Source organism: Schistocerca americana, chromosome 7 (assembly GCF_021461395.2).
Source record: "Schistocerca americana isolate TAMUIC-IGC-003095 chromosome 7, iqSchAmer2.1, whole genome shotgun sequence".
NCBI classification, from domain to species: Eukaryota; Metazoa; Arthropoda; class Insecta; order Orthoptera; family Acrididae; genus Schistocerca; species Schistocerca americana.
In genome coordinates this window covers 606,668,832-606,957,189 of record NC_060125.1, presented here as the reverse complement: position 1 = coordinate 606,957,189, position 288,358 = coordinate 606,668,832, and the positions used below count along the sequence as shown (strand labels likewise).

General features: G+C 39.9%; 2 protein-coding genes across 3 annotated transcripts in view; both read left to right on the top strand.

The window, feature by feature from the left end:
- LOC124622373 overlaps positions 1-456 on the top strand; it is a 4,505-nt gene extending 4,049 nt beyond the window's left edge. Inside the window, exon 5 of the mRNA XM_047148054.1 lies at positions 1-456. This exon is cut by the window's left edge and continues 1,089 nt beyond it. The gene's annotated coding sequence lies outside the window, so the exon portion shown is untranslated.
- A 46,584-nt stretch (positions 457-47,040) lies between these two features.
- Positions 47,041-255,105, top strand: LOC124621850 (phosphoribosylformylglycinamidine synthase). Of its 2 annotated transcripts, XM_047147296.1 has the most exons (24): positions 47,041-47,164; positions 68,038-68,309; positions 81,173-81,323; positions 97,279-97,429; positions 97,516-97,652; positions 103,236-103,348; positions 116,152-116,292; positions 116,375-116,487; positions 129,427-129,687; positions 136,295-136,368; positions 143,889-144,045; positions 154,056-154,279; positions 166,775-166,900; positions 178,263-178,499; positions 181,674-181,799; positions 186,471-186,651; positions 190,442-190,687; positions 203,984-204,249; positions 209,754-209,970; positions 216,124-216,300; positions 216,402-216,566; positions 241,799-241,966; positions 250,093-250,221; positions 253,077-255,105. In XM_047147296.1, the coding sequence occupies exons 1-24, from the start codon at positions 47,162-47,164 to the stop codon at positions 253,256-253,258; spliced, it is 4,017 nt and encodes a 1,338-aa protein (XP_047003252.1). In that variant the 5' UTR covers positions 47,041-47,161; the 3' UTR covers positions 253,259-255,105. The 2 variants fall into 2 exon arrangements, with proteins under 2 accessions (XP_047003252.1, XP_047003253.1); XM_047147297.1 differs by lacking the exon at positions 47,041-47,164 and having other exon boundaries at positions 67,979-68,309.
- The last annotated feature ends 33,253 nt before the right edge of the window (positions 255,106-288,358 follow it).

The following is a 288,358-nucleotide window of genomic DNA, read 5'->3' as shown; positions in this document are numbered from 1 at the left end:
CTAACCATGCCATATTACATCCTGTAAAACTATGAAAGAGGCACCACAGCTGTGACCATATTCTGAATGGGATTGCCCTTTACCTTTTGACTGAGCTGCTCATTACATTACATTAAATTAATACTTATTCCATAGTTCATGAATACTACATTTAATAGTGGAATGTTATTGTTACACAGTTTTTTTTACAATTACTACTTCATATGCAAAAATCATAACTAAAAATTCAAATGTTGTTTGGCTATCAGACTTTTAATGCTATTAGGTAAATGAACAAAGATTTTTGTGGCAGTGTAATTCACCCCTTTTCATCCCAAAGTCAGATATAACCCACAATAGTGAAGATCATACTTTATTTTACTGTTATAGCTATGCACTTTGCTGTTATTTTTGAATTGGGATGAATTATTAACAACAAAAAAGTTCATAAGTGAATATTTGTTTAGTGAAGGTTCTGTGAATATCCTGACTTCCTTAAATAAAGGTCTGCAAGCTGATCTTAGATGGATTGCAGGCATTATTCTGATTTGCACTTATGTGCGATGAATACTTTCTCTCTTAATGATGAATTACCGCAAAATGTGACAGCATATGAAAGCAGTGAATGAAAATAGGCATAGTAAGCTAATTTACTGGTATGCTTACCACCAAAATTTGCAATAACCCTAATAGCATAAGTTCGTAGCCTAAAAACGAGTTACCCCCGCAAGTTTGTGCCTGCTCCCTCCCCCCCCCCCCCCCCCCCACCCCCTCAAGATTTTGCTTTTCACCCCTTTGCTATTCAGATGCTGGCCATGCCTTGTAAAGTCCCACCTACCAATGCATCAACAGGAACGAAACCTATGCCTGACTAAGTAGTTGCCTGAAGCAGATGATCTAGCTGTGTATTGACCCTCCTGACGGAGCTGTTCAGTTGGGCCATCATACTGCATATAAGCAGGAACCAAGTCAACATTAGTATCATTCATTGCAGATGGTATTGGTACCTGTCATCTAATTTTTCCACAAGGTCTGGCCCATGCCTCTCCCATAGCTGCTAGTTAGCAGGACTTTCCTCCTATGTTCTACTATTTTTATTTATTTATTTTTGAAACAGTTGGTTTCCTGGTGAAAGTGTTCATATCTCCTCTGTCCAGATTTATTTGTAAGGATTTCTGTTAACTATGTAATTTTATTATGAAATATAAAAAAAAACAGTTTCTTAACTGATTATTCTTGTTGTATTGGGATTGGCTGACAGTAAAGCTTTTGTTTTTCATAATGAGTTACAGAGAAAGAATGATGATGTATAGGATCTCATAAGATAAATCACTAAGTAATCCTGTCACATAAGTAGAATAGTGTTTAACTTAAGGAATGTAAATGTCACCTAGAAGCATTGTCATATCCTTTATTTCCAGTTGAGTACAAAGATAAATTACCCACTATTTCCAAATGTTACACATCTTTTTGTTGAATTGTACATATGTCCTTGTCTTGTTGTATATGTCTGTTCAAGGTTTTTCCTTTAGCTGGTGTCTGTCTATAGTAATGTGGGTTCATGTACAACATGATGGTTGTCATATATTTATACTCTTTTTGATTTTTGGTAATGACTGGTGTAATGTTTCCCTCTGTTTCTTAAGATATGTTTTCTTATGTTTATGAAAGATTTCAAGCATTTTTGTTACTTCTGTATGTAATGGAAATGTGTCCTGAAGAGACTTAATAATCAAATAAAATATTTTTTATATCATTTAATGTGTTTTATTGATCCTTGGATGATAAGATTGTTACCTTAGTGATAGCAGCATAGTTGCAGATCGGTGATGTGAACCAAGTAGACTATAATCTCAATGTTGGTATGGACTATCTTTGGTGCCAGTAAGTAAATTCTTTCAGAACTTAGTTTAATACAGGTGCTAAGTGTTCAACTTCTACTCCTGTGTTTCAAACCTTAACTAACTGTGTCAATGTTTATTTCATTCACCTGCACATGAACACAAAATGGAAGATAAACTGTTAAGAACTGAGCAACTGAAATGTAACGGAACAGCTATTCAGAACTTTCTGAACAACATTTCTTGCACACAGCTGTATCGATTTTGGTCACTTCAGACCACCTTCAAGATTATGTACATCTGATCATGTTATTCAGAGGCATCTGTAACATTCACTGACAGGAAATGGAATCAGTTGTAATTAGTTATACATGGAGATTAATTGGACATTACAGTTGCTTTTGAATACATTCTGAATAACATGGTGTACATCTAATGTGTTATAACCTTAACAATCGTCTGTAGCAAGCAAAATTGGTTGTAATGAATAAATTCATATAGCTGTGGGCAAGAAATGTTATTTCAATGTAATGTAACAGTTAATGTCTGTCACAAACCCAGGCTAATGCTACTGCAATTGTAAATCTCAAATGCATGTAGTAATCAAAATTTGAATTAGTTACATGGTTGAATTCTTGGGGTGGTGGTCCGTAGTAATTTGCTGACACTGCAATTCTGCTACAGAATGTTCAGAACAATGTTGGGAAGATAATTTTTCCCCGCAGAGCATTTGACAAATCTGGTCTTAAGTTCTTGTTATCTCCTTCTTATTGAAAGAAAAATTTATTGTATCTTGAAAATAACTACAATTATAAAGGTCTGCAATGTTTGAGGCATAAAGGACAATGAATGGTAACAACGTAGGTTGAAAGATCATATTGTAAGAGTAGTTCACCAAAGTAAAGAATACGTTAGCTCAAAAAATGTCTTGATCATTACGTACTCTTTGAAAGAATCTACGACCTAGTTCTCTGAACATGTGCCCTCTTGCAGCTACAGCATGCACAATTCATTTCAACAAGTGATTATCCAAAGAAGCTAATTGCTTTGAAAAGTACCAAAATGTGACATGAGCGTTACTTAAAAATATTCCTGCACCTGTTTCATTACAGGTAAAAGCATTTTGTGAACTTCAAGGTTGTATGTAACTCCGCCTGTCACTACCAATTCATCTTCACTCAAAGTTACAATGGTTACGGAGAAAATGCATTTTTTTTTTGTAGAAACTCTAATGTTCACTCCATGAATATCGAAGCTGTGCAGTTTCAACAAACTGATAACTGTATATATCATAACTACAATCAAATTTCAAAAGCAATGCATTGTAGGTGTGAACTATAATGAAATGTCCCACAGGTTATAACAAACACTTGACCTGCAGCCTTCCTTTCATTTTGTAGTATGAGTGATGCCTATAAAACTGTATTAACTATGAATTTCCAGACTGTACTAATTGTAAGATCATAGTGAGCAGCAGGAAATTCTTTGGTGTTAGCTGTTTCCAAAAATTGTACAAGTATGCTGCAATACTGATCTCACTGTTACTATATAGGGCATCCAACTTTGCTTTTAACAGCTTACTTTGTGCAGTAAGAAATGCAGGTGGATGCACTGTATAAAAGTCTTACTTGTACGGACTGAAAACAATGTAACATTCGCCTTCCTTGTTCAGACTCAAAAATTGTTTTTGCGACAAGAGAAAAGTGATACAGTGATTAATTCAAGGAGGAGAGCCTTTCAAAATATTTCTGCTGTCACATCCTAACTTACTTGGTATGACAAGCACGAGTACATACTTTCGCACTGTGCACATAATGAATATCCGATCATCCTGCTTCCACAATGGGTTACTTTGTTCTCAGATGCTGACATGTTGATTAGATTGAAAATTAATATCACATCTCTAGTATGTATTGATACGACTTAAGCAAGCAGTGGAAAATTTTAATACTGTCAAGAAATGTCCTATCACTTACTGCACCGCTCTTTCCAATTACTTCCAGGGATCAGGTTGGCAGATGTAATGTATCCAAACTAGTTTGTTATGTATGCAGCATTCTTAAAAATTTTCATTGAAATCAGCTTTTATCTTTTTTCCACATGGCAAAGTGTATTTGAGGACATTGCTGTTAACACTTTTTTCACTATCAGTTGGAAGGGAATAGAAAGTGTCCACCTCCTGCACATATTTTCATACCTCTATAGGCTAATGTGCTCATCATGAAACAGAGCTCTTGTTTCAGAACAGAGACTGAGCAAATGGTCTATCACTCTAAATGTACAGTTTTGTTACAAAGTGGCAAAACCCATTAGCAGTCATAGTGAGAGAAAATACATGTTTGCAGATGAAATACGTGAAGTGAGTAACATGTAAATATTATTTTCTAAACATCCACAATTATCATCTTAGCAGAAAGCAACCCTTTTCAGTTAATTTGAAAACTGTAGACACCAGCTGTGGCTGTCACTGATGACAAAGTTATCATATCACTAATTTTTAGAGCCTTTAGATATTGGGAATACACAGTCCTGGAAAGGTGAGTACTCTCAATACAAAATTTTCAACAAATTTCAGTTTGTTGACTCACTGCTTGGCAAGTTCGAGACCTCTAATATGTAACACTGGCAAGCAGGTGAGATAACATGGTATCCTGAGACACTATTATGGCGGAGTAGCCTATATCACCTTTGTGTTTTGTGGAATTCACCTCAAAATTGCAGTTTTTTGCCTAAAGTTTACAGTGGGCCGCCCATGTGCAGATGTTGGCAACACCCATGCATGTATGATGAAGAGCGAATGTGTTCTTACTTTTGACAAAATCTGATCACTTATCTTCCCCCACTCATGTTTTAATTTGAGGAAAAAAAAAATCATATGAAACGTTGATTCACAAATCAGCTGTTCCGCAGTCTTAAATTTCCCCAAAAGCCCTTTGTAAAGTTTTACCATTTTTTTCGTATCCCTCTGCACACCATTAATGTCTCTAACTTTCAAATGACAGTCTCTCAGTGAAAAAACACATATTGCTTTTCAATTTTGCACTTCTGGAGGAAGAGTGTCACCAGTTTTATGTGAAGGCCTAATTTAGAAAACATATACGGATCTGAATTTTATGGAGTATGAGGAACCCCTATGCAGAAAAATGTCAAATTCCTGTATGGATTTAAAGTTGTGGAGAAGTAAATGTGCTAAATTACTGTTGACAGTTTCAATGTAAAGCTTTCTGGATGGCAACACACAATTTGTGTTCGCAAACAAATAGCAGATGATTGTTTGCCACTGAAGAAAGCAGTCTAAAACTCATTAACAGCCTGCAAATTAATCATTAGGTCTACCCTGATTAACTCTCAACGAACAGAAATTCCAAATTGCATCACCTACTTGACAAGCACGCAATACATGCTAGCCTATATACTTTTCCACACTTCACTGTTCAGGATAACAGCCTACTCTGCAGTTGGCCAATAACACAAGACAACCACTTTTGATTGACCAATGCTGGCAGTATCACCTACAGCAACTACTGTTCTAGGAACTTCTGTCTTATTATGATTCTACGAAACCAATCACTGATCATTTAAAAAATGCTTATCTGTGATTCGATCATGTAACGCTGCTTTTGAAGCGATAAAACAGGTTGAGACGGGCAGCTGCTTAGGGAAGAAAATGCTTAACGCTACGTATTAAGACTTCCGAAACAGCAACTGATAGTTCCCTGAACGTTGAAATACGTTTTGTCAAGAATGTTGCCCCAGGTAAATTTAAACCACAAAATTGACCTAATCTTTCCCCAGGTGCTAAAAAATATTCTTCAGCATTTCAAAATGAATGAATTATTCTAAGGTCATTATCCATGTAAAGCATTCACAAAAACTGCACATCGGAAACAACTGCTATAAACTTAAAAGGCCATGACATGTTAATATCGTAAAAAATGCAAAACACAAAATGTGACATTTTTCGACATTAAAGATGGGAGGGATATTAACTGACCCATGATTTCAAATCAAATATCTTCACTTCGTAAATTTTCGATATACGTCCATTTAATGCTCTCAGTTACGAAAGGCACAACAAATACACACTTCAAGATGGCTCCCCCCTACCCATCAGAAATCATAAATAAAGTAGATGTTCAAAGATCTACCTACAAGCAGGTACGTCTCATTGGCCCGTACCGCCAACCAATGAGATATCGGTGCCAGTTGCAATAGCTACGTATAATGCCCATGGAGGTAAAAATAAGAGGAGTTGTCATGACGTCACAAACTTGAAGCCGACCCAAGAGAAGGTCCGCCATGTTAGCTACCCCAAAACATTCGCTTCTGGTGGTTTGATTCCGTGTAGTCGTGAAGTGTTTTGATAAAAAAATGCCGGCTGCGTCGCTTACGGGTGTACTAATCGTTCTGATTGTAGTCTAAAGTTTAAACAAAACACATTTCATTCGTAAGTGGACTTATTTAAGCGCTATTTTCTTATATATACTTGAAATTCTGATGCACTGTAAAGTTCTACAATATGGTTTTATTTCTGTGATTTAACTTTAGATTTCCTATCAGTCCAAGGCGAAGAGCTGCCTGGAAGTGAGCATTACACTTGGTTTTCACTGTGTGGTTATTCTGAAGTAACTGGAAAGTCCTGGCAAGAAATATCCTGGAAATGGGGACTAATGTTTTAAAATGCAATAATTTAATATAAAACTAATGTAACTACATGTAGTTAATTAAATCTTCAGTAAAATGTGTGGAACACCTGTTACAGTGATTAAATTATAAATACTTAAATGGTTATATATTTGTTAAAGCAAAGTCCCCTATCGAAGTCCAGGCTTAGATCATTACATTAATCACTGTGTCGTTGTATTACCCTGTAAATTTCTGTTCTTTGCCACACTGAATGTCATTTGGTAGGTACAATTTAAAAAGAAAGCAGATGTGGAAATTGCAATGGGCCTGACAATCTTAAATTCAGTTCTGTTCCTTCGTAATTTTACGTATTTTTCACTTTGTTGACATGACAGCTGGCTTGTTTATATCATCCCTGCATACATCTATGGGACACCAAAGGAAATAAGGTAAGTTTCTTGCAAACGTGAACATTTAAAATTTGCATTTCACTTGAAAATGCAACGAATACAAATCGGTGCCTCTAAACTATCAATCATTGTTTTTGGAGCTCTGGCTTTATCAATTATCGACACAAACACAATGAAAGTGAATAGAAATGGATTACAAAAGCACGCTTTTCATAGCACATACGTCTCTTCTCGGTTATTCTAAGTGTATAAACAAAAAGGAATTACAGTACTGAGGCAAGAAGCGTAATATTTTTACGTATTACTGTATCGAATACGCATTTAAGACCAGAAAAACGTTTGAAGTTGCGTTCCTTATGCTGTGTTGTTCACTAAAACCGAGTAACATTTACTATATAAAACAAATATCACGTGCACACTACATAAATAACGAACAAGAAGCAATTGTAAACACTCGTCTGCAGATGTTTTGGGGGAACCAAGATGGCGGCAGGCCCCGCCCACTGGCTTCAAAACAACGTGCAGCGCAAGTCTGTAGCGCCATCTCCCCTTATTCTACCTCCATGATAATGCCTCGTAGAAAACACAGCCTATGAAAAAGATAAGTCACCAGAGAGAGAGTAGACAGATGATCAGAATATTCCGTGTAAAGTAGGACACACATGATTTGTAAAAGTTTAAAATTTGGTACTTTTTATATATTGCTTGAAAAGGATGCATTTTTTTATTGTATGGTAACAATGGTTTGTTGCCCACTACTGCTTTCTCTCAATAATTAGTAGCCATTTTTCCAATGGCGGCAAGTGTACACGTAACTTTAAACCGCTCTGCAGTTTTTGAGGACTTAATTTCAATCAAGTGTGTTGTTTGTGACGAAACAGTGCTAAATGGAGTTAGAATATGCGTGTTTAAACATAAATGGTGCCATTCACGCTGTTATGCTCAAGAAGATTTACAAATACAGTGTAAATGTGACATAGAGTGTAACGGCCGCGAGATCGCGAGTGAAAAGTGCTACACGGGAATAGAAGATAGCGTGCATGACGAACTTCAAAAAGAACTTGACATTATAAAAAAATATATAAAAACAATGGAAAATTTGGTACTAACCATACGGGAACTGTCTGAATCGTCAAGGCAACAAGATCTCATTAATGCTAGCCATAAAATTCGTAGGTATGCACAACCAAATGTACAAAGTGTAAACAGTACGACTGTAACTAGAAATATGAACGAACTGATCACTCTAAAAGACACAAGTGAATTAAACGCAAGAAAAGAAAGTGTTAATAGTGCATCTATGGATAAAAATATGAACAAGCTATCCACACAAAAATATACAAGTGGATTAAACGGAGAAAAACACAAGGTAAATATTCGTAAGGAAAAAAAAGTAAACAACCACGTTATGCATAAGCAAGGATACAAGCAACAGACATATATTTTTGCAGATAGTCATGGGAGAGGAGTTACGGAAATTATGAGAAGAAATCACCCAGACCTTAATGTAACAGGCATCATCAAACCAGGCGCGCCATTACGCGAAATTCTGAAAAACAGTGACAACATATTAACGACGGGTAACAGCTGCATCATAATAGGAGGCGCAAATGATGTTTACTGTAATGAAACTTGGCGTGCAACGAGAATCCTAAAGGAAACAATCAAAAGGACGCCTCAAGTGCATTTCTACATTGTTAGTATCCCCAGGAGGCACGATCTGATGGAAAACTCGTGTGTAAACATCGAGATTGTTACAGCAAACAGGCTATTTGAGAAAATATGTCGAGGTTTCCAGAATACGACTTTTGTAGAGATAAACAGTGTTCACAGAGAGCACTTCACAAGACATGGTCTCCACATGAACGTAAAAGGGAAAAAGATTATTAGTGCCGAAATACTTAAATTTATTAATGAGTCATCTGTAATGGAAGTGTCTCCAATCCCAATTCCGCCAAAACAAGAGTTGTCTGTAACAGTGGAACCATCATTATCTGCAGTAGAGCTACAACAAACACCAGCAGCAGCAGCAAAGGCTCAGATGTTCTCAGCAGCAGTGTCTGATAAACCAATAGCAGCAGAATCACCACAATCATCAGCAGAGCTGTCGTCATCAGCAGCAGCATCCAGAACAGCAGACCCCATAATACTACCTCAAGGCAATGAAAATGCATGTGAGGAAAACATACGAAGGTTATTAGCTGCAGCAGCTAACAAAGAAGGGCAGTCACCAAGTCGGCGAGCACAGGAGCCACCAGCAACAGCAACCACACAGAAGAGGTGCCTGAGGCCTGGGAGATCAACAGCAGAAGCAGCTTCCAATCAAGACAGATGCCTGAGAACTAGGAGATCTGCTACACTTAGTGACAATTTTTTATGGTACCGAGTAAGCAGAAAGAGAACATGGAAAAATATGTAAGTAAAACTGTCCATTTTAAATACCAGTGTGACAATAGTGAGAGGAATATAAACACCGGACAAAGATACGTTCCAGGTTTAATGACACAAACTGAAAAAAATCACTGCATAGTACCAGAAGCAAAGGGAGCAAGTGAAGTGCTTAGTATATTACAGGAAGGGGAACTATTACATTTAAAGCCAACTGTTAGAATACTTCACCAAAATGTTCAATACATAAACAATAAAACAGAGGAACTAGAGGTAATATTACAGGAGTATAGGCCAAACATTCTAGTAGTTACAGAACATGGGCTAAAAGAAAATCACATAGGAATGTACAACTTGAAGAATTATGTGTAAGTAGCCAGTTTTTGCAGAACTTCCTATAAAGGTGGTGGGGTTGCTATTTTTTCTAACTATAAATCAACTAAAGCTTTAAATATAACAAAATATGCTATAGAATTGAGCTTTGAAGCTACAGCACTGGAAACTAAAATTGCTGGGAATTTATGTTGTGTATTAGGTTTGTATCGATCACCAAATGGTATAATTAAAACCTTCTTTGAACAGCTGGAAGATATAATCCAACACCTCTCAAAAACATATGCTTATTTGATCATTATAGGAGATCTGAACATAGACACGAGTAAAAATACAGACAATACTAAGACCCTACTGGACTTATTGTGCATATACAATCTAAAAATAAAAATAGATAAACCAACCAGAGTAACAAAGCATAGTGAAACTATTATTGATCATGTAATAACAAATATTCCTACATGCTATTGTGACACACAGGTAATAAACTCCACATTAGCAGACCATTTTGCAATCATGATAGACATAAATATAAAGACTAGTGATTCAGTGCAGAAGATATGGGAGATGAGAAGACAGAACTACCCACATAACATAAATCTGCTAAAAAAGATGTTAGAGGCAGAAAACTGGGAAACAATATATGCAGCTAAAGATGCAAACACCAAATGGAACCAGTTTTATTCTTTATTCAATTATTATTATGATGTTACATGTCCTGTTAGTAAAAGGCTTGTCAAACAGCAACAAAAAAAGAAAAGCTGGGTGACTGGAGAAGTAATCCATGCCAGAAATAATCTGAGTGTGTATTATGACCTCTCCAAACAAAAAAATAATGAGGCCTACAACACACTGTATAAAATAAAAAAGAAAGAGTACTGTAGTTTTATCAGAGAAACTAAGGCATCATTCATCAGAATGTCTATAGATAAGGGAAAGAACTACTCAAAAGGTTTATGGTCGTTCATTAATGGAGAGAGAGGAAAAGTAACAAATCGGGCAGAGGACATCTGCCCACTGATGAGTGGGAAAAGCAACGCAAACCCTCTAGAAGTAGCCAATACTTTTAACAGATATTATATTACTGTAGCAGACGAATTAATAAGTCAAAATAAAACAAATGCAGTAAGTAAATTGTTAAACCCCCCACATACAAATCATACTATGGTTTTCATACCTACAACAGATGCAGAAGTGTCAAACCTAATAAAACAACTTAAAATTAAACATTCTTCTGGCTTGGATGGTGTCACATCACATCTCATAAAGGAATGCAGAGAATGTATATTAAAACCATTGACACACATGCTGAATGCTGCGATAGAAGAAGGTATATTTCCAGATTCACTGAAAGTAAGTAAAGTGAAGCCAATATTTAAGAAAGGGAACAGGGATGAATTAGGAAATTACAGGCCAATATCATTGATCTCAACATTTGCTAAAATCTATGAAATGATGATAAAGAATAAAATTGTAAGTTTTATAACAAAGTACAGTATACTGCATTCATCACAACATGGTTTCAGAGAAGGGAAGTCAACAAAAACAGCATCAACAGATATAATTGAGCACATTCTTAATTTACTTGACAGGCAACAAAAGACTTGTGGGATTTTTATGGACCTATCTAAGGCATTTGATTGTGTGAACCACTCAAAATTAATGATGAAATTATATCAGTATGGAATTAGAGGAAAATGCTATGACATACTTAAATCATACATTACAAATAGGAAACAATGCACAGAAATCAGACATACTAGTGGGGGAAACATAACAAACTACATATCAGAATTACAAACAGTTAAACACGGTGTGCCGCAAGGGTCTGTGCTTGGGCCAATACTATTTATACTCTACGTAAATGACTTCCCTAACTATATAAATCAGAAACTTATAATGTATGCTGATGACACAACAATCATTTGCACAGCTGACACAAAGGAGGAGCTTGAGAAGGAAGCACTCCTGACTATTGAAAATGCAAATAAATATTTAACACAAAACAACCTGTTTATGAATCAGTCTAAAACAATGAATGTAGTATTTCAGACCAAGCATAGTGAAAATTATAATATAAATGTTAATATAAATGGAAACACTATTAAAGAAGTAACCAGCACAAATTTTCTAGGAACTATAATAGACAAACATTTGGCATGGGGGGAGCACATAGATGCACTGTGTAAAAAGATAAACAAACAGATCTTCATCATGCATAAAACAGCTAAGACTGTGGATGATAAAGTCCTCAGATCAATGTATTATGGACTTGTCTTCCCACATTTGTCTTATTCGGTTCATATATGGGGAAATGCACAAGCTGGCTACCTAAAAAGAATATTCACAATTCAGAAAAGGGCAGTGAGATGCATTGCAAAAATACCACCAAGACAGACCTGTAGGCAAGCTTTTGTACACTATAATATTATGACAGTATATTCACTGTATATATACCAAAGCATAATGGTGGTAAGGTCAAGTGATAAACACCTCCTAAATAAAGATGTACACAAACACGGTACAAGAGGAAATGAAAATTACTACATGATAAACAGAAATTTAAAACTGTCTATGACTGCCCCAGAAGAAGCAGGCAAAAGGTTTTTTAATAAACTCCCCAAAATCATTAAAAAAGAAACAGATCTAAAATGTTTTAAAAATCATTTGAAACTATATCTCTCAGAGAAATGTATATACAGTTTGAGTGAATACTAAGATGTGTTTAAATATATCATTACTGAAATGTACCTGTAAAAATTATCATTTATGTATGTTTTTTTGATTTGTGTGTACATATAATGTGAAACATGTAAAACCTTTGTGTGATTATGGACTATTTCTGTTTAATCATTTGTTTCATTTATATATATATTGAAATCAAGTTTGATGTTAATAGGCTATTGTATGACACACCCAATACTCTCAGCTGGATTTTCAGCTGGAGTCCATGGGCAAAGAATAAATAAATAAATAAATAAATAAATAAGGCCATATATTTTTCATTTGATTAGTGTGTGAATTATTGGAGATTTTGGACCTTCATTTCAAGTAATTGGCAGGTAACATACCCTAATGTATTACATAAACAGTATAAAATTGAAGTAGATTAATTATAGGTTAGGCTAAATAATACAATACAACAGCATGCACTTTCAAGTAATGTGAGTCACTTTCATGTAATTCAGTTTTAATATTAAGGGGAGTATTAGAGCTAGTTTTATCTCGTTCGATAATTTACTTCTTTGTATGAATGTGTAACTAATAGCACTATTAAAAATTTCCCAGTTTCAACCAATATTGTAAAAATAGAAACAGTTCTTTTTAAGGTTAAAAGAAGAGGATGCCATTAACAGCAGCATAAAGACAGAAAAGGAGGGAAAAGTTTGTGTTGTCTCTGGCGCAGAGCACCCTATCTTTGTGACTTTTGCTTCTTTGGACTGCTTTGTTCTAGTGTGCACTTTTCAGTGTGTAACTTGTTCTACCGCCATGTTTGGTATGTATCAGTGATTAATAAATGCATATTTCATACTTAGTGTGTGTTGTCTCCAACTGATCATTCTTGATAACCACAGTGGTGACTCCGACACTGTCGTCATCTCATAGCGAGTTATTTTGTACTTTTTTTCGTCATTTATGAACTTTGTGTGCCAGCCCACATTGTTTGCATCCACTAGAGGTTCATCTACACATGGTGGTTCAGGCTTACACTATCATTTGTCACCGACACCCCGTGTCATGAACGACATCTCCATCACCCTCAGTTGGCGCACCTACACCTTTGGTCCCGCGCCCTACTGGCAGAGGCCAGCGCGCTCAGCTATGGCCTAATCTTCTGGGGAAAGAGCTCTGAGTCTCTCACAATTTTCAAGTTACAAAAACAAGTAGTAAGAATAATGAAATGTAAAAAAAGAACTGAACACTGTAAAGCACTATTTCAACAGCTAAAAATCCTGCCACTGCCATGCCTGTATATATTGGAACTAGCTTGTCTTACAGTACAGCACTTGGATGCCCTTGACAGAAATGCAGACCGCCACACACGACACCAGAAACAAAACACAGTTACAAATTATAGCCCACAACACAAAATTATATGCGGATGGGGTTAAATGTATGGGCATTAAAATATACAACCACTTCCCAACAGACATAAAAATGAGCAAAAACCCAAAAATAATGAGAATTAAATTACAGGAATTGATACTAAATCACTGTTTCTATTCCGTACATTAATTTCTTGAAACAAAATTTTAATTACTTGCAATAAGCTGTTTATTCAGTTGTAGATGTTTCTACTTAGTAAGATAATTTAATTATTGTATCTTATCTATATTCTGTCTGTACCTCATATATGTATTCTGCTATGTGAACTATGTACCACAATATTTTAATTACTTGTAATAAGCTGTATATTCACTTGTAGATATTTGTACTTAGTAAGATAATTTAATTATTGTATGTTACTCATATTCTGTCTGTATCTCTTATATGTATTCTGCTATGTGCAGTATGCACCACCATCATCTCTCATCACACACCACATATTTTTATATTTTGTCTATATATCCTATATGTATTCTGCTATGTGAGTTATGTGCCACTGCCCTCATCTCTTGTCATATACCATTTTAACATCATTTTTCAAATTGACTTGTCCTATATCATGATGTGCTTTGCTGTACAAATTGTATGATCTACAGGACCAATAATAAATCAAATCAAATCAAATCAAATCAAATCATCTCATCTGCGAGTCAGTAGCTGCCACCTAGCAGCCTACAGGAGGTACTGCCAGCGCATTCCCAACAGCCACTGTCTTTGCCCAGGCAGCAACCCACTTGGCTACCGGCCCCAACCCAGACAGCTTCAGCCCCCTCCTACACCACCCTGCCAATCGGCCTACCCGCTGTCCTGGTTCCATGCTACTTACAGGAATGCTGCCTGCAACTGCTGTGCACCTTGTGCCTTCCCAAACATGACAGGTGGGCACGTTTAGGTGCCATGTCCCACATCATTCCTTTACGGCGCCTATCATCCAATGCTGCACCACTCACTTCAATGATGTGACGCCTCTATATCACAGACATGTCAACAGGCATTCGCTTTCTCATTGACACTGTTGCTGATGTTAGCGTAATCCTGGCCAAGCACGCTGCCGACGCACTGTCACCTTCTACCCTCACCTCGATTGCCACCAATCGTTCTTCTATTGCAGTCCACGGCTCCATCAAGATGTCGCTTCACCTATCACCAGTTCACACCTTCCACATTTCTGATGTGGAGGAACCTGTGACCGGGTTGGATTTTCTATACCATTACGAACTTTCACCAGACCTGCAGGCCACTGTGCTCCACCATGCATCTGATCTACAGTTCCATGCTCACACGAGTTCTGCACATCATCACTCTCTGTGTCCATGGCTACACTTTCCACATGTGTGCCTGGTCGAGCGCATTACTACACGGCTCTCTGATCTGTCGGACGTGCACACACAAATCGACAAACTCTGCACCCAGAACGATGCCTTATGCACCCGCATTGCCTCTGCCTCCACTGAATTGTCACATGCACAGCATACCATACATTGCCTATCTACAGACCAGCAACGAGGTGGTCCAACACACGCCTCTAAAGCGTCTTCTCACCAGTCTGCTCCTGTGTTGACCATTCCACAACCTGCTGTTGTTTTCTCACCATGGCGGACGAATCTACAAGATGCATCTGCATGCTCCACTCAAGCATTGCTTCTTCCATTGCTGACTTCAGCTGATGCCCCACCTACGCCACCCCAGTTCACCAAGGTCAGTAAACCTATATTACCTGGGGGTAGCTACTTGACCCCTATTGCCACCCCTCCTATGCAAGTATCAGCCATCAGTAATGGCATTTGGCATAGGATTCGCACCACTGACAGCCCACCTGTTTGTTTTAAGGCCAGTCACCTTAACACATCCAAACTACAATACGCGAAGGAGATCAGGATCTGTTGGCTTCAGGCATCCTCCACCCCTGCGATAGCAACTGGTTTTCACCTATTCACCTTGTGCCCAAAAAGGACGCCACCTTATGCATGTGCGGGGACTACTAGTCCCTTAATCCTCACACCATTATCAATAACTACCACATTATACATATCTAGGATTTCACGCAATTACTCCATGGTTCTAACTTTTTCTCTGTTTTAGATTGTTCCAAGGCATATCAGCATGGCCATTATCACACCCTTCGAACTATTTCAATAATGTTACATGCCTTAGGGATTGAAAAATGCTGCACAGGTGTGGCAGCGGTTCATTGATTCCATTTTTCTCCTTCTGCCATTTGCTTATGCTTACTTAGATGATATAATGATATACTGATCTTTTCCTCCTCCACTGAAGAACATCAATTTCACCTCAATGCAGTCCGTTCGCCCCTCACTGCCAACAGCTTGGTGATCAACCGTGATAAATCTCAACTGTGTTCCACATCAGTTACCTTCCTAGGCCATACTGTCTCTGCTGACGGCCTCCGACTGACGAGTTCTCGTGTCGGAACCATACTCAATCTTCCTCTCCCTGAGGAATATGCTCAGCTCCGTCATTTTCTGGGTATGGCAAACTTTTACCTTCGCCATATTCCTCAAGCTGCCTCTGTCCAAATGGCCCTCACTGACGCTCTCTCCAGCAAAAACACCACTGGAAAACGGAACTTGGGCCAAACCCATGCTCGACACTTTTGGTAACCTTAAAACAGCCCTCGCCAAAGCCGTCACACTCGCCCAACCAGACCCTGAGGCTCATGTCTTGACCAAGACTGATGCCAGTGGCTCAGCTGTGGGCGCTTTACACCACCGACTCCACCCAACGCCTCCGCTTCTCTTCCAAGGGACTGACTAAGAGCCAGTGCAAGTGGTTGGGTTTTGATCGTGAGCTCCTCGCTATGTATGAGGCGATTCATCATTTCCATAGTCACCTCAAGAGGCGACATTTCATGATATATACAGATCACAAGCCACTCGTGGACGCTATTCGTAATCTGGCTAAGAACCTTCCGCCGTGTCATTTCCACCATATGCACTACATCTGTCGGCACTTTTCCGATGCATGCTATATCCGCGGCATGGAGAACGTTGTGGCAGACTAGCTTTCCTGCATCTGCGTGCTAACCGCACCACTGAATCTGGAGGAGCTCGTCCAACTACAAGCTGACAACGATGATATACAGCAAATAATATAAGACAATGAATCATCACTCTCTGTCCAGCCCATATACTATCTGGGTCGATAATCCCTGTCCTTTGTGACACCTCTACGGGCACACTCTGCCCGCTGATACCTACCGCCCTTCATCATAGGGTCTTTACTGCCTTGCACAGTTTAGGTCACCCTCGGATGTGAGCCATGCATGACTGGTTACAGAGCACTTTGTCTCGCATGGTGCAAAGCATGACTGTAGCACTTGGAGTCGTACGTACATTCCGTGCTAGCACAGCAAGATTGGCAAGCACACTCAACTTCAATTGGGCAAGTTTGACATTCCAAAGGGGCGTTTTTGGCATGTCAATATCAATGTCATTGATCCACACACCTCTTCCGAGGGCTACAGATGCAATTTATTGATCATCGACCACGGGACCCGCTGGGTTGAGGCAGTTCCACTTACTGACATCACGGCTGAGACCATCGCCCGTTCTTTCGTCTTGGCGTGGGTTGCTTGCTTCGGCTGTCCCGTCTCTCGTGATTGTGGCTTCTCTGGCGCAGAGTGCCCTATATATGTGACCTACGTGATAACAAGTTAAAGAGTGAAGGAAAATATGAAGAATTTAAGAAGCATCTGGAAGAAGCTAGGAAAAGCCAACAGAAGCAGAAACAATAGTTCCTACAGTTGAATCAACATTAGCAATGACTGTTATTAAAAGAAAGAAGAACTAAAGCAAGGGAGAGAGAAAACAATGGACAATGGAAGATGGAAGATGAGCAACCTAGTAAAGCTGGTTTGTCACTACATAAGTTGCATAGTGCTCTGGTAAAGCCATAGCTCGAGCGAATCGTTTCTTGCCATCTTCACCACAACATTAAGTCATAGTTGTTCAGTGACTTGCATGGAAGTTCATCTGATGGAAAGTGTGAAAGACCTAGTCATGGATGTAATCCACAAAATAGAGTCCTCATTTCTGAAACTAGAGACCTGGTAACTGGTTTCTACTGCTGTGACAATCTTAGTCACCAGGCAGTAAGAACTCAATAGTGATTAGAGAAAATAATGAGAAAAAGACAGTTCATATTCAACACTTAGTAATGCCCATCAAGTAAAAAAAAGGTTTATAGAAAGAAAAAAGTCAAGATAATAAAACACTAACTTCAAAATGTAACATGAGTCACCATGGAATCTCCTCAGTAACTTAGGTCCCACTACAAAAAATACATTTTAGAGATAGAGATTACAAAACAAAAGCAGTAAACAGTGACTTAGGTCCCACTACAAAAAATACACTTTAGAGATATATAAAGATTACAAAATAATAAGAGTTACAGAGAAATAAATATTGCAAAATATATGTTTACAATAAAAATATTCGGTATTACAAATGCAAATTTGGGAATACAAGAAAACACTGTAGTTCAGGAACTCTTCTATTGTATAAAATGATCCTTTTTTAAACATCTACCAAACACGTATCTTCCAATCCTGTGCAAGATGGCGGCCGAAGTAAATCGCGAGTGTGATATTCCTCTTAGTAAACAAAGAAATTGCGAGAAAATCTGTGAAAAGTGCAAACAATTCTCTGTTTACCGTAATAATATGTGCTTGGTGTGTCATATTGCTGGAAAAACAACCGAAATAAAGACTAAGGACGTATAAAAACGCTATAAAGACATTGCCTGCATAGCAACCACGTCCTACAACAGTGATATGAACGTATTTCTCGGTTCCGGTTATTGCTACTGTGAAAAGCGAGCTCACAAAGGAATAACATGTGTGAAATGTAAAACAATATTTCATTTTCAATGTGCAAATGCGACTTCGAAATGGAAAATATGGTTATGTGCAAAATGTGATCAACATGAACTGAATAGTAAACTTAAAGAGGACTTTAAAAACTAAATTATTATGGTGCTAATAGAAGAAATACATACATTAAAATACAAATGTGATGAACTTTCGTACATGATAACAAAAAATCGTAGTATAACTCACACTGATAAAAGACTAGATAATAGCACCCAAGTTCCATGTGATGAAATTTCGTCTCGTTGTAAAAGATGCAAGAAAAATGTGAAAAGTGGTGTGAAGTGCAATGAATGCTGTCCACTAATTCACCTTAGATATGGAAAAGTTGATCCATCCCTTACAGAAGATATGAAATTGTTGACAAACTGGAAATGTGAGGAATGTAGGACAAGATCTAATGCTATAAGCCAACAGAAAGTTTACCATAGAGAATTTACAACAACAATAGACACGCTAAATAATGAAACACCGTCGTAGTCCCCTGGGCAAACACATTTTCAGAAAAGTAGCACAGGATGGATTATGCCTCGACCGCCTCGTAAGGTAACAAACAACACAAAAGTGAATAGTTATCTTAATCTTTGTACAATCCCTGAACATGAGAATAGATACTCAGCTCTAACTCATGTAAACAATGACAGTGATCATCAAGTGACAGTCCAAAGAAGACATACCCCAAACAAAATTGTGATAAAACAATCTCATCAAAAGAACACAAAGGTACTACGAAAAAATAAACACTATAATAACCTGAAAGTTTTCTCAGACAGTTTTGGAAGAGGGTTAGCTATAAAACTGAAAACAGATGATGCAGCAGGAAGGTTCAAAATTCAGGAACTAGTAAAACCAAATGCAAAATTAAGACAAGTTGTTGACAGTGTTGAAGAAGAGTGCAAGAACCTATCATCAATGGACTACGCAGTAATTATAGGAGGTGCCAATGATGTGTATCACAATGATACAGTTGCAGCAACAAAAGCACTGAAAGAGTCACTGGATAAGCTAACACATACCAATGTAATAGTGGCTAAAATACCTCACCGTCATGATCTAATAGAACAATCACGTGTGAACAACGAAATTAAAAAAGCAAATAACCTCTATGATTCAGTATGTAAACGTTTCAAAAATGTAACGGTCATTGACATGAACGATATTTCAGACTGCTGCCACACCACAATTGTGCCCCTTAGCAAACCTTGTCACTGCAACAGAGCTTGCCATACAAGCCATGGTCAGTATCTAAATGGCTCAGGAAAGTCGCTTCTAAGCAAATAAATACTTGGGATTGTAAGAGAAAAATTAAGCTCTGCTAATAAAACAATTTATAGGCTTCAGTTCAAAGATATGGTACAGGGAAACTCCCAGTAGTGACCAAATCTAACACAAGTTGGATTTGGTCACAACAGCCTGCAAGGGACAGTAAAGATAATACAACAGAAAAAGCAACAAGTATTTCTCTCGGTAACAAAAACGATTTAATGTTATTTCATGTTAATGTACAATCCCTAAGACATAAGGTTAATGAGTTACAGTACTTGGCAGACAAAATTAACTGTAACATACTGTGTATTAATGATCATTGGTTGCATGACTCAGAAATAGATTTGTGTGTACCTTATGGCTACATATTAGCCATAAAATATTGTAGAACAAATATTGCACATGGTGTAGTTGCAATCTACATCAAAGAAAACTTAAATCTGCAACATTCAGTGATAGACCTACACAAACATTGCATTGAAGGTGTATTTGAAGTAGCAGCCATAGTACTGCATACCCAAAAAAATTACCATTGCTTATGTGTACCGTACACCAGCCTCTGCTTTGGAAGTTCTTATAGATAAACTAAATTCACTAATCAAATTATTCACTAAACACAAAAATCACAAAATTTTTATTGCAGGTGACTTCACTATAGATGTAAGGGAAAGTAGAAAAAATGTAAATGACATGGTTAACAGCCTAAAGGCACTAAACTGCTACTGTATATACGATAAACCTACTAGACTAGATGCATGCCTTGACAATATAAGTAGTAATGTAAATCAGGATCAACTAAAGCATGATGTGATTAAGTTAGATTTGTCTGATCATGACGGGATATGGGTCAAAATAGGCAGTATGAACCCGGAGAGAACTAAACAGTTAGTCACTTTCAGAATACTAACAGAGAGTAATATTGCACAATTGAAACATGAACTGAAGGTGGTAGATTGGCCAAATACACTACACAATATAAAAAGTCTTGATGGATATTTCTCTATGTTTTTATATATAATTAAAAATGCATTAGATAGTCATTGTCCACTTATCACAAAAAGATGCGCCCCTAACAACAGAAAAACACCTCAGCACTAACAAGTGGTACACTCCAAAGCTCAAGCAAATGACGACACTGCTACTTATACTAAAAAATAATAGTGATAAAAATGAGGAAGCCAGGAAACACTATGTGACCCTTAAGAAATTGTACAAATATGAAATAAAATCAGCTAAATGTAAAGTAAATGATGAATATATTGCAGGTTCAAAAAATGCCTGTCAAGCAGCTTGGAATATAACAAAAAGTGAAATCAATATGAGTAAACAGGAAGCCACAGTGCCTATAGATTGCAACAAACTTAACGAGTATTTTATAAATTGTGCCAGCTCTCATTCTTCTTCTTCTTCTTTCGGTAAAAACAATTCTGATAATATTTCAGCTGCTGTAACCCTTCTTAAACAACAAGCACCAGCAACCAATAAATTCTCTTGGTCAAAAATCACCTCCAGCCACATTATCAAATCTATAAAGAAACTTAAAAACTCAAAAACAGAGGACTATTACGGACTTAGTAACAGTACTGTTAAACACATAGGCACTGCAATCTTAATGCCACTAACATATCTGACGAATCGCATACTAGAAGAAGGAGTATTCCCTGTATGTCTGAAAATGACAGTTACACAGCCAATCGATAAGAAAGGTCAAATAATTATAGACCTATATCAATAGTTCCCATTATATCAAAAGTAATAGAAAACTGCATACATATCCAAATTTACAATTATTTTGAAAGTAATAAATTACTGAGTAAGAACCAGTTTGGCTTTCGATCAGAACTATCGACAACCAAAGCAGTTGAATGCCTCCTTAGTCATATATATGAAGGATATGAAAATAAGAAGCTCACTTGTGCTACACTGTTAGATTTAACAAAAGCCTTCGACTCAGTCACACATGAAATAATGATTAAAAAACTAGAACATTATGGTATTGTAGATAAACCATTACAATTTTTTCAATCATACTTAAGCAATAGGGTACAATTAGTAAAAACAAACTATCAAAAGTCAACACCCATGAAAGTATAGAGAGGAATTCCACAAGGCTCAGTGCTTGGCCCTTTCCTGTTCATTGTTTACATCAATGACTTCTCAAATTATATTCCATGCAACAATGTACTGTATGCTGATGATATGATACTAATAACAGATGGAGAAAATCTGCAAGATGTCATGGAATACAACAAAGTAGTAACTGAAATGAGCAGTGACTGGTGCAGAGTCTATCTTTTATCAATAAACAAATTGAAAACTGAAGAAATTTACTTCAGCCTGAAACCAATTTAACAGAATAAAAAAATGTCAAGTTACTAGGTTTACATATAGATCAAAAACTTACATGGGACAGACACACAAATTATTTATGTGGCAAACTTGGTCGAACTCTCTTTCTACTACACAAGCTGAGACACATTATCAGTAAAAATCTGCTAATCTCCACATACTTTGCTTTTTCCCATTCACAACTGCAATACGGGGTACTTCTTTGGGGTAACTCAGTGGGTTCAAGTGGCAGAAGAAAGCAGTCAGGTGCATTTTAGGACTAGCACCAAGACAAAGTTACAAAAACCATTTTCAAGAACTAAAGATAATGACACTACCTAGTATATACATTTACAATTGTTTAACATATGCTAAAGAGAATGTAAAGAACTTTAACTTAAGATCTGAAGTGCATGTTCATAATACTCGAAATAATAGTAACATAGACCTATCATACACAAGGCTGACATTGACACAAAAGAGCCATAAACACCTTAGCTTAAAATTTTATAACAAACTCCCAAAAGCTGTGAGCGAACTACCGATGAATAACTTTAAGCAGACAATAGAAGTGTGGCTCAAATGTACGCCATATTACTCACTTGATGAGTTTCTAAACAATGACACAAAAGAGATATGCTACATGAAACAAAAAACTGCCATGTGAATTATAAATATATGTTTCTGACAGTAATGTATCAGGAAAGACTTTTCACATGGATACGTAAGATGTACCATAAATATATCTTGATACTATTGTATATTTAACTGTTATGATGTATTATTATTATTATTACTATTATTATTATTACTACTACTGTGAATGAATAATTGTGGTATTATCAATATTACTTTAGCATGCTATCTGCTTGCCCTGCACAGGTACAAATATGTACAATAAAAAAAAGTATTGAACACACTGACGATGCCAATTGTATGGAAAACATATTGAAAGGCAAATAAAGATTCTATTCTATTCTTAATTCTTACAGCCACTGAAATGGACTCCTTTCTGCACCATACTTAGATTTGGCTGTTCATAGTGGATATCATGTTTCCTTCTAGTATTGTGACTGTGATATGCACTATTCAGCTTAAAGATGGATTTTTCTTTCCTTATGAAGCAAATCAAAGAGAATATATATTGCGCAGTGAATGTAAGTATTTCAAGCTTTTTAAAAAGGTTCCTGTATGTGGCTCTAGGATGGACTCCACACATGATCCTTATGGCTCTTTTTTGTACACACAGTACTTTATTATTCAGTGGCTGATTTCCCCAAAATATAATTCCAAATGCCATAATTGAATGAAAGTAAGCATAATACCCTGACTTCATGGTTTCCATATTTCTGTAAGAAGAAACAATGCGTATGTTGCTGAACTTAGTCTTCTGCATAAATCAAGGAAGTGGTTTGACCAATTCAGTTTGCTATCAATATGCAAGCCTAGGTATTTTGAGAAATCTACCCTGGTTATTGTCTGCTCACCTATTTCTACTACTATTTCCTCATCTTTGGATGCTGTGTGGAACTGAATGTAGTTTGTTTTACAGTAATGTAAAATAAGACCATTAATGTTAAATCAGTTCACCATTTCATTTAAAACATTATTTGCTGTTACTTCAAGTTTATCTACTGAATCATCAATAAGTAGTGTAGTGTCATCAGTAAAAATGGTGAATCTACAATATTCCGTGCAGAGAGGGAGATCATTTATAAATATAATAAAAAGTAGGTGGCCCAGAACTGAGCCCCCAGCACTCCACATGTGACGGTACCCCATTCTGAACATAAAATGTTTCCTGTTTGACATATATGAGTCAAGCCATTTCCCTGCTGCACCACTTATACCGAGATGTGCAGCTGTTTGTAAAAGAATTTGATGATTTACACAGTTAAATGCTTTTGTTAGGTCACAAAATATGCCAATCACTTTCAGTTTTTTGTTTATAGGTTCCAAGAGTTTGCCAGTAAATGCAAATATTGCATCTTCTGTTGACAAACCTTTCTGAAATCCAAACTGACTTTTGCTGAAGATATTGTGTTCACTGAGATGCTTAGCTATCCTGGCATGCATTAGTTTCTCTAAAACCTTTGAAAAGCTTGTCAGTAGTGATACTGGCCTATAGTTAGCAGTATCCGTCTTATCCCCCTTCTTATACAGCGGTTTTACAACTGCATACTTCAGCCTCTCAGGAACTATTCCTTGCTTAAGTGACGCATCAAAAATGTGGCAAAGGACTTTACTTACATGGCTGGAGCAGTATTTTAATACTTTGTTAGAAATGTTGTCAATTCCAGCAGAGTTTTTACTTTTCAGGGATTTAATAACTCTTTCAATTTCTTGAACAGTGACTGGTTTTTTTTTCATGTATTGTACTGAACCAGGTACTCTAGCTTTCAAAAGATTGACGGCTTGCTTCATGGACACTTGTAAACCTATTTTTTCTGTTACTGTTAAAAAATTGTTGTTGAATGTGTCTGCAATTGTTTTTGGATCGCTAACAAGATTACCCTCAGTTTTGATGTGGATATTTTCACCAAAAACTGCATTTTTCCCCGTTTCCTTCCTTACAAATTTCCAGATAGTTTTTACTTTATTGCTCGAGTTGTCAATTTCTACCTTCAAGCACATGTTCTTTGCTGCCTGAATGTTCTTATTCAGAACTTTATTGTAGATTTTATAGTGTGTAATCCTACTGTTATCATTTGAACTCCTGCCTGCAGAATATAGTTCTCTTCTTGTTTTACAAGAGAGTTTGATGCCTTTAGTAATCCAAGTCTTGTTTCCAGATTTGAACAGGTTTTCTCTCACTGATTTTTTAGGAAATGCTCCTTCAAAAAGGCTTATAACTTCATTGATAAAAATATTACATTTTGAATTAACATCCGCTGTAGCATATACAGGAGACCAGTCCACAAGCTGTTATTGCTGATTAAAGGTTTCAGTAGTGTGTCTGTTTATTATCCTAAATGTTTTCCAAATTAAATTTTCTTTTCTTTGTACATTCATTTGGTTTAGAGTGAGGAATTGCCCTTCATGATAAGAGAGAGCATTTATATTATTTTTCATGGTTAAATTATTGAAAATATCCTTATCTGCAAATACATTATCTATTTAAGTGCTAGAGCTGGCAGTTACTCTAGTTGGAGTGTCCATCAGTGGTACTAAATTGTAACAGCACATTAAATGTTCGAAGTCTGTTTTGATTCTATTTTCTGTTAAAAGGTCCACATTGAAGTCACCCATAACAATGAAAGATTTGTTTTCCTACATAGGTGGGACAAAAGTGATTCAGTTTGTCTTAGAAATAGATTTAGATTTCCAGCAGGTGCCCTGTAAACAGCCAGAAGAATAACAGTTGCACTGTCTGCTGTTAACTCGATGCCACACACCTCAAAATGTTGTTAATCACAGTATTTGCTTAAATTTAGGGATTTATACACTACCGTATATTATTTTTTATAAATATTGCAACACCACCTTTTTCCATAACAGATCTACAGTAATGAATAGCTAAACTAAAGTTCTCAATCTGTAGCACGTGGATTCCACTCATAACGTGATGTTCCGAGAAAAACAGTACATCAGGCTCACTTTCACTCTCGTCTTTTAAATTTATTAGTAACTGGTACATTTTATTCTTGAGGCTACACATATTTTGGTGGAAGAAAGACAGTGTTTGATTTTTTCTCACCTCTGCATTTGCGTGAGGTTTGCTAGGAGTGGCTTTTTTCAGTACATTAGTTGACAGTATTGCTTGAGGTGTGGAAAGCTCATATTGAACACGCGAGAGAGATGCTTCAAGCAACTTTGAATCCTCATCTCTCGTGTTACCATAAAAAACGATTAGTTTGTTTTCTGTTGCGTGTAGGACGGGCAATAGTTACCGCTGAATATGTTGTTTTAGCTGTTGGTTCCACCACTGACGATTCTGCTACTTTTGAGGATGCTTCTTTTTCTTTTGCTGAGACTAGTCCCATACCGGTACATGGAATTTTTCTGTTCGCTCTCTCTCTCTGTTCGCAGTGATTTCATTTATCATTTTACATACAAAGTTTTTCCTTCATAATTTAAATGGATTCCGTGTTTAGAATGCTGGAATCTGTCCAATTTGTCTATATGAAGGACGCTGCATTTTCCAAACAAAGAACACATCTGCTTTATTTTAATGTTAGTTTTTCTAATTTCTTTGTTTACACACGAGTGATACATTAGATCATACATGTGTGGTAATGTTGCAACTATCGTATTTTTTTGTTAACTGCGCTCCAGGAATTCCTTTAGTTCAGTAAGACAGTTATTTGCTTCGTTTTTCGCAAAATCATTTGCACTCGCTATACACACGACATACTCATTTTTCCCCGACATTTTGTCCTGTAAATCAACACCAATAGTATTTTTTGCAGTTGCTCCTGGCTTCACAAAACCTGTTGCATCGTATTTCGTGTTTTCTTTGAATAGTCTCATCATTTTTCTGTCGTGACTGTCATTTTTAAAGCATTTTTAAAGCAGGCCATTCAGTAGAGTGGTCCCAGAGTAGTCTAGGGTGATATTCGTTTAACCAATAAATAGTTATTTATTTATTCATCCATAGGTAAATTGCTTTGTGCGGATGTCGTCATTACACACATATGAGGTCTGTTCAAAAAATTCTGAAACATCTGTAATTTTCCACCAAGTGGTTGGCATCACTGCACATGTTGTGTTTAATGTGTAACTGCCAGAAGTTTCATTGTTGTGTGTCTATTAGCTACTGTTCAGTGCTGTATTGAGTAGAACTTGGTGTCACACAATTTGTGAATTTCGAGATGGTAGAGCTAGAGGAGCAATGCATCTGCATGAAATTTTGCATAAAACTTAAGAAAACTTTTACAGAGAATCGAAATGATGCAGGAAGCCTATGGTGATGAGTGCTTAAGCCATACTCGGTGCTAAAATGATTCACATGGTTTTAAAAAATGGTCAGATGGAAGTTAATGATGACTTTCGTTCAGGATCCTTCAATGTCTAAAATGTGAAGTGTGAAGTTTCCAGCTACAGACCAATTTCTATCATTCCTATTCTAGCTAAAGTTATGGGGTCTGTTATGAAACTCCAGTTACAGAATTATTTTGAAGTAAATAAGCTTTTCCAGGACACACAGAACGGTTGTTGCAAGGGAAAGTCAACATTTACGGCAGCACTGGGCTTACCAGAAAAATAAGGCAAGGATTCGAAGACAGAGAAAGTGTGGCACTGACACAGTGTGATCTTAACAAGGCATTTGACTGTATTCCCCCACAAGATACTGCACCATAAATTGAAGTGTTACGGTGTTCCTTATTTTTGCCAATAACATGAGTTATAACAACAATATGTTGCTGATGACACCACCCATTTTGCCAAAGGAAGAACTGCTGCAGAATCACTCCAAGAAACAGACGTACTCTTCCAAAACATTAAAGAATGGTTCATCCAAAATAAAATGAATGAAAAAAAAACACAACATCTGATATGCACCCTTAACAACATCGGATGCCATGACAATATGGAGGCTGTCAAACTATTGGGCTTCATGATAGACAGGAAACTAACAATGAACGAACACACAGTGTACGTTTGCTCCAAGCTCTCCCATGTAATGTACCTTCTGAGGAGGTTAAAATGTGTACTGAATGACCAATATCTCATAACAGTACATTACGCCCTATTCCATAGACACATCAATTATGGCCTACTGTTATGCGGACATTCTGCAGGTTGTAAGGATGTGCTAATTCTACAGAAAAAAGCTCTCAGAATAATCACATAAAGCAACAGACAGGAGCACTACAGACCTATATTCAAGCAGTCAGGAATTATAACAGTCTTCAGCCAATAAGTGTTTTTATGTCTCATCAGCGTGAAAGAAAACCACGGAGTCTTCAGCATGAGGCAAGATATACACAATCACAATACCCGTAACAAGAGGAGCATCGAAATACCCAGGTGTTGACTGATGGGAACGCAATACAGCTTTCCAGTGGCTGTGCTAAGGATGTTCAACTCACTGCTTCAAGAAGTGCAATCCCTGCCCCTAGGAACATTCAGAAGGAGAGTAGTGCAGGACCTGAAAGAACGCCCATTGTACTCCATTGGTGAATTCTTAAATAGTGACCAAAGTGAATGGACAAACAAATATTGTTTCTATTAAGTATAAATGTCTTAATTTTGTGAATATTTTTTTTAAATGTATATATGTAATTAATCTTGATGCAGTCTGTCCAGTCATGGCTGGTAAACGACACAGATCTAGTAATAAATTAATAGATAAAGATAATGCACATGTCAGGAACATCAATGAAATTTTGTGTGCCAATCAAATACCTACTGTCCAAGTGATTTTAGAAGAATGTAACATTTCAGTTGCAGCTTGTCATGAAATCCTGACTCAGCATCCTGGAATGTATCATGTTGCCGCCAAGTTTGCCCTACGGCTCATGAGTCAAGACCAGAAAGACCTTCGCCTCACAGTCTGTGAAGAGGTTTTGGATCACGTAAATGGCAAAAAGATGTTCCTTAACAGAATCATAACTGGTGATATGTGGGTTTGTGGCTATGATGTTGAGACCAAGGTTCAATCTTCACAATGGGTCAGGTAAGCTTCTCCAAGACAAAAAAAGCTCTTCAGGTCAGGTCAAATGTCAAAGCCATGCTGATAATTTTCTTTGACATTGTAGGATTAGTTCATCATGAATTTGTGCCTCAGGGCCAACTGTTAATTGATGGTACTATTGGGCAACACCTGCGAGAAGATGTGGGCAGGAAATGACATGAAATGTTGTGAGACAATTCATGGTTCTCGCATTATGGTATTGCTCTAACACATCCTTCTGTGTTGGTGCATGGCTATTGTGCAAACAAACACAATCACTGAGCTGCCTCATCCTCTGTACTCTCCTCACCCAGCCCCAGTGACTTTTTTTATGGCCAAAGTTGAAAACTCCAATGAAAGGACAAAGATTTGCAATGGTAGATTAGATGAAAGAAAATTCGCAGATGGCACTTTGTGCAGTCCAGTAACAGGTGTACCAAGACTGCTTCTGAAAGTGGAAATGCAACAAGGAGCAATGTATCAATTGTGGAAGAGAGTATTTCAAAGGAGACCATGTGCAATAAGTAAAAAGTACATATAGAAAAATTTTGTGGACAAAGTTCCGGACATTTTTGAACAGACCTCATACATATGCATCACTTATAATAGAAGTACATAATATAATGGAGTATAGATAAGAAATTCACAATACAAGTATTCATATAACAATATTACTGCATTATATAAGACCAAAGAGCCTGCTTGAAACAAGAGACATGCATGATAAGATTGTTCCAATAATAAATCTTGGTTTTGTATTGCATGGAGTAGATTACAAGCATACTTCATATTCTTTGTCTGTTTGTAATTGGTCCATCTGCTTATTCATTTGTAGCAATTGTATGTGCCTGAACTCTTTAATAGAATATAAACTAATTCTTGTCCACATTCTTTATGATATGTTTTAAGTTTATAGAGTTCCTTTAGTTTTTATCTCATTTAGCTGTTTGTTATGTATCTGAACTTCTTGGTAAGATTAGATTTACTTTCATCCCAATTGATCCATAGTGAGGAGGTCCTCCAGGATGTAGAGCATATCAGAAAAACAATAATACATGACAAATATTTACAACTAAAACAAATAAGCTAATGTACCTTGCACAGGTCCCACGTGGAATGATTGTCTTTTTGTTTTTATGAATCATCATTTTACAACAATCATTTACTAAGATCGCATTAATGCACTGAATTTAAAATTTTAAAGAAATATTTTATTTATAAGGCAATAAACATATAATAGAACTAAAACAATACTTATTTACAATGAACACATTACTGCATTGAAATGGTGACCATGATAAATCCTTTAGGCTTCCCTTAAACTAAATTTCATTGGTTGTTAAGCTTTTTATGGCTGCTGGCAAGTTATTGAAACTGTGTGTTGCTGAATAATATATACATTTTTGTACAAGAGTAAATGACTTTAAGGCCTTATGAAGGTTATTCTTATTTCTAGTACTGATTCCATGAACTGAGCTTGGATATACACAAGGAAAAGTATGAGCTCTAAGATGGAACCTTGTGAGACCACACATGTCATTAGTTCCCAGTTGTATTATGCCTGATAGCTTAATACATGCCTCTTTCCTAATAACACCCTTTGTTTCCTCTCAGAGATATAAGATTTCAACCATTTTGCAGCATTCCCTGTTACACCATAATATTCTAATTTACTTAAAAGGATATTGTGATTTACATAGTCAAATGCATTTGACAGATCACAAAATATACCAGTTACCTACAATTTTTATCTAATGAATTAATTACATATTCACTGTAAGTGTAGATAACCTTATCAATATCAGAACCCTCTAAAAATCTGAACTGCGACAGAATGTTATTTGTGATAAGATGGTTATAAAATCGATTGTAAATTACCTTTTCTAAAATTTTTGAGAATGCTGGCAAAAGTGAAACTGGATGGAACTTTGGCACTATTTTTTTATCTCCCTTCTCAAACAGTGACTTAAGGTCAGCATATTTCAACCATTCAGGAAATATTCCACTGATAAACAATTGGTTACACACATAGCGTAATATGTTACTTAACTCAGAATCACATTCTTTAATAAACTTTGTTGATATTTCATCATACCCACCAGATATTTTTGATTTTAAATATTTTATGATGGACATTACTTCTGCTGGGGTAGTGAGGGTCAAATTATATTATGGATGTTACTTGAAATTATAATCTGAGGTATCCCATGGCAGCATCTACAGAACCTTACAACTCCATCTTTAGAGTAACAGTTATAAAATGTTTGTTAAAAAGTTCTACAATACTATACACATGTGTCACCAATGTATCAGTTACCCTGAATATTATTTGCCCGTCTTCATGTCTGGCTCTACCGGTCTCTTCCTTCACTGTACCCCACATTGTCTTTATTTTGTTAGCTCATATGACTATCTTTTCCTTGTAATATATTTGCTTTGGTCTATGTTACAGTCTTTAATATTTTGCAGTATTTCTTGTAATGTAATATAGCATCAACATCAGAACTGTTTTGGATTTACAGGTACAGTTTTCTTTTGTTTTACAAGATACCTCTATTCCTTGAGTAATCCATGGCTTCTTTGTAGAATTTTCAAATAAGGTAAGCACTTTATTAACAAAAGTGTTATATTTTTCATTCATGCCATGAGCACTGTAAACATCACTCCACCGAATGTCTCTGAGGAGTGTCCTAAAATAATAAATTTTTGGCTTATTTATTACCCTCTTGAGTTCAGATTTAAGAGATTCTATATCCTGTTCAGTATTAACATTTAACAGAAGGAACTGCATTTCATGGTCTGAGAGGCCATGGACTCCTGGTTCTGTAATATAGTTTTGTTCATTGGACTTTTCTATAAAGATATTATCAATGGCTGTTTGTGAGCAATTGGCTACCCTTGTTGGAAACTTTATAGTGGGAATTGAGTTGAATGATAGTGTTATTAACTCAAATAAGTTCTTATTGTGAGAGTCTTTAAGGAAATCTACATTGAAGTCACCCGCAACCACTATTTCTTTGTTTCTGCTTGTTAAATGGGCCAGTTCAGCTTCAAGGTGTAAATAATTGTCAGTATTCAGTGAAAGAATTCTAAGTTATGTATGTTGTGTATAACAATTTTACCCAAATGCAATAGGTGTTAAACCAATATACACAATTTTGATGTTTGCAAAAGTCATCCTTTGACGTCTACAAACAAAAAATGTAAATAAATAAGTAAACATGTCATTGATAAAACATTTCAAAACATTGATACTCATTTGCTAGCGAAAATATATAGATAAAAACATAACAACCAACGTTTATAAGAAAATATATAGCCTTTTTATTTTATTTGTTGTACAGTATATTTTTCTTTCTAAGTATCAAATAATACCAAAAACAGCTGTATTTTTTCTCTTTCAAGTTATCTGGCTTTTTCGCTGTAAAAAGGTTATGTATCAAATATTGCTCTATTAATTTATACTTTTATTTTCCAGGTATTGTAAAACCTAAAACGTTTTTCGCTTTCAGGTAATTGGCCTCCATTTGTGGAAGAACATGCAGTGGAAAGAAAATCAAGTTGTCATGGAACATCTGCATTGTGTATGTAAAATAATAAAAATAGAGGTAAAGAAGATGCAAAAACAAGAAAATTGACTACAAAAACAAATGAACGCATAAAAAGTAGGTTAACTTCCCAAGTTAGCAGACAACACCACAGTTCGCCCAGAAATGTCAACGTCGAAACTCTTTTTGAAGAAATTTGTTTTTGACATCCCAAGCAGAGAAAGTGATATACAAATGGATGTATTCACTGTTCTTCGAGAGTGTCAGGGTATTTTGCTTTGGGCGGATGGGGCGGGAGGTAGATGTGCAAGTTTTTGTTGCCTGTGAAACCGCTGCTTATAAACATATAGTTGCTACAATTGTAGTTTCCCACCAAGTAGGTTAGAATGTAGGGAGATGGTATTACCTGTGCTGATAACAGTAATTGGCTGAATCCAGTGCCCATGGAACTGCTCCTCAATGCGATCAAATCTATGCTTTCTCCATTAAAAGCCTATGTGAAACTTGCTTTCTCTACCTAAAGCCACTGAATTGACAGTCACATCTGAGTAAGTACTTAGATACAATATACTTTCGTGGAGGAATACTGGTAAATAAACAGTTGAGAGCGTAATATGTTGACACAAAATTTCATTTGGTGTGCATGAACTGTTTTATTTTAAATCGAGCTGCCGTTGTATCAGTTCGCTGTACAAGAGCCTTTTGATCATTTCACTCACAAACTGAACGATCCAATAGTTTCCAATAGGAACAGCGTGCTCCACATCCATATTAATGAGATCCAAGATAGGAGGAAGAGCGGCATCAGTCATAAATTTTTAATCTATTTATTCCAGATATATTTCAGATACTGTGCAGGTACCTTCAAATAGCTATCATCAGTACAATTATATCCAAGTCATGATGACACATTATAAATAAAATCGCACATGGTACCACACTGACATCAGATAACACTTAAGCACGTTTAATGTTATCTGTAATGTCAGTGTGATACCATGTACGATTTTATTTACGATTAGTCATCATGACTTAAACAAGTTTAACTATTGTCTGTAATGTGAGTGCGGTACAATGTGTGATTTTATTTGTGATGAGTCATCATGACTTGGATATAATTGCACTGAAGATAGCTGCACATTACCTGAAATCGATCTGAAATAAATAGATTAAAAATTTACGACCAATGCTGTCCTTCTTCCTATCATGAAAATGAATGAATTTTAGAATGTCAGCACTGAAATGGTGCTAAGGTGGAAGAACATGATGACGTCATATGAAAATTGTTTGAGCTTGGGTGCATTTAAGGAACATGATTAAAATTAAAAATGTAAACCTAATATCAGGTAGAGTCTCTGTCTCACTCACACATCTCCTCGACCCCTCCTAAGAATGTCTGTGTCAGTCTATTCACTACCAACCTAGTTTGACAATTTTGCACTAACATGGATATATATTTAAGTTATGATTTTTACTTACCGTCACAACACTATTGCATAGACATTCAGTTATGATGTCCCTGAAAAGGAATTTCTATGGCAAATAAGTTTGTAGTTAAGTAATCATTTTATTTGCAACAAAACGGTACCTCAGTGCTATCTGAAATTAAATCTTCATTTCACTTTCTCAAACAAAAAAACTCTAAACTTGTTAACCAATGCACTTTTAAGAAACCTAGCTCACTGCTTTTTAAAGAGAATTAGGATCATGTTTTGCATCTAGATTTATTTTCTGAGCAAATATTTTCAGTATTTTCATGACATGAGCCACAGTAGACCATAATGCTATTTTATCAGTAATAATAAGCGATTGTCAAGTGACAGTTGAGGTCTCATGTGCCCACTCAAGTTAAGAAATGAAGTCTTATTTACACACACATCACTAAGAGCTAGATCAACTTAATTCTGTGGACACATGGACATACGTATTGCATCAGTTGCGAATCTGGGTGCTTCATCAAAACTTTGATGCCGATTGCCTATAGCCTTGAGATAAGCTCTTGTAGAACAACAGTTAAGCAGTAATGTAAATAAAAAAAATTAAAAAAAATCTTACATGTGCTTCTCCCACTACCATTTGTCTGTGGAAACACCCAACTTGTATACTGTCATGCCAGCTTACACATAAGTTACGAAAGTTGAAAGGCACTCTACTTTCTTGCACGATGTCGCTTCCTCTGCCATCACCTATGAGATTTAGCAATGGTCAATAATGTGGCTCTCAGTGATCTCTGTCTAGTACAGAGATCACTGGTGGATCCTCTCTCATTTTGCCCCGGTTCATTCTATTGCGCAGATCTAGAATAGTTTGCTTATGTACATAAAAATTTTAGCGTCATGCCAAAATAATGGGCTTCATCTCCAACTAAGTAAATAAATTCTTTCTAAAGTGGTAAAATGCTCTCAAGCTCTGTGATTAGAATCACTTATTTCTAACAGAATAACACAGCATCGTTTGAAGTAACAGAATGTATTACAAAGTATTGAAACAGAGAGTATGACCATGTTGATGTTTATATTACTTCAAAAAAATGGTTCAAATGGCTCTGTGCACTATGAGACTTAACATCTATGGTCATCAGTCCCCTAGAACTTAGAACTACTTAAACCTAACTAACCTAAGGACAGCACACAGCACCCAGTCATCACGAGGCAGAGAAAATCCCTGACCCCGCCAGGAATCGAACCCGGGAACCCGGGCATGGAAAGCGAGAACGCTACCGCACAACCACGAGCTGCGGACTGTTTATATTACTGCTGAACTGTCAATATCATAAAGGTATTTTTTATTTCCGTATAGTGGCACTAACTTTTGCTTTAGCCATTTGTGTAAATATTAGGGTGAAATGAAAATTTATTGGTGGCTTTGGAGACAAAGAACTACTCTTCACTCTCACTAAAATACTATGTAAATATAATAGTGTCCATCTATTAAACTTAAAGAACATAATAGAAATGAGGAAAATCAATAACTTATATTATGTAATTACTTATGTGGATTTTAAAAAAGCCTATGATTCAATTGACAGAAATACATTGCTTGATATCTCAAAAGAATTGTGACTCGATGCTAAAACAACTGAAATAATTAAAGCAACCTTGACAAATACAAAATCGAAAGTAAAATTTAGGGGAGAGCTCTGAAAATTGTTTGAAATAAAGTCAGGTGTCCAACAGGGAGATGGTTTGTCACCTCTGCTTTTCAGTTGTGTGTTGGAGAAGGTAGTTCAAGAATGGAGGAAGGACACCAATACTAAAGGGATTCAACTAGGAAGAAATCCAAACAAAATCACTGTCCACTGTTTAGCCTTCGCAGATGACATGGCATTGATTACAGATTAGCTAGATAATACCCAAGAACAAATAAGAAAACTCCAAAAACAAGCAGACAGAGTAGGACTACAAATATCCTTTGAAAAAACAAAGTTCATGGCAAACATCAGTGATGCTCCTCAAAATATTACAGTTGACAACAATACAATACACAAAACAGATTCCTTTAAATATCTAGGAGAGTGGAATACGTACAATCTAAAAGAAAAGACAGCTATAGAGACCAGAGTGCACAAAATGGAAAGACTGTTTCATATGACCAAAAACGTTTGTAACAAAAAATCCTTGTCCTGGAACACGAAATGAAGACACTACCAAACAGTGGCCTGACCCGAAGCTCTGTATGTGGCAGAAACACTTAAACTAACAAAAATGAAGATCTTGAGAAACTAGAGAAGGTCGAAAGAAGAATTTTAAGGAAAATACTGGGAGCTAGAAGAAACGATAATGCTGAATACAGGTTAAGACCAAACAGAGAGCTATACTTGAAAAGTGAAAAACTAACTGATATAATGAAGAAGGGGAGACTACAGTTTTTTGGACATATATTCAGAATGGATAAGAACAGACTAACAAAGCGGATATTCACATTACTCAGTAGCTACAAATACAAGTTTGCATGGTTTGTAGAGACTGAAAAGGACATGGAAAACGTTGGAATTACAATAGACACTATAGAAAACAGAACACATTTCAGAAAGGCAGTTCAAAATGCAGAATTTCATGAGAGAAAGAAAACAACTAGATGAAAGTGGACTCAAGAAGAAAGGGAATAACACTCTACAAGGATGAAGGAAATTTGGAAACTAAGGAAATCTAATACAATAAAGAGTAACCAAAGGTGATTCATTGTACCCTCCAAATGGGTTATTCGAAAGAAGAAGAAGTGTTCATATTGGCTCTATCATTGAGTAACGACTGTTTGCACAGTAGTACAAATTTTGGTTACAAAATTAAGTATGGCACCAGTAAAATAAACATATATTTACAGCATCTTTGACCTGTCAGAACCTTGACTAACCCTGAGATCCTGAACTGGTGAGAATAAAAATCTTATTTTCCAATGTACCTTCAGTGTAGTGTAGAATTGCAGATAATATGAAAATTTCTAAACAGTGATATTTGACAAAAGAAGACTCATCACAAAGGAATAAACTGAGTGGGACGGAAATCGATAGATATAATGTTAATGTGCAGAAAAATAACTGATGATACATTCAAAAAAATTGAATGATTTATTCAAGAGTAAAAGCTTCACAAATTGAGCAAGTCAATAATGTGTTGGCGAACCTCTGGCCCTTATGCAAGCAGTTATTCAACTTGGCATTGATTGACAGAGCTCTTGGATGTCCTCCTGATGGTATAGTGTCAAATAATGCCCAATTGCCGAGTTAGCTCATCAAAATCCCGAGCTCGTTGGAGAGTCGTGCCCATAATGATCCAAATGTTCTCAATAGGAGAGCGATCCAGCGATCTTGGTGGCCAAGTATACATTTTCTAGGCTTACATTTTTAGGTAATGTGTCCTATGCCATAGTTAAACTCTATCAGAGTCAAAATATAAGAACAGTGTATCCCAACTCCTACAAAATCCAGTATCAGTACATTCACAATGAGCATCCCCAGAAAAATACATGTGCTGCCTCTGGCATATATATGCTCAAGTGCTGTGAATGTCAAGCAGCTTATATTGGCTAGATGGGGAGAGCTTTTAAAATTAGGGTTCAGGAGCATTTACTGACTAAGAAGGGACAGATGAAGCATAATTCTGCCTTCGCTGAGCACCTTAAATCCAGTGGCCACCTACACCAGGAACTTAAGAGTTTTGCACCACACTCCAAAAGGTAAGAGGCTCTGTTCGCTTGAAGAGATCAAAATTGTTAAACATTCACATGCTAAGAAGGATACGTTACTCAATGACCAGTTGTCAAGCAGTAATCAGGTTTTCTATGATTGTTCATTTCCCATTTTTAAACAATTTGTTAGTTTTTAGCTTTTTATTACCACGATCTTGGTCACTTCTCATGTGTATGCAGTTGTATTTATCTTTTCGGAATTGTTAGCTTTTAGGCATGTATTTAGAGTCTAATCTTTATTTTATTGCTCTATGTATTCTATTTTATTATTCTCTTACACTGCTTTTGAGAATACGGCTTTTCTATATCTCTGTACATAGTTTTCGACCTGGAATGTCCTGCATTGTGTATATTCCCAGATGATCTATTATGTTTTATTTATTTCTTAATTTATCCCTTACTATTTGAGTTTCACACCATTATCACACCGTAAAAACGACAGTAGCGCCACATGTTGACTGTCATCACTATTAGCCCAGTATTTTGCATGAGTTCCTGTCTTCCATATCTGAATATGGACAGGCTTGTGGGGCTGTTGTAATGTATGTCTGTTTGTGGTTAGTGTGGAAGGTCTTGTTCTATGCTTTTACTTTACTTTTCCGTGTCCAGATCAAATTTTATTTTTTCAATAGTTAGCCACCGCTACGGCTTTGTCGTTGGCTTGTAGCAGGCCACTAAACCAGCAGGGCTCCGGCAGTAGTCGGCATATGAGCAGATGTACCTCTCCGCATCCGCAAAGAACGTCATACTCGTTAGTCAGCAGTCCCCACTTGTACAGATTAAAATAGTTTTGCATTTGAGCAAGTGATGGCGGCAAGTGATGTTGTTCGATCATGTGAAGCGTGCAAAAAAATTATTAAAACGACAGATATAGTGCTAGTTTGTGGATTATGGTGTAATAAATCCTTTCACAACGAGTATGTAGGCGTTAGTAACAGTGGAGCTCGTACAGTAGCATGTTCTAAAGACCGAATTAAGTTTCACTGTGTGTCCTGCGAAAAGAGGTTAAGTAGCGAAAATTTACATGAACCTGATGTGCAGAAACACAAGAGTGATATTGAAGTGAACGGTGACGTAAAATTATTAGAATACTTGCAAAATATACTCAAGTTAACAAATAAAATATCGGAAGATAACCTATCAATGAATAAAAATCTGGATACAATTATCAGTGCTGATTCTAAGATTGAAGAATTGCAGTCTCCAAAATATAACGTAAACATATGTGAAAAACCACTTGTAAACGGTGCTGACTCCTTGGAAAGTGGTTATAGCAAAGTAAGTGAATTTGTGCAGGAAAACATTGGTATGCAAATGGTAAACAAACGGATTTGGCGGCAGATAAACATAAACACCATATTGTGGTTAATGTGCTGTGCAACCCGACTCACACATCCAAAACAACTGTTTGTGATAGAGAAAACGGCGCTGATGAATGCTGTAATAATGTAAGTAGTGACAGAAACTGTTCAAATCCCTTACTACAACAAGGAAAACAGATCATTCCAAACGAAAAATCTCCAACCGTAAATTGTAATCAAACTGATATCATGGAATCAAATGAGTGTTTTGATATAACAATGTATCGGTCAACAAAACAGGATCTGGCGTTAATAAAGACGGAAATAGTCTCTACAACTCTGCAGATTCCTCAGAAAATAAACTCTCACCCAATACAGAGTGGTGTGTAGTAAGTTCTAGGAAAAGAAGTTTTCACCATAGGGACAAGAAAACCCCAACAACTTCTGCAGAACAACAAACAAATAATACAGCGCTAAATACAGATATACCATGCAAACTGCCACAGACAGTGACTATCAGATCAACTCCTCCAACCAACGCCATCTCAGTAGTTGGAAATTCAAGTGTTAGTGACAGGAAAAATAAAATAATAGGCACTGGTGATGACCAAGGAATGCTGTATGGGGAAAAGAGAGCATGGTTTCATTTAGGAAAGGTGAAAAGCGGAACGACAGCAGAAAACGTAATTAACTTTTTGAAGAAAATCCTACCAGGTCATAGCAACTTTCACGTAGAAAAATTGGAATCTAAGGGTGTAAATAGTAGTTTTAAGATTGGTGTAGACTTTCATCTAAAAGACAAGCTAATGAACACTGCTGCATGGCCCAAAAGTGTTGTAATTAAGCGTTTTTTGTTCTGGAGACCATCCGTTATGCCAATAAAATAGATTATGAAGTTAAAAACAAGGATCACTGCACAAGAATGTTTCTAACACTGAAAACAATATGGCTGTAATCATTGCAAGTGTAAATGTGCAGTGCATAAGAACCAAAATGGATCTCCTATCATTTTTTATAGAAGAAATTAAACCAGATGTTTTATGTATTTGTGAACACTGGCTAGCTGAAGCAGAAGGTGATTTCTATAAATCTGTTGAATACTTAGATATGGCCAGTGCTTGGTTTCGAAGAACTGCAACCCGTGGTGGGGTCTCTGTGTATGCCAACAGAGATCATAGCATCAAGGAAATTGATTTAAGCAGTTTTTGTGTGGATTTTGATCTTGAATTAGCTGCACTGTTATTAACAAATATTGATTTAGTTGTTGTTTCTGTGTACCATTCACCAGATGGTAACTTTGAGAATTTTATTGGACATATGGAGAACTGTTTGTGTTACCTAACACGCCTAAAGTCAAAAATCGCACTGTGTGGAGATTTTAACATACACATAGGTGATGGAGATGCCAGAGAGAGGGTCTTTATGAGATTAATTACCAGTTATGGGTTGTTTATTGCAAATAAGCTCCCAACAAGGGGTGATGCATGCCTGGACACCATAATCACCAACCTCAACATCTGGGATTATAAACTCAGTGTAGTTGAACCTATGATAGCAGATCACTGTGCACTAGTAATGGAAACCAGTATGAGGAGCAAACCACAGATGGCATTCAAATTGCACATTCAAAAGAAGATTTGTTAAAGAAGAGAGACTAAATGATCTCAAAGCAGCTCTATCTTGTGTAAACTGGCAGCAGAAAATTGCAGAGTTAGTAGGCAGTGATTCTTTCTTATGTCTGTTCCAAACCTTAAAAGCAATATTTGATGATATGTTTCCGGTAAGACCAGTGAAGAATCCTCTGGACAAATCACAAGGGAGGCAGAAAGTTTCAATGTGAAACAATGGCACACCGCCGAGCTCAATAAATTGAAGTGTATTGTAACAATGTGCAAGGCTCGAATGAAATCAGCTTTAGACATTCCAGCTAGAGAATTACATCACCGCAACTACCTAAAAGCCAAAAAAGCTTATAGGAAGGCAGTAGTGGAAGCAAAAAAGAAATATAATGATACATACATTAAAGAGGCCCAAAATCCTTGTAAAGCTGCCTGGAATCTTGTAAATGAGAACAGAAAGAAGACTACCTCCTGCTTAAATTCATGTAGCCCTGATGACTTCAATGAATATTTTGTCAGAATAGTGGAAAAGACAGTGAGTGAAATTCCACACTCTGACCTAGATCCAACTGCAAACATAAGAAATGCAGACAGTTGCAGTATTCAAAACTGGAAGGAAGTACACCCTGAAGACATGATAAAAATTGTGAACTCCTACAAACACTCAGAAAGTGTAGACATCTATGGCATGTCCTGCACACTGCTAAAGAAAATTATTGCAGAATTAGCTCAGCCATTAGCCATAGCAATAAACAAATGTCTATCTTCTGGTGTCTTCCCAGACTTCCTTAAACTGGTATGCACAGTACCAATATATAAGAAGGGGGATCCTTGTGAGGTGTCCAGCTTCAGACCAATCTCAGTGGTACCAGTACTAGCCAAAGTTACTGAGTCTGTGATGCACCGCCGGGTACTGAATTACTTTGAGGAAAACAACTTATTCCAAAACACACAGCACGGATTCTGCAAAGGGAGATCAACAGTGACAGCCACACTGGACTTATTAAAAACAATTCGACAGAGTTTTGAAGAGAGAGAGAGTGTGGCACTGACACTCTGTGACCTCTGCAAAGCCTTTGACTGCATCTCACACACAACACTAACAGCCAAGTTAAGATGCTATGGTGTAGGAGGTGTTGTTCTATCAACACTCCAATCTTATTTGGAAAACCGAAAGCAGGTAGTATCAGTGCATGGAGTAACTTCTCTTGAACAAAAACTGGAACATGGAGTGCCCCAAGGATCAGTCTTAGGACCTCTCCTATTCCTCATATATGTCAATGATATGAGCTGTAATAGTCAAATGTTGCAGTTTGCAGATGACACTACCCTTATTGTCAAAGGACATACAGCCGCAGAAGCTCTTGGTGCATCAAATTTGATGTTTGAAGAAATAAAAGAATGGTTTGTAATAAACAAAATGAAGATCAATGAAGAAAAAACCCAACATTTGATATGCAGTCTAACCAACATTGAAGACCAAGAAAACATGGAGACTGTCAGACTACTGGGCTACAAGATTGACAGCAAACTCTCCATGAATGATCACACTGCATATGTATGCACCAAACTTTCTCATGTGATATACCTCCTGAGGAAGCTGAAGAGGGTAATAACTGACCAGTTTCTCACAATAGTCTACCATGCACTCTTCCACAGCCACATTAGCTATGGACTGTTGTTGTGGGGACACTCCTCAGGCAGCAAAGATGTGTTGCTATTACTAAAAAAAAGCCATCAGGATCATAACCTCTAGCAAAAGACTAGACCACTGTAAGCCTATTTTACCAGGCTAGGCATAATGACTGTCTTTAGCCAGTATGTGTATTTCTGCCTCATGTATATAAAAGAAAATCAAAGGGAATTTTAGCATAAGACAAGAAATACATAATCATGACACTCGCTGTAAGAGGAACATTGAAGTGCCAAGGTGTCGCCTGTCAAGTACACAAGACAGCTTTCCAACAGTCGCCCTAAAAATGTACACTCAACTGCCTCCAGAAGTGAAATCTCTCAGCCTATTTAGTGTTCTCCACACTGTATAAGGAAGTTTGTTTCCAGGTGCCATTTGCTCTTGTGGTATTATCTGCAGTGCGGTTTGTTCATTCTCCCATTTACGGACTCTATTATCTTCCTGTGAACCGTCAAGGATCTTGGTTCTTGCAATAAAGCTATTTCTAGACTTAAGCCTCCGAGCCTGAGTGATGTGCCCATTCAGTGGGTGTCGAGAATCTGTTTCTTTCTTTGTTCTCTCAGCGTCTGCTGCCACCTGCCTTCTGATCTTGGATGGGGCAATTCCAGCAAGTAGGTACAAATTACCCGTTGGTGTGGGTCTGGGACAGCCTGTAACAATTCGCATTGTCTCATTTACACTTACATCAACCTGTTTAGCATGTGCAGATGCTTCCCATACTGGCGCTGCATAGTCTGCGGCAGAAACACACAGAGCAAGTGCTGATGTTCTCAGTACTGATGGTTGAGCTCCCCATTCATAGGTTGTCAGCCTGCGGTTGATGTTATTCCTGGAGCAGACTTTAGCCTTGGTGTTTTGGCAATGCTGCTTGAAGGAAAGTGTTCTGTCAGGTACAACCCCAAGGTATTTAGGTGTTGGACAGTGCTTTAGCTTCTTACCTTGCCATGTACCGTCGAGCTCAACTCCAGCGTCTATTGCGCAGATGGAAAGCACATACTTGGGTTTTGTCAGGGTTTGGCTTGAGGTGATTGGCGTCATAGTATTGAGCCAGTTCTTCAAGCACTCTAGAGAGATTGCCAGATGTTGCATTAAAATTGGACTCCTGGACTACCACAGCTGTATCATCAGCATACACGAACAGTCTTGCATCTTGAGGTATAGGTTGGTCATTAGTATACACATTATAGAGGATGGGAGAAAGTACACTTCCTTATCGTAAGCCATTCTTCCGCAGTCACCATCTACTGTTCTTACCATTTAGGGAGACATAAAATCTTCGATTCTGCAGAAGACTACCAATAACCAACGTCAACCTACAGTCCCCTGTGAGGTGATATAATCTGCGCAATAGCTTTCTGTGGTTTACCGTGTCATATGCAGCAGTAATATCTATGAAAGCTGCTCCAGTTATTAATTTTTTTTCAAACCCATCTTCTATATGTTGCATCAGGTTAATCATTTGCCCACAATAAGATCTTCCTGGTCTGAAACTGGCTTGTTCCTTTATGAGCTTTTTATCTATAGTTTCTGCCACCTGGTTGAGAATCATCCGCTCCAGTATCTTATAGAGATGGCATAGAAGTGACGCTGGTCTGTAACTTTTGGGGTCCTTTATCTCCTTGCCAGGTTTTAGTAAAGCCACCACTCTTGCCTGCCTCCATAGTTTTGGAATATTCAGCTCTTTAATACAGGTGTTCACCATTTGTAGTAGCCAGTTTCGAGCTTTGGGCCCAAACTGTTTTGTCTGCTCCGTTCTAAGGTGATCAGTTCCAGCGGCCTTATTCAGTTTCATACTCTGAATGGCGTCTTCCAGTTCAGTTGCCGTGAATGAAGCATTGAGGAGTCCGTAATCTTTTTGTTCTTGGGGTATAACTCTTTCCCTTTCTCTTTTCCCTTTGGTTTTCCCATTCTTCAGAAGTTGGCTAGCAATCTGATTTGCTGTAACCCCACTGTTCTTCTGCTGGTGGTCAGTTGGGTCCCCACTTAAGTTTTTCAGTAATTTCCACGCACATCTGCTGTTTTGTTTCATGTCAAGATTCTCGACTAGTTTGCACCACCGTGATCTCTTATCCTCAGCAATAGCCCGCATTAGTTCCTCCCCAGCCTCCATCGTATTTTCGCTGAAGGGGTCCCGAGTGAACAGCTTTTGGTACATGTCAAGTAAGACCTTGCTGCTGCCGGTCAGACCGTGGATGTACTGGGTATGGCAACCCCTTGGGATGTTTTTCCCTGAGATCCCTTTCACAAGATCGATAAATCTACCATATTCATCTGGTCGAGGAGGGATTTTCTCAATTTCTTCGTCCAATTGCTCTTTAAATTTCTGACAGTCTGCCTTTTTGAAATTAAACTGTCTTCGGAAAGGCACCTCCTATGGTTTAACCGTGGCATTCACAACACAAATGACGGGTCTGTGTTGTGTACTTGGGATAGGTTCTTCAACAAGCTTCATGCACTGTGCTGCCAACTTCCTACTCACAAAGATGTTGTCAGGATTATATCCCCTTCTTCATCTTCTGCTGTTGAACGATGCTGGCTGTTTTGGGTCATGAATGAGTTGTAGGTCGTTAGTGTCAGACCAGGATTCAAGCTTTATACCATTCTCATCAGTCTCATTATATCCCCATGCTTCACCATGGCAGTTGAAATCGCCCATGACAAAATTAATATGGTCATATGTAAAATTGTTTGGTTCATGGAAAACAAAGTCCACATCTGGTGGTTTGTACACAGACGTCACAGAGAACTTCTGGGCGTGAATGGTAAGTACTTCAATGATATTTACTTCTGTCATTGCGGCTGATGTTACATTGAGCCCGGGTCTGATGAAAATCGCACTCCCATACTTGTCGTGAGGTCTTTCAATGGCCAAATCCATTCCTGCTATTTTAGGTCTGTGGCTGGTGGCTCCCCGGTGTGTTTCCTGCATCAACAATACGTCGCATTTATGGTTATAGCACATGTCTGCTAATAAAACACTCTTATGACTAGAGAATCCCTCAATATTTATCGAGATCGTCACAAGGGGTGGTCTTGATAAAGGCCGTTGCATCTTGATGTTAATTTGGTTTTGGACTTTAACTTGATATGGTGTTAGAAGGATTAGCCGGTGAAATCTTTCACCGTTTCCAGGGTACGCCCGATTGTGTCTGTCTTCAGTCTTTAGGCTCGCAATCTTCTAGGGGGCTTCTTCTATGTACCCCTGTTCTACGCTACTATGCCAGTAACTACCTCCATGAGGTACTATGCATTTTCGGTTTCTCTTTCACTCTCTACTAATACCCGATGTCGTGATTTTATTTCATTAATTTTTAATATTGTTCAATGTATGTTGCCTTTTAGTATGTTTTATGCAGTAACATCCCTTCTTGACTGATATATTTTGGCAGAAAATTTCTTTTGACGTGAGTTACACTACGTTTCTCTATATAATTTTGTTCGGTGAGTTTTTGAAACTTACAGTAGTCCAGAATGTGACCACGTCAGATTTGTTGTAATCTCGTAGTCTCCCTTATATTTGCAGATAACCTGATGATGCCGAAACGCGTCGTTCTTGAGTTAATAAGTAATATTCTGCAACCTACGACTGTATTTTAAATAGAATATTGGAGCAGAACTGATTTCAGTAATGAGTCTCTCTTCAAAGTGAGCCCCAATGATCAGCAAAGACATGTCTGGAGACACCTCAGTCAGCAGTGGGATACCAACAAGACTGTCGCCTGCCACATGAACCGAGAGCCACAAATGGTTGTTTGGAGTGCCATTTCATTTCATAGCAGGATCTATTTGGTATAATCCGAAGCACTCTTGCAGCTCAGTGATACATCGACGATATTCTAAGCCTCTTGTAGTTATCTTTCATGGCAAGCCATCCTGCACTTACATTTCAGCAAGATAATGCCTACTCGCACACGTCGAGAGTTTCTGTTACCTGGCCTTGTGCTTGCCAAACCCTATCTTGGTCAACAAGATCGCTGGATCTCTCCCCAATGGAGAACATTTGGCAGATTATGGACTGGGCCCTCCTACCAGCCCGGGATTTGATGATCTACGGGTGAATTGGACAGAATTCAGCACTCAGGAGGACGTCCAACAGTTCTATCAATCGGTGCCAAGCCAAACGAATGCTTGTATAAGGGCCAGAGGTGGACCAACATGTTATTAATTTGCGAAACTGTTTCTCTTGAGAGTAAATCATCCACTTTTTCTGAAATTGTAATCATTAGTTTGTTTGTACATGTTCATCATATTCACTGACTTTAGTCTCATTCGGATAATTACTTAGCCGTGCATTATTTTTTGGTGTTAAGAGTGTAGGCATTATTGCAGTGACTCCAGTTGCCAGGTGTTTCAGTGTTACTTGTAATGTAATGTGAGCTGGCACGGCATGTTATGTACGTTTATTAGACTTTTGTACAGAGCGAGAAATATAGCTCACAAATATTTCAAAATTGATTTTACTCATTCAAGATGATTTTAGAACCAAACGTCGGCCTTGGCATTTAACTCCTCCAATTAGTCTGCTGGATGTACCCACAATTCCTAAGAGATAGCCAACTTTTGTATGTCTGATTTGTGTTCATCAACGGCACCATAAGACCCCGGTTAAAATTTGCTAAATTCCTGTACTGCTAATTTCACTTGCAGCTAGCTTGGAAGTCTCGTAAGTAGCTTTTCCAACTTCGATGTGTGGAAATTCTAACGTGCACGTAAGCGTAGTGGTGGGGGAATGCACATATAGGAAATTCATGCCTGTTTAAACTCAGTTTAAGTCGCTTGTCTCGCATTTTACGGTTTTTCAAAAAATTCAAACCTCCTTGTTGTCCTCTGGGTCAAAAGTTGAGTATCTTCAATGAATCTGATTATCTTTGCCTGTTTACTGTAGCACGTATTCTGCGAGGCGCGAATTTAAATTATTGCAAAAAATTGCCGGAAGTAATATTTGATGCACCGGAAATTAAATTAGAAGCGGCATATCTGCGAAGAAACCATCAAAATTGAAAGAACAACCAAGGAGGAGTTCGTGGGAAAATGGTACGTGCAATGGGATTTGTTTAGAAATGCTGATTCGTACTTCGCCAGCCATCAGCAATTCGTAATATTACGTAACTCATTATACCCTGTCATTAATTAATATCTTCTGAGATCAATGTATTGCATTCAGACGACTGAACATCGATTTAAAGGTAGCAGTACTGTCAATGTTTTATACGGTATTCAACTTTCAAGTCCGATCATTCACTTCTGAAAGAGTAGCAAGCCACGCAACAGGTTGTTGCGTGTAAACAATAGCGAACAAGATACATTATTCATAAATTATGTTCAGATTTTGTTTTTATCGTAGAAGTATCATCTCGTATATCATGTATTTACATCGCAGAGCAAATATGTCATACTCGCGTAAATGTGTTGGAATGTAATGCGTAAATTACTGGGTTACGTGTGGCGTAACCGTATGATACTCATTTTATTTGCAACAAGCACTTATTAATAAGCCGATACCAATGCACTTTGAGAAAATCCTATGTGCAAGTAACATTTCGTTTGTGGGCTATTATCGTTCCCCTTGTAACGAACATCGTCATAAATCAGTCAATTTAGCTGTTCATTTATTCAACCAGGAATCATGTTTCAGTGATGTAGGATTTATCATTACAATACAACGAAAGTAAATAGTTCAAAAATTACACACAGTATATGTAAATGTGCCTTGTACAATATGATGACAGGACAAGTGTTCGACTGTGTATATTGGATGTTATTGGACATTTTACTTAAATCTAGTGTTTACTAGGAAAAATATTAACGTATATTTTGCATGTAGATCCTGTATTAGAAATTCAGATATTGCATAGACGAAGTGGTATGGGCCTGTTGAAAATATTTTGTAGTAGGTCTTTCAGATGCATTCCTATTTACTAAGCATGTTTTATTTTGTGACATTTTATTGAACAGTTTTGTTCTCGTATAGAATCTACATTTATGAAACATATTTGTATTGGCATAGGAAAGTTGTGTCTCTCCTGGTAATCTTGCTCTGTGCTTGGGTATGTCCCATGTTTCCTCATTACATTTTGTTTTATACAACTTAGTATATACATAATATATATTCATGGTAAAGGTAATACATTTTCTTGTTTTTAAATCATGGTTTGCACTAGTATTTGCTCTTCCTGTAATAACCTTAGCGTTTTTCGCTTTGATTCCAAAAGTAGAAGCCGCAGAAGAGTTTTGCCACAATATGAAATCATATTTCAGGCGTGCCTGAAAGGCACTCTTTAAAGGTAACTGCAAGCACTCTACCTGGTACTGACAAAGTCTGCATGTTTGCCCCATTTTAAATCACCCTAGTTTAGTGCGTCATAATAGTTAACTCTCCCTACGGTGTGAGATAAACCATTTTTACAATCATAGTACATAGAAAAAATATAGCCTCATGCGAACGATATACATGATAGTCTGAAGCTACATTCACTGTGCTGTATTTTTACATAGTCGTTCATGCTTAAGTGGTTAGTACTTAAATATGTTAAGTCTCTCTCTCTCTCTCTCTCTCTCTCTCTCTCTCTGTGTGTGTGTGTGTGTGTGTGTGTGTGTGTGTGTGTGTGTGTGTGTAGGGGGGACAGTTAAGAAAGTTTAGTTTTATATGTTGTACACTAATATTTTGAAGCAATGTCTTCAGTTATTTAAGGCTCTTGTGTCTTTGAGTGAATTGCTAATTTTTTCTTCTACATAACGAAATTAGCAAAGTAGTGTTGAGAAGAGAGGCTTGCTACCAACCTTTGAACAACATTTGTTAGTGTGTACATGGTGCCCCAGTCTGTAGCATTGCTTCTTCCTTTCCTGTCCTGCAGTTCTACTTTCTGACTATGCCTTTTCTCTAAGTTGTCCTCTATGATGGATCCTAGCTTGCTCGTAAGGCATCGATTCTGACTTCTTCAACGTTATCCTCTCATTTTACATTTGGTCCCCACACAAGGGTTTGAGCTCTACCTTTCTCCAAATTCTTTACAGGTTGAGCAGGAAGATCACTCTCTACGCAGCACAGTAGTCAGTGTGTGTTGGAAGTCACCGGGTATCCGTACGGTGTTAGCTCCCTGACCATTCGGGGAATGCATTATTGATGTCCGGGCTGTCATCTCCCCCCCCCCCCCCCCCCCTCTTCCCCACCCACCCATCCACACACACACACACACACACACACACACACTCACACTCGCACAGTGCCTGTCTGTCTGGGTGCACCAGGACATCGGCCACCACACAAGTTGGTCTTTGCTCTGGGTGGGCTATGCCCTACGAGAGAGCCGTATATCGGAGTAGGTAGCATCGTGGTGGGTATTTGACATTATAAAACATCAAAGTTATCAACTGGTGGCTGCAAGGTCCTGGCAGTCTCTTCAGACAGAGTGCAATTTATTGTCAATTGTTACAGTGCTAGCAACATTCCCTACTTGACTCTGCTGTAGGATAAAAACAAAATCAAATGACTTACGGACAGTTATTCCCCTCTATTCCTGATTTGTGTCCGAACAGATGGATGGTCTTTTCCTTCTAACTAATCTGATTTCTTTTGTAGGCAATATTGAAAGCTTATTTGGCGAACTATCTTCCGGTCATTTCCGGTGCGGTTCCGACGCAGCGTATCACTCGGAATACCAATCGATTAATCAAGGTGTCTTCTCTGCCGGCGGACATACAGAGAAACCTGCGCAACACAGAAGCCCTACCACCTCGGCTGTATGGATTACCCAAGATCCATAAGAACAACGTTTCACTGAGTCCGATCGTTAGCGCTCCTGGCTCACCGACATATAAACTGGCAAAACACTTGGCCTCTCTGCTCCAGCCACATGTAGGGAAGACCGACACATACATTAAGGACTCAGGACATTTCATTGAGAAGCTATTGAAAGTGAAACTTGCACCAAACGACATCCTGGTCAGCTTTGATGTTGTTTCGTTATTTACGAAAGTGCCACTCAGTGACGCTCTGGAGCACATCGGTTCCATGTTCCCGCAAGACATCAGAAAGCTCTTCCATGCATGTCTCACCACGAGCTATTTCACATGGAATGGCGATTTCTACGAACAGCTGGAAGGTGTCGCCATGGGTAGTTCTCTCAGTCCAGAGGTGGCCAACTTCTTCATGGAACAATTCGAAGCACATGCACTGGACTCGGCGACTTGCAAACCTAAGGTGTGGTACAGGTACGTAGATGATACTTTTGTGGTGTGGAGCCATGGTGAAGAACAGCTCGGTGACTTCCATGACACTTGAACAGTCTCCATGCCAACATAACATTTACCATGGAAGTAGAAAAGGACAAGAAACTGCCATTTCTAGATGTGCTGGTCACAAGGAACGGAGAAAACCTGGGACACAGCGCGTATCGAAAACCGACACACACGGACCGACACCTGCACAAACTTTCAAACCACCACCTGAGCCAGAAAAGAGGCATGATTAATACGCACGTAACGAGAGCAGGACGAATATGTGAGCCGCAACACCTCAAACGAGAAATGCAACACCTGGAAACTGTTCCGAGGAGCGATGGGTACTCCACAAATTACATTAGAAGTGTAACAGAGCCAAACACTCGGCGAAGTAAGGAACCAGAAAAAGAAATGTCGGGTACAGCCTTTCTGCCATACATTCCCAGAGTGACGGACAGAATCGGCCGTATATTGCGCAAACATGGCGTAAAGACGATTTTCAAACCGACAAGGAAGATCAAAGAGTGTCTTAGATCGGCGAAGGAGAAAAGAGACCCACTTGCAATGTTGGGAATATACCGTATACCATGCACATGCAGAAAAGTTTATGTCGGAATGACTGGATGATCCATTAACACCAGGATCAAAGAGCATAAGCGACATTGCAGGTTGAGGCAGGTGGAGAAAACGGCCGTGGCAGAGCATGCACTGAGTGAGACCGAGCACGTAATAAAAATCGCCGACACGGAAGTTCTGGCTGTAGAGAAGCACTGTCACATGCACTTGTTCAGAGAAGCTGTAGAAATACAAAAACACGTGAACAGTTTCAACAACAAAGAGGAAAGCCTTAAGGTAAACGGATCCTGGCTTCCCGTACTGCAGCGAACGACCGTCACAGGTAGCAAGAGGAGAACCGCACCGGAAATGACCGCGGAGAAGCCCTCAGACATTGGCGCGCCAGGTACATATAGTCTGCGGCCGTGATCTCGGCTCCAGTTCACCACTGGCAATGGAGGGTGAAGCTTTGACAATGCCAGCCACTTGTGCTGGCAAAACGTCAGAAAAATCATTAGATGAACGTCGGCCAAAGAACCCGAGTCAGAAGCCAATAGGCAGTTTGTCAACAAGTGGCCACGAAAGCCTCAACAATTTTGTAAACTATCTTCCCTTAGCAACTGTGAGTGGTTCCATCATAATTAAGGCGGACTATCAATTTCCGGGTGGCACACTCATACAAACAGCTTCATGTTGACCTGTTACCATCAAACGGTATAAGAACCACAACATGATATAGGAGTTAGTTTTTCAGTGGGACCTAACACTGCAGACGGACGAAGAACTATGAGAACACTCGGAGAGGTGAGGGATCCACTTTTTGCTTGGTGTACATTGGGGGTAGACAGACACAGATTAGATGCCAGCAAAGTCGTCCTTACTCGTTATAGGTATTTGCTTCCAGAAAAGATCAAAAACATTTGTTACCGCTGCAGTAAACTCGTATTCTCCGTCCCCAATTTAGTGTTTTAAAAGCCAACACTTCAGGCAGATGTTTTCCCAGTGAGCGTATGACCCACATTGTGGGGACTGTGACCAACCACTTCATGAAAATTCTTCATGTGCACTGCCACGTGTCTGTGTCGTCTACCCTAATTCCTGGAGTGTGCTGCCCTGCCCAAGGAATGGAATTGAAAAATGCAGAAAATGGAGGTCAGATTGTCCACTCTTAGTGAACTCAACCATAGCCTCTGTTGCAGGCATGTTATTGGCAGTGCCCTGTGTATTTGCCCCCTCTACATCGACACTGGTAGCCATACAAATAAACCTGGCTGTGGAGGTGGTGAATGCTCACCCCTCTTGGCTCTTGTGACACCATCTTCAGGAAACACTTCCCGTATCTGAGTGGAGAAGCAGCTTCGTCCTCTGGTGTCTACTGGTGACAGGTCATCTTTGAACAAGGCACCTCCAGTGCCCCCTGAGGTGGCAGATAACCCCCCCTCTTCCCCCGTTCCTCCCCCCCCCCCCCTTTCCCCTGTCATCAAACTCCAAGGCAGCTTTCATTGATGTTGTTCCACTCCCATCCTCAGGACTCCAACAGCAAATTTCCTATTCTTCAGCAATCTGTGTTGCTCTCCAAGAAACACGGTTCGTTGATGACCATTCCCTAACTCTGCACTGCATTCTGTCAGTACTGTACTGGCCCTGTGAGACCACGTGGGGAGATCTGAACATTGGTTTGCACATAAATCATCGTGTCACACTGAAATAAACATCAGTGCAAGGGCAAACAATGCTGGCGATCACCATTTTTAATGTTTCTTTACCTCTAGATGGAATACGTACATATCTACATATTTTAAGATGTACAACTTAATCCAACCCCCCCCCCCCCCCCTTTCCAATTCTATTTCATCTGTTATGTCAGTATTTGAATGCGCAGCATCCCATGTGGGGTAGCGCAGCTTTGTCTCGTACGGCCCTTCTGCTTTTAACCTAGGTAGTTACATGTTCCACAGATTATTTCAATAATTCTTTTTATTGAAATGATTTGAAACGAGTTAGTTTACAGGTATACACTACACATGATCATAGTTAACTTTAATGAACACATTGTTTTTTTTTATTTGCTTTCATACCACTATATTTACAATCTATTTGATGTGCTTTTTTAAATTTTTATTTGAAAGTAGCTTTCCTGATAAGTTATTCAGAAAACCCATTACAAAACGCATAAGCCATGGATAACTAAGGGAATTAAAATCTCTCTGACTTACGGAAATTTATGTAAAAGCCAGAATAAGTCAATGTCTGACATTACTTACATACTGTTATATTTCAAGGGAAGCCATTGAAGTGTCTAGAAAAATGCACTTTGTGGCAGAAATTAATGACTCAGATAATAATCAGGTTGGATTGTGTTGTCCACAGAAACTGCAATGTAATTAGAGCAGAAAGGAAGTTAGCAATCAGTCGCAGATAGTAAGATTAAAACTACACAAGATATTCTCCAGGTTTGTTTCCATTAGTAACAGCATGCTCCACGACTGTGTTAATGAAGTCCAAGATAGGAGGAAGGGCATCATTGGCCACAAAATTTTAATCTGCAGATAGATTTCAGGTACTGTGCGGCTATCTTCAGTGCAACTATATCCAAGTCATGTATACTCATCGTAAATAAAATCAGATTGTACCACATTGACCATACAGGTAGCAATTTGTTGTTTGTAATGTCAGTGTGGTACCATGTGCGATTGTATTTATGATGTCCATCTTGACTTGGATATAATTGCACTGAAGATAGCTACACAATAGCTGAAATCAGTCTGTAATAAACAGATTAAAAAGTTGTGTCCGATGCTGCTCTTCCTCATGTCTTGGGCATATGGAATATTGTCATACAGGAGACAGGACAGCCAGTCAATGAACAAGATACCAAACGATTAAACAAAATGACAGTGTTGTGACTGACAATTCAGAGGTTGCAAGTACGCTGAAGAATCATTTCCTAAACGGAGCAGTGCAACAAAACTAGGGTTAAATGGTTCAGTTGAAGCAGCAAGAGAATACACTAAAAATATCAGTCCAAAAGACTTTGCGCAACAAGAAATAGCACCAGCATCCTCCACTGAAATTAGAATTATAAAAATTCTAAAATATAAAGGCTTATATGGAGTTGGTGAAATTTCCAACAGAATTCCGAAAAGTAGCTCTAACTTAATAAATAATTTTCTTGGTAACATATGTAATGTGTCGTTGGCACAGAGGATTTTTCCAGACAGGTTACAATATGCAGTTGTTAAGCCTCTTTATGAGAAAGCTGACAAGAAAGACTTAAATAATTATCGTACAGTTTCATCACTGGCGTGTACTTAGATGCACATCATGGAATCAGGAGGCAGCTCACATTTAAGGAAAAACAATTTGCTTTGCATTTCACAGTTTCAATTCCAGAAGGTTTACTCAACTGAGAATACCATTTATACATTCACCCACCAAATATTGCAATTTATATATTATAAAATAATGCCAACTGGTATTTTGTGTTATCTTTCCAAGGTGTTGTGTAGATCATGTAACTCTTAGAACATCTCAGGTTGTATGAAATTGAATGTTTTTTATAGAACTGGTTTTGATGATACTCAACAAACAGAATGCAAAAAAAAAGTTGTATTGAATAACTGAGACATTGTTCGAAAGGTAGAAAATTTTAGTGACAGGAGAAATCGCAAAGGGAGTCCCACAGGTTCAATTTTAGATCCACTCCTGTTCCTTGTATATGTGAATGACCTTCCACTTAACATTCAAGAAGCAGAATCGGTAATTTTTGCAGGCAGTACCAGTGTTATAACAAATCCCATTGAAGAGAAAGCAACAGAAGAGTTGGCAAATGATATTTTCCAAATAATTATGAAGTGGTTCTCTTAAAATACACTCTCTCTTAATTTTGAGAAAAATACACTATAGTCAGTTTTGTGCAACAGAGAGAGTATACCAGCAATTGACATAGCACATGAACAGGAGACAGTAAGTGGGATAGACTGCTCCAAAATATTTAGTGTAGATATTGATGAAAACGAACTGGGATGAGTATATTATGAGCTTCTCAAACAATTACATTTGTCTACATGTGCTCTTTGTATAACTGCTAGTCTTGGAAACAAACGATTATTCTCCTGATATTTTTTGCGTATTTTCATTCGGAAATGTCTTATGAAATAATTTTCTGGGGTAACTAATCATTTAGAAAGTACTGAATGCACAAAAGTGAGCAGTAAGAACAATATGCAGTGTTCACCTGTGGTCGTCATGTAAGTATCTCTTCAAGAAGTTGGGAATTTTAACCACACCATCACAGTACATACATTCATTAGTGAAATTCAATTAAATAATTTATCACAATTTGAGAGCGAGTGAAGTGGCGCAGTGGTTAGCACACTAGACTCGTGTTTGGGAGGATGGGGGTTCAAACCTGCATCCAGCCATCCTGATTTAGGTTTTCCGTGATTTCCCTAAATCACTTGATGCAAATGCTGGGATGGTTCCTTTGAAAGGGCACAGCCAATTTCCTTTCCTAATTCGATGGGACCGATGAACTTGCTGTTTGGTCCCCACCACCAAATCAACCAACCAACCAACAATTTGAGGAGAATAGTGATAGCTGAACCTACAACAATAGAGGAGAGAAATAACCTTTATTACCCATTATTAAAGATGTCAATGGCTCAGAAATGAGTTTAATATGGAGCAACAAATTTTTTGATCATTCTGCAATACTACAAAATGTCACAGGTAGAAAAGCAAGTTTTAAATCTAACCTAAAATCATTTCTGCTGGACAACTTATACTTCATCAGCTAATTTCAATTTAAAAATTCATAGCCCATAAAAAATTAAAAAAACCACTAACTTGTTTTAAGCACAGTGGCATGAACAGGGCTAAAAAAAATAATGTGTTCATTAATTAACACTAATTACGTGTACCGGTACATGTAAATTGATTTGTTCCTCATCATTTTGATAAGAGAATCGTTCAAACAATCTATGGAATGTGTAACTAACAGATTCTTTTCAATCCTAATTTGTGCTGCCTCAGTGACAGTACTCCTATCCACATCATTGCTGGGCATGGCACCATTTTGCGTTTTGGCTATCAACTTTGCGATTTGTTCCTCAGTTTTGTGGTTTCGCTACAGTCCACGCTACATAACGATTTTTGTGACAGTGACCACTTTTCGGTGATCCTGTCACTTGCTCCTCACTACCTGATAGACCAGTTACCCTGATGGGTTCTTTGAGGATCCATCTGGCATTTGTATATCCCTGCTGTAGCTTCGGCCCTTTTCTGTCAGACTGGACTGGTGAGGTTCTGGGTGATGTCTCTGATGTGGTCACCTGTGCTCCTGTTCCTGTTCCTGTTCCTGTTGGCCTCTCCCGTAGTTGGCTGCTGCCGTGGTGGACCAAAGACATTGCAAAAGCTATTCAGGGTTGTCGGAAGGCCCTCACATGTCTCAAGCTGCATCCTTTACCCACAAACCTCCTCACTTTTAACTTGTTTCACCGTAAGGCTCACTGTCTAATTAAATGCAGTGAGAGGAAATCGTGGGAGTGCTCTGGCTCCTCACTTGAGAAAGTATCCTCCTTGTTCACAGGTATGAGCCAACCTCTGTAGTCTTGTGCACTGTCAAAGATTAACAACTGTTATGCATTGCTTCCTTCATGGTATTATTTGTATCGATGTGTCAGTTCTTGCTGATCACTTTGCAACAGTGCTGGCCCACTCTTCTCACCTGGCTACCTTTTGAACGCATAAATGACAAGTTGAAGACATCTCCATATCCTTCTACCCCTCCTGCCAAGGTGAATTATATTATGAAACTTTTGCTCGTTGGGAACTGCTCCAGGCTCTTGACTTATCATGCAATATGGCACCATGCCCTGATTCGCGTCTTGATCAGATGATCTAACAGCCGAATGGTACTCAAAAACGTCATCTACTGAGGGTCTTCAGCAGCATTAGGCTCTAAGCTGTTTTCCCTTTGCAGTGGTATGACAGTATCATTGTCCCAATCCTTAAAGCAACGAAAAACCCCACATGCATCAACAGCTACCAGTTGATTAGCCTCACCAATGTACTCTACAAACTGCTTGAAATGGTGATAGCCTGACAATTATACTGGGTTCTCAAATTGCGGTCAGTGTGGTTTCTGGTTGGGATGATCTGCAAATGACCATTCATTGGGTTAGAAAGAGTAATCCAACAAGCACTTTTTAGTTACCAACACTTTATTCCAGTCCTTCCCCCCTCCCCCCGCTACTTAAGGCATAAGAGACCACTTGGAACCAATACATTTGACTTAACCTCCATGACTGAGACTTTCAAGGCAACCTACTGAATTTTGTCAGTTTTGTTTCGATTTAGAGTTGTACATCTCTCAGCTACCTTTGGGTCCAAGAGAATGGCATCGCAAAGGCTCCATGCTGTGTTACACTCTTCCTCATTGCTGTCAATAGACTAGTGACCTCCACCAGGCAACTGGCCATCCCCGTACTGTACGCTGGTGACTTTTGCATTTGACACAGCTCCCATTCTGTAACTTTGGCTGAACACCAACTCCAAGTCTCCACCCAGAGGGGTTCCACGTGAACCCTGTCATGTGGCTTCCAAGTGTCTTCCGCAAAAATGCAAGTCTCGCTTTTCTGTTGTTGTACTACAGTCCATCCTGACACTGGACTCTTCTTTCATAAAATCTAACGTAGCGCAGTATTAGACTGTAATATCTGTCGGCCGAAGACTAGCTGCATACAAAATTTTAATTCTCTCTGCTTCCTCGCCAACACCTCTTGGGGAGCAGATTGCACTACGCCTCTCTACGTTAACTGAGCTCTGTTCTCATCCCGATTAGACTATGGTTGCCAGCTTTATGGCCCAGCGGCACATTCACCTTTGAATTTATTGGACCGAAAACATCAGCATGGAGTGAAACTGCCCAGTGGCAGCCCGTTTCAAACTAGTCCTGTAGGCAGTCTCCCTGGCGAAGTGCATATCTATCCTCTTCTGTTCTGACAATATGAACTGTTGCCCATTTATGAAATCACTATTGAACAATTTCCTAATCAACCAACTTATCAAATTATTTTTGCATCCATCTATTATCAACCCTCTAACACTACATATGTGCAACAGGTGGTTATACCCTGGTACTGAGAAATTTCAGTGTGGGTTGTTGCTGACTGTTGTTTTTGTACCCTAAAGCATATACACACACCTGTGTATGCCTGATTTCATACACAGTACCTAACTCAGTCCCATATTATTTTGTGGTTGTGCTCATTTACCTCTAGTTGTAAGAAGGCATGTAAATAATTTAGAATGACATTAGAAACATACATAATACACTCCTGGAAATTGAAATAAGAACACCGTGAATTCATTGTCCCAGGAAGGGGAAACTTTATTGACACATTCCTGGGGTCAGATACATCACATGATCACACTGACAGAACCACAGGCACATAGACACAGGCAACAGAGCATGCACAATGTCAGCACTAGTACAGTGTATATCCACCTTTCGCAGCAATGCAGGCTGCTATTCTCCCATGGAGACGATCGTAGAGATGCTGGATGTAGTCCTGTGGAACGGCTTGCCATGCCATTTCCACCTGGCGCCTCAGTTGGATCAGCGTTCGTGCTGGACGTGCAGACCGCATGAGACGACGCTTCATCCAGTCCCAAACATGCTCAATGGGGGACAGATCCGGAGATCTTGCTGGCCAGGGTAGTTGACTCACACCTTCTAGAGCACGTTGGGTGGCACGGGATACATGCGGACGTGCATTGTCCTGTTGGAACAGCAAGTTCCCTTGCCGGTCTAGGAATGGTAGAACGATGGGTTCGATGACGGTTTGGATGTACCGTGCACTATTCAGTGTCCCCTCGACGATCACCAGTGGTGTACGGCCAGTGTAGGAGATCGCTCCCCACACCATGATGCCGGGTGTTGGCCCTGTGTGCCTCGGTCGTATGCAGTCCTGATTGTGGCGCTCACCTGCATGGCGCCAAACACGCATACGACCATCATTGGCACCAAGGCAGAAGCGACTCTCATCGCTGAAGACGACACGTCTCCATTCATCCCTCCATTCACGCCTGTCGCGACACCACTGGAGGCGGGCTGCACGATGTTGGGGCGTGAGCGGAAGACGGCCTAACGGTGTGCGGGACCGTAGCCCAGCTTCATGGAGACGGTTGCGAATGGTCCTCGCCGATACCCCAGGAGCAACAGTGTCCCTAATTTGCTGGGAAGTGGCGGTGCGGTCCCCTACGGCACTGCGTAGGATCCTACGGTCTTGGCGTGCATCCGTGCGTCACTGCGGTCCGGTCCCAGGTCGACGGGCACGTGCACCTTCCGCCGACCACTGGCGACAACATCGATGTACTGTGGAGACCTCACGCCCCACGTGTTGAGCAATTCGGCGGTACGTCCACCCGGCCTCCCGCATGCCCACTATACGCCCTCGCTCAAAGTCCGTCAACTGCACATACGGTTCACGTCCACTCTGTCGCGGCATGCTACCAGTGTTAAAGACTGCGATGGAGCTCCGTATGCCACGGCAAACTGGCTGACACTGACGGCGGCGGTGCACAAATGCTGCGCAGCTAGCGCCATTCGATGGCCAACACCGTGGTTCCTGGTGTGCCTGCTGTGCCGTGCGTGTGATCATTGCTTGTACAGCCCTCTCGCAGTGTCTGGAGCAAGTATGGTGGGTCTGACACACCGGTGTCAATGTGTTCTTTTTTCCATTTCCAGGAGTGTATTTACGAATTACTAACAAATAACTAACAAAACAGAGCAGATACGAACAAATTTCAGCACACTGTGCAGAAGAGAAATAGTAAACAAATTTGTATGCACTTACATGCGATATAATTTTATTAAATCAAAACAGTCATGAATATTTTTTTTTTCTTCAATTTCTAGTGTTTGTTGAAATGTAACCAACACACAAAAAGCTGTGATGTAACAATACATCCTAAATTTTTTCTAGTTTATCCATTTTTAAGTTAAAATATATCACAAGCTTGAAATCATTTGTCTGCATGTTTATAATACCTGTTAAGAAACAAAAGTTCATCACCATATTTAGGAATTATTTATAATATTTTATCTGAATAATTTTACCTGCCCTACTAAATGTCCTTTCACATGCAGCGCTAGTAGCAGGAATACCACAAATATGTTTCAAACAATGGAAAATCCAGGATGCAATGTAACAGTACCAGAGAAGGAAAGTTGCTGCTCACCATATAGCGGAGATGCTGAGTCGCAATAGGCACAATAAAAAGATTCACACAATTAAAGCTTTCGGCCATTAAGGCCTTTGTCAGCAGTAGACACACATACACACACGCACACACACACTCGCATAAATGCAACTTGCACACACATCTGCAGTTTCAGAGAGCTGAGACCACGTCCAATAGTTGTGGAAGTATTGGTGATTTTTGTTTCCACCAATCAAGCAGTCAGTTGTCATACAAGTCTGATATGTCAGTTACTTGACACAGACACACATCGACATAGCTTTGCGCATCATCAGCATTGTTACAAGTGTTTTAATCAGTTCTGGTCCTCTTGAATTCTCTGCTCCTTCCCTCGTCCAGTTGCTGCTTTTCGATTGCACTTTGCAGAATTCTCCTGCAGAGATCTCTACAGCACATAATATTTCTTCCTTTCCTGCTGGATAGGAAAGCATTCTCATATTTCAGAAATGAGGAGAGAGAAAGTGGAGATCCTGAGATTCATTCCAAAATTAACTTTCCGACACATATGCCACTAAGCTCTCATTGCTAGTTTTTCCATTATTTCAAACTTGCCCACAACACTGAGAATCCCAGACAACAGATTTGCTAGCCCATTCAAATATGCTGTCTGAAAAGCAGCTGTTCCAGTTTCTGATTAAGTCAGCACAGTCGCTGTTTCTCTTCGGTTAATTAATAGAGGTAGACAGCTTTATGATTGGTCTAATATTTCTGCTTCTTCACTGCAGTGTCAACATTAGCCAAAAATTTTTAAAAGGAAAACGTAACCTGAAAACCCAAGCACATTTTGCATTTAGATGGAAGCAAAATTCGATTGTAGAAGTGAAAACCATCAGGTAGAACTGGATTTCCACAATTTTGAATGGTATTGGAAAATCAATTTACAAAATCTGGTTTTTGGAGTGCCAAGTAAATGTAGTGATTCTATATAACTTAGGAGGCAATACTGTATTGTAGGACATGTCTTCTTTTGCAGTTTGTGTTCCATGTTACATCTTTGGTGAAGAAACAGCCCCACATTAACCCAAAATGTATTAGGGAATTCACAGGAAACCTAAACGTAAGGAGCTGGAAACTCCTAACTGTCACTCCCTTCCCTACTGTTAGGTAACCACTGTCTTACATCCAGAGAAATTCTCACATTGTTGTGACGGTGGCAGTGTCGGACTTCTCATCCTATTGCTGGTGTTTGTGTTGAAACGTGCTGTACAAATATATTGGGACAGATGTTACAGTTACAGACAAAAACAATCGGGAATTTTGTATTACCTCATTTTAGAAATATTCTTCAACACAAATGAAATTTGATGGAGCCATTCCTTTTTGAGAGTCACTAATCCACAATGCCAGATTATCAGTGGAAATAGCCCAATTCACATGGGAAAATATTTGCACTGAAAAAGTATTAAGTATATAGAGAAATTTGCTTGCTCCAGGCTGTAGCACGTTAAAACGTCCGGACAAGATGGCAGCAGATAGAGTAACTTCCACACTTGTGTTGGACACTAAGAATATGGTTCAAATTTCAAATGCACTTTGTGGGGGGGGGGGGGGGCTACAGAAAGATAGAATGGAGGGTGTTAATTAAGCAAGAGAGTTCTAGAGATTCATTGCATGGGGCAGCACAGACCATATCATTTACAGCCTTAGTGACAGCTTGTAGGTGGCCGACAGCTCGAAGCTTTGACCCCAGGCGTGTGTTGCCTCAAGGCTGGCATCTGCCGATACCACATTGTAGAGATGCGATGCAATGAATAGCGAGGCTAGACTCTGCGGATCTGCCTCCCTGGTAATGGGAACTGATGAGCACGGCACCAGACTGCTCTGGCGATGTTTGGGTTAGCGAAGATCTGGTAAGCCACAGATGAGACACAACTGAGCAACAAATGAAAGGGTGCATGGTGTCATCAGCCATTTTATTACGTCGGTACTATGACTTCACAACTAAAAACATACTCCATGTTTCCAGTCCTGCAGGAAGCTGTGCTGACCTACTCCTGTTATATATGTTTACAGCAGAAGTGAGGACTTTTTTAGCTCTAGGGTTGTCCTTTCCACATGGCACTGACATGAGATCGTGCAGATAAAAGTTTCCCTCCGCCACTGCATAGGTCATTAATAAATGGCTGTTGATACCGTTCTTCAAATGCTCCTTCTAATCAAATTGTTAGCCTATGGAGTATTGTCTCTGTTGTGTGACAGGATTCATGATTTCCTGTTAGGAAGGTCACAGTCCATAGTAATTGTCAAAAAGTCATCGGGTAGAACAGAAGTAATAGGCATTCCCCTAGGAAGTGTTATAGGCCCTCTGCTGTTCATGATATACATAAACAATTTAAGAGACAGTCCGAGCAGCCCTCGTAGATTGCTTGCAGGTGATGCTGCCATTTGCCATCTTGTGTAGTCCATCAGATGATCAAAAACAGTTGACTCTATGTATGGTAAGTGTGAAGCCATTGACACTAGTACCAACAGGAATCTATTAAATTTTAGTTCCACAATAAATCATACAAGACTAAAGTCTCTCAGTTCAGCTAAGTACTTAGGGACCACAATTACAAATAACTTAAACTGGAAGATATGTTGGGGGGAAGACGAACCAGTGTTTTTTATTAGCAGAATACTTTGAAGCTGCAGCAAATTAACTGAAAAGACTGCCTACACTACGCTTGTCCGCCCTCTGCTAGTGTATTGCTGTGTGGTAGAATTGAAAGAGAACATAAAAAAGGTCAAAGAAGGGCAGCACGTTTTGTATTATCGAGAAATAGGGGAGTAAGTGTCACTGACATGATACAGGATTTGGGGTGGACATCATTAAAACAAAGGTGTTTCTTGTTGCGGCAGGATCTTCTCACAAAATTTAAGTCACCAACTTTCTCCTCCTAATGCGAAAATATTTTGTTGGCACTCATGTACATAGGGAGAATAATAAAATAAGAGAAATCAGAACTCACACAGAAAGATTTTACTGCTTATATTTCTCATATACTGTTCAAGAGTGGAACAGTAGAGACATAGTGTGAAAGGGATACGATGAATCCTCTGCCAGGCACTAAAGTATGAATCACAGAGTAATTGTAAATGTAACTGGGAAGAATTTTTCTTAATCACAAACACTATTTTGGACTTTTTAATAAAAGTGATATATGATAATCACATAATTATTCTAATTCTTGTAGTTTAATCCTTCCACGACATGTTGGTATTTTCAGTATGTCATGCATAATTGATTTACATGCGTAATCAACATGTAATCGGCTCATGATTGTGGTCATTCGACTGATAATGTCGGCACCTGTCAGCCTGTATTATCAGGATTTAATTACATTGTGTTATAATATATTCTTTCATTGCATGGGCAGAATGTAACAGTTGATGTAGCTTTGCCAGTGTGAGTATGTATTGCTTTGGAAAAGTCTGTATTCTACAAGATCAGTTTAGGTATCTTGACAGGATCCTCTGACGTGGAGGTTCTGAGTTCAGTTCCTGGAGAACACCTCCAGTCTCTCTGTGGAATAAATCTCTGATCAGGGTGCTTACAGGCTCATCTGGGTGAACTGCTGCTTCCCATGTCTGCTCCCTAGCTCACTCGTAGAGAAATTATTGTAATGCGTAATCAGAACGGTGCTGTATGTTGGGTCAGATTTCATCATAGCGTCAGGTGAAAGGTTTTTCGACATGGGATTCGGCCTGTCAACCAGCGCAAGAGAGTGACTTGCATGTGTACATTAGGGAGTCCCGGAGTAAAATCCTGTGTGTGTCTACGAACACAGAAAAAAAGCAGCAGCAGAAGTAGCAGAGGCCACGGGAGGTGCCGTGAGTGGCTCAGTCTCCACCTCTCATAGTTCTGTCTGGAAACTGAACCGGGTGGCACTCCGTGGCCCAGTTCTGGTGCTGCCAAGCCCCTTCTGAGCTGCTGCTCTCTATGGAAGGTGGAAGATTCTTTTGAACAGTGTGTTCTTTCCTACACTTTGCGCTCACTGTTTCATTGAAAATTGCTGCTACAGTGATTTTTAGTGCCTGGTTTACTTTCTGCCTTCTGGCTGGTGTAAGCAGTTACTCATCAGCTGTTTGACGGATTCCAAAACTCGGTGAGAATTTATTTCCTTATGCTGTGTTTGTGCTGCTGACCTCTAACAGTCACGACACAGAGCTAATGCGCCCATTGTAAGTGACATTTATTCCTGTCCTATGTATTTTAGCAGTTGTTCTGTAGTCATTGTAACACAAGATCATGTGTGTCCTGTTGTTGTTAAGATTTAGTTCTCTGTTTCGCATTTGTGTGTTTCTGTTTGACACTATCATAATACATCGTATATGTGTTAAGTATTTCAGAGTTCATTTTGATAATAAAAGCATAGAGTTCTTTTTGTTTTAGTTCAGGCTTCTGTGAGGCCTCTTGTCTCTGTCAGATGTTCCAAAGCTGAGCTTTCTACTTCGTGACTACCACATGGAAGATGATATAATGTAATCAGCAATTGATTATTTTATTGTTACAGTGGAAGATATATTACATGCCACTTCTGTGGTAGGTGTTTTTTATGCTGTTTTTTTGACAACTACTTTGTGGTCACACTAGTAGGAGCTGTCAGTGAGTGGCATCTATAGTTTTTCAGAAAATAATTTCCTTGTATTTATTAACAATAATAGGTTGCTGATAAGTGACAATTCATTTTCTTCCCTTATAAATAATTCTTGAAAAATGCTGTGTCTGGCCTTGGCAGTCAGAGACAGTGGTCATAAGTGGAGGAGCTGTGTGTGTGTGTGTGTGTGTGTGTGTGTGTTTTATCTAATTCAGAAGGAGGCCTTTCACTAAAAGCTTAATTGCTTAGCAGTCTCTTGGTTGTGTCTGTCTGTAACTCAACATCTCTACCGTATGGTGAGTAGGAATCTAGGAATCTGTCCTTTTCATAATATTGTCATTATTCCATCCTGAATTTTCCATTGTTTGATTCTTGAAAATTCTTAGTTCATATCAGCAATTTTTAACTATTTTAGAAAATCCAGGTGTATAGACTTGAACTATTTAGCGCATTTACTGTCATCTTTGAGAAGCCTGCATTTACACTATCGTTTTATATATATATATAAATGGATTCCTTATTTTCATTAACTGTTTGCTTACAGTCCTGTTGAATTGAACTGTCATTATAAGTAGACTGCACTTCTAAGAGTCTAAGAATGTGGAAGGAAGGTTGTAATGGAGTTTGGAGTGAGACAATGTCATGGCCCATGTCCCATTTTAACTTTATATTGAGTCCATAATGAAGAAAATTGAGGAGAATTTATAAAAATTAAAGTTTGTGCTGAAGAAATAAAAATAACAGATTCGGTGATGACATTGCAATTCTGTCAGAGACAACAAAGCTCCTGGAAGATCGCTTAAATGGAGTATATAGTGTCTCGAAAAGAGGTTTTGAAGTAAAACATGGACAGTGCACTGTTATCAAAGATAAACATTTTTGAGAAATGGGAATCGTGTTAACATTGAGTATAAAGCTGAATTTCCAAAGTGAATCTTCCATTCTGCAGCAGTGTGTGCACTTATTTGAAATTTCCTGGCAGATTAAAACTATGTCCCATGATTTGAAATTTCCTGGCAGATTAAAACTATGTCCCGTGAAGTTTCATAAATTTAAACATTAAGGATATTTTCTAATGATATTTGTCCAAAGTGCAGCCTTTTATGGAGGTAAAATGTGGATGATAAACTATTAAGACAAAAAGACAATGTAAGCTTCTGGAGGAGGAGGAGATTAGTGTTTAACATCCCGTCAACAACAAGGTCATTAGAGATGGAGCACAAGCTCGAATTAGGGAAGATTTGGAAGGAAATCGGCTGCGCCCTTTCAAAGGAGCCATCATCCTGGCATTTGCCTGAAACAACTTAGGGAAATCATGGAAAACCTAAATCAGGATGGCCGGAGACGGGTTTGATCCGTTGTCCTCCCGAATGCGAGTCCAGTGTGCTAACCACTGTGCCACCCCACTCAGTATAAGCTTCTGAAATGTGGTGCTACAGAAGAATACTAAACTAGATTGGTAGATTGGATAACTAGGTGAAGAGGTAATGAATCCTGTGGCACAACTTGACTGGAAGAAGGGATCTGTTGATAGGATACATCCTAAGGCACCAACTGATATGTAATTTGGTAATGAAGGGAAGTTGGAGGAAGGGGGGTGGGACAGAAATTGTAGAGGGCGACAATGCCTTAACTACAGTAAGCAGGTTCAAAAGGATGTCGGTTGCAGTAGTTAGGCAATCTTGCACAGGATATACCAAGTGTGGTGTTTTGTATAATAACAGTATTTGGAACAATGACTGCGACGACAGGAGACATGAAGTAGATAATGACATCTAAAGCCTTCTTACTTCATTACTGTTCATTGAGGAGAAACTGGTGTATTATGAATGCAAATGGGCAGGGGACAAAAGTAAGCGATAAATTTATTTCCAATCAGCCTCCTAGGGAGATTATATTGATCTGGCCTCCTTTAGTTCTTAGGCTATGAGAGTGACCCCTGTATGCTTTTAGTGTTCGTATCCTGAGGACATCTGGATTTAAGTTTTCCACAGATCATTTAAGACAAATGCTGGGACAGTTCCTTTATTGTTGTGGTGGTTAGTTGTGTCTTCCCCCACCAGTACAACTGAGCAAGGCTTTTTTTCCACTTTTTTCAATTGGATGTTAAACAGTAATTTTCCTTCGCATTTTGTACCAAGCTGTGTCGACAGAATCCCGTTACCTTCTGATTTAATTTGTTGTCAACTCCCACAAATGTAAATACCCATAATGCATTATTTGAGCATGTAACACTTTGATAGATTTTATTTGGAAATAGTCTGAGAAGCAAACAGTTCTCTATTTTATGTGACTTTTTACCTCACGGAGCTCTCCGTTGCTGAGCATGTTACTGCTAAAATCAAACAAACACATATATCTTCTGTATTGTTATAAAGGTGCCAGTCTCTCTCTCTCTCTCTCTCTCTCTCTCTCTCTCTCTCTCTCTCTCTCTCCCTCTCCCTCTCTCTCTCCCCCCCCCTCTCTTTCAGGCACACTCTTGCACCTCTCCCCCCCCCCCCCCCCCCACACACACACACACACACACACACACACACACAGGGTCTTCCATTTGGTTCAGCTGATGCCAGTATAGATGGCTGTTTGAGCTATATTTCACAACTTTATCATGAGATAAATGGTTATTTTTCAGAGACTTACTCCTGTCAGCTGCTGAATGTCTTATTATGTGCATAATCCAAGAATAAAAATGTTCTTAATTTATTGCATTATATTTGTGGTAGCTGCACTGTTATAAGTGAGAAGGAGCAATAAAGCTGCTGCTGATTCGGAAAATAAAGTGACAGATGTCCATCATGTGTACAGAGTTTCTCTTCAATATTTGTTAAATGTGCTCAGTTAAATGGTTATATACATGAGAATTATTTTTATTTTTCCCCCTCAATTTCTTGTGAATTCAAGTATTATACTTGAAATCAAAACCTAATAATTTTTACGCGCCTTTGTGAAATACTTAACTTTGGAGACTTTACGGTTGAGACAGTTTCAAACTATTTTTCTCACCCCTCCTCCTTGTTAGACATGATAAGATGATCTTGTTCTATGCCTTTCAGTTCTACCATCTGTCATTTTCTCTGGAACCAGCCATATGAATTAAGTGATGTGGCTGCTTGGGTTCAAGGATCATGACCTTAAGATTGGTTCTTGTTTTTGCTTTGTGACTGTTGTTTTTCTGATAACCTCTGACGTCACTACTGCTCATATATTCCGGACCCCCTGGAAATTCAGTGTCATGTGGTAATAGATTAGAGATAATTCACAGTTGCTTTCAAACCTCTGCTACAGAGTAAGATGGACATCCTTTACCTGTACAAGAAGCCGGGCCTGAGTGTGGCGTCAGAATGCGAGAAATTAAAGCAGCTTCGAGCAGAGGCAAAAATAGAAGCTCTACATACAGAAATATGCTTTTATGTCGAGATAAGCAAACCTCTGTCAACTGGAGAACTGGAGAAATTGAAATGGATTTTGGGATCACCCTTCAAACCTGATGATGTTCAGCACAAGCCTTACCTTCAAGCAAAAGGAAAGGAGAACATGCTTATTGAGATAGGTCCAAGGTAAGCTCATGACAAGAAATATTTTTTACTGTAAGTCACACTTGGAAAAAATATAGTTTTACATTTCAAGGATGGCAGTTGAAAATGTAGTATACCAACAAACAAATGTTTCAATATCTCGTGAAAAAGTGCTTTGGTATATAACTATTACATACTGTATTTCAACATTTTACAATTTGTTAAGCTACTTGCCTACATCTCATTTGAGTTTGCCTTTGTAGCCTCAAATGATGATAGAAATAGTAACTAATGCTAGGAAATTTTCAGCTTACGGTTGAATGTAGCACGGTCTTTGTTTAAAATAGTGGGCCTGTAATTTACATTGACATCCACAGTGCCAACGTAAACATAGTTCTACTAGTGGCATATTTTCACAAATAAACATAGGTTCCTCAGCCTTACATTTTCAGCTGAAACTGCATAAGGCATTGTCCACTGTTTCTGTATAGTTTCATCCTGTACATGTGTAGGAAATTATCTACAAATTATTTGCGAATGCGTGAAATACATCTCAATTATGTTGTAGTCAATAATTTAGAAAACAGTAATATGTATACACATTCAAAAATGAAATAACTTTTTTTAATAGTTGGATCTGTATTCTTCAAATAGCTGTTACATTAAATTCTATTTTATAAACGGATTTTTAGATTAAAAAAATTCTCCCGCAGTTTCTGTCATAGCCTGCCAAAGTTATTTCAGAAATAAAATCTGGTAATTAAAATATTTGATTAACTAGTGTGTTTTCCTTGGCATCATACACATTTCATTGACAGAAAATTCATTTTTGAATCGTTCTGTTGCGTAAATTGCTCTAGCATTTCTTACAAAAAATAGTTTTTGATTACCAGTATTTTGTAAACTAAAAATTTTTGAAAGAAGTTAAGGTGCTTTTTATGGAAGAAAATTAGGGCATTAAAATAAGGGACATCAATCCTGCAACAGAAACTTATTAGTAGGGTTCAAATTTTGAATATGCAGGGTCTTATAGATCTTAAATATTGAATAATTCATTAAAGACAAGATTTCTGTAAAGAATACCTTTGTCCCGATACTCAGCTAAATGTAAATTCTAATTTAAATAATAATAATTGGAGTAATAAAATTTGTAAAAGAATTTTGGAATGCTGTTTATTACATATAGATTAGGCAAGAAAAAATATTTGTTTATTTATTGAAATTAATCAGGTGCAGTGGATATACTCCACGTTGTTACATTTCCATCTATAATCTAATTCTTGAATTAAGTTCATCATTTGTTACAAACTGATGCTCATCCATAGTATTTATGGATACATTGGAAGTAGAACATCACATTGGATAGTTTAACATCTCACACAGGAGCTGCCAGGTTATCTGAAACATTAACAAACAGTAACCTCGTACAGTTTTCAAAGATTCTTTAAACAGGTCGGATACATAGGGAACTGTGTGTACAGTTGAAATTATCAGTGTTTAAGGAAACAAAATGTACAAAAAAAGTCGTGCAGTAGGGGCCCATGTGACATAGTCATGATGAATGCACATCTTCATCTAAACACTACAACTACTGTGAAGTGCATAGCAGAGGGTATTCCCCATTGTAGCATTTATTTGTAACACTCATTAGGGCTTCTTTCCATTGCATTTGCACAGGAGATGCCAAAAGAATGACTGCTCGATTGCCTCTGTGTGTGCTGTAACAGGTATTGCTGGTCTTTGTAGTCCATCTGGGGATGGTACATAGTAGGGAGGTGTAGCATAATCCTAGATTCATCACTTGTTGAAACTTTGTGAGTGGACTTTGACGTGACAGTCTGTGTCTGTCTTCAATCACGTGTCAGTTCAAGTTTCTCAGTATTTTCGCAATGCTTCCCCTTGGCTCAAAAAACTGTGACCAGATGCCCCATATGATTGTGCTTTCGTTAATAAGTGTTGTTGTGGTACTGTGTCAAAATGCTTTTCTGATGTCAAGAAATGCTGCAACTACTTGTTTACCTTGATCCACTACTTTCATTGTGTAGAGTGAAAAAGGCAAGTTGTGTTTCACATCACTGATGTTTTTGGAATCCGTGCTGGTCGACATGGAGTAGATTGTTCTGTTCCAGTTACATTACATTTGAGTTCAGATTGTTGTCAGAGGTATTGGACAGTAGTATTGTGGATCAGTTCTACTACAATTCATGGAGATGGGTTTGTTGCGTGCTTTTTTCCAAGTAGTGGATATAGTTTTTTCTTTGAGTGACCTACAGTATATTATGGTTAATAGAGGAGCTAACTCAACTGCAAATTCTGTGTGGAATGATGGGTGCTCCATCTGGCACTGAAGCTTTGTTCACTTTAAGCAGTTTCAGTGGTCTCAGTGCAACTGACACTAATATCTATGTCACTCATCTTTGCAGTGGTTATTTATTCGACATATGGCAGAACACATTGTGTGAGAACTAAAATGGGGCATAACTTCCATACTTCCGTATGGAAAGGAGCATTTGAAAATGGATACACCATTTCTGTTTTTGCTTTGCTGTCTTCATTATCAGTTTCTATGTCATCCATGAGTCTCTGAACACTAATTTTGATCCCACTGACAGTCTTTACATACGAACAAGATTTCTTTGAATTTTGTGAGAGGTCTTTCGGTAAGATTCTGTTATGGTAAACCTTGAAGGCTTCACACTTAGCCATTTTGATAGCCAAATGTGCTTTGTACAGTACCATTCTACAAATAGGTGTATCCTTTTTTTTTACACCTTTTATGTAGTATTCTGTGTTTCTTTAGAAGTTTCTTTACAGAAGTATATACCAAGTAAGATACCTCCCATCCTGAACTGTACTATTAGGTACATGCCTGTCCAGTGCATGGTCGACTATTTTTCTAAATGTGAGCCACATTTTCCTGTCCAGAGCTAAATGTTTAGAGTTCCTGATTGAGACATGACACCTAACCCTTTATCTCTTTTGTCAAATATGTAAATCTTTCTCATTGTTTTAACTGCCCTTTGTGTTTTGGTAGTCACTGTTGCTACAGCCACTTTGTTTTCATTGATACCTGCTTCAATGTGGTCATCCTCAAAGAGGCCGTACATGTCCGTTTGTTGCCATCATACCTAAGAAACATTGATGAACCAAAACATTATGACCATTGCCTGCTGTGATACTGAACTCCACTTGGTGGCATTGTGGGTGTGTGACGCGACAAGGAAAGTATACATGCGGAGCAGAGACAAATGAGAAATCATTCTAGCACGTTGCAGGGCACAAGTGAAGAAATGCACTGACTAAGCAACTTTGACAAAGGGCAGATCGTAAAGGCCAGGTTGCCGGGAACAAGCATCTCGGAAATGACAAACCTGATCAGCTCTTTGAGAACTACTTTTTGTGATCGTCTGTGGAAATTGGTTGAAGGACAGTGAAACCCCAGGTAGGTGAGAAGTTGTTGGGACATCCGTGAAATGACACGATGGACATTCTGAAGGGAGCAAAATATGTCTATCCTATGGGTATGCAGTCTGGCTACCCTCAGATGAGGTTGATGAGGCTGCCAAGAAAAACAACTTTCATCAAACCTGATGTTCCCTCTGTTAGTTCAGAGTTATTTCATTTAGTCCATACAATGCTCCAAAGGCATATGAATGCACAACTGACAACCTGCTTTGAGAGCTTAAATATATGATGTATCTTTAATAGGTAGGCTACCTCAGTGACATTGTTATGTTCTCAAAGACATTTAAAGAGCTTCTAAGTCACCTGGTACTTATTCTAAAGTGTTTCCATGACACAGGTCTTTTTCTGGATTTAAAAAATTGCCTCTGTGCTGCCCAAGAAATAAAAATCTTGCAACATCTAGTTAACAGAAATGGAGCCTTTTCTGATCCAGAAGAAGTAAGAGCTGTAGCAATTTTCAACCTTCCCTGGATGGTATTCCTAGCATATATTATTTATTAAGGATTTCTAAAGTCACGGCCACAACAATTTTCCTGGAGCAAGGAACGGGAAACATCTTTCTCTATCCTGAAAGAAGTGCTGATATCTTCAACTGTCCCAGAACTTCGGGTTTGTGTTGTTTTGGTCTTCACTCCAAAGACGGGTTTGATACAGCTCACCATGCTACTTTATCTTGTGTGATCCTCATCATCTCTGAATAACTGCTGCAACCTACGTCCTTCTGAATCTGCTTACTGTATTCGTCTCTTGGTCTCCCTGTACTATTTTTACCTCCCACACTTCCCTCCAATACTAAGTTGGTTTTCCCCTTGATGTCTCACAATGTGTTCTAACAACTAATTCCTTCTTATAGTCATTTGTGTCACAAATTTCGTTTCTCCCCAGTTCTATTCAGTACCTCTTCATTAGTTACTTGATCTACCCATCTAATCTTCAGCGTCTTTCCATAGTACCACGTTTCAAAAGCTTGTATTCTCCTCTTGTCTAAACTATTTCTGTCCATGTTTGACTTCCATACATGGCTATACTCCATACCATTTTTTCATAAAAGACTTCCTGACCCTTAAATCTATATTCGATGTTAACAAAATACTCTTCTTCAGAAATGCTTTTCCTCTCATTGCCAGTCTACATTGTATAAGCTCTCTATTTCAGTCATCATCCGTTATTTTACCACCCAAATAGCAAAACTCATCTACTACTTTCAGTGTCTCATTTGATTTAATTCTACTACATTCCACTACTCTTGTTTTGCTTTTGTTGTTATTCATCTTATATCCACCTTCAAGACACTGTCCATACCATTCAACTGCTCTTCCAAGTCCTTTGCTGTCTCTGACAGAATAACAATGCCATTGGCAAACTACAAAATTTTTATTTCTTTTCCCTGAACTTTAATTGCTTCTTCAAATTTTTCTGTTTGTTCCTTCACTGATGTACAGATTGAATAACATCGGGGATAGGCTACAACCCTGTCTCACTCCCTTCTCAATCATTGCTTCCTTTTCTTATAATGCCATCTGGTTTCTGTACAAGCTGTAGATAGCCTTTCGCACCTTGTATTTTACCCCCTTCTACCTTCAGAATTTCAAAGAGAGAATTCCAGTCAACACTGTTAAAAGCTTTCTCTAAGTCTACAAATGCTATAAACGTAGGTTTTCTTTTCCTTAACCTATGCTCTAAGATAAGTCGTAAGGTCAGTGTGACTTATGTGTGCCCACATTTCTCCAGAATATAAACTAATCGTCTCCAAGATCAACTTCCACCACTTTTTCCCTTCCTCTGTAAAGAATTCGTGTTAGTATTTTGCAGCCAGTTCTTATTAAACTGATAGTTCAGTCATATTCGCATCTGCCAGCACCAGCTTTCTTTGGAATTGGAATAGATTAGATTTAGATTCAGTTTTCGTTGAATAGACCCAAAAATGAGATGACTCTTGTGGGTTTGGAACAAGTAAAAAAGTATAATATAAAATTATTATTTTATTCTTGAAATCTGAGTGTATTTTGCCTGTCTCATACATCTTGCACACCAGATAGAAGAGTTTTGTCATGGTTGGCTCTCCCAAGGTTATCAGTAGGTCTGATGGAATGTCATCTACTCCTGGGGCCCAGGTTCAACATAGGCTTTCCTGTGATCTGTCAAATTCTTCCCACAGTATCATGTCTCCCATCTCATCTTCATCTACACTCGTGCTCATAAATTAAGAATAATTGCAGAATGTGCTGCCACACAACGTGGCACTACACAAAACTGGTGTTAATAGCATAGGCTCATAGGGAACACACACGACACAGGTCTGTAAGTCCACAGTATTGGTGATAAGTTGAGAAAACTGTCCCTAAACACATGTGCTACAAAACGCCACTGTTTCCTGCGCATGTACCCCCACATCAGTATAGGATATGATCAACATGCACACGTGCACAGGCCGCACAATGGGTTGCCATACTCTGTATCAGGTGATCGAGCAGCTGCTGGGGTATAGCCTCCCATTCTTGCACCAGTGCATATCGGAGCTCCTGAAGTGTCATAAAGGTTTGAAGACTTGCAGCGATACGTCGACCGAGGGCATCCCAGACACGCTCGATGGGGTTTAGTTCTGGAGAACAGGCAGGCCACTCCATTTGCCTGATATCTTCTGTTTCAAGGTACTCCTCCATGAAGGCAACTCGGTGGGGCCGTGCGTTATCATCCATCAGGAGGAAGGTGGGACCCACTGCACCCCTGAAAAGGCGGACATAGGGGTGCAAAATGACGTCCCGATACACCTAACCTGTTACAGTTCCTCTGTCAAAGACATGCAGGGGTGTACGTGCACCAATCGTAATCCCATCCCACACCATCAAACCACAACCTCCATACAGGTCCCTTTCAAGGACATTAAGGAAGTTGGTATCTGGTTCCTGGTTCACGCCAGATGAAAACCCGGTGAGAATCACTGTTCAGACTATACCTGGACTTGTCTGTGAACATAACCTGGGACCACTGTTCCGATGACCATGTACTGTGTCCTTGACACCAGGCTTTACGGGCTCTCCTGTGATCAGGGTTCAGTGGAATGCACCTTGCAGGTCTCCGGTCGAATAAACCATGTCTGTTCAGTCGCCTGTAGACTGTGTGTCTGGAAACAACTGTTCCAGTGGCTGCGGTAAGGTCCCGAGCAAGGCTACGTGCAGTACTCCGTGGCTGTCTGCGGGCACTGATGGTGAGATATTGGTCTTCTTGTGGTGTTGTACACTGTGGATGTCCTGTGCTATTGTGCCTGGGCACGTTTCCTGTCTGCTGGAATCATTGCCATAATCTTGATATCACACTTTGTGGCAAACGGTGGGCCTGTGCTACGACCTGCTGTGTTTGACCAGCTTCCAGTCGCCCTAGTATTCTACCCCTCGTAACATCAGCAATATGTGTTCTTTGAGCCATTTCCAACACAACATTGGCACATCCGAAAACGTCTGTACACTTACTCGCTGCACCGTACTCGGACATGCACCAACACACTTCTTCGTATGTGGACTGCTGCCATTGCCACCGTGCGATGACCACAGGTCAAATGCACCGCATGGTCATACCAAGAGGTGATTTAAACCTGCAAACCACCCACAAGAGTGTTGTTTCACCATGTATCAGCGTTATCCTTAATTTATGAGCCTGAGTGTAGGTGCTCTTCCATTTCTGTAATATTGCCTGCAGGTTCATCTCCATTATAAAGACCCTCTGTATACTCCTTCAGTCTTTCAGCTTTACCTTCTTTGCTTAGGACTGGTTTTCCATCTGAGCTCTCGAAATTCATACTGCTACTTCTCTTTTCTCCAAACGCCTCTTTAATTTTCCTATAGGCAGTATCTATCTTTCCCCTAATGTTATGTGTTTCTAAATCCTTACATTTGTCCTCTAGCCATTCCTTCTTAGCCATTTTGCACTTTCTGTCAATCTCATTTTTTTGTATTCCCTTTTGCCTGCTTCATTTGTTGAATTTTTGTATTTTCTCCTTTCATCAATTAACTTCAGTATCTCCTTATCACTCAAGGATTTTTTTTAATGTGTTTAATCCTCTGCTACCTTCACTGTTTCATTTCTTTAAAGCTACCTATTTGTCTTCTTCTGGATTTGTTTCCGCTGTTCTAGTCAATTGTTGCCTGATGCTCCTTCTGAAATTCTCAACAATCTTTCAACTTATACGGGTCCTATCTTCTTAATTTCCTACCTTTTCCCAATTTCTTCAGTTTTTCATCTGCAGTTCATAACCAATAAATTGTGGTCCGAGTCAAGAGCTTCTCCTAAAAATGTATTACAGTTTAAAGTCTGGTTTCTAAATCTCTGTCTAACCATTATATGATCAATCTGAAACATTCCGGTATCTCCAGGTCTCTTCCACGTACACAACCTTCATTTATGATTCTTAAGCCAAGTGTTAGCAGTGATTAAATTATGCTCTGTGCAAAATTCTACCAGGCGGCTTCCTCTTTGATACCTTTCTCCCAGTCCATTTTCACCCATTTATACTTCTCTCCCTTCTCCTACTATTGAATTCCAGTTCCCCACCATAATTAAACTTTCATCTCCCTTCACTATATGAATAATTTCTTTTATCTCATCATAAATTTCTGAAATCTCTTCATCATCTGCGGACCTAATTGGCATCTAATCTTGTACTATTGTGGTGGGTGTGGGCTTTATGTCTATCTTGGCTACAATAAAGCATTCACTATGCTGTTCAAAGTAGCTTATCCACATTCCCATTTTTTTATTCATTATTAAACCCACTCCTGCATTATCCGTATTTGAATTTGTATTTATAACCCTGTTTTCACCTGACCAGAAGTTCTGTTTGTGCTACCACCAAAATTCACTAATTCCCACTATATCTAGCTTCTACCTATCCATTTCCCTTTTTAAATTTGGTTATGTACCTACTCAATTAAGGGGTCTAACATTCCACTGTCCAATCCTTAGAATGCAGTTTTGTTTCGCCTTATAATGACATCCTCCTGGGTAGTCCCCACCCAGAGATCCAAATGGGGGACTATTTTACATCCAAAATATTTTACCCAAGGTGATGCATCATCGTTTAACCATACAGTAAATCTACATGCCCTTGGGAAAAATTATGTCTGTAGTTTTCCCTTGCTTTCTGTCATTCGCAGTACCAGCACAGCAATGCCGTTTTGGTTGATGTTACAAGGCCAGCTCAGTCAATCATCCAGACTGTTGCCCCTGCAACTACTGAAAAGGCTGCTGCCCCTCTTCAGGAACCACATGTATCTCTGGCTTCTCAACAGATACCTCTTTGATGTGGTTGCACCTACAGAATGGCTATCTTTACCACTGAGGCATGCAAGCCAACCCAGCAAGGCAAAGCCCATGGTTCATGGAGGGGGGGGGGGGGGTTCTGGATTTTGATGTTGGAATGTAACTATAAACACTGGTGCTAGTGGTTACAATTTAGGTGCAGTTCTAGTGTAAATCTGGGAAGGCACTGACTAATTGATTGCTTATGCCTCCAGAATACTCTTGAATTCTGAAAAGAATCACTCCATGACTGAGAAAGAGTGTCTAGCAGTTGTTAGGGCAGTGGGTAAGATCCGATCTTATTTTTATAGCAGACAATTCACTGTTGTGACTGACCATTTATTATGCTGCTTGAAGAGCCTGGAGGGTCCATCAGGATGACTTGCGAGATGCAGTCTGAAGCTTTAGGATTATGACGTCACAGTAAGATATGAAAGTGGATGCAGACACAAATAAGCTGACAGCCTTTCACAGGTTCCGTTGAAATACTATTACAGCACTGGTGATATGCAATTCATCATTGCACCAACAAGCACTGCAGCTGAACAACGGGAAGACCCAGCATTACTGAAGACATTGAGCCCGTGCAGAAGGAAGAAGTTGTCAAAGGAGAATTCATGTTAACTGATGGAATGCTGTACAAAAGAATTTGGGAGCCAGTTGGACAGAAGTGGTTGCCCATCATCCTAGCTCATTTACATTCAGACATGCTGAAGTACTTACACATTGCTCTGATGTCGGATCATTAGAGAGCTGCAAAGACCTTTGACAGGAACCATAGTAGGTGGTAACATTGGCCAGGTGTATGCTGATGTCAGGCACTGTGCAAGGCAGTGTAGGAAATGCCAACAGCACAAATGTGTGCCTCAGTTAACTGTGGTCACCTGCTACCATTTCCTCTTGGAGTTGCTCCATTTCATCAGACTGGAATTGACCTATTGGGGAGGTTCCCCAAGTCAACAAATGGTAACAAGTAGATAATAGTGTGCACTGACTGCATTACTTGCAAAGCTGTCTGTATTTATGGCCAAAACTCCAGAAACTACTTGAAGCATGGGACACAACGTATAATGATATCTAATTGTGGGAAAATGCCTCAGTCAAAACTGGCAATGGAAGTAATTTTGTGATGCAGCATCAGTCACAGGATGATAACTGCCTAATATCTGCAGACAAATGGTGTGATAATTACAGTTGCTGGCTGGTGACATGCAGATCATGAGTCTGATTCCCACTTCCTGCAGTTATTTATTGTTCATGACTTGTACCTTCTAGAAGTCTATGTAGGGAGTTCTCTCTCTCTCTCTCTCTCTCTCTCTCTCTCTCTCTCTCTCTCTCTCTCTCTCTCTCTCTGCTGAGGTACTCAGTTCAACTTCATCTGAACTTTCTTGTGTTGTCAGTATACATGCTTTCAGTGTGGAGTTTCAGTTCTTGCTCTTGTAATTGGTACTCACTTGCAGATCTTATGTGTCAGTATTATTATTTCTTGTGTATTATTTTGTACAGCAAGTTGTTTTTCTAGGATCCTCAACAATATTCCTTCGTTACATTTCCGCACTTCTCTTTGGTTGTTGGTCCCACTACTTCCTTCAGTATTTTCTCAGCTATTTATTACGACACAAATTTTTAAGTCAGTTGTGTTTTTGTACTAAAAGTGTGGAGCTGCACACAGGGACAACAGAGAGACTGCTAAACAAGTATGCTTTCGGCCAAGAGGCCTTCTTCTGAAGTAAACAACACGTGTGCTCACACGCACACACACACACACACACACACACACACACACACACACAAGCACAACTCTCATGCATATGGCCACTGCTTTCAGACACTGTCTGTGACTCAGCATCTCCTGCAGGTGGTGAGCAACAATCTATCCTTTCCATAATGTTATATCATCCTAAAATTTCAAATTCTGGATAATTCTGAATGTAATTCACCCAATTTGCAAGGCACTATTGCATGGTTTAAATGGCAGCAATCCTTGTCCTTTGGATAAATATTAGTTTTCATTTTAATTTAACTTCCAGTGATAATTCAGCAACTAAATTTCTGCTCCTTTGTTAATGCCACTCAAAATTTAGTCAGGTTGCACACTTTCAGAACCCTTTTTACTGTTTGGCGTAGACTTGCTTCAGTAATGAGAATTAATTTTTTTGGTTATGAGAAATGGCACACAACATGGTGAACAATGGTTTGTTGAAAACTACATCAGCCTGATTTGAATTTGCGGACTGCCACCGATGAAACGACACCAAATTTTATATATTTTACTGTCATAGTGAGTCTTTTTAGCTTGTAGAATGCTGTGCCTTGCTGATTAATTGGAGGATTACGCGATGCAAATCTACAGTGATCGGAAACCACAGTGTGTCGCCCATTGCACAGTGTACTTCTTGTGTTCCTTAGGTTGTGCACCATCAACTCTCTAACACCCAGGAGCCTCTGAGACATATATAGAACCTTAATAAGTACTATCCTTTTACTGTACCTAAATGTTGGTATATTAGAGCTAGCCACGCGTAATTAAATTCCTCTATGGCATCATCAGTTCCACTCCTCATTACATATTTGTCACACTTAATTTTTGTTCTGTCACAATGACCATTTTGACATTATCATTGTTGCCATGGTTCTGTAAGTGCTGGAACAAATTTGTTGTCACTAAGACGCTAGATCAGGGTCACACGCAGCATGATCAAGTTGCTCCAATCATAGGATGTTGTGCGATGTCGTGCCCATCTTGTTAAATGTGGACAGACATCGCCACTAAGGCAAAGAGTCCATTAACATAGCCTTTTGTTTTGGATTGCTCTGTGCATTTTAGTTAAGACCTCACAAATGTCTTAACATTGATCGTGTCACTTGAGAACACTGTAAAATGTCAGAGGCAGAACACCCTGGTGGTATATACCTTTCAGGAGCTGAAATTCCAGTCCTCATGACAGGTTGGTCCCTCGCACCCTGTGGCATGCCTCCCTTTCCCGTCCCTCTCTCGAACCTCCTATATCCACTCTCTTTCGTTCCAAAAGCTAGCATTACTGTTTTCAGCATGTATTGCCAGTACTGGAATTTTCAGAGTTGATTGTGTAATTGTAGGACATAACATGTACAGACAACACCCCTGAAAATCCAGAAACATGGTGCACAGAAGTTTTTTTAACTGAAAATCTTCGCTTGAACTTCACACAGTTTGGTGATGTTGAATGTCTCGATTCCACAGATTGTTGTGTACATTCAAGTGTAGCATAAGCCATGAACGTTTTTTCTCCAGTGACAGTTTGACTTGAAAACTCGTCACCTTCATTACTGTGGCACTCAAAGGAATTTGAAGTAGGCCTATTGAATACTCGTCTGTTTTATCCATGTCAGTTTGGGAATTTTCAGTACCTGACATGAACACGGTTTCTGATAGTGTAAGCATTCTGTAAGAATTTTGTGAAGAACACTTCTTGGAATTCAAGTAATCAGAGTAAATGACTTTGAGATAGTAAAGAGTCTGTTTTATTGACCTTTTTCATCAACTTTTTGCACCGAGTATTCAGAAATGACAGATGACCCACTCTGCGTATCATCAGAAACATATCATCACACCCATCTTTAATCACTCTAAATATTTTCTTTCCTTTTCATCACTCATTGTTCTCTATCAACTTCACTATTCCTGTAGCAAATAATACACCACTTTCATGTGTTTTGCACACAGAAAACAAATCGGTCTATACATATTATGTTAGGAGGGATTTTCAGTTAACTTGAGTCTTTAAATATGTACAAAAAACATACACTGACAGATAATTCTGTGACAGCATTTGTGGGTAACCAACAGATGCAGGTACTATGTGTGCTAGCACAGATTGCCTACCCCAGTCTTGCTGTGATCGTATCTAGAAGTGATAGTTACAAATCATACTATGTACCTGGTTTGTGGAATAAAATAGGTTTGTCTCAAGTAATATTACTGGAGTTGCATTTTCACACAAATATTGTTGTATTATTTGTAAGAGGTCTTTTATTGCAAATAGTGAACATAAAAGTTGTCTCAGGGTTTATGTGTTTTTTTCCTCGGAATCTATCTTGTAACATTAATTCCTGCATTTTGAATGTGTGCTTGAGGAGTAACATATTATAAATGTTTATTGCAGGTTAAACTTTTCTACAGCATTTTCAAGTAATGCAGTCTCGATGTGTAAATCTGTGGGTCTCCAACAAATAACAAGGCTCGAAGCCTCTACGAGGTATCTGCTGTCTTGGAGACACGAAGACGTTGTGATGACTGATGATCTTGAAAATAAGGTTTGTCCGTTAGCAGACAATTCTACACATATGCTAACTGTATATCTTCTGAAACAGTCTTGGTAGGCTAGAAATGGCTGAAAAGTACTGGATTCCTTAGAAATAAATACAAAAAAAGTATTCTTACTGCGACAATAAAAGTATATCAGAAAACGTCGTAGAACATTTGTCACTGCATTAGTCTTTTTTTCTTGCCATTCTGTCTTATACCAAGTGTTGGTTATGTTTAGATTTGGGAGAAGTTTACTTTAAACTGCCAATCCCAATTTAGGATGTTTCTCAGAATCACTTTGAGCAAATATCACAATGTTTTCTGTGGCAGAGCCATGACCTTGAACTCTGACCAGCCTTCCTTGCTTCTCACTAGTCTGAATGTGTTGTTGGAGGGCCTGTCTTTTGCTTTGTTGTTTGTACTGACTAAAAAAAAACTTCACTCCAGCTATGTACCCAGCATTAATCACACTCACTGAGTTAATTCTTTCCTTTCATTTACTCCAAATTAGACAGAATATTTCACTTGGCCATTTATTCTCTGGATATTTTTTATGCAGGGCCTGATGTTCAAAGAACCACCTTTGAAAATTGAAAATTTGTTCCAGACCAGAATCCGAACACAGTTTTGCTGCTTGTTTCAACACCTCAACCATCAGGCTGTTTGAGCATGACTCCAGTCCTGACTCAAACTTTCACTGTCACCAATGCTTCCACCAATGTTTTCTGAACACTAACTGCCAGAGGTTAGATGGGAATGAAATCAAAGCACCTTGCTAGCAAAAAGCAGGAAATCTGGGTATGAATCTCACTTGGCACAAATCTTCATTTGTCACTGCTATTCATTAGAGTGTGGGTTCAGCATTCCTGAGTAGTGTTTGACGTTTACAGAAACAGGAAAAATACATTTGGTTCATAAAAATGTCTTAGCAACTGTATTCTTGGGATAAAATGGTAAAACTGGAATTAATATGGGCCTCAAAGATGTATTTTCATCAAGATTTTTGTTCCTTGTGGTGAAATATCGCTGTACAGTATGAAACAAATAATTTTATACCATGTCACATGTTTTCTTTCCTGAAAATTGTAGTGCCCATTGCCGGTAGGTTCTTCAATGTCACCCTAAGTAACCGGCATGTAAGAAGTGCAACACATTAGTTACTACAAGAGAATTTATGGTTACTGTCTTAAGACAAAGCTACAATAACAGTAAACATAAAAGTTTAGTTATGTGCCATGAATAAAGAATGAAGACACTTTCACCATTTTTAGGTCACATTCAGAGTTTCATAAAATTGCTTTTGTATTGGATCCTGGAATTTGACCTCATCTCTCTCACAATCCTGAGTCTTCCACTGTAAAGTAGATTCACAGTTGAAAGCCATGGGAAATTAATCTTGTCCTTACTGTTGAGACAGTGGTATGTCTTTCCCACAGTCAAAGTAAATTGTGATTACATTGTGGATTGTCACTACATAGTTTTAGCTTCAGCATTTCGGTAATTTTCGAAGCATTTGGCTTTTTCAAAGCTCATTCAGTGCAGACAATGACCTTGAAATGTTCTTCTATTGTGAGCTTTAAGGTACCCACAAAGACATCTGCAATTGCGTACTTTTATTCAGAAGCATACCAACATTTATTAGGATGTGGAAAATTCAGGCTAAAACTCTGTGGGAATTGTTATTTTGATCTTCTATCCAAAGACTAATTTGATGCATCTCTCCATGCCACTCTATCCTGTGCGAGCCTCTTTATCCCTGAATGATTGCAGTAACTTACATCCTTCTGAATACACTTATTGCATTCATCTCTTGATCTCCCTATACAATTTTTACCTCCCCTGCCCCCAGACGCACACATGCATATTCACTTTCCTCCAATACTAAATTGTTGATCCCTTGATGTCTCAGAATGTGTCCTGTTAACTGAACCCTCCTCCTATTCAGGTTGTGCCACAAATTTATGTTCTCTTCAGTTCTATTCAGTAATTCATTAGTTACATGACCAACCCACATAATCTTCAGCATGCTTCTATAGTACCACGTTTCAAAAGCTTCTATTCTCCTCTTGTCTAAACTGTTCATTGTCCATGTTTGACTTCCATACATGGTTATACTCCATACAAATACTTTCAGAAAAGACTTCCTAATACTTAAATCTATATTCAGTCTTAATAGATTTGTCTTCTCCAGAAATGCTTTCCTTGCCATTGCATCTACATTTTATATCTTCTCTACTTTGGCCATCATCCATTATTTTGCTACCTAGACAGCAAAACTTATCTACTACTTTAAGTGTCTAATTTCCTAATTTAATCCCTTCAGCATCACCTGATTTAATTTGACTGCATTCCATTATCCTTGTTTTCCTTTTGTTGATGCAGTGGTTAGCACACTGGACTCGCATTCGGGAGGATGACGGTTCAATCCCGCGTCCGGCCATCCTGATTTAGGTTTTCCGTGATTTCCCTAAATCACTCCAGGCACATGCTGGGATGGTTCCTCTGAAAGGGCACGGCCGACTTCCTTCCCTGTCCTTCCCTAATCCGATGAGACCGATGACCTCGCTGTTTGGTCTCTTCCCCCAAAACCAACCATCCTTTTGTTGATATCCATCTTATATCCTCCATTAAAGATACTGTCCATTCCGTGTAACTGCTCTTTCAAGTCCTTTGCTGTCTCTGACAGAATTACAATGTCACGGCAAACCTCAAAGTTTTTTATTTCTTCTCCCTGAACTGTAATTCCTTCTCCAAATTTTTCTATCGTTTCCTTTACTGCTTGTTCAGTGTACAGATTGAATAACATCAGGGATCGGCAACAACCCTGTCCCCACACCCTCCTGAACCACTGCTTTTCTTTCATGCCCCTCGACTCTTATAACTGCCATCTACCATCTGGTTTCTGTACAAGTTATAAATAGCGTGTGACTCTAGGACTGTATAGTGTATGGATATTGGACCTTCCTTGATTACTATAAACATTTCTAGAAATTTTTACACTCATCATTTTAGCAAAAGGTAATCTTACATGACATTTTATTACTTTATATACTTTACAAAAACATTTTTTTTTAAATAGGTATTCCTATAATCTATAAAAGTAGTGTTTGACCAAGTAATCCTTCACTACTGATTTGAAATTTTTCTGTCCATGATTATTTTTGTGGATTTTGGTAATGCATTATACAGTTTGATGTCAGGATGGAGTATGCCTTTCTGTAATAGTGCTGTATTTGTCTGTTGTAAAAGTACAACATTTGTCTTTTGTGGTAGCTGTGAAAGGCTTATTACAGGTGATGAATGGATTGCTACTGTTTAATTTTTCTTTTATAATAATTGTATTTTCTATTATGTAAAGACATGGAAGTGGCAATATTTTATTTTTCTGAAATAGTGCCTTGCATGATGATCTTTCATCTACCCCTTTCATTAGTCTAATAATCTTTCTTTGTAATGTGAATGATCTCAAACTTGTTCCTCAATTTCCCCAAAAAAACTGTGCTGTACTCAATACAGAGCGGAGATAAGCAATGTATTGTTCTTAGATTATCATGTGATATACAGTTTCTTAATACTCATATTATGAAACATGTTTTTCTTAGTTTACTGTTTATTTAGTTTACATGTTGGGGTGTTACATATGAATTGGCTTAGTATGTTGTGTTCCACACCATGCACGATCTGTCACCTGAGTGATACGTATGCTAACTTTTACCTTACCAATATCTTGGGGTCACCATTCTTGAAGCTGTTTCCTGTAGTGCACCTGCTGTGCAACACCACTGGCCTGTGACATATGATTTCTTCACCTTTTGTAGTGGGTGGGTGCTGAAAGAGAGCTCTGATATATTTAAGCTACTTTTACCCTATTATGTCATACTGTATCATATTTTTGGTTAACTCTGCAAACCAAGGCAAAGTTTTTGGACTGCAAAAGGGCCTAATAAGACTCATGTGGTGTAAATTAAAAGACAGCAGGTTTCTTGCTTTGTGACATTTTTACCTCTTTGTTTTCACTGTGAGAACACATAATGAAAGCTGATTCATATTATAACAAATGAGAATCCATGTGAACCCAGAACGGTATAGTAGGTACGTTTATGGAAGGACGACTTTGCAAATCAGAATAGTTCATATTGATTGTTCTAACGATCTCCTATGTTACGCACAATTGGATGACCATTAATTGTAGTAAATGTTCATGGAGTAAAAACTATTGGCCAGATCTAGTGGTAGTTTTAAAGAAAAAATACTCATCGTGTTTTTTGAGGACCTCCTTCAATCCGTTGCTCGAAATTCTTCTGTCTAGAACCCAGATTCTCTTGTAGATCAGGAAACATATTAGGTTGACGTGTTTCTTGAATAACATATATGACAATTTTCCTTTTTAATAGTCCTAGATGCCTTGCTGCCATCAATTACAATATTCACTCAGCGAAATACAATCCATTTGTACGCAACTCGAATTTACAATTTGTCCAATAACTGAGCACATCAGGAAAACTTTACATCCCTCCTTCCTCCCTTCCTGCCAGAAAACACACATCACACACATTTAACATCATTCCAAAGTACGTCAATAAAGATGTAGTCATACCAAGATCGAAAAAAGTGTTTAGTATTTCAGCTTTACTCGTGTCATCCTCTGTTTCAATGTCATCATCACCCCAGAGTGTCTGGATATGCTGTTTCGATCCACTTACCGATTTAAGGTAAAACCAGAACTTCCTAGGATTTTCTGTCAAGTTGGTACATAAAATTTTAGTTTCGAATTCACTGAATGCTTCACGCATAGCCCTCCTTACGCCAACTTTGACACCATTTAGCTTCTGTTTGCTGAGAGGTTTTGGCTGCGTTTAAACTTGCAGTGAAGCTCTCTTTGCTTTCGCAGTAGTTTCCTAACTTTGTTGTTGAACCACAGGTTTTTTTTTCCGTACCTCACAGTTTTACTCGGCATGTACCTGTCTAAAACTCATTTTACGATTGTTTTGAAATTTTTCCATAAACACTCAACATTGTCAGTGTTGGAACAGAAATTTTCGTATTGATCTGTTAGGTAGCCTGAAATATGCCTTCTATTACTCTTGTGAAACAGATAAACCTTCCTCCCTTTTTTTATATTCCTATTTACTTCCATATTCAGGGATGCTGCAACGCCCTTATGATCACTGATTCCCTGTTCTGCGCTTACAGAGTCAAAAAGTTCAGGTCTGTTTGTTATCAGTAGGTCCAAGATGTTATCTCCACGAGTCGGTTCTCTGTTTAATTGCTCGAGGTAATTTTCGGATAGTGCACTCAGTATAATGTCACTCGATGCTCTGTCCCTACCACCCATCCTAAACATCTGAGTGTCCCAGTCTATATCTGGTAAATTGAAATCTCCACCTAAGACTATAACATGCTGAGAAAATTTATGTGAAATGTATTCCAGATTTTCTCTCAGTTCTGCCACTAATGCTGCTGAGTTGGGAGGTCGGTAAAAGGAGCCAATTATTAACCTAGCTCGGTTGTTGAGTGTAACCTCCACCCATAATAATTCACAGGAACTATCCACATCTACTTCACTACAGGATAAACTACTACTAACAGCGACAACACGCCACCACCGGTTGCATGCAATCTATCCTTTCTAAACACCGTCTGTGCCTTTCTAAAAATTTCAGCAGAATTTATCTCTGGCTTCAGCCAGCTTTCCGTAACTATAAGGATTTCAGCTTCGGTGCTTTCTATCAGCACTTGAACTTCTGGTACTTTACCAACGCAGCTTCGACAGTTTACAATTACAATACCGATTGCTGCTTGGTCCCCGCATATCCTGACTTTGCCCCGCACCCTTTGAGGCTGTTGTCCTTTCTGTACTTGCTCGAGGCCATGTAACCTAAAAAACCGCCCAGTCCACGCCACACAACCCCTGCTACCCGAGTAGCCGCATATCTCTGTGTGCGTTCAGTATCCCCTGTTAGTCCTATTTGGTACGCGTCCCACTCAATGAGCAATAATCAATAGCAGGTCTCACAAGTGATTTGTAAGCAATCTCATTTATAGACTGATTGCACTTCCCAGTATTCTACCGATAAACCACCTGCTTTACTCACAACTGAGCCTATGTGATCATTCCATTTCACATCCCTACAATGTGTTGCACCCAGGTATTTGTATGAGTTGGCCGATTCCAACAGTGACTCGTTGATAGTGTTGTCATAGGATACTACGTACTTTCGTTTTGTAAAGTGCACAATTTTACATTTCTGAATGTTTAAAGCAAGTTGCTAAGCTTTGCACCATGTTGAAATCTTATCAAGATCTGACTGAATATTTATGCTGCTTCTTTCAGATAGTACTTTAGTACAGATAACTACATCATCTGCAAAATGCCTGGTTTTTACTATTGATATTGTCTGCAAGGTCGTTTATATACAATACGAACAGCAAGGGTCCTAATGCATGCCCCTGGGGCACACCCGAAGCTACTTCTATGTCTGATGATGATTCTCCATCCACGATAACATGCTGTGTCCTCCGGACCAGAAAATCCTTAATCCAGTCACAATTTTCACTTGATAGTCCATGGAAATGGAAGAGGATGTAGATGAAGATGAAATGGGAGATAAGATACTGCGTGAAGAGTTTGACAGAGCACTGAAAGACCTGAGTCGAAACAAGGCCCCGGGAGTAGACAACATTCCATTAGAACTACTGATGGCCTTGGGAGAGCCAGTCATGACAAAACTCTACCACCTGGTGAGCAAGATGTATGAGACAGGCGAAATACCCACAGACTTCAAGAAGAATATAATAATTCCAATCCCAAAGAAAGCAGGTGTTGACAGATGTGAAAATTACCGAACTATCAGTTTAATAAGTCACAGCTGCAAAATACTAACGCAAATTCTTTACAGACGAATGGAAAAACTGGTAGAAGCGGACCTCGGGGAAGATCAGTTTGGATTCCGTAGAAATGTTGGAACACGTGAGGCAATACTAACCTTACAACTTATCTTAGAAGAAAGATTAAGAAAAGGCAAACCTACGTTTCTAGCATTTGTAGACTTAGAGAAAGCTTTTGACACTGTTAACTGGAATACTCTCTTTCAAATACAGGGCAGGGGTAAAATACAGGGAGCGAAAGGCTATTTACAATTTGTACAGAAACCAGGTGGCAGTTATAAGAGTCGAGGGGCATGAAAGGGAAGCAGTGGTTGGGAAAGGAGTGAGACAGGGTTGTAGCCTATCCCCAATGTTATTCAATCTGTATATTGAGCAAGCAGTAAAGGAAACAACAGAAAACTTCGGAGTAGGTATTAAAATTCATGGAGAAGAAGTAAAAACTTTGAGGTTCGCCGATGACATTGTAATTCTGTCAGAGACAGCAAAGGACTTGGAAGAGCAGTTGAACGGAATGGACAGTGTCTTGAAAGGAGGATATAAGATGAACATCAACAAAAGCAAAACGAGGATAATGGAATGTAGTCAAATTAAATCGGGTGATGCTGAGGGGATTAGATTAGGAAATGAGACACTTAAAGTAGTAAAGGAGTTTTGCTATTTAGGGAGTAAAATAACTGATGATGGTCGAAGTAGAGAGGATATAAAATGTAGACTGGCAATGGCAAGGAAATCGTTTCTGAAGAAGAGAAATTTGTTAACATCGAGTATAGATTTAAATGTCAGGAAGTCGTTTCTGAAAGTATTTGTATGGAGTGTAGCCATGTATGGAAGTGAAACATGGACGATAACCAGTTTGGACAAGAAGAGAATAGAAGCTTTCGAAATGTGGTGCTACAGAAGAATGTTGAAGATAAGGTGGGTAGATCACATAACTAATGAGGAGGTATTGAATAGGATTGGGGAGAAGAGAAGTTTGTGGCACAACTTGACTAGAAGAAGGGATCGGTTGGTAGGACATGTTTTGAGGCATCAAGGGATCACAAATTTAGCATTGGAGGGCAGTGTGGAGGGTAAAAATCGTAGAGGGAGACCAAGAGATGAATACACTAAGCAGATTCAGAAGGATGTAGGTTGCAGTAGGTACTGGGAGATGAAGAAGCTTGCACAGGATAGAGTAGCATGGAGAGCTGCATCAAACCAGTCTCAGGACTGAAGACCACAACAACAACAACACAGTCCATGTGATCGCATTTACGACAATGAGCATAGCTGTGGTACTGAGTCAAATGCTTTTCGGAAGTCAAGAAATACTGGATCTATCTGACTACCTTGCTACAAAGCTTTCAGTATGTCACATGAGGAAAGTGTGAGTTAGGTTTCACATGGTCGATGTTTTCAGGGTCCATGCTGGTTAGCATTAAGGAGGTCTTTCTGTTGAAGATACCTCATTATATTTGAGCTAAGAATATGTTCTGAGAATCCACAACAAGTAAATGTCAGGATTATTGGACTGTAGTTTTGTGGATCACTTGTCTTACCCTTCTTGTAGACGGGTGTGACCTGTGCTTTTTTCCAAGAACTGGGAACTGGGCACATTTTTTTTGTTTCAGGGATCTACAATAGATTATAGTTAGAAGAAGGACTAACTCAGTCACAGATTCAGTACAGAATCTCTGGAGACTAGACATCTACTCTGTAGGAATCAGCATGGGTTTCGAAAAAGACGGTCGTGTGAAACCCAGCTCGCGCTATTCGTCCACGAGACTCAGATGGCCATAGACACAGGTTCACAGGTAGATGCCGTGTTTCTTGACTTCCGCAAGGCGTTCGATACAGTTCCCCACAGTCGTTTAATGAACAAAGTAAGAGTATATGGACTATTAGACCAATTGTGTGATTGGATTCAAAAGTTCCTAGATAACAGAACGCAGCATTTCATTCTCAATGGAGTGAAGTCTTCCGAAGTAAGAGTGATTTCAGGTGTGCCGCAGGGGAGTGTCATAGGACCATTGCTATTCACAATATACATAAATGACCTTGTGGATGACATCGGAAGTTCACTGAGGCTTTTTGCAGATGATGCTGTGGTGTATCGAGAGGTTGTAACAATGGAAAATTGTACTGAAATGCAGGAGGACCTGCAGCGAATTGACACATGGTGCAGGGAATGGCAATTGAGTCTCAATGTAGACAAGTGTAATGTGCTGCGAATACATAGAAAGATAGATCCCTTATCATTTAGAATAGCAGGTCAGCAACTGGAAGCAGTTAATTCCATAAATTATCTGGGAGTATGCATTAGGAGTGATTTAAAATGGAATGATCATATAAAGTTGATCGTTGGTAAAGCAGATGCCAGAGTGAGATTCATTGGAAGAATCTTAAGGAAATACAATCCGAGAACAAAGGAAGTAGGTTACAGTACACTTGTTCGCCCACTGCTTGAATACTGCTCAGCAGTGTGGGATCCGTACCAGATAGGGTTGATAGAAGAGATAGAGAAGATCCAACGGAGAGCAGCGCGCTTTGTTACAGGATCATTTAGTAATTGCGAAAGCGTTACGGAGATGATAGATAAACTCCAGTGGAAGACTCTGCAGGACAGACGCCCAGTAGCTCAGTACAGGCTTTAACGTTTCGAGAACATACCTTCACCGAAGAGTCAAGCAGTATATTGCTCCCTCTTACGTATATCTCACGAGAAACCATGAGGATAAAATCAGATAGTTTACAGCCCACACAGAAGCATACCGACAATCCTTCTTTCCACGAACAATACGAGACTGGAATAGAAGGAAGAACCGATAGAGGTACTCAAGGTACCCTCCGCCACACACCGTTAGGTGGCTTGCGGAGTATGGATGTAGATGTAGACGTAGATACTCTTAAATTTTCCCCAGATTCTCACTGCTATCAATTTCAAGTTTCAATTAGCTTTCGGTAGCTAGTATTATGTGAGCTTCACTGCTTTTCATGAGTGCTTCAAACTCTGGCACTCTGTTGCAAATGCTTTGGCAGTTTACGTTTAGGATTTTAATACTGTCACCAATCGGAGGCTTTTCTTTCGCTCTTTTGCACTGATACTTCGCGGTTTCCTACAGCTATTGTTATTTTGATTGCATGGGCAGTCTCGTAATCGAAAAATCCTCATGTGCACCCACACACAGTCAGCTACCTCAGTAGCAGCGTCTGATGAGTAGTGCACACCTGGTCCATTTAGGAATATACAGTTCTCAACCCTAAGGTGCAAGTCTAGGAAGTCACAGTCTAGCTTGTCACAGAACTGTCGAAGTCTCTGGTGACTGAATTCCTTCCACTCGACTCAGAACCAAAGGCCCAAGATCTGTTTTGGGGACAACGCTACAAATTAGGAGCTTCATTGAAACTCCATGCGCTAGGCTGGTCTTCTCAACCCTCTCTGACAGTCACTAGAATGGTCCAACTTTGACTTTGGAGACCAGGCAACAGGCATGCGCTACAATCTGCAGTTGTTTGCACTCTGTTCCCTCAGTGGCTGCCAGGAATGGCCTTTTCAACGTGTTGAATGAGGCCTTCAGGCATACACACTGAGTGCACCTGGTGTCTTTCCTGTCCATTGCTACCATTTCCCTAAGGAGTACCATCATTTGCCGTATGTTTGAACTGCCAATGATTAATAGAACCCTATCCTTTCATGTTTGTGTCCTCTTGACACTCATTGCGGTAACTTATGAAAATATAACTTGTAAGCATCCAAAAATTCTCAAAAATACCTATTCCTTAAATAATTGTTCAATGATATTAGAGCACAGTTGTTTTGAATGAGGATATACCTTCTGATTTCAACAATTTTGAAAGAGCACAAAAAAGTTTAATCCTATAATTGTCGTTAACATAAGAGTTTATCACAGCACTCACGAATGTTCAAAATTTCACAATATATCACAATACAAATAGGTATTGATACAGTCAGTGAAAGATTATGTATAAGTGACCCGAACAGTAAAATATTCAAATCTAGGACTCAAATTGACATATGAATCTTGTACACGCAGTCTCACACAAATGAAAATTCTGAAGTCGGCTTTTATATTTAAATAAAGAAGGATATTGCGCGGATTTTTCGCTTAGCTGTTTCTGTGTACACTTCTAGTTTGGCATGTTGAAGAAGAACACTGCAGCGTGAGTTTATCTTGGTCAAAATCACTAAAATGTGCAGCACTAACTAAGCATGTCTTCTGCTTGTTGCAACTAACAATCACATCACAAATTTTGAGTACATGAGAACATATAAATCTTAAATTTTTAATATTTCGTTTAATTAAATGTGTTTACGAAGAATATTTGCATTATGGTAATCAACCAAATGTAAATTCTATTTAAAACAATAAGATTCACAAAAATACAGCCTGTAAAAAAATTTGGAGATTTTTGGGTGATTGTTTATTTGTAGATTAAATGAACGTGTTTGTGTTTGTGTGTGTGTGTGTGTGTGTGTGTGTGTGTGTGTGTGTGTGTGTGTGAACAAATTAACAGTTCTGTTGTTCAAGTCCACAACTTTTATTGTGCTTCCTCATGCAATATAATGGCATTCATAAACAGAATCTTTGAACATGGATTTTTTTAGGCTTGTTTCTACATCTACATCTACATCTACATCTATACTCCGCGAGCCACCTTACGGTGTGTGGCGGAGGGTACTTATTGTACCACTATCTGATCCCCCCTTCCCTGTTCCATTCACGAATTGTGCGTGGAAAGAACGACTGCTTGTAAGTCTCCGTATTTGCTCTAATTTCTCGGATCTTTTCGTTGTGATCATTACGCGAGATATATGTGGGCGGTAGTAATATGTTGCCCATCTCTTCCCGGAATGTGCTCTCTCGTAATTTCGATAATAAACCTCTCCGTATTGCGTAACGCCTTTCTTGAAGTGTCCGCCACTGGAGCTTGTTCAGCATCTCCGTAACGCTCTCGCGCTGACTAAATGTCCCCATGACGAATCGCGCTGCTTTTCGCTGGATCATGTCTATCTCTTCTATTAATCCAACCTGGTAAGGGTCCCATACTGATGAGCAATACTCAAGAATCGGACGAACAAGCGTTTTGTAAGCTACTTCTTTCGTCGATGAGTCACATTTTCTTAGAATTCTTCCTATGAATCTCAACCTGGCGCCTGCTTTTCCCACTATTTGTTTTATGTGATCATTCCACTTCAGATCGCTCCGGATAGTAATTCCTAAGTATTTTACGGTCGTTACCGCTTCCAATGATTTACCACCTATGGCATAATCGTACTGGAATGGATTTCTGCCCCTATGTATGCGCATTATATTACATTTATCTACGTTTAGGGAAAGCTGCCAGCTGTCGCACCATGCATTAATCCTCTGCAGGTCCTCCTGGAGTACGTACGAGTCTTCTGATGTTGCTACTTTCTTGTAGACAACCGTGTCATCTGCAAATAGCCTCACGGAGCTACCGATGTTGTCAACTAAGTCATTTATGTATATTGTAAACAATAAAGGTCCTATCACGCTTCCCTGCGGCACTCCCGAAATTACCTCTACATCTGCAGATTTTGAACCGTTAAGAATGACATGTTGTGTTCTTTCTTCTAGGAAATCCTGAATCCAATCACAAACCTGGTCCGATATTCCGTAAGCTCGTATTTTTTTCACTAAACGTAAGTGCGGAACCGTATCAAATGCCTTCCTGAAGTCCAGGAATACGGCATCAATCTGCTCGCCAGTGTCTACGGCACTGTGAATTTCTTGGGCAAATAGGGCGAGCTGAGTTTCACATGATCTCTGTTTGCGGAATCCATGTTGGTTATGATGAAGGAGATTTGTATTATCTAAGAACGTCATAATACGAGAACACAAAACATGTTCCATTATTCTACAACAGATTGACGTAAGCGAAATAGGCCTATAATTATTCGCATCTGATTTATGACCCTTCTTGAAAATGGGAACGACCTGCGCTTTCTTCCAGTCGCTAGGTACTTTACGTTCTTCCAGCGATCTACGATAAATTGCTGATAGAAAGGGGGCAAGTTCTTTAGCATAATCACTGTAGAATCTTAAGGGTATCTCGTCTGGTCCGGATGCTTTTCCGCTACTAAGTGATAGCAGTTGTTTTTCAATTCCGATATCGTTTATTTCAATATTTTCCATTTTGGCGTCCGTGCGACGGCTGAAGTCAGGGACCGTGTTACGATTTTCCGCAGTGAAACAGTTTCGGAACACTGAATTCAGTATTTCTGCCTTTCTTCGGTCGTCCTCTGTTTCGGTTCCATCGTGGTCAACGAGTGACTGAATAGGGGATTTAGATCCGCTTACCGATTTTACATATGACCAAAACTTTTTAGGGTTCTTGTTTAGATTGTTTGCCAATGTTTTATGTTCGAATTCGTTGAATGCTTCTCTCATTGCTCTCTTTACGCTCTTTTTCGCTTCGTTCAGCTTTTCCTTATCAGCTATGATTCGACTACTCTTAAACCTATGATGAAGCTTTCTTTGTTTCCGTAGTACCTTTCGTACATGATTGTTATACCACGGTGGATCTTTCCCCTCGCTTTGGACCTTAGTCGGTACGAACTTATCTAAGGCGTACTGGACGATGTTTCTGAATTTCTTCCATTTTTGTTCCACATCCTCTTCCTCAGAAATGAACGTTTGATGGTGGTCACTCAGATATTCTGCGATTTGTACCCTATCACTCTTGTTAAGCAAATATATTTTCCTTCCTTTCTTGGCATTTCTTATTACACTTGTAGTCATTGATGCAACCACTGACTTATGATCACTGATACCCTCTTCTACATTCACGGAGTCGAAAAGTTCCGGTCTATTTGTTGCTATGAGGTCTAAAACGTTAGCTTCACGAGTTGGTTCTCTAACTATCTGCTCGAAGTAATTCTCGGACAAGGCAGTCAGGATAATGTCACAAGAGTCTCTGTCCCTGGCTCCAGTTCTGATTGTGTGACTATCCCATTCTATACCTGGTAGATTGAAGTCTCCCCCTATTACAATAGTATGATCACGAAACTTCTTCACGACGTTCTGCAGGTTCTCTCTGAGGCGCTCAACTACTACGGTTGCTGATGCAGGTGGTCTATAGAAGCATCCGACTATCATATCTGACCCACCTTTGATACTTAACTTAACCCAGATTATTTCACATTCGCATTCGCTAATAACTTCACTGGATATTATTGAATTCTTTACTGCTATAAATACTCCTCCACCATTGGCGTTTATCCTATCCTTGCGGTATATATTCCATTCTGTGTCTAGGATTTCGTTACTGTTCACTTCCGGTTTTAACCAACTTTCCGTTCCTAATACTATATGCGCACTATTTCCTTCAATAAGAGATACTAATTCAGGAACCTTGCCCTGGATACTCCTGCAGTTTACCAATATTACGTTAACGTTTCCTGTTTTTGGTCTCTGAGGACGGACATTCTTTATCAACGATGATAATATCCTCTCTGGTAAGCCGTCAGGCATTTTATCGTTTCGCCCAAGGGGGGGTCCCTCTAACCTAAAAAACCCCCGTGTGCACGCCACACGTACTCTGCTACCCTAGTAGCTGCTTCCGGTGTGTAGTGCACGCCTGACCTGTCTAGGGGGGCCCTACAGTTCTCCACCCAATAACGGAGGTCGATGAATTTGCAACCATTATAGTCGCAGAGTCGTCTGAGCCTCTGGTTTAGACCCTCCACACGGCTCCAAACCAGAGGACCGCGATCGACTCTGGGCACTATGCTGCAGATATTAAGCTCAGCTTGCACTCCGCGTGCGATGCTGGTTGTCTTCACCAAATCAGCCAGCCGCCGGAAGGAACCAAGGATGGCCTCAGAACCCAAGCGGCAGGCGTCATTCGTTCCGACATGTGCTACTATCTGCAGCCGGTCACACCCAGTGCGTTCAATAGCTGCCGGAAGGGCCTCCTCCACATTACGGACGAGACCCCCCGGCAAGCACACCGAGTGCACACTGGCATTCTTCCCCGACCTACCCGCTATTTTCCTGAGGGGCTCCATAACCCGCCTAACGTTGGAGCTCCCTATAACTAATAGGCCCGCCCTCTGTGACTGTCGGGACCTTGCCGGAGAATCGGCCACTGGCCCAACAGGCGAGGCACCCTGTGGTGGCTCGGAAACGATGTCATCACCACTAGGAAGCACCCCGTACCTGTTGGAAAGGGGTAAGGCAGCTGCCACGCGGCCAGATCCCACCTTCGCCTTTCGGCCAGGCACGCGCGAGCCCACCACTGTCCGCCATTCACCCTGGAGTGATGGCTGACCGGTAAGATGCTCACTGCCGGAAGACGCAGCGACATCAGGGGTTCCATGTGATTCCAAGGCCACCGAAGTAGGCATAGGTCTCACCACAGTTGCCCCAACGCCACTACGAGCCGACGCCTGCGCCTCGAGCTCGATGAGCCTAACAGACAAAGCCTCCACCTGCCCCCGAAGAGTGGCCAATTCTCCTTGCGTCCGCTCACAACAACCACAGTCCCTACACATGACTATGTTTACCCTACTCTATACGGTGACAAATTCCCAAGATAATCTTCTGATGAGGTACTCTGATAATCAAGAAACACTCACTGAAATACGAGACGCGAAAACTACGCTAGGTTTTCCCAGAAAAACTATTTAAAAGCTAAGCGCAGCAAATAAGTACAAAAACGCTTTATACAAACAGTACTCGCTGCTGCTGGTGCTGTCGCTCTGGTTGTCACAAGACAACTGCTGATTCAGGTGACTAGTGGCTAACGGCCGCGAAACAAACAAAAGACGGTTTTAGGGCGCTTTCTGTTCTAAACGATCAAGAAAACACTAAGAAATCTAACACGAAAACTACGTAAAGTTTTATCAAGAACTGTTAGTTACTATGCAGAGCAGATAAACACAAATAGAACCCCTTCCTTAGTGGAAGGTCGTAAACAAAATGCAAAATAAACGCTTTATACAAACAGTACTCGCTGCTGCTGGTGCTGTCGCTCTGGTTGTCACAAGACAAAATCATGATAAATGTTTTTTTTAGGCTTGTTTCATCATGATAAATGTTATTATTTCAGTTGGTTGCTGTCCTACATGACCGAATGACTCAATGTCGTTATGTGAAACCGATCAAGAGTTTTGACTTGGGCATTAGACCTGAACCATGGTTTGAAGTGGACGTCATGACAAAGGGGCGGAAGGCGCTCGAAGATGTTAATACGAGCTTGGGTAAATATTTTCAGTGTAGAGAAAATAATAGTAGTTATTGTTGGTTTTATTGAGAATACAGTGCATCTTTATTTTTGTTGCCACAGGTTTAGCCTTTGATAACTGGGACCTGGACTTTTATACAGATCTATTTAAAAATAAGTTGAAGAGGAATCCCTCAACTGTGGAGTGCTTTGATTTGGCTCAGTCAAATAGTGAACACAGCAGGCATTGGTTTTTCAAGGTATTTATTTCACATATGACTGTGTAAATGTGATCTTAAAAAAATGCTACATTTAGCATTTCGTCTGATGTTTCCTTATTAGTTAATTTCACGCCCCCTCCCTCCCACTCCTCTCTTTCTAACTTTTTCATGAAATGTTCATAAACTGATTGAGTGACTGAGCTGCAGAATAACAATTTTCATACTTAAGCATACAATCTTACAGCACTTGCTTATTGAGCTTTCCTATGATGCTCCGCATGACACCGTGAACAACACACTGTGAAGCACCGTGTAGTTGACACTGGACCAAGTTGCATGTTGCCACATACCATATTCCAGAAAATCTAGCAACAGAATTAATATGATACACACAAGAATTTCCTCACATATGTATCACTTAGCATGACAAGTAGATAAGATAAATAATTTTCCTATGTATCTACCATAGCGCGCCTCATTCAGTTGTAGGAAAATTTAAATATATATAATGTATCTTGCCTATTGCTAATTTTTGTGACATTACAGTGTTTTCCATTAAATTACATCTGCAGCATTGAAAATACAGTCTGTGTCCTTTGCTGAGATACAACTGACAGTTCCAACTGAACATTAAGTATTCAATATTGCCAGGATTCGTAAGAGTTTTATTTGAGAAGTGCCAGCAAGACTTCTGCCTGTAGTTCTGTTCTCTTTGTCTTCTTTCCTTTCTCTGGTATGACAATGCAGGGAAATTTGCTTTGAAAAATGTAAGACTCTCAGAATGAATCTTTCTCTCTGAAGCGCACCATTTCCAAACTTCTGAGCAGGTTAAAATTGTGCACCTGACTGGGACTCAAAACTCTGAGCCATTTGGTCAAAAGGCAAAATCAGAGAGGCCATCGAAATACTTAAACACCCTAATAACATGAACAGGGAGGATGGACTCAGGCTTGCCTCACGTTGGCTGCAGCAATCAGAGCCCAACAGACCGCACTGCCAACACAAGGCACGAGCACTAGCGGCGAGTAACTGCCGCCGCGTGGCTGACGTCCAGCAGTTGGTAAACAGCAGCAAACTTCTCATTCTACGGTGACCACCAGCCATGGTACACAACACAAGAGCCAATAGACAACAGAGGTCACATTCCCCCTCCACCACAATAACCTATTAAAATCAAGTTCCCTCTCCTTCTTCCTTAAGTGACCAATGAAACTAACTAGCTTTTCAAAATTCTGACGTAATGGCATGATCAGTGAACAGTAACAACAAAATATAAAGGACACTGCATAGCTAGAATGCACCATTAGACCCAGAAGAAGGCCGCTGCAACTGTGGCTGAAACGTTGGTTTTCCCCAGCAGCAGTAGTTTTTTTTTTTTTTTTTTTTACAATATGATGCGGTACCATTCCCAGAAAACTTTTATGTCGACTGACTCTGGCCGCGGAAGCCTACGCAATTGTGATAACACCATTAACCCTGTAGACATGCGCAAGGTAAATATCCGTTTGTGGCTTTCTCGCTTGCAGTGGAATTTAGGAATATGAGTCCCCTTTTTTATTCTGTGGCCTATAGCTAAAGGGAATAGCATGTTACAGACCTGCTAAGCTTGCTGTGTTGTTTAATTGAAGCTTCTTTCTCCAAGTGGTAGCAATCATCAGTGGGTGGGTGTAGCAATATTTTTCTCAAGCAAGCTCTTACACTGTGCATCAGATAGCACACTTTTGTTGCTAATGCTTGATCTGTGTCATAGTCTTTCGTAGTGGTGCACCTGAAGAAGATCTTCTTGGTATACAAGCCACATCATTTTGAATAAAATTATTGACATTTTGACACCTTGCTCTGCTATTGTCTTCAGGAGTAAAATTACTGAACACTGCTGAGAGAACGGGGGCACCGCACATAGTTCGAAAAGATCAGTGTTTCAGTCCGTGGCTGGTCATTTTGGTATTCCATTAGTTAAACAGTTGTCAGAGATCAAATTAAATTGCAAAAATATACAATATTCCTGGATGGAATAATGCATAAAATAAAGGAAAGACAACCACTCTCCTATAGCTTACTGACGTGTGGTGCATAGAAATGTGCAACATTTACACTATCTTCAAGCTCGTATCCGCGCACCCACACACACAAATGTACACACCTGCAACCACAGTGAGACTGAGTCGGTCAGTCTTGTCACTGCTGCTGGTGTGTAATTTTGGGTGTAAGTCTGATTGTGTGTAGTTTTGCTACCGAAAGAGCAAGTGATCAAAAGCTACTGTCAATATTGTTGTCTGCTGTGTGTCTGAGCGCTACATATGTCAGCTATAGCTGAGTGGTTGCTGTCCTTTATTTTACTTATTATAGATTGTAAAGCTTTTATGAGATGGGGGTACACACTTAGTAATGCACAGCGGCTGGCTTTGGGTACCAAATGAAAACAGAAACATGCAGCAGTTATATGGAGTCATACAGTGCCGGCTTTCACAGCTTTAGAGTTGTTTTTGTTTCTTGGGCATTTGATTGTGTTTCAAGGTTTATTTCTCTGCCTAACGTTTCACTCTCCAATGCTGTAGACATGATCAGGAGCTATAACGACTCAGAAAACAGTTACAGTGCCAGACATGCTTAACAAACTGAACTGTTTGCATGTATTCACGGAACCGTAAATTTGTGTTGCCATCTGGCCAGAGCCTTAGATTGCGGAGCTGTGTCACTGTGAGTTACAAAGCTCATAGTGGGGAAGAGTTGCTGCAGATTGCTTTATTTAATGCTAAGGCCCATGACTTATCTAATTTCAGCCGTGCTTCTTTTCTGTTAAAGTTATTTGTATACTTTTGAATTTCTATGTGGAAAAATGAACATGTGATTCCCTGGTCTGAATGCATGACTTGCTACTTCCGATTAATCCATGTTGCCCATACAGTTGCTTAGCCGTAATGCAGTTGTTAATTAAATTAAATTTAAGAAGGCATTAACACCCACCTTGAGGAACACAAGAGCAGTTCTCTGTGCAACACAGATAAATCGGCAGTAGCAGAGCATGCACTGGGACCAGTGAACAACAAAATTTGTTTTTTAGATACTAATAGATTTATGAATCTTTAAATCATTATTGTGCTAGGATATGCTGAGAGACTGTAGAAACTGAAAAGCATGAAAACAACTCTTAACAGAAAAGGAGGATGGTTGAAATCAGGGAACTTGTTGGCCTTAGTGCTAAATAAAGCAGACAGCACCAGCTCTTCCCCATTACCCCTCTAAAAGCTCAACAACACATATCAATGCGTCTCCATGATATTAAGTAGCAGTTTGATGACATTACGAACTAACTTTTTCCTGGATACGTATAAACAGTTGGGTTAGCTGAGCTTTTTTTGAGGTTGTAACTGCTTTCCAAGTTGTTATAGCCATTGATGATGTTTCCACTAATGGAAGATGAAATTTTAACCACAGAAATACGGCTTGGACCGTGGCCTAATGCTCATAACACAAGTCACCAAGGATGGTTATAGGAAGGCTGGAGTGGCAGTTTGGGACATGACACCAGCCCCCTTCCCCCTTCACCCCCCCCCCCCCCCCCCCCACACACACACACACACACATACCTTGTGATGTTATTTGGTTCCTTGCAGCCTGGGGCCATCAAACTCGACCTCACACACACACACACACACACACACACACACACACAGCTGCATTGCCTGCATTTGTGGAAGGCCATACCAGACCCAACAGTCAGTAGTTTTACTCCTGATGCTGATGATGATGATGGCAGTGACAGCTGTCGAAAGATCAAGGATTTTATTTGAAATGACCCAACTGGAAAATGGAGAGTCAGTTGTTAGGTACAATTAAAAAAGAAGTAATAATAATAATAAGAAGAAGAAGAAGAAACTGCCTGTAGAGATTGATGATAACTTTAATGGCTACTTTCACAGCTGGTGAGGCACAGACAATGAGGGCATTCGAAAGTATCTCACTACCGTAGAGGCGCCAGCAACTGTTCCGGTTCAGCTCACTGTTGCCGTCTAACTCTGCTGGTAAGACTGGTCCTGTGGTGACGGGGTACCAGTTCTGTAGACACCGCTACCTGAGTTGGGTAGGTTAACACTGAGAGCTGTTCTGCAACCTATTTGCTGCCTTGTGGATCGAGCTGGGGGCACACAGTAAACTGTATCATAATTACTTCTTATCCCCTCCCTCTAGGGCGCTTCGATGTAACAGGCCATTCAAAATTCCAACTAGAAATTTGATGTATCTTATCATTTTAGTTACTTTGATAAGGACTTAGTAATCACAGAGCAGAGATGCTGTTTTGTTTCATCAACATATGAAAGCGGAAATAATTCGAAGTTCAATATTCCCTCACATCACTGTAACATAGGTTAAGTATGTGTCATTTGGTATTGTCATAAAAGTGTTAAATCATACAGAATGTGAGTGCAAATGTGGAAGTTTCTCTCCAATGCAGAAGATGAATGTTATGTGGTCAGACGCAGATAATAAGTAACATATTATACAGGGTTATTTTAAATGATGGACCCATTTTCAAAACTTCATATTTGTTCAAGTACAGATCCAAAATGAACAAGCTTTATACCGATGAAAAGAGAAAGTTTCAAAGTTTTTTTTCATAATGTTTTATATCAAATTAATAAATTTAATAATTTGTAATTAACTAGTGTTTAATAATTATTTGATAATGAGAAATGTGATAAATGTTATAAATGTTCAATGTGGCCACCGTGGTTGGTGGTTGAATACCAATTTTGGTACGAGATGCTCGCTGCACTGAGACTCACTTTTCATCAACTGAAGAACACAGAAAACCTTGTGTTCCACAGTCGCTTTCTCACTCTCAATTGATAGTGAAACAGAATGACGGCCCTTATGCCATGCGAACTCTGCTAGCCGGTCCTGAAACCATCACCACCTGCCCACCAAAAACTTTGAAACTTCCTATTCTCATTGGTATAAAGTTTGTTCATTTTGGGTTTGTACTTGAATACGTACGAATTTTTGAAAATGGGTCCATCACTTAGAATAACCCTGTATTTCACTAACATTTCTCTGATTAGTCCCACCTGAGGCAGTTTTCTTGTTAATAATGACTGTTGTTCTGTTACTGTTAGGTGAAAAACTGAATCAGACATAAGGCCTGTTATGTCTATACTGTCCTTCAAAGTGGAGTTGTAATTCCGAAACCCATTGGACAGTAATTAGGTAATAAAAATATTGTGACTGAAGATGGAATATTATTAGTAAAATATATCACTAAGCTAGAAGTTGCATCCATGGACAGAACATGACGGAATGTTATTAATAGCATTAACAGTGCAGTTGTGAAAGAGAATTTTAGGAATTTGATGTAAGATATGGCTCTTCAACCTGTGTGTCTTTCCCCATAGTGAAAACAAGCTTGATAAAAATAATTTATACTCGAGAGGCCTGTAAGAAAACTTTCATCTTCATATATTTTTTCTGCCTTTCTCTCTTGGTTCATTTTTACACAACTAATTCAGAAGTAAAGTTAACATTATCACTGAATAGTCAGTGCCTCTACTATTCAGTTATCTTTACTCCTAAATTATTTACATTCTACCAGGACTTTCCATTACCATATCTTTTTATTTTCAGGGCCGCATGATTATTGATGGAGAGGAGCAGAAGGAATCCCTAATTGACATGATTATTGATACGCAGAATTCATCAAACCAAAACAATGTGATAAAATTCAATGATAACAGCAGGTAAGTAAACCATACTTTAATTCTGCATCAGCACTAATAATATGTGATTGCCCTTTCCTACCTTTTTACATTACATTCATTGGTCAGAGACTAATTATCCATTTGGACCATTGTATAGTTTCAGTAAGTGGCTTAAGGCAAATGCTGGGTTGGTCCCCTAAATGACAACACGGACAATATCTAAACTCATCTGTGCCAAGCACATGATCTCAGGGTCATTTGTCGTTGTTGTTGTGGTCTTCAGTTTGAAAACTGATTTGATAAAGCTCTCCACATTAATCTATCCTGTGCAAGCCTCTTCATCTTTGAATAACTGTTGCAACCTACATCCATTTTAAAACTGCCTATTGTATTCATCCCTTGGTCTCCCTCTGAAATTTTTCTCCCCATACTTCCTTCCATTACCAAATTCTTGAGCCCTTGGTGCTTCAGAATGGGTTCTATCAACTGAGCTGTTCTTTTAGTCAAATTGTGTGATAAATTTCTTTTTTACCCAATTCTGTTCACTATCTCCTTATTACATACTTGATCTACTTGTCTAATTTTCCAAACCTCGTGTGGTGCAGTCCCCAACAATCAGTCTTTCCTTCTCATCCTGTCCTGTAAGTCTCCCCTGATCTGGGGTTCTGGATGACTTTTCTAAACTGTACCCCTTTCCCTAAACCTATCTAGTCCTTTTCCTTCACCCCTCTTCCTTTCCCTTCTACTCTTCTGCCAGAAGAAAGAGCCACTGGCTCCGAAAGCTTGTGAAAGTTAAATCGTTTTGTGTGTGTGTTCCCCTGCTGCTGCTTGGTGAGTAGATTTTTTTATCTGTCCATTTACATGATATTATTAATAACTGATTTTTTTGTTGTTATATCTAATCTTTAGCATTCTTCTGTAGCACCATATTTCAAACACTTCTACTCTATTCTTGTCAGAACTGCTTGTCATGTACATTTCAGTTCCTCATAAGGTTATAATCCAGACAAATACCTTCAGAAAAGACTCCCTAACATTTAAACTTACGTCAAACATTAGGAGATTCCTCTCTTTCAGAAATACTTTGCTTGCTGTTGTCAGCCTCCATTTTATATATCTCCTCTACTTCAGCCAGCATCAGCTATTTTGCTGCCTAAATAGCAAAACTCTTCTATGAAACAATGGAAACTCCAAGTAGGAATATTAATCAAGGCTAGTGAAGATGTAGGTCTAAGGATAAGTGAAGACAAAACTAAATACCTGGTTACTACTAGAATGCCAACAGCAGTAGATCAGGAAATGTTAAGAGTTGGTGACATGCAGTTTGAAAAAGTGAACACATTTAAGTATCTAGGCGTGGACATCACTTTGAGAAATGAGATTGAATCCGAACTGAAGAAGAGATTACGGGCAGGAAATGCGTGCTACTTCTCACTGAATAGATTACTTTCATCACAGATATTGTCTAGGAATTTAAAGATTAGAATATACAAAACTATTATTCTACCAGTTATGCTGTATGGGTGTGAGACTTGGTCTCTCACTGTGCAAAATGAAAAGCCGTTTCGAGTATTTGAAAACAAAATTTTGAGGAAAATTTTTGGAGCAAAAAGGGATGACATTAGCAGGGAGTGGCGAAAACTGCGTAACAAAGAGGTTCACAAACTCTATTCAAGCCCTGACATAATCAGTATTATTAAATCACGTAGGCTGCGATGGGCGGGTCACGTAGCTTGAATGGATGAGGGCAGGGCAGCGCGCAGAGTACTGGTAGGGCACCTAGAAGGAAAATGTCCTGTGGGGAGACCGAGGCGTAGATGGGAGGACAATGTGAAGGCTGATTTGAGGAGCCTAGGTATTGAAGGTGAATGGAAGGAAATAGCCCAAGACAGGGACAGATGGCGAAAATACGTTGCTGCGGTAATGGACTCTCGAGTCCGTTATGACCAGTGAGTAAGTAAGTAAGTAAGTAAGTAAGTAAGTAAGGTAGGAATATCAACAATGTAGGAAAAGACAGATTGAAACTTACCATAAAGAAGACAAGTTAAGTTGCAGACAGGCACAATTAAAAGAGACTTACATAAAGCTTTTGGCCACATCCTTCATTAGTAAAAGAGAGACACATACAAGCAAGCACAATTCATGCACACATGACCACCATTTCCAGCCTCTCAGTCCAGACTGCAACTATCATGTGGGATGCAACCAGCAAGCTAGAGGGAGCAGAAAAGGGGAAGGAATAGAAGTGTATGGATGGGAAGAGAGACAAACACTGTTTGGTGGAGTGTGCAGGGACTAGAATGCCAACAGGCACTGTGTCAGGAGGTTGTGGCGCAGGGAGTTGAGGAAAAAAGGAGAGGAGTGGGGAAAGGCAGCGGGTGTGGTGGTAGAGGGTGGGAGATGAGAATGGGGAGGTGATGATAGGACAGAGGGCATGGAAACTGTTGGGTGGAGGGTGTGGGGCAGTGTGTTACCATAGGTTGAAGCTGGGATAGTTATGGGAGTGGAGAATGTGTTGTAAGGGTAACTCCCATCTGCATAGTTCAGAAAAGCTGCTGCTGGGTGAGGGGAGGATCAACATGGCCCAGAAAGTGAAACATCCATTAAAATAAAGTGTGTTATGTTCAGCTGCACGTTGTTCCACAGGGTGGTCTACTTTGCTCTTGGCCACAGTTTGGCTGTTGCTGTTCATCCTGGTGGACAGCTGATTAGTTGTCATACCAGTATAAAAAGCTGTGCAGTGTTTGCAGCAAAGCTAGTAAATGACATGGTTGCTTTCACAGGTGGCATGGCTCCTGATGGGTTAGGATAAACCTGTTACAGGACTGGAATAGGAGGTGCTGGCTGGGTGGATTGGGCAGGTTTTGCACCTGGGTCTTCTACAGCGATACAATCGCACCCGTTCCAGATTGCTGCTTGCATCCCAAGTGATAGCTGTATTCCGTCCCGAGATGCTAGAGTTGGCGGTCATGTGTGCATGAGGTGTGCTTGCTGCTGTGTGTCTCTTTTTTACTAATGAAGGCTGTGGTCGAAAGCTTTATGTAAGTGGCTTTTAAGTGCGCCTGTCTGCAACTTAACATTCATCTTTATGCGAAGTAGCAATCTGTCTTTTTGCCTGTTTGAATCTTGTTCTGCCTTCACTGGTTCATCTGTCAAGTCAATGCATTTGTCTTTAGTTGTGTTATTTATTCTTGTTTCTGTCAGTTGGCACCTAAAACTCCTTTTGAAACTTTCAGAAACTGATCTTTTTAAGTCACCCAAGTCCCATCTCCTTACTTTCCTTCCTTTTTGTAATTTCTTCAGTTTTAATCTACAGTTTATAAGCAATATATTGTTGTTGTTGTTGTTGTGGTCTTCAGTCCTGAGACTGGCTTTGATGCAGCTCTCCACACTACTCTATCCTGTGCAAGCTTCTTCATCTCCCAGTACGTACTGCAACCTATATCCCTCTGAATCTGCTTAGTGTATTCATCTCTTGGTCTCCCTCTATGATTTTTACCCTCCACGCTGCCCTCCAATACTAAATTGGTGATCCCTTGATGCCTCAGAACATGTTCTACCAACCGGTCCCTTCTTCTAGTCAAGTTGTGCCACAAACTCCTCTTCTCCCCAATCCTATTCAGTACCTCCTCATTAGTTATGTGATCTACCCATCTAACCTTCAGCATTCTTCTGTAGCACCACATTTCAAAAGCTTCTAGTCTCTTCGTGTCCAAACTAGTTATTGTCCATGTTTCACTTCCATACATGACTACGCTCCATACAAATACTTTCAGAAACGACTTCCTGACACTTAAATCTATACTCGATGTTAACAAATTTCTCTTCTTCAGAAACGCTTTCCTTGCCATTGCCAGACTACATTTTATATCCTCTCTACTTTGACCATCATCAGTTATTTTGCTCCCCAAATAGCGAAACTCCTTTACTACTTTAAGTGTCTCATTTCCTAATCTAATTCCCTCAGCATCACCCGACTTAATTCGACTACATTCCATTAGCCTCATTTTGCTTTTGTTGATGTTCATCTTATATCCTCCTTTCAAGACACTGTCCATTCCGTTCAACTGCTCTTCCAAGTCCTTTGCTGTCTCTGCCAGAATTACGATGTCATCGGCGAACCTCAAAGTTTTTATTTCTTCTCCATGGATTTTAATACCTACTCCGAATATTTCTTTTGTTTCCTTTACTGCTTGCTCAATATACAGATTAAACAATATTGGGGAGAGGCTACAACCCTGTCTCACTCCCTTCCCAACCACTGTTCCCTTTCGTGCCCCTCGACTCTTATAACTGCCACCTGGTTTCTGTACAAATTGTAAATAGTCTTTCGCTCCCTGTATTTTACCCCTGCCACCTTCAGAATTTGAAAGAGAGTATTCCAGTCAACATTGTCAAAAGCTTTCTCTAAGTCTACAAATGCTAGAAACATAGGTTTGCCATTTCTTAATCTAGCTTCTAAAATAAGTCGTAGGGTCAGTATTGCCTCACGTGCTCCAACATTTCTATGGAATCCAAACTGATCTTCCCCGAGGTTGGCTTCTACCAGTTTTTCCATTTGTCTGTAACGAATTCGCGTTAGTATTTTGCAGCCGTGACTTATTAAACTTATAGTTCGGTAATTTTCACATATGTCAATGGCTGCTTTCTTTGGGATTGGAATTATTATATTCTTCTTGAAGTCTGTGGGTATTTCGCCTGTCTCATACATTTTGCTCACCAGATGGTAGAGTTTTGTCAGGACTGGCTCACCCAAGGCTGTCAGTAGTTCTAATGGAATGTTTTCTACTCCCGGGGCCTTGTTTCGGCTTAGGTCTTTCAGTGCTCTATCAAACTCTTCACGCAGTATCAGATCTCCCATTTCATCTTCATCTACATCCTCTTCCATTTCTATAACATTGCTCTCAAGTACTTCGCCCTGTATAGACCCTCTATATACTCCTTCCACCTTTCTGCTTTCCCTTCTTTGCTTAGAACTAGGTTTCCATCTGAGTTCTTGATATTCATACAAGTGGTTCTCTTTTCTCCAAAGGTCTCTTTAATTTTCCTGTAGGCAGTATCTATCTTACCCCTTGTGAGATAAGCCTCTACATCCTTACATTTGTCCTCTAGCCATGCCTGCTTAGCCATTTTGCACTTCCTGTCGATCTCATTTTTGAGACATTTGTATTCCTTTTTGCTTGCTTCATTTAGTGCATTTTTATATTTTCTCCTTTCATCAATTCAATTCAATATTTCTTCTGTTACCCAAGGAGTTCTACTAGCCCTTGTCTTTTTACCTACTTGGTCCTCTGCTGCCTTCACCATTCATCCCTCAAAGCTACCCATTCCTCTTCTACTGTATTTCTTTCCCCCATTCCTCTCAATTGTTCCCTTATGCTCTCCCTGAAACTCTGAACAACCTCTGGTTTAGTCAGTTTATCCAGGTCCCATCTCCTTAAATTCCCACCTTTTTGCGGTTTCTTCAGGTTTAGTCTACTGTTCATAACCAATAGATTGTGGTCAGAGTCCACATCTGCCCCTGGAAATGTCTTACTATTTAAAACCTGGTTCCTAAATCTCTGTCTTACCATTATATAATCTATCTGAAACCTGTCAGTATCTCCAGGCTTCTTCCATGTATACAGCCTTCTTTCATTGGTGATCAGTTCTCAAGAATCAGTCAAATGAGTGTTCCATAAACCACTTTTTTGGTGGATGAATTGTATTTCCTTAAGATTCTCCCAGTGAATCTCAGCCTGGCACCTGCTTTTCTTACAGTTAGTTTTGAGTGTTCATTCCACTTTAGGTCACCCTAGACTCCTCAGTATCAATTTTCTGTATTCGCTCCACTTGATATCACTTCAGTCAGTTACACCTGGGTGTCCTACAGTCATTACTGTTTTCAGTGATTTGTCACCAGTAGTGCAACAGAACAGTTATGGTTCTCTTCACCTACTTATGCGCAATATGTTACATTTATTTACATGTGGGGTCCACTGCCAGTTGCTGTACACTCTGTAGATCTTTTGGCATTGCAGTCTTCCTATAGATAACAGTATCATCAAGTCGTAGCCTCATGAAGCTGCCATCATTAATATATACTGTAAACAGTAATGACTCATAACATTCCTTGGGGTATTCAAGAAATTCCCTTTACTTCCATCAGATTCATCCCGTTACAAACAAGTTCAATGTGACATCCTGAATTAGTGACAAATGGCCAACACTCAGCAAGTTCATATTTTGTTCACCAAACAACAGTGAGGAATTGTACTGCATGGCTTCTGAAAGTCAAGAAATAGGGAATTGGCCAGGGCAATATTGTCTGTGGCACCGTGGATGAAAAGAATGAACTGATGCTGATAGATTTCCTCACAGTGCTGCAATGGATGTTTCAATCTGGCTAAGAGCTTCTTGTGATGAATTTGGATCAGAATGATCTATGTTCTGTAACACTGAATACAAAAGCACAGATAGGTCAACTAAATCTATCTGCTCTCTTTTCTTAAGCCTGCTGTAAAATTCCTTGAGAAGAGCAGCTTTTGAGATGGTGGTCATACCCAGTTTCGGAGGCCAGATATTTACTGACTAGAAGAAACAACTTCATAGCTGCAGTGTCTCTCCTCATAGTTCTCTCATCGGCTGCTTTACATACCATAAAAAATTTAACACTTTCCAGGTCTACGGGAGTTAATTAATGTAATTTTAGAATTGGTTAAAGAATCTTCATTGTGTCAAATTTGTTTGACAGGATATGTGCTCACCAGTGAGTGGTTACATCCAATACTGACCAAAATTATATAGAGAACAGAATTTCAAAAGTCCATAATATATGGAAGTTGTTTCAATATTGCAAAGTCACCGACAGTAAAATACGTCTATAAATATCATTATAGAATGAGATTTTCACTCTGCAGCGGAGTGTGCGCTGATATGAAACTTCCAGGCAGATTAAAACTGTGTGCCCGACTGAGACTCGAACTCGGGACCTTTGCTTTCGCGGGCAAGTGCTCCACCATCTGAGCTACCGAAGGACGACTCACGCCCGGTCCTCACAGCTTTACTTCTGCCAGTATCTCGTCTCCTACGTTCCAAACTTTGCAGAAGCTCTCCTGTGAACCTTGCAGAACTAGCACTCCTGAAAGAAAGGATACTGCGGAGACACGGCTTAGCCACAGCCTGTGGGATGTTTCCAGAATGAGATTTTCACTCTGCAGCGGAGTGTGCGCTGATATGAAACTTCCTGGCAGATTAAAACTGTGTGCCCGACCGAGACTCGAACTCGGGACCTTTGCCTGTCTCCGCAGTATCCTTTCTTTCAGGATTGCTAGTTCTGCAAGGTTCCCAGGAGAGCTTCTGCAAAGTTTGGAACGTAGGAGACGAGATACTGGCAGAAGTAAAGCTGTGAGGACCGGGCGTGAGTCGTGCTTCGGTAGCTCAGATGGTAGAGCACTTGCCCGCGAAAGGCAAAGGTCCTGAGTTCGAGTCTCGGTCGAGCACACAGTTTTAATCTACCAGGAAGTTTCATATCAGCGCACACTCCGCTGCAGAGTGAAAATCTCATTCTGGAAACATCCCACAGGCTGTGGCTAAGCCGTGTCTCCGCAGTATCCTTTCTTTCAGGAGTGCTAGTTCTGCAAGGTTCGCAGGAGAGCTTCTGCAAAGTTTGGAACGTAGGAGACGAGATACTGGCAGAAGTAAAGCTGTGAGGACCGGGCGTGAGTCGTGCTTCGGTAGCTCAGATGGTAGAGCACTTGCCCGCGAAAGGCAAAGGTCCTGAGTTCGAGTCTCGGTCGGGCACACAGTTTTAATCTGCCAGGAAGTTTCAATATCATTATAAATAATTAAGAAGTAAAGGTAACAACTTGGCAAGCACATGAACAAGAATGAAAACTTTGCTAACTTCCAGACGAATGCTTCTTCAAGCTAGAGTGCACACAAACATGCACACTGCCAGAACTTTCCATGCCAAAAGTGTATTAAAATAGATTTTATTTCTATAAAATATTGATGTTTTCAATATATCAATGCATTGTTGTCATGTCTTCTTACGGAAAGTAAGCACCCTGACAGATGGCTGTCGTGCTGCCAGTTTTCAACTGTGACACACAAAAGTCTGCTTGTGGTACTGAAGTTGTCTGTAGAGCTGGAACAATTCTGAGGCCTTTATAACAACAAAAACAATCAATATTTGACAAAGTAATTTAATTGGATAGATAAAAAAATCTACTCACCAAGTGGCAGCAGAAAACACACACACACACACACACACACACACACACAGCCGCGCGCGCGTGCACACATCCACACACACAAAAGAAAGTTATAATTAGGCAAGCTTTCAGAACCAGTGGCTCCTCCTTCAGGCAGACGGGTTGAAGAGGGAGGAAGAGGGGTGAAGGAAAAGATCAGGAGAGGTCTAGGAAAAGGGGCAGATTTTGGGAAAGTCACCCAGAACGGCAGGTCGGGGGACACTTACCAGAATTCTATCGTTTTTTATAAATTTGCATATAACTATTTACGGTTCACTACACTGCAGGACTTTCTCCCAATCGTCTATTGCTTATTCAGAAATTTGACAGCTATTCTCTGTCCCACCCTCCACTTATTTTGTTTATTTGTAATTCTTTTATGTTTTTGTGCGTTTGCTTTTCACCAAACCGCTCTGATCGACTTTTACTGCTATCTCCTGCGTCACTTTAACTGCCAACCTAATTAGTTTACATTTTCTCCTATGACTTTGTCTTTCTGTTTTCCCAGTTTTTAAAATTTTGTCTGTTTTCATATCATATAGAGCACCTCTCTTATTACTTATTGTCTGTTGTCACAGTTTTCGTATGAATTTTTCTGATTTTTCCAAATTTTTTCCTTGCTTTTCTTCTGTTTTTCTATATTATATCCTCACTCTGTTTATCTTTTTTGTTATTCCCACAATTTCTAGCCCTTCAAACTGTCCTCTCTAACCATGATGAATCCCATCTCATATTACATCTGTTCTTTTCAAAAGCGTGCTTTTGCACTGTCAAAACTAAGTCCCACGTTTTGTTTCTTGAAACCTGCTTGTCCCTTAGAGTTACTCCAAAAGGCCTAACATTGAAAGTTCCTGTTTCTGGATGTAATCCCTCTCTACACCAGGTTCTTTTACAGTTTCAAATGCAGCCCTCTCTTGCTGTTACCCGGCTAATCTGTGACGTGTATGCCTTGTCCGCCAATTTCCACTTTACCAGACTTCTTTCCTTCTACAAAATCCTGCAGTTATCTGCCCCTCATGTTTCCTTGGTTGATATCATCCACCAAGCCTAATTCAAACTGTGACAATATGCCAGATTTCACCACAAAAAGCTATTCGACCTTCTCCTAAACTACGTGAAAAAATGTGTTTCCCTTCCTGTCCCTCTGCTGCTCCCTAAATAGCCACACCATCGACCACCACTCCTCTCCTACAAACTGAGCTTGGCCAACCTCCTTAACATCCAACAGCCTTCGCTACTGCCTCTCAGACCAAGAATAACCCATAATCACAAGAACCAATCAAAACAGTACAGTGTCCTCAGCCTCTTTGTAACGTGCCGGGCTGTATCCTTGTATTAGTGCCACTTAAAGTTCACGTCACAACCGAATGTATTGGAAACATTTCCTCACCCAGTAGATAGTGCGCAGTGTTACCGACCTACCTTGCTTTGCTTATTCAATATTGTCTTCCCGGTAGCTGCGTCCGTCTCACCTAAATCACACTGAAATTAAGAAGCCAGGATCCTAGATTAAGTTTTCCAAAATCAAAATTCAAGACCATATTCATTGTTGAACATTTATGACAACCACAGTGCGATTTATTTGCTGTCAGTCACACACACAATATTCATGTGACCAGGCCTCTTACACTTAATCGTCACATTAGGTAGGTCAAAAACTTCCAGTCTTTAACAATGTTCACAATTACGCTTTTTTGGTACCGACCGGAAAATTTAACCAACTTGCCGCACTTTTGCTCCATGAGAATCTGACCGAGAACTAACTGAGAACCGCACCAGCTCGGACCTTATATAGACGAGTGCTTGAATATTTGACTATTTCTGTTCATATATTATAGTTTATAATTTCCCAGGGTTAAAATGATCCTTTCTAATTGGTTTTGAAGTTAACTATTGGGTTTTATTACTTAAATAACATGAGTGAGCTGTATCAATTTAAATACGAGGAACTAACTTATGCATCCGCAGTGGGAATTCCCGATTTTTAACCGTGGCAGCCCTCTTCAACAATAATTTTTACTTATTCAAATTTACTTAATTCTTAATTAATGCACTTACAAAGTTGAGACTGGAGTCATTTTATGTAGAAAAATAAAGGTAGCAAAAGTATCAAAACAGGTCTCGGAATTATTTAGTAGTTTGGTCACAATTGACACTGAAAGTCATACAGGCTACAGATTTCAAGTCTTAATATCTATTTAACTAATAGATTTTAGGTTAATTTAAACACTTTGCTGGAATCAGTAAAATTTAGGCTTTCTTTTGGATGCAGTCTTATAGCTGAATTCGATCTATTAGCTCACTCAAATTTTACTTAATATGTATTGCACAATATATGTCATTGTTCATAACTTTTAATAGGATGCATTTCCAATAAAACTAATTAGCTCATTACTTTCAGAATAGAATGTACTGAAATAATAGATTTTACTAGGGGAATTTTATTTAAACTATCTCTGAATTCTGTACTATGAGGCTGAAGGCCACAGAATCTGTAGTCGGAATCTGAGTAGTGAAAATGAAAAAAAATAAAAGTTCATTGCTTAACTAAGTTACTGAATGAGTGTAAAACCAAAACAGGATAGCAGTGGGCAACTGTGCTTCGTTACATCTTGTCTAAAGCACTCTCCCTTGCATTTGATAATGCTGCTTTGGTGAAGGACATACTTTCCTTCATTTGTAATGTCAACTGGTAATATCACTTTGCAACCCAATCCCAAAACCTTCCCAACAGAAAACCTGAAATTGGACCCTGCCTTGAACAGTTCCGACCATAGTACCAACTTGATCTACCACCACTACCTCAAAATTATCGCGTATAAGCCTTCCAAGAATTCCTCACATCCAGCAGTGCTTCACAGCACTTCCACAGGTCCCTTCAACATTACCCTAACTTGTCCTCTGCAGAACTCCAGGCCCTACATTCCCTAAAAGCTGATGACTCCATCATTATCTTTCCAGTAGACAAAGGAACTACCACTGTGGTACTTGACCGTAAGGAGGATGTTAGCGAAGGTCTACCATCCATCTGACGCCTCTACATACAGCAGCTGCCATTAACATCCCGTGTCTGTGATTCAAACTGATCTCCAGTCCCTCTGTAAGTCCGCTCACAAGGACTAACAAGTCAATCCGTAAAACTTCTCACCCCACCAGAACAACGCACCCCAACCTTTTATCTTCTTTCTAAGATCCACAGATCCAACCAACCTGGTCGTCATAATTGCTGGCTTCAGAGCACCCACTGAACATATATCTGCCTTAGTTGATCATCACCTGCAAACCATAGTACAAAGACTTCGTTTCTATATCAAAGATACCAATCAGTTCCTAGATCGTCTGAAATCCGTGCCTGTCTCAGTTCCGCCACACACCTTGCTTGTCACTATCGATGTCATCTCCCTCTATATCGACATCCCCCACATACATGATCTGTCTGCTGCTGAACATGTCCTCGGCCAGTGCGCACATGATTCCAAACCATGGTATCCTTTCGACTCACCTTAATCAACTTTATACTTACCAACTACTACTTCACATTTGAGGTTATGTAAACACTGTTTGGCATTTTACATCGGCATGACTACCACCAGATTATCAGGTATGATGAATGGGCATAGGCAGAGGGTGTACACAGGCAACACACAATATCCTGTTACAGAGCATGCTGTACAACATGACAGTCATGACCTCGGTGCCTGTTTCACCACACACCATCTGGATTCTTCTCCCAGACACCAGTTTCTTAGAACTCCACAGGTGGGGACAGCATCTCCTTGGCTCTCGCCATCCACCTGTCCTTAATTTATATTAATTCCTTCTGTCTCAGCATGTCTTCAAAGTAACTACTCTTTTCTTCACTCCGTTTTAGTTTTCCACATCTTTCATTGTCTTACCCATCTATTTTTCACCCCCCCCCCCCCCTCCCCCTCACCGCCCTCTCCCTTCCAGCTCTGTTATGTGCAATGCACTTTGCTTTTCACTCTTATTAACCATGCACAATGTTTAAGCAGTAATCCCTGTCTTCCATATTACCCTGTCTTCTACCTTTAACCTCTCAAGTTTTCAAAGCTTCTCCAATGCAACAATCAACCTTTCCTTCACATCCCATCCAGTAAGTCTCCCCTGCCCCGCATTTCTGCGTGAGTTTCCCAAAATCTTAACTTTTTCCTAGAGCTCTCCAGTCCTTTTCCTTCACCCCTCTTCCTTACCCTTCAATCCTTCTGCCTGAAGAAGAAGCCACTGGCTCTGAAAGCTTCCCTAATTATAACTTTCTTTTGTGTGTGTGTGTGTGTGTGTGTGTGTGTGTGTGTGTGTGTGTGTGTTCTGCCACCGCTTGGTGAGTAGATTTTTTACCCATCCAATTAAATTATTTTGTCAAACTCTGAGGCTTCGCCATAGAGGCATATACAAAATCACATTAGCTAATCAGTGTGGTTGGTGTGTGAAGCAGCCATGCCTAGCCCACTGTTGGGGCTGTTCTTTTGCTTTTGGACCTCTTTTGTGTGTCCTAATGAAGTATTAGGCTGATGAGCAGATGTGAGGACATGGAATCCACCATTTTAATTATCATTACTGTTATTATTATTATTATTATTATTATTTCAGTGCAATTGAAGGCTTTCAAGTCAAAAAATTCCATCCAAAAGTGGCAAAGGAAGCAAGTAACTTCGAAATAGAAGAAGGAATGTTGCACATTGTCTTCACTGCAGAGACACACAATTTCCCTACAGGTGTTGCACCATTCAGGTAATGATTTCCTGTCTCAGTAGTAATACCCCCAGTACAGCAACAAACTCAATGCTACTGATGTGTTCTTGATACTCTACAGTGGGGCAACAACGGGCACCGGGGGCAGGATAAGAGATGTACACGCTGTCGGAAGAGGCGGCCATTATATTGCGGGAACTGCCGGCTACTCTGTTGGAAATCTATTGATTCCTGGTGAGCACTTATTTAATTTTCTATTACATAATCAGTGCTGCATAATGCAGATAAAAGTAGATTTCCTGTCTTTCAGTTGTAGTGTTACTACAAACATTTTTCGGTTGTGGAATGTGTGAGAATGGATTCTTCTGAAACTGTCAGTGTCTCAGCTTGTAATATATATGAGTCTTATATCAGCATCTACATCTACATGATTATTCTGCAATGCACAATTAAGTGCCTGACCGAGGGTTCATTGAACCACTTTAAAGCTATTTTTCTGCCATTCCACTCTTGAACAACATGTGGGGAAAAAAGAACACTTAAAACTTTCCTTGTGAGCTCTGATTGCTTTTATTGTATTACAATGATCATTTCTCTCTATGTAGGTGGGCACCAACAAAATATTTTCACACTTTGGAAAGAAAGCTGGTGATTGAAGTTTTTAGAGAATATGCTGGCGCAACAAGAAATGTCTTTTTTTTTAACAATTGCCACCTTAAATTGTGTATCATATCCGTGGCACTCTCTCCCCTATTTCACAATAATACAAATTGATAAGTGGTTTTGAAAGACTTGACTGTCATTTTCTGGACTTCAAAAATTTTCACTACAAAATGTGTTCATTGTGAGTTATACCCTCATGCCAAATTGTAATATTCTTGGATAAAATGTAACACATTATTCAAAGGTTTGTCAGAAATAATTTACAATCAAAAAGCACTTTGTGCACATGACCACGTCTGTATAGGTAACGCCCACAAGTGATCATTACAGTTTAAACATCAAAACATACAGTGAAATGCACATCAGCACATTTGTTTATGTTAGTTTGTCTTGTTCTATTCATTGATGAACATGTCATGATAAATTAAACAGATGTGCTGATGAACATTTTACTGTATATCATGATTTTTAAGACTTAACAGTTGTTTGTAAAGTGTTAGATATATGGACAAGATCATGTGCACAAGGTGCTTTCTGATTGTGACTGCTTTATATCTGACAAATATTTGTATAACAATATAATGAAAAGGATAGCTGCTATTCACCATATAGTGGAGATAGTGTGTTGCAGAAAGGTGCCACAAAAAGACTGTCGCAAGATTACCTTTTGGCCAGCAAGTACTTTGTCAAAATTTGACAACACACACACACACACACACACACACACAAGCCCATTATGGGAGAGGCAACCAGCTGGGGGGTAAGGAGGAGGCTGGAGTGGGAAGGGAGAGGGATAGCAAGGTAGGGGTGGGGGACGGTGAAGTGCTGCTGGGAGCAGGCAGAGATGAAGGGGAGAGTAGGGCAGCTAAGTGCAGTTGGGAGGTTAGACGGAGGGCAGGGGAGAGAAGGGGGGGGGAGGGGTAGTGAAAAAGGAGAGTAGAGCTTCCACCTGCACAATTCAGGAAAGCTGGTGTTGGTGGGAAGGATCCAGGTGGCACAGGCTGTGAAGCAGTCATTGAAATGAAGGACGGCATGCTCAGCAACAGGGTGGTCCAGTTGTTTCTTGGACACAGTTTGTCGGTGGCCATTCATGCGGGCAGACAGCTTGTTGGTTGTCATGCCCATGTAGAATACAGCACAGTGGTTGCAACTGAGCTTGTAGGTCACATGACTGGTTTCCAAGGTAGCCCTGCCGTTGATGGGATAGGTGATGTTTATGACCGGACTGGAGTAGGTGGTGGTGGGAGGATGTATGGAACAGGTCTTGCATCTAAGTCTATTACAGGGATATGAGCCATGATGCAAGGGGCTGGGAGCAGGAGTTGTGTAGGGATGGACGAGAATATTGTGTAGGTTCGATGGGTGACGGAATACCACTGTGGGAGAGGTGGGAAGGATAGTGGGTAGGACATTTCTCATTTCAGGGCACGGCGACAGGTGCTGAAAACCCTGGCGGAGAATGTAATTCAGTTACTCCAGTCCTGGGTTGTACTGAGTCATGAGAGGAGTGCTTCTATGTGGCCGGATGGTGGGACTTTGGGAGGTATTGGGTGACTGGAAAGATAAGGCTCAGGAGATCTGTTTTTGTACAGGGTTGTGAGGGTAATTACGATCTGTAAAGGCCTCAATGAGACCCTCATTATATTTTGAGAGTGAGTGCTCATCACTACAGATGAGACGGCCACAGGTGGCTAGGCTTTATGAAAGGGACTCCTTGGTATGGAATGGATGGCAGCTGTGGAAGTGGAGGTATTGCTGGTGGCTCGTAGGTTTGATATGGACAGAGGTACTGATGTAGCCATCTTTGAGGTGGAGCCAACCTGGAAAAAGGTGGCTTAATGGGTTGAGTAGGAATAGGTGAAACAAATGTGGGGGAAGGTGGTGAGGTACTGAAGGAATGTGGACAGGTGTCCTCACCCTCGATCCAGATCACGAAGACGTCATCACTGAATCTGAACCGGTGAGGGGTTTGGGATTCTGGTTGTTTAGGAAGGATTCCTCTAGATGGCCCATGAAAAGTCGGCATAGAATAGCACATGCAGATGCCCATAGCTGTACCTTGGATTTGTTTGTAAGTAATGTCTTCAAAGGAGAAGTAATTGTGGGTGAGAGTATAGTTAGTTATAATGACTAGGAGGGAGATGGTTGGTTTACAATCCAGTGGACATTGGGAAAAGTACTGTTTAAAGCGGTAATTCCATGGGCACTAGAGATGTTAGTGTAAGGGAAGTGGCATCAATAGTGACGAGCAGGGTACCATATGGTAACGGAATAAGAACTGTAGAGAGTCGATGGAGGAAATGGTTGGTATCTTTTATATAGGAGGATAGGTTGTGGGTAATAGGCTGAAGGCATTGGTCAACAAGAGCAGAGATTCTCTTGGTGGGGGCAGAATAACTAGCCACAATGTGGTGTCCTGGGTGGCTGGGTTTATTGACTTTAGGAAGCATGCAGAATGTAGGAGTGCAGGGAGTGGTAGGGGTGAGGAGAGAGATGGACTCCGGGGAGAGGTTCTGGGATGGGCCTAAGGGTTTGAGGAGAGACTTGAGATCCTGCTGCATTTCTGGAATTGAGTCACTGTGACAAGATTTGTAGGTAGATGAATCTGACAGCTGGCAGGTAAACCTTGCTATTTAAAACAAGAATGGTGAAGCCTTTGTCAGCAGATAGGATTATAAGGTCAGGATCAGTGTTTAGGTGGTGAATTGTGTTTCTTTCTGTGGATGTAAGGTTAGTTTGCATGTTGAGTTATCTGGGGAACAATGGTGAGGCAAGGTTTGAGGTTAAGAAAAGGGGTTGATTTTGGGGCAGTGATGGTGGATCGTGGTTGAATGGAGAAATGAACTGGGTCATGCAGGGTTCAACTCTGGTCTCTGGTTGAGTCTGTTTGGTAGGGTTGGTGGCGAGAAAGTGTTTCCACCGTAGGGACCAGGAGAAGGAGAGAACATCTTAAACAAGTCCTGCATGCCTGATTTGGGAGTGGGCCAAAAGGTGAGGCCTTTGGAAAGGACTGATACTTTTATGGAATTAAGGATTTTGTAGGATAGGTTCATGACTGTGTTTGGGTCTGTTTAGGTTCTGGATTTTGTGTGGTGGTGGGGGAAGGGGGGAGAGTTTTGGAGGGTGGATAAATGTAGTAGGTCTGCAAGATAGGGTTTGTCAGCTGTGAAGGAGCATGGGGGAGGTCTGGAAGTTGTTGCAGGTGTGGTGGACAGTGGAAGTAGAAGGCAGGAGTAGGAACCGAGCAGGTTGGAGAATTTTTTGAAGTGACATTGTGCGTGTCGCCCTAGTTCCTGGAGGGCAAGAGTTTGTGTGTGTTACGGGATCCAGGAATTTGGGATTGCATAGCAGGGGAATTTTATGGATGGAGTGAAGGTATTGCCGAGAGGTTTGGGCCTGATTGAAATGGTTTTGCAGGAGTATGTTGGTAAGGGCTAAGGATTGGTGGAATCTGAACAGATGGATGTCATTGTTGAAGGAAAGGTGGCAGCCAGAGAAGGGAATTTGATGGTAAGGCCATTTGGGGGGATTCAGTGAGCCAAGCAACAACGCAGGAACAGTATATTGGACTGGATTGTGGCTAGTGATAAGGAAACTTTTCTGTATTGATGCCGATGGAAGGAGCAAGGATCCATGGTGGTGGAAAAAATATTTATATAATGTGCTACATTTTACCACTAATATGACAACTTCACATGAGATTGTAACCCAGTGAACACATTTTGCTCCAAAAATTTTTGAAGACCAGAAGCTGACAGCAAAGTCTGTAGAAACAGGTTGTCGAAAATAAATAAGTATTTATGCAATCTTGGCTATAGAAACTTTTTTACCAAGTAAAACAGATTGCTCCATCTCGTTTCTCAGCATGATAAAAAATTCAGTACAAAATGAGCAGCCCTTCCTTCCACTTTTTTGATGTCCTCCATCAATCCTATCTGATGTGGATCCAACACTGCACAGCAATACTCTAGAAGAGGGTGGACAAGCACGTTGTAAGCAGTCTCCTTAGTAGCCCTGTTGCATTTTCTAAGTGCTCTGGCAAGAAATTGCAGTCATTGGTTTGCTTTCCCCTTAACATTATCTACAAGATCGTTCAATTTAAGTTCTTTGTAATCGTAATGCCTAAGTATTTAGTTGAATTCACAGGCTATTGATTTGTGTGATTTATCATGTAATGGACATTCAGCGGATTCTTTAAGTACTCGTGTAGATGACCTTTCATTTTTGATTATTTACGGTCAATTGCCACTTTTTGCAGTATACAGATATCATGTGTAAATCATTTTGCAATTGGTTTCAATCATTTGATGACTTTACAGGACAGTAAATGACAGCAAAGTCTGAGACAATCTAAGAGGGCTCTTTAAATTGTTTCCTAAATCATTATGTAGATCGGGAACAGCGAAGGTCTATAACACTTCCTTGGGAAATGCCAGATATTACTTCTGTTCGAGGTAATTCATAAGTTTGAACACAGTATGTGTTCCAAAATCACTGCAAATCGACATTAGTGACATGGGTCTATAATTCAGCAGATTACTCCTATCTCCTTTACCGTACTTTACAGACTACATGATGCACTTTTTTCTTCAAAAAATTGGCTCCAAAATTCACGTGCGTCTTATACGCAAAATTTATATAAAAAAGGCCAGTGTTTATGTAAAATTCTCGCTGGTCCTAAAAATGGCCATATATTCGATGCTGCGAAAAACCTATTTCTATCTGGCAACATTGGATTCAACTGACAGCAGCAGTGCACGGATGCAACGAACATGAGTTGTTGAGATTCACAAGATTGCTAACACTGTCTCTCTCCCTCCCAACCATCACAAACACAGAACACTGTCTATCCTATGATGTGTTACTGCAGTCTAGAGTACCAGTGAACTTGAATTGAAAGTGATTTATGTTATCAGTAACAGTACACTATTTTTGTTAGTAGCTAGTTTCGTAATGGAAAAAAATAAAAGTTATTCATATGATGCGAACTATGAATTGAATGTAATAGTATATGCAGAAAACCATGGAAACATAGCAGCTGACTGGCATTTCGGCCCTCCACCAACAGAAACAAACATTTGCGATTGGCAGGCTCGAAAGAAGAACTGAAAAAAATATGGAAGACTAAATGTGCACACAGAGGACTGAATGCAAAATGGCCAAAACTACATGACGTATTGAAAAATATTGAAGGACACCGTCAAAAGGCATTGGAATTAATACAAAAATGATTCAAATACCAGTACACGCTCGTAAGCTAGTGCTGTAGTGGAACTTAACAAACTTTAAGGGTGGAGTTGGTTGTTGCTACAGGTTTATGAAGTGTCGTGGACTTAGAATACAAACCAAAATATCTCAGAAAATGCCTTAAAAGTAAGAGGAGAAAATATTATCTTTCCATCACTTTGTTAATCTACATCAAAAGGAAACCAATGTGGAACTAAGCCAGATAGCAAATATGGATGATATTTGATGTGCTGATTAACAGATCAGTTGTGATGAAAGGCACCGAAACTATAACTAAAAAACTATAAAAGCAAGTGGAAATGGAAAAATGCACTACTCTGTTGTCCTTTCATGTTGTGCCGACAGTGCTAAACTAGAGGTAATGATCATTTTCAAGTGCAAAACAGTGCCGAAACCTTCTGAAATACCATCGGGTGTTGTATATGTACATAAGGGTAGAATGGATGAGGCTGGCATGAAATTATGAATTAACCGTGTGCAGCAGAGAAGGAAAGGTGCTTTATTGAAGAAGAGCTCTTCTTATGCCAGATCAGTTTAGTAGTTATTTGAAAAATTCAGTGAAAGAGAAGTTGAGATGGGGAAATACAGAGCTTGCTGTTATTCCAAGAAGACATACTTCACAATTGCAACATCTAGATGTCTCGATAAATATACCATTTAAAGTGTATATGAGAGAGGAATGGAACAAATGGATGCTGGATGAAACCCAACACGAATTCATGCCAAATGGAAGTTTAAAATGACCTACAATCATACAAGTGTGTCAGTGGATAAAACAGTTGTGGTCTAGAGTGATCAAAGACATTATTGTTAAATCTTTCAAGAAGTGCAGCATAAGTAGTGCTCTCAATGGCAGCGAATACAATCGTATACATGAAGAGGACAATGATGACAATGAAGCGGAGGAAGAAGAAGAAAGTTCAGATGACGATTTTCAAGGTCTTTAACGTTCATTTTGATTTTGTAAACTAAGAAGTTTTTTTAGTCAGACTTTGCATTCTAAAAATAAAAATGGTAAAAATATTATTTTTTTAAAAAGTTGCTTAAAAATTAAGTTGCATCTTATAGTCCATAAATTATAGTAGTAGGTATTGGTGTGACTTGTCCAACTTTCCAGTCTTTAGGTACGGATCTTTCGAGTAGCAGGCAGTTGCATATGTTGCTAAGTGTTGAGCTATTGTATCAGCATACTCACTGGTATACAATTTGAGCTGAAGGCCTTGTCTTCATTAAGTGATTTAAGCTGTTTTTCTGCACCGAGGATTTCTCCTAAATGCACTTGGCTTGATGAATATTACACTATTAAAAACGAGTATGTTATACTGGACAGTGAATGTTCTACAGAAATGAAAGAAAGAGCCGATGTGCCCATAGGAAGCATGGTAGGATCTCCAATGTTCGCAGTTCATATAAACAATTCATTACCAGCACTGCCAGAGTGCCTCCTGTCGAGGCTGTTGTCTACAGCAACATATATCGTTTGGATGAGGCTAGTAACCGGAACTTTGCAAACCGTCTGTAGCTGAACTTGGATAAAATACAATATGTGCAGTTCTGTGTTGCACAAGACTTGAACATGTGATTGAAATTAGGCATGAAGGTAAATCAATAAATGAAACAGAATATTCTAAATTCTTATGGAGTCATATTGATAAGAACCTGAACTGGTGGTCATGTTACAAATCATCTTAAACACTACACATGTTATAAATCTTCTAAAATGTCTAAGCTGTGCAGCTTGTGCATTAGAGTTATATTGGTTTTGGAGCTGAAAATGTCAAAACAGTGACTTACTTTTACCAATTTTCATCTACTAAAGTCTTCTGGCATCATATTTTATGGCCAACCCTACATTGAGAAAGAGTGTGTGTGTGTGTGTGTGTGTGTGTGTGTGTGTGTTGCACAGTAGCATGTAATAAGGATAATAATTATGTGGCATCCACACTACACATCCTGAAGACAGCTCTTTAAACAGTTGGGCATACTGTGATAATAATCTCACACATTAAGCACTAGCCTGTGAAAGGCAAAGGTCCCGAGTTCAAGTCTTGGCTTGGCACAAAGTTTTAATCTGCCTGGAAGTTTCGTATCAGGACCCACTCCACTACAGAGTGAAAATTTCATTCTAGACTCACTCATTACATTTATTCCACTAGGACATTTACTGTCATCAGTCAATCACTAATCAAAAACCACAGCATTATTTATAAGATAATAAAAGATGAAAAAATGCTTCACATTATCCATCAATGCCAGATATCATATCTGCTTGACGTGTCCTTCTGCGTAGAGGAATTCCTGATTTGTTGTAATATTGTGTGTGTGTGTGTGTGTGTGTGTGTGTGTGTGTGTGTGTGTGTGTGGGCACGCATAATCAAGTACATATCACTGTAATATAGAGCGTGTAACAAAAGGGTACGGCGAAACTTTCAAGAAAATTTCTCACTCATAAAGGAAGAAAATGCATTATATGGGAATGAGTCTGGAAATGCTTTGTTTCGATGTTAGAACTCCTTTTCTACTTCTCTTCATATAATAACATTATCATGGGAAACATGCAGAAGCAGGACGTGCCAACATTACAAGAAATGTTCAAAATACCCTCTTGGTTACATTTGGTTAGAATGTACAGTGAGTTAGGGCCTCATGTTCTTCCGTCCAGAGTCAACTGAGGATCTTACCGTGCTTTCTTAGAGAATACTCTACCTGTTCTGCTAGTGTGACAATACATGTACTCCATGCACAATGGAGCTCCTTCTCATTTCAGTGTTAATGTTTATAGGCCTCTAAATAACAGATTCTGTGATGGATGAATAGGTGGAGGTAGACGAATTCCTTGGCCTCCATCCTCTGTAGACTTAAGCCTATTTAGACTTTATTTGTGGTGGCTTTTGAAAACTCTTGTGTATGGAAGCCTGGTATGAGATGTAAAAGTCTTGGTGCCCATATTGTGGAAGGCAGTGGCTGTGAAACAATATACAGTTCTCCTGGGATACATCAGTGCATCTGGGATTCATTGCAACAGCAGGTTGATGCATGTGTCCTTTCTTCCTGAATGTTTGTCCATACTTTTTTCGTTGCACGTGGCAGGCCTACACTGAACCATTTGGGGCTTCATTATGGCAAGCTCAAGGTCTTTCCTAACTGGTGTTGTTCACTTCCGCTTTCTTTCTAGAAACAGTGCTGACGATCCTTGACATGAGTCTCCAATCATTCTTTCTGACTTCGTGCCTGTAGAAGATCAGCCTCCTCTTTCTCATTGCTGTTGTAATGCACTCTAAATGTTGGTAGAGTTCCTTGTAGTGTCTGATTCTGTACACACTGCCTTCTTTGACGAGGCCCATGTTTTTTCTGTCCCTTTTATTCTAGCTCTCTGAGTTATCTTTTTCTGCCATGTTAGACATACAATATGGAAAGTCCCCATACTGTCAGATTTTGAGATTGAGGGAAGATGATTCAGATCTGTAAATATTCTTACGTAGATAGTAGACTTTCTCTGGTTGGTGCACTTGTTGTTCACAACCATTACCTGATTGATGTTTGGGGTTATCCATTTTCTGAGGTATTTGAAGGAGTTGGTACCACACATTAGTGTGTTGCCTAATGGGATTGTATTGGGTGTATCTCAGTCTTGTTGATGGCATTTTCCAACTCAACTTGTTGCTATGCAGTTGAGGAAGCGGAATTGGTAAGTAACTCCCTGTACATTGCATATTGGAAGTGTGGCATTTTCTGTAAAAGCTAGGCAGGTGACAACTAAATTGTCCTTCTTGAAACCAATTCTCAGTCCAGAGTCATCTGTAAATAGCTTCATCCATTCTCAAATAACATTCTTCAACAGACAGTTGAAGAATGTTGTGAGTAGGCTGTCTCCTTGTCTAACACCAGTTCTGATCTCGAAGTTCCTTGACAGTTCTCTGAACTTTACTTTGAACGTTATATTGATAAGTGTTGCTTTCACAAGGTTTGGTGTATTGTTATCTAGACCTTGTTCAAGTAGTGTGTGCAAGAGGGAGTGTATGTTTAATGAGTCATAAGCCTTTTGAAAGACAGCTATTATTATGTAAAGTGAGGCTCTTTTATTTCATGTATTTGAGGATCATTTTAAGGTTCAGTATCACTTCTGCACATGGTCTTCACATCCTGAATCTTATTTCATCCTTTCCTATGCACGAGTCTAGTTGTCTTTCCACTATTCCGAGTAATTTCTTATAGGTCACTGAAAGGAAGGAAATGCTTCTATAGTTGATGAGGTCTTGACATGTCTCCTTTCTTGTGTAGTGGGCACAGGACGGTAGAGGTCCAGTTGTTAAAAAGTCGGTCTGTCTCCCATATTTTGGCTACAATGTTATGAATACTCTGAACTGACTCATTACTTACGTGTTTCCATAGCTCTGCAATGGGACCACCTTCTCTTCCTGCTCTGTTTGATTTAACTTAATGTAATGTCTCAATGCTTGTATATTGTGGCTGTCAACGTGACATATCTGCCAAACCACTCTGGCCCAGGATAGTCAGCGACAACATTAAAGGATGTAGCAACGGAGCCCAACTGCACGCAACAGCACAGATGCGTAACTTCAAATGCTCAAAGAGAAGACTACTTTGAAATGATAGTATGCTTATAGTGAAGAAATACAGTAATGTGAGAAAATGTTCCACAACTATGATTTTGGGTTGTTGTAGTCGTCGCTGCAGTTCTCTTCAACTTGGATCCATCATAGTGCTTTTTGACACGTAAACAACCAAAAGAGTAGCCTTACAGTTCCAAATAACTGTCACCAGATGTTTTCACGTTGACAAAGTTTTTTCCAATTTCCATGCTTTTTTGCATTGACAAGGTATGGTGCCAGTCTGTGACACTCTTATCTCTGGGGTGAAGTGACACATCTGGTCTCATCATAAGGAACAACACTGGTTAATAATGGAATTTTCATAAGGCTAAAAGGTTTTTCTCGTGTATTTTTTTATGCTGATTTCAGATAAAGTTTGATTCTTTGGTGTCTCCCCCCTCGACGCACATGCATGCTCTCTCTCTCTCTCTCTCTCACACACACACACACACTCACGTACACCCTCCTGCCTCCACTTCACATAACATTTGAAATTATGAAACACTTTATTAAAGCCCTATGAATAGATGGTGACACTTTCAAGTACCTGCCAAGTAGGTTTTCAAGGCTATCAGAGGCCGAACTGAAAGGAGTTTTTGTTGGCCCTGATGTTCAGAAACTAGTAAAAGACAAAACACTGGAAGATAAAATTAAAGACTTGAAAGATCAGCTAGGATATCCTTTAAAGAAGTTATCAACATGTTTCTTGGCAACTACAAAGACCCTGATTATAAGAATGTACTAAGAAACATGCTGTACAACTTCAAAGTACTGGATGCCTCAGTGGGCTCAAAACTGTTCTTTCTGGACTCTCACATCAGCTATTCCCAGACAACCTAGGTAGGTTACTGTGAGTGAGAAGAAAAGAGATAGGTTCCATCAGGAAATTAAGGAAATTGAATGAAGTTATCAGAGCCTGTGGAATGTTGGCATGATACCAATGGGGAATGGTCTCAGTCAGCACACTAAAAAAAAATTTGTTTTGAAACTTAGTTTTGAGGCGGAGAAGAAGAGACAGAAACATTTACACCTTCATATTAGTACTGAAGAACATAATAATTCATTATAATGTTAGGAGGGCCTTATTTTAGCATTTTATTTTTAAATATATGTGATTTCATGTGGATAGCATTAACAAAGTGACTGACAGGTAGTTGTTGAGAGGACAGCTGCCATCTCAACAACCAATCAGAGAATGAGTTTGGTCACATCTTCTGCCCTGTGCACAGTAGTCATACTGCTCTGCTACCTGAGCTGCTGGCTACCAGTCAGCAGCAGGCGACAGTTGTGGTCTGTAACAGAGTTGTTTTGATTTGTTCTGATATGCTTTGTTTCTCAGTGTGGTATTTTTATTTTATGAAATGTGTGAAGTTATCTGTGAAATTGCTAAGGAGATTGATAACACTATTATGATCCTCCGAAGTGAGCCCAGTAAAGTGAGCCCAGCCCACCACATTTGTGGAGAATGTATGAATGTATACGCTACTGTAGCCACATTGTGCTTGTGCGAAAAGCCCCTAACTGACAACATCCACTCATTCCATACTCAAATGTCAATCACTTTGTTATTCTGACCCAAGTGTAGCTTGAATTTTCAGAATTTTTATCATTAGTCTGTGAAAAAACCTAATGTGTTATAGAGAAATCCTTGGCATTTTTGAACTTAGCATATGAAAAAACATTAAGATCACCTAAAATTATTGTAAAAAAAAAAATCCAAAGTATAAATTTGTAGGGCTGTGCAGTTGGTTTGAGAAAGTCATTTTCATTGGCTTTATACTGCAGTATAAATTTCAGTGCTGCAATCATGCTCTGTGTGTTGTGTTGGCTGGAAACATATCGGTTGCCAATTTTGCTATAGTCAAAATGTTTAGACGCAACTTCCACTGAGCAAAGAATGAGAGGTATTTGAGAAATAAAAGAATATCTCCTCTAGGGTCACATGTTTATTGCTCACGATTTCATTCTTCACTCAACTCTTGACACCACATTCTCATCTTTCATTCATTCATTGCTGTACTACCATATACTTCCTTCAGTTGACTGTATTTGTGCAGGTTTCAAAAACCAAGTAACGCATCTGACCTCATAGCCTGCATGATTTTGTACCAATCAGTTTATTTTAAACAACCAGAGAAAGCACAGAGTAACAACTTACTTTGAGTGGCACTGGCATAACACAGAGGCAAGATGTCGAGGAAACTGTTCGACATTGAATGGGAGGCTGACTTCAATATGTGCAGTGGGTAGGCATAATAGGCCACTATTTTCTAGATTACACTCTTATTCTCATTCCATGGAGACCAAAATTACCTTGAAGTAAATGTCAATAATGATTGTAATTTATAGAAACATTTTGCAAAACTTCACAAAAGTAGTGATATAAATACCTACCAGTAGTCTATGGCACTTTCTCTCATAATCAATTTGAGACTGTATAAGAAACAACTTGCTTTGTACATTTCACACTGTTCAGATTGCAATAAAATGCAGTTGTACACGTGTCTTTGTTGCCCCCACATTAAAGCTGCTTTTTATGCTTATGCTGTATTCAGTGTGTAAACCTGTACATGGACAGTATGACCAATTATTATCTGTTTGTTTTATGAATATTTATTGTTTTTATGCTGTATTTTTCAAAAAATTTCAGACTATAATCTTCCTTGGGAAGAAAAATCATATTCATACCCAGATAACTTTGCAAGACCTTTGGAAATATTAGTTGAAGCAAGCAATGGTGCGTCAGATTATGGAAATAAGTTTGGCGAGCCTGTAATATGTGGGTTTGCTCGCACCTTTGGTATGGAGGATTTGCATAATGAAAGGAGAGAATGGATCAAACCCATTATGTTCAGTGGAGGTGTGGGTGCCCTCGATGCTGATATGATTGAGAAGATGAAGCCTGAGAAAGGTGATGTGCTGCTGAAATAAAATGCTTCTTACAATTTACTAAAACCTATTGAAATTTTAAGTACCAGTTTTGTTTCAGATTGGAAGGATCATATATTTTGCTTTTGAATTATGTGTGTAGTAGCCTAGTTATCAAAATGTGGTTTTCAGGTCTTTGTTAAACAGTCAGGTACGAAATCTGTTTCCTTTCTTCCTAAAATATTTTTAAAACATAATCTACAGCTATCTGCAATACCATTTGTATACTTTATGTTAATATGTTTCGGGTTGTAGGTAATAATATGATATTTTATAATTTATTGGGTTCTTTTATATACTATAGTCTTTGGGATTAGTTGGCATTGTTAGCTAGGTAATTAAGTATTTAACTATTCTGTAAAAAGAAAAGACACCACAGATATTCATGCATTCAATTTTAAAATGGAAAATGTCTTTGGTCCCCTTATTCCCACCTTGAATTACTGACGGAGCAGTACCTCCTGTAACATTAATTTAGTGAAACCTATAGAGTAGTGCTTTCTGTAACTCATATTGTTCCAACAGGTAAGTGGTTTAATTTAGACCAGAACCAGCTAGGTACACATCATGCTGTAGCTACATAATTTTTTTCCTTGACTGCCTTCAGTCGGTAGCAGGAGACACAAAAGTGTTGATGAAAGTAAACACACACACACACACACACACACACACACACACACACACACACACACACAAGAAATTTCTGTTGGCATTATTAAAGGATAAAGGATTATTTGCTGTGGCACATTAGTGTATGGCTGAATGTTCTGCTGTGAACTGTGCTGATTTGCTATGAAAAGTTTAGTCATAATCGATGACCTTGGCGGTAATGGATCAGTAGTTTACAAAAGACTCGTTGTTCTGCACTACTGGGAAGTGTTGTCCATGAGGCATGAGACTGATGCTGCTGGCAGTGGTACTCCTCATGGTAGTAAATTCCACATATCTGCATTCATCCCTTCGACATTTCTGCCTGTCAGTTTCAGAGAGGTCACACAAAAGTTCCCGACTTTGTCCTCTAGTAGAGTGAAGGAGCATGTCAGTAGCAGACTGCTTACCCTCTGTGATCACTCGATCAGTTTTGGTGATGTTTGTGTAACACTCCTATTCGCAGTATACGCAAGAATTTAACACACAATTTTAGTTCACCAATATTAATTATTTGTGGTATCCACATTATAATATTGTGAGTCCTGCAAAATGATAAATTGAGCTCTGGAGCAGGAAAACGTTACATGAATACGTAAACAAAGGGAACCCCAGGTTGGAATATAAACAACGCTAGGAGAAGATAGATTGTTACTTACCTTAAAGATGACATGTTAAGCTGCAGACAGACACAATTAAGAGACACTTACACATTATCTTTCAGCCACAGTCTCCGTCAGAAAAAAACAACAACATGCACACATTCATTCACACAAGCATGCGCGCCTCACGCACACGTGACCCGCCATCTCTGAGAGCTCAGACCAGAATGCAGTTGTCATGCAGAATGGTGGCAGCAATCTGGAGGGGATGGGGAAGGGGAAGGTATAGTGGTGTGGTTATGGGAGAAAAGAGCACTGGGTTGTGGAGTGTGGAACTGATTGCCAAGAGGTGCAGTGTCGGGAAACTGTGGAGCAGGGAGATGAGGGCAGGGGAGTGGATGGAACAAAAAGGGGAGGAGTAGAGAAAGATAGGTGGATGCATTGACAGAGGACAGCACATTGTTACCCCTTTCCCATCCCTGCCCCCTCCAAATAGCTGTTTCCGTGGTATGTGACAGCTGCATCCTATTCATTCTAGCCCGAGCTGCTGGAGATGGCTTTCATGTTTGCGTGAGGTGTGCTTGCTTGTGTGAATGAATGTGTGTGTGTTTCTCTTTCTTTTTCTGACGAAGGCTGAGGCCAGAAGCTAATGTGTAAGTGTCTTTTAATTGTGCCTGTCTGCAGCTTAACATATCAATTTTAGGATAAGTAGCAATATACCTTCTCCTTACATTATACAGGGTTATTCTAAATGGTGGGCCCATCTTCAAAACTTCGTATTAATTCAAGTATAAATCCAAAATGAACAAGCTTTATACCAATGAAAAGAGGAAGTTTCAAAGTTTTTATTTTTTTCATAATATTTGATATCACTTAAATAAATCACTGTTGACTTTTCCACTAATGAGGAACGTCGCTTCACCGCTAAGAATTACATGCTTTAGAAATGCATCATCCTCCATCTTTGCTAGCACATAACCACAAAATGCGAGATTCTTCTCTTTGTCATTGGGATTGAGAGCCTGCACAAGTTGTAATCACTAGGTCTTGTACAGCAAACTCTGTCTCAGAACTTTCCATATAGTTGGTTGGAGTATCCCATGTTCTTGATTGACTCTATTGGTAGACTTACTGAGACTGTGCACAAAACTTTCTTGAATCCATCAGACATCATCCTCTGGCACATGCAGCCGGCCTGCACTTTTTCTTTGCACACACTCCCAGTCTGTTTAAATTGCTTAAACCAACAGCTAATGCGTTTGCGAGTTGTTGGTTGAATACTTAATTTAGTACGAAATGCCCACTGCACTGCAATTTGCGACTCCCTTTTCGCAAACTCAAGAACACAGAAAACCTTGTGCTCTGCAGTCACCATCTCACTCGCAACTAACAGTGAAATGGAATGACGGCCCTATTGGCGCACAAACTCTACCGGCTGCTTCTGAAACCATCACCGCCCACCTGCCAAAAACTTTGAAACTTCCTCTTTTCATTGGTATAAAGCTTGTTCATTTTGGACTTGCACTTGAATACATATGAATTTTTGAAAATGGTCCATGATTTAGAAAAACCCTGTATATAAATCTGTAGTTATTTATCTGGTTGAACTGGATGTGTTAAATATTGTTATCATATTTAAATGTTACTTATGTTCACTGCAGAAGTCCTGAGGTGATTTTATTTATTTTTTTTTTTTTTAAAAAAAATCCGGGAGGATGGTGCTTAACGAAAAGTCTTGAAACAGCTCATTTCCTTTTTCATCCCAATGATTTTGCTTCAAGATTCACTTTAAAATTTCTCACTATTTTAAATTAATGTGATTACAATGATGCTTTTTTATCAACCTTTTCTTTTTTGGTGGAATCCCTATTTACTTTGAGTTTTGACATCACCCACAAGAGCCAGAACAACAATTGGTGTTAACATTCCTTCAAAAATTGTAACTGTTTCAGAAATTAACAATTAAGTGTCTTTAAGTATTATTGTTATGGTTTCGTGTAGTCAGTTATTACATTTATAGAATAATGAATGCAAATAAAAGGAAAATTACAGAAAAATGAGTGTCATTATATAGCACTAATATAATATTATGAAGTCACTTATGAACTGAAAGGTTAGGTATTAAAAATAAAATGTAGAAATGTATCGTTATTTTTATTAACTATGTGTATTGTATTGTTCATTTGATGAATCTCAGTCTGTTACATTACACGTCATAACTCAAACTCAAAAACTAATTTGATGCACTGTATGTCGTGACAGATAGTTCATTTGAGAAAATTGTAAAATTGCATGCCGGTAGAACACGTGGCTGGAATGAGAAATTCAGAACACTGCCAACACTCTCATTTAAAAACAGAAAAGACACATTACCTACCTTACAGAACTGGTAACTCGCCCCTGCAGAGAAAAGAGGGATAGGTTGGGGAAGGTTGAGAGGGAGGAGCAGGTCACTCACATCACAGGTTGAGAGGGACCTGAGGGCAGAGGGTCAGTGACAGTAGACTGACATGCACAAGTGATGTCGGTGCTGCCTGGTTGGAGGAAGAACACTGGTGTGGAGAAAAGAACTGCAGATTCCTGTCACTTGCATTGTCTGCCATACTGTACTCATACAAAAAGCTTCCATCACTCTGTACATGGTTCAGAATTATTTAAGTTCTGGTCGAATGTGGATAAATTTGCAGTGAAGGTGTCAATTCATCAAATGATACTGCTGTTGAGTCATTGACAGGCACATAAATAAGGCTGAATACTTCGTGAGCTTTCAGATGAATCCATTTTTTAAGCTAGAACACACACACACACACACACACACACACACACACACACACACACACACAATCGTGTACATGCACCTTTTTGGCTACATTGTGTCAGCTGAATCAGCTTCCTTTATTCCATTCATTTAATACTTCGTCTGCTTCTGTCCAGATTAGGTCCATCTAGATATCCCATCCATCCCCAGGCTGATAATTTTCCTCTCCTCTCTTTCCATTGGGGTTTTGTAATTCTTCAAAACATCCCTTCCACATCTCCTTGATTTCCTGTACAATCTCAACTTCTTTTCCATGTTTATTGGTGATAATGGGCAATATCCATCATGTCTCTCTTCTTAGCCTTGACCATTCCATAGAGGACCTTCTTACTCCTCTCACTCTCTTCCTCCAACCTCTTTTGTTCACTCTTCCATTCATTTCATCTTCTCTCGTATTACCACTCTCTTAGCCACCTTCTTCTTCTAAGCATATTACTTTCTTGTTTCCTCTTTTCTCTCTTGTAACTTTATATGTAATGCAACATTATTATGAGAAGGAAAGTTGCTACTCACCATATAGCAGAGACACTGAGTCGCAGATAGGCACAACAAAAAGACTCTACAATTACAAATGCAACTCACACACACAACAGCAGTCATCTGTTGTTGACGAAAGCCTTAATGGCCCAAAACTTTAATTGTTAGAGTCTTTTTGTTGTGCCAATCTGCGACTCAGTATCTCTGCTATATGGTGAGTAGCAACTTTACTTTTCGTAATATTGTTGCATTCCCTCCTGGATGTTCCATTGTCTGATTTATATGTAATGCTTTGTCCTTCTTTGCAATTTTCTCTCTTATCTGTTATTCCACCAGGATGATTTTTTTTTTATTACTGGGTCTTCTGCATACATTTTCTGCAGCTCCCACCATCAGTGTTTTGAACTTTTTCTGTTCTTCCTCTACTGACTTTATTTCATTGCCTGACATGTTGTTCTTTTCAGTTTTCTGAAATTCTTCTTTGCATCTCTCTTCTTTCAATATCTGCACTCGTAGCCTTCTTTCATATTCTTCTGCCTACTTTTCTTCTTTAATTCCTCTAACTATTTCTATTAAAACACAATGGTTGATATCTAGGTCTTTGAAAGATATTATATTCACATATTGTCACATTTTATGTAGCCCATCGTGGATTTAGTCAACAAGTTATGGCTGTATCATATCACCTTTTAACTTTCCCTCATTTTAAACCAGGTGTATCCAACTGTTAACTTATACCTTTTACAAAAGTTTTTGTCCTTCCTCATTTCTGCTTCCCCACTCTTCCGCTTCCAGTGCTTTCTAATGCCGTTTTCTTTCCTTGCTTGTGTGTGCATTTAGGTCTTTCATTACCATGATCTTACCAGTTGGTTGTCTCTGCATTTCCTCTTCACAGTCCTCTTCCTCTTTAACAGAATTTCCTTGTGGTGCATATACTTCTAGAATTTTCATATCCTTCCCTTTCACTTTTACTCTGGTGTTCATCATCATACCACTTATTCCCTACACCTCTTATTTCAGTGCTCCTCTCATAACTACTGCCACTTCATTTCTTCCTTCTTCCTCATTCCATTCTACTCCACGACAGCCTATATCCATTCCTTATTCCCTTCTCCCTATTCCCTTCCAAATGGTTTCCGACAATCCTATTTTTCAAGTCCAGGACTTCATCCGCCTTCCCTGTCAGCATCTCAGACCTAGTACCTCAAAGGTACCAAATCTGTGTCCTTGGGAATAGCTAGGTCATGTTCCATTATATGCATTCTTTTCTAGGCTTGTAGCAAGTTTGAAAGTGTTTATTTTATCCACTACTGGCTTGCTAGCCTTTTGAAGCTGGACTTGCTACCAGAGTTTTCTCTCGGCCCTTTTTGGTCCTCAGGATGTATTTTATTTCCCTTCTACCCTTCAGCAGCCAGGAACTGGTGGTAATCATTCCCTTATCCAGCACCAAGGGACTTGCTCTGTAGGGGTAAGGCTTCCCCGAGAGGGGATTGATATACATCATTTCTGGCAGAACAATCCACAGTCCTCCCTCCAATGACTCTCTTCCCTCAGTTGTGCTATTCCCCCATACTATGTGGAAGAACTTGTCGTTGCAGTGTTCGGAAACTGTACGTGCAAACATCAGTCAGAATGAAAGTTTGAGGCAGGCCTGGAGGCTTGCTCACATAGCCTAATGGTTGAAGTGAGTGCTTGCAAAAAGCAAGAAATCCATGTTGTAGTCCTGGTCTAGCACAAAGTTTCAGTTGTCACAATAAACCACATTGCAGGATCAGCATTTTGGAACTCTTTTATACTGACACTATTTGGTGTCATTGTGTCTTCATTTATTTAATACCCATTGATTTATTTATTTTATTTATTTATTTATTTATTTTTGTGCATTCTGTTTAGTTTGGGCATGTCTCTGTTAATATCAGTAACTTCCTTCTTCAATAGAATTAATATATGTACCACCCAATACATAGGGCACAGCTGAGGATTACCCCAACAGTATGTAGATAGTAGGTGTAAAAACAAATAAATTTTCATGTGGCTTTCTGCAGGAATGAAAGTTGTGAAGATTGGAGGACCCGTTTACAGAATTGGTGTTGGAGGAGGAGCAGCCAGTTCAGTGGAGGTATGTGCCTGATGCAGACATGCTCGTACTGCTTAACGAGTTACAGCTGTTCACTTTCCTACATTATAAGCCCAATAATCATTATATGTATGTTTCTGAATAAAACTGTGAATGAAATATACACTTTTGAGAGCAATGGGAAATTGAATTAAATTATGACAATATGGAGCTACAGCATGTAGTGCTTCGAGGATTTCCACATAAATTCTAGAACCACTCAGCCTTCTACCGTCTCGAACACACGATATTTTAAATATAAGTAAGAGAGAGCCTATGTATTGCACATCACCTGTCTGTGTGTGCAGGTTTGAAGTTTATCATGAGACGACTATAGACGTGGCGGTCGAACGGCACCAACAAGTGTTTGCTGGTCGCACCATGGAAGCCATAGTGAAAGAACAAGGAGTGTTTATGTATTATGCACTGTTTTATAACTTTGATGATTGTAGTGGGGGAAAAAAGAATAGTTGAGATATTGTTAATTAATGCTCGTTTTGGACTTGGAAAGGACAAGATGTATATTCAGATTCATATTGAAAAAGGACATGCTTATCAAGCCAGCTGTACCTTACATGTAAATCTACTTTGTTTCTACGCTTTGAAGATGCGAAGAGACTTACTTGATAGTATTTGTTTATGTGGAGACTGAGATTTTTAAAAGTTTAATGTTCAAATATACGTTGTTAAGTGAAGAAAAAGAAACTGCATACATCTGCTTATTTTATAAGTAGAAAGAGTCTTGAGAAATTCCTGGTCCTAGCAAATATACTTCGGAGAAGAAGAGAAAAGGAGGTTGCAGCAGCAAGCTAACCAGCAAGGAAAGTTGGTTGACAATCTCAAGTAAGTCATATGGTTAAAGAAGTGCGAGTTTATTCACATACTTCACCACTGTAAGTCGTCCAAAGCATTAGAAGCTTCGCAATTAGAGCTGTTTTCTGTGTTGGAGAGGAGCACTTTCACCACCACAACCACTGAATGGGACAGTTCATATAGTCCAGTGACTGAAGTATCAGGTGTCTTTCCCTGCAGGCTTCCCAAGCAAAAATTCACAGGTTGTACATCAGACATTAGTATCATGATCTTTCAGCATCGAACTTGGATGCCATCATTAGATGATGTGGTCTAATTTGGTGCCTGGAGACTACTGTATCCATGCCTGGCTCTTGTGAGTGTGTGTGTGTGTGTGTGTGTGTGTGTGTGCGCGCACGTGTGCTTGTGCTGCGTGTTCTAAGTCTGAAGGAGGACTGTGTCCAACAGCTTAGCCTATTTTTAAATGTGCCTGTCTGCCACTCAATGCTGCCTCTGTGTAGCGAGTAGCTACCTATTCTAGGTATCAACTATGAATATTTGTATACCTCACCTGGCGACCCTGATGTGAGGATGGAAAACTCTATGAGTACGTGACGGAAGTACCGGCAGTCCGTGAGTACAGACAATCCATGAGACATGAACAGTGACTGCCCACAATCACCATACGTGGATTTGGAGTAGCTTAAGGCACATCTGCAATTTTTAAGTCAGTGTCAGCAACAAAATGATCAGCTGCACGAGCAGCAAAAACTGGCATGCCAGCAGTAAGAATTCCTCCAGGAGAAAGCAGCTGCACGAGGAGAAGGTCACTGCCTTACGGATGAAATATCGAGCAGCAGCAGTAGGTATCACAGGAGCAATACCGCAGTGGAATTTTACAGCAGCTTTCCCCCCCCCCCCCTCCCCCCCCCCCCCCCCCCCCCCCCAAATCACACACACACACACACACACACACAGAGAGAGGAAGGAACTGGGACACAGAAAATACTCTCAATTGCTGCAGTACCTCCATATGTACTTGAGTACTTGACAAATTTTTGCTCTCCATATGGATATCCCACATGTTAGAACTGCACCACACATTACTGTCAAAGGTACGTAAACTGAAGCCAAATAGGCTTGTAGAAACTGCGGACAGAATTTCAGTGGTTTCTTCTCAATGAGAATTTATCACAAATGGCACATCACATAAGAATGCTATGAAGATATTAATGTCACACCTTAATGAACTCTCATGCCAGTTTGCATTGCTTGGACTACTCCATAAATTACGGAGAAGCCCACCGACGCCCTGAAGGAATAGGGAAATCAACACTCCTCGCAGATCAGACAGCACATCATTATCAGACATGCCAGTCAGGCTCTTCAACAATTACTGAAGTAGTAAACATGAAATAAATCAGAGGCTGATTAGTAGCAACTTACTTAGATATAAGAATTCAGACATATTAAAACATAGTGTTACATGAACAATGACAATCAATGAAGGTCCTTTACATTCTATTTACAAAGTTTAATATTCGAATAATGTTGGATAATCTACTATTGTATAAAATAATATGTGCCTGTGACTAAAAGGGACTGTAGGTCTCGTAAACTCTTCCTCTATCTGTCTCTCTAATGATTCAATAGGTGGAGCATTCCTATGGAGCACATTTGTTGACTTAAGTAGTGAAATTGGTGTTCATTAGCCAAGTGCCTGGAAAAATGCCTTTTGTAATTTTTTACAACATTATATGAAAAAATGTAGATTCCTACTTACCAGAAAGAGGAGAAGTTGAGTTACAGACAGGCATAGACTGCACAACAAAAGATTGCTATACATCTGAGCTTTTGGCCAAAAGGCCTTTTGTAAAGTAGAAAACCAAACACACATGCAGGAATGTGCTGGGGGCAGGACAAGGCTGCTAGGTGCAGTTGGGTGATTTGAGGGGAGAGGGGGCAGCGGAAAAAGAGAGAAGTAGAGAAGGATTGTGTTGGTGGAATAGAAGGCTGTGTGGCATCGGAGTGGCAGTAGGGAGGATGTAGGGAGGTGAAGGCCAGGTACTAGTGAAGATTGAGGCCACAATGGTGTGCGATATATTGCAGGAAGTGTTCCCACCTGCGCATTTCAAAAATTCAGTCTGGCAGCAGAGGCCAGAGACGGTCGTCATATGTGTGTGTGTGTGTGTGTGTGTGTGTGTGTGTGTGTGTGTGTGTGTTTTCTACTTCAGAAGAAAGCCTTTTGGCCAAAAGCTAAAATGCATAACAGCCTTTTTGTTGTAGCTGTCTGCGACTCAATGTCTCTTGTTTGCTTTAGTAATTCCTTCCCTCACAAAAGCATCCACCATTTTGATATGATAGGGCCCAGCCTAAGCGTTAATTACGTTAATATCTCAATGCTTTGTCTCAACAATATGTATTTCGTTCAACATATTTGCTAGGGGCTTACTTATTTCTTGTAATTGTTGTGATGTTTCAATGTTTGTAATGTATTTTTGCTAAGTTTAGCATTAAAGTTTCGAAAATAGTGACATTCCTTATTTTATAGAGGCCTTAATAGCCAAGATGTCTGCAGTAGTTTTGTAGATTTCGTAAGGAAAGGCACAGTTTTTTTTATGCTTTGGGGAAAATTGCAGTAGAAGGCATGCCCTATTCCATTTTGGTCTTAGATCCATCCATCAGTACGTATTTGAATACAGTTGGGCCATCTAGACTGTACAAAACTCAGTACTCTACTGCTGGAGTTGTTGCTGCTGAATGTATTATCTTTGTTATATACAGGAGAGTTCTGCCAGCTGACCCCATGGTTAGACTGTTAAACTGGAAGATCATAATCTTGAAAAATAAGCAGTATAAACCAATACAGATGATCATGACTTCAGAGTAATATGGTACTGGGGTACCTCGTCTTCTGCTTCTATGGTCTAATGTGACTGCCAGTTTCATAATTATTATTATTTTAATGATGCAAAGAGGTTAAAGCCTGCAGATAATTTATCTGCTCAACATTTCAGATGCTCAGAATGTGGGGTGCTCTCTCTCTCTCTCTCTCTCTCTCTCTCTCTCTCTCTCTCCAGTCTGCAAGTTCCTAGTTAACTATTGGTTAGTTAGTTAATTAATTAATTACATGTGGAATGAGTAAGTTTACAGATTCTATGCATATGATTTGTGTGTGAGCATTGGAATGTAACTATGCTGTTTTGCGACTAAACTAATCACAGAAGTGTGTTACCATCCAAATGATCTGTCACCCTGATGACATCATGCATAGTTTTTAGCTTGTTATTTTCTTGTACAGTCGCCTTTCTTGAATTATCATGATGCAGTGGACCTGCTATGCGTTGCATGAACTCTTGCCATGTGACTTCTTCTCCATCTGCAGAAGTTCGAGGGCTGGAAGAGAGCTTAGAAGTGTTCAAGCTACTAAATGACGTAAACATCTTTCTGTAACTCTTCTGCATTTTGTTGTTCCAATACGACAATTACAATTTTGGCTGAACAGATCTAATATTAAACAGTATATCGGAACATCTCCAAACATACCCTTAGAACAGAACAAAATCGAGTGACATTTCTCTCAAGCTTCTTCCACTGGTTTCCCAGGCATTGTCATTGTCAGCAGTGCCTCTTGTTCTCTGCCTTCCAAAACACCACCAAGCCGCGACACAAAAAGATAAGCAACACCTTCACAGCAGGCAGAGAAGTTCAGTTGCAGTCACGCCTTGGTGATGTTCTGTGCTTGCACATCTCACTCCAACTCTATACTCCCATCAAAACAGCCCGCGCACAGTGGAGAGTTCTGTACATACTAACTACCTAGACAATGTTTTTACATGGCTGTCTTTCATCCAGTTGCGAGAAACAGGTTGAACATGTTGGAAAAGATTTGTTTGCCATGTGGCAGACATTTTATTTTATGTTATTGAACAAATGAGCAAAGAATTTTGTGCATGCCTGTTCAGTAATGAGTAATAACAGGGTGTATACGACCCTGGAGATCCGGGAAAAACCCGGGAATTTTTCATTGTTTTAGTTTTCAGTTAAATTTTTATAATTTTGATTAGTAAGAACCGATACTCTAACAAAGGATATTACTGTATCCCGCTCCTGCAGAATAATACTTCAACAATAGAACATGAACGAGAGATAAAAACGAAAATAACTTAAAATGCAAAGGAAATGCGCCATATACAACAACGACAAACCGTGCTCATGCAAGCGTCTGCCGATAGCAACGTGTGTCAAAGGCTTTAAGAAGACTGCAATGCTTCATAACAACAAATTGCCTCCGTTGAGTGTGAAGTCACAACTGTTTACATTTGATTTGTTTTAGCAGTTACGAGCAGGCTCATGCGCATGCGCAGTTGAGTCGCATTTGAGTAGTAGATTCTCCCGCTTTTGGCTACAGGAATGTGGCTGTTGGTTGTGCAAGCAATCGCAGCAAGGGGGGCGCCAAATTTATATTATTGAGAAAAAAAAACTTGTTTCACAAAGCGCCTAGCATGCAGAACACGTTTGTCTATCGATTATTCATATTATTTTAAAACGCTTCCCTTTTGGGTTTTGAACATTTTTGAACACATTTTAAGTTGATTTCTGAATGAATCATAAGTTGATTTTTTAGTGTGTGCGTAGTGTATGTGATGTCTCTGTCAGGAGAATCGTCGTCACATCTAGCAGTAAACTTTCCGGAGACAAAATGGAAGGGGGCTGTACGAGCTGAGCGGAGTAAAACCGAACGGATGAATGCCAGTCGCTGTCTGATTATGTGGTTGATTGGGTTTGCGAATGATCAGCGTTGTTATAATTACTAGCAAAATCCATAGATTCAGACTACCAGAATGGAAATAAATGACTGACAGGAATAACAGATGAGAAAGATGTATGCAAGAAAATGAAATTTTGGCAGAAAATTTTTGGCCAGATCGCTACACTGGTAAGGACCAGTTGTACAGTCCCCGGCTAGCAGCCGCTTAAATTCTATTCTGGAAGTGATGCGGAAAACGTGTTCTACGAATACGTAATAACGCCTAACCGGAAACTAATCGCGGGATAGCTAAACCTGTGATTCTGGCAGGGTTAGTGTAGTTACTCGACGAACAAATTTTGACAATGGCAGGTATAGCTACAGAATTGGTGATGACAAGATTGTTTGTTAGGACGAGGAAGGAGAAGAAATGGGGACATCACACAAATTATCGAAGAATAAGACGATTCCGAATTTATATAAAAATTTCGTACTACTACTTTGCGATCTCATGCTTGAGAAACTGGCGCGTATGAATGAAATGTGAAACTATTTCCTAACATAAAGCTTTTTGCTTGTAGTAGGCCTAATAGGCGTTTGATATTGGTTGTTCGTGAATTATATTCTGTCGTGTTATAAAAATGGCCATTTGTGCCAAAACAGTCTCGTTTATTTGTTGTGTGTTACAAAATTGCTGCAATATTAGAAAGGCCTATTTTAAAAATAAACTCTTTGATGACGAGCCAGTTAGAAGAATTTCAAACCCTGAAGATCAGACATGTATGTCCTTATTAAAAATTTTACTGTCACATTTGTGTGATATATCTTAAAGTGTAACACGCACAAAAAAGACCAACATTATATGTGAAAGCTTAATTTCTCTTGCAGCTTATTAACCTTAAAGACCAATATTATATGTGAACGCTTTGCTTTTCATGTAGCAACACTATGTATATTAATTTAAACTATTAACTTTCACCAGCCGTTGTGGCCGAGCGGTTCTAGGCACTTCAGTCTGGAACCGCGCGACCGCTACGGTTGCAGGTTTGAATCCTGCCTCGGGCATGGATGTGTGTGATGTCCTTAGGTTAGTTAGGTTTGAAGTAGTTCTAAGTTCTAGGGGACTGATGACCTCAGTCCCACAGTGCTCAGAGCCATTTGAACCATTTTGAATATTAACTTTCCCTGTTTGTGTGTTCGTGCTACTTGACAGTGATGTTGCTGTTGGCTGACTACATCATGTCTCCTATGCTCTGAATATCTGCTGTCATCGACTGGCGATATCACGTGATATGAGCTAGACTGGCTTACAAAAGCGCTTCGCAATGTCGATTTCAATTATTTGGAAAGTAACATGCGGTGTTTGGTGGAATTCCAATGTATACTTTCGTAATACGAAAATACACAGCGTACATGTTGCTGCACATGAAATATATTTCCAAAATGTGTCTTTTTCCCTGAGTTTTGTTTTCTAAAGTGCTGGGAAATTCCTACGTCCGTGTATAAAACCATAACCATTCAAAGGATTCGTAAGGGAAAATACACTGTCACTTAACAGGGAAAAAGCATGTTTTCACCCAGGAGAAAGTGTATTTTTAACCAGGAAATCTGGGAATGTTTTTTCCTTGTCCACGTATACACCTTGAATAAAATATATATATATATTTTTTTCTTATGGTAGTGTAGCTGTCAACATAACTATTCTGTTCAAATTGTGATAGACTGTTTATAACTAATTTCATTAGCAGATATAACATAGTGAAAAGGTGATTAAAATGTCCAATTATTTCAAGGGACATTTACAAGGTGGTTCTAGGCTAAAACCACATACCGTTCTAGCTGCTACTTTCTTTCTGAGCAAGGAATTTCTCCAGAAAATTATACCATACACCATTAATGAGAAATGTGCAGAATATGTAAAGATGCTGATTTGTGAACTTAACTCTGTGGTATTTGCATGAAAATGACTGTATTTGCCCAGGTACAAGGAGACAACAAATCGGAGCTGGACTTTGGTGCAGTTCAGAGAGGAGATGCTGAAATGGAGCAGAAGCTGCACAGGTTCATACGAGCGTGTCTGGAGATGGGCAGTAAGAATCCCATCTGCAGCATACATGACCAGGGTGCCGGAGGAAATGGTTTGTGTGTATTTACATCCTGTACTGCCTTGAGAATTATAGATCTCACCAAAGCCAGCTGTCACATGCTTAGCGTATGACATAGCAAATCACATATGATCATACACATTAAATACAAATACTATTTAAAAAATAAGGCATGAAAACGCCTATAGGGGGAAACAGATCTCTAATCTAACAATGGAAAGTCCAGGGTGGAATATCAATAGTTATGACAAGAATAGATTGCTACTCACTGTCAAGATGACACAGCAGATAAGCACTATGAAAAGGCTGTTAAACACTCAGCATTCAGCCAAAGCCTTTTTTAGGAAAGAGAGGAAAATGTGCACACAGGCAGGAACACCTCACACACATTTGTGACCACTATCTCCAGCCTTTTGGCCAGACTGCATGCATTGGGTAGAACAGGCCTTCCCAACGTGTGGTCCGCGGACCCCTTAGGGGTCCACCGGCTCTTTCTAGGGGGTCAGTGGCCACCTTTCACCAAATCGTGTAAAATAATGAGTAAATTTATTGAATGAAAATGTGAAAATCAAATTCATCACTTTGTGTGTGTGTGTGTGTGTGTGTGTGTGTGTGTGTGTGTATATAAAACGTGTACTTTTACTTCAGGTCGTATCCCCAAGCAGCCTTTCCAGTTCCTAAGTGAGAACGTATACACAGTTTAGTGCCAGAAAATGCGGCTTCTCTGATCGACTGCTTCGCAAAAATACGGAGGTCGTTTGTGCGCCGGCTCACGGCACTAGATGCGCTGAAACCTTTTACACATGCGCGGAGCGAGTTTTGTCGACCAATCACAGCGCTCGCTGCTACGTATGCGGCCCCAGGCACCATTAAATGTTAAACTTGCTTTGTCAGTGCACTACCTATTTCATAAGTCGATTTTTGATCAGTTTATTACTTCTAACATGGATCGGTGGCTGAAGTCAGGATCATTGAAGAAGGGTGCAGTTTTTCCATCTCCTTCACAACAAGGGAAGTTTCCAGTTGAAATGAATGAGGAGGGAGGATGACCAAATGAAGACTTTACATACATTTGAAAAATTTTATTCGGATTTCACGAAAAACCACACACACACACACACACACACACACACACACACACACACACACACACGACTGTTACGAAATATGCATGCTCCTTACACAACAGTAGCCAAACAGTGGAAGTGAGCAGACCATAAGCGGCAGTTTGTCAACGGCGAACAGTTTGGACGTGACGTTGATTGCTCTTGGAGGAAGGCAGCTCCATCGTGTGAAATTTCAATTACCAAGTAATTTTAATCAGGCTACAGTGTGTTGAACAAAGGGAGTAAATCCAGTAGTAAGTGTCTGGATACAGTGGGAATTCAAATTGGATCGTTAATTTCAATTTTTGTCATTCATCTCTGAACCAAAGACTATTGATACTTCTTGGGGGGGGGGGGGGGGCATTGGGAACATGGCACTTGCATTAAGAAGCTTTCAGTTCCCATGGGTTTCACTCTGGAACTTAAAGAGTTACTGTGCTCTTGACTGACTAGGGGTCCGCCATGGATTTTCGACTGAAGAAGGGGTCCGCCAGCTGAAAAGGTTGGGAAGCACTGGGGTAGAACATGGTCTGCATCGGGGCAGAGAGTATTTCTGTCTGGCAGAGCTTGCAGGGACAAAAACAGCATCAGGAGTGGGGGGGGATGAAGTGGCAGGAGAGGTAGAGTGTGAAAGGAATCGAGCAAAGAGGGGAAAATACCAATGTGTGCATTGGCAGAGGGCAGAACACAATGAAGATGAGGGGGTATGGATAGGGAGGAGGTTAGAGAACAGAGTGGGTGGAGGGTTTGGGGACAGAAGTTATTGTAGGTTGAGGTCGGGATAATTTCGGGAGCAGAGAATGTGTTGTAAGGATAACTCCCATCTCTGCAGTAATCATTAAAATCAAGCATGTTATGTTCAGCTGCATATTGTGCTACAAGATGGTCAACTTGGTCTTGGCCACAGTTTGGTGGTGGCCATTGCAGCTGAGTGGTAGTCATACGAATATAAAAAGCTGGGCAGTGACTGCAGCAGATCTGGTACTTAACGTGTCCGCTTTCACAAGTGACCTGGCCACTGAGTGGGTAGGATACGCCTGTGAGAGATCTGGAATAGGAAGTGCTGGGTGGGTGGATGGATTGATCAGGTCTTGCACCTGGTTCTTCTACAGGGATATGATCACTGTGGCAAGGGGTTTGATTTGGAAATGGCATAGGGATGGGATGGGATGCTGTGGAGGTTGGGTGGATGACAAATCACCTCTTTAGGAGTGGTGGGAAGGATCTTGGGTAGGATGTCCCTTATTTCAAGGCATGATGATAGACAATCAAAGCCCTGATGAAAGATGTGGTTTCATTGTTCCAGTCTAGGGTGATGTTGGGTAACAAAGGAGGTGCTCATTTGTAGCTGATTATTGGGGGGCGGTTGGAGGATTGAGGGTTTATGAGGATATGGCACAGGAAATATCTTTAGCGGACTAGGTCTGGGGCATAGTGTCTATCTGTGAAGGCCTTTGTAAGACCTTCAGTATACTGGCCAAGGACGTTCTTAGTCACTGCAGGTGCACCATCCTCAGTTGGCCCGACTGTGTGGGAGGTGTTTTCTCTCTCTCTCTCTCTCTCTCTCTCTCTCTCTCTGTGTGTGTGTGTGTGTGTGTGTGTGTGTGTGTGTGTGTGTGTGTGAAGAAGGCTTCGGCTGGAAGCTCATATGTAACAGTCTTTTCTTCATGCTTCCCTGCAACTCAATGAGTCATGTTTACAGTGAATAGCAATCTATTCTTTTCAAAATATTGTTAATATTCCAAGCTGGACTTCCAATTGTTTGTTTTTAGTTTGACGTAAGCTATTTCTCTCTCACTAATGCTAGATAGCTGCTTTTTATCTCCCAATAGTTGCTTAATATCAATTAAATTAGAATTTTCCAAGATAGTACGTACCTACATCTGCAAGCACTGAATAATAGTACATTACTACTACATGTCATATGACTGTACAATGAGCACTGTTACTTGACATATACTCTGGTGTGCAAATCTGAGGACAAAAGTAACTTTCATGTGATGAATTACTGCCAAGTAATGTAGCTCAGTGAAACTCGGAACATAGATAGAAAGAACTGCTACAGTATAGAACAGGAGGTAACTGAGAAAAATATGCAATGAGATGAACAGAAATGACACTTTCATTCAAAACTATAATTAAACTGATGTCATCTTGACTTACGATGGTTCCAAGGACATTACAAAAGAACTGTACAAAGGTAACTGCTTACAGTCATCAGATATTTACAGTAAAACATCTTGAGCCTTCAGCAGTACAAGTGCAACCTTATTTCTCATTACAGGCATCATTACTGAAGGAAATGTCATTTTGCTTTTTCAATGTACATCTTTCCCTCACTCCCCCCCCCCCCCCCCCCCTTTTTCCCAGTTACGATGCTTGTAATATGTGAAACCAATTGAGAAATGGAGTCGCATATGCACACGTTAAGCATCAGGCTGCATTAATTCAAACATTACAAAAGGCAGGGCATGGTTCTTAATTGGGATAGGGTGTGTAACAACCAAGGACGCTAGTGCGTGCTCTACCATGTGTTCCCATGCTGACCACAAAGTTGCTAAGGAGTTCTTTCAATAGGGTGTTCCATACCTCCACCGGTGTAGTTGACAACTGCTAGATAGTCATTGGTGCATGTGGACATGCTGCAGCATGTCTCCCCAAAGCATTCAAACTGTGCTCAAAGGGACATAAGTTGGGAGAATGGGCGGGCCAGTCCATTCGCCAAATATTCTCTTGCTCACCTACACTGTTCAATGCGATCGTGCATTGTCATCCATAAAAATGAAATCAGGGCCAAGAGCACCCATAAAGAGATGCACTTGTGGAAGGAGTACACTGTCACAATAGCACTGACTGATGAGTGTATCATGTTCAAAGATTTGGAGGTCAGTACACATATGCAACATTATGCCTCCACGCACCATAACACGTGGACTACATAAACGATGAGTTTTGGCAACATTTTTGGTTATATTATGTGTTCCCACATCTTGACATATGCAAGTTAATTCAGCATTGTTGCATGTGATCGTTGTGGTGGTCCAGGTGTTATGGTATGGGGAGGCATAAAGTTGCGTGGGCATTCTGCCCTCTAAATCTTGGAACATAGTACAATGACCAGCCAGTGTTATTGTGACACTGTACGCCTTTTGAGGGGTGCATTCAGCCCTGACTTCATTTTTATGGATGACAATGTGTGATCGCATCAAACGGCGCAGATGGAGGAGCTCTAGGAATGAGAAGATAATTGGTGAATGGATTGCTTGCCTGTTTTCCCTACTTAAATCCCATTGTGCATACATGGGAAGTGATTGGGAAATGTATTCCAGCAAGGACCGTACAGCAGTTGTTAGGTGTGTTGGTGGATGAATGGAATGTCCTACCACAAGAATTCCTTACAAGCCTTGTGGCCTGCATAGGAGCATGTTGCAGAATATGCATTGCCATCCGTGGTGATCACACACCATGCCCGTCCTTTTGTACTGTACAGGAGACCATCATAAATCACAATGACTTCAGTGTAATTATTGTGTTTGAATAAAACTGTGATTACTGTTCTCCTCTTTGTGTGTTTCTTTCAGTTACCTTTTGTACTATATTGTAGCAGCTCTTTCTAGGTACTGTCCAAGTTTCACTGAGCTATCTTACTTGGCAGTGACACATGCTTATCTTATTTTTGTCCTCAAGTTCTGCACACCAGTGCAGAAATTTTTAATCCTTGAATCTAGATGATCAGGTAATTTGTAGGAGGATAACTAATGAAATATGTTTTTAATTTTGAATAGATCATTTTTCAATTTCTTGTTTTATGTTGGATGGAATGTTGTTGAACACCTTTTTGCCATATTACATAACAGCACAGTGAACCTTAAATAAATAGGCAAATATTTACATGAAAACTATTTTTGCAGTTTCTGTTGTAACTGTGCAAATCACAGTTCAGGTGAAACTCGTTTTTCATTATCATCAATGAAAACCATATCTACATCTACATTTATACTCCGCAAGCCACCTGACAGTGTGTGGCGGAGGGTGCCTTGAGTACCTATATCGGTTCTCCCTTCTATTCCAGTCTCGTATTGTTCGTGGAAAGAAAGATTGTCGGTATGCCTCTGTGTGGGCTCTAATCTCTCTGATTTTATCCTCATCCTATATACATAGGAGGGAGCAATATACTACTTGTTCTCGAAACTTCAACAAAGCCCATATCGAGCTACTGAGCGTCTCTCTGCCAGAGTCTTCCACTGGAGTCTATCTATCATCTCCATAACACTTTCATGATTACTAAATGATCCTGTAACGAAGTGCGCTGCTCTCCATTGTATCTTCTCTATCTCGCCTATCAACCCTATCTGGTATGGGTCCCACACCGGTGAGCAGTTTTCAAGAAGTGGGAGAACAAGTGTACTGTAACCTACTTCCTTTATTTTCGGAGTGCATTTCCTTAGGATTCGGCAGTGAATCTCAGTCTGGCATCTGCTTTACCGCCGATTAATTTTATATGGTCATTCCATTTTAGATCACTCCTAATGCCTATTCCAGATAATATATGGAATTAACTGCTTCCAGTTGCTGACCTGCTATATTGTAGCTAAATGATAAAGGTTCTTTCTTTCTATGTATTCACAGCACATTACACTTGTCTACATTGAGATTCAATTGCCATTCCCTGCACCATGCGTCAATTCGTTGCAGATCCTCCTGCATTTCAGTACAATTTTCCATTGTTACAACCTCTCGATATACAACAGCATCATCCGCAAAAAGCCTCGGTGAACTTCTGATGTTATCCACAAGGTCATTTATGTATATTGTGAATAGCAACGGTCCTACGACACTCCCCTGCAGCACACCTGAAATCACTCTTACTTCGGAAGACTTCTCTCCATTGAGAATGACATGCTGCATTCTGTTATCTAGGAACTCTTCAATCCAATCTCACAATTGGTCTGATAGTCCATATGCTCTTTGCTCATTAAACGACTGTGGGGAACTGTATCAAACGCCATGAGGAAGTCAAGAAACACAGCATCTACCTGGGAACCAATGTCTATTGCCCTCTGAGTCTCGTGGACAAATAGCGCGAGCTGGGTTTCACACGATCGTCTTTTTCGAAACCCATGCTGATTCCTACAGAGTAGATTTCTAGTCTCCAGAAAAGTCATTATACTCGAACGTAATACGTGTTCCAAAATTCTACAGCTGATCGACATTAGAGATATAGGTCTGTAGTTGTGCACATCTGTTCGATGTCCCTTCTTGAAAACGGGGATGACCTGTGCCCTTTTCCAATCTTTTGGAATGCCACGCTCTTCTAGAGACCTTCGGTACACCGCTGCAAGAAGGGGCAAGTTCCTTCGCGTACTCTGTGTAAAGTTGAACTGGTATCCCATCAGGTCCAGCGGCCTTTCCTCTTTTGAGCGATTTTAATTATTTTTCTATCCCTTTGTCATCTATTTCGATATCTGCCATTCTGTCATCTGTGCGACAATCTAGAGAAGGAACTACAGTGCAGTCTTACTCTGTGAAACAGCTTTGGAAAAAGACATTTAGTATTTTGGCCTTTAATCTGTCATCCTCTGTTTCAGTACCATTTTGGTCACAGAGTGTCTGGACATTTTGTTTTGATCCACCTACCGCTTTGACATAAGACCAAAATTTCTTAGAATTTTCTGCCAAGTCAGTACATAGAACTTTACTTTCGAATTCATTGAACGCCTATCGCATAGCCCTCCTCAACTACATTTCGCTTCGTGTAATTTTTGTTTGTCTGCAAGGCTTTGGCTATGTTTATGTTTGCTGTGAAGTTCGCTTTGCTTCCGCAGCAGTTTTCTAACTCGTTTGTTGTACCACGGTGGCTCTTTTCCATCTCTTACGGTCTTGCTTGGGACATACTCATCTAATGTATATTGTACTATGGTTTTGAACTTTGTCCACTGAACTTACACTATCTGTACTTGAGATAAAACTTTTGTGTTGAGCCGTCAATACTCTGAAATCTGCTTTTTGTCACTTTTGCTAAACAGAAAAATCTTCCTACCTTTTTAAATATTTCTATTTACAGCTGAAATCATTGATGCAGTAACGGCTTTATGATCGCTGATTCTCTGTTCTGCGTTAACTGTTTCAAATAGTTCGGGTCTGTTTGTCACCAGAAGGTCTAATATGTTATCACCTCGAGTCAGTTCTCTGTTTAACTGCTCGAGGTAGTTTTCAGATAATTAAGGAATAAGTGTAATGGGAACTAACTGGAAAAATCCAGAGATCCTTTAGAAGGCATCTGTGGCATCCATAGTTATCTACTCTACATGATATTCTTATTGCCCACTCCTGCTGAGTGAACAGTTTATTTACTTTGGATGCACTCCCCAGAATATAACTGTGTCAGACAACAATGAGTGAAAGTGTGTAAGATAAGCCAACACTCTTGTCTTTATGTCAACACACTGACTCATGCTCCAAAGGCAGAATGTGATTAGCCGAACTTCTTGTTTAGTTTATCTACGTATTGACTCATTTAACTTGTTATCCACCTTGAACCTTTGGCAAGTACTTCAGCAATGTCTGCTGTAACACATGCTGCTTTTGTCATCTGCACTGTTCTGTGACAATAACACATTGATCTGTGCACATAGTAGCTTGACCTTTGTTGTGCAGTCATCATAATTGCCACACACTGCAAATGTCTGTGGTGGTGTGGCAATGTTGCACTGTGCTGCTGTTACATTAACCTGTGCTGGAACGTGGCTTCTTGTACACCATCTGCCAGTCCCCTTACTGCGTCCAACAACATGTTTTTCTGAGTTGATCACCTTAGCTTGCAGTGGCAACCTGCTGCTCCACAGCATGCGCAGTAGATTGTCTGGAACCATGTTAGTATCCACCTTAGTGCTCTAAATACTGTGACTGTTTCCGGTATCGTATGACTTCTTGCATGAGCATCTGGTGTATCCGGTCCTCTTGGGAGGCTACAACTTGTCGTATCAGCTCAGACGTCAGCGTAGTGTAGGATTCGTCCTGATGGCGCGGTGATAACGTCCTGCACTGTGGCTGCATAGTGATGGTGTAATTGGCTCACCATGAGCGCGAGTTTTGTCATGTCTGTAGTAATTCATACGTAATTGAAGCTTGAAGCTTGCTTCTATCTGCACTAACTATAGAATCGGTTTATGAGGCCAGAACGGAGATAGGCGGACAGCCAGAGAAGAAATGTTTGGTTCTTCTGACATCTCACTGTATTGTTAAAGGAATGAACTTGTTGTGTGTTTATTTTCCACTCCAGACCACATCAGGGTCACCACTTATCAGTTAACTTGGTTGACTGAATTTTGCCTTTATAATTATTACAAAACAAAACCAAAGAATAGCACAGCTGCACCGAGGCACAACACAGTGCTCCTGGCAGTTGTGTGCATAATAGGGACGGTGCAGTATTAACTTCTGCGCTGTCCCTATTATGCACCAACACGGAACATAATCGTGCCCTCATCTTCCATGAAACAGCAGATCGTGGTGCTAGCAGATGTCACTGAAGTAGTCGCTTAAAACCTAAGAAATGTTACGTTGTGTGTTTCATTTTGTGTGTGACCATTATTGTCTACTTCTGGTGCTTAAAGGCCACTATTGCCAATAAAGATACCAGTTTTTGTGGAACAAACTTGGGTAGACTTTTATGCCCAGCCACCTAGATGATCATCACAGCTCAGTTCTGCAAGACCAGTGGTGTATTGTCGCATGCCAAGTTTATATTCCATAAACCTGTAACCATTACGTAATCCTATAAACCAAGTAAAATAATTAATGATATGCTATCTTTAGTGTAACAATGTATTTACAGTATCTAGGTAACATATTTTTTTGCAAATCTCTTTGACAGGCTGTTTTTTTTTTTTTTTTTTTTTTTTTTTTTTTTAGAAAATCTATGTAAGAGATCATTTTTAGTTTGTCTCAAATAATTGATCACTGTTTTATGTTAACTTCCATCCTTGGTATATAACTGTTGCTTGCAAAAAATTGACTTTCATTAAAATATTGAACTATTTCATTCACAATATTGGTGCTGCAATCCATGATTCATCATAGGTTTTGTGTTTGTAAAAAGAAAAGGATGTCTGCTTATACGACTAATTTAGAACAAGAGAACAGCCTTTAACATCATTTTCAAACACAAGGAAATGGAGTGGCCATAGTACAAAACATCGAGTCACGCGATATCTACAGTTAATGGCTTCTCTGCTGTATGTGGTGGAGAAAAGCAACCTGACAATAAGGTCAGGACAGGGCAGGAGATGTCAAATCAAGCAATAATTTTCCAGGTAATTCGGTCGGAAATGCATTGTTGCGGAGCTGCAGCCATAAAATGACAGCTAGTGAGGATTGAGGATGCAGAAGTTTTTTTTCTTGCCTCAGCTGATAGGTGTTACACTAAAGAGTACAGATGCTGTTAATTTAACTGAAGATAATGGCTTGAACTGTACAGTGAGACAGGAGAACTTTATGAAACTTTCTATGATAGATGTGAATTTTCTGTGATAATACTCAACTGCTAAATAAGCTATGCAAAAAGTCCTGTAAGGCTATTATTGCTCAGTCAGACAAAACCTTATAGTTGGACCTACACAGACTTGTTTGCTTATCAGATGAACTTCCACACACTTGGCACTGACTGACTATCTTTTTATAGTCCTACCTCTGAACTGTAGTTACCTGCAAAACTTTACTTGACTCAACATCCTCTGTCTTGTTGTAACCTTATCATTGTGCTGTTTTTCTCCACCATGTATATAAATCTTGCAGCTCTTAGAACTACAAACTGTTTCCTGTTTGCTTGGTAAGATTTTATCATGCCATCTGATGTACCGGTGAACTAAAATGAACTAATGTCTTACATGTATTTGCTAACTGAGAGCAAAAAAAAAATGTAGTTCATTGTTGCAGGCAACGTGTTGAAGGAACTTGTTGAACCTAACGGCGCTGTGATTTTCACTCGCTGCTTCCAGCTTGGTGATCCTACTATTAGTACACTGGAGTTGTGGGGTGCTGAATACCAGGAGAATGATGCATTTTTATGTCGTCCAGAAGATGTGCCGTTAACGCAGCAGATAGCTAACCGAGAGAGGTGCCCCATCAACTTTGTTGGTACTGTTCTTGACAATGGAAAGGTGGGATTTTATACTTATTTCTCATCCAGAATAAATGTTTTAATTAACTAAGATACCTTTCTTGGAATACCGGAAGAGAACAAGTAAGCACAGATACACTCTCCAAAGCCAAACAGCTGCAAATGAAAATATCGAAACTTCAACCAATGTACGGAAATATCTCTAGTTTTATGCAGTTTCAAAGAAACTTTTATCTCATGTCAGTTTAATGTCCAGAGTACTTCTTTCCTTATTCATATAAAAATAAATAATTATGACTGTGTTTTGAATTAATGTATACACAACATACTAATTTATCACGCAAGTATGATATTTCACGGGAATGTATATACAAATTCTACCTTTAGTGTCTTTACTTGAGGTTATGCATAATGACATGTGTTGATCCATATGATGAGGCTCAGTTTTTTTTTTTTTACAGAAGTTACAGGTACACCATTGTGTGGTTTCTTGTGTCTGCTGTTAAACAAAAACAATGTTGAGTAGAGCACATATTCAGCAAACTAGCAGGCTCTTCACAATTGTGCAAATAAATCTGTTGTTCCTCCAGTAAATTGACCTTTTTGTGCTGTGATGGATACTAGGGATTTTTTGTGTTTTCCGATCTGCAAATATGTAGCTATTGATTGATTCTAAATGCATCAAAATGTTGGAGAAAGTCTTCTTCAAAAATTATTCTTGTCTGTCCTGTATAATATGCAGAACAATTTTCAAATCTGACTTAAGTGTCCACCATTATTTCATTTTTTTTATCTGTGTATGCTCATGTGTATTAGCGAAGGATTCTAAGCCAGTGAAAAACTTCAACACCTAATACAATACCTTGTAATTATTAGAGCTCACCCCTTGTTTCAAACTAGGTTATGTTGTCATATTGGTAAGAAATACCTCTATAATGGATTTTTATTGCAATTTTTATATATGCACTATAGATCATGTAAAAAGGACACATCTAAATGTCATGAAAACCTGAACATCTATTGGTCGTTCCACCGTATACAAAATGTCATCATGCATATTTAAAATATAGTTATTTTGTGTCTACAAGCAGAATTTATACTGGGTGTGTGTCTGAAGCGTTGTAATGCATATTTTCTCTGGTGTTTCAACAGATATTTGCAATTTCATTTTTGCTATGTGTAGCTGAGTCAGCCCTAACGCATACTGCTCACCATTCATCCTTTCATACGTTCCTGTGTGTTGCACTGCACCCCGTGTCAATGGATAATGTCCTCACTGGAGCACTTGAATCAGTCCGTAACTACCTAATTCTTCAAAATAGAGATTTGGCTTTTCAGTTTCCTCTTATGCTCCCAAAGCTTTTTCATTCTTTGTGACCTGGCTGCCCTTTGCTCATTATTTATGGTGTATTTATGTTTTCATTTTAATTTATGTTTTCATTTTAATAATGTTAGTTTAAGTCTCGAGTCTCTTATCCTCAGAATGACTTTACAGTCGTTGTTTTCAGTTTGTTGCATTGTTTTATTCAACTCTTCAAAATCATCCTGGACGTCTGTGGACCATTGATTCTTGGCTTCGTTTTTCCAAAAGTAGTTGAACAGTTGTTTAACTAGTCTGATTTCTGGCAATCTTGATATTTGACAGAAAAAGGCAAGCCTCCTTTTCACATTACATGTGTTACTGATTGATTACCCCAATACACCACTTTCTTAGGCAGCAGTCTCCATTGCTCTTCAATTTCTTGTTTTTATGTTGAAGATTGTTCTAATGATTCTTCTCTCATTATCTGTTGTTGATTTAGTGATCAACTAATGTTTCATTTGTGTAAATTGCTTCAGGTTTAACAACAGAATAGCAGTGTTTGAATCTGGCGTTCATTGAGAGGGGTTTCTTCTTGTTGGTTAGCCAGGTGTTTTGTTGTGCCCATTTCAGTTGAGTTGTTCTGCATCCTATAGAGGCTTCCGTGGTAGAGTTCCAGGTCATGATTTCAACAAAAATTAGATCTTATTTACAGTCTTATTTGTTTGTTATTGCTCAGTCGTACAGCTAGTGTTTCAGCCTTGAAAACTGGCATCATTTCCTTTTTTGTTCTAATGAAATTTACTCTCCAACTTCTGCTGCTACTTAGCTCCTCAACCCCATCCCCCACCACAAGTACTTCAGTTTTAAGTTAAGCCTCTTCCAGGTTTTTGCAAATTGTGCAAGATTTCTGTGAATGCTAGACAACGCCAGATAACAATAGCTTTAGGAAACCCAGAAGGTTCAGTGTAAGATTGAAAGAAAGGTCTCCCACAGGTGATAGTATTAAAATCGTAATGGTAAAGAGCCGGAGCATTAGCATCAAAGTGACAAAGTGTGAAGTGCTCATGAAAAGCAGTGAAGCCCACATAAAGTAAATACAGAAAGCTGGTTGAAACCTAAAATAGATAGCAGTGAGATTTTTGGGGAAAATAGGCAAACGGAAAACGGAGATCGTGTATTTGTCGCAGTAGACAGGAAACTCAAATCTACCAAGATAGAAATTGGCGCTGCATGTGATATTGTTTGGAGAAGACTCAGTATCAAAGGTGGGCATAAAATGATAACTGGATCTTTCTATCACCCACCAGGCCTATCTCCTCATGTAACCGAAAACTTACAAGAAAACCTCAGTTCAATTATAAGTAAGTTCCCCAATCATACTGTAATTATCAGCAGAGGCTTCAAATAATTAGGAAAAAACCAGTTTTGTTAGTGGTGGTTGTGACAAGACAACCTGTGAAACTTTAGTAAATGACTTATTTGCTGTTGTTCCTGTTGGATCGTAGGGCAACAGTAAAGACCTTCCATCTGGTTTTGTTGGCAACCAAACATTTCACTTCACTCCATGTTTTACCAGCTTTCAGAGCTTCTCCTTCCTCCATTCTTTTTCATGTCTTTTTCAGGCGGCACATCTATGTGTTCCTTGTGAGTTCCAATGCAGCGCTGCCTTTTCGACAGCTTCTTGTTGTTTGCGTATTGTGTGACCAATCCACCTCCATTTTCTATCCTTTATTTGCTCGTGGATTGGTCGCTGGTTTGTCATCTCCCGCAATTCGTCATTTGATATAACATCTGGCCACCTCGCATTTATAATTTGCCGAAGACACCGGTTTGCGAAGACTTGCAGCTGGTTTACAGTCATGTGTGTTACCTTCCAAGTTTCGCGACTATACAGGAGGACTGACTTCTCGTTGCTATTGAAAAAGTGCAGCTTAGTTCGTCTCAAGGTGTTCTTATTACGCCAGACAGGGTACAGTTGTACAAAGGCTCCATTTGCCTTCCATATTCGACTCTTTACATCCTCTTCGGCTCCTCCATCTTTACAGGTGGTACTTCCTATATACAGGGTGTTCAGAAAATGTCTGAAACGCTTGTCATGATGTTGTAGGGCAGATTCTACTGGGACATAAATGTTTAGAAAAAAATGCGATACGTTGCGCCGTTTCTGAGTTATTTAGCATTGAAGTTAGCCAATCGGGGCATCGCGCGCTCACATTCAGGCGGCCTGCCAGGGGCGGTGTTACCTAACGAGTGCTTTGTTTGGTTAGCAGAAACTTGAATGCGCGCGCGCAACGACCTTATTGGCTAACTTCAATGCTAAATAACTTGGAAACGGCACAACGTATCGCATTTTTTTCTTAACATTTATGTCTCGGTACAATCTGCCCTATAACATCATGACAAGCGTTTCAGACATTTTCTGACCACCCTGTGTACAAAGGAGTCTGCTTGTTCCAATTCCTTTCCAAACACTGATAGCTTTGCTTGTTTTCAGATCACATTCTCATTTCCTTAGTTTTCTGAACATTTATTTTTTTAAGTCCTGCAATTTCTGCTTCCTCTTTCGGTCTTTCCAGCTTTTCTTTCATGTCATGCAATCTTTGTGAGAGCAGACAGATATTGTCAGCAAGTCAAGGTCTTGAAGCCTGTCCTGCATTCTCCACTGAATACCTCTTCTCCTACCATCAACAACTCTTTTTCATTACACTGTCCAGCACCAACAAGAACAAAAACAAGGTAGGTGACAGAATACATCCCTGTCTCACTCCAGCATTTGTGTGGATAGATTCTGTAAGTTTCCCATTGTGTAGCACCCTACATTCATATCCATCATACATGGCTTTAATAATATTTATTATCTTTGATGGTATTCCATATTCTTCCAAGGTATGCCACGTAACTCTTCTATTAAGAGAGTCAAATGCCTTTTCAAAATCAATAAATGTAAGGTAGAGTGTTTTCTGCCATTCTGCACTCTGCTCAAGTATTATACGCAGTGTGTTGATGAGATAGACACAACTTCTGTGATCTCTAAACCCAGCTTGCTCTTTTCTCAGTCGTGCCTTGACTAAGTCCTTGATACAGTTTAGCTTCAATCTACAGAGTACTTTACTTGGTACAGATAGGAGGGTGATGCCTTGCCAGTTATTACAGTTGGTAGTATCCCTTTTCTTTGGCAACTTAATAATCAGCCCTTCTTTCCAATCCTTTGGTATTTTCTCTTCTTACCACATCTTCTCAAACAATGGATGCAGTAGATTGACAATGGTGTCAATGTCTGCTTTTAGCACCTCAGGTGCAATATTACCCATTCCTGGAGCCTTCCCATTCTGTATCTGTTTGAGAGCTATTTTAATTTCAGTCTTAGGTAGTGTGTTTACATTGATTCTGTCACTGGCATCTGGAAAATTCCATTGCCTCTCCCTCTCTTCCGGTTGCTCTCTGTGTAATCTCTCCATCTTCTGAGTTGGTCTTCTTTTGTTGCCAACAGTTGACGCTCCTTGCTTTTCACAGGTCTGTTCTTGTTGAAACCTTTTTTGGACAACATTCTAGTGATGCAGTGCAGTTCTTTTGCATCACCCCTTGCTGCGGCTGTCTCTGCTCTCAGAGCTTGCTCATCCATCCACTTTCTCTTATCATTCCCCACACTCCTCTTTATTTGAGAGTCAGTAGCTGCATACTCAGCTTGCATTTGAATTTTCTGCTGTCTTGTTTTACTCATATTTAATTTTGCCTTAATCTCCTTCCAACAGCTGATCAAATTCCATGTATTCTCAGACATCCAATCTTTCTTCAAATGGTTTTTAAAGCCAAGGACCTGTTTGCTCACATTGCAATAGACGTCCTTAATCTGACTCCATGTATCAGCAACACTATTTTCATAATTTTCCTGTGCTTCTTGGAGTGCTTCGTAGCAGGTCCTTAGCTCAATACAGAAAGCTTCTTGTTTTGCTGTTATTCTAAGTTTCCCCACATCATATTTTTTGTTCTGTTGTTCGATCTTTCTATTTGTAGCCATGATATTTAGTCTAAAATTTGGAACAATAAGGTGGTGATCACTGCCAACATCAGCCCCACATTTATTTCTCATGTTCATCAGTGTCCTACTAAATTTTTTGCTTAGCGCTATATGATCTATTTGGTTTTCCCTTCTGCAATCAGGGGATATCCATGTAACCTAGTGGCAATTCTTGTGTGGTAATAATGTACCTCCAGTTACCAAATCATGACTGGCACAGAAATTTGAAAACATATCCCCATTTTCATTCATTTCTCTGATACTTTGGACTCCCTTTACATGCTGTAGGCCTTCATTGTTCTTTCCGATTTTTGCATTCAGGTTTCCCATAATAATCAAGATGTCTCTCTTACTGGTACTTTTAATGGTGTCACTTAAGGACAGGTAAAACTCTTTTTTTTCTGTTCAGTATCTGAGGTTTCTGTAGGAGTATAGCATGGGATGACTGTGACATTTCGAATGTTTGTCCTAAAATGTGCGGTCAGTAGTCTTTGTGAAACTGGTTTCCATTCCATAAGGCTCTTTTTCGCTCCTTTGGTTAACAAAAGTCCAACTCCATTTCTGTGCTCTGCATCCTCTCCAGCGGGTCCAGAGTATAAAAAGGTGTATCCATCTTGTGTTTGGATTTCTCCAAAGTCTTGTCATCTCACCTCACTAAGTCCGAGAATGTCCAACCTGTAACTTGTCATCTCCTTTGTAACCTGTTTCAGTCTACTGGCTTCTCTCACTGTTTTAATATTCCAGAAACCTACTTTAGTTGTCCTTTTCATGCCAAAGGTCGTCATATTTGAGTCCGTCTGGCTGTTCTTTTCTGCTGTTTCTTCAATCATTTGTTTTTGGGAGTGCCGGTGATTGTCCCACAGCTCCCTAGTCTGGTGGTGGGGCTGCCACCTAAGAGCCTCCAGACTTGCCCGATTTTCTTTTAAGGGTTTACTCTCCTAGGGCGGCTGTGGGACAATCCCTATATTATGATTTGAGATGGCAGGAAAAGGACAGACTTGGGATAGGTGAAAAGGACCAGTGGGCTGTTGTGGGACACACTTCGTCTGGCTCCTCCCCCTCGGCCAATCCAGCATGAGTGACCCTGCTGGTAGCTAAGCTACCGCCAGTATAGCCCCCAGGATCCAGAGCACACAAACCTCCTTGCCTGCACAGACAGTGCTACTGTAAGGCAGTGTCCCCTGAGGAGGAGAATCTGAAAATCACCTAGAACAGATAGCCAGGTTGCAAGTCTTATTTCAGATGATGCCATATTGGGCAACTTGCGTGTCAGTGATGATGATGGGATGATGAGGACAACACAACACCCAGTCCATGGTCGGAGAAAATCTCCAACTTGGCCGGGAATTGAATCTGGGCATGGTAGCAAACAGGTTACCACTCAGCTAAGCAGACAACTAAAACAAGCAGAAAGATAGATATATTCAGGAAACTAGATAAAAAAAACAGTAGCATCATATCTCAATAAGGGACTTGAAACTTCCAGGACAGGGCAGGAGCATGTAGAGAAACTCTGTCTCAAGTTTAAAAGGAAAGGTCATCATGCACTGGATTGATATCTACCCAGAAGAACAGTTCATAAGGGAAGGGAACCTCCATGGTATACAACCACTGTGAAGAAACTTCCAAAGAAACAGAGATTACTGCATAATAGATGTAAAACAATGTGTAAGGCTATAGATAGAGAGATGCTGCATGAAACGTGTTTGGCTGTCAAAATGCCTTCAGTGACTGTCGTAGCAAAGCATTGTCAAGTGATCTTTCACAAAAACAAAACAAAAAATTCTAGTTGTATGTAAAGGATGTTAGTGACACCAAAGTTAGCGTATTTACTCGAATCTAAGCCGCACTTTTTTTCCGGTTTTTGTAATCCAAAAAACCGCCTGCGGCTTAGAATCGAGTGCAAAGCAAGCGGAAGTTCTGAAAAATGTCGATAGGTGCTGCCACAAAAAAGGTGGAAGACGAGCTTTTTTTCTCCGCCCCGAGTTTCGAACACTGCATTTTCATACATTATCCAACAAAGTAAATACAAATTCCATATTGCTCATCTTCAAATGTAGCAGAATTTCAATGTACTACAAAAATCCGACTGGCAAGACTGTTTGGGATGTTTGTCAATATGGTCAACTCTACGTTCTGAATTTTTTCCTACCTGTGAGAAGAGATGGTTGCTAATAGGAACCTGATGAACTGTGAATCACATGCATTATTCTCTTCACCATAAGAATAATACGAATATAAACATTTTGCCATGTATTCTTCCGTGTTTGCTGCTATCTCCTTTAAATCCTGTCTGCCTAATAAACTACGAAACTAGAGTGAGACAACAGCAAACGCGGAAGAATATACGTATCGTGACATGTTTATATTCGTATTATTCTTATGCCTAATAGTGATACAGTCAGAAATGAAGCACGGCAACTGACTAGATTTTTAAATCTAAGATGACTCTAATTTCTGTGCAAAATTTGATGTACTAAAGAAGCGGCCGCAAAGATTTTCAAACGGAGAAAAATTTTCGCCTAATTCTCGTTCAGAACATGTTCTATCATACGCAGTCTATTATTTGGTTCTTGTTGATCATTATCAAAGAAAACAGCAGTCTAAGTAACAACAAATAGCAGTCTCTTGCCATTGTAAGCGGCGGTAGTGCGCATAAAAGAAAGCCATGCCGCGAGCGGCGACGGGCCGTAAACACTCACTATCAGAATGCGACAAACAATGCATGACACAGTACAGTAATGCATTTTCAGCTTAGAGTGACATAAACACCTATAACAAAGAAAATGGCACTTATCAGATCAAAGCAAAATAAGCAATCGATTCAAACCAGAAGAAGCATGTGAAAAAGGAAGGGTACCCATATAAATACGGACGGAGCGCCTGACGCATAGCAATGGCTACCTGGTAAAGCTTAACTGCTAAGCTTATGACTCGAACCAAACTACTGTAGTTGTATCGTCACTCATTCGACCTAAATCGTGTCTCATATTACAATGGACCAACTTTGTTTCGATTTGGAGGTGCGGCCTAAAACTTTTCTCTCCCCTTGAATTTTGATTCTCAAATTTCAGGTGCGGCTTAGATTCGGGAAATTTTATTTATTTATTTATTTATTTATTTATTTTTTTTTTTTTTTCCTTTATTTCGAGTCTCATTTTTCAGGTGCGGCTTAGATTCGAGTAAATACGGTAGTGTCCAGTAACTGAAATTAAGGGCAGCAAAGCGAAAGCTGAAATGCTTAACTCAATTTTCAAATGTTCCTTTACAAGGGAAAACTCTGGAGAATTGCTTCAGTTTAAACCTTGTACCACTGAAAAGATGAATGAAATAAATATTAGTGTCAATGGTGTTGAGAAAGAGCTGAAATCATTAAAACTGAACAAAGCTCCAGTCTACGATGAAATCCCTGTCAGCAGCAGCAGAATTTGTTGCTGATTTAGCCCCTTTTTTTTTTTTTTTTTAAACTATAATCTACCATAGATCCCTTGAACAGGAAACCCCACTAAGTTCTTGGAAAAAGCCACAGGTCACCACCATCTACAAGAAGGGTAGTAGAAGTGATCCACAAAACTATCATCCAATATCCTTGACATAAATTTGTTCTAGAGTCTTACAACATATTGTGAGCTCAAACATAATAGAATGACCTCAGTACCAACCAGCGTGGATTTCGAAAACACCAATCATGTGAAACCCAGCTTGCACTTTTCCCACATGACATACTGGAAGCTTTGGATCAAGGAAATTGGGTAGATGCAGTATTTCTTAGTTTCCGAAAAACGTTTGACTCATTACCACACCCACGGTTATTGTCAAATGTACGATCATATTGGGCATCAAGTGAAATTTGTGACTGAATTGAGGACTTTTTGATAAAGAGGACATGCATGTTATCTTGTATGGAGAATTATCATTATATGTTGAAGTAACTTTGGGTGTGCTCCAGGGAAGTGTGTGGCGACCCTTGCTGTTCATGTTCTGTATTAATGACCTTGTGGACAATATTAATAGTAAAATCAGTCTTTTTGTGCAGATGATGCAGTTATCCATAACAAAGTACTATCTGAAAGAAGCAGCATAAATATTCAGTCATATATTAATAAGATTTCAACATTGTGCAGAGATTGGCAGCTTTCTCTAAATGTTTGGAAATGTAAAATTTTGCAGCTCACAAAATGAAAAAAACGTAGTATCCTATGACTATAATATCAGTGAGTCACTGTTGGAATCGGCCAACTCATACAAATACCTGGGTGTAACACTTTGTAGGGATATGAAATGGAATGAACATAGGTTCAGTTGTGGGGAAAGCAGGTGGTAGACTTCAGTTTATTGGTAGAGGGAAGTGCAATCAGTCTACAAAAGAGATTGCTTACATATTACTTGTGTGGCTGGTTATAGAATATTGCTCAAGTGTGTGGGATTCATACCAGATGGGAATAACAGGGGATACTGAAAGTATACAGAGAAGGGCAGCTCGAATGGTCATGGTTTTGTTTAATCCATGGGAGAGTGTCACATTGATATTGAAGGAACAGAACTGGGAGACTCGTGAAGATAGATGTAAACTATCCCAAGAAAGTCTATTAACAAAGTTTCAAGAACTGGCCTTAAATAAAGGCTCTAGGTATATATTACAATCCTCTACGTATCGCTTTCATAAGGATTGTGAGGACAAGATCAGAATAATTACTGCACGCACGGAAGCATTCAGACAATCATTCTTCCCGCACTCCATATGTGAATGGAACCAGAAGAAACCATAATAACTGGTACAATAGAACTTACCCTCTGTCATGCACCTCATGGCGAATTGCAGAGTACAGATGTAGATGTAGATGCAAATCGCATGACTTTCTCCAAAGTGCAGCAAAAAGTGACGTTGAGACACCATGCCCCAGTTGACAGCCAATTTGGATTTTGAATGGTTCAGACAGTTCACCTTTAAGTTTAACTTTTGATGTTTCTGATTTGGTATTCTGATAGGCTTATTGTGCACACACACACACACACACACACACACACACACACACACACACACACACACACACACACAGAGTATATATTGGCTCAGATTACTGCAAACCAATAAGTATGTATGATCCTATCCTGCACCACATTCGCAAAGTTAGTGGCATCTCTTCTGCTGTCTGTAATCCTTCAGGGGACTTTGCTCTCCACAGCTCAGTTTGGCGAGCTTTTGTTGAAGTTGAAATTGTTGCTCTTGTTAGAAGGAAACTTTTCCAGAATTCAAGTTGTGATGACTAAGCATAAGTTGAAAACAATGGATGACTCTTGATGTATACTGTCAAACTCATTTCTGAAGTCAATAAAAGTGATGACCTAAACTCTTGTTCCAGGCTATATGATGTTTCGTTATGCACATAAGACTGACAGTCTGATGCGACAGTGTCTTTCTGGTCAAAATCCTCCTTGATATTCTCAAAGTTCTCAGTCCAGTTGTTCCTGAATCCTCATGTATGCAGTCCTAGATAAAATATTTTACGTAATATCAAGTAGAGATACCCTCCAATAGGTATTGGGGCTCAATCACTTGCGTTCTTTGTACAGTGGGTGGATTGTTGCTGTTTTCAACTCTCTGGGCACTTTCTCAGTATTCGAGTAGTGTATGAAGTGTTTACGTAGATTTTGAAGGGTATGTTCATTTGCCCCTTCCATAGGTCTGCAACCATTCGATTCTCTCACGCTGCTTCGTAGTACCTGAGTGAACTAACTGCTTTGATAATTTTGTTGTTAATCTGGTGGTATAACCTTTTCCAGTAGAGTTTTATTTCTTGGAGGAAGACCAAACTCTTGGTTCTTTTGATTTCTCCGAGTTGAATAATGCTTTAAAGTAGGTGCTCTTTCGAGTCCTTACACTTGAGTAACTGTTTGAACATATTGGCCCTAATTCTGACATTTTTCTCAAGTGTTGTGTGCCATTTTTCCATTTTTATTGTTCATCATAGGAGTGAGATCAATATACTTTGATATTGTCTAAATGTTTTGTAATAGTCCCTTGTTTTATGTTGGTCTGAATGCTTTGTCTATGGTTGTTGGTATTTCATTTTGGTGATTTATTTTAATTCTTCTAATTTTCTTGGTCATTTGTCTTCTCGGAATTTTTCAGTTTTCTATTGTTGTTTGCTTAACAGTTACTTGTGCCTTTTATTTAATTGCTTTGTCACAATTTTCATTCCACCAGGCATGTTTATTTCTGTCTTTATTTTTTATTGTGACCAGTTTCTTCAGCTACATTTTACGGTTAATGTATTGTCTTGCCACATTTGTCACTTAAAGGTGTTTCAGATCTCTCCCGATATACTGTATTATTTGTAAATAACTAGTTGTAATAATTCCTCCTCTTGTTGGAATGGTTTGTGTTTCTTTTTTTGGTGTTAACTTTATTTTTATTTTTGAGGTTTAATGATCCGAGTCCATATCTATCCCATGGAGGACTTTCATTTGGCAAATTTCTTTGTGGTAATTTTTATCCTTGCATGTGCAATCAATCTGGAACTACCTCAGCTTTACTTTTTGGTATTTTCAGATAGTTAGTTTGTTCTATCTTCTCGTAAATCTTGTGGTTTCCAGTATAAGTACATAGTCAACACCCTGCTTATCTTGGTGTCACTTTGTATGATGTTCTTAAAATTTTGTTCAATGATACTTCCTGTGTTTATTCAGTAGAGTACTATCATATTAGTCTGATATGATATTTGGTTTAGCAGTTTATATTATAAGGAGAACAGGAAAACATGAAAACCAGAATTAGTTCAGCAGCAACTGAGTAGCATTGCTGAGAGGTGGTGGCATACCAGCATCCCGGCAAGGTGAGGTGATGTGAGGAGAGGAAGTGTGACCAGTTAATGTGTGAGGGTGTAACAAGTACAGCTAAACATTTCAATAAACTGAATATCAAACTAAACTAATTTACAATCTGTCGGATGGTCACATAAAATTTCACTTTGAATAACATCTTGTTTGCACTGGGTAGCACACAAATGATTTCCATTTACTCTGGGCATCACATGACATACTTGTTGAGTATTTGGTTGTTCAGAGAAGTGCCATAAAAATGTGCCTGACAACTCCTAGGAGAAGGACACAGTATATACATACATGTGAGACAGCATCTTATGTACAGATGAGTAGGTACAGAGTTTTGTTCTTTTTATACTCTACTGATGGTTTGACTGTCATTGTTTTAGGTCATTCTCTCAGAGGAAGAGGATCCTGAGGACACAAAATACTTGGATGGTACATACACATCATCAGATGTTCGACACCCCGTTGACCTGGAACTGGAGTTGGTGTTAGGAAAGATGCCAAGAAAAGTAAGTAAACATTGCATCACAGTTTTTAGATTGCATTTATTTAAAATAGGCCCTCCAAGATCCTGTTTGTTGACTGGTTTGTGGTTACCTTGAGTCAACCCCTAATATCGCCAAACTGTTTAATTCTTGTGAGTTATATATTTCTTAAATCATCAAAACTGAACACTAGTTTGTCCCTGGCACAAAAAGGAATTGAGAACTTGAAGAGGAGAATTCACTAGATAAAATTGAACAACTAACTATTACTTAGCTCCATGAGGTCGAAATTTCTTCCAGGAGTGGTAGTTCCGCAAGGTATACAGGAGAAATTCTGTGAAATTTGGAAGGTAGGAGGTGAGGTAATGGTGGAATTAAATCTGTGACAGCAGATTGTGAGTTGTTCTTGGATAGCTCATTCAGTAGAGCACTTGTCTGCAAAAGACATGTCCAAAGCTGAAAAAGACATTCCTGGTCTTCTCAACTGCAAGTTATTTTGTCAGGGATGAAAGAGGGACTGGTTTGGAAAGGACGAGCAGGCCACTCTGGCACCTGGTCGATGAGGGCGAGGGGCGACTAGGTGTGCAGCCTCGTGTGTAAACTTTGCAGTTAAAAACTGTAAACACAGGCAAGTAATCACTAACCATGTCACATAATGAGAGGTGTGTACTGAGATGTGACATGTCAGTTCTGATAAAAGGATATTTCACATCTCCTGAGCCTTCGTAACAATGAAAGATGTTAGCAAGATTTGAAGAAAGTTTATTTCATTAGTAATTAAGTTTTGGGCATCACACTGTGGTAGGAATGATTTGTGATACGTGCAGGTTTGATGAAAGATGCAGGTGCATCACATCTACAAGGCAGGACAGTGAGTTAGTGTTGTCATCTGTTGTGGGGCCGCTGGTTCCTTGATGTCACAGCTTGGAGGTATTTTGCTGTGACAGAGAAAACATTAGTCATGACAAAAATCTAAGCAGCGTGACAAACAAAAAATCCGGACAACGGTCAGTTGAATCTTGTGTGAACTAAGATAATGTAAAGATCAGTCATAATAACATATTTTGAAGCCTGTGAAAGTTACTATGAATGGAAGTAATGAATTCGTGTACTAAGAACAGCTAATGCAGCAGTTCAAGGGGACATTCTTCGGGATTATTTCAGTAGTTTGGAAGAAAATCCACTCTCTCTTTCAGCACCCAAACAATGCAAGGGGAGAAGAAGTCTATGAAACTCGGTTATTTGGCCCTGCCTTGCAGATCTGAATTGACAAAACATAAGAATGGGAAACTACAAGCAATTTTATTAGTACATGACATAATCGAGGCCAACGGGGTGACAGGTCATAATTTCCAGTAATCACACTTTCTCGACCACATTTCACTTCAGTACAGACCCTTGTGGCCAGTACGGTGATACACTGAAAGAGTGAGGTTCAAACTCCTGCCTGGCTACCTTTACAGTGTGGTAGAAATTCAGATTGAGACAGCCCATTTAGGATGCCTGTGGGACTGTGCTGTTGGATCTGCATCACTTTTGGAGTTTTGTCCCAGTGTGAGGACAGTCAGGTGTTATCTTTCATGACAAGTGCCCTCTTAAGGAGGACTGCAGTTGTCCGTCTGCTCCGAGATGGCACAAGGCCCAGCATTGAAGTTCAAACTGCAGGTGTTGCGACATTGCCCCAGTAGATTCCATGTCTTTGGCCCCTGAAAGAAGTTTATGTTGTGAAACCTTTTCAACTCCTCGTGAGTTGTTCAGAGGTGGCTGTGTGTATTTTGCTACTGCTGCCACACTGCTAGGAACATTCTGAGTTTTCCTGCTTGCATGTCAAAATACAACTACAGTAATGTGTTTCCTGTAACACATTTAATGTCTTGTAAATGATTTGTGTGTGTAACTTTTCAATCTGCCCATGCAGGTTGTGTCGCTTGTAAGCTCAATAGTGTCTGTGACTCTGAGTCTTCACAAATTTTGTTTTTAAACTTTTTCTAGTCTGTCGTTGTTTTGATCTTCAACCCACGCAAGCCTTTTCTTCTCTGCGTGACTACTGCACCCTACGTTCACTTTAACCCGTCTGCTGTAGTCAACTATTGATCTCACTCTAAAACTGTTAGCTTGTACACTTCTGACCGTTGCAAAATTGGCAACGCCTCGGGGTTTCAGGATGACTTCTGTCAGCTTTAAGTTTCGCCACAAAGTTTTGCTCCCCATGTCGATTCAGTACCTCCTCATTAGGTACTCGGTCTACCTTCTAATCCTTCCATATGGCAACATTTCAAAAGTTTATATTGTCTTCTTGAATAAAATCTTCTTGGTTTTCAGGTCATGTCAATTCCAATAAAACTCTCAAGCTTTCAGTGGCTAGCTCTGCAATTGTCATCAGGTTGAAGACTATGTTTTTCATTTTTTCTTCATACTAAAACAATTTCCAACTGATTATAATCATAAAAAAAAAAAATTTGAGAAGTGTTGGAGTCACAGAACAAAAAATCAGGACTTAAAGGACAGAAATCACAATCTCTGCAATAACTTCCAATTTATTAATTCCTGTAAGTATCAGCTCACAAAAACTGGGGAAAATACTCTTATGACTGTAGACCATTAATATGAGAATATTATGAAAAGGATAGTTGCTACTCAGCATATAGCAGAGATGCTAAGTGGCAGATTGGCATAACAGAAAGACTGTTGAAAGAGCATGGACCATTAAGATGTCGTCAGTCGGTCACCCTCAAAACACATGTAAAATTAATATTCAGAGCTTCACAGTCAGTGATTAATAAATATTTTTCATTTGTTTTTCATCTCGCTGGTTTTTCTCGCTTAATTCTATGCAGTTCTTCTATGTAACGCGATATTGCTATGACTTGAAAGTGGGGCACCACACGTTCCTCCAAAAAGGACAGACCATTTTCCTGCTGTACTGTTCCTTGACCTCAGCTGGTGCTTCATCTGTGACAACCTATCTGCATCTCTCTCTTTTGAAAATAATTTATTATCTGGCACAGTCACATTTATTTCTAGCAAAATAACTGGATAAGTCTGGCATCGACCATTGATGTTTATGTGTAGCTCCAGGTGATAGGTGGAATGGTGTGTGTGTGTAAAATATCATGATAAGTATAAAAATGTGCACCACTTGTGAACTCATTGTGGTCAAGTAACAATTTATCTAGGTCTTTCTGTTTAGTGACGTAAATTTCTAATTCCTCAAAGGTTTTGAAGCATGTCCCTTCATACTTGTTGATAATACTCTGTTTATCTTAACTAAGAATAAGACCTGCGCTGACTTACTGGTCTTGTACGTACATTAGTTGAAACAAATGTCAAACGACCTACTGATTTGCCCTACATATTGTTTTTTGCAGTATTGACATATCATTTTATACACTTCAGTTGCTGAGAACTTATCTCCCCTAAGTGTTGTATGATGTTGTAACCTCAATTTCGGATTATTGGTTGTTTTAAAAGCAGCTTTAGCATTATTTTTGTTCAGTTTTACCTGACACAGCAGGTGTATTGACTGCCATCGTAATTATTTTGTGTTTACATATTCCAGACGTACTTCCAGTTGGAACAGCGACCAATATACTTCTTTTTAATTATTTTTTCTTTGATCCCATTCTGTCTTCACACCAATTTCAGAAGATTTTTGCCCTTCACTATCAGCCTACTCCCTCAGCTTTCATCTTGTTTCCCCAAACTTCATTCATTTAATCCTTTTCATGATTTTTTCCCATGTGCTTGGGTGTATTTTTGAGAATTTTTTCTGATGTATCTCTGCGTTATTTACGTATTTTTACACGCTTTTATCCTTCACCATGGATCCTTGCTCCTTCCATCTGCATCAATACAAAAGAGTTTCCTTAACCTTAGCCAGAACTAAGTCTCGCATACTGCTCCTGTGTTGTTGCTTGGCACATGGAATCCCCCCAAATGGCCTTACCATCAAATTCTTCATCTCCATGTGCCACACCTCTTTCCACAATGACCTCCATATGTTCAGATTCCACCAATCCGTAGCTCTCACCAATATAGTTCTGCAAAACCATATTAATCGGGCCCAAACCTCTTAGCAATATCTCCTCTCCATCCATAAAATTCTCCTGCTATGCAATTCCAAATTTGTGGATCCTGTATCACACATTGAAACTCTTGCTCTCCAGTAACTACAGCAATATGCACAATGTCACCTCAAAAAATTATCCACCCTGTTCACTTCCTATTCCCAGCTTGCACTGCCACTATCCACCGCCTCTACAACAACCTTCCAAACCTCCACCACATCCCCTCACAGCTGATAAATCCTGCCTCGCAAACCTACTACATGTACCCCATCCTCAAAAACTTCCATCCATCACCATACGGACTCCACCATACGGTGGAAACACTTTCTTGCCACCAACCCTACCAGTCAGACTCAACCAGAGACCAATGTTGAACTCTACATGACTCAGTTCATTTCTCCATCCAAACATGATCTACCGCCACTGACCCCCCCCACCCCCCCCCCCCCCCCATCTCCAAAAAAAAAAAAAAAAAACAAAAAAAAAAAAAAAAAAAAAAAAAAAAAAAAAAAATCACCCTCTGTAAACTTCCCACAATTTCTTAACCTCAAACCTTGCCTCACCATCGTTCCCCAGAGCCCTCAACATGCAAATTAACCTTACATCCACAGAAAGAACCGCAATTCACCACCTAAACACTGATCCTGACCTTATAATCCTATTTGCAGACATAGGCTCCACCACTGTTGTTACCGCAATTCACCACCTAAACACTGATCCTGACCTTATAATCCTATTTGCAGACATAGGCTCCACCACTGTTGTTTTGAACCACTAGGATTACCTGGCAGAAGCACTCTGCCAGCTGTCAGATTAATCTACATACAAACCCTGCCATAGTACCTCATTCCAGAAATCCAGCAGGTTCTCCAGTCTCTCCTCAAATCCTTAGTCCCATCCCAGAACCTCACCCCAGCATCCATCCCTCTCCTCACCCCTACTATTCTCTGCACTCCTACCTTCTTCATGCTTCCTAAAGTCCATAAACCCAGCAACCCAGGATGTGACATTGTGGCTGGTTATGGATGTTCCATTGTGGCTGTTTACTGTGCTTTCATAGACCAACTCCTTCGGCCTATTACCCGCAACCTACCCTCCTATGTAAAAGATACCAACTATTTCCTCCACTGACTCTGCACAGTTCCTGTTCCTTTACCACATGGTACCCTGCTCATCACTATTGATGATGCCACCTCACTTTACTCTAACATCCCTGATGCTCATGGCCTTATCACTATTGAACTCTACCTTTCCCAAAGCACAGTGGATTCCAAACCAACAACCTCTTTCCCAGTTGCAATGATCAAGTATATCCTCACTCACAATCACTACTCTGTTAAATGCATTACCTACAAATAAATCCAGGGTATGGATAAGGGCACCCAAGTGGCACCATCCTATGCCAACCGATTCATGGGGCTTCTAGAGGAATCCTTCCTAAACGAACAGTCTCCCAAACCCCTCACCTTGTTAAGATTCATTGATGACATCTTCATGATCTGGATTGAGGGTGATGACACCCAATCCACATTCCTCCAGAATCTCAACAACTTCTCCCCCACCTGCACCTAGTCCTACTCAACCCAACAAGCCACCTTCCTCGATGTTGACTTCCACCTCAAAGATGGCTACATCAGTACCTCCGGCCATATCAAACCTACTAATCACCACCAATTCCTCCACTTGACAGCTGCTACACATTTCACATCAAGAAGTCACTTACATACAGCCTAGCCATCCGTGGCTGTCACATCTGTAGTGACAAGCGGTCCTTCTCGAAATATACCAAGGGTCTCACTGAGGCCTTCACTGACCGTAATTACCCTCCCAGCATTGTAAAACAACAGATCTTCTGTGCCTTACCTCTCCAGTCACCCACCACCTTCCAAAGTCCCACCGTCCAGCCACGTAAAAGCATTCCCCTCATGGCTCAGTACCACCCAGAACTGGAGCAACTGAATCACATTCTCCACCAGGTTTTCAACTACCTCTCGTCATGTCCGTAAACAAGGAATGTTTACACACTATCCTTCCCACCCTGTTCACTGTGGTATTCTGCCGCCCAATGAACATACAAAGTATCCTCTTCCATCCCTTCAGAGGCCCTGCTCCCAAGCCCTTGCCTCAAGGCTGTAATGGACCTAGATGCAAGACCTGCCCCATACATCCTCCCACCACCACGTACTCCAGTTTGATCTCAAGCACCAGCTATCCCTTCAAAGGCACATCTACCTGTGAAACCTGTCAAATAATATACAAGTTAAGCTGCAACCACTGCGCTGCATTATACATGGGGCGTGATGACTAACAATCTGTCTACATGAATGGCCACTGACATACTGTGGCCAAGAAACAGCTCGACCATCCAGTTGCTGAACACACCACCCAACACAGCATTCTTCATATCAATGACTGCTTCACAGCCTGTGCCATCTGGATCCTTCCCATCGGCACCACCTTTTCTGAATTGCACGGGTGGGAAATCTCACTGCAATATATCCTACATTCTCATAACGCTCCTGGCCTGAACCTTCGTTAGTCATTGTTCTTACCCATCTTGCCCCCTCTCTGTTCCCTTTCCAGCACTAAACAACCCTCTATTCCACCAACGCACCCACAGTCTTATTACTTCTCTCCTTTTCCACTTACCCCCCCCCCTCCCCCTCCTCCTCACCTTCACCTCTGTCTAACCTCCAGACTTCACCTAGCTGCTCTACCCTCTCTCTGCCTCATCCCTGCATGTTCCCACAAGCAGCACTTTACTGTTCCCCGCCCCTACCCTGCTGTACCTCCCCCTCCCCACCCCGGCTTCCTCTTTACCCTCACCACCTGGTTGCTTCTCCCGTCATGCGCTGCTGCTCACAGTCTGGCGCCTCAGCAGCCAGAGACTTTGATAGTGTGTGTGTGTGTGTGTGTGTGTGTGTGTGTGTGTGTTTTATCTATTTGCAATGAAGGCCTTGTTGGCCAAAAGCTTACTTTCTGACAGTCCTTTTGTTGTACGTATCTGCGACTCATCATCTCCGCTATATGCTGAGTAGCAACTATTCTTTTCATAATATTGTCATAGTCCATCCTGGATTTTCCATTCAAATTCTTGTCAGGTCTTCAGCCAGATCAATCTGTCGTCTGCACACATTATTTCCACAGATAGCTTGTCGCCATCATCAGGAGAGAAAAACTAAGTTACTCTTGCCGATAACTGACTCAGACCATGAGTGACAGAACGTTTATATGCAGCGAATATACAAAAGCGCATACACTGAGGTAATGTGCAAGCACTCGAATGTTGCTGCTGCCCCTGGTGCAAGAAGAGTTGCAGTGCCTCCAATAGTGAATACTTTCAAAAAATGATATATTGTTAAAAGTTAATACTTGTAGCTGGCCAATTCAAATTCCATTGTTTCTTCATATCTGATAAAATAGGATTCTAAGCTTTACTTAGTGGGTATCAATTATCATGGTTAATGATATTATCTGTTAGTCTTGATTTTGATAAATTCTTTTAAAACACGATCCCAGAAATGCAAGGCATTTGCAACCATTTGTCTGTCGTTGTATGGCATCCTACAACCCTCTGTAAGACGGTGCTCAGCCGCTACAGATTTGTCAGGTTGTAATAATCACGAATGGTGGTGATTGTGGTACATTCTCAGCATCCGAAATAGCATATATACTCTTTTGACCAGAGTTGGTAGGACTCCTGTATGCTGAAATGGTGGATGACAGCTGGTAGCATGTAAATATTTATCAGTGTGTGTCAGTTTCCTATTAACTCTGTATCCAAGAATTTCATCATCTTTTTTTTGTAAACCAGTACATCCAAAAAGGGTAACTTTCCCTCCTTTTCAATCTCCATCGTGAATCTGATGTTAGGATGTATACAATTAAAATGGTCCAATAACTGTTACAATGAATCTATGCCATGTGGCCAAACAAAAAAACATATCATCAACATACCTCGGAAAATAAATAGGCTTCAAGGCCATATTCTCAAAGTCCTCCATAAAAAGGTTAGTTACTATGGGGGATAAAGGACTCACCATAGCCACACCATCAGTCCGTTCAAAATATTAGTCGTTGAATAAAAAATAAATGTACATCAGTACGTGACACCAGGATCTCAACATTTCTGTATAGTTTTTCATTAAAATCAATGATTCTTCAAGAGGAGCCCGAGTAAAATGAGACACCACATCAAAGCTGGCAAGTAAATCAGAGGAACCAAGACAAAGCAGCTCTAAATGGAGAATAAAATCCATGGAATTGGAAATGTGGTGTTCACATTTACCCATGTGAAGGCTGAAGGTAGATGCTAAATGTTTTCCCAAGTTGTAAATCGGTGCACCCAAATTACTAACAATTGGGCGCGACAGGACCCCACCTTTATGTACCTTCGGCAATCCGTATAATCTGCTGTAGGTGGAATGGCCACACCAGGATTAAGTTTTTTAATAGTGACCTCAGATAATGTGCTTTTCTTCAGAAGTGAAGTGATTGTCCATTTTATGTGATCTGTATATAAAACGATGGGTCCTTAAGAAAGTCGTACATCTTATTCACATAATTGGCCTTGGAGATTAAAACTTGGCAAAATGTTTAGTGTCTGTCCTCAGCCTCATGTGTGTAAATGTGGACATCATATTTCGAATTCCATGGATTTTATTTAGCGCTTAAAATCACTTCGTCTCGGTCCGACTGATTTACTTGTCACTTTTGATGTGGTGTCTCTTTTCACTCGGGTTCCGCTTGAAGAGTCATTGATTTTAAGTAATAAAAAACTAGATTTGGAAATGATGAAGCTCTGCTGCCACATATTGATGTACACCTATCTTTTATTCAATGACAAATATTTTGAACAGACTGATGGTGTGGGTATGGGGAGTCCTTTATCCCCCATAGTCTCTAATCTTTTTATGGAGGACTTTGAGGATATGGCCCTGAAACATCTTTTTTGAAGCCTACTTGTTTTTTGAGGTTTGTTGACAATATGTTTCTTGTTTGGCCCCATGGAATAGATTCTTTGTACCGATTATTGAACCATTTTATTTGTATTCATCCAAACATCAGGTTCATGCTGGAGATTGAAAAGAAGGGGAAGTTACCCTCTTTGGATGTACTGGTTTATAAAAAAGATGACAGAACTCTTGGATACAGAGTTAATAGGAAACCGACACATACTGATAGGTATTTACATGCTACCAGCTGTCATCCACCATTTCAACGTACTAGAGTCCTACAGATCTTGGTCAAAAGAGCATATGCTATCTCGGATGCTGAGAATGTACCACAAGAGCTGCAACATCGTAAGGATGTGCTTAATCTTAATGGCTATACGGGCAGAGAGATTTGACATGTATTTGAGTTTGGACCACTACCTAAACCAGATGAAGACATTTTTAGTTCTGTGGCTTTCCTTCTGTATGCTGGGAATGTGTCTGCCAAGGCAGTAAGGGTTTTGAAGAGATGCGAAATCAGATGTATTGCATCTGCCAGCTAAGATTAGAATTGCATCTGCCAGCTAAGATTAGAGCACTTCTTGGCTCTGTTAAGAATGATTTAGGTGTGAGGAAGCCTGGTGTTTACAAAATACCATGTGAGTGCAGTAAAATTATACTGGCCATACTATTCCTACCATCAATGACAGATGTGCTGATCAGACAAGCTGTTCCAAATGCCTCTCACTATTGGGATTGTGTTTTAAAAGAATCTGTCGAAATCAGACAGCAGATAGTATTGTTAACCGTGATGATGGATACCCACAAATTAAAACTTGGAATCCTGTTTCATATGCTATGAAGAAACAATTTGCATCTGCATGGCCGGCTATGGGTTTTAATTTTTAACAATATATCATTTTACGTAAGTATTCACTATTGGAGGCGCAGCAACTCTTCTTGCGCCAGGGGACAGGGCCAACGATTGAGCACTTGTGTATTACCTCAGCGCTTGCGCTTTTGTATTTTCTCTGGGTATAAAGGTTCTGTTGTTCACGTTTTGAAACAGTTATTGATGAGAGCAGCTTAGCTTTTCTCAGCTGATGATGATGGCCATGTGACCATGGAAATATTGAGTGTGGATGACAGTTTGATCCAGCTGAAGATCCGACAAGAGTTTGGTCTGTCAATATGTCAGGAAAGTCTACAGAGTCATATGGATTTTCCATTGTTTTAGTGTATAGTTGCACTTTTGTTCATTTTGCTTACTGGCTGTTGGTTGGTTTTGATACACAATACCATCCTCAGTCCATCCCCTGGCACATATTTGTCCCACTTACTTCCCAAGTGCGTTTGTGTGACAAAAACTTTTTGGCACACCACTTTAAGAACCAGGCTTGATGACTGCATGCCAGTGGATGGCCTGAAGACATTTGACAAGCAGTGCTGTGCTGGGGCAGCAACAGGTGTGGCTGTAGCTTCCTAGTGGGCACATGTGCACAGGCGCACTCTGATGTACATTGTAATATGTATCTGGCGATAACTACTCCCACCCAGGCAGCACTCGAATTTCACCACAGTGCCAACGTATTGTCGCAGAAAAAGCTGAGTAGCTCCGTGGTGTATTGGTTATGATACTAAACTGTTGCATGGAGGGTCATGAGTTCAAAACTCACCTGGACTGTACAATTCTAATTTCTATATTCAGTTCGAGTACATTCTAGAAGTATCCACAAATGTCAAGAATCATTGTACTGAAATGTTCTGTAGCTGTATGTGTTCTGACCGGAGGCAGTTCACTCAGCGCTCTTGTATGTGCAAGTGCTGAATAAACCTTCATTAAGTGAAGTTAGTGTTCATCATTTATCTAATTACACCTTCTTCTACATGACAATATATTAACCAGGAGCCTGTTATCACAGTTCAGCTGAACATGGTAATGTCTGACTGTGTAGAAATCATGTGTTGTTCCCCGAGAGCTAACAGACTGCCCTCGGCACCATTTCCGTATAGCGACCTGTAAACCCAATTCTGTCCTCCAGACAAAATGTCCACCTCTGTTCATTGCCTGTCTGTTACTCTTCACTCCCCTGATCACGTGTCAAAGAGGTCACCTGGCCCTGCGATCTCTTCGACATGGCTGCAGTCAGCTTCAATAATTCCAACCATCAGCACTCTGTATACAAAAAGCTGTGCTTATGTTGGGTTGGGTGATTAGAATGTGAATTTATGATGATGCCTGTGGATGTCAGTTTTCTATAATACAAATGAAAGTTTGTCAACTTTTGAAATAGTCAAATCAAAATAACTATCTTGTGTTCCATTTCAGATTTACCATAAATCGTATTTTAGCATGGAGTCTATATACCCTATCCTGTTTGCCAGGTGTTCCACCTACAGCGGCAGCCGGGCATCCCAAAGAGTCTGTCGCTGCCTGCCAGCCTGTCGGTGCTGATGGCACTAGAGCGTGTGCTGAGGCTGCCTGCAGTGGCCAGCAAGCGATACCTCACCAACAAGGTGGACCGTTGTGTCACAGGACTGATCGCACGCCAGCAGTGCGTCGGCCCGCTGCACACGCCAGCCGCTGATGTTGCTGTCACCGCCCTTTCTATCTTCGGAGTGGTAAGGAAGCTCTGCCAATGTATCCGATGAGAGGTAATTGGCTACGGCTGTGGTTCCCAAACTACTTTTGTTCCCTGTTGCGTCAGTACGTCGAGGTATTACCGTGGCCCTCAGAGTTGAAGTGAACAGTTGAGTCTGTTCAGTTAGTTTAATGCAGATAAATCTCCTACAAGTGACAGCTTCAAAAGCAGGTCTATGTAGCATATAGACAGTTGTGAAGGAGGGCTGAAAACCCAGAAACATCAATAACGTGGATGAGAGAAGGTAAAGCAGCACGAGGAAAATGGAAATAACGGTGAAAGAAATAGGAGAAAGCAAAAAATTCAGAGCAAAAGTAACAAGTGTCGGTGGCCAGCAGGAGAAAACAAAGAAAAAGACAGGCACAATATGGACAAAAGAGAGAAGAGAACAGCACAGGGAAGGGATCTGGAAAGAAAGGAAGGAGAAAGGAAATGGGGCATAACTTACTTCTTGTGGTCCTCAGTAGGCCAGACAAATAAAAAAATTAAATGTGTGTTTTAAATTCATAAATAATCTATTGAATTTAATAATTAATGGGCTGGAAGAGTTTTGCATACTCTCTAAAACTTCTCAAATCCCAGAATCAAACTGGGTGCAGCTATCTACATTTCTAGCTTATGTTAATTTTTCCATGTTTGGAACTGTGATAATTTTGCTATTCATTATTGCTGCAGAATGTGTCACAACGTTGGAGTACTTTTGCAGTGTCTTGCAGCATAGCCTTGGCAAACAGTTTGGGAACCACTGGCTTAAGGCGTCAACAGTAGTTTCATAGTGGTAGAAAGTAATTTTTTTGTTTAGTGTTTATATAAATAATGTTTTGTTTACTTCATTAGTTGCCCATCTAAGCTTACAACAATTCTTACAGTTGTGTGCAGTTCAATAATTATGATATGCATTTTTATAATAACAAAGTAGAAAAAGATAAATTGCTGCTTACCATAAAGAAGACACGTTAAGTTGCAAACAGGCACAATACCAATACATTTACAGAAAGCTTTCTACCACAGCTTTCATCAGCAAAAGAGAAACACATGCCATTTATAAACACAAGCAAGCATGCCTCAGGCACACCTGACTGGCAGCTCGGACAAACTTAAAGTGTCTTCGTTATGGTAGGTAGCAATCTGTCTTTTCCTGCATTGTTGATATTCCTACCTGGAGTTTCCATTGTCTGCATTTTTATAATATTCAGTTATGTGGGTTTGTTGGCTTTCAGTCTCTCCTTCCCATTCTGTTGAATAAGTATCTCCTGACCCAGATTTTGGGTGACTTTTCCAAACTCTCCATTTCCTAAACCTCATCAGTCATTTTTCATCATCTCTTTTCCTTCCCCTTCAACCGCTCTGCCAGAAGAAGGAGCCATTGGCTCCAAAAGCTTGCAGCTTTCCTTAACATAGTTACCGTATTTACTCGAATCTAAGCCGCACTCGAATCTAAGCTGCACCTGAAAAATGAGACTCGAAATCAAGGAAAAAAATTTTTCCCGAATCTAAGCCGCACCTGAAATTTGAGACTCGAAATTCAAGGGAAGAGAAAAGTTTTAGGTCGCACCTCCAAATCGAAACAAAGTTCGCCTAGTTGTAATATGAGACACAATTTAGGTCGAATGAATGACGATACAGCTGCAGTAGTTTGGTTCGAGTCGTAAGCTTAGCAGTTACGGTTTACCAGTTAGCCATTGCTACTCGTCACGCGCTCCGTCTGTATTTATACGGATATCCTTCCTTTTTCACGTGCTTCGTCTGGTATGAACTGATTGCTTATTTTTCTTTGATCTGATAAGTGCCGTTCTCTTTGTTATAGGTGTTTACGTCACTCTAAGCTGAAAATGCATTACTGTACTGTGTCATGCATTGTTTGTCGCATTCTGATAGTGCGTGTTTACGGCCTGTCGCCGCTCGCGGCGTGGCTTGCTTTTGTGCGCGCTACTGCCGCTTACAAATAAAAATAGAGAGGAGTCGTCTCATTAGCGAAACATTTGTTGTTACTTACACTACTTCTTTCTTTGATAATGATCAACAAGAACCAAATAATAGACTGCGTATGATAGATGATGTTCTGAACGAAATTTTAGCGAAAATTTTTCTCCATTTGAAAATCTTTGCAGGCGCCTCTTTAGTTCATTACATTCTGCACAGAAATTAGAGTCATCTTAGATTTAAAAATCTAGTCAGTTGCCGTGCTTCATTTCTGACTGTATCACTATCAGGCATAAGAATAATATGAATATAAACATGACATGATATGTATATTCTTCCGCGTTTGCTGTTGTCTCACTCTAGTTTCGTAGTTTATTAGGCAGACAGGATTTAAATGAGATAGTAGCAAACACGAAACAATACATGGCAAAATGTTTATATTCGTATTAATCTTATGGCGAAGAGAATACTACATGTGATTCACAATTCATAAAAGCTCCTATTAGCAACCATCTCTTCTCACAGGTAGGAAAAAATTCAGAACGTACAGTTGGCCACATTGACAAACATCCCAAACAGTCTTGCCTGTCGAATTTTCGTAGTACATTGAAATGCTGCTACATTCGAAGATCAACAATACAGAATTTGTATTTACTTCGTTGGATAATGTACCAAAACACAGTGGTTGAAACTCTGGGCGGAGGGAAAAGGCTCGTCTCCCACCTTTTTTTTTAAATTTATTTACTGACGCAGAGATTTTGGTGCCAGTATTTATCTTTGTGCCTACAAAGCATGCCTGTGTGGCGCTACATATATTCGACGGCGGAAGTTAGTTGTGGCGGCACCCACCAACATTTTTCAGAACTCCCGCTTGCTTTGCACTCGATTCTAAGCAGCAGGCGGTTTTTTTTATTACAAAAACCGGAAAAAAAGTGCGGCTTAGATTCGAGTAAATACGGTATATGTTTGTGTTCTCCTGTCCCTGCTTGGTGAGCAAATTTTTTGTCTATCAAGTTTGATTATATACTGTATGTGTGATTTATATAGACGTTAGCGCAGTTTTATCCATCTTTTTATTTCTATTTGCTTCTGCTTTAGTTGTCTTTATTTATTTTCTGTCATTGAATCCTTCATGTTACTCATAAATTTGAGAATAAAGGCTTTTATTTTATGGAAATTGGTCATAAATAATTTAATGTTAGCACTCTTGACTCTCCCTCTGTCTTTTCAGGAAGGCGTGGCTACAGCAATTGGTGAACAACCGATTAAAGGACTTGTCAACGCAGCAGCTGGAGCAAGGATGACAGTTGCAGAATGCCTAACAAATCTTGTTTTTGCAAGAATATCTGACATACAGGTAAAACATCACTGTGCTTGACTAGTGTTGCTATTTATCTGTATTTTATAGGTGATGCCATACCTGTAGGGGTGGTGGGAAGACATTGGCACCAACCACACCATGACATTTAACTGCACTTGAGCAAACAAATTTTTTACATTCGCTCGTCACCATAGAAAGTCGGTCTGGAAAATCTGCCTTCATTCTATGAAAATATTTTTTCTGAAGGAAAACTATCAATGTATTTGAGGAAAGAGACATGTCTAGCCTATAGTGCAACAGATGAGTAGTTTAGCTGTGTATGAACAATGATGAAAAGGCTAGATTGTTACTCACTATAAAGATAACGTGTCTAATTGCAGACAAGCACAACAAAAAGACTATTACACACTGTGCTTTCAGCCAAAACCTTTGTCAGAGAAGAAAAGAAAATACACTCACATTCTCATAAGCCAGCATATCTCGCACTAATGATTGCTACCTCTGGCCACTTTAGCCAGACTTCAATTGTTGGGTTAAATGAAAGCAGCCATCTGGAGTGGGGCAGGGAATGAGGAGGGATAGCAGCGTGCCAGTGGCGGGGATTTGGGGGGGGGGGGGGGGGGGGGGGGGAGGGACACTGTTTGGTGGAGCATGCAGGGACTAAAATACAGAAAGATAAGGCTGTTAAGTGAAGTGTGGGGAGGCTGTGGGATAGGAGGGGGGAGGGAACGAAAAAGGAGAGGAGCATAGAGGGGAAAAGACTTGAGGGTGTATTGACAGAGAGTGGCACGTGATGAGGGTTAGGGGATGTGAATCGGGAGGAGAGAGGGTGTGGGAACAGTGGGTTGTTGCTGGGATAATTTTGAGAATGGGGAATGTGTTGTAAGGATAACTCCCACCTGTGCATTCCAGAAAAACTGGTGGTGGAGGGGAAAATGCAGATGGTGTGGGTTGTAAAGCAGCTATTGAAATCAAGCATGTTATGTTCAGTGTTATGCTTTGCTGCATGGTGGTCCAGTTGGCTCTTGGCTGCCGTTTGGTGGTGGCTGTTCATCCTGGTGGACAGCTGGTTGATAGTCATACCAATATAAAAAGCTGTGACATGACTGCAGCAGAGCTGGTATATGACATGGAAGTGCTCGGTGGGTGGATTGGGCAGGTCTTATATCAGGGCCCCACACAAGGAGATGATCCCTTTGGCAAGGGGTTGTGATTGGGAGCAGCATAGGGGTGAATGAGAATGTTGTGGAGGTTTGGTGGGTGACAGAACACCACTTTAGGAGGGTTGGGGGAGTACCTTGGATAGGATGTCCCTCTTTTCAGGGCATGATAATAGATAAACAAAGCCTTTCATATTTGTTGATATTCCAGCCTGGACACCCATAGTTGGATGTAGCTGTGTATGAAGCATACAGTAAATAAGTCATATAACATTTTATACTGTACTATTCATGGTGATTCGGTGATGATGATACAGTCTTCCAGGGATGACGGAGAAGAACAAATTATCAATTTGAGGAAAAGGACCCCAGTCAGGAAATGACAGAGTGGAAAGTTATAAGTGAAAATTGTTCTGATACCTCTGACTGTGGAATACATGTGCCAGTACTTTTGTTGCTAAGATTATAGGAAGGAACTTCCAGAGCCGGTAGTATGGACCAAAGTAAGAAAAAAAGTATAGTACACGTGGACGCCGCAATGCATACCATAAAGACTAGGAACACTTGTGTAACACATCTCTTCCACTGAACAAGTGCCCATAGTTCTTAAGGTATGCGTTTTAGAGCCCATACTTACTGGACATTTTTTTCTTGTTTTGCTCTAGACCACTATCTCTTGAGATTTGCCTATCCTACAATCTTAGCAACAATAATACTGGTACACATATACCACTGTCAGAGATATCAGATCAATATTTTCTTTTAACCTTTGACTTTGTCATTTCCAGACCAGAGACCCATACTTCAAATTGATACATTTACCCTTCTCCATTTTTACCTTAAAATTTGTAACACCATCACAGAATTATCCTGTATAATGCTCCTTTGGGTTTCACATTGGCTGTAATTTGTACACAATCAGAAATTAGTTTGACTGATGTCTAACAAATGGAAGCTGCCACAAGAGGTTATTTGGGCATACTCTTGAGAATGTGTCTGCGGTATTGAAAGTACCTCTTCTACATTGATGCTGGTCCGCCTGCAGAGAAGGCTTGGTTACAACCTGCTGGGTCACATGGCTACAAGTGGCAGCATTGGCACCTGTCCATCTTCTCGAGTGCTGCCTGAAACTGACGCTTCTACTGGAAGAAATCCTTCAGTTGCAGAAGGGGAAAACTCTGTTACCTGTCAGTAGTTCAAAACTACGGAAGTTTATGGCATCCCTTAGGAAAATGGCAACAAGGAATGGGAAGAGACCTTAGAGCACTCAGTGTGTAGGCCCCGGAGACTTACTCAGCATGTCAAAGAGACTGCTCTGATAGCTGTTGTAGGAACAAGGTGCGACCAACTGAAGAATATTGCTGTTCTAGAACAATGTCTATTGGCTGGTTTCTGACTCATATTGGGTTGCTTCTAAGAACTGCCAGGGAAGGTGCTTCACTGGCAGTTTCTCGATACAGCTCACTGTTTGTGACGTTAGTGCTAGATGTTACTGTGAAGCTCCAATTTTGAGTGAGTAGCAGCCCTCAACTGCCGACTCAGTGGCAGTCTAGCCTGCAAGTTCACAGACCAGTGCCTCAGGGTTGGGAGTTAGTGTCCGCCTAAACAGATAAGGGCTGTACTTCCCAACTGAGGTGAGAGGTCGTGTGTAGGTTTATATGACAGTTGTTTAGGCTGAACGACTTGCAATCCATTTGCAATTAACATCCCATATAAGTTGCTCAAAAATGAATTTGTATGACTTGAATATCTGTGAGCTTCGGTCCATGGTGAGCAGGAAATGAAAGAACAGGCCTTATGAAACTAAATAATATAACTTAAATGTGAAATGAAAGCATATGATAACAAAATAAAGGTCATCTATTTGAAAGTATACATCTTTGAAATCAAAATTTGCTTACGAATATCATCAACTACTGTGTTGCTCCACCCCATGCTTTGTAACGTGCCTGGAATCCTCTACTGCGGTTGCCCACCTAAGGTCATCCAGTCTGTGTAGGAAGTTCCTGCAACAATATATTGTGAGTTGAACTGGTCCCAGGCAGATCAGTGAAGTTCTCATCATTTGATATTGGAGGTCATTCCATTTGGTCGATTACTGCCTGTTCGAGGAATGTGTTCACGAGGTGGGTGCAGTGTGCTTGCTCAGTAAAGGAATGCATTAAAGAGCACAAGTGCCACAAATGTTTAAAACAAAGTGTGAAGCCTGCTGTAAGGGAACACCAGGCAGACCCTTTTCAAATACCAATTTTAATAACATACAAATGCTAGCTAAAGAATGTAAAATATGTAGGAGGAAAGTGAAGGAAGCATTCGAGATCTTCAAAATGAATTAAACTCTTTTTCTTTAAACTCTGAGATCACAGCTACAGGCTTCTGCCTCCTTAGCTTCCTGACATCGAGAAAGTAACTACGCAGCCGAGGCATGCGAGGGATACAAACAATTATCATCAAGCTGTAATGAAGACAAGATTTTTCACCCCCCCCCCCCCCCTCACACACACACACACACACACACACACACACACACACACACGCACGCACACACCAAGATTTCGGTCCTCCTCAGTAATGATGACCCACCAGTGAGAGATGAGGAATTTTACCCATGATGCCTGTTCTTTGGAAAAGTGTGGAGAAAATTCATTTATTTGAGACAGGGTAATAGTTTTTGACATTGCTCAGCCACCCAGAGGGACCATGAAACTCCTGAGGAAGATCCTGGTGGAGGGGTCAAAACATAAGAGTTCAGTGTAGAAGCTGAAAGGGAAAATGACATGGAACTAACACCCAGAATTACAATAGCCATAGAAGCTTGCAGACTTATATAAATCCTCAACAACTTTAGTTAAGTATGAGCATTGGAATTAGTAATGCACTAATAGTTGAGATAGTGACTTGTTTTCAGCACATAACAAGAGGAAACAATGGTAATGTTTTGGGAAATGTGTTCCTGAAGGGCTAACTAGCATGTACACATGCGAGAACGTGGGTGATCATCCTACCCCCCCAAACACACACACACACACACACACACACACACACACAGTATTCCGGATGATCTCAGGACTAGCACACACCACCAACATATACAGTATTCCAGCTGATCTTACCACTATTATGATACCCCTACTTTTGTATTACATTCTATGTGTGTTCCTATTTGCCTGTACTGAGTCAATATCCTCCAATAATAAAGGAGATGTTTAGCCAAACAGGATGAAAGGAGGTTAGCATTTTCCATCACACAGCTTGGTCATACAGTTTTCCATTGACTTGCATCATAGTCTAAAAGTATATTGTAGAATGACTGATACATTTACTTTTTGCTAACACTAACATTTTTCTCAGTACAGTAGTACAGAGATGAGCCTTTTGTATAGAAATAGGAAAAGGAATAAGGTCTGTTTTATGTATGTCGTCCAGTTCTTTGTGTCCACGTTAAATGAGTTATGCCATAAAGTCATTGAAGGCTCCAACAATTTGAAAAGAAACCCTAATGAGGGCAGTTTAATGTCATTTCTCCCTCAGTGTGTGTGTGTGCCAGGACGTGAAGTGCAGTGGGAACTGGATGTGGGCCGCGAAGCTGCCCGGAGAGGGTGCAGCACTGCACGACGCGTGTGTTGCCATGTGCCGTGTGATGGCGGAGCTCGGCGTTGCCGTCGATGGCGGCAAAGACTCCCTTAGCATGGCCGCCAGGGTCTCCGGCTCCACTGTCAAGGCACCAGGTGCGTGAGTTCAGCCTTTTATTATGTGAATATTAACTTCTAAAATATTTTAATTAATTCATTATCTGTGGATGTCAGTACATCAGTGTATCTGTAAAATCGCAAATGTTTGGTTAGAGACTTGTGTAGAAGTAATACGTGCCTCCTATTTTATCACCAGTGGTTCTTAAATACTCTCTGGTCATGGATCCTCAACGCACAGTTAACATCAAATTTCCTACTTGCCCCACCCTCCATCCCCAGTTGTGCATCATTGCGTCTTTGTCATCTGGTAGCCTCAGAGAAGAGTCTTATGCACCAAGAGTGTCAGACTTCTGAATAAATCCACTAAACGTATGTAAATCCCTACTTTGCCTTTTATGTAACTTGTAAGTAGCCACAACTCTTGCCTTTTGGGTAAATATTAGCTCTCACTTTAAATTATCTTCCAAAGATAATACTGAAACTGCATTTTGACCATTATATCACACTCATCTGAAGACTGCACTAAATATTTAGGGGGCAGGAAGAAGTTAATGGTGTCACAGTTGTCTGTAAAATCACTATCCCTTAACTGTTTTGGGATTCATCACCATGTTCAGTTAAAATAATCGTCACCTTGGTTTTTCTAGCTTTGTATTTTTATCCTGTATTTTAATTAATGCTATAATGTATGAACTGTGAAGTGATAAAAGCAGTGTCTTTAATGCAGTTTATTATAAAGTGCACTCAAAATGGAAAATCAGCTAAATGGTGTTTTGGAGGCAGTAAGACTGGTGATCTTGTACAAATAAACAGAACAATGAAGAAAGGATTACCATTGCATTTTACAGTACCAAGCAAGGTTATGTGGAAGATGTTTGATTGGCAAGGGATTCATCCTACAGCAAGATAACGACCTTAAACACACTTCAAAACTGTGTAAAACATAATTGGCAAATTTAGAAAGAAAGAAGGAACTGAAAAATATGATCTGGCCACTCCAATCCCCTGACTGTAATCCTATTGAACTGCTTAGGGATCACTTGGATAGAGCAGTTAAATCAAAGCCTACTACCAACGTTTATGACCTCTGGACCAGACTACAAGAGGAATGGCAGCACATCACCGAGGAAACCCTGATGGATGAAGCTGATGGAAAGAGTGCCTCAGATATGCAGAGAAGGGATTAAAGCCAAAGGAGGCTACTTTGAGGAGAGTAAAATTTAACTGCATGTATTTATTTTCAATAAAAGATTATTCCAAATCTGACTTATGAGTATTTCTAACATTTCTGGTTCCAATTTGCATTTTTGTCCCTCAAAATCACCAATGTTCAAAAACTTTTGAGCGATAGTGTACACACTAATGGTGTATTCCTTGGAGTTTAGGCAGAGTATTGTTTGCATCTTATCCACAGTATTTCAATGAACAACGTAGTCATCACCTTCAGCTGCTGTAAGTGCATAAAAGGGGAACAACAACTCAGTTGAACACTAAGAAGTACACTATTAATCGATCTTGCCGAGAAAACCTGGGAGAAAAAAAGTTAAGCGCATATAAGAAATGATCTGATGTATGTGCAGTTTTGTAGTTGTAAGTGACATGACTAGATATCTAAATAAGTTGCAGGGAGCTGTGACACTTAAAATAACAACCACAGGTCATTAGTGCCATCACCGCATGACCACATTATGATGAGTGACAAGTTATATAATGGACGTTCATGAAGACTACATAGAATGGCAGTTTCTCACATGAGAGAATGATGCTAGAGTTGGATCTGCATGTGGTCAGTTGGTCGAACAGTGTGATATCCAGGCGCGAGGGGTGTTCAGCTGTGGCTGTGGGATAGTGTTGGACTGAATGAAAACATGAAGGAAATCACATGCATCGGCAAGGTTCTGGTTGACCTAGTCTGATCACTCCGAGGGAGGAATGCTTTACTGCAGAGGCAGCTTATTGTTGGCCCTTCAGATATGCACCTGCAATCCGGGCAAAAGTGATGAAGTCATAACAACACCACACATCATAACTCAGCGTCAGTAAGAGACAAGCAAAAGCTATAGAACATTTGTCCCATCAGTAGGCTGCTGTTGACAATACCACGCTGATGACTGCTGATGAGTAACAGTGCACCACTTTCAGCATTGACTGTCGACTTTGCAATTCACTGGTCTGTGAGATTGGCAGCACTGAGGGAAGAAGACGTGTTCTGACAGTGTTTTGGAGAGACACACTGCTGTTACATTTTAGGGCACTAGTGTGCGTGGCTTCAAGTTACCTCTGGTAGTGATTCAGGGAAGTCTTAAAGCACAGTGGTGTGTGACAATATAACAAAAAGAATAGTTGCTACTTACCATAAAGCAGAGCTGCTGAGTTGCAGAAAGGCACAGCAATAAGACTGTGAGAAAGTTGGCTTTCTGACAGTCTTTTTGTTGTGTCTTTCTGTGACTCAGCATCTTTGCTATATGGTGAGTAGCAGCTATCCTTTGTATTATATTTTCACAGTGGCATGTCACATATGTTCTCCGATGTTGCCTCTCAAAAGACAACACCCTGACACCAGCTTTTGACAGCACCAACTTCATCCTGATTCAGCCTGTGTCTCAGTGTACTGTCAGCATGATGTAGAGAAACTCCCTCAGCCAGCCGGAGCCACTGGTCTGTCTCCAATGGAACTTGTGTGAGACCCGCTCAGATGTCAGCCTCGTCCAATTCTCGAGATTCAGGGATCAGTTTACCTCAAGAGAGGAAACATTGACTGTACAGCATGATCAGTACCATTTCCAACTGATTAGTGCATCGTTCCAGGGATGACGGGGTGCAACACGATACTGACAGGGAACAACCAGTGTGCCTGTGCTGCCAATTTTGTTTCTCTGTGGATCTGATTTTGTTATCACTGAAATGAAAACCACAAAACCCTTTAGCATTTGAAATATCATTTCACTTCCTTGGCTTTTTATGGGTGCTTACATTTTTTTGGTCAAGTGAGTGCAAGCGCCCCCCCCCCCCCCCCCCTCCCACACACACACACACACATATACATACATATATCTAAAAACAAAGATGATGTGACTTACCAAATGCAAGTGCTGGCAGGTCGACAGACACACAAACATACACACAAAATTCAAGCTTTCGCAACAAACTGTTGCCTCATCAGGAAAGAGGGAAGGAGAGGGAAAGACGAAAGGATGTGGGTTTTAAGGGAGAGGGTAAGGAGTGATTCCAATCCCGGGAGCGGAAAGACTTACCTTAGGGGGAAAAAAGGACGGGTATACACTCGCACACACACACACATATCCATCCACACATATACAGACACAAGCAGACAGTTTGTTGCGAAAGCTTGAATTTTGTGTGTATGTTTGTGTGTCTGTCGACCTGCCAGCACTTTCATTTGGTAAGTCACATCATCTTTGTTTTTAGATATATATTTCCTACGTGGAATGTTTCCCTCTATTATATACATACATACATACATACACTGATGGACCGTCACATTGTCGTCATCTGACTGCAGTGCAGAGGGGCCATAGGATCAGCAAACCCCTCTGCAGCCCGTTGTCGGTTTCACAGACCCTGGAGCCAAGTAGCTGCTCAGTTGGCCCCATGATGCTGCATGCACCCTTCCACTGAGGAATAGCCCCTGGCAATGCTGCAGCAGTAATATCTTTACACCATTGTATAGGAAATGCATACCACGTCTGCAACATTTTTTCCTTTGTTATACTGGGTTATTGTGTTCCTCTCACTCACCCCCTGACTCCCATTGTATCCACACTTTTTTCTTCCTTGTACTTATTCACTTCTGTTCATTTTGTAGGCACTCTGGTAGTCTCGGCATATGCGCCGTGTCCGGACGTGAGGCAAGTTGTGACTCCCGACCTGAAGAGCCCATCTGTGGGTCGTTCGGGACTGCTGTTCCACGTCGATCTGTCGGGCGGGTGCAATCGCCTAGGAGGTTCAGCACTTGCACAGTGCTTCAGGCAGCTGGGCGACAGCTGCCCTGACCTTGAACAACCTTCTCTGTTGAAAAAAGCTTTTGGAGTCACACAGAAGCTCATAAAAGGTAAGTTTTGTAAGTGTGGTTGGAATATCGTGAAAATTTTTGTACAACATGTTGTAGAAACTTCCATGATGTAAAGAGAAAGACTTTTTACAATGTTTGTTAGCAGGTGCTAGGGGGTGTATAAAATCATAAAATGAAAAGAAGAATTCACATAAGAAACCATAAAATTACAAGGAGCCAGAACAGTTGGTCAGTGATTGCCTCCGGGAGGCTGAATTATGAGTACTGCTGATAGACGCATTGAAAAATAAAGAAACTATTTTCAGTCTTTGGAACTAGTAGATCCTTCCTCACAGTAGAAGGACAGACAGGTTGATGAAAGTTGGAAAAGACAGTTTGCTCAGACCCTAGGATCTGCTTCCCACATTCTCACAGCGGGCTGCTCCTGTTTAATCTTCCCTAGCCGACCCTTCTTTCTGCCCCATGGAAGGAACTACTAACTCCAAAAGCTGAGAATACTTTCTTCACTTTTAAATGTGTCTGTTAGTAGTAATTAAAATTCTGTCTTTGAAGGTAAACGTTGGCCAGCCATTTCTGTATCTTTGTAATTAAGTCATATGTGCAGCTTTAAACTTTTCCACAGAATGCAATGGAATTTGCAACAAAACAATATTATTGAACAATATTAGTAAAATACCTATTTGTTAGACATAACTATTGTATGAATTGGCTGATAACATCATGGAAGAAGAAACGGATATTGATTTGTAGAACATACAGGATCTACTGCATTCTTACATAGCGGATTATAATTTTGAAAGACTTTTATCAAGCACAGAAGAAGGATCGATAACATTCCTGCTAATTTCTGAAAGTAGTGGGGGAAGTGGCAATGAAACAGTAATTCAAGCTCTTATTTAAAGTCTATGAGATGGAGATGCGCCGTTAGCCTTGCTATCATCCAACAATCCTGATAATAGCAAAGGTAGATAAAGTTGAGAACTACTACACATTCCACTTAACACCTAATGCAGTCAAGTAACTGACTAGAAAAATATACAGAGGAATAGAAAACACCACTCACAACTTTTGCCTTAGTCCTGTCCCAACTGGCTGGCTGCTATCTACAAGCCAAGAAGAGTAGTGACCTGTGGTTGTGGAACATGTGATCAACATGTTACTAATACCTCAAACCTTTGTTGCCTGCAGACAAATCCAGATGGTCCTGCTACTTGTTTATTCGAGCAGCTCCTCATTTCGCCTCATGAGGCTGAATGGACCCCTCTCCACACCACCCTTCCTCAGAAAAATATTTGAGGAGGTACTCAGAATCAAGCCCTTCTGCACCGAAGGCAGCAACACTAATCATGTGGCTACGGAGAAGTTATGTGTATGAAGAAATGCAAAATAAAATTCTGTTAGATGACCTTTATTTTGGCTTTAAGAAAGATAAGGCCACCAGAGAGGCACTCACACGTGTTAATGCAAGATGTTTGAAATTGTCAGGAAAATAGGTACACACTATGGGTACAAGACAGGTAATTCACAGTATGTATCAGAAGCAAGAGGAAGCAATAAGAGTGGTAAACCAAGAGAGAAGTGCTTGTATTAAAAGGTGTATAAGGCACAAATGCAGTCTTTCTGCCATACTGTTCAACTTGTATATTGTAAAAGTGATGAAGCAAATAAAAGGAAGGTTCAGAAGTTGAATGAAAATTAATAGTAAAATGGTATCAGCTATAAAATTCACTGATGACATTGTTTTGCTTTGTGAAAATGTGGAAGAATTGCAGGACCTGTTGAGTGGAATGGATGGTCGACTGAGAGCTAATCAAAAGAGGTGGAAGTATTACAGACCAGAAGAAATGAGAGGTTTGAGAACTTTAACTGAAAGTTGGGGATTACATAGTAGATGGTAGACAAAGTAAAGGAATCCTGGACACAAAATAATGAGTGACAGAAACAGCCCCGAGGAGGGCAAAAAAATTGTAGGCGAAGACAGTGTTGGAATATATACAACAAGACAACTGAGACTTCAGCGACCACTGTATGGCATGGCAGTGGGATGTTATGTGTCACAGGAAATGAAGATCTTGACTTGGTTGGTCAAGTTGTGAGGATGGTAAAAACCTCTATAAAAAAAACCTCAATCTCAAGGTGTGCTGCATGCTGATGAGATGCGTTGCTGTTGAACTGAAACAGTTAATAGCGTGCAACTTCTGGGGAACCTGTTGCACCTCTGTTGTATAAAGTTGGCCGCTTGGAGATACCAACACCCAGTCGTACAAGAGGCCTCGTCTGAAGAGTTCTCTGGATTCTAGAGTTGTTAAAAGTTGTTAGGGATTTAGTAACAGGCTGCATCCTACAGGACAGAATGTACTTTTGATAGTTAAGAGATGAGAGGAAACTTTCTCAAGAGTCTCCCCGTTTTACATTCGAAAGGGTTTGGAGGGCATTGCAGCGACATTAAAATATGCCAGGTGGCTATGGAATGGGACACTGTTGCTCAAAATCTCTTATTTCCAGTAAACAATGAACGTGCAGAAAACGAAATGCCTTGGGAAGTATGGCACTGAAACTGAGTTCCACACCATGTTGAAGGGGAACCGGAATGATGAAAATCATGAATTTTTTTGGTTTTTTCACTATAAAATTATTTGGAGTTTTCTGAATAAAACAAATCAAGTTTCACCCTTCTAAGTGAATACTAAGTGTGTTTTTTATCACTGCAAAGTTGACACGCCGCGTAAACGGTTGTAGCGACTTGGTGTGTCACTTCTGACAGCACCACTCGCTGGCTGCAAACAGAGTATCTTTGCGGAATTAGAGAGTGTTTTCTTTTCCAACGTTGTATGGCTTTATCTCTGTGACAAGTGACTGTTCATATCGGTAAACATAAATGCTATACCATGTGTGTTGACTTGTGGAGTTTGCTTTGTGTTGTTCAGCTGTTCAATTTTGTGTATTTGACAAATTTTGCTTGTACCTGTTTTACGTATTTGGTTTGTGGATATCAATGGCCCCGTTTCAGCAATCGAGTGTTTAAGAAAAGGCACAGTGAGTGGAAGAAGAAATCTTTTGTTGTTTTGAAGGGAGATGCTGCTCAGACTGCTTCACCGACTACTTCAAATGAATGTGATAGAACTTCTTCCAGCAAGAAACTTTGTTACAGCAAAGAAACATTTGAAAACTATGAAAGTGACAGTAGTGATGTGAATGAAATAATTAACATTTCCTTGCTCTCTAATACTTTGAGACATAACGTATTATCCGAAGTTTGCAAAGAAAGAGGACTGGAATTGAAAATAAATTCACACATTGCTCTGGCATGTAAAATGGTATTGAAGTTTAACAAATGTGCTGCAGAAGTTTCGTTTTCTAATTCTAACAGTATTCCTCATAGTGGTAATAGTGGAAAGAAGGTGTATGTTATAAATGTTAGGCTAGTGTATGGCTTGTTGCATTGACAAGGGCAGTGCTGCAGGGACAATGTTATGTGGAATTATGAACTTGCCAAAACCACCAACCAAGTTTGGATTTTATAATGAATTGGTGGGATCTTCTGCTGAAGATACTGCTCAAGCAACAGTGAAGAAAGCAGTTGAAGAAGCTGTGACGGATAATGAGAATTGTAGAGATTTAGCTGTTGCTTTAGATGGATCGTGGCAACTAGAGGCCATAAATCTCTAAATGGGATTGTGACAGCTACCAGTGGAGACAGTTGCAAAGTAATTTATGTTGCCATTCTCTCAAAACATTGCAGATGTAAGGGCAATGCCAAGGACGAACATAGTGAAAGTTGTGAAGCAAATTTTCACGGCATGAGCAGAGCGATGGAAGTAGAGGGAGTGAAAGCAACTTTTTCCAGATCATAGGAGTGGTATAATGTACGATACACTAACTATCTAGGAGATGGTGATTCTAAGGAATATAAAGCTGTAGAGGAACTCAAACCTTATGGCAATGAAATTCACATTAAAAAACAGGAGTGCATTGGACATGTGCAGAAGCGCACTGGGGCTTGCTTTTGCAAACTAAAGCAGACGTTAGGATACCAGAAGCTTAGTGATGGTAAGGCCCTTGGAGGAAGAGGAAGATTGACAGATGAAGCAATTGATAGATTGCAGAGGTATTGTGGGTGCAATTAGGCAAAATACAAGAAGCATTTAGCATATGAGGAGAGCAGTATGGGCATTACTTTTTCATACTGCATCAACAAATGAGCACCCACAACATGCACTGTGCCTCACAGGTGATAACACACGGTGTAAGTACCAATCAGGAAAGGAATATGCCCACAAAAATAGTTTGCCAAATGCTGTAATTGATGTAATTAAGCCCATAGTCAGAGATTTATCACAGCCAAGTTTATTGGGAAAGTGTTTACATGGGAAAACACAAAATCCAAATAAAAGTGTAAATAATTTAATTTGGATTAGGATTTCCAGAAGAGTGTTTGTACAGATAAAAACATTGCATTTTGGAGAGTATGATGCAGTGGCAACATACAATGAAGGAAACATTATCAAATGTGATGTGCTGAAACGTTTAGTTTTCCAACTAGTACACAACACCATTTCCACAATGCGCCTAATTGATGAAGAAAGACTGAGAGGTGCAGGAAGAAGAGACAAAAGCCTACAACATTCAGCAAAAGGGAATAAAAGACCAGTGGAAAGAAAACTAACACTGGAAAAAGAAGAGGATGCTGATAATCCATCATATGGGGCAGGAATGCATTAAAAAACTTTGGAAGCCATTTCCTGTAACTTTAAAATTTTCATCTTTGAGGAACATTTTCTCAAAAACTGCTAACAGTATATCAATGAAATTTATACACAATATTGTTTACTTCTTTTCCTTCATGTTTATAGCAAATTGTAAAAAAAGTATTGTATAATTCAAGAGTTATTGAAGAAAAAGTGCAAACTTTTAGAGAGAAAAAATAAGCATCTGTTTAAAAAAATTGTAAAACAAAAACCAATAAATATTTCTTAACATGGCATTATAACTTTGCAGAGAAATGTTCACTGAACATGTAGTCCAAATTTCAGAGCTGTATGTTTAATGGTTTTAGAAAAAATTTTCCTTCTATTTGCTAAAATTAACATGGAGGAGATGTATCATTCCAGCTCCCCTTGAATTAAGGTAAAGGTGTTGTGACATGCAAGGATCTGGTGGACAACCTTTTGCAGTTCCACCTGCTTTGTTTATTTCTTCGTTTGTTGTCCTCGGTGTCGATGTACTGCATTGCTACACTGGCTGAAAAATGGGGTTTGTAATTTGGACACTGACTGCTATAAATATTGTAGCCGATGGAAGCACAGTTGCGTTTCACTGTCTTTTACTTTCACTTTTCACAAACCCCCATATACAGATATATAAGGGACCGATGACCTCTGCAGTTTGGTCCCTTTAATCCTCAAACCAACCAATCAACAGATTTATATGCCCAGTGCACTATTGTTTAACTTTCAATAAGCCTCATTATTAGTTTGCGTGCAAACCTCCACATACTACAACAATAGTTTCCTGTCGTACATCTACGAGCAGTAAAACTTAACCACAAAGTTCACAGTTCTTGAAGAATAATCAGTTACATATGGAGCAGACACTGTCATTGTTTTTACACATGGCCTATTGGTGTAACACTTATTCCACGGTCAAGTTGAAGCATTGTTGTAGCTCTAAGCAACACAGGTTTGTCATCTGAAACTCAGCCATGACTGACTGTCTCATGACCAAAATTCGGGCCCTTATATATCATTGCAATAATAGATACTGAAACTACACATTTTGTGTGTGTGTGTGTGTGTGTGTGTGTGTGTGTGTGTGTGTGTGTGTGTGTGTGTGTTACTAATAATATCAAAAAATGCAAGTACTAGTACAATCTGACTTCTGTAGAAATTCTGTGCAGTAATGTGATCGTTGTAAAGAAGTGTTGTAAAATGATTTCTTTGTTTAATGATTCATGGCTACAGTAGCCACAGAATCACCATATGCACCTCAGTGTATTGAACATATAAATGTTTTGTGACAAATTTGTTATTACCTTTTAAATGAAAATGTGTCTTTAAGATTTTTTGATTTATTCCACATCCATTTCACTTGGGATCTGTGGTAAGTACATTACCACATCTGTTGTTCTTTATAAATATTTACTGTATATTTTTGGCAGTATTATAGAAAGGGTAGGTTGATACTCACCATGCAGAGATGATGATGATGATGATGATGAGTTGCAAACATGCACAACAAAAAGACTGCTATACATGTGAACAATCGGCCACAAGGCCTTCTTCTAAAGTAGGAAACCCACACATTCACTCAAGCATAACTCACACACACATGACTTCTGTCTCTGGCCACTGAGTCCAACCTCAGTGACCAGAGGCAGTGGTCATGTGAAAGTGTGTGTGTTTTCCACTTTAGAAGAAGGCCATGTGGTTGAAAGCTCAAATGTATAGCAGTCTTTTTGTTTTGCCTGTCTGCTACTTAACATATTCTCTGTATGGTGAGTAGCAGTCTATCCTTTCCACAATAATGTTGTTATTCCATCATGGATTTTCTGTTGTATATTTTTGTTTTCTGATATGTTCTACATCCGGTAGGATCTCCTCACGATGGTTCTATTGGAACTGAAAGAACATCTAATCCAATCTTATCACATGACGCAAATTAAAATTTCAGTTCACACCTTCCTCTGTACTCCAAATTGTCAATAAGTTTACTGCAAGTGATGGGAAAATAGTTTCTGAGTTGTAACAATACATTGTGTTAATACTTAACTTGATGCCCTCAGGTGCTCAGCATTGATTTGCTGGGTACAGGCTTGACGGTTCCGGGGTTCCTGAGCTGGGGGCTGGTAAGCGCCGCCAATCCCCTGCTACCGTAAGCTCTCGGCATGCTTCAGCAACCACCATGGAGCGTGGAGATGGAATGTTGTGTGTCTCAGGGAACGGGGATCTTGGCTTGACCACGAGGACAGGATAAACTTCTTTAAAAAAAAATCCTCAATCTCAAGGTGTGCTGCGTGCTGATGGTAGGCATGGCTGTCGAGATGTAATAATCGTTAGCAGGCAACCTCTGGGGAACCTACCACACCTCAGTTGTAGAAGGCTTACTCAGGCACGCAGGGCTCTGTCTGAGTGGACACTTATTTCTCTAGCTGCTCGTGGGGCCGAGATGGAACACTCGAAATCATCTTCTTCTCCTCCCAGCGGGAAGGGTGCACCGCCTGCAAGTATTCACGCCCATTCATCCAAAAGAATGAGAGAGGCTAGCCCTCCTGATAATAAGAATACTTTGGACTGCAGTAACAGGGCTCATGCAGTCATGAATAACAATTTGTTTCTGGTGATAAAGAGGAAGGAGGGAACATTTGAAAAAGTGTCCCCTTTTTATATCCATAAGGGTTTGGAAGGCCTTGCTGGAAAATTAAAATCTATAAAACGATTGCGTAATGGCTCATTGTTGGCCGAAACTAACAGGTCAAAGCAGGTAGACCTTCCTAAGAAATCATAGAAACTGAGTGACGTCACACGGGATAGCCGAGCAGGGAGGTATGAGTCCTTCCTCAGGCATTGGTGTATGTGTTGTCCCTAGCATAAGTTAGTTTAAGTTAGATTAAGTAGTGTGTAAGCTTAGGAAGCGATGACCTCAGCAGTTTGGTCCCATAAGATCTTACCACAAATTTCCAAAAACTGGGTGACTATGATTGTTGAGATGCACACCTCTTGCAACTCCAGTAAGGGTGTTGTCACATGCCGAGATATCATGGCCATGGACATGGCAGAACTGAAGCAAGAATGAATGTGGAGCAACGAATGCACTGGAATAATGGAGCAACTGAAAAGGCTGCCACTTTCATTGTCACATTCAATTCTCGGACACTGCCTGAACTTCTTGTGGTGGGGTTCCTTCGACTTAATGTTCGGCCTTACATTCCAAACCCTTTGTGGTGCTATATATGCCGGCGTCTGAGCCATTCAACCATGAGTTGTGGAGGTGAAGCGATCTGCGGGAACTGCAGAAAAGCCGCTCATGATACTGGGACTGACTTCTCGTATCCAGTAATCTGTATCAACTGCTGTGGGAACCACCCAGTCTGGAGCTGGGACTGCCCTGTTTTAGCTGAAGAACGCAAAATACAGGAGATAAAAGTGACCAAGCAGATCCCCTATGCCAAAGCCAAAAAAGAATATAAGGCAACGAAACCCCCTGTCTTCGTCACCTCATATTCTTCCAGTGTGCAGAAACCTACTCCCAGGGCGACACTTCAGCACAGATGACGCCTAGTGTGCCTGTGTTCACCACAAGCACCTGTACTTGCACATGTACATGTCAAGGGAAAAAGATTAAGGAGAAAGCAGTCCAGGCAGCTGCATCAGGAAAGACCAACAACAGGTCCGCATTAAGCATCCAGAAGGTACAAGAAAAGCAGAGTGCCTCTCAATGCCCCCTTTCCCCCTCATCCTCAAAGGGACAGGGTGCAGGGAAAGGCTCACAATGATCGGGTCAGGCTGATGAGGAGGATATCATGGAGCTAGGTGCCTTGGATCCAGGCAGCCCCTCCACTCCCCCTCACCCTTAAAGTGCTTCATGCCCCCCAGTGCAAAGATAGGGGTAAATTAAAACTGCACCAATGACATTGCTTCCATACTACAGTAGAACATGAATGGGTTCAGGGCTCATGTGGAGGAACTGAAACGTCTAGCACAGGCACGTCTCTTGTGCTTTTGCTTACAAGAAACACATTTTAAAGATACAGATGTTCCTGCGCTACAGGGATATACGCTATACTGCAAGAATGATGTTTCGGGATGAAAGGGCCAAGGGAGGTGTTGTATTGTTTGTCACTAATACGCACCACTCTTTGTTCTCCCCTTGGCTACTGACGTGCAATCAATTGCAGTTCAAATTCATGTGTGTCAAATGGTCACAGTTTGCTCACAGTATTTACCTCCACAAGATGCACTAGACTCCAAGGCTGTCACAGATCTTATCGCACAACTCCCACGATCATTCCTCCTCCTGGAAGACTTCAGTGCCCATCATGTCCTGTGGGGCTCAGCCAATACTTACCCTCGGGGTCGTGTTTCGAAGGGCCTCATGATGTCTCACGTACTGTACATGCTCAATACGGGTACTCTCACACATTTCTCAACTGCTACTGGGTTATTCTCAGCCATCGACCTCTCTTTCTGTTCTCCTGCCCTCACGGACTCTGTTCGGTGGGAGGTCATTGACGACCTTCATTCCAATGACCACTTCCCAATCTGCCTTCACCTACTAAATGGCTCACCACCCGAAGTTAAGCCCCAAAAATGGGTGGTCAACAGGGTTAACTGGACGTGTTTCAGCCAGCTGGCTGTGTTCGAACACTGCAACAGCATCCGAGGATGGGTAGACAACATCACACGAGTGATCCATCGTGCCGCTGACTTCTCCATCCCACAGTCCTCAGATCTTCTTAGGAGGCGACCAGTACCGTGGTCGAGAGATGAGTGCCATTCCGCAATCTGCGAAAGGTGTGCGGCTCTTTGACATTTTAATTGCCGACCGACAGCAGACAACCTTAGGACTTTCCGAGTCGTTAGGGCCAAGGTTCGACCCATCATTAGAGAGAGTAAGAAACGGTCATGGCAACGGTTCCTGGACTCCATCAATCGTTCCACTTCTTCTATAAAAGTATGAGAAGCCATCCGGAGGATTTCCGGTAAACACAGCTGTTTACCGATAGCAGCAGTGCTGAAACAGGGGTGCTTCTAAACAACTCCCAGAGATTTTGCTCAGATGCTGGCCAAACATTTTGCACAAACTACTGCCAGTGCAAGCCAGGATTGTTGCTATCGTAAGTCTGTAGAGAGGGAAAAGTTGGACTTCAGGTCCAACAGTTCTGAGGCCTACAACTCCCCTTTCTCCATGTGGGAGCTCGAATCAGCACTGACTGAGATTCGTGACACTGCACCCAGTCACAACCAAATCCGGTACTGCGTGCTTCAACATTTGCCAGTGGCATCAAAGGAAATCCTCCTCAAATGCTTTAATCTAATATAGCAGACAGGCAACATCCCCAACTCATGGAGGGAGGCAATTCTGATCCCTCTCCTCAAACCAGGAAAGGACTGCACAAGTCCCAGTATTTATTGGAGTATCGCCTTAACGAGCTGTGCAGGAAAGACAATGGAGCGGATGGTTAACTTCGTCTGGTGTGGTTGATAGAGACCAGACAAATCCTTAGCTGCCATCAGTGTGGATTCCGAAGATTTCGGTCCACTGTCGGCAATCTGACCCTCCTAGAGGCGGCTATTCTGCAGGTTTTCCTCTGTAAGTATCACTGTATCGGCATATTCGTCGAAATAAATAAAGCATACAATACTACTTGGAGACACTGTATTCTCACACAACTGCATCAATGGGACTTCCGTGGCCACTTCCTCATCTTCATAAGGTCTTTCCTCTCTCAGTGGTTTTTCAGGACCTGGATTGGTGACATGCTGTCTGATCAATTTGAGCAGGAGAATGGTGATCCTTAGGGCAGTGTTTTAAGTGTTATCCTCTTTGCCATAGCCACCAACAGTATCACATCTAAGCTAAGGAGTCCTGTACAGTGCTCCTTATTTGTAGACAATTTTGCTGTTTTCTGTTCCTCCCCCAGTATTGCAATGGCAAGCTGTCAGTTGCAACTTACAGTGTGGCAGTTAGAGAAGTGGGCTACAAAGATAGGTTTTCAGTTTTCCGCAGGTGTGTGTGTGTGTGTGTTGTGTTCATTTTAATCGTTCTTGTCGTCTTTTTAATTTGCCTGCCTTGAATATGAGGGACACCATCCTACATTTTAGAGACACAGTTTGGTTTCTGGGCCTCATTTTTTACTCCCAATTGTTGTGGTTACCACACCTGCGAGACCTGAAAGACAGAACCCTGAAGGCACTGAACATCATCAAGTGCCTTAGCCACAGGTCTTGGGGAGCAGACGGGGCATGTCTCCTTCAGTTTTATCGGGCTTTTGTGCATTCGCGGCTGGACTACTGTTGCACGGGTCAGCAAGGCCCTGTTACTTGCATATCATTGACACTGTCCATCATGAGGGGATTTGGCAGGCCACGGGTGCTTATCGGACCAGTCCCCTACCTAGCATCTGTGCTGAGGTGGGGGAACTGCCACTTACTATCAGGCGCCAGCTCCTCGTGGTGCGTCAGTACGTTCCTTGCAGCTCCAATTTCACCCCCACACCATACTGTTGCTCGTCCATCTCTGGAATGCCTTTTTCCTACCATCCACAAACGATGTCATTTGGGATCTGTGTACAGTGTGTACTGGAGTCACTCGGTTTGGAGCCAGTATGACCCCAAATCCAGGGTTTCAACCGCCTGCTGCCCTGGTTACTTGAGAGGCACAGAGTGATTTTATATTTGGTGTAGTACAGGATAGATAACACTCCTGCTTCCATTTTTAATGTGATATTCTCTGATGTTTTATCTGAGTACTACGACCATGTAGCTGTTTTCACAGGTGGGTCTAAGCAGGGGGTTGCTATATCGTTTTCCCGAATCGTGTCCTCAAGGTCAGACTGCCTCCAGAATTTACCATCTTTGACCCTGAATTATATGCAATTTTGTAAGCACTGGAGCAGATGAGACATTCTCCTAGATTTCTCATCTGCCCAGATTCTCTGAGTGTCCTTTACTCTTTCCAATGTTTGTACCCAGAAGATACAGTAACCCAGAATATCCAGCAGCCCTCCTTGAACAAGAACAACTGACGAAGGAGTTGTCTTTCTGCTGGGTACCTGGGAACATTGGAATTGCGGAGAATGAAAGGGCGGATCAAGCAGCCAAGGAGGCGTGTCGTGATCCTCTGGTATTTCGGTGTGCTATCCCCCTGCATGCTATCACGTTGCTGTTGAGGTACAAAGTCATGTGTCAATGAGAAGATGAGTGTCTGGAAGTGATCGATAAAAATATCTGTGTCATCAAGTCCACAACTTGGCCATGGGGTACTTCCTACCAGCCATGTCGGTGGGATGAGCTCCTTCTTACTCGTCTTCGCATAGGCCACAACCCTATGGCACATGGATTCTTACTCCAGCGAGAGGAGCCTCCAATGTATGGTGCTTGTGGTGTGCAGGTCACGGTGCGCCACATTTTATTGGACTGCATTTTATTTGACAACCAGCTGACTGCAGCGGATTTGCCAGCAGATCAGCCGTCTATTTTATGTAATGATCAAACTAATGTGATTAGGGTCTTAAAGTTTTGTGAATTGTCCAATGTTTTTAACAATATTTTAGGGAGATGTATTTAATGTGTCAAAGGGTGGCTTGCTCACCCTAGATTTTTATAAGTGGTCAGCCAGTCACATTTCTCCGTGCTTTTCTTTTAATTTGTCTGTGTTTCATTTTCTCTGTGTTTTAATTTCTTGATTAGCTCTCTTCCCTCCTAATTGGGTTTAGTGCGTGTGAGAGTGCTTGTGATACAGAATGACTCTAGTCATTTTGAGTGCATGCATGTACAACACTTTTAGTTCATCTCCACATTCATTTGTTTTTAAAAGTGTAAGGGCGCTGATGACCTTGCCACTGGGCGCCCATCAGATCCAAACACACACACACCTAACTTGACAAATTGAGAGTGTCCATGACTGTTGATCAGGCTAGTAAATCATTCCCGTTCAGTGCAAATCCTCTACGCTTGTATCTTTGTTCTGAACATCTGCAACTGACAACAACAAGAACAGCCACAATAACTTCATTATTAGTGCATAACAACTAATTCTTTGACCAACACCAGCCCGTATATTGACTTCAGACAATGTATGCTTTTTACAGTATTGTTGTAATAATGACCCTTCGTATTTTGCAGTGGATAGAATTAATACAAGTGAATATGTGTGTGAGAATATAGTCAACAGAAAATAAAATTATAATTTAAATAAATTATTTTGTGAAGTGAAACACTTTCCTATGGAAAATTTTGTAAAATGAATATTTTTAACAATTGCTATAGCAATACATAAATTTCGTTAAAAAGAAGTGGGTGTTTAGTTCTGTGTTACAATACATATAAAAGACTCAAAGAAACTGGAATCATTTAGATTATTAACAACTGATTTTGTTATTGAATGGGATTATATTAAGTTACTTTCTTTCATTGAGTGATTTTTATTCTTATTGCCATGATCAGTGTAAGAAAAAAATTAAGACGTGACAACACATACATGTTAACAATTCCATGATGTAGCCAGCTGTATTGTTAGTTTATTAGATGAATCTCGGTCTCTTACTTTGCACTGTACATTTAATCTTAATTTTACTGAGAACTCTGTGTGTAGTGAGTACCTCTTGTCTCATTTCAGAGGGCAGAGTCCTGTCTGGTCATGACATAAGCGATGGTGGTCTGATTACGTGTCTTCTGGAGATGGCATTCTGTGGCATCAGTGGACTGAATTTGGACATAACTCACAAGAAAGGAGACCCCGTCGACATTTTGTTTGCTGAGGAAGTCGGTTGGGTGCTCGAAGTAGATCTAAAATTCCGAGATTATGTTGCCACATCATTCAAGAACTGCGGTGTCCCGTGCCACTACATTGGAGATTCTGTTGGCTATGGAATCGAGTCACCGGTACAAACTTTATTTTCTGTTATTCTACTAAATCTGCTGAGTAATAGGAATTATCTGTTCATTGCTTGAGAAGAATCTAGTGTTTGTGAAGAGATGAGTTGTCTTGTGAAACACACAAGTATTAACTACAGCCACTATGCATTATCAAATATTACAAGATCTATTTAACATTATCACCAGTTGGTATTTTTTGTGATCCACCCAAAGCATTTATGCAAATCACAATATAGTTGTAGAAAAGGAAATGTTTTATACAATTAAAGCTGTTATAAATAACTGTTTTGATGTATTTCACAGTAAGAATGCAAGTAGGGGTGTGGAATTATTCAAACAATCATGGAAGGTGATAACATTTTAGATTTGGGAGATATCATTAGTGGAGTCGTTCAAGGACATAATGTGTCTGTATCACACCCACAGATTTTCCAAAGTCATCTATCTGCATTCCACTGGGTCATTGTCGAGGTCGTTTTATATCCCGTAATCCAGAAAACACCATCCCTGACTCACATACCTGCATGGCTGCATGTGCCACCCACCTCTACTTCATTTTCATTGTGGCTGTAATTGCATTTTCCATTTGTGTCTGTTCACTGGTCAATTAGTTTCTTTTCCTTTCTAGTCCATTAGTTTGTTTTCCTGTCTCCAAATAATTCCCAATACACATTTCCTCCATTGCTCACTGAGAAACCCTCACTTTTTTTAAAGAAGTCATCAACTTTACATAGATGCAACATTTTCACTGCTGACAGAAACAAACTACAGCATGGTGCTCCACTTTAACAGTAGGCCGCCTCATTTTGTTTTGGCTCGTCCAGTGGTGTGATAGAGTACTGTGGCACGGAGACTTCAATGTGTACTGGGACTTCAGGCAAATAAAAATTAGCTACACAATCTTACTTTTTCAAAGAGATATTTAAAACTTTTTGACCACGCCTCATGTATACTCTTCAATTTACTAACATAGGCCACAAATCAGGTCTTGTTTCTCAATGGTGTTAACACTAATCTTCTTCAGATGAATCTCGCACAGAGTTGTGAATCATACCCATTTCTCAATTCCATCAGTTTGTACACAGCTTCCAAATGGCCTATTGTCCTATGTTCATTTCTACAGCCAGCTTATCCCTGTGCCTGATAAATAGGTTTTTTCTGTGTAGTAAATGACAATTTTTGTGAGTATTTGTCCCATACAGAGAGGAGGTTGGTAAGTCAGCATTTTCAATGCCTTGTCTGTCTATTTCTTTCTGGAGGAGAGTAATTGTGGCATTGTTCCAGCTGTGGGGGACTGTCTTCTTTCACAACATTCTCTAAATAATTAGGAAGTTCCTTTTGTATAACTTCCCAGCCAGCAGTAATTTCTATGGAAACTTATAAAAAGCAACTTATGCAATACCATGCCAACACTTACTAATGAAAGTATTAACATTTGGGATGCCAAACAACTTTTGAAACTGGATTTAGAACTTCTTGGTAGGGAGCACACAGCATGTTATCTGTCATGGAAACTTCTTAACAGTTGTAGAATGAGCTTCAGGTGTGCTCCAGAAAAGTGTATTGGGCCGCTTGCATTTGTGTTGTAAATTAATGACCTTGCAGACTATTAATAGTAACCTCAGACTTGTTGCAGATAACGTAGTTATCTATAACAAAGTTCTGTCTCGAGAAAAAAACTCTGCAAACACCCTGTCAGAGCTTGATAACACTTCAGAGTTGTGCTATGTTTGGAAACTTGCTTTAACTGTTCAGAAAATTAAAAATGCACACTTCACAAAATTTTGAAATGTAGTATATGTGACTGTGGTATCAATGAGTCTCAGTTGAAATTTGTCAACTCATACAAATACCTGGGTGTAATACTTTGTAAGGATAAGAAATGGAACGCTCACTCATAGATAAAGCAGATAGCAGTAAGGAATCCAGATTGGTCATAAACAGTCGAAAAATTCCAAGTGAGGATCTACATACAGTTATAATTAAAAGTGCACTATTTGTCAGTATTAATTCACGAGTACACACTTCAATGTGCCAATCACTACAAAATTTGCTTGTCTTAATGTTTTAGAACTTGTATTCTGTCTTACTGTATGTAACAATTCCTCCTTTTCTCATTTTAGTTCTGCATGAGTAGGATGCTAGAGTGTCATCTTTTATATGTAACTTATCTAAGCCTGCGGCTAAGTGGTGCTCAGACAGTCTGTCTTTTCAGAACTCTCTAAATTTTCCAAATTTCATTCAGTTGAACTATTATCTCAGAAGTCAATGTTATTTATTATAAATAAAGTATTTGCAGCAATTCTTGTTGCAAAGGCCAATGAATGTACAGAAATGTTTCCCCAGTGGCCAGAAATCTTAATGTAACTTCCACTGTACGTTAGCCCATTGATGTTCAGAATATTTCTTGTTTGTTGATGTTGGTTATTTATTCTGGCACCTTAAACCAGACCCCATAGACAGATTTTGATTACTGTTTGTAGTTAAATTCTGTGACTGTCCTTCATATTACCTAACTGTTACATGATATCCTATATCATTAGTTATCCAACATTTTCTCTTTTAATACTACTGCACTTCTTACTGTAATTTTTTTTTTTAATGAAAAAGGGCTATTGAAAGACGGTGGTGAAGGTTTGTAGAATGTATTATATTTTTCATTCATGTTTCCAGTATTGTAGCAATTTTACCAAGAGTGCATCTCACTTCAACATTAATGAAACTTTCATTTCCGTTCCATGTATAAGTGGGTGTATTTCTTTTTTGCACAGTCATTGTAGCAGAAACCAGAACAGATGGCAGAAACATAATTTAAAATTTGATTCTAACAGTATATCCATGGGAATCTGCTTCAAGGTCCAATCTTAAACACATATATCACAGGAATATAATCATTTTCAAATAGGTACCTTTCACCCTCACTGCACGGATATCAACCCATTAACCTTATCCCATTGTCAATTTGTTTGTTCCTTGCTGTAGAATGCCCAAATTTGTTTTGTACATTTGATGTTGAATGTCGACTACTACATGTGGTTTTGGTGATTAATATCTCAGCAGCTTCTTCTTCTTCTTCTTCTTCCTTTTTTCTTAAAAAAAACTTACACATGTACAGGAATGTCATATACTCTTTCCTCCTCAAAATCTAGTAGCAGTTAATTTTTACTGTCTAGTGTCTAATTTGTAGTCATTAATGCTTGGCAAACCTAAACTAAACTGAATGCCACTTAGAGGGCATCAGTATCTCTCCTTGCCTTACAAAAATATAAGAAGCCCTTCCTTCCAGAACTGAAAAACAAAGTTGTACGAGGGCATGCTGAAAAGCAATGCCTTCAAGTTTTTTATGTGAAAACTGTTAAAGCTTTTTGAATAAAAAAATGTTGAGGACATTCTACATCTTTATTCTTCATGTAACATATTTGTTTCTCTATATAGTCATCCTGGCAATGAACACATTTCTCTCAATGAGAGACCTGTTTGTGTTCATACTGTCGCTGTGGAATGTTTGACTTTGTTCATGGCGCCATAACCTCACTTCCGTTGAACCACTTCATCACTATCAAAGTGAAGTCTTTGAAGGTGTTCTTTAAGTTTTGGAAAGGGATGAAAATTGGGCAGAGTCAAGTCAGGACAGTGAACCGAAGGCATTGTATTGTTGCAGACGTCACAGCACTCATCTGTGGTCTGGCATTGTCATACTGACGGAGACTGTGCTCCATATGTGGAAAGACTCTTCAAATTCGAAACTCGATTACAGCATGCTATTTCTTGCACACTGCCATGATTACACACCACAATTCGGAGGCCTGCAGTGACAGAAAATTACAAATATTTAGAATTAAGAATAAAGATGTAGAATTTTAGTAACATTTATTTTATTTAAAAAGCTTTAAGAATTTTCACATAAAAAATTCGAAGCCATTAATTTTCAGCTTGTCTTAATACAAAAGCTGGTATCAATGATTGCTGATTACAGCGGTTCTTGTGCAATGTCTGTTAGAAAATCTCACAGTATGGTCACAACCTTCCATGTGCAATATATCCATGACATTTGATTTATTGATCATATTTCACAACCTTACTCTCGGCTATCCTGGCTACATCCTGGAAAATGCAGAGATTTCAATAACCTCTGTCTGTTCTACCATTTGATTGATGTATGCAGTCCTTTGTATCTGTCTTCGACTTTGAACTCTTGTCTTGTCTTTTCACAACAGAAACACTCATTCCCTTCAGGGCAACCAAATCTTTTCCGACAAAATGCATAACCCAACTGCCTGCTCTAAATCATTTTCAGTAGTAGGAACAACGTTTTGGAGTGATCTTCCTTACTATATCAGAGAGGTGAAGCACCCTTCAACCTTAAAAGACAGTGAATGACTTGTGCACAAAAACAGTTGGTTCCTGTTGTTACTCGTATCGCCTTACTCTATTTCCTCAGGCCCTAGCTGGGTCAGTACTTCAAATTACCTTTCTTAGAAGTCACTTTTGTACACCTACAGAAGCTTTTGTCTTTTATTTTTACTACTACTACTGCTGCTGCTGCTGCTGCTGCTGCTGCTAGTACTACTACTATTGCAGTAAAAACACAGCAAATGAGTCCACTGTGCCAGATCTCATATTTTATCATTAGTTTGACATTTACAAAACATCTTGGACTGCATGATGTATGAGCAGATAATATGTGCAGATTCCAGTAAAGTGGCTTTTTGTAGTTGGCAGATGGACATTTTATCAGTGCCACTGATTTTCAGTGGTTTGCTAAGATACTCTGACAGTGCTCCCAGTGTGCAGAGAACTACTGGGACCACTTTTACTGGTTACAGACACTGTAGTTCGATTCTGGAGTTCTCCCATCTGGCAAGTTTTACTTGTCGATTCTGCTACCGCCTGCATGGCAGTGTCAATGATCCACATTTTCTTTCTCCACAGTTGTGAACTATTATTGGTAATAGCTGTAGTTTAGCCATGTTTTTTTGCTTTAGAGCTATTAGTTATTTGTCAGTAGCCTACAGATATTCTAAATAGCCTTACATATATGTTTGTTTCTATGGCCACCTCCTGCAGCAGCTATTATGTGTCAGTTATTCCTAATGTAACTGCTGTTAGAATTAATTGCAGTTAGCTTATGACAGAAAAATTAATAACAACTGAGGACTTGGATATATTCAGATTTGTCTGAAATCTCCTTTTCACTCTTATTACTACCATTATTATCAGTATTTATCATATTATAATTAATATCATAGTTTAAGCAAGTCTTACCTTAAAAAATCTTTTATGCATAAAAACCTTGATTCAAGATTAGAGAGAAAAAAAAATCAATGAATTTCATATTTAATGGACATAACCCAGTGATACTGGGAAGCAATTTTAAATGCTTCTGCATTACCCGGAGCAGAGATATAGGGAAACATTGTGTATGTGCTGTTGGTTCAAATTCTTTGTCACTGCACTCGGCACAGTGAGAGGAGAATAACATTGTTGACTTTTATGGGTGCATTTTTCAGGTGAAGATACTTGTAAATGGAAACCTCGCTCTGAAGAGTGACGTGTACTCACTGTTCAGAGTGTGGGAGGAGACAAGCTACCAGCTGGAGAGACGGCAGGCGAACCCGGACTGCGTCCGGCAGGAGTTCGAGAATCTGGCAAGGAGGAGGGCACCCAAGTACCGGCTCACGTTCGACCCCAATAGGAACCCTGACGTGGCAGTCAGCTTGTCATCAGGTGTGGGGATTGCATCGAGAGCGCAACTCACTGTAAAATTAGGAGGCAGCACATTGGCCGGCCAGCACTTACCGCCACGTTACTGCCAATGTACATGTTTATAAGTAGGAAAGGAGTGTTTGTAATAAAATTGTTCTCATTTTGAAATGTGGCGTGATCCAAATGGTGCAATATTTCTGCAAGCTGACATGTTGCCATCTTCATGTGGCCCTGATGACTTATCATCTCCCAATGGATGCTATCTCGTATACCTGTGCCTACTGCTGTCAACCTCAAGTCCTCAATACGTGGCTGTGGCTCCTCTGGTGACATGGAGGAGACACAAGTTGTGGCCCTCAACCTCCGTGTCACCACAGCAGGGGAACCACATCTAAATGAGGTCTTCAAGTGATGTACCATGACTGGATCTCCCCACAGGTTGTCTTTCTGCTTTGCTGCTTTGAGCATACTCAGTGCTGGGTCCCAAGCTTTACTTACTTGGAAAAGGCAGTTCATGTTGCCAGATCTCTTCAGATTCTCATAAAATGCTGTCCCAGAAATGCTTAAATCTCTTAACAACTTCGTGCTATAATAACTCATGTAGAATATAGTCCGTCTTCGGGGTCATCGGAATATGGCAGCAAGATGGCTTCCTGATATTATAGTGCACCATTTGAATGATGTCACGTGGTTGTATACCCTAGAACATTTCAAAACAATCATTCGACAGGAAATCTTAAAATTACACAAAATGTTCTTAAGGTCATCGGAATGTTGCAACATCCATGTACTCAGCATGACATAGAAATCAGAAGACATTTATTAAGCTCACAATTTACATATTATCATAATACACCAATAAAAGTATCTGAATAGACATTAAAATAATTTCAATGTACCTTACATAAGTACTACGTTGTGTCACTTTTAATCACTTAGGTGGTTGATACAGCGGTGAGAAAACTCTAGTATCTTTTTACACTAGACACTTCCCTGTGGTTACAATCACACAATTGTAGACAGCGGTTAGTTCCATATGTGTGATGACTACCGACAGTTGTGTGTGGTGAAGAAATCCTTCCATAGAGGGGCAAAAGTATAGAATAGCAGATCTTTGACAAAACTGACATGATTAAACCTGGGCCTGGAGTCGAGGATTGCACATTTAGAAAGGACTAAGGTGCCTGGTTAGTAGGAGGAGGGCTTGCTTATAGTTTGCCCTGTGGGGCATTGCTGGGCTGATTAGCTTATCATAGAGGAAGAGCAAGGAAATCTTTCTATAGTGTAAAAATTTTTACAACAACTTTGTTTGAAATTCCAGTGTTAAATGTAAAATGTTATTAGAATTGTGCTGTTGCCAGTTGGCTTGTAGATTTGGTACTGCTGTAGATCTTTTTCGATTACTCTTATGTCCCCTCTCCCACACCCCAACCCCACCTTAAGGCTGATGGGAGAGGCTTACCCAACAGTGTAATAAGTCATATACGTACCAAGTTTGCCTGAAGCTCGATTGTAGAGCTACACGGGGACACAAACACATACATCCATTGTACATAAACTGTCTATCTACAGGTGGTATCAGCTGAAACAAATACTGCCCACCATGTGTTTCTTCTAACATCCAGTGTCAATGGAAGACTCTACTGTAATATTTGATTTAATGAACTGGCCTCTATAGCTGATCGTTTTGGTAAATATTAGTGGGCTACGCCTTCCTCGCCTGACTACCCATCCTCGCCTCAAGTTCCAGTCTGCGTAGAGCTGCCTGTCTGCCACTGCTGTACAGCAGCACTATGTGTTTGTTGGTAGACTACTTGTTCTTCACGTTTAGCAGTCCCAATTGACCCATATCATTATATAAAATTTACCGCTATGCTATTTAAGACCTCACTATCAAATGGGCATACAAATTTCCCATTTGAAAAATATTTTCGCTGTGTTAAGACAGAAACCAATATTTTCCAACAACACGGCACCGCACAAAGCACCTATTTTTTTTGGGACCATTCCACCTGCACATTGCAAAGTTCTCCAGAAATGCCAGAGAAACTGTGCTTGACATTTTGTACAAGAGATACTCAGTGTAGATTTCTGAGTATTTGGGAAATGAATTGTATCAGTAAGGCAGGATTTGGAACTATTAGGAGTAGCCAGGAGGCTGCACGAGAGTGACAGGTCTTTTGGTGGGTAGCGATTCTTGCATGTGGAAGTGAGACATAAGTAGCTCAGATAGCATCTTCGACAGTGTCAAAACAAACTGATCAGAGGCAGCTAAATGTGTAATGTAATTATGTAGGGCAATAATGACGATGGTTGGTTGGTTGATTCGTTAGTTTCACGTTCCATGGATCAGTTTGCATGACAAATCATAATGTTGTGGAATGAGTCACTTCACATTCACATCACAAATTAATTTGTAAATATGGCTACATGCTGAACATTTATAAGTGTGTGTTTGGGGGGGGGGGGGGGGGGTAATTTCACAGATGATGTGAGTTAGTAATTCCTACCTGCCACCTTTTACACATTACAATAACAGAAATTCTTCTGAATGCCATTTTCCTTCTGTTATTGTAATTATGTACATCATTGTTCCTTGTGAACTGTGTGGACTATTTACAACAAACTTAGTGATGATGTAAATATACTGTTAAGCAGGAGGGTGTAGGGACTGTAGTAAATTGTAAAAGTGTAATTGTAAAAGTGTGCCCAGATTAGAGACAGATGGGATTTCAAGGAGAGAGCCAATTCAATCGCTTGGAGATGTGACCTCTTTGAGTCAGCTCACAGTATAGGGTACCAGCTGATTATTCCATTTCTACCAATTATGTGGTCATATTTCCTTCAAACAACATGATCAGCCCACTGCCATTTCAAGGTATTCCATTATCTTACTTCTGTTTGTTTTACATCTGATATCTACTGCTGTCTTTCTTTGTTTCTTTCTCTGTTTCTTTCTTTCTTTGTATAGCACAATATTGATCTTTCCACTTCTGTATGAGTTTTCTAATGATGAACTCATTAAATATTTGTGTCTCACAGCCATAAATTATTATTGGTAGTATACATTGGTCAAAAACTGTTTCCTTCAGCTCAGCTGACTTCTTAGACTCGGAAACTGAAGAGTATCTTCCTTAAGTTCAACTTGTCAAAATATTTCTAGTTTCAAATCTGCTTTCATATTTACAGACTGTCCCAGATAGACACATTTGTGATCCTTTGCAGTTGGTCCATTTATTTCATCATGATCTTGGTTTTGTCAAAATTCATTTTTAGATCAACTTCAAATCAGACTAACACAAATTCGCTAACTAATATTTGAATGTATTCTATACTGTGGCTACGAAGGCTTTCCCGGCGTAATAATTGATAATATTCTTCTCGGGTATGCAGCCAGATCGTAGCGCCTTCATGACTCAATATTTCCGCGGTCCAACTGGCTGCCATCTTCAGGTGGGAATGCTGGTGCACGATCTCGTCGGAACTGACTTACTAGCGCAAGCGGCAGCCCATATATAGGCCGCAGAAGACCCACAACACGTACGTGAGAAGGTGCCGTAACTGCCCTCTAGGGCAGTAAACATACCGTGCCGCCAGTGGTGGAAATAGGCGAAATCGAAATATCGCTGTCAAAAATTAAAAAATTTTTTATTCCGATGATCGAAACACAGACCGTTGTTTTTTAATGTCAGATAACACCGGGTCCCAAGTCTTACTTAAAAGATAACCCTTGTCTCTATTAATAAGATTGTCAGATAAACGAATCTCTATGGATTCTTTTAAAACACAGCCCCAATAGCGAGATGCAGGGGCAACCATTTGTGTCTCGTCATAGAGCATTCTGTGTCCCTCGGTGAGACAGTGCTCCGCCACTGCAGATTTCTCAGATTGAAGCAGCCGTCTGTGCCACTGATGCTCAACACATCGGTGCTGAATGGTCCGGATTGTTTGACCAATATAAGCCTTCCCACAGTGGCAAGGGATCTTGTACACACCGGGCTTCCTCAAACCCAAGTCATCCTTTACAGAGCGAAGGAGCGCTCTAATCTTGGCTGGCGGCTGAAAAATACTTTTGATATGGTATCTTTTCAGAATTCTTCCTATCTTCGAGGAAATGCTCCCAGCAAAAGGCAGAAAAGCCACCGATTTGCAGGTATCTACTGGTGGTTCAGGCGAAGGTCCAAACTGGAAAGCACAATGGATCTGTTTATCTGTATAGCCATTCTGCTTGAACAAAAAATTTTTTAATTTCGATTTCGCCTATTTCCACCACTGGCGGCGCGGTATGTTCACTGCGCTAGAGGGCAGTTACGGCACATTCTCGCGCACGCGTTGCGGGTCTTCTGCGGCCTATATATGGGCCGCCGCTTGCGCTAGTAAGTCAGTTCCGGCGAGATCATGCACCAGCACTCTCACCTGAAGATGGCGGCCAGTTGGACCGCGGAAATATTGTGTCATGAAGACGTTATGATCCGGCTGCGTACCCGAGAAGAATATTATCTATTCTATACTATTTGCAAATAGAACAATATCAACAACACATCTCAGTTTATTTAATGTCTTTCCCAGATCTTGGATCCCCATCGTTTCTCAATTCAATTTAGATGATGTTTTTTCCAAGATTGCTGAGAATAGTTTTGGAGATATATTGTCATGTATGTCCTCATAATATTACGAAGTTTGAGTCAGTGGAATTGCATCATTTGTGGAGTATGCACAGTATATTCTGTATAATTCCAATACATATATATGCAGTCAAATGTCTTTGTAAGGTCACAGGATGTACTGGTAGCCTGTAATTTATTGTCTAATGAATTGATTACACTCTCAGTATCAGAACCTTTTTAGCAATCCAATCTGAGGCTCCAAACAGTAGAGAATCCAGGATGAGAAGAATGGTTGCTACTCACCATATAGCTGAGATGCTGAGTCAGAGATAGGCATAACAAAATAACAAAAAGACTGTCAAACAAGTAAGTTTTTGGTCAAAAAGTATTTCATTGCAACTAGGCAACTCTCTCTCTCTCTCTCTCTCTCTCTCTCTCTCTCTCTCTCTCTCTCACACACACACACACACACACACACACAAATGCAACTCACAGACACATGACCAGAGAAGTCTGACCTCGGCAGTGGTCATATGCCAGAGCTGCGTGTGTGTGTGTGTGTGTGTGTGTGTGTGTGTGTGTGTTGTCTAGTTGCAATGAAATCCTTTTGGACCGAAAGCTTACTTGTTTGATAGTCTTTTTGTTGTGCCTATCTGTGACTCAGCATCTCTTATATGGTGATTAGTAACCATCATTTTCATAATACTGTCAAACTGAGACTTCAACAATATGTAATTTTTAGTCTGATGGTTATGAAAAAGCAACAAAACACTACCAAGAAACTTTGAGGAATTGTAGAAGGTGACTTGAGAAACATACTGAGGTAGCAACCCATGTCCAGGAACATTGTCCAGCAACACTACAGAGTGTCTGTCTAAGTTTTAGGGGTGAGCTGTTGTTGTGACAGGCATGAACTCATTTAGCATTGTCTAACACAGTGAATGCTGTGAGGACCATTGTCAGAACTTCTGCTGGTAGTGCATCAGCATAAAAACTCACATTTGCTGCTGAACGGGTAGCCTAACAGCAGCCATTGGCCCCTGCAACTTCAAAGCTCTGTAGTGTGGTTGGATGATATTTCTGGATAGATGTTCCTGTCTCCAGCATGTTCCTCAAGACATCGTCTGCAACTCCTCGAAGTGTTTTTGATTTTGCTGTGTTCCATCCTGTATATTACTATACCCTAAAAAATTGAAAAAGCCAGCAAAAGTAAAATTATCTGGAAACTCGACAGTTTTCTTTGTCCTGTTTCTTGTACAGTGGCTGAATTTTAGCATATTTCAGGCAGTCAGGAAAAGTTCCATTAATAAATGGTTGCTTATATTACCAAACCCAGAAGAACACACTTTAATTTCTTAATTTCAATATATCTTGGTGAATAACAATATATTGATGGAATTCTAAAAAATATAAATGACTGACTATCTGATAATTAATTCATTTCATTTGATATTCTCTCCTTTTACAGTTTATCAAATTTGTATTTGCCTTGTAATAGTCTTTTTAAGTTATATAAAATACTTTGTAGATTTATGTAACAATAATCAGACTAAAATTAAATTCACAGTTCAGCGTGTTGCCGTAATTCGTGAAGAAGGAATTAATGGTGATCGGGAGATGGCAGCATCACTTCATATGGCTGGCTTTGAAGTTTGGGATGTGACTATGCAAGACTTACTTGATAAGAAAGTGACTGTTGATATTTTCAGAGGAGTAATATTTCCTGGTGGTTTTAGCTATGCAGGTATGTTGTATTTTTCTTCTTCATCATCCCCTGAAGAACTTGTATACTTCAGTAAATGTGTTTTGTATTTTTATTTCTCTTTTTATTTTTAATGGTTTCAGATGTTCTTGGATCAGCAAAAGGCTGGGCTGCAAGCCTGCTCTTTCACCCTTCACTCAGAGCTCAGTTCCAGGCATTTGCTGCCAGAGAAGACACTTTTAGCCTGGGAGTTTGTAACGGCTGCCAACTAATGAGCTTACTCGGCTGGATCGGAACACTTCCTGCAGGTATTGTGGCAGTTACAACTTAGCCGAATGGAATGTGTTAATTTATCATGTCAGTATAAGGATTGATAAGTAATTGTATAGCAAAAAATCTACTCAACAAGTGGCAGCAGGAGAACACATAAATGAAAGGTATTACAGTTTGCTAGCTTTCGGAGACAGTGGCTCCTTCTTGTGGCGGAAGGAAGAGGAGTAAAAGAAAAGGACTGGTGAGGTTTAGGGAAAGGCGTAGAGTTTGGAAAAGTCACCTGGAACCCCGGGGCAGGGGATACTTACCTGACGGGATACGAAGGAAAGACTGATTGTTGGGGACTGCACTGGACAAGAGTTAGTTAGTTACTGTAGTTAGTTGTTACATAGATCAAATTCATGGTAAAAGTTGTGATGTGGAACATGTTGACAGTAAAAACAAAGAACACATAGATATAACTTACAATTAATAATAATAATAATACTCTTCTCAAGAATTCCTGTGTGATGCATAAGTAATAGTCAAGGATAACCATCTTTAATGTACATTTGAAGACACTTCTGGTATCTGTCAGACATTTTATTTCCGTGGGTAGATTGTCAGTGTTTAGTAGCTACATATTTCATCCCTTTCTATGCCAAAATTATGTTCATTATAGGGTAATGCAGAACATTTTTTCTTCTGGTGTATTGTGCTTGTGAATATCTCTGTTACTCTCAAACTTAGATGGATTGTTGATACCAAATTTCATAAGTGAATAAATGCACTGTGAGGCTGTGGTTAATATCCCCAGCTGCTTAAAGAGATATCTGCAAGATGTATATGTGTTAACTTCATATTTCTAATTACTTTCTTCTGTGCAATGAATACTTTTTGCCTAAGCAAGATATTATCTGATACACCCGCTAAACACGCTGGGCAGAACAGGTAATAGGATTTTGGAAAGGGCCAAATGTTGAGGTCAGTTTCTCCTTCTAACTGTAATTTAATAAGCTTTACAACCAAAGTGGCACATAGCCGGACCTTTACCGAATGCAACTCTTTCACGGCTGAAGGCCTCCAAACAAGAAATCATAACAAATCAACAAGATAAAATTCCAATTAAGGTAGCAATAAAATAATTTTTTAAAAATATCAGCAAACATATGCAAAGTGCAATACAAATGGCTGATGGCCGCAATTAAATTTCAAAATTTTAGAATGTATTACCATAGACTTTTAAAGGCAGAAGGCTAGAATGTTCAACAACCAGAAATCTTAAAAATTAATAAGATTAAAATGCAATTAAAGAGGCAAATCAAATAAATAAAGAAACATATCATGGCTATGTGGAAAGCCTTAAGGCTATGCAGATAGAACATACATGTGGAAGGTGCAATACCAATTGCTGAAGGCCACAACTAAGTTTCAAAATTTTAAAATATATTACCATAATCTTTTAAAGGCAGAAGGCCACAATGTTTAAGCTTGAAAGATAAATTTAAAAATTAATTTTGCAAAATTTTAAGAAAATAAAAATAATAACCATAAGCCTTGAATTTAAAGTAGCTGACAACCGATAATTAAACACCGGTGGCACTCAGAAGCCTCCAGGGAGGTCAGTCTGCCCCCGTTCACTTAGGCGAGACAGGTGGTGAGCCCAACTATACTTGATCCGTCGGAACCCAACCAGGGGACAGCTACAGACTGACCGACACAGCGACTTGCTTCCTGTCAATCAATACATGCGAACTCAAACCAGAAAGGTTACCAACGTGATAATCCATAATGGAGTATGTATTAGCTGTCAAAATTACACACCATATTGGACAGTGACAGCAGGTGAGGAAAGGACACTGCCTGAAATTACGTTAGTAGCCAGGGCAGGTAACCAGAACACTAATGGCCACTAGGCAGAAAATTCCGCTGGTACACTTGAATTTGAAACACGGTAATATAGTTCATTTCATTCAAAAGAACACTGCCTGAATTTACGTAGTGCCCAGGGCAGGTAACCAGAACACTAACAGCCACAAGACAGAAAATTCCACTGGTGCACTCAAATTGTAGTTGACCAAAATAGTTAATTGCACCACATGGCGCCTAAATTTCTGCAGTAGAAACACTTGGTGTTGCTCACAGGAAAACCTCCCCAACAGCAATCCACCGAAACAAACCACCACAACATGAATGGATGTGGCTTGGGTAGTTGAAACCACTACTCAACTTTGACGTCATGGGTCGGTGAACCATGAAGCTTGCAGCGATCGGACAGATCCACACACACTCCAACACTGTGCAGGGGCTGCCAGCGGCCCCAGCCAACTGCACCACATGGAGATAACTTCCCTCGTCCGCAACAACCGACCGACTGCCTGCTGGTCCGTCGCGACTGCTGCTCCGTCGCGACCGCACTCCTGTTGCGTCTGCCACTCACTTCCAGACACAGGATGGCAGAAATTCTGGTTCGGACCCAGCCATGCAGAGGAAACATGCCCACTGGCTAAATGACATCCCTGCACCAGAAAAGGGCCGACCCAATTTCCACAAGATGGTAATTGAAGGGGCCCAGAAGTGCTCTGTCACCTGGTGAGATGACCAACCTCTCAGAGCCAGTACGCCGACAACATTTAAGATAACTTGTCAAGGAAATAACGCCAACCCACCTGACAAACACTTGCACGAAGACCTGAACGATACCCAACAATAACTAAGCACACGTGAAGACAAATCGGGAGTCGATGCGCGCACACACGCGCGCGCACACACACACACACACACACACACACACACACACACACACACACACAGCCGACTCATGAATGATTGGCAAGCCTAAATGCGTCGTCCAGTAGGACGACCGACCGACAATCCACCAAGGCTGTGGCCCGGCTCAAGTGATGCGTGGCGGGATTGGTTGGGCAAACCATGTCGACGCAGACCTCACTGCTGCTCCAGCCCGACTGCACTAGTACCGCATTGCAACTCCCTGACTGGCAGGTCCAGACTCTGCTCCAGACGCGTCCCAACTGACTGGCTGCCCAAACTCACAACGAACTGCCTATGACCGGGAAGTAATAGCAGTCAAGCAAAGATACTACGAGAGGGGATACATCGATGCACGCTGCTAATGCCGCTCACAGTTGGGCAAAGCAGCAACTCAGTGACACTAGTAATTTAAATTGACGTAGTGAGGTGGATGTACATTAAAAACAGGGTGTAAAATACGTGATGGCGGGAACACGAGCCACACACTCATTTTCCTGGAATATGTTCCCACAAGAAGTCATTGAATGAATGTTTGCAAAATACATCAACTTACTAATTTCTGTATTCCCAAAGTTGGCAAAATTAGCCGATTCTAGACACTTTAGCAGCTCTACTTATGGTTTTTCCAGTTTGTTTTATGCACACCTAAGATCTTTCAGTTCTGTACCCTGTTTATTCTTCCTTGTTGATATATTACATTAAGAGGAGTACAGTACAAAACTGGATGAACCATGTTTTTTTCAAAGTTTAGAGCTAGCCTCTTTGCGCAAAACCATTCAGTAAGGACACAAATATATTTCTGTTGATGAAACAGCTAAAAACTGCATACACATGAAGCTATCGACTTGGGAATTATGAAGTGAACATAAATAAAAATAAAATAATGGTAATGAAGCTTAATTGAATTAAGTCAGTCAATGCTAACTGAACGAGAGTCTATCCTGTGACAGCCTCTAAATCTCTGCTTAAGTACTTTGTTCTACAGTCATTTGAATCTGTGTACTATATTCGACACTTGGCCATATGGTCATCCTGTACAATACCCCCAACATCTTCATTAAAAATTAATTATTCCTTAGTGCCTCAGGAAATGCCCTGACAACATCTCTCTTCTCCTTGTCACCTTGTGCCATAATTTTTTTATCTCTCAAATTTTATTCAGTACCTCCTCATTAATTACATGATCTGCCCATCTGGTCTTCAGCATTCTTCGGAAGGACCACATTTCCGAAGCTTCTATTCTCTTTCTGCCCTTACTGCTTCTGATCCTCATTTCAGTTCCATATAATGCTGCATTGGCAAAGAAATACTTCCAAAAGAAACTACCTGATTGTAATTCTAAAGAGTTAAAGGACATGAAAAAGACAAAAAAGTTTTCCAGCTATTGCCTGTTTGCATTTTATATCCTCTTTACTTCCATTAGTGTCAGTATTTTGCAGCCCAGCTAGTGAACGCTTCTACAAATTTTAGCATCTCATTTCTTAATCTAATTGCCCTAGTATCATCTGATATAATTCAGTTACACTCCTTACTGTTATTTTAGTTATGATTATGTTCCTCTTACAACCTCTTTGTGCAGACCCTGTCCATTCCATTCAACAGATTTTCCAGGTCCTTGACCTTCTCTGACAGTATTACAATGCCCTCAGTAAGTCTTCGAAATTCTGTTGCTTGCCCCAGAACTTTAATTATCTTTCCAAATTTCTCTTTGGTTTCCTTCACTGCTTGCTCTCTTCTCACCTACTGCTTTGCTGTCACGTTCTTTGATTCTTGCAACAGCAGTCTGGTTTCTGTACAAGTTGCAGCTGGCCTTTCGCTATTTGGATATTATACTTGATACCTTAAGAGTTATAATTAGTGTATTCCAGTCAACATAGAGCTCAGAGTTTGGGAAACAAATAAATGCATTGCTTTGAGCACACAATTATAGAACAAGTGTAGGGATGGGGAGTAACAAAGGAAGTGGTGTTATAGTTTGAGATTGTCAAATTGGCACAAACTGAGCAAGAACCTTCCTCCTGTCAGAAGACCCATTCGGTGATGCTAGCCTCAAATTTATGTCATTTGTGAGGGGGTACGCAGTTCCCACTGCACACAGACGCTCTCTAAACTAAAGTTCACATCATATAGGAAGGTGGCCCTATTTTCAGCCATTCTGCGCATCCCCCCACCAGTATCTGCTAGCAGCCAATAAGATTATTTCTGTCTCTGAGTGGCTACCCGCAAGTTACAAACTAAACTGCAAGAATCTCTCTCCCGCATGCTGCGCTGTTTCTGTATTTAATGACCATGCAGTTTCATTCACATAGCGACAGTGTTCAGATGTCGATGTTACTTTCTTGTAACAGTATAGCTGTGATTGTGTATCTGTGACATCTTCGTGTGATTTCTAAATGAGTATGTAAGGTGAAGGCAGTAAAGATGAAGTACCTCACAAGCAACTTTAGTTAAATTGCGTTCCTATAGAGTGTCATCTTAGTTGTGCGACTATCAGCAAGGTCACACAGTGTGCAGTAATTCATGGAAAATCGTTAAGTAGAACAGAAGTGATAACTGGCATTTGCAAGGAAGTGCTGTATGCCTTCTTCTGTTTCTGATCTCATAAACAATTTATGAGACAATCTGATCTGTCCTCTTAGACTGTTTGCAGATGACGCTGTGATTTACTGTTGTATAAAGTCGTCAAATGATTAAAACAAATTACAAAACAATTTAGATAATATATTTTGTGGTAAGAAAAGTGGCTATTGACTCTAAATAATGAAAACTCTGAAGTCATCCACATGAGTGCTAAAAGGAAACTGCTAAACTTCGGTTTACAAGATAAAACACACAAATCTAAAGACTGTAAATTCAATTAAATACTTAGGGATTATAATTACAAATAACTTAAATTATGACATTCATGTAGATAATGTTGTGTGGAAAGCAAACCAAAGACTATTATTTATTGGTAGAACACTTAGAAAATGCTACAGGTCTACTACTAAAGGGACTACTTACTCCACGATTTTCCGCCCTCTTCTGGAGTATTGCTGTCTGGTGTGGGAGCCACAGCAGATAGGATTGATCGAAAAAATTCAAAGATGGGCAGCTCATTTTGTACTGTCGCGAAATAGGGGAGAGACTGCCGCAGTTATCAGATGCGAGTTGCAGTGGCAGTCATCAAAACAAAGGCTTTTTTCGTTGTGGTGGGATCTTCTCATGAAATTTCAGTTAACAGCTTTCTCCTCAGAGTGTGAAAATACTTTTTTGGCCTACCTACATAGAGAGGAGTGATAATCATAATAAAATAAGAGAAATTAGAACTCTCACAGGAAGATTAAAGTGTTTTTGTTTTCCGATGCTGTTCAAGAGTGGAACAGTAGAGAAATACAGTAGCTTGAAGGTGGTTCAATGAACCCTCTGCCAGGCATTTAAGCATTTAATTATGAATTGTAGAGTAATCATGTAGATGTAGATGTAGATGCTTTACAAGCAGTTGAGGTGGTTTATGTTCCACATCTATAACTTTTTCAAATGTGAATCTGAAAGCGAGAATTCTATTTTTCTCAATTTGAAGACTCAAGAATGAACTGCAGAAGCATGAGTCGGCAAGAGAAGTGTACAGAGAATGGTAAACAAAAGTGTCAGAGCTGTAGAAACTTCAGGAAAATTTGTTCGTGTCGCCTGGAAAGCATCGAAATTGCAAGAAACCTGTAACACAAATGGAAGGTTTTGACTACAATATTTTAAAGTGCTCCATGTTTGAAACGTAAATAAGCAGTGAATACCTGACGTCAAAAAAACTTATTACAATTATACCTGAGAAAATTGGATTCAAAGGTAGCATCTCGTCAGTACAATGAATTTTAATAGTTTTTGGTTTCAAATATGTTGAAGAGAGTTTTTCATTGAAAGAAGTGACACAGAAGCAGCACGAGTCATGTCTCTTATAAAGATGCACGATACAAGAAGGGGAGGTAGCTCTACAGTGTGTTACATTGATGAAACATGGTTGAATCAGAATCATCCCATGGATACCTGCTGGAAAACCAGTGATGGTAGTGGTGGATTTAAAGTTCCCATATGAAAAGTTTCTCAGATACTTATTCTACATGCTGGCTCTTCTTCTGATTTGGTTCCTGAGAGTAAGCTAGTATTTAGATGTAAGAAAACCAGTAGTGACTACCATTTGGAAATGAATGCTCTCATTTTGAAGAAGCGGTTCACTGAACAATTATTGCCTACCTTGCTTCCAAGTTTGTCATTGTAATTACCATGGCAATTATCATTCAGTTGTTACAGAGAGAAGACCAAGTGCGAGCACCAGGAAATAGGATATTGTGCTCTGGCTGAAAAATAAAAATATTCCAGGCAATATAATCCAGACCCGTGCTAAACTCCTGCAGCTCATTAATTTATAAAAGTGACGCAACGAAATGTACAAATTTTACTTTCTTGCGTAAGAACGTGGTCACACAGATTTGCATTTACCCACATACCACTGTCAGTATAATCTGATAGAATTAATTTGCACACAGGTTACAAGCTGTGTGGGGAAAAAAATAAAACATCAGAGATAAGACACTGAATTGCTTGTGCATGAAGCAATAAACACCATCACCCTTCAGCGTGGACGCACTGTGTGCAGCACACTGAAAAGTGTCAGAAATAAGACTGACAGAAAGATGAAGATGTATAAAAGCCTTGATCCTGTCATCCTAAATTTACAGTTAGATGGTTCAGACATGGACTTGGATAGCAGATGGTATTACGATGTAGATTGGTTTTAAACACTCTTGGTTTAAAAATGTTTTTGTCAATGTATCAACTGCGTAGAGTATGGATGATTGACTGATCTGGCCTTGTAACACTAACCAAAACGGCCTTGCTGTGCTGGTACTGCGAACGGCTGAAAGCAAGGGGAAACTACAGCCATAATTTTTCCTGATGGCATGCAGCTTTAGGGCTTGTAGAAATCCTTGGGTAACAGAAGAAATATTGAATTTAATTGATGAAAGGAGAAAATATAAAAACGCAGTAAATGAAGCAGGCAAAAAGGAATACAAATGTCTCAAAAATGAGATCGACAGGAAGTGCAAAATGGCTAAGCAGGGATGGCTAGAGGACAAATGTAAGGATGTAGAGGTGCATATCACTAGGTGTAAGATAGATACTGTCTACAGGAAAATTAAAGAGACCTTTGGAGAAAAGAGAGCCACTTGTGTAAATATCAAGAGCTCAGATGGAAACCCAGTTCTAGGCAAAGAAGGGAAAGCAGAGAGGTGGAAGGAATATATAGAGGGTCTATACAAGGGCGATGTGCTTGAGGACAATATTATGGAAATGGAAGAGGATGTAGATGAAGATGAAATGGGAGATATGATACTGCGTGAAGAGTTTGGCAGAGTACTGAAAGACCTGAGTCGAAACAAGGCCCCGGGAGTAGACAACATTCCATTAGAACTACTGACGGTCTTGGGAGAGCCAGTCCTGACAAAACTCTACCATCTGGTGAGCAAGATGTATGAGACATGCTTCAAGAAGAATATAATAATTCCAATCCCAAAGAAAGCAGGTGTTGACAGATGTGAAAATTACCGAACTATCAGTTCAATAAGTCACAGCTGCAAAATACTAACGCAAATTCTTTACAGACAAATGGAAAAACTGATAGAAGCCGACCTCGGAGAAGGTCAGTTTGGGTTCCGTAGAAATGTTGGAACAGGTGAGGCAATACTGACCTTACGACTTATCTTTGAAGAAAGATTAAGGAAAGGCAAACCTACGTTTCTAGCATTTGTAGACTTAGAGAAAGCTTTTGGCAATGTTGAGTGGAATACTCTCTTTCAAATTCTAAAGGTGGCAGAGGTAAAATACAGGGAGCGAAAGGCTATTTACAATTTGTACAGAAACCAGATGGCAGTTATAAGAGTCGAGGGACATGAAAGGGAATCTGTGGTTGGGAAGGGAGTGAGACAGGGTTGTAGCCTCTCCATGATGTTATTCAATTTGTATATTGAGCAAGCAGTAAAGGAAACTAAAGAAAAATTTGGAGTAGGTATTAAAATCCATGGAGAAGAAATAAAAACTTTGAGGTTCGCCGATGACATTGTAATTCTGTCAGAGACAGCAAAGGACTTGGAAGAGCAGTTGAACAGAATGGACAGTGTCTTGAAAGGAGGGTATAAGATGAACATCAACAAAAGCAAAATGAGAATAATGGAATGTAGTCAAATTAAGTCGGGTGATGCTCAGGGAATTAGATTAGGAAATGAGACACTTAAAGTAGTAAAGGAGTTTTGCTATTTAGGGAGTAAAATAACCGATGATGGTCGAAGTAGAGAGAATATAAAATGTAGACTGGCAATGGCAAGGAGAGCGTTTCTGAAGAAGAGAAATTTGTCAACATCGAGTATACTCGTAGATTTAAGTGTCAGGAAGTCGTTTCTGAAAGTGTTTGTATGGAGTGTAGCCATGTATGGAAGTGAAACATGGACGATAAATAGTTTAGACAAGAAGAGAATAGAAGCTTTCGAAATGTGGTGCTACAGAAGAATGCTGAAGATTAGATGGGTAGTTCACATAACTAATGAGGAGGTATTGAATAGAACTGGGGAGAAGAGGAGTTTGTGGCACAACTTGACAAGAAGAAGGGACCGGTTGGTAGAACATGTTCTGAGGCATCAAGGGATCACCAATTTAGTATTGAAGGGCAGCGTGGAGGGTAAAAATCGTAGAGAGAGACCAAGAGATGAATACACTAAGCAGATTCAGAAGGATGTAGGTTGCAGTAAGTACTGGGAGATGAAGAAGCTTGCACAGGATAGAGTAGCATGGAGAGCTGCATCAAACCAGTCTCAGGACTGAAGACCACAACAACAACAACATCAAATGCGTAAACAGTACATGAGAACTTCCTAGATTTTATTGATTAGAACTATGTATCTTATGAAGTACTATAATGTTCAACACATTGCCCAAGGAGAAGTTAAGGTTTTCACAGTCTGTTGTATGCTGTAGTTGCTCACGAGAATGCGACCTGATAAATTCCTCAAAAACTGCAATATTTGACAAGTAAACCCCTGTTAGTTTCAAGGCACGAGTTTGAAAAGGCCTTAAAATGAAATTGAAGGTTACCTGTCGAGATATCGGTGGTTTTCGAGATTATCGTGAGCATTCCATCGAGTTATTCACGGAAGGTGGTTAATTGTTTGCTTGTTCAATGGATCATTAATGCGTTCTCACACTGTAATGTTGAACGAATTAATATATATAAAATCATAATGCCTCTTGACACCAAAAAATGTAAAACATACTGACAATTTTTATGATAGTCTTTTGCACTAGTCTTTGCCACTAGTAATTATTTTTTACACATAGTGATTTACGTTGAACTGCAGTGAAACACAACCACTTACGCGCATTACAGACATTTAAAAAATTACATAGAGTAGAAGCAATTGTCAAGCAAATGTAATGATTTTGGTTTGAGTTTGAAGTTTATTTTGTTTTGTATTACATTTTTACTTATAATATAGTCTAAGTCTCAATAAATGGCTATTATTGCAAACATTATCAATGATCTTGTCGTTAGACAATCGCCGTTTTGAGAACAATTCTACTTGACTTCTTCACAAAGCTGCATCAGCTGTTCTCTCCTACCAACGTGACACAGACAATTGCTATGGAGCCATGGACACAACCTCAAGATGTGAAGTGAGATTTCTCTCATGTAGATGGCTGATCGAAATCGGTTTTAAAATATATTACTCCCTCATAGATTTGAATGTATAATACTATATACCAAAGACAAATGGGCCTGACTGTTGTCTGCAGCAACACAGTACAGCAACACTGACCTTGTTTGCCCACTCTCTGCTGCACACAACACATGCACAGACCTCATCCGCTCCACACTTCCCCATCGCCCCACCTCTATGCGTGGAAGCGCCGTCCTATGTGATGCAGGCTATAGTGGCAGGAGTAGTGTGCAGCTCTTGGTATGCTGGCTATTTTGGTTAAAATAGAAGATACTAGATGTGTGCCCACTTCGTGTGCTTTATTTAAAACATACTGTGTGCCAAATGAAATATTAATTAATACACGGTAATTTAAAAAATATAGAATAAAGACATGAAATGCTTTCTTTGTACTGAGCAAAACTTAATTGCTTCACATCTTGTATCTGAGGACATAAAAATAAATTTATTTTATGTTTTTATGTCCTTTTTTTTGGGTTTCATACCTCAGTCAGTAAAAGAGGACCTTTATAGGATCACTTTGATGTCCGTCTGTCTGCCCATCTGTTAAGAGCCCTTTTTCCCATTAACAAGTAGAAATATCATATTGAAATATACGTCACATGCTAAAGTCTACAGTTTCTTGGCAGTGTAAAAAATTTAAGCGGCTAAGTCAGTGCAATCAGAAGATATGGCCATTTGTGCCACACATTTTGGTAGTTGCAAACTCACTCATCAACACCTATAGAATACTTCCTGTTGATGCAGAATCATGAAATTTAGCAAAAAGTAAGGTTTCACACTACAAGTAAGGGGGAAAATCCAAAAGTCATCAATTTGTAATTATATCGCATGGAGAAAAAAAAATGGTCATTTGTTATGTGACTGTGTCTGTCCGTCTATTAAGACCCCTTTCTCTCAGCAACAGGTAGATGTATATCTGGCCAGTATCGATATCAATAACAGGGAAAAGTAGCCAAGATTTTTTTTCCCTTGACCAGATTAGAATCTTCAGGCAATATTGGACTCTGTACCAAAAACTATTTACTTTGAAATGAGTGAAGAGACTAATCCTGGTCCATGACAGGGTTACACTCATGGCTAAGTGCCATGATACAGTGTCTGCACTCTGCAGAACCCTGTTTACCAACTTCTCAATTTTTGTCCGTACTTGTGCTTGTGGCTCAGTTATATGTACATCTCAGATACTGTTATAAAGATAATTATAATTGTGTGATGTGACCTGATTGGAGTTTTGGGATACTAAACGGTGAGGTTATCATCAGTGCCCTAGTAGGAAATAAATAGACGTGAGGATGGGGAAAATCTATTAAAAAATAACAGTAACCTTTAATATTAGGCTGCACCAACAAATGAGCATTTAAAATACAACACTGACATCAGGAGATCAATAGAAGACCATCCATAAAATTCAGATAGATCACATCAGAAGAAGCAGATAAAATCAAGAACAAAATACTAGTTCGGACTCATTTGGACAGGGACCGGACTATTGTGGCTGGGTAGCTACTTAGAAATGATGTTTTACCAAGCCTTCTCAGCAGTACGCTAAAATCAGACACTTAGTATTTTAAGGAGGAGTCTCGACATCACGCATAATCCTAGCACACAAACCACACTCTCGCCTCATTATTAGTTAAAATAGAAGGTAGGGCATGTGGAAGACACAGGTCTGTCCTCAGGTCATCATATTAAACACATTCGATTCATATGTTGTATTGACAACTGTGTTCTCATCTTTGACGCACTGGTAGCTCCTCACAATGTATGATAAAACCATGTCTCAATTGGAAGTGTCCCACTCTGAACCTTGTAAATGCTACTTCTTCAGCTTTTTATGGTTGGAAGGAGGTAAACCATGGTCACACAGACTGTTTCACTGAACACAGCTTATTTTTTGCACTGCTAGCCATTGAGCCTCCCAGCAGCAAATGGTCTTCCGGGTCACGTATGAGGTGACAGCTTGTAGAGGGACTGAACAGCTAGCAGGAGGCGGAATGGAGCAAGCCTCTTTGGCAGCTGCATCGGTGAGTTCGTTCCCTCATATCACTATGTGTTCTGGAGGCCAGAAGATATTTGTTTCCTTTTCCTGCCTGTGCAGTAGAAGGAGAGTGTTTTCTGGACAGCATGTACCATCTTATCCCCTGGGTACACCTGACCAATAGCAAAACGGCACTTCGGGAATCGTAGCAGATTAGACATTTCTTGCCATGATGCCATCTCACCTACTCCAGTGCCCTCAGAATAGCAAACGATCCCATATAAGAAACTTATAGCTGTTCTGGGATCCCTATCCTGAGAAAAAAGTCACAGAACTTGACAGAGCAGCCAGTGAAATCCCCTGCTTAAACCCACATGTGTACACATTAATAACATCTGTATGGCAATTTAAAATCTCATAAAAGGGGTAGCATCTTTGATTAGTCATCAAAACATCCTCGGTCCCGGGTTCCAACCCCGCCACCTCTTAAATTTTGAATAAAAATCATCAGCAATGGCAGCCAAAGACTTCTGGCATGAGAAGTTACCCTCATTCAGCCAATGGCCTTGTTATAGAGGGCGGAGGAATGGACAGAGGTCCAGGGCACTCTCTTGCCCTTGGGGTGGGAAACTGGCCCTAAAGGCAGAAGAATCAGCAATTACCAACAGCATGTGGATGAAGAAGGCAATGGAAACCACTGCATTAAAGACACACAATGTGTATCCACAGGACATGTGGTCTGTAATTGAAAAAGTGTCGTGATGATCTCTCCATTGGCAAAAAATTGCAGAATAGCTCCCATTCACATCTCTGGGAGGGGACTGCCTAGGGGGAAGTGACCATGAGAAAAAGAGTGAATAACCAACAAAAGGATAACGCTCTACAAGTCAGGGCATGAAATGTCAGAAATTTGAACATGGCAGGGAAGCTAGAAAATCAGAAAATGGAAATGCTAAGGCTCAATCTAAATATAGTGGGGACTCGTGAAATGAAATGAAAGGAAGATAAGGATTTCTGGTCGGGAGAGTATAGGGTAATATCGTCAACTGCAGAAAATGTTATAATGGGTGGAGGATTCATTGTGAATAGGATGATAGGGCAGAGAGTGAGTTGCTGTGAACAGTTCAGTGATAGGGTTGTTCTTATAGGAATCAATAGCAAACCAACATCAATAAGGATAATTCAATTATATACTGATGTCACAAGCCAAGAATGAAGAGATGAGAAAGTATATGAGGATATTGAAGATGTAATTCAGAATGTAAAGGGTGATGAAAATATAACATTCATGGGGGACTGCAATGCAGTTGTAGGGGAAGGAGTAGAAGAAAGGGTTACGGGAGAATATGGGCTTGATAGTAGAAACAAGAGAGGAGAAAGACTGATCGAGCTCTGCAGTAAATATCAGTTAGTAATAGCGAATACTCTATTCGAGAATCACAAGAGGTGGAGCTATACTTGAAGATGACCGCAAGATACGGGAAGAATTCAGATAGTTTACATCATGATCAGGCAGAAATTCTGAAATCACATATTGGATTGTGAGGCATACAGAGGAGCAGATATCGACTCAGATCACAATTTAGTAATGATGAAGAGTAGGCTGAAGTTTAAGAGACAAGTCAGGAAGAAGTGGCATATGGAAATACTAATAAATGAAGAGAGACTTTTGAAGTTCTCTGAGGCTCTAGACATTCTAGTAATGAATAACTCAGTGGGCAGTACAGTTGAAGAGGAATGGACGTGTCTAAAGAGGGCAATCACAGAAGTCGGAAAGAAAATTGTAGTTACAAGCAAGATAACTGTGAAGAAGTCACGGATAAATGATAAACTACTTCAGATGATCAGTGAAAGAAAGGAGTACAAAAATGTTACAGAAATTCAAGAATACAGAAATAACAGTCACTTAGGAATGAAATAAATAGGAAATGCACAACAGCTAAGGCAAAATAACTGCATGAAAAAATCAAGAAATTGAAAAAGTAATGATTATAGGAAGGACAGATTCGGCATATAGGAATGTCAAAACAACTTCTGCTAAAGTTAAAAGCAAGGGCAGTAACATTAGGAGTTCAATTGGAATTCCAGTGTTAAATGCAGAGGCAAGAGCGGATATGTGGAAAGAGTACATTGAAGGCCCATGTGAGGGGGAAGATTTGTCTGATGGCGTGATAGAAGAAGAAACAGGAGTCATCGGAGAAGAGATGGGGGCTCCAGTATTAAACTCAGAATTGAATAGAGCGTTGGAAAACTTAATATCAAATAAGGAGAGAGGATAGATAACATTCCATCGGAATTTCTGAAATCATTGGGGGGAAGAGGCAACAAAACGACTATTCACGTTGGTGTGTAGAATGTATGAAACTGGCGGTATACCATCAGACTTTCGGGAAAACATCATCCACACAATTCGTAAGATAGCAATAGCTGACATATGCAAGAATTATCACACAGTCAGCTTGACAGCTCATGCGTCCAAGTTGCTGACAACAGTCATAAACAGAAAAATGGAAAACAAAATTGAGGATCTGTTAGATGAAGATCGGTTTGGCTTTAGAAAAGGTGAAGGCACCAGAGAGGCAGTTCTGGCATTGTGGTTGATGGTGGAAGCAAGAAGACATGATCATAGGATTTGTCGATATGGAAAAAGTGTTCAGCAGTGTAAAATGGTGCAGGATGTTCAAATTTATGAGAAAAATATGGGTAAATATAGGGAAAGGTGGGTAATATGTACAAGAACCAAGAGGGAGCAATAAGACTGGAAGATCATGAATGAAGTGCTCGGATTAAAAAGGGTGTAAGATGGATGCAATCTTCCACCCCTACTGTTCAATCTATACATAAACGAATATCGATTAAGAGTAAATCGAAGAAAGATGAAATTATTGAGAAGTAGCAGAAATGAGAACAGTGAGAAATGTACAGTACAATTTGGGATTAAGTTAAGACAAAATTAAGGAATTCTGCTACTTATGTAGCAAAATAATCTATGGTGGACAGAGCAAGGGGAATGTAAAAATCAAACTAGCATTGGCAAAAAAGGCATACCTGGCCAAGAGAAAGAAGTATCAAACATAGGTCTGAACTTGAGGAAGAAACCTCTGAGAATGTACATTTGGATCACAGAATTGTATGATAGTGAGACATGGACTGTGGGAAAACCATAACAGAAGGGAATAGAAGCCTTTGAGATGTGGTGCTACAGAAGAATTTTGAAAATTAGGTGGACTGATAAGTTAAGAAATGAGGTGGTTCTCCGCACCATTGGCAAGAAAAGAAACATGTGGAAAACACTTAACAAGAATGGACAGAATGATATGACATCTGTTAAGACATCAAGAGATAAATTATGTGGTACTAGAGGGAGCTGTAGAGGGTAAAAACTGTAGAGGAAGACAGAAATTGTAATACATCCAGTAAATAATTGAGAACATAGGGTGCAGTTGTTACCCTGAGATGAAGAGGTTTGCACAGGAGAACAAATCTTGGCGGGCCACATCAAACCAATCAGAAGACTGATGATTCAGAAAAAGAAAAAAAATCGGGAGTTCAGCTCATCCTGCACCAGTTCAATTAAAAACATAACATGGGTCTCTTCAGTAGCCAGGGACAGCCCCTGCCCATGGCTTTGAACCTTAGTAACCTCCACCTGCAATAACTCGACACTCTCCCTCGCATACATGCCAAATGGCCTCATTACCCACAGACGGTCACAGAACATAATGTTCCAGAGGCAGCTGGGCAATGCAATGGAGGCAGATGTTGGCAATTTTGAATTAGTCAGAGCCCTGTATGCTTGGCCTATCATGAGGAGATGACATCAAGTAGACACTGGAACCTCACCACCACCACTGCACACAAGCTAAAACTGGACTTGTTCAGTACACATTTGTTACCATCCTAATACCATCCTGAACTGCATCCAGCATTTTAAGGCATGAAGACCTTCCTTATCCATTAATGTCCAATCCGTATTGAAGCCATGGCCGCATGAAGACTTGACAAAATTGGAGTATATATGCCCTGTCCGCTCCCCATTATCGATGACTGACGTATCTGAGAATATTTAAAGCCTGGAGGCTTTGCAGTTTCACTTCCTTAAGCTATGGCAGTCACGTTGGCAACTCATGAAAAGTCAGACCCAGACCCAGATATTTCAACTTTTCCTTAAAAATGAGAAAAGTATCCCACAGTTTTAAAACAGCTAAATTAAAAAGACAGAAGGAGCAATTAAAATCAAGACAATCAGTTTTCTCCAAAGATAACTTGAAACATGTGGTGTTTGCCCATTCCTGTAACTGCCTGACCGTTGAAGGCAATTATCAAGTAGCTATTGAAGGATGTACCGAAAATAGAGAAGTCATACGTGAATAAGGAACACTGTACGGGATTCCTTACCATGGATTTGATACTGTTTGTCATAATATATTATAATCCACGGAAAACCCACTTTAGAGATGCAACAAAACACTATGCTTTCAGATAGAATCATAGGTCTTTTCCAAATCGAAGGATACACAGACAATGTGTTGCTTATGTAGGAAACCTTGTTGAATTTCTGCTTCTAGCAGAGTCAGTCAAGTGTAAAGTGATACTGCCTGAGCCCACACTGGAAGTGACTTCGTAGTGACCTGGTTTAGAGAACCCACACATGGCACCAGTTTACCATATGCTCCCATGTCTTTCCTGTACAGATAGTGAGAGTGACGTGACAATAACTACTGGGGTTAGTACAATCCTTCCCCGGTCTTAAAATCGGGACTAAAATAGCTTCTTTTTATGAGGTGAGAAATACTCCTGACACACAAATTTCATTACAAAGCTGAAGGAGTACCTCCTTCAGTTGCTGGTTCAACTGCTGTTTGTTATCAGCTCATGACCAGAAGGCCAGTTGCATTCCTCTGTGTTGGTGGAATGGAAGCCCCAACTAATCATCTCCTGCATTGCCCAATAGCAACAGAAAGTCAGCTCCTGGCTGTAATCAGCCGTAATGTTCTTTTAAGATTCAGCCAATGTCTGAGCTACGTCTTCTGATGATGTTTGGAGCCATCCCTCCAATTGTACAGCTGCTATTGGTGGGCATGAGTTTCTTTCGGAAATCCTTCTAATAGTTTACCATACTTTACTTATGCATGGGGATCTAAGTTATAGAATTAGGACCTCCTCTTACTCTCTCAAATTATTTTCCTCACCTTTGTCATTGCCACCCAAAAGGTTGCAAAATTCTGATCCATAGGGCCTCAACTGAACCTTCTCATAGCCCCCAACCTCCTGTCCCTGATTGGTGCTGCTCATCATTCCAACAAGAGACAGGCTGTCTCCCAGGTTTTCTTAATGACCTGGGGATGGAGGCATTGGCAGCTTGGTGAATCACAGCTGTAATGTGACCCACATAGCTCTAGATGCATTCATGCTGCTCAGAAACACCTAACTGGCTACAAAGTATCCAGTTAGTCTTTCTGTACAGCCATTTCTGCAGGCTTCTTTTGGGACCTGCTCCATCTGGCAGATGGATCCAGAAGGGATAGTTGTCACTTCAGTGAAGGTCATCATCCACCTCCCACTGAGCAGTGAGGAGTATCTTTGGGTGTCGGTGACCAAGATTCTAAAATATTATTTCATAAGATCCGTGTGGTGCCATCTGTATACAAGTGATTAATTTATCCTGTGGTTCAGTGATGGAAATGGAGCAGTTCACTACAAGGAAAGGAATTCTTTACTTAAAGTACTGTTTGAACATAAAACTATTGGAAACGGTGCAAAAATAATTTTGCTGAATCCCATACTTAATCCTTATAAGCTGTTAACCATATTTGTGTTCAGCATATATTGTGTGTTCACATAGAAAGAAAATTTTCATAGAAAGTAAACTTAAGGTGCAGTTTTCACGTTTAACTATTGGATACAGTACAAAAATATTTCCTTTGTGAATCTAGCACTTTTTTCTTTTAAAATGTTAATTGTGTTTGCATTCAGTGCTTATTTATGTATGTTTGTGTTAAAATGTTCATATGTAATGTAAACAGACAAACCTGTAGTAGTTCCAAAATGGATGCTGATGTTAATCAGTATGATGCTTTCAGTGTGTGTGAGAACCTCATTTTCTCGACCCTTGGGGAAAATTATGTCACATCATCATAGTGTGCTGTGCACATTAAAATCCCCTGCGAGGAGAGGGAAGGGGAAGTTCAGCAGTAGGCTGTTCTCACTGTCAGCAGGCTCGCGGGATGGCAGGTGCACAGAAAACACCGTGACATTAACATGGTCGTTTATCTTGACAGCATCGTTTGTAGTATTGTGGGTCAGTGCACAGGCGAGGAATGGAATGTCTCCTTGATGAACACCCCTACCTCAGCTTTTGCCCTATCACCAGTAATTTCATCTTTTCTGTGGAGATGATAGCCCCAGGTACAGGCGTGTCAGTATTTTTAAAATTTATCTCTAGGAGATTCGGGCAGAAAGGTCTCTCCTGTGCAAGGAGACTTAATTCTTCCAAATGGGTCATATATCCACTCACATTCCAAAAGCCTTTTCAATATCTTGGTTTTAATCTACCCTGATCCTTGTGCTGGGACAGTGCGATGCTGGTAGAGCGAGGAAGAGTGGGGGGCTGTCTCAGTCTGGTGAAGAGGCATCTAACTGCATGATGTCCTCCTCATCAGCCAGATATGCCAATATGACATCTGACCTTTTGACCTGAACATCCTGCTTCTTTTCCTACCCCTTTTCCCTTCAAGAGTAGCGGGGAAAGAAAGAAATGGAGAGCCTTTCTGTTGTTGTGGTGCATTTTTTATCCTCAAAATGAAGGGCTGTCTTTCCACACTTCCTGCAAGTTGTTTCACCTCTGCAGCTCAGCTTTCTGTAGCCAAATTGCTGGTATTTGTAGCACCTCACAGGGTTAAGTATGTAAAGTCTAATCCTGCATCAGTGAAACCCTGCCATGATGCACTCAGGAAATGGAGAAATGAATTTCACAATGAAAGTGGCTGTCTTCTCAATCTACCCATTGTAGTTTATGTTCCAATATGTGCATGTCCAGAATATCACGGCATCTCACCATACGTTTGCTTGAGTCGAGGGAGCTGTGGAACTCACAACTATATAACATTCGTCAAATAGTTGAGACTTCCTTAGGAGCCCCACCTGCTTTGATCTGTTAGTTTAAACTAGCAAGGAACCATTCCACAACTTCTGATAGATCTGAAGGTACCAGCAAGTCTTCTAAACCTTATGAATATAGAAAGGGGCATTTTTCTTCCTGTTGATCACTAGAAACTTAAAACTTAGAGACTTACAATTTGTTGATCCCCATTTCTATGTACAGTCAAGATCGTCAGGAGGCCTAGCCTGCCCAGTCTTGTGGAAGAGTGGGTACGGATACTCTCAGGTGGCATATTTACCGCATCAGGAGTGTTTTTTGTAGATGCTTTAGTGATTTACCATGGTGTTCCCACAAGCAGTTACAGATATGGAGGTCCACCCAGATGGAGTCCCACTTGCCTCAGTATGTATTATACAACATTGTGGTAGGTTCGTTAGAAGTTGCCCGTTAATACCTGTTTTCCATCAATAGCCATGCATCGTCATGCAGCATATCTTGACATTGAGGATTTTTTTTATAGATGTTTATACCAACCTTGCAATCCAGGCTAAGCCACGATTCCCATCCTTGTGCACACAACATTCCATCACTGCACCTCATGGTGATTGCTGAAGCATGTCTAGAGCTTACAGATACAGTGGAGTCATGACACTTACCAATCCCCCAGCTCAGAAAACCTGGAATCACCAAATCCTTACCCAGCCAACAAAGACAGAGCTATCTGAGGTGCTCCCAGTATTTGGCATGGAATAATAATAATAATAATAGTAGTAGTAGTAGTAGTAGTAGTAGCAGGCATTCATAAGAACAATAATATTAATTAATTTAGTACTTTTGAAGTCATGTTTAATATCATCAGAAATAGGAGTGATAATGGTGGAGTAGAAGATTGAAGTGACAGTAAATGTTAAGAAGGAGAAAGCAGACTGTTTCAATAGACACACCTATAAAAGAGTAAGGAATGTTGAAGAGAGGGGGCTTCAGTAAACTGCAGGCAGGTATGTGAAAGAGCTGTTGTGGTAGGAGGAATCTTTTGAAGGGAAGAGGAGCTTGATTTCTCAAAGATTTTGGTTTCGAAGTAGGGTTCCTGATGCAGAAAATACTTAGAGTACTAGACTGTGTTATGTAGTGGTATGGAGAGCATTTTGCTTTGTCAAGAGTGAATAGTTTTGCTGCATTGTTCAGATAGAAGTATTTATAGTTTAAAATAAATAAGTGGGAGTGCAATGATTGTGCAGATGATGGACCAAACATAATTTGTGATAGTCTCTACACTTATCTGCATGTAGACAGGAGTAATATGGCCAAAAGAAGAAGGAGGTCACAAATGTATCCCACATATGTGTACATTGCCAGTTTCATCCAGCTTGAATCTTCAGAATTTGACCTCCTTATACTCAAGAGGAAGAACGTTTTGATATTTCTGTAGTGTATGGAGAGATGCTAATACCTCCTTGCAGTTTGAGTTCTTCCTTCAGTCTAGTGTAAGTGTCAGCAAGAGCAGTTGTTGGACTGTGGTTTTTGTAGAAATCTGATACATATTTCTCTTTAAGGCTATTCAAGATTAAAGTAATTGATTGTGAACTAAAGCTTTAGATAATGCTGCTGAATGCAGATGGGGTGATATCAGAGGGTTTTTTGCCAGATTCCTTCTTGGGTAATGGTTTGTAAGTCCCTGCTTCCAGTCTGGGAGGGCAAATGCAGTTAAAGATGTCCCCCCTCTGTTCACCTACTCTTCCCTCCTCTCTCTGATCTTGAACCTTGTTTGTTGTTGTTGCAAACTAAACCTTGACTTAGAATTGAACAGTCTTAAAATGAGTGGGTAAATGAGTTGGAATCATTGGGTGTATGGGGTATCAGAGAGACCTCTCCATCTACTGGATCTGTGGGGACAGTAGTTTCAATGACTGTACTTCACATACATACTCTGTAACTAAGTTGTATTACAAAGTTCACCATAAATACAACTATCCTGTTTTCTGTTAAAACTTTCTGTGAGGAAGAAAACTAAACAGCACATTGTTATGCCTACAATTTTTGTGGAAAACTATATATAATGAAAAAGAATACGTTGGGAGAACCCATTTGTGTAAATGGTTTAAAGCAGGGCTTCCCAACCTTTTCATCTGGCGGACCCTTTCTTCAGTCGAAAATCCATGGCGGACCCCTAGTCAGTCAAGAGCATAGTAACATCAAATTTCAGAGCGAAACCCATGGGAACTGAAAGCTTCTTAATGCAAGTGCCATGTTCCCAATGCCCCCACCCCCGAAGTATCAATAGTCTTTGGTTTAGAGATGAATGAAAACACCTTGAAATTAACGATCCAATTTGAATTCCCACTGTATCCAGACACTTACTACTGGATTTACTCCCTTTGTTCAACACACTGTAGCCTGATTAAAATTACTTGGTAATTGAAATTTCACACGATGGAGCTGCCTTCCTCCAAGAGCAATCAACGTCACGTCCAAACTGTTCGCTGTTGACAAGCTGCCGCTTGTGGTCTGTTCACATCTACTGTTTGGCTACAGTTGTGCAAGGAGCATACATATTTCATAACAGTTGTTGTGTGTGTGTGTGTGTGTGTGTGTGTGTGTGTGTGTGTGTGGTTTTTCGTGAAATCCGAAGAAAAATGTTCAACTATATGTAAAGTCTATGGGACTTAACTGCTGAGGTCATCAGTCCCTAGTCTTACACACTATTAACCTAAGTTTAACTTCCGCTAAGGACAACACACACACACACACACACACACACACACACACACACACACACACACACACACGAGGGAGGACTCGAACCTCTGGCAGAAGCAGCCGCGCAATCCACGATGACATGGTTTCAACGCATCTAGCACCGTGAGCCGGCACACAAACGACCCCCATATTGCGAAACTGTCGATCAGAGAAGTCACATTCTCCATCACTAAACTGTGTATGCGTTGTCACTTAGAAACTGCAAAGGCTTCTTGGGAATACGACCTGAAGTAAAAGTACACATGTTTTTCACAAAAAAAAAAAAAAAAAAAATTATAATTGATGAATTTGATTTTCACATTTTTATTCAATAATTTTACTCATTATTTTACACGATTTGGTGAAAGGTGGCCGCGGACCCCCTAGAAAGGGCCGACGGACCTCTAAGGGGTCCGCGGACTACACGTTGGGAAGCCCTGGTTTAAAGGGTGTCACAGTTAAAACTAACAGCAAGAAAGAAAATGAAACTGTACATTTTCACAGCACAGCATGAGATTTTCTCTCTTGCAGTCAGTGTTAACAGATAACGTATACTTTTTTAATATAGTCTGTCCTTGTCTCAATGTTTATTAGTGTACTGTATAAAAATCTGGAGTAAGTCAGTCAAGAACTTCTCCAAAATTTTGCTGTTTCCGTGTTTTGGTAACAGCGTTAAACGACAACTTGTCTTTGTATAGTAGAATAGATGATCAGTTTCACTATAATTTCATTGTGTTCTACTGCTGCTGAACAAATTTGCACAGCTAAAATATGAACTAGAGTTTCAACTGTAAATCTGGGCTTGCTTACTCCCAGACCATGTAGATTTTTCCACAAGTCGGCACATGCACAGGTTGTTCTCATGTAGCAAATGAGCGTACCTAAGTTCTGCATTTCTCTTCGACTGACTGACATGGTTGCATAGTTGTTTGGAGGCAAGATAATAATTTCCAGAGGTCACGGTGCCATTCATATGCCCTAAGTGATACACCTCTTGTGGCGCAAGTTTGCTTTTTACTCTAACAATTTGCAGAAGAGCATGTTTGCTCTACAAATTATTGAGTTTCATAGGTAAATTAGATACTTCACATCTTTCAGTTGTAAGTGCATATTTATTATTACACTTAAAGTTTCTGAATGTTGTGGTTTGATCTTTGGACATTGTAACAAATAGGTCATAAATAATATGTTACGAGCTGACGTGCCACATACAGAGATCTGGTCAGTAAAAAGTTACTGTGTTTGGTGCTTCTATTGCAAATACAGCAATAAAAATATGACTGACTGACAAGTTGGACCAAGCAGAAGCTGTATATGATTTTAGTAGAAAAGTATTCACTAGATTTTTGAAAGTGAGCGACTGATGTTTACAAAATTTATGTTATTACCTCTGGCTACAATTATGTATTCAGAGATGCAAGATCTGATTAGGGAAGTAGTGCAAGTTGAAAACACAGTTGCATTTGTGATGGGCTTTGTATGAACGTGTTTGAGGTACATGCTACAAAAATGCTTTAACTAACACCCAAATCTCCAGATGTCGGACATTCTGATTGCTACCAAACATTGCGTGTTGATAGAGTATCAACTAAAACACTGATTTAGTTTGTGCCGTGTGCTGTTGTCCAGTAGAAGATGTGTAAGTGGTAATCAAAAGTGACACCAGAGCTATGGAGTATACACAAACCATACCTGTGAACTCTGAATGTGAAAATCTGTGGTAGATGAGTCCGTAGTGCGTCAGATTGTCATGCTAAAGGTCCTGACTTCAAAACCCACTTATGATGATTTCTTTTAACTGATTATGTGCAAAATTGTTATAAGGGAGAACATTTTTATGCCATGTAAAAGGATGTTTCAGAGGTTGTAGTAATGTTCTTTTGGCAGTCTGCTTTCACTTTGTTAGATGAAAGTAGAAAACCTAGAGCATACATTTGTGTACATAACACCACACATATCTATACAAATGTACTCTGTAGGTTTGCTACTGTCAATTAATGAACCGAAAGCAGACTGCCAAAAGAACGTTACTACAAATCCCGAAATGTCCTTTTACATGGCAGAAAAATGTTCTCCCATATAACAGTTTCACACATAATCTGTTAAAAAGAAATACTGTTTATGCATCTTCTATTGGACAACAGCACACAGCACAAACTAAATTGGTGTTTTGGTTGATACTCTATCAACACGCAATGTTTGGTACCGATCTGAGTGTCTGACATCTGGAGGTTTGGTGTAAGCATCGTCATCAATTACAGTGTAAACTACAAGAATTTCATATTCCACGCACTGGGTAGTTACCGTAAAAATTTCTGCATTAGCTAATTTAAAATTAGTAATGGATTTTGTAATCGACGCTGGTCGTATAAGAGGTTGTATGTTAGAGTTGCCGATACGACTCCTAGGGGAAGCAGACAGACATTTTGCCTTTGTGGGAAACCAGTCTAATAGTTACCTTGATCTGTGACGCATCAACTTGGACAGTTAATATGTTCGGTTGTGGTTTACCCAAATTTGGAGCAGTCATTTTACTCTATCTGTCATCATAATTGTTTGATAACGAATCCTGCAAGTATAGTGAACATAACTGTTAGCTGTTATCAACACAAAATAAAACTTTACAGTAATGGAGGGAACAGTAGCTGTATTCGTAATTAATGTGACTGATGCAGCAGTAGCAATCAGTTGTAATAATATATGGTATATCTGAAAAATAAGACATTGAACATGAAGTCATCAGTGAAGTCATCTTTTTGACAGTTTCATCTCCATAGTCTGCTATTATCTGCAATACAAATGATGCAACTCTTAGACTTTCAAGATTATCAGTAACATGTGTCTTCCATTTCAGGTTCTTATCAGTGTAAACACTTGAGAATTTAGAATATTTTGTTTTCTTAATTAATTTTCCCTCACGTATGGTTTAATTTTACCTGAAAACTGTGACAGGTTCTTCCTCAGGCGACAGTTTATCAACACCGGAGATTGTATTGGATCACAACTTGTCCGGAAGGTTCGAGTGTCGCTTCAGCACTGTCAAGATCGAGAGATCTCCCTCTATTATGTTGCATGGTATGGAGGGATGTCTCCTTGGAGTTTGGATTGCTCACGGAGAAGGTATAACAATTTGTCATACTACTTTAATTAATTGATGTGACAAAATTTATGGCCAGTACTTTCCTTCAAGACAAGAGAGAGAGTGAATACTGACCAGCGGTTCTATCTCATAGTTATATAGCCCACCCTCCCCCCAAGCAAGTTTTCATTTTGATAGAATTTATTTTTATATTGAGAAGGAGCTGAAGGATGACTGCTTGTATCAAATTTAGTTTTTTTGTCTGTTAAAAAGATATTGTCTCTTACATGGCTAAAAATAATGCTTCAGTATTACTATGTTTTTATTTTTGTCATTTACTGTGGACATTCCTGAATTTAAGATTGTTTTCCATATGATTTCACAGTGTACTCAGTCTTCATTTTTGCAGCTGATTTCAATTAATTTTAAAACTATCTTCAGGTTATCTGATAGGAAAGAAAAATCATTAAAAAGTGCATTTGCATGTAGTATTAAACAAAAGAGAAAGTTGTATGCCACTGTTAGCTGAAAACCCTGGGGGGTGGGTACAGTTGCTTAACCTCCCCTTGCTGGTCAAATACTGGTGGTGAAAGTTTCTTCTGCTACTGAGACTTGGCTGGCTACTTCAGAGTCAAGCAGCACTGCACTGCTGTGTGTTGGTACCCTTGGCTAAAGAGGCGGGAGCAATACTTCATTCAAATAAAGTCACTGTCTTGAAGTGATGTTGTGGCTATACGTACATAAGAAGTAATTAACTGAGCATCATACACATAAAAAAATCTTTCACCGAATTTGAACTATAGCACCATACTATAAAGACAGTATATGCATACGCTGTGTGAATATAATTATTGTCTGTTTGTTTGAGTAACATTCTGTATGTTATCTGTGACTTTAGTTGTCTCATCATCGTTTGTTGCGTGTAATATTATGTTGATAATTATTATGTTAGATTCATCAATGTGCAACTGGATAAAAGACATTTTATCGTTCCATACACATTTAATCTTTATTTTGAAAGGAATCATCAGTGCCTTGAAATATACACATCTTTATGTGTATACTGTTTTGTTTTATATATTGTACTTTCAAGTTAGAAACAGTTCTGGCACTTTCTGGTGTGCTACAATGTAATAATAGGCCGAATCTTTACTTGCAAGGTTTCTGGCTCCTACTCTACATGAGTGCTCACTTAGCTCGATTTAAAGCTGCTGTTCTGCTCCCAGTCTTTTGAATTGTCAATAGCAAAACATTGACAGTATGAACAAACATTTTCTTAATGCTTTGTATCAGATGTTGTCGCCAACCAATGAATGCTTTTGCTAACAGTGAAGTGAATGTGTGTGTGTGTGTGTGTGTGTGTGTGTGTGTGTGTGTGTGTGTGTGTGTGTGTCAGTTGGCATACACACCATCTGATCAAATGTATCCAGACACCTATTAGTGGACATTAATATGGCGTATGTCCACCCTTCACATTTATGATAGGCGCTTTGTGATGTGTCTTTGAAGGAATGGCGGCCCATTCTTCACATTCTCCATCAAGAGCCAATACCAGAGAAGTTAGTGATGTTGGACACTGGAATCTGGAGTGAAATCAATGTTCTAACTCGTCCCAAATGTGTTCCATTGGGTACAAGTCGAGACTGGGCTAGCCAGTCCATTGCAGGAATGCTATTGTCCACAAATTGCCTCATGGATGCTGCTTTATGCCAGGGTGCATTGTCATGCTGACACAATCAATCATTCTCTCTTAAGGTGGCCACATGTAACTGCACAAATTCCTCGTGCCCCCACACGGCTCAAGTGTGCTTCCACAAGAATCAGTTCATTTTGCTAGAAATTGTTGAGCTATGCTGTGCTGGCTTTGGAAGCAATTTTGCTTATTTTACAAAATAAATAAATAAATAAAACTAAATAAAATGAATAGGAAATGCGATATGTGCAGGAATGAGTGACTGAAAAAATGAAAATCAGATTCCTGTATTAACTATTTATACTAGACTCACTACAGAAACTATCTCACTCTGTTGCTGTTATTCTTCTCTTTTTCTCCATGTAATATTCTTGGACTTACCCACATTACAGTACCGAGTGAGGTGGCGCAGTGGCTAGCACACTGGACTCACATTCGGGAGGACGACAGTTCAATCCCGCGACTGGCCATCCTGATTTAAGTTTTCCATGATTTCCCTAAATTTCTCCAGGCAAATGCCAGGATGGTTCCTGTGAAAGGGCACGGCTGACTTCCTTCCCCGTCCTTCCCTAATCCAATGAGACCAATGACCTCACTGTCTGGTCTCCTCCCCCAAACAACCCAGTCCCCTATATTACAGTAGAACATTATTACAGAATGTAATTTAACAGGACTAAATAAAAATCAAATCAGATCACTGACAAATGCTTGCACAATCATCCCTACTCCTGGTAGACACACAATCATGCACATGTTTGAATGTTTGCACAAGCAACCATAATCAAAGTTTGATCAAGCATCAAGCATTCTTGGACAAGCACATTTGCACATGCTTGCTTATCAAGAATGGATTTAGGTATATGGCCACTTTTAACTCTTCCTTCACTGTACGCAGTACACAATGTTATAAAACGTGTCCACACCCTCTGCATTTAGCACACCCTAACTACAACAGACACCCCCATACCATAACAGCACCTCATCCATATTTCACCATTGTACGACATACTACCGTATGCCGCTACTAGTGTGTGCGAGTGTGAGTACGCTGAATGTAGTGTCGCCATGCGGAAGTACTTAAATCGACTGCCAACTGTATCATTGCAGGCCGGCCACTACAGGCCACCTGTAGGAGGCGTGCACACGGTATGATCTCCACCACGCTGTCTGCTGGCAACTTGTGCCTATATATGTGCGGAGCAGCACTGGCTCACTCTCACTATGTTCTTTTAGTTTGTCACGCTCACATCAGGTGTTCTGTGTATCGTTTATGTTACCCCGTCTGTATGAATCTTTTGTCTTGTTATGTGTGGAGTCCCGAGAGGCTTATTTCCATTATTGTTCAGAGATTTATGAATAAAGCCATATTTGTGTTACTGGATTGGTTTCATGTATTACTTGGTTACTAGATGATTGGCGATGAGGATGGGATCCCAATCGTGTAGTAATTAAGTCATACACGAAACCAATGCAGTAACACAAATGTAGCTGCATTCGTAAACCTCTGAACAATAATCGAAACAATCCTCTTGTGAGTCCACACGTAACAAGACAAAAGAATCTTGCAGGAGGTGCAACATAAGTGATACACAGAACATCTGATGCGAGCTTCTTCTTTCTTCTAGTTGACAAAACGAAGGGCTTATCTGGGACCAAAGTACCATATGGGACCTTAGCTAGTATTCCTGAAGTCTCTGTTATATTCCAGATCTTCCACAAAAGAATATTTGCAACAGGGAAAGCTTCAAGGCCACCCTAGTCTGCAAGATTCCCCCATACAACAAACAAGGTCAACCATGTACTACCTCCAAAGACAGCAGTAACAACACACATTAACTGCATTCTTAGTGCATGAAAGACATTTGGACCACCAATAAGCTTCTGCTTATTGAATTGGCCTGCAAGGTCAGTGTCTAGCTTTCAAAGACTTGTACACAGGAACAATGCGCCGCCAATAGTGACGATAATAATGTCGCGTAGGTGTTGCAGAGGCACTTGTGTTAACGTGCCTCTGCAATGACTACATGACGTTATTATCTTTACCAATGGCAGCACATTGTTCCTGTGTACAAGTCTTTGAAAGCAATGGAATTGACCAGCTTATTGGTGGTCCAAATGTCTTTCATGCACTAAGAATGCAGTTAATATGTGTTGTTGCTGCTGTCTTTGGAGGTAGTACACGGTTGACCTTGGCTGTTGTATGGAAGAATCATGCAGGTTACGGTGGCCGTGATGCAAATATTCTTTCGTGGGAGACCTGGAATATAACAGAGACTGCAGAAATACTAGCTAAGGTGCCATATGGTACTTTGGTTCCAGAGAAGCCCTTTGTTTTGTCAGCTAGAAGAAAGAAGCTGAACGCTGACAAGTACCTGTTTATTTGGGCCAAAGTAGGGAATGGCAATTGTAAAATAAAGATTGTTGGTAACTGTATGTTGACTTATAGTCAATAAATGTAAAATCCTTATCTCCTTTCCTAATTCCCTATCCCTCAAAAAAAAAATTCATTAACGTATGTAGGCTCTTAGCACTTGGTTACACGCTAGGCAGTTGGGTACCTTAAGAGAGCTGGTGTGTTTCATCTCGTGACGAGGCTGTTGGCTACCATAAGAGAGCTGACTTACCTGCTGCCTGGCGGCGCGGTGTCTCTAGTTTTAGCTGCAGCTAGTTGACCGGAAGCAAGTGGAGGCCCCAAGCACAGAGTGTCCCAACAGCAGCATCCGGTCGTTGTAAGAGGGAGAATGACGTATAGCCAACCGCTGCAGCACGTGGTGTCATTTGCTCTGCAGCTGTCAGCGTGCGGATGCTTTGCTCTTGAGTTGCACTGGGTGATGGCTTGCAACGTTCACTTCTGTTAACATGCCTCTGCAATGCCTACACGATGTTATTATTGTCGCCATTGGTGTTCCTGTGTACAAGTCTTTGAAGGCAATAGACAGTGACCTTGCTGGCCAATTCAATAAGCAGCAGTTTATTGGTGGCCCAAATGTCTTTTGTGGACGCAGAATGCAGTTTACATGTGATGTTATTGTTGTCTTTGGAGGCAGTACATGGTTGACCTTGCATGTTGTATGGCAGAAACATGCAAACTACAGTGGCCTTGAAGCTTTCCCTGATGCAAATGTTCTTTTGTGGAAGATCTGGAATATAACAGATACTTCAGGAATACAAGCTAAGGTCCCATATGGTACTTTGGTTCCAGATAAGCCATTTGTTTTGTCAGCTAGAAGAAAGAAAGGCCACCGAGCCTCTGGTGACGCCTACACTGCCGCCTGTCAGGCCAGCAGGCATGTGAGGTCTTCTGGCTGATATCTGCAGGTGTGGCCTCTGCAGTTTCACCACATAGGCCACTAACATGAGCTGGTGTCAGAGGGATAGCTGGTAGACAGGGCGAATGGCTTACACACGACAGATTTCTTTCATACTTCCAACGTCTGATGTGTTCTTTGTAACATATTTTAAAATTCCTAAATTAACTTTGGCATTCGGTTTATATACAATTGCTCCCTTGTATTTGTCACTCTTAGTTGTTGATTGGCTTAAGTTTGTTTGGAGAGTTTGGACAGTTTTATATGCTACAGGGAGGCTTTGTTTCTGTAAGATGTTTGCCACTCTGTTAGTTTATAAGTGTAAGTCATTTTAAACCATGTTGTTTGTTTTTATTTTGTGTTGTCACTGTGTTGGTATGTTGTGTGTATTCATCAGTTACACAGCCAGAGACTAGCTGCACTAAGGCAAAATCATATAAAATAAACAGGATTCCACTGAACAAGAGAAATTATGAAAATGAAATGTATGCAAGCACACACAATTGGTACGACACATATGTATGAGGGACCTTCACTAGTTAAAAGACACAAATTGATGGAAAAAGCAGAATTGTTAGGAAATGAGACTTTTACTGCTTTTCAGCATAATACTCAGCCCCCCCTTTTCCAACAATGAAATAGTTCTTTTTATACCAAATGCAAAGAGGTCTCTGTCTTGTTTGAAACACTTTCCCATAAATTCTTTGACCACCTTGTTGTTGCTGAACATTTTTTCTGTGTAATGCCTCCGTGAGGGGCTCAAAGAAATGAAAATCCGAGGGTGCCAAATCTAGACTGTGGGGAGGATGAGACAGTATGTCTCCTCTCATTTATTCAGTGGTCTCTTGGGTCAGCTGAGCAGTGTGAGGGCGAGTATTTTCACCTTTTCTTTGAAATATATGATGTTTTTCTCTCATTGCTGGCTTTACTTTATTCATAGGCATGCCTAAGTAGTAGGGGTTTTCATTGTGCACTGATCTTCTGAATAATTACAAAAGACGATTCCTTGGACATCACAAGAGACTGTCAACACGACTTTTCCAGCTGATGTTTGTGTTCTGAATTTCATTTGGATAAGTGAGCTGCTGTCCTTCCATTCCAGGATATTTTGGACTCTGGTTCAAAATGGTGAACCCAAGTTTCCTCACATGTTAAAATCTTGGTAACTGGCCGGCTATCACATTGCTCATCAGTCACTGAGATTTGACCGGTCTTGAACTGTTCTCACAGCCACTTACAAAAATTTCCATGGTTCATTTAACCTTCACCAAAGTGTAAAAAGCATTCAAAAAAATATTTTAGCCAGTTTTTCACCTTTAGAAAAAAAAAGTATCACTGAACAGAACATTGTTCAACTAATGTGGAAACTGCAAGTGGACACGCCATCATTAAATGCAATTTGGGAGATAATAAATAAAATAACTTTGTATCCATCTGAATAACTTTTTATCCATCAGCTGCTCTCTGCTCATGACAGTGATGCCAACCAAAAGTAATGAAACTAGAGTACTCTTACAAACTGTTTCACTCCTACATCAGTTTGTCTCTTTAATTATTGAATGTCAAAAAATTAAAACTACTACAAAACAAACACAATATGCCCACAATATAGGGAAACTCGAAAGCCCCAAACCAACACACACACACACATAGGACATAGTGTACGGTGACTTACACTCACAAAGTAGCACACAGAGCAACAAACATCGTAAAGAAACAGTGCCTCCATATGGCATACACACACACACACACACACACACACTCACTCACTCACAGGACATAGTGTACGGTGACTTACACACACAAAGTAGCACAGAGAGCAACAAACATCATAAAGAAACAGTGCCTCCATATGGCATATAAAACTGTACAAATTCTGCAAACAAACCTAAGCCAACCAGCAGTCAAGAGGAACAAATTCTAGGGACCAGGAATAAGCAAACTTGAAACCAAAGGTGAGATACATTATACATAAGTATTTTAAAATATGTTACAAAGAACAAACCAGATGTTGGAAATATGAAGCAAATCATTCTCCATTGACAGAGCATGTACAGCTTCACAGCCATCATTCCACCAATGCAAAATAAGACATGGAAATTACTAGGACAGTTAACCACGCACACACACACACACACACACACACACACACACACACAGAGAGAGAGAGAGAGAGAGAGAGAGAGAGAGAGGGGGGGGGGAGGGGGATGATCACAAACACACATTTAACAGTTGAAAATGACATTCAGTAATTGGGAAGAACATTCAAACCAGCAAAGCGAGCACTCGTGTAGAGCAGCAGCTGCAAACCTTTTAAATAAAGATTTGGGCAATTATTATGTTATAGTCAGGAAGTGTCAAAACTGTTTCTAATCTGAAAGTACAGTGTCTAGTATGTGAAACAAAATAGTAATCACATTTATATGTATATATTTCAGGCTGATGATGATGCATTTCAAAAAATAAATAAATAAAGGCAAAACATGTATTGCATGGTAGGAAAAGACAGATTGGTACATACTGCAAAAAAGACACATCAGGTTGGAGACAGGCACAATTAAAAGACACTTACATAAAACTTTCAACCACAGTTTTCGTCAGTAAAAGAGAGACACACACGCCATTGACACACAAAGCAAGCAACACCACACGCACTCATTACCGCCAACTCCAGCATCGCGAACCGAGCAAAATGGAGTTGCAAGGTTTTCACTGCCTGCTATCGATATGCTCTATGATCTAAATATGCAGTGATGAAAGAAATAGATGTATCCCACAGTCTTGTATCCTATGTAATATTAAATATTTGCAGGAGTTTCAGTTAATTAAAAAATTCACTTGCAGTTTAATTAGGTAATTGACCATTTTGCCATTTATATTTCTCGTGTAAGTAGAACCACATCCCTTTTTTTTCCCCCATTAAACTACTGTGTAACAATACATATAAATGTATCATATATTACGGCATTTTCTTTTGGTACAGATAAGCAGAAGACTAACCAAAATTGATTGTTACAATAAGAATAAGTATGGCTCTGCAATCATGTAATAAAGTTTCTGAAATATGTAAAAGCTGTTTGGGACCACCTTATATTTGCATATGTGAGTTAATATTATGAACACAATATCTGAAAATGAGTGTTATATAATTCAATTTGGATTGCAGGTCGTTTCACTTTCCGAGATGAAAATGTGTACACAGAATTAGAAAAAAACAAATGTTTAGCCATTAAATACGTTGATGATGATGGCAAACCAACGCTGGAATACCCACTGAATCCAAATGGAAGTATTGGTAAGTCCAAAGTTCTACAAGGTAATCTTGAAGGATTTGCTGGCATACATCTCAATTTGATATTTAGCAAATTACAATTGCTTTTGTAGTTTTAATGTTCCTGAATCTCTTGTTTTATACTATCACATCGGGCTACAATACTTTATTTCAGAGGTTTTCCATTTTTAACATGCTTCTTTTATTTACAAGTAAGAAACAATATCGGGCACCAAGCATCCACATCAGTGTGAGACAAATTCAGTGATATAACTCTTTTGTAGGAGTAACATGATATTATTGCAGTTACTTCAATGGCACAACAATAGAAAATTTAAGCCGGTATCCACAGAATGTGTAAGCAGTACATCATGTCTGTGGCATTACTGACAAAGATTGCATTCCACTTTCAGGTCAATAAGTGGTGGAATATTGTGACGTTCATCTGCTGTATTTCTTCGTTGATAGTCCTCAGTGTCAATATACTGCATTATTATACTGGCTGAAAAAAGGGGGGGGGGGGGGGGGTAGTTCAACACTGACTACTGTAAATGATGTAGCCGACAGTTGCGTAGTTGCGTTTCACACTATCATTGTTCACAACCCCCAATATTACACAGTTATATGGCCTGTTAAATATTGGCAAATTGATAAGCCTCATTAATAGGATGCAGGCAAACATCAGCATACTGCTACAATATTTTACTGTTGAATATCTATGAGCAGTGAAAACATAACCACACAGATCACAGTTCTTGCAGAATAATACAGTACATATTAAACAGACGCTGTCATTGTTTTAACACACTTCCTAATTGTGTTACACTTATTACACTGTTAAGTTGATTCATTGTTGTTGTTCTAACCAGCACAGATTCCTCGTCTGAAAATTGGCCATGGACTGTCTGTCTCGGGACCAAAAATTGGGCCATTATATCATCACAATAATAGGCACTGAAACTATACATTGTTTGATGTTTAAGTTACAGAAATTACAATTAAAACATAACTCCTTCAATTAACTGAATATATAGTTTCTTCCACCACAAGGGTTAGGCTGTATTATTTGTTTAAATGATGAAATTAACAGATATAGGTATACAAACAATACTTTTGACAAACCTGGTAATTACTTTGGAATTAATTATGTGCTGGCTTTGCTAACGTGTTTTCAAATAGAACCAAATAGATCCTTTAAGACTACTATCAGTTGTTCCTCCAAATGCTTATAATTAGTACAGAATTTATATTTTTTTATATGTCAACAATAGAATTTAAGTTACGGAACAATTACTGATTTCACCCTATAACCAAAGTATTAACTAGGAATAGTCAAAATAAATTAGAAAATCGATTACATACATAAAACTAAGCACAAAGTTAGATCTGGTGGTATATTCTTTAAGACTGAGGGCCAACCTTTCTCTTTTCTGAAAATGCAGGTTATACTCATGTATGTTAATGGTAATTAGTTGAAAAATGAATTTTAAGGAGGCAGATGCCAAAGCAAGAGAGGAAGTGAAAAGATCCCAGCTTGCTTTGTCACAATATGGCCCAAAAACATCAATTTAGGGGTTCTAGTTCCAACTATACCATCTCATGGAGTTCTGCTGACTCTCAAATGTGCTCACTGTGTGCACTCATATCTCCCCTTACATAAAATTGTCAATTAATCACTGAAGATGACACAATTCAGAAAATCTTCATCATGCAGCAACATTTCATTTGCAAAGTTGGCACAAAAACCATAGTCTGTAGGTTTTAGAGTTTGTGACAACAGTGAACGATATGGACTATTTGTAAGTGTCTCCTTAAAAGTTTCGATGTGAACAGCACTGGAATTGCTAATTCACAACTAGACTTCTGAACTGATTTCTTGGTTCTATGCATGAAAGATTGTCTCACACAGCCGGAGTCTTCAAACTGATGGTATCATCTATGGATGTCATTATCACTTAGAGTATTACAGTGGAACTTGATACAGAATGCTCATTACACTGTAACAACAGATTCAGTCCTTGCAAACTGTAAAACACAAAGAGCTTTCTATTCACTAGTCGCCATCTTTGCTACTAGCATGTTTTAACAGAAGACACAGGAAACAGTGCATGCGCACAGGTATTTGAACCAAACAGTTTGAGTTGCTCTCTCATTTCATATATTATTTGTAATTGTAAGTTGAATTTAATGAATGCTAAAAAGCCGTAAGCTATTCATTTTGAAACAGCTGGCACTTTTTCTGCAGCTTCTTTTTTTATTATGTTTTGTTTTGTTCTCAATCTTTTTTTAACGGAGATACTTGAAGATTTGTTTTGTTAGTCTGTTGTTAATTTCGTATAATTAGCAAAAAAATATTTTTTTTTCATTATTGCTTGTACATTTCAATGTATTTCATCACTGCTTCTCAGTTTTCAGACTGCATCTTAGGAAATATAAAATTCTTGTGTTGATTCTCCTCTACAATATTTCTGTTTGTCTAATTAATTATACACCTCTAGGTGCTTGTTCGTAAGAGGCAGTCAGGTATTATTTCTGTGTAGCATTGTTGTAAATATACTTCACCATTCTGTACGCACTTGCCATTGTGTGCACCTTTCGTCCATAGCAGATTTTTCTTAGGCCTTTTCTTGAGTAAGCTATCACTGATATTCGAACTCTTTAACGACTGCTGGTTGACCAGTTTTCACTAGTAGTTTGAAGAATTTTATTTATATTAGTAAAAAAATTAATATTCTCCTTGGAAATTTTGAAACCTGGTCTACTTACTGCCCATTTAAAGAGATCAACTCATATTTCTTTGTCTGTCAGATTTTCCTACATTACAGCAAAAGCACCTGCAAGTGCCAGACAGCTTATCCTAGCACACTGTATTGTTTCAGGTGGTGTGGCGGGGATATGCTCGGATGACGGGCGGCACCTGGCAATGATGCCGCACCCGGAGCGCTGCACGCAGCTGTGGCAGTGGCCGTGGCTGCCACAAGAGTGGAAGGGCGAGCACACGGTCTCCCCGTGGATGCGCATGTTCCAGAATGCATACTGGTGGTGTGTCACCGACTCGTAGGCCAACCGAGCTCTCCTCTCTGAATTTACACTCAAGAGTAAATTACTGTTTACTCGGAGTATTACTTATATCTGAGAAATAGAAGGGAATATGTCAGTTGTACACAACTATAACAATTGATAACAAAAATTATTGTCAGACTGGTAATATAGAGAAGGGAGCACTGTGGGTATTCATGTCACGTGCTCTCCTGTCAGTGCTTTGTCAGTGAATCTACTGTTCTCTTTTTAAACATTTATCATTCTCATGTCATTGCTTGATTCTTCCTGTATGTTGTAAATTGCAGAGAATTACAAGTTTACTTCTGGAAGTTAGGTATCTCTGTATTCATCCTCTGTCACCTTACAAACCCATCAGTGAGATTACTTCATTGTTAATCAACACAATTCACTGACACCTTAATTTCTTTTTCTTGTTTTATATTAATAAGATGTTCACAGTCTGAATAAATATACCAAAACACATTCTATTCTTGTATGCAAGTAGGAACATAAGTAGAAATTACTCTTCAGTGCTATAGCTAGAGAAAATAAAAATACCAGGACAGGTAAAAAAGGAATGGAAAAGTTAAATATATTCTGAAGTATACAAAAGAGAAGGTAAAATAATATTTAGAAGAAAATGTTCCTCTGAAATAGATAGATGAAAACAATTGACCCAAATGGAAAATTATGAAGTTATAATATAATCCTATTAAATGTTTGAACTACATTAATAATACGTGTTTTACAATCTCATTATTTTATCATTTTAAGGCCTGTTTTGAATCTCATTTCTTATATGCCTTACTTTCTTTCTTCAGAAATAATGCAAAAATCAATTTTTTATATGTCGTTAACTTATAAATGCAAATGATAAAATATTACTTTTTTTTAATTTCAACCTAAGTTATTGTTGTCTGTCAAAATGTACATTGTGTGTATATTTCAATACTGTTGTGTTGTTTCCTGTTAGTAGAATTTATAACTTGCACTGTTAAAATGCTCCACATGACATTATTGTTTAAATACTGAAGTAACAAAAATATATATTTGGGACTTGTTTCAGATTACCTCTTGGTTCAAGTATGTTGCAGACTTTTTGTATGATTTTATTTTCACAATATTTGATGTACAAAAAAGTGAACCATGTGCCATATTAATGATTGTTACTGTAATTTTATGTGAAGTATTGTAGTTTATAAGGGAAAGCTTTAATGAAGTGTTTTGATACAAAAAAGACCAAGTATGGTTCATTAAAAAGAAAGAGGGAGAGAAGTTGTTTCATAATTTTTGTACTGTTCCTTATATTCCCTCAGTAATGCATTCTGAAAATTGATGTACTCACCTCTGCACTTAAGGTCGCTAATAGGTATTCATACAATTATGCTCAATTAAAGGGTAGCTGGAAGGGAGTTGTACAACAGTGGTGTTCTTATTTTTTTAAACAGATAGCATTTTTTTTTAAATTAAGCAGAAGTGTATTTGTTCTAGTTTTATTATTACATGAAACTCTATACCTTAAACTACTTCTCACTGGTATTCCAACCAACGTCTGAATTCCATACTCATAAAAATTTGGCAGACAGTGGTGAATGGCCATTTTGACATCAGTATCATGGCTGTGGCACCCAGATGGTTCTTCAAGTGGAGAGGGACAAAAGGTAATCACTGGGCACTAGATCAGGACTGTACAGAGGGTGATCAAGTTTGTTCAGTGCCACAAGATGCAAGGAGATCTTATGTTCTTTGAGCCATACCTGGATGGACATTGTTATGAATTCAAAAATATCCCATTACTAAGCTTGTCATGCCCTATGCTTGTCACTGTACAATCATATTGAGTGAATATACCATTAACAAATCCCATTCATTTTTTGCAATTCTGTGTTGAGTTTGATACATGCCCTGATCTCTCTTAAATCCTTTAAATTCCCTTCTCTGAATTTCCTGGTTTCCTCTGAGATTTTTTCACTAAACCCTTCTACGAGTTTTGATATCATATTCATCTTGGCATTACTCAATTCTATCTAATTTCTGACACCTTTACCACTTTCTTATCAGTACCCTTTGACATACAACAGTAACAGTATATTCAACAAACAGGGTGGAAGGCAGCTTGCCCCTTGGCCCAGACTCTGGCTCACTCGTGTGCACACCCATTGTATATCTCCATACACCTCTCGGAGCTGCAGGTACTTGTGCCCACTTGGTCAGGTGACAGAGGATGTAGGTTCACTTTGCAAAGACTTCACAAAGGAAAACACCATTTCAATAGTGGGTGGGGCAGGCAACAGCATAGATAGGAACTCTAATTATTCAATTGAGAGTGACCTGGTGAAGATAGCTTCAGCAATGAGACATACTGGTGTTCGGCTTGTGTCTGTTCTGAGGCACCATGACAGGCCTCATTTAAACTCTTCTGTTAGGAGAGTTAATTTAGAGACAGAATGGCTGCTTGGATCAGGTACAGTTGACGCTATCAGCAGATGGGACTATGCTAGGCATGGCCTTCACCTCAACTGGAAAGGGGAGGGAAAACTGTGTGGGCTAATAGCAAATAACTTGGGGGGGGGGGGGGGGGGGGGGCGGCGGCATTGTCACAAATGGTAAAGTACTAGTGGTTACAAGTGACAGATCAGCAGTTTTTTTAGTGTGAGAGGACAGAAATAAAAGGTGTTCAGACATTCACACTGATAAAACAGGCAGTCAGAAAGCAAATTTTAATGTACACAATTCATGCAAACAGCCTTTGATTGAAACTAGATATATTCAAAAATTGACTGGAAAATTAGGTTCATCCAGTTGTAATTCAGCCAGTGCACAAAATCAGTTATCCTTATTGCATCAGAGTATCTGAGGACTAAGGGGTAAGCTTAATGAGTTGCTTACTTGTGTTGAAGAATTAGAGTTGAGCAAACCAGTTGATATAATCTGCCCTTCTGAACATCATATGACCACTGGTATAGATATGTTAAATGTTACAAGATTCAAGTTAGCCTCTTACCTCTGTAGGGCAAATATGGAGAAAGGAGGAGTTGACACATTTCTCAGAAACTGTTTTGATTTCAATAATATTGATTCGCTATCTGGGGAGCAAAATAACTGATGATGGTCGAAGTAGAGAGGATATAAAATGTAGACTAGCAATGGCAAGGAAAGCGTTTCTGAAGAAGAGAAATTTGTTAACATTGAGTATAGATTTAAGTGTCAGGAAGCCATTTCTGAAAGTATTTGTATGGAGTGTAGCCATGTATGGAAGTGAAACATGGACGATAAATAGTTTGGACAAGAAGAGAATAGAAACTTTCGAAATGTGGTGCTACAGAAGAATGCTGAAGATTAGATTGGTAGATCACATAACTAATTAGGAAGTATTGAATAGGACTGGGGAGAAGAGAAGTTTGTGGCACAACTTGACCAGAAGAAGGGATCGGTTGGTAGGACATGTTCTGAGGCATCAAGGGATCACCAATTTAGTATTGGAGGGCAGCGTGGAGGGTAAAAATTGTAGGGGGAGACCAAGAGATGAATACACTAAGTGGATTCAGAAGGATGTAGGTCGCAGTAGGTACTGGGAGACGAAGAAGCTTGCACAGGATAGAGTAGCACGGAGAGCTGCATCAAACCAGTCTCTGGACTGAAGACCACAACAACAATAACAATATTGATATTAATAAATTTTGCTCAGAGCGGCACTTAGAAACTTGTGCAACAGAAGTAGTATTTCATAATAAGTCCTTTATAAATAGTAGGTATCTACACATCACCTTAAGGAAATTTTATCCTCTTTATAAAAAATCTGGAAGCTCTGTTGTCCCATCTCATGGTAAAAAAACACACACACACAAGGAAATAGTGGTTGCTGGTGATTTTAATATGGGTTTATTGAAAAGCTCTCTCAGTGAACAATTATTGCAGTCAGTAACACAATCATTCAATTCAGTTCCTACTGTGAACTTTACAACTAGGATATGTAAATGCTCTGAGACTGCTGATGATAATATCTTTATAGACAGATCTAAAGAAAAAAGTCCTCTCACAAAACCAATAGTAAGTGGGTTATTTGATCATGACATGCAACATCTTGTGTTAAATGTTGAAACTTAGTAAGATAAAAAAATCTAGTAAATCAGAGTACAGGAGGGTGATAAATAAGTCAAGAATTGAGAAATTCAGGTTATTGCTCAAAGACATGAACTGGATAGATGTTTACAGTACTTCTGACTCAAATGGAAAAGACAAAGCATTTGGTAATAAAGTTACCTCCACTTTTGAAAATTGTTTTCCCCTAAAGGTAACTAGGATCACACAGAAGTCAAAAAATAAAACATGGATTACATAAGGAATAAAGGTATCATGTAGGACAAAAAGGAGACTGTCTACTATCTAGAAATAGTTCTGATGTTAGAATTGTAATGCATTGCAACAAATGTTACAAAATATTGAAGCAAGTAATCCAGAAATTGAAGCAGCTTTACTATGAGGAAAACATAATTACGTCAGGCAACAAAATAAAAACTGTATGGGATATAGTCAAGACAGAGACAGGTGGGGCCAAAAAGGAAGAGGAACAGATAGCTCTGAAAATAAATGAGACTTTGGTAACAAGTGCGTGTAATGTTGCAAACCTCTTAAACAAGTACTTCATTTCTATTACTGACAACTTGGGGTTATCAGGTTCAGTGAACAGTGCAGTGGAGTATCTGAGACCAGTCTTTAAAAGTAACTTCAGTAAAATGGAAATGACATGTCTCCCAAAGAAGTAGCATCTCCAGACTGGCTAATATATGCTGAAGTTAAGCCTCTTTACAAGAAGGGGGATAAAGAGATACCATAAAACTATTGACCAATTTCACTTTTTCCGACTTGATCAAAAATATTTGAAAAGCTTGTGTTCAAGTGTCTCCTTAAGCATCTGACTGCAAATAATATATTGTCCAAGTCACAGTTTGGATTTCTTAAGGGCTCTGGTATAGAGAAAGCTATTTACACTTACTGTGAGAATGTACATAATCCATTGGATAATAAATTAGAGGCTATTGGCATTTTCTGTGACCTGTCAAAAGCCTTTGACTGTGTGAACCACAGCATTCTCTTAAGTAAATTAGAATATTATGGTGTCACCGGCAATGCTGTGAAATGGTTTGAGTCTTGTCTATCTAACAGGAAACAAGGGGTGTCATTGCAAAATATCTGTGCAGTCAGCAGTCAGTCTTCATCTGATTGAGAATTAATTACATGTGGTGTTCTTCAAGGTTCCATCGCTTTTTCTTTGTACATTAATGACCTCTCATCTGTTACACTGCCAGGTGCTAAGTTTGTTTTGTTTGCAGATGATGATACAAACATTTCAATAAGTAGCAAGTCAAGTACAGATTTAGAAATAGCTGCTAATCAAATTTCCACTGACATTAATGAATGGTTTAAAGCTAAATCACTGTAAGCAGTTCAGAACCTGTAAAAGAGTTCCTTCTAGCTTGTATACAACATATGAAGACACGCAGACCGAAGAGGCTGACTGTGTTAAATTTCTGGGATTACAACTTGATAATAAATTCAGTTGGGAAGAGCATACCACAGAAGTGCTTAAGTGCCTAAACAAGTCTGTATTTGCAGTAGGATGATGTCAGATGCAGGAGGTACAAACATAAAAAAACTTGCCTGCTTTGCTTACCTTCAGTCTATTTGTCATACGGGATCATATTTTGGAGTAACTCATCAAACAGCAAAAGTTTTTAGGGTGCAAAAGCTTGTAACAAGAATCATTTGTGGTGTAAATTTAAGAACATCACGTAGAAACATATTCAAGGAACTTTGTAAACTAACCACTGCTTCTCAGTATATTTATTCCTAATGAAATTTGTTGCAAGTAATATATCTCTATTTCCAACCAACAGCTCAATACTAGGAATAAGAACAATCCACTTAAAGACCTAAAATCACTTACCTTGGTCCAAAAAGGGGTCCAATAAATTTTTCAAATAAATTGTCAGCAACCATTAAAAACTACGTTTCAGATAAAGCACAGTTTAAACAGATTTTGAAAGACTTTTACTCTATAGATGAATATCTTAACAGAGACTGTTAAGCCAGCTTAAGTAAAAATGTGTGTTAGATTTCAGTTTTGACAGCACTTGATCACAAAAGTCAAAATTAGTTATTTTATGTATGATAAATTTATTAATAGTGCATAACAATGTTTCATTCTGAGAGTGTGTCAATTCTGTAACTATTAGTTGTTCCAGTTTATCGCATTGTATTCACCTATTTTGACAATCTCCTAACAAATGATCAGTGTAGTAAGTATTATATTCAAATGTTTTATGTTATACTTTCTAACATGTTCCGTACCCATGGGAATCGTATCTTTTTTGGGTCTATGGAACGAAAACTGAATCTGATCTAATCTAATCAATGTTGCTGTAGCTTTCTCTTCCAAAAGGCAACTGTGGCTCCTCCTCTGGATGTCTCCTCTCTCTTGTGCCACTCTTTGTTTCTCCTTCTATCTTCTAGTTTCTGTCTCTGATCATTTATACCAAATCTGGTATTTCCTTTCTGCAAGCCATCTGGCTGTAGCCATTTCATATGATGTATCTAACAATTTATCCAGTTCATAATTTCCAGAATAACCTTTCATCAAATGTGGCACACTGCAATTTAAAAACGTCACTTGTAATAGTCTATTTATTTGGTTATGACAGCTGACTGTTCACTGGATTTCTGATGACATACATTGTCTTTAGACCACTGTATGTGTTCATCACCACATCCTGTGCATACGTCTGAGCAAGACTTTTAGACCTTTTGCTAACACTGATGAAGTTACAAGCGTAACCATTTTGAGTTACTCATCCTAAATGTTATGATCAACTGATGCGGAAATGTGAATGAGATGTTGTCGCTCATACAACCCGGTATAGGGTTGTGAGTGATCGTTTGACAGTGAGATCCCCACTTTCTTTTAACCTAGATAGTTTGCAATTACTAAATCATAGCGGCACTTTTAAGTAACAGAGACTGTTGTTTGATGTATATTATTTTCTGTATGTTGCTTCAATTACAATGTAAATTTTAAAGCATTTAGTTTGACATTCACACAAAATGCATCACTGTGCCTAATCATCACTTCTATCTGCCCTACTTTACACTCAAACAGTCACCTGCCACTGTAAAATATTAACTGCACCTGTTCTGCCTGATTAATATGTGAGGTGTGGTTACTCACAGCACATCCATGTACAGGTCTTTGGATAAAGCTTTTCTTAGGTGCCAAAGGAGCCTTTTTCAGATGCAAAATTAATGAAAATGCAGGTTCTGAGGGAATCATCGCAAAGTGTTGATAGCTTTAGGATTGGAATATAAACATAGCTATCGCAAAGTCAACTGCTGTGACATAGTATTGGGTACTCTGCATATTATAACTATTGTATCATATTCCATTTATTTTAGCCCTTCAACAGCAATGTATAATCTTGGCATTTGTCATTAATTTCTGCTACATTTTAATTTGTTGGTGAGCATAATCTCAAGGAAACAAAACTAGACTCAAAGTTCCAGTTAGCTTCAGTAATCCGTAAATTTTACCTTAGATTTTTCTTGTGTTATAACAAAAATCACTTTGTTGAGTATCAACCACTTCAGTTCGTAAAGGGAATTTACAGGGTGTCCTAGGAGGAATGGTCAGTATACAGAGCAATCATTTGAAGCGAAAATGTCATATGGACATCTGCCCTATTCCAAATGGTTTCCAAAATAGAACACATTTAATGTACATTTCATTTATTTTCTGTATTATTCAAATGCTGGCTGGTTTACACATGTACAAAATGCATTTTGCAACAAATCAATTGAAAAATACGTATTTTTAACACATACATGTCTAAGTATTGTTGTACACATCACATTGCAGCTATTGAACAGTTCCCAGTAAATGTTTGAATATCCCACCATCAACCTCAGTGCATTTGTGCACTCGGAAATGTGTTACTTATTGCATTGCCTCTGCACATTCCCTAATGAGAGCAGCAGTGTCCATGATGTGACCAAGCAGTTCATCTTACATATTCACCATTCATATGTACACATCCAGCCCAATAAAAAAATGTAATGGCATAAGGTCCAGCAATATTGGTGACCAGTTAATTGTGCTACCACAACTAGTCTAAAGGTTGGATAAGACATAAGTGCATGCCACTAGCCTAAAAACAAATATACATAAAATGAGTTCTATCTCTGAAACAAGTTGGACTAGAGCATATGTCCATATGATTTTTTTGTTTCAAATTAGTGTTCCTGCCATATCCCCCAATATTGACCATTCCTCCTGGGACACCCTGTATAATCCTTGTAGCATAACAAATCCAGAAATTCAACAATACTAGGAAATGGACATATTGCTACTCAACATAAAAATGTCACACTGATTTGCAGACAGGCACAACAGAAGGCTGTTTCACATTCAGCTTTCGGCCACAGCCTTCTTTGAAAAAGAACATACACACATATTCACACAAGCAAGCACATCTCATGCATACATGACCATCCTCTCTGGCACCTTGAAGGCAACTGTCACGTTAAACAAAAAGTTAAAATGTGGAGTGGAGTGGGGACAGGGGACAGACAGTAGGGCATGGGTGAGGGTAGAGAAGAGTACTGTCTCATGGAGGGTGCAGGAACTGGGAGAAGAAGAGCAGCAGGGAAAGGGAGAGATGGGCGGGTGTGTTGACAGTGGGCAGCATACAATGATGGTGAGGGGACATGAATTGGAAGGAGGTGACTGGAAAGAAACTATTCGGTGGAGGGTGTAGTGACAGTAGATTACCATATGTTGAGGCCAAGATTTCTGGAGTGGAGACTGTGTACTAAGAATAGCTTCCATCTATGCTGTTAAGAAAAGCTGGTTGTGGAGGGGAGGATCCAAATGGGCCCGGGTTGTGAAGCAGCCTTTGAAATCAAGCATGTTATGTTCAGCTGCATGTTGTGCCACAAGATGGTGTACGTGCTACATGATGGTATACTATGCTCTTGGCCACAGTCGCAATGGCCGTTCATCCTGGTGGACAGCTAGTTGATAGTTATACCAACATAAAAAGGTGAGCAATAGTTGCAGCAGAGCTGGTATACGACATGGCTGCTTTCACATGTGGCCCAGCCTCTGATGGGATAGGATAAGCCTCTGACAGGACTGGAATAGGAAGTGCTGGGTGCGTGGATCGGTCAGGTCTTACATCTGGGTCTTCCATAGAGAGATAATCCCTGTGGCAAAGGGTTGAGATTGAGAGTGGCACAGGGATGGACTAAGATGTTGTGGAGGTTGGGTGGGCAATGGAACACCCAGTTTAGGAGGGGTGAGAAGGATCTCGGGTGAGATGACCCTCATTTCAAGTTACAATGATACATGATCAAAGCCCTCACAAAGGATGTGGTTCAGTTTGGGTGGGCAATGGAACACCCAGTTTAGGAGGGGTGAGAAGGATATCAGGTGAGATGTCCCTCATTTCAAGTTACAATGGTACATGATCAAAGCCCTCACAAAGGATGTGGTTCAGTTTTTCGAGTCCAGTTGGCATTGTCTGACGGAGGGGGCACTCTTTTGTAGCTGCTGCTAAGGGTTGGTGGGGGGACTTGGGGGTTGTGTACTAGAGGTCTGCAAATTGGGGGTTTTGCTCACTCATACTTGCTCGAGTGCGCTGCGCTCAGTTGTGGCCTCCCCAAGTACGAATGCTTGAAGCGGGCTGCGGTTGAATGAGGCACCGTGGGAAGGAGAGGGCAGAGGCCAAACAGTGTGGCGCATTCGCTGCACTGCTATTGGCACTGTTTTAATAGCAGCACTCTGTGTCTGTAGGCTGGTTCGCTCCTGACATACTCTCACCAGCTGATGGAACTACATTAATATCAGTTTGTTTATGCTGTATCCATGTACTCCTGGGTGGCAGTTTCTAATTGTGACATCATTGTGATCCATAAGAGAAGACACCTTGCTTTATGCAGTAACGAAATTTTGGAAATAATTTGGAATTTCACATGAAAACTATGTATCTACCAACTTTTGTTGGTCTCATAACAAAAAAGTTACATTTTTGCTTTTTATAACACCATCTGCTCTAATGATTCAAATGCACATACGAGGCGCATTCAAGTTCTAAGGCCTCCGATTTTTTTTCTAATTAACTACTCACCCGAAATCGATGAAACTGGGGTTACTTCTCGACGTAATCGCCCTGCAGATGTACACATTTTTCACAACGCTGACACCATGATTCCATGCCAGCGGCGAAGGCTTCTTTAGGAGTCTGTTTTGACCACTGGAAAATTGCTGAGGCAATAGCAGCACGGCTGGTGAATGTGCGGCCACGGAGAGTGTCTTCCATTGTTGGAAAAAGCCAAACGTCACTAGGAGCCAGGTCAGGTGAGTAGGGAGCATGACGAATCACTTCAAAGTTGTTATCACGAAGAAACTGTTGCGTAACGTTAGCTCGATGTGTGGGTGCGTTGTCTTGGTGAAACAGCACACGCGCAGCCCTTCCCGGACGTTTTTGTTGCAGTGCAGGAAGGAATTTGTTCTTCAAAACATTTTCGTAGGATGCACCTGTTACCGTAGTGCCCTTTGGAATGCAATGGGTAAGGATTACGCCCTCGCTGTCCCAGAACATGGACACCAACATTTTTTCAGCACTGGCGGTTACCCGAAATTTTTTTGGTGGCGATGAATCTGTGTGCTTCCATTGAGCTGACTGGCGCTTTGTTTCTGGATTGAAAAATGGCATCCACGTCTCATCCATTGTCACAACCGACAAAAAGAAAGTCCCATTCATGCTGTCGTTGCGCGTCAACATTGCTTGGCAACATGCCACACGGGCAGCCATGTGGTCGTCCGTCAGCATTCGTGGCACCCACCTGGATGACACTTTTCGCATTTTCAGGTCGTCATGCAGGATTGTATGCACAGAACCCACAGAAATGCCAACTCTGGAGTCGATCTGTTCAACAGTCATTCGACGATCCCCCAAAACAATTCTCTCCACTTTCTCGATCATGTCGTCAGACCGGCTTGTGCGAGCCCGAGGTTGTTTCGGTTTGTTGTCACACGATGTTCTGCCTTCATTAAACTGTCGCACCCACGAACGCACTTTCGACACATCCATAACTCCATCACCACATGTCTCCTTCAACTGTTGATGAATTTCAATTGGTTTCACACCACGCAAATTCAGAAAACGAATGATTGCACGCTGTTCACGTAAGGAAAACATCGCCATTTTAAGTATTTAAAACACTTCTCATTCTCGCCGCTGGCGGTAAAATTCCATCTGCCGTACGGTGCTGCCATCTCTGGGACATATTGACAATGAACGCGGCCTCATTTTAAAACAATGCGTATGTTTCTATCTCTTTCCAGTCCGGAGAAAAAAAATCGTAGGCCTTAGAACTTGAATGCACCTTGTATGTGTACTTGACCATCTAACAAATTAGAAATCTAACAAGAACAAAATTGTCTCCAAATTATTGCCTGTTGATGTAATTACAATGAATCGACTCCTTTTGGATCAAGTTCGCTTCATCAGTCAGAGATAACATTCCAAACCATACTGATTTTTTTTCCCCCACTGACTTAATAGAATCTGATACTTCATCCCACATTTGACCCACAGTATTGAACACCTCATCTCTGTCACAAACAAATATCATTTCCAGTAATCAGAAGGGTGACCACTGAATTGTTACTAATCTGTGCAGTGCCGGAATTTCAACTTTTTCATCTGCGAGATTTAGACAGCAATGATTCAGTACTGATAGTACTTACAGTTAATAGATAATACAGGGTGCGGCAGCATTCATAGCATAATTTGACTTGCGTAGTACAATGACGTAATGCAACAGCTTGTGCCGCATTCGTGTACTAATGAGCTGCCATTTCGAGTGTGACAGTAATATGGAGCGGTGGAGAGCACAGCATCGTGTCTTTGCTGTTGGAAGTTATTTCAAGAATAAAAGAATAACGACTCTGTTATTGCTACCCAGTGTCTATTTTGGCAACATTTCAACTTGGGAAGTCATGGGAAAGTTTCAGATGGACAGACCATTGTGAGGTCGGTACATGCATTTCGAACAACAGGTTCTGTTTGCAGTGGCAAACTGGAGGAAGTAAAAGAACTATGCGGACACCAGAAGCCGTGTAAAATGTTCATGCTGCACTATTGCATAGCCCAAAAAGATCTGCTCGTCATCATGCGCAAACTGTGCATATGTCCGATTGCTATTTCAGGAGAATATTGCACAAAGATCTCCAGTTTCACCCATACAGGCTGCAGATTGTTCAGGAAATAGGCCTCGCGACTGGATTTCACGCAAAACATTCTGCTTAACCGTGCATGATCTCCTTTGCCAAAATCCACAAATGTTGCACACCATCCTGATGTCAGATGAAGCTCATTTCGAGTTATGTGGTTCAGTGAATAAACAGAATATGTGTTATTGGAGTGATGTAAACCCGCATAAACTGCACATCAAGCCCATGCACAGTTTTCGCGTCACAGTGTGGTGTGGAGTTGCTTCCTTTTGGCTATTGGACCTTACTTCTTTGAGGATGACAGTGGTGTGGCTGTAACTGTCTCCAGTGAACGCTACCTAAAGATGCTGCAAGACTTCATTCTTCTCCAATTAGGTGAGGTCGATGTGGATGTGGAACAATTACAGTTTCCACAAGACTGAGCGACCTCACATACAGCCAGAATTTGCATAGATTTCTTGCGACAGACACTTCCTGGTAGAGTAATTTCCCGTTTTGGTGACATTTCCTGGCCGTCTCGCTCACCTGACTTTTCATGTGCAGACTTTTTCCTTTGGGGCTACATGAAGCAAGAAGTGTTCCAGACACATTGTGCTACCATTCCTGAGTTGAAGGATCGCATCAGAACTGCCGTCTACAGTGTACCAGGTAATATGTTACGCTGAGTTCTGGAAAGCTTCAACGCCGCCTAGATGAATGTGTTGTGCAGAGGGGGCATCATTTGACAGGAGTCATACTCAAAAAGTAATCCACGCAATATGGACAATGACTTACACATTAGTAAATGGCATACCTTTAACTATCAACTGACGTAAGAGGGAATAAATAAATTACAGTTACTGCCTGATGGTGTGTTTTTAATATCCTATCCTACTATGAATGCTGTCGCACCCTGTGATACAACCATTGTAGTGTACTGGCAAAATACTGGTGACACTGAAAGCACTGTTTTGCAATTAAGCACAATTTTCATTTGCTGGACATGCAGCATGTCCCCAGTAATTTAGACGTATGCACCTTTGTATCACCGGGTCCTATATTACAATGATTAAATTTGTGCACCCATAACAAAACAAACTGAACTGTTGGAAACGTCTTGCCTTCCAGCAATCCTGTTGCATCTCTGAATGGCTCTAAAAATGTCAATAGTTCTATTGCAGTGTTGTTGCTGTAATCATTAACATTTTCAGAGCCACCTCTCTCTCTGGGAGCTGTTCCATGACTTTTTCTCAGAGCCTTAGCACATACTGCAGCATTCTAAACAAGCTGTTACACTTACCTTCCATTTATTGCTTCAAGCTTGTCTGTATCGAATTCAGGTCACCAATTTTCTTCATGAAACAGTCACTATCTTTAGCAGCATAAGTCGTGGAATAAACTACTGCAACCCCATTTATTAAATAATCATCATCTAACATATGTTTCAGGACTGTGTTCAAAACGTGTGTAGTGCAATAGAAGTACCTTGCATACATTAGCGCCTTCGTCAGTGGGACATGAAATCTTATTAAAATGTTGGGTATTTAGTCCTAATAATTTGAATAGTGTAGTTCTTAATAAATTCCCCATTTATTTTATTTTATTTTTTTCCAGAGAAGTGATTTGTCACCAGTGCCATATTTCACAGTGCCTAATCTTGATAAGCAAAGTCCACAGTACATTTTCCGATATCTGCCGGTCCATGTATCCGCTGAACATCCACATGCATTCACACCTATGGCCTGAATAATGCTGCACATCATGCTCACTCATATTTTATTGGATTCTCTTTCAATGTTTCGTACTACTGTTATAGGATGAGGCAAAATGTTAGAAACATCTACATCTCCCACTTCTGAACCAACATTTACAAGTTCTTGATATAAACCTCAAAATCCAACACCTAATGTTAACGTATATGGATGTAGGTTTTTGGCACACATTTTTATGCACCTTTCCAAATTACTGAAGCTTTCACTGAAACAGCTAATGCTTCAGAAATTACATTTTGTCGTAATCTGCAGACATGCCCCTTCAGATGTGTGGTGGCGGACCTGTAACACAGGAGAGCAGATAATGTGCCACAGTACATGTAGCCGACACCCTTATCAGACACTGATGAAAATCTCTCCCAAACATTATTACAACCACCATGTTTTGCACTCAGGAGATATTATTTAAAATCAGGTTTCGCTTTCACTCTCTCCATCTCATGTCTGTGTCCCATGCAGGCAACTGAGTGGCTGTCGGGTAATTATAGCTGCAATTCAAGCATGTGATGCTCAAATGAGTGTCATGAACATCTTCAACTTTTGTAGTTATGTCTTCCTCAGTTGCATGTAATATTACGGTATATTGATAATTTTTACTTTTTGTACTGTCTAACTACAACTGAATGAAACACAATTTTCGTGCCATACGCATTTCGCCTTTATTCTATGCCAGGTATCTTCAGTGACAAGTTGCGTGGACGATTTTCTACATATGTTTCTGTTCCATTTGTGATGTCGTTTCTCTTCTTATAATTGTCACTTGGTGTTTTTTTTCCACATTTCACAGCACTAGGAAAGCAATTCGAGCAAGCATACACATCAGATGCAGACCTCTAGTGTGTACAGAAACGGCACAGAAATCTGTTTGCAGAATAGATCTGTGGAATAGTTCCTGTCTGTGAAGACCTTTGTGAGACCTTCAGCGTAGTGGGCAAGGAAGTTCTTGTCACTGCAGATGTCCTGTCCGTGGGTGGTCAGGCAGTGTGGGAGGAATTTTGTGGCGTGGAAGGGATAGAAACTATTGAAATGCAGGTACCATTGGTTTTGGTAGTTTAATGTGGGCAGAGGGGTGGATGGAGCCATCATAGAGTAGGAGGTCAATGCCCAGGGAGGTGGCACATCAGGTTGAGAAGGATCAGGTGAAGCAGATGGGAGAGAAGGCGTTGAAGTTGTGAAGGAATGCGAATAAGGTGTCTTCTCCCAAAGTCTAGATCATGAAGATATCAATGAACCTGAATCAGGCCAGGGTTTGGGGTTTTGAGAATCCTAGAAGGTTTCCTGTAGATGTCCCATAAACATTTAGGCATAGGAAGGTGCCATTTGGTTGTGCATGGTTGTGCTGCAGACTTCTTGTATACCTTCCCTCCAAAAGAGAAGCAGTTGTGTGTTAGGATGAAGTTAGTTAGGTTAATGAGGAATGAGGCAGTGAGTGTGGGGTCAAGGACCTAGGGAAAGATAGTCTTTAACAGTGGCAAGACCATGGGTTTGAGGATTGTTGTTGTATAGGGAAGTGGTGTCAACAGTGACAAGAAGGGATCCAGGAGGTACAGAGATTGGTATGATGGAGAGTCAGTGAAAGAAGTGTTGATACATTTGAAGTGGGAGACTATATTTACAGTAATTGGTTGTAGATATTGACCAATGGGGGTCAAAATTCTTTAACTGGTGCACAATAACCAGCTGTAGTGGGGTAACCAGGATTGTTGGGTTTGTGGATGTTGGGTTGCATGTAGAAGGTGGATGAACACGGTGTCTTACAGGTGACTGGGGAAAGTAATGCAACCCCGCGCCCCTCCCCCTGCCACAATGGCCTTATTTCCTTCCTGCACCAGTTCAGAAAAGTATCTGTATCCAAGACTAAAACCCAGTACCAAACCCTGTTCCTTACATGCTACTTAAATCATGGAATGCCCCCCCCCCCCCCCCCCCCCCCCACTATCTAAACATAAAAAATTCCTTTCCCTGGATTTCATCTCTCCCTTATCAATGACCTTCACCATTTCAGATTATGCCAATCCATGGCCCTAACAAACCTGGTATTGCAAAAACACATCTCCATGGCACAGGCATCCCAGAATCACCTCTGTTCCCTCTGCAAGATAATGCATCTCTGCAATCCCATCTACATCAGTATTCTGCAAGCCACTGTCAGGTGCATGGTGGAAGGTAGCCTGTACCACTACTTGCCATTTGCCCTTCTATTCCACTCCCAAATACAGCAAGGGATGAACAACTTGGTATGCCTCCATATGAGCCCTAATTTCCTGTATCTTATCCTCCTGATCCTTATGAACGATGTATGTTGGCAGGAGCAGAATCGTTTGGCAGTCAACTTCAAATGCCATTTCTCTCAATTTTCTTAATAGTGTTTCCCGAAAAGAACATTGCCTTCCCTCCAGGGAATCCCATTTGCGTTCCCAAAGCATCCCTGTAACACTTACTCCCTGAAAATGAATCCCATGCTCTTCAGCACCTGGAGGGGTATTCCAGGTGCCATCTCCATAAGTTATCCAACCTGCTGACATACTATTGCCGCCTTGGGGCACCATTATCCAGTCCCAATCCTACCGACAGTTTTTTCCCTTGTCAACCACTCATTGCATCCAGACCTTGTCTAGCTGATCATTTCAACTTGGCACAGAAAACTCCCTGCCGACACACCACTAAATCCAGAGCAGGAACATTCATGGAACACTGTTTATTTATTTATTTACACATCTAGATCCGTAGGACCAAATTGAGGAGCAAATCTCCAAGGCCATGGAACAAGTCAGTACATGAAATTTCAACATAAAAGTAATAACAGATAGAATGACTCCAAAAAAAGTCAAACCATAAGTTTAAGTAAACACAATCAGCAATATAACATAGGAATCAGCTTAATTTTTCAAGGAACTCCTTGACAGAATAGGAGTGACCCCTGAGGAAACTCTTCAGTTTTGATTTGAAAGCACGTGAATTACTGCTAATATTTTTGAATTCTTGTGGTAGCGTATTGAAAATGGATGCAGCAGTATAGTGCCCACCTTTCTGCATGAGATTTATATTTAAGGAAGTGCAAAACAAATGCAGATTGTATTTCTGCCTAGTATTAATTGAATGAAAGCTCCTAATTCTTGGGAATGAGCTGATATTGTTAACAAGAAACGACAGTAAAGAATACATATATTGTAAGACCAATGTTAGCATAGCCAGACTAGTGAACAAGGGTCAATAAAAAAAGAAGTTTGCGAACTTACACCACTTAGTGCCTATGTCTGAGCCAAAAATATCCTTTGAGGATTGGAAGAGTCACCCCAAAATATAATACCATATGACATAAGCAAATGAAAATAAGCAAAGTAGACCAATTTTCGTGTGCAACGATCACTTACTTCAGATACCATTTGAATAGTTAAAAAGGCAGCATTAAGTCTTTCAACAAGACCTTAATGTGGGCTTTCCATGACAGTTTACTATCTAGCTAATTACCTAAAAATTTGAACTGTTCAGTTTCTCTAATCACATGCCCATTCTGTGAAATTAAAACGTTGGGTTTTGTTGGAATGTGTGTTAGAAACTGTAAAACACCTAGTATTGCTGTGATTTAGCGTGGTTTATTTTCTACAAGCCATGAACTTACGTCATGAACTGCACTATTTGAAACAGAACCAATGTTGCACACAACATTCTTTACTACCAAGCTAGTGTCATCAGCAAACAGAAATATTTTAGAATTATCTGTAATACTAGAGGGCATATCATTTATATAAATAAGCAACAGGAATGGTCCCAACACTGATCCCTGGGGGACTCCCCATTTGACCGTAGCCCACTCAGGCCCATCACATCACAGCCATTCTCAACACCATGAATAATTTTGCTGTCTATTGTTAAAGTAAGACGTGAACCAATTGTGAGCTATATGCTTCCCTGTAAAAACAAAGTTTTTATTTAATTCACCAGAAATGTTCAGAAAATGATTGTTAAATATTGTACATATATGACTTATCAGTAACAGAAACATTTTTACTATGAATTGACTATATTGTCAACCTTGTGCTGTTGACCAGACACTTCCTTCACAACTGGCCATATAGTTTTAATTTCAACCTGTGAATTAGCTACTCTGTTTGCATACCACATACTTTTTGCCTTCCTAACAACATTTTTAAGCACCTTACAATACTTTTTGTAATGGGCTACTGTAGCTTCATTGTGACTACTCCTAAAATTTTGATATAATTCCACCTTTGTTCTACACGATATCCTTATCCCACTAGTCATCCACCCAGGCTGCCTTTTGCTGCTAGTACCCTGTTCAGTAAGTTCTAATGGAAAGCAACTCTCAAAGAGCATGAGAAATGTGCTAAGGAAAGCATTATTTTTGTCATCTGTTATCAGCACTATAAAGGTTCTGCCACTCTTGTTCCTTAATGAGGTGTAAGGAACTCTCTATTACCATTGGATTAGCTTTCCTAGACAGTTTGTAATTATATGTGACATTTGTTTGAGTACAAAAACCTTTCAGTGTTAAAATGTACTTATTGAATGCCCATCTAGTAATGAAGAATGAATAAAAATACTGTATATGGCTGTGCTACTGTTCCCCTGCACCCTGGGTGGAAGAAACAGTCTGCATCAGATCATATGAGTTTAGGAAATCTACCAACATCTTTTTTCTTGCACAATCATATACAAAATTAATATTGAAGTCACCACATATAACTAATTTTTGGTACTTCCTGTAAACCAAACCAAGAACCCTCTTTAGCTGGAGAAGAAATGCTCTGAAGTTGGAGATAGGAGACCTATAAACAACAACAATTAGAAGTTTAGTTTCATTAAATTCAAGTGACCCTGCACAACATTCAAATACATGTTCAGTGCAGTGTTGTAATATGTCTACGGACTTTAATGGAATACTAGTTTTTATGTACATGGCCACTCCCCCACTCTGCAAAGAACTGAAAAGAAAAACAGCCAGCTAATCTGTATCCTGGTAAATTGTCAAATTATTTAAGTGGTGCTTCGATATATCAATAATGTCTGAGTCAACATTCATAAGCAGTTCACTAACTTAATCTCTAATACCTCTAATATTTTGATGAAATATGCTAATTCTTTCTCTACTTGGATACCTAACCTCCTTTGAAGGTGATCCCTTTGTTAGAGGGACCTCCTTTAAGCAAGGATACGTATCAGCTGACTTCTGTCTAAAAAAGGGTGCAGTTCTAACACCAACTACTACAGGAATTTTTCCATGAGTGATCCCACCACCACCACCCACTACACTCTCACCTACAAGCTTTGCCAGCCCCCCTTTCCATACCTATTGAGATGTAGGCCATACCTAGTGAAACCCGATCTATTAATAGACTCAACTGGCACAACTACACTGTGAGCCATGCCCTCTGCCATCAGTGCCATCTCCAACACCATGTTAACACAACTAACAGCAGCATTAAGATGAGGCCAATCACGATGCTGAAACAGTTGGAGGAAGTGCACATTAGTGCCACCAGTTTGAATAGCTGTCTTTTCCAGGTCACCACCTACATCATATTCCCTGTCCCTATCAAGACTGTTCCCTGCTCCATCCACAATCACTACCTGATTCTCTTTCCTACATAACTCCCCTATGCTGTCAGTCACCTGAGCCAATCCTGCACTGGGCTTGACAATGCTGGTGACCTGGTACTCACTCCCCAACACTTCCTGCAACTCCTGGCCTAACCTCTACCGTATGAACTTCCTAGCAGCAGAACCTCCCCCTTTCTGTTAGAATTTGCAACTGACTTACGCTTCCTAACTGCTGAAGATGCTACATGTTTTCTACACCTACATCTACAAGAGGCTCCTCTCCACTCAACTCTGACAATTGGTCAAATCTGTTGCATATACACAAAGTAAAACTGTCTGAAAAGCTCCTCCTCCTAGCTGCCTTCATGCCAACTGCCAGTTCCCTTTCCCCAGCACCCTTCACCCTCCTCAACCTATCTAGTTTCTCCTTTGCGACTTGTAACTGCACCTGAAGGGCACAGATCTTATGCTCCTGCTCCTCCACTAACTTATTTCTTCTACAGATTCTGCATTCTCAGGAGAGGATCTCACTAGAATGCCCATTGGCTTCCCCACTGCGTCACCCCCTCTCCAGGGAAAATACTTTGACCAAATTCCACACCATAAACTACTACTCACAAACCTATGACAAAGCCCACATTTCTCACTCATGGTTAAATGTTAATAGTTCTTGAAAAAAACTGAAAATCTACATTACCTAAGTTCAATTACCACAGCAAAACTGTTTAAAGAAGTAACAATAGTGGCCTCAAAATTGTCTCTGTACTAAGAAAGTAACAACTTTTATTAATACAACTGAACCACAACGAAAACCAATACCTCCAAAACTTCACACAATTTCTTAGCTAAAACCAAAAATTCAAGTGACCACTGGAACACACAATGAAACTAAAACAGAGAATGAAAAATTTACCGAAATATTTCCCTAGAAACAATACAAAACGTCAACTGAAAACTACCAGACGAAATTTGCTAAACAACTTAAATGCACAGACAACTCTAAAAAACACAGTGGGCGAACATTTCCAAAGGTTTATTAAGGTATTTCACCTCCCACAAATTCCTTACTTCTAACTTTCAGTCCTATCCAAAGGCCTCACTTTTGGCCCTACACTCAAATTTAACCATGTTGGACTTGTCAAAAACCCGCTCTCGTTCTCCCAATCCCTGCAATGGAAACACATCTTTGCCATCAATCCCTCCACTGAAAGCCAACATTAAACCCTGCCTCTCCCAGTTCATACCATCATTCAGCCATGATCCTCCCTCCTAACCACCCACTGGTCACCTCCCAGGAATTCCTTACCTCCAACTTGAGGCCTCACTAAACTTTCAGCAGAAGAAAGGACAACCATGCACAACCTCAAAACAAATCCTGACCTGAAACTTCCTGGCAGACTAAAACTGTGTGCTGGACCAAGACTCGAACTCACGATCTTTGCATTTCACGGGTAAGTGCTCTGCTGACTGAGGTACCCAGACACAACTCATGACCCATCCTTACATCCACCAGTACCTTTCAAACTTCACAAAAGCTCTCCTGCAAAACTTGCAGAACTAGCACTCCTGGAAGAAAGGATGTTGCAGAGACATGGCTTAGCCACAGCCTGGGGGATGTTTCAGAATGAAATTTTCACTCCACAGCAGTGTGTGTGTGGTGATATGAAATTTCCTGGCATATTAATACTGTGTGCCCGACCGAGACTCAAACTTGGGGCCTCTGTCTTTCAAACTCAAGTGCTCTACTGTCTGAGCTACCCAAGCACGACTCACAACCCATCCTCACAGCTTTTAATTCCACCAGTACCTCATATCCTACCTTCCAAACTCCTGGTCGTGATTCATGCTTGAGTAGCTCAGTCAGAAGCCCGCAAAAGGCAAAGGTTCCGAGTTCAGGTCTTGGTCCAGCACACAGTTTTAATCTGCCGCAAAGCGTCATATCAGCGCACCCTCCGCTGCACAGTGAAAATTTCATTCTGTAAATCCTAACCCAATCATCCTGCCTGCAGACAAAAGGATCCACCTCTGTTGTTACAAATCACAGTGACTGCCTGGCTGAAAGTCTCTTCCAATTGTCTGACAACTCTGCCAGAGTGATCCCATCCCAAAAGTCAAATATAACCTCTTGTTGTGCTCAAGAACCTCTCCCCGGAATTCATTTCCCTCATCACCCTGATGACTCCCCACACACTCACCTTCTATAAGCTTCCCAAACTCCACCAACCCAACAATCCTGGATGCCCCATTGTAGCTGGTCATTGTGCCCCACTTAAAGAATTTCAGGCATCACTGACCACCACATCGAACCAATTGCCCGAAATCTGCCTTCCACATCAAAGATACCAACCATTTCCCTAACTGACTCTCCATCATCCCCACTCCTTTACCACCTGGATCCTTAATCTTCACTGTTGATGCCACTTCCCTATACATCAACATACCTCACGTCCATGGTCTTGCCGCTATTGACACTACGCTTCCCATTGTCCTTTTAACATGATGTCCCCTCACCCACCCAAACTCCACAGTATCATACTCTATCCCTATACAACTCCCAGTCCAAAAGCCCTTGCTCTGTGGAAAACTCAGGTGCAAGACCTGCCCCAGTTCACACACCCAGCACTTCCTATTCCAGTACTGTCACGGGCTTATACTTCCCTTCAGAGTCCAACCACCTGGGAAAGCAGCCATGTCATATACCAAATCTGTTGCAATTATTGCATAGCTTTTTATATTGTTATGACTACCAATCAGGTGTCCACGAAGATGAACAGCGACTGTGGCCAAGAGCATGGTAGACCACCCTGGAGCACAACATACAGCTGAACATCACATGTTCGATTTCAAAGGCTGCCTCACAACCAATGTCACCTGGATCCTCCCCTCCACCACCAGCTTTCCTGAACTGCATAGATGGAAGTTATTCTTAACACACATTATCCGCTCACAAAATTATCCCAGACTTACTTACAGTAACCTACTGTCCCCATGCTCTCCACCCAAAAGTTTCCACCTCCTCTGTCCTATCACCTCCCCCCTAGTCACGTAGCTTACCCTCACTGTGTTCCACCCTCTGCCAACACACCTGCTTATCTTTGCCCTTTACTGCTTCTCTCTTCCCCCCCCCCCCCCCCCTTCCTCTCCCTCCCTCCTGATGTTTCGCCTGGTAGTCTTTTCATATCTCTATGTAGTGCCTGCATCTCCACTAGACAGTGCTCTTCTCTCCACTCTCTTGTACCCTGCTAGCCCTCCCCCCTCCCCGTCCCTCTACAGATTGCTACTTTTGTTCAACACAACAGATGTATTCCGGTCCGAGTTGCTGGAGATGGCGGGCATGGGTCTTGAGGTGTGCTTGCTTGTATGAATGTGTGTGTGTTTTGTTTTCTGAAGAAGGCTTCAGTTGAAAGCTAAATGTGCAACAGCCTTTCATAGTGCCTGGCTGCAACTCAACATGTCATCTTTATGGTGAGCAGCAACCTATACTTTTCCTAATACTTTTGACATTCCATCATTTGATCCAAAAATTAAAAGAGAAGCATTAATCCACTACAAAGTCATATGTTGGTTATTCTGTAAAACACTGTAACAGCCACAGTGTGGCCCCACTGTAAATGCTGTTCTCAGGCAAGGGATGAGTTAGCTGCTATTCATGAGCAGCTGGAAATCACCATCACAGATGGTAAACAATTGGGTGTGTGGTGAGGGCTACCAACAGACCTCTTCAATGAACACTGTCTTCTCTGCAGGAAGTACAAGATCTGTGACTGTCATCCACTTGGCTGTGAGGGGCACGTCAGTGGTAGATCCAGGGGTTCTGTACAAGGGACCAGGGAGAACTCAGGGTGTCACGCTTGTTCCCCTACCACCATGTTCAAGGTGTTGTCTTACTAACTGAGCTTGTGAGACAAGTTTCACTTGTTGCAAAGGCAGCTGTGTCCATTTTCGTTTTATGGTAAATCTAAGCATATCAAAAAGATAGACTAATGAGAAACGTTAGTGACTTCTTTGTCTGATTAAACATTTGGGATTGTTTGGGCAAGACTCAGCATAAAGGGTGAACATAAACTTGTAAGCGGGTTCTTTTATTGACCACAAGACTCACTCCCAAATGTAACCAACAAAACATGTGTTGCTAATAAGTATGCTTATCACTAATACTGTCATCATGGGGTGAGACTTTAATCCTCCAACAGTCAGTTGGGACAGTTAGAGCTTTTTCATTGGTGGGTTACAATAAATCCTTTCCAAACAATATTAAATGCTTTCTCTGACAACTGCTTTGAACAGATATTTCAGTAGTCCACTATTGAAAGGAATATAATACAGAGTGTCCCACTCAAACCTCCCTGATTTCAAAGACCCAGGAAAAAAATCACAGTAGATATGACAATGAAAAATGCACCACATTGTAAAGCATCTTAAAGAATTTATTTATTTATCATCAATAAACCTCTACAAGTGAATCATTTGTAGCACGAAGAATATCGAGTCTATACTCAATTTCTTGACAAGTTCTTTGTAACATTTCCTCTGTTATTGTTGCAATGGCATTAGTGATACGATGTCGCAACGTAGGAATATCGCCCACTTTGGTCGCATGCGTATGGTCCTTCACCAATCCCCACATGAAGAAAGCAAGTGGCATAATGTCAGGTGAATGTGGTGGGCAAGCAATGTGTCCTCCGCGTCCAGCCCAACGACTGGGAAATTTCCTATCCAGAAACTTGCGAACAGTCATGACCAATGCAGCGGAGCCCCATCCTGTTGAAAAATTATGTTCGGTTGCAAGTCTTGTATCTGAGGGTATACAAACTGCTGCAGCACATCCAGATACACTGACCCATTCACTGTTTGTTTGGCAAAGAAGAACGGTCCAACAATCCTGTCATGCATTAGCCCACACCAGACGTTTAGTTTAGGGCTATCACGAACACATTCAATGACAACGTGCGGATTTTGCAAACCCCAAATCCGAACATTATGCCTGTTAACCCTTCCTGATAGATGAAAGGTTGCTTCATCTGAGAATAAACATCTTTCCAGGAAGCTGGCATCCATATCAATACACTGCAGCATATACGCAGCAAATTGTTGCCAGCGTGGTTTGTCGTTCAGCATCAGATGTTGCAGAATTTGTACTTTGTAAGCGCACATACGAAGACGCTTGTGAACTACTCGATGCAATGTTGATCAAGGTACAAGTTGCCTAGATGTTTGACAAATTGACTTACGTGGGCTTCTGAGTGATGTTTTGTCTGATCTCCTCCAATGTCTCTTCTGAAACTCCGTAACATGCACCACCAGAATGTTTCAGAACACTTCCTGCTGCCATAAACTTCCTATACCATTCCTTAACTGTTTTCACATCAACTGGATCACATTCATACACATGATGATAATTTCTTTGTACAGTAATTGGCGATTTTGTTTCTGCAAAGCACAGTACTGCTTGCGTGTGCTGCTATGGAGTCGCCATTTGCAATTCATGTGACCATGCTGCACTCTGGCGGCGATACTTGGCACTTCTGACATGGGAATATGAATTCTTTGAGATGCTCTACAATGTGTGGTGCATTTTTCATTGTCATATCTACTGTGGTTTTTCTCTTCTGGACCCTTGAAATCAGGGAGGTTTGAGTGGGACACCCTGTATATCTAATGGCAAATAATAGACCTGACTTCTTTGAGGACGTTCACATTACAGCTGGCATCAGTGACTGTAAGGCAGTTATAGCATTAATTATTCCCAAAGTACAAGGAGGAAATAAGTAGAAAGATTGGCATGTTCAGTAAACCAGATAAGGGGGCACATCTCAAGAAGGTAGTATTTAGTTCTGTGCTGGAGCAAGCTTACAAAAATAGCTCACAAAGCACTGGATATATAAGTGCTTAGTAGAACAGTTCAACATCTGAGGGTCCCTAAATGGTATCCAGTCTCAGTAAAGAAACAGAAAGTACTGCACAATAGGTGTAGGAAAAAAGCACAGGGCTATAGATAGAGGGATACTAAATGGAAACGTGTTTCGCTGTCGAAAGAGCAATTCTTGAAGTGTTCAACAGCTACTGCAGCTATATCTTATCAAAATACTTCTGACAATGGCCAAACACATTGTGTTCATATGTAAACTCTGTCAGTGGCATCCAAGTTAGTGTCTCCACATTCATGGATGACTAAGATACTAAATTGAGGGTAACAAAAAACAAATAGTGAACACTCTTTTCAAATGTTGCTTTACGAAGGTAAATCTAAGGAGGACTGCCCCAGTTTAATTCTTGTGCCACTGCAAAAGTGAGTAATAAATATTAGTATCCTTGATATTGAAGAACAGCTGAAATCACTAAAACTGAACAAAGCTCCAGAGTCTGTTGGAATCCCTGTCACATACTAAACAGAATTTGCAGCTTAGTTGGCCCTCTTTTGAGTATAATATACAGCAGAATTCTGAATAAAAAAAGTGACAGATAGCTGAACGAATGTAAAGGTCATACCTGTCTAAAAAAGCCACCCAGTATCTTTGACATCCACCTATTGCAGAAGGTGTATTAAAAAAGAAATGAGCCAGAGGCTGTAAAATTAAAATTGCTGAAAGGATCATAATGTAACTGCCTGCAGCTATAGGTGTGGTTCCTACAAGAGTGCTCACAACCCAAACTCCCCGCTAGAGGGGCACGGGCGCACACTTGTGACGACAGAGCGAGCAAGCGAACACACCTATCGCCCACTACAATTAGTCATACTAAAAACATTGAAATGGAGGCTCCAAAAGAGGAAAGGGCGTAGTACATTTTGAGCAGTACTGACCTGCATGATCCATTAAAAACTTTCTAGTTTTCACTTGTGTTTGAAGGCTAACACAAAGTCTCACCTCTAGTGACCACTTGTAACAGGAATTCTTTTCCTTCCTTGGCATAATGCTGCAAATTTTCAAGAGGGAGTCTCATTTGATGTGCTTCCTGTGCTATTTGAAGACTGTGAGGCACTCATTGGGTGCACAGTTTGCGAAATTTCAGTGCGTCCTTAACGATGGCGAGACCACTTTGACCATCAGTCCGACCTCTTTAGCAATGGCTGCTGCCATAGCTTGCCCATCTAGACTAGTGAGAGCATCCACCTGTTGGAAAATGGCATCAGTTATGTGGTGTAGTTCCAGTCAGTGCATCTTCAGCCAACATCATCCGTACATCCCTCAATCGCTTGTGCCATGCCTTGACTCTTTCAACAGACGTGCAATGCTCTCCGTATTTCTGTGCCATTTGCTAAGTGAAGCTACCATCAGTACCAGCCGAACAAACTGTCCCCAAAGTGCTGTTTATATGCGTCCATCCAGCCATAAGCACATTTGGGCAGGCAGCTGTAACCAGACAGCTGCCATGCAATGGTCCCTCCAGCATCCACTGGACAGCCATCGTTCATTGTCGGCCCAAAACTCGTACACCAGTGTCCAGAGTTTGGGATGGCGGTTCTCTAAATTTTCTCAATAGTGTTCCTCAAAAAGAATCTTGTTTTCCCTCCAGGAATTCCCATATGAGTTCCTGAAGCATCTCCATAATGCTTACATGTTGTTTGAACCTCCCAGTAACAAATCTACCATCCCACCTCTTAATTGTTTCAATGTCTTCCTTTAATCCAACCTGCTACAGGTCCCAAAGACACAAGCAGTGCTCAAGAAAAGGTCGCACCAGTGTCCTATATGCAGTCTTTACATACGAGCCGCACTTCCCTAAAATTCTCCCAATAAACTAAAGTTGAGTATTCACCTTCCCTACTGTAATCCTCACATGCTTGTTCCATTTCATATCATTTTCCAATGTTACACCCAGATATTTAAACGACATGTCAAGCAGAGCACTACTAATATTATATCTGAAAATTACTGGTTTGTTTTTCCTACTCATCCACACCAACTTATTTTTTTCTACACTTATAGAGTTAGCTGCCAATCATCACATCAACTAGAAGTTTTATCTAAATCATCTTGTATAGTCCTACAGTCACTCAACTTCAGTACCTTCCCATACAACACAGCATCATCAGCAAACAATCGCAGATTGCTTCCCAAGCTGTCCTCCATTTCTTTTACATATATAGAAAATAATAGCAGTTCAACCACACTTTTCTGGTGCACTGCTGAAGATATCATTGTCTCCAATGAACACTCACTGTTAAGGGCAACATACTGGGTTCTATTACTTAAAAAGTCTTTGAGCCACTCTCTGGGGACATATTCCATATGCTCATATCTACATTAAAAGTCTGCAGTGGGGTACAACATCAAACGATTTTCAGAAATCTAAAAATATGGAATCTGGCTGTTGCCCTTTATCCATATTTCACAGTATATCATGCAAGAAAAGAGTAAATTGTGTTTCACACTAGCTGTGCTATCTAAATCCATGCTGATTTGTGAACAGAAGTTTTTCTGCCTCAAGGAAATTTGTTAATATTCCATAATTTTGCGGTATAGCGAAGTTAAGGATATGGGTTTGTAATTTTGCAGGTCCATTCTTTCCACTTCTTATATACAAGTGTCACCTGCACTTTTTTCCAGTTGTTTGAGACTTTTCATTGGGCAAGTGATTCACAATAAATGCAAGCCAAGTAAGGGACCAATGCCATAGAATACTCTCTGAAAAACCAGACTGGGGTTCAGTGTGACATGGTGACTTATTTGTTTTCAACTTCATAGGCAGCTCAATATTTACTTGATTGCACTGGTATATTTCCACAAAAATAGTTACCTCCAGCTGTAAATGCTGAGCCCTGTTTACAGAACACTACTACAACTCATGCAGATTTACAGCAAGCACTGCTACTTGCATTCAGTTCTTTAATCCAGATATTTGGATAGTTTGTAGAAAGAGTGACTAATAAGGTATGTTTATTTTGTTTTGAACTGAGTGAAACTGCCAGTTTCTTGTTTGAAGTTAGAGGTAAGCTTGTTGATTATCGTAGCACCACAGTACATACCGCCACTCTGAGACCTGGCAAAGGAGCTTCTGGATGAGGTATCGAATATATTGCTTCCCCCTACTTATACTTCCCGAGGAGATCACGAATGTAAAATTAGAGAGATTAGAGCGCGCACGGAGGCTTTCAGACAGTCGTTCTTCCCGCGAACCATACGCGACTGGAACAGGAAAGGGAGGTAATGACAGTGGCACGTAAAGTGCCCTCCGCCACACACCTTTGGGTGGCTTGCGGAGTATCAATGTAGATGTAGATGTAGAAGCCTGAATGATTTTTTTTTGGTGTTCCTTGTATTATGATTGTGTAAATTACAATACAGCTGAAACTAATTTTTACTGTCAGCAAAAAATAATAATAATTATTATTATTTAAGGAGTAAATGTACTGGGAAGAGAGAGTAAGAATTCAAAGAGCTTTAAAAAAGCTCCTTGAAGGTTTCTGGTTATTTTCTTCAAAGAAAGTAATTCTATAACACAAGGAGTAAAAAATAATATGGCAAATAAGCCAATGTGCTTGTCTTCAGATGAACACAATGATATGTGCTTCTAAGAGCAAAACATGCTGAACTGAACTTGTTCATTAATTTATATACATACTGACTTCTTCAGCTGCATTCCCGGTAATTTTACGTAACCATCAATGTGTATTTCCGGTGCTAGCAGGCCATTTTTTCTTGTTTTAAATTACAATTCTGAGTCTTTGCAATATTATGGCTTAAAGTCTTGCCTGTGAACCACTTGTAGGCCTATTTAGTTACTCTCTGGGCTGTACCTGGTACGGTTGAGTTTGTATCCTTCATAAGGATGCTAACCTTGGTTAGTTCATGATCCTTACCAGAAAGAAGGAGATATGTGCTGTGATTCATGGCAAGATGCAAATAAATAGTGTATGACTATTTGTGGAATTAACTAAACCTGCAAGTAATTATACACCGCATAACTGCTAATGATTAAGTTTTGTTGTATTATTGTAAAATGACCTGTGGACAAATAAACAAAGAACAAATTTTGGGCACTCCTGCTTTAAGGAAATTACTACAAATGGAATTGCACTCATTATCCCGCCATTGAGAACTCAGTGATTGTACAGCTGATGTGTAGACTTTTAATCTCCCAGTAATGAGTATTCAACTCCATATTTAACTGTTTCAACCTCTGTCCTACAAAAAGATATTTTCTGCAGTTAACATCAGAACCTGAATAAACTCAAAGTATCGCAGTGAATGATTTCTTAGAAAGTGTTGATTAATTTTCTCCACTTGAGAAATTAATCTAAAAATTATTAAACTAGAAAGGGCTTTCTATTACTACATAATCAATTACACAGGTCTGCGACATAAAAATTGTTTCAAATTTATTAAGTGATTTTTATAGTGTTTTCAACACTGATTTAGGGAAAAATAGAGAAAAAATTGTATCATGTACAATTATTTCACAAACTGCTTGTCTAGTTTTAGCTTTTTTTATATATATATTTCAGCACTCTAGTGAGTTTGAATTTTGATTTTAAGGATCTCCATAAACTGTTATTTAGCCATTTTTATACTAGATATACATAAAGAGTAATTAGAAGAAACCAGCAGTATTTTCATGTCAGTGCCTCTCTGTCGCACTGCCCCTTCCCCCGCCATCACCATGCAGTGAGCTTCTGCTATTGTCCTTCAGTTCACAGTACCTCTGCACTCTGTGCTGTTCATGTGTTGTCGTTACTAGTGACTGTTTACTTATGTTGTTAAGTTGTTTTATGGTCAATAGCTACCAGAGGATGTATAAACTTGCCAGGCTGCTTCTGCTACATTTGTGGTAACTATACCGTTAAAAAGCAACAAAGAAACATTCCCAATTTTGCTGAAAAAGTATATTTCGCCTACTTTAGTATAAAGTTAGGTGATCAAGATAAGCCTTGGGCCCCACACAAAGTTTGTTCAGTGTGTGTTGAAGAACTAAGGCAATGGTTTCAATGTAAAAAGCAGTCCTTACGTTTTGGAATACCAATGGTTTGGAGGGAGCCCAAAAATCATAGTGATAACTGCTATTTTTGTTCTTGCAATGTACGAGGTTTCAATTTGAAAAACAAAAATGATATTTCTTACCCTAACATTCAATCATCCATTCACCCTGTTCCCCATGGACCTGAAGTACCAATACCCTCTCCTCCAGATTCTTTGGATAATACAGATGATCACAAGCCACTGACTCAGCAAAGTGATAATGAAGAAGACAGATTGCTACAATCCTGGCACAACCGATCCCATACCATTCTCACAATCTGAACTGAACAATTTAGTTAGAGACCTAGGCCTTTCTAAAGAATTGGCAGAGGTTTTAGGATCTAGATTGAAAGATAAACATATGTTGGCTCCAGGTACATCCTTTTCCTGCTATTGATCAAGGGAAATGGAGTTTGTATCTTTCTTCTCTCGAGAAGGTGACCTGGTGTTTTGCAATGATGTTCCTGGACTTGTCGCACGTTTCAGAATAGGATATGAACCTCATGAGTGGAGACTTTCCATTGATTCTTCAAAAAGAAGCCTTAAAGCAGTACTTTTATACAATGGCAATAAGTATGCTTCTATACCAGTTGGATATTCTGTTCACTTAAAAGAATGTTATGAGAACCTTGAACTGGTTTTATGCAACCTCTGCTATTCAGACCACAAATGGACACTATGTGGTAATTTAAAAGTGATTTCAATGCTACTTGCTCAACAAAGTGGCTATACAAAGTTCCCTTGCTTTCTCTGTGAATGGGACAGTAGAGAGAGAAAGCAACACTACATAAAAAAGGCTTGGCCCTTGAGAAAAACCTTGCAGGTAGGAGTTGAAAATGTTGAGAGAAAAAGCCTTGTGGATCACACAAAGGTGTTACTTCAACCACTTCACATTAAGTTGGGAGTGATGAAACAATTTGTTGAGGCATTGCCACAAGAAGGGGAGTGTTTCAGATATCTTTGTGGACAGTTTCCTGGTTTATCCGAGGCAAAGCTAAAGGAAGGAATATTTGTCGGTCCAGACATTAGAAAACTAATGACAGATCCCAACTTTGGGGATACAATGAAAACAAAAGAAAAGGCAGCATGGACATATTTTAAATTAGTTATTACCGGTTTCCTAGAAAACAAAGAGATCCAAACTACACGACAATCGTCGCAGACATGCTCGACAACTTTAAGAAGCTGGGCTGTAACATGAGCATTAAAGTTCATTTTCTCCACTCACATCATCACTACTTCCCTGCAAACCTTGGTAATGTAAGTGAAGAGCAGGGCGAAATATTCTACCACGACATCAAAGAAATGGAAAGAAGATATCAAGGAAGGTCAACATGATAGCGGACTACTGCTAGATGATAAAAAAAAAAGATGACCCTCCGAGTCCACAGCCGGAAAAGCAATAAAAGAAGCTTCGACAGAAAGCGAAAGAAATATTATAAGGGCTTACGAGCTTAAAGAGAAATGGAAGTGTACTGGAAATGTAGCTTAGAACATGATTTATAAATAAAATAAAATTTCATAACGTGGGAAAAAGTGTCATAAATTGCTTAAATTTTATTATATCCAAATATACTCCCTTTTTTGTAAGAAAACCTGACGTGATTGATAAAAATGGATTACATTTTTGCAATCAGCGCTGAAAAGTACATAAAGGTCAGTTATCAAATTTCAAAAAAAAATTTTTTGCTGACCTCTGTTAATACTTCCGCTACCATGACGATTAAAGTACATGTCGCCCAAAGCATATTACTTTTCCATTTGAATTACAAACTTGCTGATAATTACGAGTTTTATATAAGTTTTTGCGCTTTGTCATCCCTACTTCTTGTCACAAACGCACAGAAGTGCTGGCATTTATGTGTGTTGGTTGTAAGTACAGTAACAATTAATTAAATATTTGTCCAGTTCACACAAATCAACTAACTTTCATTCAATAATTGTCCAATATACACAACAGGAGGTGTTGCACACGCATATCTGCTCTATACACAGCAGTAATAAACAAACCCCTTGGAAATTGATTCTCAACAACAAATCATATTTTCAATATTTCTTATTGCTCCCTATGAAAACTGAAACATTGTTTCAAAATACAACCGCAAGGTAGCAATCGAATTGTACTAATCGATTATTTTAAACGATTTATTGCAGCAAAATAGCCATTATAGTTATACATTAGAATACAATCATTTGAGAGTGAATTACAAGGATGTATTGAGTGTCTGCATAATTCTTAGTAGTAGATTACGTTCAGTGTAGGTATTATAACAGATTATCATTTGAAACATTTATTGCATAGTCTCTAATTGATCTGGTCCTCTTGTTGCATGTTTCTATATGGTATCTCTCACAAGACTGTCCACATAGTGTACACTTGCAAAGGTTTGACGGTTCGTGGTATGTTGTATATGCACAAATTTCATGGTGGAATCTGTGTACTGCGAGTCTTGTAAGTACGTGTCACATCTCAAAATTTGCTGCTGTCCAAGTGCGGTCGATCATGGCCCCGGATCCATAGAATTCCGTTGGTACTTCCTCTCTTTTCTTGAGTAGTGATCTTAGTAGGTTCCCCGGCGCTGATGTGTTGGGAAGTAAGAACCTTATCCTTAGACCTTCTATGAGGAAAGGTTCTCGGGCGAGAAGGTAGACTAATCTTGATCTTGTGTTGTTTGCTACCCCTATTGCTCTTTTGATATAGGTTGCTTTTACTCTTTCCAATGTTTCTAAGTTCTTTCCATTTAGGTGTATCCATATGATTTCTATCCCATAAGCCAGTATCGGTATTATTTTTGATTTGAAGAGTGCCATAGCTGTGTCTAGATTTAGTATCTGATGGAATTTATTTCGTTTATCGCTCTGATGGCTTGTGTCGCTTTCTCTGTTGTGTGTTTAGTGAAGCACTTTGCGGACGGCTGGAGTGTTATCCCTAGATATTTGTAATCTTTTGTGATAGATATTAGCTTTCCTTGTAGTAGTAGTAGTAGTAGTAGTAGTTTATTCATCCAGAGACAATGTACATTGCATGGATTTCGTCAAAAAATACATAGTATATATATACACACATATAGGGTGAACAATACTATACAAAATACAGATGTGCATAGTAGACTACATAACATCAGACCACATTGAAATAGCATGTACAACTTTGATTATTTACATTGATGTATGAGAAAGACTTGTAGTGTAATTCTTGTTGTTTTTGGGATTTGCCCGCCTGGTCTGAATACCATCATTTCCGTCTTGTCGGTGTTGATTACGAACTTGTGTTTTGTGCACCATTTCTCCACGTCTTCTATAGTCTACTGTAGTATCTTTAAGTTTTTTATTTTATTACAATGTCGTCCGTGTGGGCATATGCTTCGACATCCTCGTCTTGAGCGATTTCCATAATGTCCTTTGCTGCCAGAATGAACAGGAGCGGGCTTAGTGGGTCTCCTTGGAGTACTTCGTTTGTTTGCCTTATTGGTTCAGACAGGTCGAGGTTGTCCGAGATCCTTATCTCGTTCCATTCATTTATGGAGTTTATGATCCTCGTCCAGACGCTGTTTCTTCCCAGGGTTTCGTCGAGCATCCTTTTTACTAATGATCGATCGAGGAGGTCGAAGGCCTTTGTGAAGTCTGTGAATACAGCATAATATTTTTGCTTCTTATCGATGGTTTCCCATATGTTTTTTTAAAAGTAGCTCCACTGCTGTGATAGTGGATCTTTTTTCCCTGAACCCGAATTGAGATTCTGGGAGGTGGTCTTCAAAAGTGTGTCTTTTTCTTCCTGTGATTAGTTTTGTGAATAACTTAAAAGGGTTGTTTTCAAGGCTATTCCTCTGTATTTGTTTGTGTCCTTTGGGTCGCCCTTCCCTTTGTACATTACCCTTACTATTGATTTTCTCCACTGGCCTGGAATTTTTGCTGTTTCAATGCATTTGTTATAAAGTTTTGTCCAGGTTGGTGCTAGCAGATGGGCTGTGTCTTTAAGGTATTCGTTGTAAAGCATGTCCAGTCCCGCTGCTTTCTTCCTTTTTGTTGATTCAATTATGTTTTGGACCTCATTTCGAGTGAGTGGGGACATGGCTGGCATCTCTTGCGGTGTGAGCTCTTGACTTGCTACCTGTGCTCCCTCTCTACCATCTTTGTTGAGCATGTCTTTGAAATGTCTCGTCCATTCTTCCATGCTTATATAGTGTGACTGTACCTGCTTTCGGGGGCGGATTGCAATGAATGCGTCTCTCCTGGCTTCTTAAGCTAGTCTTCTTCCCTCTTCTTTCCTGTATGCCATTCTCTTCTCCCTTGTTAGCGTTTTGTAGTGTCACACTAATCGATTATTGTAGAAGACTAGCGGCACTGTATGTTAGAAGGTGCTAGAGGCACGGGAGTCGGCTGTGCTAGCACGGAAAAAACTTATAGTTAAGCTTATCCATTTTGGATACAGCTAAACACCGTGACGGTTTACTAAATATTAACTACGGATGGCAGCAACCCGTCCCTTATGAAATACTATTTTCATTTGTTAAAGATCATTTGGTCAAGATCGTACAAAGTTTGCATGTACGATACAG

Excerpts from the sequence above, each read along its gene's own strand:
- LOC124621850 (XM_047147296.1), top strand. Across the intron at positions 186,652-190,441 it reads CTCCACTGTCAAGGCACCAG|GCACTCTGGTAGTCTCGGCA; the intron begins GTGCGTGAGTTC and ends TTCATTTTGTAG. Across the intron at positions 204,250-209,753 it reads GCTATGGAATCGAGTCACCG|GTGAAGATACTTGTAAATGG; the intron begins GTACAAACTTTA and ends TGCATTTTTCAG.